Source organism: Melopsittacus undulatus, chromosome 13 (genome assembly GCF_012275295.1).
Source record: "Melopsittacus undulatus isolate bMelUnd1 chromosome 13, bMelUnd1.mat.Z, whole genome shotgun sequence".
Classification (NCBI taxonomy): Eukaryota; Metazoa; Chordata; class Aves; order Psittaciformes; family Psittaculidae; genus Melopsittacus; species Melopsittacus undulatus.
The window spans coordinates 5583883-5813019 of NC_047539.1; the positions used below are offsets into that span (position 1 = coordinate 5583883).

The window sequence follows — 229137 nt, forward strand, 5'->3', positions numbered from 1 at the left end:
TCCCATCCAACACTTAAAGCAATTTTCAATGTTGAGGATCCTTTTTTCTCCCAGTTTTTATCCTAATAGACACCAGTTGATGTCTTTTGAGAGACCCTGGCAGGGCTTTGGAACATATATTGTAGGCCCAGTGCTATTCTCCTCAGCCTGCTATGCACAGGCTCCCAGTAGAAGCTGGAACAAGGCTTTTCACATGACCAGTTTGTCCTGTAAGGACATTTCTCTGTCATTAGACAAAACCTTGAGCATTGTTTGCTCACATTTGTACTAGTTTAGTGCCCAAAGCTGTCATTATAGCACAGGTTAATAGTTCAACAGAAGAGAAAAATGTGAAATTCCATTCTATAGGTTGTGTGCTCACAACCCCTCCTGCTGAGGCACCAGCTTTTCCTGCTTAACATGCCACGATGCACAACCCCAACACAAGAAACCTTCTTACAGATAGCAAAGGGAAAAGTCCAGGGCAGTCTGAATTTATTGTGTTCTAAGTGACTACCTAGAAACCAAAGAGAGTAATTTTGAAAGAGGAGCTGAATCAAAACATTCCACAGGCAATACAAAGGACTTACTGTATGGTAACAATGACTCCAGCAAGTAAGTTTGAACGTGTGGCCTCAGGACAAAGAAAACTCATCTCTTTCGGGTACTTAAAACTATTCTGAGCCAGATCTCTTTAACTTCAGGAACCCTTTTGGCTATGGAATGTTAACTAGCAAAATAAGATGCTTTTTCCTGGTTTTTCTTCTTAGTAAAGGTTTAAGTGATAGTTTAAGCTGTTTTCATAGCATGAGAATAAGGGGGCACGCCTCATCAGTTACCTCAAGCCAGTGCCACGCTCTCATTCTTGCTTGCAATCCATAGCTCCAAAGTCTCGGATAACATAGCTCCAAAAAGACTGCTGTGAGGAGGAAAGGGCTTTGGGACAGGCTGCATGAAAAAACAAGGAATAACTACTGGAGTGAGGATGAAGCCTGGCAAAGGAGACTAGAAACTGGGAGTCAGCAGGGATTTGGGGGCAAGCAGAGACTGGAGGTAAGAGCTGGGACTTGATGTCCAAAGAGCAGTGACAGGAGAGGTAGATTTGAGACTTGCTAATGCTCTGACTTCAATAAAAGACCTGAAAAGCAGAGATTAGATCTGTCTGCATGAAGAGACTGGGAGGCTGAGGAATAACTCAGAGCACTGGCAGTCTGCCTGCTCAGCACACTGCGTTTGAGTGATCAGTGCCTCAGAAATACCTCAAGAAATGCTACAGGGATTTGGAGTTAACGAAGGAATCCTAGCAAAGTGTCTTCTGAAGCTGGACAATTTCAGTGTTAAGTCACTGCTTGGAAAGGTTCTTATAGGAATATGCTAAAGAAAGAGTGAGATATTTATTACTTTGTCCTCATGTATCAGAGTGCCTTGTTCTTCTGACCAAGGAAAATGCCTCTTCTACCTGGCAGTGACAACAAGGGGGGAAAATGAAAGGACAAAACCAAAATATGGACTGCATTCTTTTAGGAAATCAGAAGGGGAATTAAAAATTGAGCCTTAAATTGTACCTTAGGTTCACACGTATGAGCTTCAGCACAGAAAGTCCTTCACTACATCAGGCAGAAGCAAAGCAAAAGCTACAAAATCACTTGTCACTGAACATTCTTCTAGAATATGCTATCACAGATGTATCTGTTCATCCACCTACATCCCATGGCTTCTATATTCCCTCACTACCAGTAGTCAAAGGAGTCTGCTCAGCAAACAAAAAAGATCTTCAAGCCATAAATGAAGTGTCTCTGAGGAAGGATCTGTATGTTCCCCTCAGCTCTGGCATTTAAAAGGAACAAGTCTAAGGCAAGATTTGGAGATCAAATTCAGTTTAAGAGGTCTTACCTTGGTCGGGACAGCCAGAGGCAGGGGAAGAAACAAGAGGGGTATAAGCACCACAAGCAGGTATTTCTTGCAGGCTAGGATAATCTGCAAGAAGCGAGGCATGGTGCTGGAGCTGGCCCAGTGCTGAAGGACCCAAGCTCTGCTGCTGGAGGCTATATAAACACTTGGGAATATTAACCATTGACCTCGGGAGGTTGGGTGTTGTTTTTGGAACTGTAATCGGAGAAAGAAGGAAGAGAACAAAGAAGGGAGGAGACAGCAGAAAAGAGTGTCAGACCAGGCACTTTCTTCAATCTTTCTGATAACTGATAAATCCAGTAGAGAATTAACTCCTTGTGGACCAAGTAGGTTTATTAACAGCACCCTGAAATGACCTATTCTTTTTAATAGAACATTAATGTTTTGTCTAGTGCCTTCTCTGAGTAGGTACTGTTATTCCTTCTATAAAAAGAGAAACTGCTTCTTTATAATAGCTTGAAGATCTGCAATACTCAAAGTGTAGAGCTTAGAAAGGTCAAGAAGCATTATATACACATCATTGTATGCACTGAGATGTTCTTTGGGTAGCAAAACCCACTAGACCAGAGCTTCCAGCACCAGATGCCACATCAAGTCCCCATGGAGAAAGGGACTCACAGTCCTCACCACCTGAGAGCAGGAGCACCCATCTTTGTATAATACAGCCCTCATGACAATTCCTCTTTCTTCTACTCATAGAGCAAAAGGGAAATACTAAGGTCTGGTCAGAACTCAGTTTCTCCCACCTGGCAGCCCAGTAGGTTTAGCCCAGCCTAAGTCAGGCTTAGGGCCAGAGAGGGAACCCTATACTCTGATGTAGCCTGTTGTGTCTCAGTGGATTGGGAAAGATTTGGCCACAGTGCATCACTTTGCAGAGTTCAGGCTGGGGATTCTTGACCTTGCTCTTGCAGGTCTATAGACAGCTTTGGTAGCCTGCAGGGTGTCCTGGGCAGGGAGGTGAGTACTATATGACCAGCAGTTCTTGGTCATTTTAGCAAGAAACTCTCCAAATCCAAGCAGTGAATTACTTGGTTCTGTGAATATGCAGGAGTGGAACTAAACTGTCCGGTCCCAAAGGGGGTGTCTTGTTAATGTCACTTTGATGTCTTTGTTTGGTAGATCAAGCAAATCTTCAGAGAATGATGACAACATTTCCGTTTTATTGGTATAAATTGTCTCAGCTCTGTTTACAGCTTACTCAAGCAGAGAGAGAGAGGAGCACAGACATTAGGTCATCTGATGTCAGCACCACAAAGAGCTTCTGCTCTTTCCCTCTCTCACCCTTTTTCTGTCAGGGCTTGGGATTGAAAACCAGTGAGGTTTCAGCTGCCAACTCACAGCAAACTTGATTTAGGTTTATTGCTCCCAAGAAACAGCAGCATGTAACATGCCAGTCCTGAGCGTTAGCACTTCACCCTTACTACAAAAAGGAATGAGAAAGCACTTTCAAATGAATTATATTCATATTTTTGCTTCTATTTAATGTTGAATTAGTGGCTGAAAAGGTGCAGTGACAAAATCAGCCAATGGCAAAGTAATTGTTCTACTTTCTACTCTTGTGTCCTAAGTTTGCAATGAAAATCTAAACTGACACCTTCTTTTCACATCTCTCTTACAAAGGTTGGCCTCCAGCTGCAGCATTCCACAAGTAACAATGTGGAATGATTCCTGCTTGTTCCTCAGAAGCAGCACATCCACAGCAATTGTCTCCACTGGAAGGTGAGTCCTGTTTCTTGCACAGATGCTATAACCAGGCTCTGCAAGTGTGCTCCTGCAGAGTGACTGGTTTATGTGTTCAGGGGGATTGGTCAAAGCTTCACTTGTAGCCCATTAACACTCCCTCAGTGGTGTCAAAGGACTGATGTCAATTTGCATTAACTTGGAGCCATACCAGTTTATGTAAATGGGTTAATCTAACACTGAATTGGGTCCTTGGAATTTAAAAAACAACTTGGTCTTTGCTTTCTGATCTGCTCTTCCAGTGAGGCCATGGCCAGCACAGCCAAACCCTGTGTTGCAGCTCCAAGTTATTTTGTCCTTTCAAAACAGGAAGTATTTTCTAATGTGCTGTGAATCAATAGGTGTGATTACACATTGCAAACCACAACAGTTGTCAGATCCTAGTGCATTTACGGAATCCTGGAATGGTTTGGGTTGGGAGGGATCTTAAAGCTCACCCAGTTCCAACCCCCGGCCATGGGCAGGGACCCCTTCCACTGGAGCAGCTGCTCCAAGCCCCTGTGTCCAACCTGGCCTTGAACACTGCCAGGGATGGGGCAGCCACAGCTTCTCTGGGCACCCTGTGCCAGCGCCTCAGCACCCTCACAGGGAAAAATTTACTCCTTTAAAACGTTGATTATAACTTTTCCTTTGGAGATAAGAGAAACAAAACGGGGTTTAGGTTGGAATTTCTTTACCCATCGATCAACAGCACCACCGGGGCTGAAAGCCTTATACACGGCAGGGATGCAAGCGCCAGCTCCGGCGCCTGCTCTCACTGCAGCTCACACAGATCCCTCCCTCGTTGTGCAGGAGGAAGCGCTGCGAACCCCTTGCCGGTTCCCCGGCGGGGCGGAGCGGAGCCGCCTGTCCCGGGCGGAGCGCGCTGCCCCGCTCCCCGCCGCCATGGCCGCGCCGCCGCCGCCGGTCCGTCGCTGCCCCCCGGCGCTGCCCGCCGCCGAGCCGCTCCTCTTCCTGGCCACCCTGTCCCTCGGTCTGCAGGGCCCGCTCTCCACGCAGTACCTCTGGGACCGGCTGGGGGCCGAGCGTGGCTACAGCGGCCCTAACGCCACCGGCCCCGCCGGCTGCGGGAACGGCAGCGCGGCCACCGACCCGCTGCGGCAGGTGGGAGAACAAAGGGCTGTGTATGGGGGGGCTTGGGGGTGCTGTCACCCCCGTGGAGATCTGGCGTACTGGTGGGTGCTGCTGGCCCTGGATCTCATGCGCCTGTCTCTTGCAGGAGGTGGAAGTGCTGGTCTCCCGTTGGAACCTCTGTATCAACCTGGGAGGCTTCTTCGTTGGTGTGTTCTCAGTGACTCTCTTTGGACCATGGAGTGACAGCGTCGGCCGCCGTCCTGCGCTCATCCTCCCAGCACTGGGTATGGCCTTGCAAGCGGCCATCTATCTCCTCGTCATGTACCTCCAGCTGCACGTTGCCTACTTTCTTCTTGGCCGTGTTTTGAGCGGCCTCATGGGAGACTACAACCTGATCCTGGCCAGTTGCTTCGCCTATGTGGCCGACACCAGTGATAAACGCACACGTACGTTCCGCGTGGCCGTGCTTGAGGCGTGCCTGGGCACTGCGGGCATGCTGGCCAGCATCGGCGGTGCCCAGTGGCGCAAGGCCCAGGGCTACATCAACCCCTTCTGGCTCGTACTGGCTGCCAGTCTTGCTGCCACTCTCTACGCCGCTCTCTGTCTCCAGGAGTCGGTGAAGCAGCAGAAACCAGCCAGGCTCTTCACACTCAGTCATTACAAGACTGTCTACAAGCTGTACACGGCCCCAGAAAACCTCAGCTCCAGGAGGAAGCTCGCTCTTTACACCTTGGCTTTCTTTCTTCTTGTCACAGTACATTTTGGAGCCAAAGACCTCTTTGTTTTGTATGAGCTTGGCTCCCCTCTCTGCTGGGCCGCTGACCTCATTGGGTACGGCTCAGCTGCCACCTACCTGGCTTACCTGAGCAGCCTGGGGGGCCTGCGCCTGCTGCAGCTCTGCCTTGAAGACACTTGGGTGGCAGAGATAGGATTGATCTCCAACATTTCTGGACTGGTTGTGATTTCTCTTGCTGCTACGACATCACTGATGTTTACAGGTGATGCCTCTATCTCCGGCTCTTAGCTTAGAGATGCCAGGAGATGTTTCTGGTAGTTTCAAGCTCATAAAATCATAGAATACTTAGGGTTGGAAAGGACCTTAAGATCATCAGGTTCCAATGCCCCTGCCATGGGCAGGGACACCTCACACTAAGCCATGTCACCCAAAGCTCTGTCCATCCTGGCCTTGAACAGCCCACGTACTGAAAACTGGGGCTTCGGAACAGCAAAGCTGTCCTAACACTGAAGCTGAAAGTGCAACCATATAGTTCCTAGAATATTAAGTTTCCCATAAGCTGTATTACACTACAGACATAGACTGAAGTGCATTATCACATGCAGGAGGGTAAATTTGGTCTAAATATAGCAGAGAGAAACTGTCTGGAACTCCTGATTTCTGGGACTGACTTTGGAGACTTTACTTTTCAGCTGAGCTTTTCCTAATGTCTTGCATCTTGTTCACAGGTTATGGGATTCTGTTCCTTTCCATGGCAGCCACTCCAGTCATCAGAGCCAAGCTCTCCAAGCTGGTCAGCGAGACAGAACAGGGTAAGGAGTTAGTATGCTTCAGCTAAATCCTGAAACACTGACTTCTTGAACAGTGAAACCAAACTGCTTTGGAGGTTAGGACTTCCCTGGCTCCTTTGGGCTCCTGTGCTCCCACATTCACCCTCTGGCACATGGTAGCAGTGATTCAGAGGCTACATTTCAAGATAAGCACAAGGGAAGAAAAGCAAGATGGAAAGTATTGCATTCAAACTCAGGAATAGTTTGTTCTTCCTATTTGTTTCCAAACTTTTACAGGGAGCAAGAGTTCAAATGGATTATACAATGAGCAGAAAGTAGAGATTCCCTGATCCCTGTAGATCAGTAACAGTGGGAGGAAACCCAGTGTTGTTGAAGGGTTATATCATTGACCATGGTGAAAGATCATGGATAACCCATCGGAGGAGTGTATTTGCCTTCCAGTAATTTATTTGTAGAGCTTGCACGTGCTCTTAACACTGCACTGGAATGACTCCACAGGGAGGAGGTGACTGCACAATTTGTGTATCTTATATTAGAATGAAGATGGCACACACTTGATAACACATTTATGATGGTAAGTCTATAAAGTGCAGTCTTCTGCTGTGCTTAATGTTCAACAGGCGATAAGATGTGCTTGGTGTAAACAAATCCACAGAGCCTGGTCTTGAAGCATTTATGATGAAGCTGATAGCTAATATCCCTGGTCAGCCCCAGTGATACAAACTGTGGAAGTCAGAGAAGCTGAACTTGACAAGTTTGAACTTGCCAGGCCAGTGTGGTGTGCCTGCTCTCTGCTTGCAGCTCTTCTTACCACACATGATACCCAGACGCCAGTTTTCTGATGGGAAGTGCAAAGCCTTACTAAGATTGACAGAATCCCACTGAAGGTGATGGGTTAAAGGCATTTGTAGGCAGGGCTCTCTCACCACTAACCTCTTCCATGTATTTTTCAGGTGCTCTCTTTGCTTCTATTGCCTGTGTGGAAGCGCTGTGTTCACTTGTGGCTACAGGAGTGTTCAACTCTCTCTACCCTGCCAGCTTGCACTTCATGAGGGGATTCCCATTTCTTTTGGGGGCTATAATCCTCCTTATTCCAGCAGCTATTATTGGGTAATTTACTTCAAACAACTAACCTTTGCCTTATGACCTGTGAAGTATAATATGAAAAATACCATTTACTTTGCATAGAGGCTCACAGTTTTTAAGGTGTATTTTAAGTTATGCTTGTAAGAAGGTATTTAGTGCCCCAGTCAGGCAGAGGAGTGGGTTCATTTCTTCTGGCATCTGAGTCTTAGTGATAGGATCCACAATGCATCCTGAGTAACGTAGCTGCTGATTTTAAAAGCACTTAAAAGTTTTGAATTTGAATGTTCTTCTTTATGGGAGAGATGGAGCTCTCTTAGTGGTCTCTCTTCCTGGGGTTTCTTTAATCAAAGCAGAAGTTGTGTTGTGATAGAAAATAAAGCCCCTGGTGAGTCCTGGGACAGGGAATGCGTTGGGATTTGCAGTAGAAGTGCAGCAGCTCCTGGCAGGATCATTTTGTTCTGTTCCTTTGAAACTTTAAAGCTCAGTTCATTCAGCAACATGCCAGTGTGCCTCCATAGGCTCTGACTGTTCTTTCTTTCTTAGGTGGATAGAAATTTGGGACTCAAACCGCGACTACAGTCACTTCTCAGATGCTTCCCTGTCCCCTGCAGATGGCTGAGAAGCAACTTAGCAACAAGGACTTGGCCAGCTCAGCAGTGGCCATCTAAAGACTGCTCTTTATACTTGCCTTGAAGGACAGATCAGCGTGGGAGGGACACCCTGTTTGTCCTTACTAATCTTTAAGCTGGAAATCGTGGCTCAGACTACCAGTAAGAACTTGACCTGCAGATGTCAATGCCTCCTCACTTTTGTGTTTGGCTCATCAGGCAGAGAAAACCCAAGAGACCTAAAAGCCAGTCGAGAGTAAAAGCTGTTGTTGGCCATTTGCAAGGCTGGTTAGTGGTTTGGGGTTTGGTGAGGAGGAAAGGTTCATGCTTTTAGTGGTGAGAGAAGACTGAATTCTGTTTTAATTGCCAAATGTGTGCCCCTCTGAGTACTACAGAGGGATGAGTTGGTGTAGGGACAGGATGAGTGTCTTTGGAGGTAATTTGTTTTTGTTGTGTGGGCGTAATTTTGTGTCATTGACCTCAATTCTGCTGCTCTTCCCAGGATATGTTGATGCCAGCAAGTAAACCCCATGTTCATAATTGTTCTTTTCGAAGCATTAACTGTACTGCCTCAATCCTGTTCTCTTAAGACTGCCATAAACCAGCAGTTCTGTGTACTGCATTGCACCCATGGTTGAGATACATGCAATCATGTCTACTGTGCAGTTGCTTAGCAGACATGTTACTTTCAGAAGGAATAAAACCTCCATTATCTTCTATGGTTCTTAGAGCTCTTCACATCATTTGTCCTTGACTCACTCTCTGCTTGTCTCCATTTTCTTTCCTTCTGCTTCGTTTATTGAAGCTTCTGCAGTAAAGCAGCAGCAGGAAGTTACCTGCAGTGTGGAGAGGGAGCATATGAGTTCAGAACCAGGAAAAATGAAGCTTTGGGACTTGCAAGCAGCCAGAGCTTGCTTTTCCTGAGCACTGGAGTAAAGCAAGTAGGATTGCTTAGTCTGTGACCTTCAGTATACAGTAAATATGAAATGCTTATATACAGCTTTGTTCCCTGTTCCTTAGGAGCTTGTGGTAAAAGGAGGAGGTGGAGAAGAAGGGAGGTTGTAAGAACTTGGTGTTATGCCACTTGCTTTGTGCAGTTATGGCTGTGGACATAGGCAGGAGTTAATGTGTCAGATTAACAGGCTAAGTCCAGAATCAGCCTCCCTGAGGAACAGGGCATGCTGTGAGTGCTGTGTTAGATGTTTGTAGCTGAACTGATTGTGAAGTTAAGTCTTCTCTACCATGGACACCAATGCTAGCAAGTGCAGTGAAATGGAACTCCTGTACTGCCTCTGCTTTCCTGTTTGTGTCAGGGCATTTGCAAAGGAGAAATTCAATAGGAACTATTGTGCTCTATTACAAAAAATACCCCAAAGTTTTTCTAGGCTCTCCTCCAAGACCTCCAGCCATGAAGCAAACACAGGATCCATGCATCGTGACTCTGAGCAGCAGGCAGTGAGTCCCTGGGTGAGCTACAGCAGCCCATGCAGAGATGAGTGTGAAGCATGAATCCTCACAGAGAATGGTGCCTGGAGGATGTCAGTTCTGCTGCCCCATCAGAGAATGAGAAAGCACGACAGCAAGAGAGAGCCAGGGAGAGAAAGCAACAGGGAGAGAAGCATGTGACACAGACAGAGGTGGGAGTTTTGAGTACAAACCAGATTTATTAATAATGTCTGAAAGAACAACTCTAAACACTTTCTGACACGACACAGCAAAGGAATAAGGAAGGGTGGGAATAGAAGAATTTGCTTCCTTAGGACTGCTCCAGCTGGAAGGGGCCAGGTATGGGATGTTTTGTCAAGAGGAGGGTGAGTTCCTTAGGGTAAAGATAACTGAATGGTGGGGAAACAGGAAGAGTCAGGGTCTGGGCAGCTGGAGCATGGGATGGGATCTCACTGCAGGTGACACCCAAGCTGTAGAGAACAGGTAAATCTGTATCTTGAATGGTGGGTGAGGAGGATTGCTAGAGAGCTCCTGGGAAAGAGACACAATGATCTTACTGTGTATTACTGTGGGGAAGACTTCGTGTGGGACTCCTTCAGTGGCCATGGAGGCCTTGACAATCAATCAGTGCTTGGAGTTTTCCCTGAAGCAGCTCACAAGGGGCTTTAATCCTTTGGCAGATTCACCTTTGGGCTCATCTGTCGGCTTCCTTGTGTTTAATCTGGAGATTAGATAGGTTCTATTTGTGATGAATGCTGGGCAGACTCAGCTATTAACCTTTCACTGGAGAGCAAAAATGCCATTAACTGTGAGCTGATAAGAACTATCCATAAAGCTGTGATTAAGCACCAGAATTTAACTTCTTTTTTTTTTCCCCTCAAATGTTCATGGACGTAAGCCAAAAGGAAATGGGTTTGTGTTCCTGACAGTTAAGCAGCAAGAGTTCAGGGAGAGGCAGAAGGACAAGGTAATTCAGATTCCTCATTACCTCCTGAAGGAGTTATCTTGAGCAGAGGAGCTTGCTCCTTCAGGGTGGTACATCAGCCTGGTCTCCAGAGCATTAGGGCAGACTGGTGCTCCCTGGGCCTGGGTTCATCATCCTCCTGTGCATGCTCTGAAAAAGGATGTCTTTTTGCATTATTCCCTTCGCATCAGAAAAGACAAACTCAGGTAGGAGCTGCAATTTCTGGTCCTTAGTTGCAAAATGGCATGTTGTTGAGAGCTGCATGTTGTTGAGAGCCTGCTCGCCCTCCAAGGCAGGCAGGAGAAGAAGGGTAGAGCTGAGAGGGCAGAACTTGGGGAGATGTGTCAGGGTGCTCCTGGTTCCCCTCTGAGTGTTAGTCCCCCTCCCAGCTGATGTTCACACCTTGCAGATGGTGTTCACACCTTACAGATGGTGTTCATACCTTGCAGCCTTCACCCACTCTTAGCATCAGCTTCACTCCTGATGTTTCAGGGTGAGTAACTGCAAAAAGACCTGGTGAGTGTTGAGGAGAGGGTGGTAGAAACAAACAAATGCTACTTGGTATTGAAGCCAGCAGAAACTAGAGACAAACCTGAGCCTGAAGAGCTTAGCTATGGCTGTCAGGGTGGGTGGCAGTCAGCAAAGAGATACACCAGCTCCTGTTTGAAGGAACAGACCATGGAAGCACCAACAGAGTAAAACACAGACAGTGTTTAACTCCACAAGTACAGAACAGCCATTAGCATCTTCCATATTTACATGGATATGCTTTCCAGAGATCCAGCCTCCTATGCCCTGTAAATGTAGACCTGATACTGTGGTAAAGCTGAGGCACCAGATGGTGGGAAGGGGTTGTTTTAAAAGCACTTTTTGCAAAGATCCTGCAGAAACTTCACATGATCTGTTGTCTGAAAAGAACAACTTGTCATTACCCCAAACTTGCATTGCCAGAGTTAAGAACACAAAGTGCCTTTGCAGCATTAAGAGGTGGAAAGCCCTCAAGGGGAGAGTGAGCGCACTTGATAAAAGGACCTTACTGGCAAAGAGAAAGCTGCTGCTGAGCTGTTGAGAAGGCCTCTGTGTTATCTTTCCCAAACACAGGGATTTCGTTAGGGCTTACCTTTTATTTGCCCTTTCCTACTCTTGGCTTCTGACCATGATATTCCCACAGCACACAGCAGAGGCCATATGATGCTTAGGGACCGTTTCCACTCAACTGCTCTTCTCTCCTGTGTGTCTTCTTGTGATGTATCCCTCACCAGTTCCTAGGTTTTGGTTCCTTGGAAGACCTTTTCTCTTTGGACATGTTTCTCTTCCTCTTCATACACGTTTTCCTCGTATCCCCAGAACTGCAGGAGGTATAGCCTATGTGCCCTTTCTTCCCAAGGGAGGATGTGGAAGACAACTCATCCATCCCAGAGTCCACCTCAGCTTGGCTCACCAGGCATCATGTGAGTGCTAGTCCTTTAGTGCCAAGGGCTTGCATTTGGATGGCAAGAGGGGGGTAACGAGCCACAGGCTTTGTTTCAAGCCAGGATATTAAGATAGGGAAAAATATAGGGATAAATCTGGCCCCACATAAAAAGGGGTCAGCTGGGGAGTCAGGAGCTGAGGCAGCTGTGCAGGCTCTAGGTCTGCCCCAGGGAGGACAAGCAGTCCAGGCCGTTCTCCGACCCGGCCGAGGAGTCCCGCGAGGAACGTCCCTGCAGAAAGCGGATGATTTTGTCGATTGTGGCCTCCTGGTACTCGTGGCACCACCTGAGATCGAGGGGAAAACTTGGGTTAAGGTTTCCTTCATGTGAGATGCCACAGGATGGCTCAGTTCATCTGGGCCAGGAGCCAGAGAGCCCTTTCCTCCACGCCAGCTCTCTAGGAACCTCCCTTTTCCTCATGGAAAATGGAGGAGCACTGGATGCTGCTTGAAAGCCCCTTTGTGCCTACCAGGCTGGCAGGCCATGAGCAGGTTGGGATTGTCATCCCAGGGGAAGCAGGTGAGAGGAGCCCAGGGGAGCTGTGGAACCTTCAGCATCACTCCTGCCTGGAGCTCTTAGCCAGGGGAGCCCCGAGAACAAAACCAGAGAAGGGCTATGGTGGAGACCTTTGCTTCCTTCATGTGGTGAAGAACCCAAAGTGACTCAGCTCCCCTTTGGCCTGTTCTGCCTCCCTGATCTGTTTCTTCCTGTTTCCTTGTGCTCTTTGCTACTGCTTATGCAAGCTGTTCTCTCCAAGTGTCAAGGAAACCCATGGTACAGGTGCCTTTTACTTACTTGATACCATTGAATTTCAGGACAGCCCTCATGTCCTTGGGAAGTGTTTCTGGATCTGGCCACTCAAAATGATCTGTAACAGGTACAATGTTCTTTCCAGAGTTCAGGGCTGTCACAATCTCCTGCAGGAACATACAAGTGCTCAGTCTATGGCCTGTGTCAGCCCATCATGGGCCTTTTCCTGTTCCAACAGCCACCAATCTCCCACGTGATAGCACCTCCTACCTTGTGCACCCAGTCCTTACACTCAGGGTCTTCCATGCATTTATCCAGTGCGTTGGGTGAGAGGACCAGCACAAAATTCCTGGCACTCATGACACTCTGGATCAGTTTGTCCTCAAACTTCCCTGCCTCCAGCTTCTCCACGTCGATGAACACACTGAAGCCGTGCAGCTGCAGGTGGACCTTCAGAAGGCTGGTGGCAAGAGGGAACAGCACCATGAGGAGAGCTACCAGGTTTTACACGCTCTCAGGCAAGCTGTGGTGAGACAGAGGAGCAGTGAATAGGCTCCCATAGAGAACAGCATGGTCCTTGAGATGCCAGCTGCCAGCCCAGCCTCCTTACAGGGGAGCTGGACATTAGCTCCCTGCTGTGATCCCCTACAGCCCTACGAGCACAGCGTGAGAATAGGGTAAGTCAGTGTCAAAGAAGGACAGGGTGGCAGTGACAGGACTGGGAATTAGCCTGTCTGCCATGCAGCATATGGCACGTGCTGTCCCCGTTTGCAGCTTTTGGCAGCCTCTCCCTCCTCTATATCCCGTGGCTTTCCCAGCTCCACACTTTTCCCACAGCTGATCCCCAGCCTTCAGTCCAACACCATGTCCTTGCCTGCTGCACTCACCTGGCCAGCTGCGACCCGGTGCTCCTCCTGTAGCTGATGAATACATCAGTGCCATTGGATGCCATTTGCAGCGTTATAGGGGAATGAAGCATTTCTAGACAGAGCAAACAGCACCCAGAAGTTAAACCCACCCAACAGCTCATCCTGAACAATCCTCCACACTCACCCCCCCTCGAGCATCAGCGGGACCCTCACCCCTTGCAGCAGTGAGGATGCGGACGCGGTGGAAGCCGGTGTTGATGTGACAGTCCTCCTGCAGCTGCTGCTCCGTCACCCGGTGCAGGAAGTTGCGGTTGATTCCACATGTGAGCAGGTTGTAGGTGTACTGACGGAACTTGGGGTCGATGCTGCCCAGCCAGTCAGCCAGGTTGCTGTGGTCACACGTGGAATAGTTTGCAAAGGTCTTCAGCTCTGTCAGCTCCCGGAAAAACCTGGCAGAGAAACAAATGGAAGCATGGAGTGGGGAAAGGAGGCTGATGGAGCAAAAGGCTTCAGAGACGTCTGGTACCACATCTTCTCGTCTGCACAGGAGAGAGTGCAGCTGTGTGCCATGGTGAAGAGTGAACCAAAGGAATAGAAAAGGAGGAAAGTTGTGTGACTGTTGGTCTTTCGGACACAAAGGTATGAGGAGCTCAGCTGAAGGAGGAGAAGCTCAGGTAAGTTCCCATCTTTCTGGGTAACTTGCAGGATCCCACCTCCCCTGGGCCAGAAATAGTCTCTTCCCATCCCACCCCTCTCTCCATTGCCAGAATCCCTTTGGGACTGCATACTGCACTGGAAAAGTCCTGTCAGGCCAGGATTTGCATTTTGAGGATCTCTGTTCTTGTCTTGGCAAGAAGGGAAAGGCACAGACCTGTGGTGATGACCATGAAGGAAGCCAGCGTGGGCTGATGGCAGTCTTACCTTTTCCGAGTGATACTGGAGTCCATCCCCAGATCTTTCTGCAGCTCCTGCTCTGTCAGCCTCAGGAGAATGTCCCCATCCACTTGGTGGTCCTGCCAAGAGAAATCCAGGCTGGAAAAGCTGTTGGGTGAGATGTTTACACCTCTGCTGTGCGATGGGGCAAAAGGTCCCATCCAGGTATCCCCTGGCACACAGCCCTACCAGGAACCTCTGGCAGTAACTGTTGAATCCGATCTGCTGCAGCCATGTCTGCACCTCACAGGCCTTCCAGTTGGGAACCGTGGGCAGGATGCGCCGAGGAACCTCCTCCCCTATCATGCGCAGCACCTTCTTGGCCAGGGAGGAGGTGGTGCTGCTGGTGGAGTAGCACACTATCCTCTTCAGGCTCTGAGTAGCCCCAATCTCACTGAAGATCTGGGGACACAAAGGGAGGACATATCACTTTGCTTTCCCTCCTCCTCCTCCCCACAACCTGTGCTGGGCCAGCTGAGGACCAGAGAACTTGGGGAGCTCATAGGAGAGCAAAAGACACCAAGATGCAGTTGTGGCAACCCTTCCCTTCTGCATCTCCTTCCTTCAGGCCAACCTACCCTTTACCTTTGTTTTCTTCTGCCTGGTTTTGATGGCAGCCTCTGTGCAGAGGTAGAAGGCAGCGATGCACTGTGCTTCCATCCTCGAGCTGTCCAGCAAAGGTACCAGCCTCTGCAGGTCATCTGCTGTCCTCCCCTGGCTGTTGTCACTGCTGCCCAGCATCTCAGAGGCGAATTGCTCCGGATCCAGTGAAGCGATGAAGGGCTCCACCAGAGCCAGTGTCCCCGACCGCTCCACCTCCTTCTCGATTTCCTTGTTGGTGGCCAGCACTGTGATGGCCAGGCAGGCATGCAGCCGGATCAGCTCATCATCTCTGGAGAACACCAGGGGGAAAAGCCACTCTGCTGTCCTCTTGTCGATCATCAGGCGCTGGTTGGCCTGCCCTCCATACATGGCACAGTTGGCCAAGGCCATGGCACAGTGCCGCAGCACGATGGGGTCCGTCCAGCGGCACCAGTACAGGATAGCATCCAGGCCTCCATCGGAGATGAGCTGGAAACAGGTCTCCTCGGTGTGTTTGAACATGTGCTCCAGGATACCAGAGACACTCTGTGCCAGCTGGGGAACATCCCTCTCCTTGGCTAAGTTCAGAATCACTCCCAAACCAATCCGAGCAATCCGGTCCCTGAAGGAAGGAGAGGCACAGGCAGGTGAGGGGCAGATGGCTGTGTAGGGAATGGGAGCAGTGACTGGCATGTGAACTTGCTCATGCTTTGGTGGCATTTGCCCCCTGAAAGCCAGGTGTTTCCCTGTGGGACACAGCTGCCAGATATGCTGTCGGATGTGAGGCAGTGAGATGTAACAGGCTGGTGTTGGAAGAACTTGTCTGGATCTGATGGAAGAGCTCTTAGTGGGACAGGACCTTAGGTGCCTAGCCCAGGACCACTGCATCAGAGGCTCTCATGCTTGAGATAAGACATACATAGCAATCTACAGCACGTGATAGGCAAATGCCAGGCTAGAAATAGATCTGCTTAGTCAGCTTTGCTGGGGGTGTGTGAGCTGCTTAATGTTTGGGGGTGAAAACTTGTTTGTCTCTAATTAATGCTGTCCTCTGGCTGCTCCCCAGGTGGGTGCCAAGCCCAGGACAGGGGGTTCACATCTGTATGAGCAACCACACAGAACTGGCCATGGGGGTCTGCCTGTCCTGCAAGACAGCATAGGGGAAACCTGTGTATTTCCATAGTCCTGCACTCTCCAAGAAGAGGACAGCAAGAGTCTGGGGCAGGCAGTTGGGGGCCAGCAGCTGCTGCTCAGTCATGGCTGGAGCCCTCTGCTCTGAGAATGGTCTTAAAATGACACCTGAATGGGGCTGTGCCCTAAAAGCATACAGTGAGGAAGGGCAAAATGATGGGTTCTTTCCTGCCCTCCCTGAGCTTGCCAGGGCAGCTCCATCTCAGCCCTTAGGTATGACCCGTTTGGTCCCTTGGTGGAGCTGCTCCATTCCCAAGGCACAAACATTGATGTGGATGTTCCATGCTGTGCTGCTCATGAGGACAGCAGCACATTTGGTCCCAGTGAAGGTGGGGTGAAGGCACGTCAGGCTCTGGCAGGCAGGAAGAGCATTTCTGGGAAGCCTGTGGCCCACATGGCTCACGCTGACCTTGGGGTAGGTTTGGCAGCAAACACTGTGGAGAGCTCTGGAAAGAAAAGGCCCCAGCCTGGGACTGGCTCCAAGCCTGGACTCAGCTCAGAGCTGGATGACAAACACAGCCCCAACAGGTCACAGGATGGAGACAGGACCAGTCCAGCTCCCAGGAGAGCACTGCTGCTGCTGCACACAGATGATGGGAGAGGCCTCTAAGCCAGAGACCTGGACCCTGAGGGGACCTTATACCTCCCTAACATCACTTAGAGGCTGATGGTGGGTCAGCCTATGGGGAGTGAGGGGCTGGGAGCCCACTGCTACTCTGAGACTCTGGCCCATGAACTGCTTCTGGAGCAGAGATGGTGACTCCAGCAGCTGCTTTCTCTTGCCAGGAAGCTAAGTGAGTGCTGAATTCATACAATGCCAGTGATGTTTCCTGGGATTAATTCCACTCTAATGGACTTTCCTGATTTAGCTGTTGCTTCTTTTTGCCTGCCAGTGCATGCAGTGAGGTCCAGGCTGCAAGTCCACAACCTTACAGCTAGGCACATCACCCAGGAAGCTGGAGCAAGACCCCAAGCTTTGGTCAGACTTCCTCCACACACACAAAAAGCCCTGGATGGACTTGGGAGACTGGAGGGAGAGCCAGGCTGTCAGAGTCACGTGTTTGCCTGTGGGATACCAGGAGAGAAAGGCCTGATCCTGACCCAGCTCATGGCAGGTACGTGGCTTCTGTCTGGGACCAGCATGCTGCAGTGCGGTGCTTCCAGGGCATGTCAAACCAGGCATGAGGCAGAGGGAAGAGTTCATCTGTCGGGGACCTTGTGGCAGTGCATTTACATGTGTTGGATGTGCACATGCCCCCTTGTACACACACTTGTACACAAGCTTCCACTCCACCTCTGCCAACACTTTGGCAGGGCCAGCCCAGTGCCTCTCACCTCTCCTAGGGAGCAGCACATGTATCTCCAGCCTCTGAGCTAGGGGCCAAGGGCTGGGGGGCTCCAACGGATGCTGACCTCCTCCTTATGGCCTCCGTCCAGCAGCAGGAAGTCCCTGGGAACTGGCTTTGTCCTCCTCTTCCTGCTGTGGTTATGGCTAAGGGGAAGTTGCATCCCATCCTTTGGGTCAGATGCTCTGTGCCAGGCAAACTGACCCAGCTCAGCCACAAAGGATGTCTTGTGTGGGTGACCCCAGGCTGGGGGGGGGGCTCATGAGGATGCCCTGATCCTCACCAGCCATCCCTGAGCTGGGGTGCACCCTTCTCACTCCAGGCAGGGAGGGATGTCATTGCCTGGGTGTGACCGGCAAGTAGGGATCTCTCTGTGCAAGGACATGGATGGACATGGTGTGCAGCTGAGGGGGTTTGATGCACCAGGAGCACCCAGAGCAGGGGAATGTGGCTGGGATGGGTGGAGGAGATGCAGGACAGCAGGCAAGCCTGTAGTGGGGAGGGCTGTTGCTTTTGGGGGGGGCTCTATGCAGACTCACCTGTTTTCTGCCACCAGGATCTGCTCCAGGAGTTTTCCTGCCTGGCACTTGGTCTCCAGCTCGGCTGTGTACAGCAGGTTCAGCAGCAGGTCCAGGCCCCCCTCCAGGCGGATCACATCACACAGCACTTTGGCCACATCCCTCCCCAGTGTGGGCATCCCCCACGCTTCCTCCACCAGCTGGAACACCTCTGCGATGGCCCTGCTCAGCTCCGCGGAGCTGGCTGCCTGCTTGGCGTGGCTGATGGCCCGGCGCAGGGCGGGCAGGATGCGGTCCAGGGCTGCCCGTACATCCGTGTTCACCCCGGGGGAGACCTCCCGATGGTCCCTGGAGCTGCCAGCCCAGCTGCCAGCCTGGCTCACACACTCCGGCACCTCCAGCCGCTCCGCACCCGACATGGTGAAGAACCGGCACAGTTTATAGAGGGAGACGAGCAGGGTGAGCACCATCGGCATCTCCTAGCACAGCATCCTCGGTCACCAGCCCGTCAGAGCCCCCCAGCAGGGCCACCACGCTCCTTGAGGGGACCCCAGGTGGCCGGAGGAGTGGCACGGGAGGCGGATGGAACAGGGCTGCGCTGCCGGCTCTTTCTTCCCTCCCTACCCGGCCGGGATGCGGAGCTGGAAGCAGTGGCTGGAGCCGCCTTCCCAGAGCCAGGCTCAGCATCTCAGGTCCTCAGGGGCTGATGTCACCCCGCACAGGCGCCGCCTCTCCAAGGAGGGGCTCATGTCTGGGCAGCAGCATCCCCCTCCTTGCTGCAGATGCTCTGACATCCCCCCAGACCCTTCCTTCCACAGCCCTGCTGCCCAGCCTGAGCTGAAGCTTGTTCCTCTGTCCCCATGGCACATATCCCCCTCCCCTTGCCCAAGCTGCGGAGCCTGTGGTCATCTCCACAGCAGGTAGGGACCCCCACGCTGCTTTTACAGCAGGTATCCATGACCCTGTGTCACTAGAGAAGTAAAGAGCCAGGCACCTTGATGGCCACAGTGGTCACAGTGAGGTTGTGGCCATCCTGGCGCTGTGTGTTGAAGCCGTTTGTATCAGTGCAGGGGGTTAAGTAGCTGCCTTTGCAGGGCGGAAATTCAGAGCAGCTCTTCTGGGTGGGCTCGGAATTTGCATGAGAAAACAAAGAGCAGAGGCAGCCTGGGCCCCTTTTATTCTCTTTTCCTTTTTCCAGGCCGGACGTGCTCAGGGCAGAAATGCTTTGGCCACTTCTTGCATTGGGAGGAGCAGTTTAAATCCTTGGCTTTAAAACCAGGTTGTTGCCAGCTCAGACTGAGACTTAAATTCAGGTTGATGTTTTGATGCGACAGTCGCTTTTAATCCTCTCTGAGCCCGCTACACAGGGACAGGCAGAGGAAAGGGACATCAGCTCACAGCAAAGGATGGTACCCGAGGCGTCCTGAGCAGCACAGCACTGCAGGAGAGGCTCAGCACGGAACCAGTAAGGATTTTCCTGCTAAATTATTGTTAAACAGGGGTAATTAAATTAAATGGGCTGTTGCAATGCAGCACAGCTGATCGGTTTGCTACCTTGGAGGAAGCTGCTCTCCGCAGGGAGCAGAGCTCAAACCGTTCCCCAAGGCTTGTCCTGACAAGCCCAGGGAACTTGCTTTGCTTTTAGTTTTACTTTGCTTTTTGGGAGGGATTTCCAGCGCCAGCTCTGGGAATGGCAAGGGTTCCTGGGGCATCAGCCCCATTGCCTGAGCTCTCCTTGCTGGCTCTGCTCAGCCTTATGCTCCCCAGGGCCCTGTTACCCAAACCAGCCCCTCTTTTGGGGTCTCCTCCTGCCATGCTTTGAGCACAGCAGCCAGGGAAGGGCTCACCGTGTGAGCTGGTGGATGGGAGCCTGGAGCAGCTGGAAGGAGCTTTGTCTCAGCCCATCAGCCAAAGCAGCTCAGACACTGCCCAGCCCTTCTCTTCCCTGTAGCCGCCCCGCAAGCCTGTGTCTGCTAAGGACTCTTTTCCCCTAGGCTTGGCTCAACAGGGATGGGATGAAGATTTAGTGCAGTGCTGGGCTGTTTGCACCCAGGGATGACACCAGCCCTGCCATAGCTGAGGCCAGCGGGCAAGGAGGGAGCTGCAGGAGAAGTCCTGCCCCAACAGCCCACAGGGCTTTCCACATAGAATCATAGAATAGTTAGGGTTGGAAAGGACCATGGAAATGTCTTTTTGAAACCAAATCAAAGCTCTTTCCAGTAAGGGTGGGAGCAGCCAATGCTGGGAACTGCCTGTGTCTGAGCTGGCAGAGGTGAGGTCCCTGGAACAGCGGGCACCCTGCTCGGGTTCTTCTCTACCCAACTCTTTCATCACTTATTGAAGCCCAGAGCTGCACAGGGGGCAGGATGGACGGGAAGGTGAGCCTCCTGCCCCAACAGAAGCAGCCAGGGGCAGTACCTGTGCAGTGTTGTGTGGCTTTGCTCCTTGCCCTTGATTAAATAAACATCCCAGAGTTATCAGGAGCTGCCCAAAGACCTGAGTTGACATTAATTAGTAACCAAAAAGATGGGTTGGAAAGGGAACGATGGGAGCAAAATACACAGGGTTTTGTTTACGTACTGCAGTGAAAGTGCAGAGGGCTGCTGCTCTCCCTCCCTCCTTCCCGGCCGCTCACCTCTGGCCCCTGGTCCCTGTGCACAGAGGTGGCATCTGCCCCATCCTGAGCTGCTGTACCTTGGGGCTCCCCAGGTCTGCTCCCAGCCTTGCTGACACTCAGAAAGCCAGAATTCCAAGAGCAAGTCCTCTGAAATTGTGACATATGGAGCTTTTCCCTTTGTCCTCAGAGCATCGCTCCCCATCCCCTCTCTTTATGGTTTTTGTCTTGCCAAGGCCAGGCTGGGAAGCGGCCTCCCCTTGAGCTGGAGCTTTAACACCACAAGGTTTGCTCTGAAATAAGCATGGCAGCACCTTAAGACTGATTCCTGACTCTGGCCTGCTGTCCTCCCCTGCTCTCTGACCCAGTGCCTGCATCCAGGCTGGCAAGGAGCTGTCTGCACACATGGAAAGCCCTGTTCCCCCTCAAACATACCCAGCTCATTATGGACTGCAGGGGATGCTGGGTGGGAGAATGTCTCTGCCCCTTCCCTCCTGCTCTGACCTTGGCCTGTTTGCTTTCTCACTGGGGCAGGCTGAGCAAACAGCGGCTGCCGGGGCCCCAGCTGCAGCCACGCTCCAGCCTGCACAGTCACAGGAGGGCTGTGCTCCCACCGAGCAGGATGAGGCTGCTCTTCCCTGCCCTCGTGCTGGCCCTGCTCGCTGCTGCCCGTGCTGCTGAAGGTGAGCCAGCCCCAAAGCATGTGCCTTCCCCTTGCAGGGTGGGGATGCAGTGTCCTGGGCTGATGGAGGGGCTGGGGAACCTGAACAGGGTGAGGAGACAATCAGGTAGCAGCCACAGCCACTGGCTGCATTGGTGACACCTTAGGAGAAGGTACAAAGACAAAACATGGGTATCAGTGGTGCCTGGGCAAATCCCTGGTCATCCTCCTGCTGGATTGCCAGTGTGGAGCTGGGGCCTTGGCACAGCCTGGTCCATGGCTGCCATCCCAGCAGGACCTGGGATGGGAGCAGGGTGAGGTGCTGCTGTAGCCCCTGGTGATGGGGTTGACCACAAAGAGGTGGGAGTATCCCCAATTGGGATGTGTTTGCTTTGGGTTTGCTTTGACCCCCGGAGCTGGGCTGGAGGGGGGGCACTGGTCCTGCTGCCCACCCTTTGTTACTCCTTCTGTGCTGGGCTGGCTTTTGCAGACTCCTGTGTTGGCCACTGTGACGATGGCTTCGATGCGAAGCGCAAATGCCAGTGTGACACCCTCTGTGTGTACTACCAGAGCTGCTGCAGCGACTACTCTACCGTCTGCAAAGCCAAAGGTACTGGTCCTGTGGCACTGTCCCAGCCAGGGAATGGGGTGGCTGTGGATGGCCAGTAACAGTGGGGGATCAGAGGGTCCATGGTGGGTCAGCTCTGCACCTACCGAGTCCTCAGGCTGCGGTCTGTGTCAGGATTTGGTGCTGCAGCACGAAGGGGTTTCAACAGCTGCACTGTGGGGTCCTTGCAAATCCCTATTGCCTGGGAGCAAGCAGCTCCTGCACCCAGATCCCATGGGAGACACCCAGGGCTCTCTGGAACCAACCTGCTTCCTTCCACAGTGACCCGGGGAGACGTGTTTGCCTTGCCGGAGGATGACTACCTCGACTACAACTTCACCATCGACTTGGGCACAACAGAAAGCACCAGCGCAGCCCCCACAGAGCTACCCACATCCCTGCCTCCAGAGCAGCCCACACTGGAGAGCAAACCAGACCCTGAGGAGACACTGACCAAGGTGCCCAGCACCACACAGGATGGGTTTGCAGAGCTGGAGCCTGTGGAGGAGCCTGAGGAGCTGTGCAGCAGGAAGCCTTTTGATGCCTTCACTGACCTGAAGAATGGTTCCCTTTATGCTTTCCGAGGTACCCTGGGGACATTTCCTGGGCATATGGGACATGCTGCTCTGTTGGTCTGACACTGTCAGACCACACTGGGGGCTGAGGTCCCTCCTGCTCCTCCCACCACTCCTCTCTCCCTAGGGAAGTACTTCTATGAGCTGGATCAGAACAGCGTGCGGCCAGGCTACCCCAAGCTCATCAGCGATGTCTGGGGCATTGAGGGTCCCATTGATGCAGCCTTCACACGCATCAACTGCCAGGGCAAGACTTACCTGTTCAAGGTGGGCAAGAGCCTGGCTGTAGGGCTGGGGGGGGTGCTCCTGGAGGGGCTGATACAGCTCCCCAACCCACCTGTCCATGCACACACACACAGTGGCTGCCAGATATACCTATATTGTGGGCTCCAGGCAGCCACAGCCTCATGATGGGGCTTCCCAGCATCTACTCACACCCTGGTGCTGCACTCAGCCCCTTGACTCCCCTCCCTCTGTCCTGCACCCCCCAGGGCAGTCAGTACTGGCGCTTTGACGATGGAGTCCTGGACCCCGAGTACCCTCGTGACATCTCTGAGGGTTTTGAAGGCATCCCAAATGACATTGACGCAGCCTTCGCCCTCCCTGCCCACAGCTACCGCGGCAATGAGAGAGTCTACTTCTTCAAGGGTAAGGGCACAGTGTGGTGGCAGTGGGCATGGGCAGGACACCCGCTAGCTCCTGCTCCCCCTCCAGGCTGTGTTCCGCACTCATGCCCTGCACATCCTCTCCTAGACAAGTACTACTGGTCCTATGACTTTGCCAACCAGCCCACACAGGCTGACTGTGAGAAGTCCTCCCCCTCCACCGTGTTCAACCACTACGCCTTCATGAACCGGGACAGCTGGGAGGACGTCTTCCAGATCCTCTTTGGCAGCAGGATGAGTAAGGGCTGGGACTACACTGACAGAGTACAGGGGGTGCAGGTACCCAGGGAGGAGGGAGCTATGCCTGGGAGAGTGAGCAAGCTGGATGAGCTGTTGTGCTGGGTGGGAGCCCCGGCTATGGACAGGAGCCCCTCAGGCCACAGCTTCATCTCCCACAGCACCCAAATCTCTGCAGCTCTTATGCCCTACACTATTAAACCCACCACCAGCCATCTCACACCACAGAGTCACTGCTGGGGTGTATTTATTCCCACTGGAGCTGGAGAAGCCTTAAGAAAACTCCAGCTCTGTCCAGCAAAGGACATGAAAGATGGGAAGGAGGAGGAGAAAGGGGTTCAGCAGCACAGAGCTGATCCCAGCTCTGCCTGTCCTTTGCCTGATTATGATGCCATCCAAGCTGAGATCCTTTGGAGCATTCCTGTGGGTCTGGGCTCAGCTCCCCCTCCTGCTGCTGCTGCTCTCACTTGTCCTGTGGCTCTCTTGCAGCCGGGGCCAGCAGCCCGCGGTACATCAGCAGGGACTGGCGGGGGGTGCCCAGCCGGCTGGATGCTGCCATGGCCGGCAGGATCTATGTGGCCTCGCAGCAGCCCCGCAGGAGGAAGTCTCGCCGCCAGCGCAAGAGGTACAAGAGCCACCGCTCGCTGAATCTGGGCTTCTGGAGCTGGCTGCACAACGACTCCGAATCCGCAGGGATTGAAAGCGACTGGCTGTCAGGCTCCAAGTGCGAGACCCTCCAGAGCGTCTACTTCTTTGTCGGAGGTGAGTCTGGGGCAGTGGGAGATCCAGGGATGCTGCCACATCCTTGGGTTCTGGGATGCAATGGGAAGGTGCCCAGGGCTGGCAGAGAGCCCTGACTGCCACCTCCCCTTCCTCCCAGACAAGTACTACCGTGTCAACCTGCGCACCAAGCGCGTGGACCTGGTGCAGCCCCGCTACCCACGCTCCATCGCCCAGTACTGGCTGGACTGCCCTCAGCCTGGGGAGGAGAGCACCTGAGTGGTCTGCACCAGAGCCACCAGCAGCACAGCCCCTAGATAGACAAATAAACTGAGTGCTGTGCAGGCTGGAGAGCTCTGTCTGTCATCCATCCATCCCTCCATCCCTCCATCCCATCAGTGGTCTGCGCAGTCCCTGTCTCTGAAGGCTGTGGTTGTCCTCCCATGGCTAATAACTGCCTGTTGGCTATGCCAGATCCCTGCTGCCAGCCCTGTCTGTGTCTGTGCTGCTCACATCTGCTCCACCAGCCAGTCCAGTGCCTCTTCCAACTGGAGGAGAGGGACGGTGCCAGCAGCTGCCAGACAGGAGACAGCACGATCAGGTCTGCAGCATCCCCAGGTCCACAGCCCCACACATGAGTGGCTGGGTTTAGGATGGGTGCTCAACCCCGGGGGACCTGGCCTCCCCCCACTGCCCTGCTCACCTTCGGACTCCGGCAATCCCGGCCACGGTGGTGCTGAAGGGATGACCCTTCCCTCGGGGCTGGGACAGAGCTCGGGGCCTGGCAGCTCCCGGGGCAGTGGGTGCCGATAGGAAAAGCTCCTGCTCCTGCCCCGGCTCCTGCTGTGAGGATACATGAACAAACCCAACTCATGCCCCACCACCCCCTGGAACCCTGAGCTGTGCAATGCCCACAGGCCCCGGCTCTCACCGCTTCCCCTGGGGTGGCTGGGGGGTCCCGGGATGCTGATGGGAGCCGGGCAGAGCCGTGTCCTCCTGGCCTGCTGGCAGAGCACTGGTACCTCCTTCAGGGGGCACTGGCTGCAGTGTGGGGAGCCCTGGCAGTGCCTGGAGGGTGAGCAGAGTGGTCAGGCTGAGCTGGGCTGTGCCACCCCCTTCCAAATTGACCCCCGGGGCTGTACCTGGGACACGAGGGCATCAGCCAGCCCAGGGCAGCACTGGGGGCAGCTGGGGTGGCTGGAGGCAGGAGGCAGCTTCTGCAAGAGAGTTTGGTGGTTTGGGCACCCACGTGAGGATGCCCATGGAGCCCAGGGGACCCCCACGCTCACCGGCAGCCGGGGCCTTGTGGGGTGGCCGGGAGGGACATGAGGGGTGCAGGCGCTCTGCAGCAGGGGGTGGGGGTCACAGGTGGCTCTGCAGGGTGGGACATCAGCACTGGGGCCTCGGGAGGGCTGGAGCTGCCTGGGGAGCAGGGCATTGGCAGCCCCCGAGCCTCAGTCCTGCTCATGGCTCCTGGGTGTCCCCCCCATACCTCAGCTGCTCATTCTCCACCACAAAGTCCCTCAGGAGGCCATAGAGGCTGGGCCAGGCTGGGGCTCCCTCCGATGGGAGCTGCCCTTCCAGAGGGCACTGATGCAGCCCTGTGGGGCCAAACCTGCCTCCCAAGCCTGGCCAAGCCCCCATCCTTGTTGGGGTGCCCAGGACTTCCGTGCTCCTCATGGGCACCCTGGGCAGACCCAGCTGCTGGCGCAGGGAGAGGTTTTCCAGCTGCAGGGCATGGATTTCTTCCTCCAAACTTTGCAGCACCTTCTCCCGGGATACCTGGGAGCGCGAGGAGGTGACTCAGAGGGATCCCAGCAGTGGCACACAGCTCCCTGCCCACAGCCCCTGCTATACCCTGTTGGCCAGGGGCCTGGTGGTGACCCTCCGTGCCCGGCTGGCGTAGTGCAGTGTACTCAGTGTCTCTGAGAGGCAGCGTGAGGATGGGGAGATGCAGGCGACCTGCAGATGGATGAGGAAGAGCTGCAGGTTTCCTGCCGGCCAGGGGTCACCCGTTCCCCTCCAGTCTTCTCCTCTATGGGGTGAGACCCCTGCCCAGCCACCTACCATCAGGGTGAGCCCGGAGCCACCCAGAGATCGAGCCAGCAGCCGGGTGAGTTTGCTGTCCCGGTAGGGAACGTGTGTCCGCTTCCCGCGGGGTTTGGCCAGCATGGAGATGCAGTGTCCTGCAGGGGATGAGCCCCAGGGACTGCAACAGGGCTCTGATGGGGACCAGCAGCTCATGGGGGGGGGGGTCCCCAGCTCTTACCCAGTGCCAGGAGGCTGCGGTTGATGTTGTTGGCCTCCACAGAGAGCTCCCCACTGGAGCCCGTCTCCTTCACCCGCTCGCTGCCGGCCAGGTCCACGAAGCACAGGCTGCCCTGCCTGCTGGGGCAGGCGCTGGCCTGGCAGACCCATGGTGGGGGTGATGCTTTGGCCACCCTCTCCCTGTTCCCATAGCCCATAGCAGTGTCCCAAGCCCTGGCTCTGGGATCTGGCTTCCTGCTGCTCATCCCACCAACACCAACAATCCTTGGGGAGAAGGGTATGCACCCCACCCCCTCGGGGCTGTTTGTACCCCCCTAAAGAGCCCCGTTCCCCCCATGCCCTCCCCCTGGAGCAGGACACGAGCTCACATTCCGGCTGCGGATGTGGATGGTCAGAAGAGCGTGGCTGCGGCTCGAGTGCCTGTTGAGGGCATGTGCTGAGGTCCTCCTCCTCTGGGATCCTGCCAAGGGGATTGAGAGCTGCTGCCCCCCGCACCCAACAGGGCCCTGCAGCCCCTCTTGGCTGCCGCCTGAGCCCCACCACCCCCGGAGATGGTCTGCAGGGGCTGAGCCTCCCCATAGCAGGCATGACCCCCCTTGATGGAGCCCAGTGCCCATGGCTCAGCACCTTGCAGGAGCAGGCTGGCAATGGCCTCCAGGCTCTCGAAGTCCACACTGAGCTGGTTCTCCACATAGAAACCACGGGTTTTGCTCCACCGCAGGGGCAGGGTGCATGGGGGCCCTGGGCTCAGCAGGTCCCGGATCTGGGGAGGGGGGTACAGCAGAAGGGAGGCACTGGGGACACGGGGTGCCAGTGGTGCTGGTCTGGGTGGCTGGGCAGGCACCTACTTGTTCATTGTATATCTCCAGGTAGGAGGCACTGAGAGCCAGGTCAGAGCCACGGCTCCGGCTCTGCTCCAGGAGGCAGGCGAAGGACCTCTGCATCAGCCCCAGCAGGGCCGGGGATGCTGCGTGGGTCTCACCCTGGGGAGATACCCGAATGGAGGTGAGTGGTCAGCCCTGCCCTGGGCACCCACGACCGGGTGAGAAGAGCCCATCCCACCACCATGATCCGCTCAGGACAGGGTTGTACCTGGCCGAGGGGGCCCATCAGGGTGTAGGTCTTCCCCGAGCCCGTCTGCCCGAAGGCAAAGACAGTGCAGGAGAAGCTGCGGGAGATGCTGAGCCTCAGGCATGGCCCCAGGCGGTGGCACAGGGATGCCACCTCCCGGCACGGCCCTGGCACTGCAGACCCGCCCGTGTGGGATGGGCTGAGGGTTGGGGTCGGTGCGGGGCCCTTCGGGACTCACCCATCCATCGCCAGCTCCACCAACTGCCTCATCCCACTGCCTTCGAACACAGCCTCCTGCGAGTCGCCGGCGTCAAACACGGCGCTGAACCCGAAGGTGGCATCTTGCCGGGCTGCACTCACCTGGGTATGGGGACAGCGGGGGGCTCAGGGGGGGCCGCAGCCCCCACGGCCGGGCCCCAGAACGGAGGTGGTGCTTACATGGACGGTGCCGCCGCCGAGGCTGTGCACAACCCGCCGGTCCCCTCGCCGCACCTCCGAGCAGGTCAGTGGCCGGACCCTAATGGTGTGTGTGGGGTGGATGGGTCCATGGGGACCCCGTGGAGCCCCGCTGTGCCCGTGCCCCGGGCAGGAGGGTCCCCGCTGTGTCCCCAAGCCCTTTGTGTCTCCATTTACCTCAGCACCACTCTCAGACGCGTCTCTTTGCCCACGGCGGGGTCCCCCCGCTCCTCTCCGGGGCTCCTTTGGGAACAGAGGGCAGCGGGATGGTGGGTGCCCCCCAGGCAGGGGGTATGGCCTTGGGAACCCCGGGGCACAGGGTAGGTGGGGAGCCAGGGTCGTGCTGTGTCCCCCTGTCCTCCCCTCCCCACTGTGCCCTAGGGCCTGGCAGGGGATGCAGTGAAACATCCCCGTGTCCCTGCAGAGGGACCACCCTGTCCCTCCCCAGCCTTTATGGGGTGCGAGTCCCTCTCTTCCTGCCCAGGCGGCTGCATCAGCACTGCCCAGGCCCTGCCTGCTCCAGGATCCAGAGGCCTCCATCCCCTCTGTCCCCTCCGTGTCCTCCCCCTCGACTTACGGTCTGTCCTGGCCCCGGGGAAGCGTTTTGGGCCGTGTTCCCGGCCGGGGCTCCCAGCCCTGCTCCCCCGCCGCCTCCATTCGCCCCTGGCTCGGGGTCTCCGGCCTCTCCCGGCCGCAGCCAGCGCGGGCTGCCCCGCACAACCGGCACCACCGCTCCGGTTAAACATTGACCGGTGCCAGCCCCGCGGCGGGGGGCGAGGCGGGGGGGGCGGCACCAGCAGCACCCGAGGGACCCCGAGCCACCGGCCCCGGCCCTCCTGAGCCCTGGGGTGCTCACGGACCCCACCGTGCCCCGCCGGGGGGGACACAGCAGCGCTGGGGTCACCGGTCCCCGAGGGGGATGAGGGGGGGGCAGCGCCGCCCGCTCGGGGCGGTCCCAGCCCGTCGAGGGGGGATAAAAGCCGAGTGTGCTGCACGGGGCCGGGGGAGCCGGGCAGGATGAGCGCGGCCCCGGGCACCTCCCGAGCCCCGCAGCCGCTGCTCCGCTTCCCCGACGGGGCGGGAGCCCCGGGCGGCAGCCGAGCCCCGGGGCCGTGCCCCTGCCCGGGGGCTCCGCGCAAGCGGCGCCGAACCACGTTCAGCCGGGGGCAGCTCTCGGAGCTGGAACGAGCCTTCGCCGCCGTGCCCTATCCGGACATCGCCACCCGGGAGCGCCTGGCCGAGCTCACGCAGCTGCCCGAGGCCAAGATCCAGGTGAGCGCGGACGGGACCCCCCTCCGGTCCTGGGACCACCCCTTCGGGGTCTCACGGTCCCGTGTCCCCATCCCAGGTCTGGTTCCAGAACCGCCGCGCCCGCAGGATCCGCAGCGCCAAACCGGAGCCACCGCCGCAGCCTCCAGCAGCGCCCACGGAGCGGGGTCCTCCCACAGCACCCCCCGACGGCACCACCCCAGGCCCGGCCCCCGGAGCCCCTCCACCGGGAGCCCGCAGCCCGGCTCCGGGGCTCCCCACCTCGCTGGGCTCCATCTCTGACCTCATCTACAGCGCGGCCATCACCAACCTGGGCGAGCCATAGCCACGATGGGGACCCCCCCCGGCCCAGTGCCACGGGTTCATTGGGGTGTGGAATTACTGCTGGTCCCGAGGATGTCATCTCATATCCCAACTGCCGGAGCCCCCTAATGCCGACTAATCTTTTGGATGACAATACCTTAATCTGGGGCCGCTTGCAGGGCTGATTGCGGCGCGGCCGCCCCTAATCCGCGGGCACGTTCCCAGGTGCCGGCAGATCCCCCCTATCGGATATTAAAGCGTGTTTGCAGCGGGGCTTAGCTGCCATCAGAGCATTAATCACCGTGTCCGGCCCTGGCAGGGCGCCCGCACGGTGACCATGTCCTCGAGGGGTCTCCTTCCCACTGTGGGTGCATTGAGCTGGCTCCTTTCCCTGCCCCATGGCCACTGAGAACCCCCTGGGCTCAGTGTGCAGGTGCCACCATTCCCTACCCACGGAAGCTGGGATCCTTTGGCAGTCCATGCATCCCTCATCCTGCTCCCAGAGGGCTGGGAGATGTGGCAGCCCCAGTGTGAGGACATGGAGCTGTCCCCATGCCCGCAGTGGCTGTGGTGGACACCATCATCCTCCTGAACTGCTCAAGTGGATGGGATAAAGGCTCCTCCCCAAATATGAGCTGGTCTCCTTAGAGTGCTGAGGGGAGGTTCCAGCAGGAGCTGGAGTGGGATGTGGGATGCAGAGAGAGGGAAGATCCATAGCTCTCTGTGGTGCCTCCCAGCTCCCTGCAGCAACAGCATCTCCAGCGAGGCAGGAAACAGGTTACAAACACACTGTCATTTATTTCCATGATAAAAGGAGCAGGAGAACAGTGGGAGCTCAACCCCTCTTTGTGCTGGGTTACAGGAGTCCATCCACATCCCGCGCTGCAGGACTGTTACTCCCGGCTTCAGGACTGAGGGATGCAGCAGGCTCTGCAGGGAGCACGAAGACAAACCTGCCCCGAATCAAGGCTCCAGGGCTGGCAGTGGTCACAGCTTCCCCAGGTCCCCTTCCAGGGTCCGCACCATCACATACAGCTCGGCCAGGCCGACCACGGAGGCCACGATGAGTGCAGACAGGACCCGCTGGGGACACGACAGGGAACAAGGCGATGCTGTGTGTGCGGGGCCGGCACGGGGCGCGTGGGGCTCACCGGGGCTCACTCACCGCTGCCGTCTCTGCGAACACGTATTGGCTGCCCAGGTACGTGCAGGCGAAGGCGGCTGCCACCGTCACCAGGAAGTTGAAGACGGTGATGACAACGGCTTTGATGGAGCGAACTGCGGGGAAGAGATGGTGGGAATGGGGAGTGGGGGAGCCGGGATCCCGCTAATGGGGATTCCCAGGCTCTGTGCATCCAGAGGCGGTTCCAGGGACAGCCAAGAGGCTGCTCCTTTGCTTGATGAACACTGCAGAGAGAAACCTGCCAGGGTGACACGGAGAGGGCAGGGCTGGAGCGCAGGAGCCCCCAGCAGCAGCACTCACCTTGCCTCCCGAACTCAGCCAAGGACCCGTTCGTCTCCTAAAGGATTAAACCAACCCGTGATCAGCTGTGTTTTAATGGTAACCATGGAATCAAGCTGCCCCAATGCCCTGTCTGAACACTCGGTGTCCTGAGAGCGGAGCAGCAGCTCTGCAGCACTCGGGTTCCTACAGGCCCTTGTCCCAAGCCCCTCTCCAGCTTTCCTGCAGCCCCTTCAGGCACTGTGAGCAAAGCAGCTCTTCCCATAAGGGTTAACACAACAGCAGGATCCATTACCTGTTCATTCAACCTTTACCTTAACATGAACGATCCCATCTTAAACTCCAATGAACACGGAACCATTCAACGGCAGCACCAACGCTCCCAAGAGCACATTTACTGCAGGTTCCTCCCCTCCCAGCCCCGACCCGAGCTCTGTCCCAAAGCGCCGTCCCCATTGCCAGCACCTCCACGGCCGCCCCCCACCAGCCCTGTCCAGCGGGGGCTCTGCTCACCCTGCCGGTGATGTGCCGGGTCATCCGCCGGTACTCCTCGTTGGCCAGCCTGGCCTTGATGCGCTCCAGCCGCGCCACCAGCTCCGGGTTCTGCGGGCAGGGAAGCGCAGGGCTCGGCTCCGGGAGCTCCGGCACCGCCACCCCCCAGCCCGGCCCTCACGTACCCGCGGCGGCACCGGCACCTCGGGCAGGTGGATCTCGCTGCCCTCCAGCAGCTCATGCAGGCGCAGCGGGGACCCTGCGGTGCGGACGGGCCGGTTACCGGCGGCGCGGCCCAGCTCACCGGGGGGGGGGGGTGCAGCGCGGCCTACCTGCGTCCCGCAGCGCGGCGTGCAGGCTCCGCAGCAGCCGGAAGGGCACCACGGAGCCCTCGGAGCCCAGCGCGGCCTGGAGCTCGTCCCGCAGCCCCCGGGGCAGCGCCGCCAGCTCCGGGCCCTCCGCCGCCCGCCTCAGCCGCGGCCCGGCCCGCACGGCCGACGCCATCTTGTGCCCGGCGTCGCTGAGGCAACAACCATAGAGCACCGCGCTAGAGCGGCACCTGCCGGGGAGCGGAGGGAGGGGGCGGCGCCGCGGGGCATTGTGGGCCGGCGGCGGGATGTCGGCCTGCGCGGCGCGGAGGTTCGTGGCGGCGGCGCTGGGCCGGGCCCGGGGGGCTCCGCTCTGGGAACCGAGCCCGGCCCCGGTGCCGGTTCCGGTCCCTGCCCGCGGGCTGCGGGCTCTGAGCGCCGCCGCCGCCGCCCTCCCGCTGCAGCTGCTGCCGCCGCGCAGGAACCTCTCGTCGCGGTGAGGCCTGAGGGGTGTCCGGTGAGGGAGGCCCCGGGAGCGGCGGGGATGGGGCTGAGGGGGATCGGGCCCCAAGGGGTGACGGGGTTGGGGTGTCCGGTGCCATTGGCGGGGGGGCCGGGCGGGTTTGTGTGTGATGGGGATGGTGGGAGCGGCGCCCGGGGCTCGGTGTGTGCCCCCCCCCCAGTCTGGGTCCGGCTCCAACTCCCCCTGTGCCCCCAGGAACCGTGCAGAGGGCAAAGTGCTGGAGACCGTGGGGGTGTTCGAGGCCCCGAAGCAGCACGGCAAATACGAGACCGGGCAGGTAAGGGGCTGTGCTCCGCAGGGTCGGGTGCTCCGGTGCGCTGCCGTGAGCAGGCCGCTGGGCTGCAGCTCACGCTCCCCGGCTCTGCTGTGTCTGTCCCAGCAGCACGGCCATAGGGATGTGCAGTATGAAACCAATGGCGTTCGTGCCACGGGGCTCATTGAACGGGTTCCTCCCTTCAGGAGCACAGGAGGCGGCCCCTGGGCTTGGGAATCAACAGCTGAGACAGACCCGGCTCTGCTCACTGCTCCCACTGTTCCTGTGCCCTGAGCACTGCTCTCCTTCCTGCTGCTCTCACCTTATCACTGGTGTAGTTGCTTTCATGGGATAACAGACATTGACTTCTCTCATCCCAGACTGTTTCTGTGCCCTCATTGTTCCTGCTCTGGGTTCACGCACTGCAGACCCTGTATTCCCATCCCATGTGTCCATGCCCTTTATAAACATTCCCAGTTTCACCTCAGTTAACAGGTCTGTTTAAATCTCACCAGAGAAGGGCTTTTGGCTTCCTGCTTTGTGTTGTATCCGAGTTGATTACAGCTTGCTGTGTACTCAGCTGCAGTTATTGCTTCCTTCCAGCTCTTCCTTCACAGTGTGTTTGGTTACCGAGGAATAGTCCTGTTTCCCTGGCAAGCCAGGCTCTACGACCGGGATGTAGCTTCTCCTGTCACAGAAAAGTAAGGAATTGTCCTGGTTTATTTGTTGTTGGACCCTTCCATTGACACTTTGTACTGAGGTTCCTGCTTGGGGAAACAAGACATTTAAGTACGGGGCTGCTCTGCAGGAATGTGAATAGAAGGGAGCTTAAAGGAAGGGTGGTGCATGAGGATGAATTGTGTATTAATGGGAGCCAGGATGGAAATGTGGAGGATGAGTGTGTATGAGGGACATAATGGGAGTAATGAAATCATCTTCCTGGCATTTATTAACATAAAGACCCCCCCTTGTGCTGGGACCAGGCTCCTGTGTCAGAACTGCAGCCTTGTGCTTCTGTAGAGTGCTGGGGTTTGCCAACTGCCTTCCCAGCCCCGTCCCTACAGGACCTTGTCTAAAGCCCCTCTCCAGGTTTCCTGAAGCCCTTTTAGGCCCTGGGAGCAAAGCAGAGCTTCCCACTAGAGTTAAGGCAACAGCAGGATGTATGCAAGGATGGGGATGCCAGAAACAGCGTGAAGGGATAGCAGGATGGGATCACAGGGAATGCCAGCAGGAAGAGATCCCAACAGCCACCGTGCCAAAAGATCTCTGCTCTTCCTCCCTGGCCTGTGTTGGAGGCAAGGAATGAGGAGTAAGCAAAGAGAGAATCAGGGCACAGTAGAAACACCCACCCCAAACAGGAGACTGGGTTGAGCATGAAGGAATTCCAAGTCATCTGGGAACAGAGCTGTGGCTGTGACAGACCCCACTGATTGTCAGCTCAGCTCCTCTGTTGCCATGGGTGGCTGACACGGGTTTGGTTGGGATGGAGCTGAATGTTACGGGCTGTGAAATGTATCGTTTCTCTTGGTCCTGGTGACAAGAGGGTGCTGCTTCCCAGGCTTCAGCTCCGTGCTCTGCTTTTCTCCTTAGGAGCGAGAACGTGGCAGGCCATGGTTCCAAAGAGGTCAAGGGCAAAACACATACTTACTATCAGGTGTTAATAGATGCCCGGGATTGTCCGCATATAGTAAGTAACAATCTTGGTATTGAAACTCAAATACCTGCTGTGTGAATGCTTCAGATGGGCAGGCACTGAGAGCAAATGGCTATGATGGCTGACTGGATGGCTCAGAATATAGGGACAGATTTGTTCTTCAAGACATATTTTCCCTGAGAAAGAGTCTTGAATGTCATAGGACTGTTTTCTGCATCAGGTTTTCCCTTTCCAGCCTCCTTTCCTCAGCCTGTTGGCATTGCTGCTCTCACATACAGGTCACTCTGGATGTGAGTTATGGCACTGAAAATGCTGTTGGTGTGAATTAGTCCAGAGGAAAGGGAGGGAGATGTTGCGGGTGCATTGGTTAAATACAGTAAATGTCACACACCTCACAAAGCACAACAGCAACCTGCAGTGTGGGAAGTGGCCCTCAGCCCTCCCCATGGAAAGACATAAAGCTCCTTTTCCTCAGTCCCAGAGGTCGCAGACGGAGGCCGTGACGTTCCTGGCAAACCACGATGACAGCAGAGCCCTCTATGCCATCCCAGGTGAGCAAACTGCGCCGTCAGCCTCTGGAGACATGGGTTGTTGTGAGGTGAGCTCAGAGGAGTCAAGAGTCACCTTCTGCCATTGAAGCAGCAGCTCCAGTGCCTAAAGGGGCTGCAGGAAACCTGTAGAGGGGCTTGGGACAAGGGCCTGTAGGGACAGGCCAAGGGGAATGGCTTGAACCTGCCTGAGGAGAGACTGAGCTGAGCTCTTAGGCAGAAGCTCTTCCCTGTGAGGGTGCTGAGGTGCTGGCACAGGGTGCCCAGAGAAGCTGTGGCTGCCCCATCCCTGGCAGTGCTCAAGGCCAGGTTGGACACAGGGCTTGGAGCAGCTGCTCCAGTGGAAGGTGTCCCTGCCCGTGGCAGGGGTTGGAGCTGGATGAGCTTTAAGGACCCTTCCAACCCCAAACAGTCTGGGATTCTGTAATTCTCAGTAGTGTGATCCATTTTTCTGCCAGGAGACTTCTAAGCTGCTTTTCACTGGGGAAGCTCAATGGCTTTTGGCATTTCTTTTTCAGGTTTAGACTATGTAAGCCATGAAGATATCCTCCCCTACAGCTCCACTGATCAAGTGCCCATCCAGCATGAGCTCTTTGAGAGGTTTCTCATGTACGATCAAACGAAAGGTAATGTTTGCCTTCAGAGGGAGCTCTTTAGAGCCAGATGCTTGAGGTGCTTTATAACAAGTGCCTACAATTCCTTGGATACAGTACAGAAATCATGGTCTGCTTTGGGTTATCGTAAAACCTACTTTAAGTAGTTTCTGTAACTGCTGAAGGACTTACTTTAAGGGGAGACCACTGCAGATGCAGTGACCTCTCCTCCTGAGCTCTCCTCCTTCCCTCCCACAGTTCCCCCTTTTGTAGCAAGGGATACGCTGTGTGCATGGCAGGAGAAGAACCACCCCTGGTTAGAGCTCTCCGATGTGCACCGAGAAACCACAGAGAACATCCGAGTCACAGTCATCCCGTTCTATATGGGCATGAGGGTAGGTGTGGGGTGTGTGTTGGTGGTAGCTCTGTGATCTGCTTAATGTGCTTACTGGTGAAATGACTTTAATCACAGCTGTGATTCACTGTCCTGGTGTCCAGCAGAGGTATGAACAGTGTTTTGTTGCAGAGGTTTGGAAAACAGCGCCTGCACGTTGGCTTGTCCTTGTTATTTGCAGAATGGGAAATTGTCCTGTTCTGCAGAACAGAGTTAGCGAGATGTTTTAGGAAGGGTTCTGAATTGGTCCTTTATTGCCCCAGAGGTGTGTGTGTAAAGTGGCACTGAAGCCATCTGTCATGACAGTGTCTGTTGTCCTGCCTGGTGATGGGTGTCTATTCCTGTTTCCTGACTCTAATGTGGGCTTAGCTAAAGCCTTCTGTATTTAGCTGCTAACCGTGTCCTCCCTATAGTGTAAGAACTTCATCTGGACCATCCAAAATGATGAAGCTCCAATACTTCCGAGTGGGAGGGCTGGGAATTGCTGCAGCAGTTTGATTTCCAAGCCCAGCTGAGCAGAGCTGCCATGGAGCCTGGTGTGGATTTGCAGGTTCTGGGGAGCCCCACTGCTGTTTGTCCTAACCCTGTCAGGAAATCAGGTGCCTGAAGGCAAAGGAACGGGTGTTTCTAGATGTGCAGACAGTGTGTGATTAACATGGAGATGAACCCTCCTTGGTCACAAGATCCCTGCATATCTCCCACCTCCTGATTCCATGTCTAGAGCAGAGCCAGTGCCAGGCAGTAACTGCTGGGACTGCTTTGGAGAGCAGCTGTCTGTGCTCATGTGAGTTGGCTGCGTCAGCCTGGCACGGAGAGAGCCCCTCTGCTTGTGCTGTGCTGACAGCTGAAGAGGTTTTGGCACTAAAGTTTGAAGGGCAACTGCTAAAGTCTTTTGTTTCCCTTGACAGGAGGCCCAGAATTCCCATGTCTATTGGGTAAGTGCCTTTTGTTTTACCAAGCAACTACAGGAAGGAGTTGATTTGCTGCAGCATCACTGCTGCGTGATAAGCTCTGAGGGAGAAACATCAGAGGGATGATGTTTCCCAGCATCGGCTATGGGTTATCCACTGCCTGCAGTTGATTCCCCTTGTTGATATCAGTCTCTTGTGTCCAGTGGCGCTACTGTATCCGCTTGGAGAACCTGGACAGTGAAGTGGTGCAGCTCCGGGAGCGGCACTGGAGGATATTCAGCCTGTCTGGCACCTTGGAAACCGTGAGGGGCCGTGGCGTGGTGGGAAGGGTGAGTGTTGTGTAGTGTCCTTTGGGATGTGCAGCTCTTTGCTGGGGGCCTCTCATTTGGGTGCATTTGCCAGGGAGCTGCTTGGTGGGCAATAGAAATAGGTGGAATGGGGAAATGGCAATGAAAAAGGGTCACAGGAGCTTTAAGTGTGTTGTTAGTGACAGGCTGAGAGAGCTGGGCTGGGGCAGCCTGGAGAAGGCTCCAGGGAGACCTGAGAGCAGCTCCAGTGCCTAAAGGGGCTGCAGGAAACCTGCAGAGGGGCTTGGGACAAGGGCCTGTAGGGACAGGCCAAGGGGAATGGCTTTAACCTGCAAGAGGGAGACTGAGCTGAGCTCTTAGGCAGAAGCTCTTCCCTGTGAGGGTGCTGAGGCGCTGGCACAGGGTGCCCAGAGAAGCTGTGGCTGCCCCATCCCTGGCACTGTTCAAAGGTTCACGCTGAGTATTAGAGAATGATCTTAAATGACCAGTAATGGGAAAACTGGAGTGATACTGGCTGAGTTGTTTGCTGTGCAGTTGATAGCAGAACTTAGGTGTGGATCTCTGCATTTTCTTGCTCTATAAATTCCCTGTCTGTGGAGAAACATTGAGATCTGTTGCTGATCAGAGTGGTCTCTTCTTGTCTTCCCAGGAGCCAGTTCTATCCAAAGAGCAGCCAGCATTTCAGTACAGCAGCCACGTCTCCCTGCAGGCATCCAGTGGTCACATGTGGTAAGAAGCACTTATTACTGCAGTAGTGGTTTAGCTATAGGACCCCACAGTGCTGAGCTGGGACGTGGTTTGAGCCTGGAGTTATGGCTGAAAGGTGGGTGGAAGTGACTGGATGTGTTTGATAGTAAAGGCTTCTCTATGGCAGTATCCCACTTAGTGACAAGATGATCTGTTGATCCTCTGCACTAAGAGAGGGTCCAGGCTAATTCCTGCTCATCCTGTGGTCTGTGCCAGGCTGGATTTGAGAAGACATGGAGCAGTTCTATGTCAGCTTCTGCTGGGCTCAGCTTCTTGCTAGTGCTTCCCTGGAAGCAGGGATGTGTTCCCTTTGAAGAGACCTGGGTTTTGATTCTGTCCCCGAGTGAAGCTGTGCAGCTCTGTGTCCACAAGGAATTGGCACTGGGGGTTATTCCCAGTTTAGGCCAGATAAAACCTTTGGTTTGGCTGATGTTGAAGTCTCCTCTACTGTAAGTGCAGTCAGGAAAGTGCTCAGCTAAGCTGTTCTCTTCCTGTGCCTCAGGGTTAGGGCACTTCCCCTCTGTTTCCTATTTCAGCTGGGTCAGCGTGTTTAGTGTCATCTCTGTGGGGACCCGAAATGCACAGTCACCTTTTGCCTTCTGTATGCCAGGTCTTTCTGCCTTGCATTTTGAAGTCAGTCTGTTTCAGGGCTAAGCTCGGAATTGCCTTTGAGTTGGGAAAAGCACTAGAGCAGCTCTTTGCCTATAGGGGATATCCCTGTTTGCCAGGTTACACATTTAACCTTGGGGAATAAAACCAGCTTGTTTAGTAGTTTTTCCCTGTACATGAATCCTAAAGAGATAAAGGTTCTGCAGCTCAGAAGCTGCTCAGTTTGACTTCTGGTGTTCTGTTGTGTCCTCTCCATCATAAGAACCTGTTTATCTCCACCATCCCATATCATGTTTTGCTGTACAAAACATGTAGTTACAGGCAGTAAACAAACTGTAGAAGCACAGATTCAGTTCTGAAAAGCAAACCAGCAGCTATTCCAAGTGATATCTGTGGTAGGACTTCATCCTGTCATAGGCTTCTTCATGGATAAACAGTTTGTAGAAATAGTTCAAATGGTTTTATCTCCTGTGGAGTGGGAGTTAAACACTGCTGCAGATGTGTGGTGTGAGGCTCCAGTCCGGACATCCTTATTCAGGGAACGTGTATTGGAGATGGGATGTGACCCACTGGGGAGTCGTCCAGTCACTGAGTCACGCTGCCAGGGAGCTGTCCCTCTGCCAAACCCATGTCCTTGCTGCTGGACCCTGCAAGTGCAGCCCCGCAGTCCCTGTTCAGGCGATGGAGGAGCTCCTGTGTTACCTTCTCACCGGTGCCTCCTGGCCGTGTGTCCCTGGCCTGGCTGTGATCTCTGCTCTTGTTTTGCAGGGGTACTTTCCGATTTGAGAGGCCTGATGGTTCCCACTTCGATGTCCGAATCCCACCCTTCTCTCTGGAAAGCAACAAGGACGAGAAGACCCCCCCCTCCGGCCTTCACTGGTAGAGCAGAGCGAGTGCCACGGGCCTGTGTGTGATGTAGACCTTGGCCTCCCCATTCCGCTGCAGCCAACACCACGGAGCTTTTACACATTTGAAACCCGTTTTTGTTTTAACTGATCTCTAACAGGGAGGCTTTATTTGAACTTTAATCCTGGCTCGCTCAGGCTGCTTGTAAACATAAGCTGTGTTCCAGTTAACCCTTCCCTTTGGGGTGCCTGCTGGGGTTGGAGCTGGGGGACATAGATCTGAGCTGCCCCAGCAGGACTGGACCCTTTCCAATGTGTTGTGAATTCTCTGCAATGTGAGGTTTCTCTAATAAACTGGTCCTTCCAGTTGCAACCAGTTCTTCCTTTATAAACCCAGGCCTGGTTCCTGCATCCAGCTTGCCCTGGCTTGTTGCTCCCCCACCTTTTTCCTATGTGCAAAGTGGGAAGTGCTTCAGGAAGGCAGCGGTGAGGCTGGTTTAGGGAGCAGGAATGGGAGCTCAGCTGCTCTCTGGGGTTTGGGCAGCACGTGGAGGAGCTCCACTCCTCATCACCCAGCTTGGCTGGGCTGTGCTGGGGCCATGTGAAGCCTCTTGTGTTGGAGAATAGAGACCAAAGGTGGGAGCAGGAGGTGCTGAGCAGCTGCTGTGTTGTGCTCGTATAAGCTTTGTGTTGATGGTACAGGAGAGGTGAAGGCGCTGCCCTGACACAGGGATGCACATCCCAGTGCTGGAGCATCCTTCCCTGTGGCTGTAACCACATTTCCTTGGAAGTTCCTGCTTTGGCAGGAAGAGTTAACCCATGGTGCTGTCAGCTGTGGTGAGGCTGTGCTGCTGGGCTGTCAGTTTTGGGTGTCTGTGCAGAGGTCGGTGAAATACCTGTGAGCTTTTGATGTGGATTTGGTGGAATTCTGCTTTTGCAGGCCCAGGGCTCACAAAAGAGCCCACAGCACAGCTCAGTGTTAGCTCTCTCTACAAGCCAGAGCAGCTCTCAACAGGATTCCAGAGATGTGGAAGGGACCCTTCTGGCTGTCTCTGGGTTTCCAGGCTTCTGGGTGATTCAGTGGGACAGAGGCAGCTCTTTCCCTTGGCAGGAAGTGTCAAACCATGCTCCTCTCCCTGGTCTTGCTGAAGCACTGAGGTGTAACTGACCCACAGGACTGCTGCTTTTCTTGACTGAGAAGTATCCCAGTTATTCCCTGAGTGCTGTCTGAGCAGCCCCTTTACATTTGGCAGTGCTATGGGCTGCCATAGCCAATGGGCACCCTTTGGAAATGACAGTGGGAAAGACTCGTGTGCCCAGTGGGTACCTGTGCAGAGACTCAATGACTCCTGCTTCGCTTTATCCATCACTGGTCTCTTGCTCTGTGTCGTCCATCCTGTCAGGTGGGCCATGCTATGGACAATGCTTTTAGAGTGTGAAAGGTGCAGGCAGCCAGCTGGCTTGCAGGGGTAGAACAGGCTCTGTAAAGCACAGCCCAGGACCTGGTATTGCTGCTGCATGCTGAGTGATCTGCAGGGAACCAGAATCTACATTTCCCCCATGCAGTCCCTGTGTTGGTAGCAGCTGCCTGGTCTCTCCTTGGGTCTTTGCTTTCCTGGCACTTGGGTGCCATGGTTCAGTGTGAGGTGTCCCTGCCCATGGCAGGGGGGTTGGAACTGGATGATCTTAAGGTCCTTTCCAACCCTGACTATTCTATGGTTCTATGTTTAACCCTGCTGCTCACATGCCTGTGGTTGGGGGGGGGGAGCTTGCAGTGACAGGGAATGTTATATCCCTATATTGTTATATCCCTATATCCTGGGGGTTTGGGCTCTGCCAGGGACATTCCACCAGACCTGGGTACAGTGACAGCCTCCAGCCTGGGAACAGCCGCTCTTGGCTGGATAACAGGGCTGGGATGGAGCCACATAGGACAGGAACGTTCCTGCTCCATCCACCTCTATGGAGCGGGGCTGAGCATCCCCACCCTGCTCCTTCCCTCCTGTGTAAATACCTGTGCACCCAGCTAGAATCATAGAATGGTTTGGGTTGGAAAGGACCCTAAGATCACCCAGTTCCAACCCCCTGCCATGGGCAGGGACACCTCACACTAAACCATGTCACTCAAGGCTTCATCCAACCTGGCCTTGAACACTGCCAGGGATGGAGCATTCACAACCTCCCTGGGCACCCATTCCAGTGCCTCAGCACCCTCACAGTAAAGAATTTCTTCTTTAGACCCTTCCTTACCAGCCCAGAGCCCCCGGACCGGCTGCGCTGCCGCCTCTCACCCCTTTACCTCAGGCCGCCATCTTGGTCCTCCCCACAGTCCCGCCGTTGCTCGCGGCGCCGGACGTGACGCAAGCGGAAGCCGTGAGGAGCAGGAGGCGGAGGAGGCAGCATGGCGGCGGTGGGCGCGCACCGGCCCGGGCCGCTGAAGCAGCAGAACAAGGCGCACAAGGGGGGGAAGCACAGCGGGGCCTCACAGCGCCGCGCCGGAGGTGAGGCTGCTCCCGGCCCCGTGCCCGCTCCGCTCCGGTGCCCGGCCCCGTGCCCGGCCCGGCCGCCTTCACCGTTCTCTCCCCGCAGGCCGCGTGTCCGTCAAGGCCCAGCCGCGGCGGCGGCTCCGGCAGCTCAGCCGGACGGACCGGAGGCACCAGGCCCTGCAGCTCCGGCGGCAGCGCAAGGACGAGGTGAGGCCCAGCGGGAGGCGGACGGGCTCCGGGCCGCGCACATGCAGCGGGGCCCGGGCGGGTGTCATGGAGGGGGGAACCGTCGGGTTGGGATCAGTTGGGCTGCGGAGGGCTCTGCTGTGGCTCTGGGAGCACCGGAGCGGTTCACGCCGCGGCTCTGCCCGCAGGTGACGGCGGAGAAGCGGGGCCTGGGCAGCCGGGACGGGCCCCCGCACCTCGTGGTCGTGGTGCCGCTGCACGGCAGGGCCGCAGCCCGGGACAGCCTCCGCCTGCTGCGGAGCCAGGAGCCGGCGCTGCTCTGCATGGAGCAGGACAGGGCTGGCAGCTTCGCGCTGCTCTGCCCCCGGCTCAAGCAGCGCTGGCGCTTCGTGACGGCTCCGGCAGGTGAGAGGAGCTGCGGCCGGGGGTCGGGCTCGGCTGAGAGCCCCTGCACAGCCCCACGAACGGAGGTGTTCGACTTGCAGGGGACCTTTACACTGTCCTGGACCTGGCGAAGGTTGCTGATTCCCTGCTGTTCATCCTGGATCCTGCGGAAGGCTGGGATGAGGCAGGGGAATACTGCCTCTCCTGCCTCTTCGCACAGGGGCTCCCCACCTTCGGTGAGCAAGTGAGAGACGTTAAGGGCTTCTAACGGGGTGTAGGGTGAGGGGCAGCATGGTGGAGATTTACTGCTGCAGTAATTAAATCTCCATGTGTTAATAGGGGATCAGCAGTTGATTGCTGTTTCTGAGCATAGATCAGTCAGGTGAATGCCATTCTCCTACTGCCTTTTGCTGTTACTAACCTGGTTGAGGAGTGCTGGAGATAATAAAGGGTGTTCTAGGCTTAGGCCTCTGGGTGCACGGTGGGGTCAGCACTGCAGTTGTTATCCAGATGTGCAAAGAGAAGGGATTCAGACACTTTCTCACTAGTTCAGTTCCATGGTGTCATTTAGTCCCCAAAATCTTATTTCTGTTGCATACTGGATTTCTGCCCCAAGTGTTCTCTTGAACATGTGGAACTGCCTTTGCCTCTCACATTGTGAATCCGTTTGCTTGCTGATTGCTGATATCTGAGTGTGTGTCACTAGAAGGGGTTTAAGGTTGATGCTCTCATCCTGATCTCTCTTCCATGCACTGCTCGGTAGCCCTCGCTGTCCCGGGGGGCACTGACTTACCCCCCAAGAAGCGGATAGATGCCAAGAAGAAGCTTTCCAAAGCCATTGAGAAGCGCTTTCCCGAGGCCAGGCTCTTCCCACTGAACACGGAGCAGGAATCCTCGCTGCTCCTCAGGCACCTCTCCACACAGAAGCAGCGGCACCTCGCCTTCCGGGACCGGCGTGCTCACCTGCTTGCCCACGCTGCTGAGTTTGTGCCTGCTCAGGAGGGTGACCTGGTTGGGACCCTGAAGGTGTCTGGCTTCGTGCGGGGCCAGAGCCTCAACGTGAACAGCCTGGTGCATATTGTGGGGCATGGAGACTTCCAGATGAGCCAGGTGGATGCTCCCCCTGATCCCCTCTCTCTGAACCCCCGAGTGGTTAAAGGACAGAAGAGGAGTCAGGACATGGAAGTGCAGGTGTGTTGGAGGTCAGGGTGTTGCTGGTTGTGTTTAGAACGACAAGTGGGTGTATGTGCTCAGGGGCAGGGGAAAGGGAGTTGTTTTAGTGCCAGCTGAGGTTCCTCACCCACTGCACGTAATGAACATGACACTAAAAGGAGCTGCAGTTAAGATCCATTGCTAGCTTGAGTTAGGAGTGTTCATGGCTCAGAACTCTGCTCTTGCCCTGCAGGATGACTCTGTAAATGGGACTGATGAGATGGAGGAAGATGTTAAGGTCCTGATGAAGGCAGATCCAAGCAAGCAGGAGTCTTTGCAGTCAGAAGTGGTTCCTGATCCTATGGAAGGGGAGCAGACATGGCCTACTGAAGAAGAACTGCAAGAAGCAGAGGGTGAGTAGCAGCAATACTCCTGTACCTTTCCCTTGCCCCTGTTGAGGGTTGTTAGAAACCTTTGATTGTTATTTACACCTGTCTTATGGAAATGGTGCTGAGGGAAAGGAGAATGGTTCCTGCATTAACCATTGGTGGGAATCTTACAGCTTCCCTGAAGGCAAACAGGAGAGTGGTGAAGGTTCCCAAAGGCACATCCAAGTACCAGGCTGCCTGGATTGTGGATGATGAAGAAGGCAGTGAGAAAGATGCTGAAGATGACGAAGATGATGACATTGATGATGATATGATGGAAGAGGCAGTTTCCCAGGTACATCCAAGAGCTGATGCTGCAGGTGATCTCCAGGGTGTTAATGTGTATTCCAGGACAATCCTGTCCTGTTTTCCTCCATGCAAGGGCACCACAAAGAGCCAGGACTTGCCTGGATTTCTACTGTTAAATCTGTCATGTGTTTGATGTTGCTTCTTTGGCTTCCTTTGTGTCAGGAGGGGGAAAGCAGTGGGGAGGAGGAGGAACCTGCAGAGGAGGAGTGTGAGACAATGACGGTTTCTGAGTGCTTGCGGGACGAACAGTACGACGAGAAGGTGGAGGAAGATGAGCAGATGTTGGAAAGATACAAACAGGAGAGGATGGATGAAATGTTTCCTGATGAGGTGGACACACCACGTGATGTTCCTGCCAGGATCCGGTAAGAAATGGGATGCTCTGCTGAGAGAGGAGCTGGAAAGCACCCTTCTGCCTGGTTTGGTGAGGGCAGGAAGCCAGTGATGTCTTAGCCATGGTGTCTGAACCTGGCTGAAGGACTCTTCTGAAGACTCACTCTTAGGCTCTGAGGCTTCCAGGGGCTGCAGCAGCTGGGAGGCAGTGGGTGAGTCTGGGCAGGGAAAGATGGGATCTTACCTAGGAGAAGGGAGGAGGATGGCAGAGCCTGGGTGTGCAAGGCTGCTGTTTCTGCCTCTCTGCACTAAGGTCCCTTGAGAGCTCATGTTTGCTTTGCTGCCTTTGTCCTCTGAAGGTGTGAGTCCCTGTGGACCACGGAAGGGTGCTGGCCACGCACCTGGACTGGTGAAGTAATTTGTCTTCCCTGTTACCCCTTCCCTAGGTTCCAGAAGTACAGGGGGCTGAAGAGCTTCCGGACTTCTCCATGGGACCCCAAAGAGAACCTCCCAAGGGATTATGCCAGGATTTTCCAGTTCCAGGACTTCTCCCGGACCAGGAAGCACCTCTTCCGGCAAATCGAGAAGGAGGAGACTGAAGGAGCATCGGTAACTCCCTCTTTCTGACCTCTTCCCTTATTGTGTTCCTTTGTTCCTAACAGGGAAGATGTGTCAGGGAGGGAACTGGGTGGATCTTTCAGGCAGCTGGTTCTCAGCACGAAGCCATAAGTTCACCCTCTAACCCAGGCACGTTAGTCCTGACACTCTTCTGTTAAGAGAACTCTTCACAACCAGTCCTCTCCTGGCAGGTTGGCTGGTATGTTACACTTCACCTCTGCAATGTCCCTGTCTCGGTGATGGAGAGCTTCAAAGAAGGGAAGCCCTTAGTCCTGTTCTCTCTGCTTCCACACGAACAAAAGGTGATTAAATATAGTGCTACTGATACCTTGCAGCTCCTTGTCTGATTCCATGGGTTGGAGAGGTTCTGCTTGCAGAGGGTTTGGGCTGATATCTCCCCCTGCTGCATTTCAAAGCAGGACCTTCCCTTTGGTCAGAGCAGGGGTGTTTGGGCTTGAGTGTCTGAGCCTGGCTGAGGTGTCTGCACTGGTAACCAGTGATCCTTTGGGAAGCCATTGTCAAGAGCACTCATCTCTGCTGCAGTGTCCCGTTGCTTTTCTGCTCCAGCATCACTTTCCAGCCCTGGGGCAGCCCCTCTCAGAGCTGCTTCTCTTCCAGATGTCTGTGTTGAACTTCCTGGTGCGCCGGCACCCGAGCCACAGCGATCCAGTGAAGGCAAAGGAGGAGCTGATCTTCCACTGCGGGTTCCGGCGCTTCCGAGCATCCCCCCTGTTCTCCCAGCACACCTCAGGTTCGTGGGGGACCACAGGGGCTGGAGTTCCCAGAGGAAGCCGGTGATGTCTTAGCCGTGGTGTCTGAACCTGGCTGAAGGACTCTTCTGAAGACTCACTCCTAGGCTCTGAGGCTTCCAGGGGGGCACTAAACAGTGGGGAGTGGAGGGGCTTGGGACTGGTCCAGGGAAGGGGGTGTCAGGCTCCATGCGGTGAGCTGCTAGCTCATAGGATCACCTTCATTCCCAGACACTCCTATCAGCACAGTAGGGGTGTTTGTCACCCATTTTCTTAAAGCACAGAGCCTGTTTGCTAGGGATAATGGGCTCAATGGGGTTTCTCAGAGCTCTGGTGACTGCTCTTGGCCTGAACTTGATCTTTGCTGTTCTCTCCTAGCTGATAAGCACAAACTGGAGCGTTTCCTGCGCCTGGATGCTGCCATGGTGGTGACTGTTTATGCTCCCATCACTTTCCCTCCTGCTTCAGTGTTGCTTTTTAAACAGAGAAGTAATGGTAAGTTATTAAGTGCTGATGAGGTAGTGTCTGGGAATCAAACATGAGCAAGCTGTTCCCATACCCATTTACAAGTGTATCTATCCAGAAAAAGGCATCCCCTTTATGTTATTTGAGAAGATTCATGTATTTCCATCCCCATTATCACTGGCACCTTTGGCTGTCCCTGTTCTGGGGTTGCTCTGGGCCTGGAATCACTTGGGGAAGGGGGTTTTGGTGGGGTAGAAGAGGTATATCATTGACTCTGCCTTGCAGGAATGCATGATCTCATTGCCACGGGTTCTCTGCTGTCTGTGGACCCCGACAGGATCGTCATCAAGCGGCTGGTGCTCAGTGGCCACCCATTCAAGATCTTCACCAAGATGGCTGTTGTGAGATACATGTTCTTTAACAGAGGTACAGCTCGGCTCTGTGTGATGGGAAGGGAGGATGTGGATGCAGAACTCCTGTGGGAGTGGCTGTGTTGGTGCAGGAAAACCTGTTCCTTAACTGCCTTTTGTGTGTTGATCCTCAGAGGATGTGATGTGGTTTAAGCCAGTGGAGCTGAGGACAAAGTGGGGCCGTAGAGGACACATCAAGGAACCATTAGGTAGGTGTGATTTGGGATTTACCATGTGAGGCTGGGCAGGATTTGGTCCTGGGCAGGAGAGGCAGCTAATGGCCTCTTCTCTGTGCCTAGGAACCCATGGGCACATGAAGTGCCAGTTTGATGGGCAGCTGAAGTCCCAGGATACGGTGCTGCTGAACCTCTACAAGCGGGTTTTTCCTAAATGGACTTATGATCCCCATGTTCCGGAGCCTGTGCCGTGGGTGAGGAGCCAGAGCACGCTGCCAGTGCAGGAGGTGGACATGGAATAACTCCAGCGGGGCTGGAGCTGGTGCCTTAGCTGCTTGGATGCTGTGCTCAGGCCATGCAGTGAGGACAGCACTGATGTGTGGATGTGTCACTGCTGGGGTCTGTACAGGGGTTGTGCTCTCACCAGCTGCTGCTCAGGTACCAGCTACAGCTATTTATTTTAATGGAAAGTGTTTTCAGAAACCTCTTAAGTGCTTCTGTCTTGGTGGAACCTGAATGGTGAGGCTGTGGGTACCCCCTGCTCACTGGGGCTGTTCTCCCCAGCCATCTGTGCAGGGATTTGGCTGTATGAAGGACAGGAGTTGGCTAGAAGTTACTGTGATCCTGAGAAAGGTGAAGGGAGGGTGGCTGAGCATAAAGCAGGGCACTGGGGAGGGGAGAACAAGCCATGCTTTGTTTCCAGACCCCCAGTAGGAACCCTTCACTGTGGAACCAAGCTCCCTGCTGCAGAGGGGCCCCAGCTTCCTTTACCCATCCACAAAACCCTTTCAGACCTTTGGGGTTTTTTTATCTGTTCTTAGTAGCAAACCAGACTCTACAAACCCCGAGCGAGGCTCCCATCGCTGGAGGCACTGCTCCCTTCTCATTCCGCTGTCCCAGGGCGCTCTGTAAGCCAGGTCAGGGAGCTCAAGTCCACGTTTCCCCCACACAACACGATGCAAACGTGCTCCAGATCCCGAGGGAATGCCTGGAACCGCTCCGAGAGCACGGCCGCCACTCCTACGCCTGCTGTTGGCTCAATCAGCAGCTTCATCCTTTCCCACACCAGCCGCGTGGCTCGCTGTCAGGACAGAGCAGCTGCTGTCATTCCAGCAGCAAGGACCGGCTGCTCCAGGGCTGGGGAAGGGGCACTGGGAGAGCAGAGCTTCCGCCAGCCCTTTCCAGCTGGAGATGTGCGTGTTGGACATCTGCGGTGGGGTGAAGGTTGTGCTGCTCTGGGAGCTTATCCCTGGGACAAAGCTGGATGAATGGGAAGAGAATGGATGGAGGCAGTTGGGAGAAGGGGGCTGGGAGCGTTCACCTTGATTTCTTCCTCTGTGACTGTCAGGACATCATCAACCAAGTCCCTGATGATGGGCCATGTGTTGGGGCCGATGTTGGTTCTCACTGCATCTGCGATGGTTTCTCGTGGGTGAGGACTGCTGGGGGTCAGCTCCCCTCTCAGCTTGGACTGGTAACAGTCATCTGCATTGCATGGCTCAGCAGCAAACACCTTCACATCTGGTCTCAGAGCCTGCGGAGAACAGGAAGAGCCACTTGGATGAAATTCCTCCGTGCCGGTCCCCTGTTGCTGCTGGTGCAGGGGGCTACAGCCATGCAGCCCCCAGGCAACCAGGGATCTTCACAGCAAGGTCTCTCTAAAGAGAAAAGCTGCTCATTGGTTTGGAACCCTACCCTTCCCACCAGGACATGCAGCCACTGCTTCCCAGTGAGCTGTTGCCTACCTTGATGGCAATTGCTATTCCTGCAATCATTCCTCCACCTCCAACGGGAGCCACCACTGCATTTACCTCGGGTACCTGTGCAGGAAGGAAACATCACTCCTCATGTACTCCTCTCTGCTGTGCCCTGCCTCTGAGGGGCAGGGTCTGGTGTCCCACACTGTGGTCCCCTCACCTGCTCCAGCACCTCCAGCGCGATCGTGCCTTGCCCAGCAATCACTGCTGGCTCCTGGTTGGGATGCACCATGACTCCTCCTGTCTCCCGGACCACCCGAGCTGCTGTCTCAGCTCTGGACTAAGGCAAAGCACAGATGTCACCTCTTGGTCTGGCAGGGCCATGCTCTTGCCAGTCTTCCCCATGCCTTACCTCGTCACTGGGCTCACACGGCACCAGTGTGGCACCATAGCTGCGGATGGCATCTTGCTTACAGTGTGGGGCTGTGCGGGGCACCACGATGTAGGCAGGAATCCCTGTGTGATGAACGAGGAGACAAAGGCAACAGCAAAGGAGCTGCATTACTGCTTTGTCACACTGGTGTTGAGGACAGCCTTGCTTACCTCCAGCGGTGGCAGGGCTGGATGCCTGGTGCTCCCTCTGCCTTTACCCTGGCCCCATGCCCACTGAGCTGGGGCTGAAGGTCAGCACCCCCATTACCTTCTGCTCGGGCAGCGCAGGCGAGCGCCTGCCCGTGGTTCCCACTGCTGTGTGTGACAACAGCTCGGGGCCGCTCGCCTCCCTCCACCAGGCTCCTGACGGCGTTCAGGGCACCTCGGATCTGCAGGGACACCACAGCTCCCTCCTTAGGGTGGGTGACAGCAGAGATCGAGCTCCTCCATCGCCCCGAGGCCGGGTGATGGCCGCGCACCTTGAAGGAGCCGGTCTTCTGGAGGAGCTCGCACTTGAAGCGCAGGCTCCGTCGGGCCAGGCTGTCCATGGCCGTGCAGGTGAGCACCGGGGTGCGGTGCACCCGCTCCCGCAGCCGCCGCTCCGCCTCCCGCACATCCCGCAGCCCCGGCCGAGCCGGCTCCGCCATGCGCTCGGTGCTGTGCTGCACCGCGGCCCTGCGCGCATGCGCCACCCGCGGCTGTTTGTCCCTGCGCGGCCGCCGTCCGTCCCTCCGCCGGGCCGCGGCGGACGGAAGATGGCGGACGGGCTGGAGCGCGTCCGCGTCTCGGCCGCCGAGCTGCGGGACATGGTGGCGGCGCAGGCCCGTGCGGCCGGCGGCGGTGAGAGCGGGGCACCGAGCACGGGATGGGGCCGCAGCGGCACCGGGGCCGGGGGGGCTGCAGGCGCCGCTCGGGACCCCCGCGGGGCTCAGCCCCCCTGCAGCGGAGGTCCCGGTTAGTGACGGGAGGGAAGGGCTGAGGTAACGCGGCCTGGCGGCAGGGGCTGTGTTGTCCAGGCCGCGGTCTGTGGCGGTGCTGTGTCCGTACGGCTGCGGGCAGGAGGAGGGGACCGGTACGGAGGTGCGAGCGAGGGGGGAGGACACGGCTCTGCCTCCAGCCGTGCCCTGGCTGCCTGCGGGAGGCTCCCAGAGCAGCGGCGGCCGCTGCTGAAGCCTGGAACAGCGAAAGGACTCCGGTACTCGCACACACGTGCTCGTGTTTCACACTGGGCTTTGTCCCGTGCCCGTCTTGGTGCCGCTTTGAGGCCGAAGCTAGCGTGGGGCTGTGCTGGGGGTGAATCAGGCCAAGGGTATGGTCAGCTCTGGTAGAGCTTCTCGTTTTGTGCTCCTGTAAAGCTTGACTTTTAGATCTGTTCACTCGGTCCTGCCCCGGGGGTGGGAGGCTCTTTAATAGCTCTCCTTGAGTATATGTCATGATGGTTATTTGTTCCTGGCCGGTTTTGGTGGGAATAACGTTGCTGTGTCTGTTTCTCCTCAGAAACCATGAAGGAAGTGAAGGAGCCGAGACACCGCAAGGACAACAGGCGCCCGGACCTGGAGATCTACAAGCCTGGGCTCTCCCGCCTCAGGAACAAAGTGGTGCCTCCAAAGCCTGAGGCCTCCGAGAAGGAGAGGAGCAGGGAGGGGAGTCCCAGTGACAAGAGAGGGGGAGCTCCAGCCACGGAGGATTTCACTAAAGGCAATGGCCCCAGGCAGAATGGTCCTGTGCAGGAGAATGAAGACACTAAAGGTGTTCTTCAGAGCCCGGAGAGCGTGTCCAAGCAGCCAGCCTCGGATGAGTGGTGTCCCAAAGCCACCAGGAGGACCAAGAAACCAGACCAGCAGATCTACCAGCCTGGGAAACGCCTGCATTCAGCTCCTCGGGAACCAGCCCTGAGGTCAGGGACTGAGGAAGTCACCAGTAAGATGGAGCAGCTGAAGGTTGAGAGGGATGAAGAGACCCAGAAAGGGACTGGAAAAGACAACAACAGGAAACCCAAAGCGACCAAGGAGGATAGAGAGGGGAGCCAGGCAGGGGAAGGAGTGAAAGCCTCAAGGGGAGAAAAAGGAAGACGACTGGAGCGAGGTGACAGGATGAGGAGAGCAAATGATGAAGGGAAGTTGGGCTCTACCAAGCGGTATTCCCGCTCTGACAAGCGCCGGAGCCGGTACCGCACCTGCAGCACGAGCTCAGCTGGAAGCAATAACAGTGTAGATGGAGCCCCACTCATGGATGGGGTGGAGAGGCACCAGCAGCGTGCCAGAGAGAGGATACGTCCCAGGAAGCAGCTCTCTGCGTCCTCCACTGACTCCCTGGATGATGACCGAATCGATGAGGCAGAAGCTTATGTCTCCAGCAGGAATCCAGACAAGAAGAAGCATCCAGAGCAGAGCCGAGCTTCTAGGAGTGAGAGTGAGTGGAGCAGCAATGGCAGGGAAGGGAAGGGGTCCTTTCGAGTCACATTTGACAGCAGGACTATGAGCAGGGATGTCAGCCTGGCAGACACAGAGAAAAAAAAGCCCCTGAAGGCATTTGGTGGTTGCAAGGACTCTGAGGCTCCGGAGGTGAGGAGCCAGAGCAGAGAGCCCCAAGGGAGAGGCCGTGGGATCCTGTTCCTGCCTGCCAACACCGACCTCTCTGCCAGCACCACAGGCTCCCCAGAAGCTGTTCACCCCGGCCCCAGGCTGCTGCTCGGTGGGGCTGGGAGCAAAGGCCCCCGCAGCAGGGGCCGGGGAGGGACCATTCGCAGGCTGTGGGACCCGAATAACCCGGACCAAAAACCCGCCCTGAAGAGCCAGACTGCTCAGCTCCACTTCCTGGACACGGATGATGAAGTGAGCCCCAGCTCCTGGGGGGAAGCCCGCCAGGCCCAGACCTCCTACTATAAGTTCCAAAACTCTGATAATCCCTACTATTACCCTCGTGGCTCCGGTCAGGGTGCTCAGTATCCTTATGGTGGGTACTCCCTGCAGTATCCCATGGGTCCAAGCAATGGTGTGTACCCAGCAGCCTACTACCCTGGTTATCCCGGCCAGGCAGGGCAGTACATGTGTGGACCACTGCCCCCAACCCCTCTGAGTCCTGAGATGGAGCAGCAGATGAGGAACTTGCAGCAGCAGGAGCTGAGCAAACACCTCCGTGAGGCTGGGAACCAGGAGCAGCAGCTCAGTAACCTGCTTTCCAGAGACCGCATCAGCCCCGAGGGGCTGGAGAAGATGGCCCAGCTGAGGTGTGTGGCTGTGCTGTAGAGGGAGGTGGGACTGAGTCACTTCCAGGGTGAACTTAACAGAGCCGTTATCCAGGGAATGGTGTCTCCTTGGGGGTTTGATGTACTGGAGATGGTGTCTCAGAGACTGGGAGATGTGGTAGTGGCTCCAAAGCTTCTCCTGTTCTGGGTCTATTTGTCATGTGTGGGTATTGAGAGGAAACTGGGGGTGAACACACCATTCACCTGGGCCGAGAGCTAAGGTGTGGATGGGGAATGCCTTGCGCATGTGTCAGGGGTATGGAGGAGCAGGACAAGCACCCACTGCAGCCCTTGGGTTCTTTTTGCTCTTGCTGAAGCTGCTTTCTCTCAGTTCCAGTGCTCTCACATGCCTTCAGTATTTGCTGAAATACTTCTTCCTTACCTGGCCTCAGTTATCTGTCTGATTTGCACCATGGGCTTCAGGAGTTGTGCTTACCATGAGAGGTGTGGGATTCTGGAGCTGTGTGTGACAGTGATGGTGCCTTTCAAGTGCAGGGCAGTGTTGTCCTTGTCACCATGTGATGCTGTGACTTACAGTGGTCCAGTGGGAGCAGCCTGGTGACACCAGCTACTGAGAGGGACCTGCTGTCCCTTTGGCAGAGCTGTAGCAGCTCTTCTTGCTCTTTGCCAGGCCCTGATCCATTCTAATGCATGCATACAAGGGAGATGGTCCTTCCAGATTTACCCTTGCGGAACAGGAAGTGTATTTGACTGCAACAGCTTCCATTTTCCTCTGGGATATGTGTGGAAGCATTAATTTGCCATGGTGTGAGCTGCTGAACTGCTTATGCCTGGTGCTTGCTGGATGAAAAGCTGCAGGTGGCTCAGCACGTGTTCCCTGGCAGCCCAGGCCTGGCCAGTTGCTGTTGTATTAACTAATTGTGCTTCCCCGCAGGGTGGAGATGCTCCAGCTGTATGAAAGATGCATCCTGATGGATATCGAGTTCTCTGACACCCAGAACGTGGACCAGCTGCTGTGGAAGAACGCCTTTTACCAAGTGATAGAGAAATTCCGACAGCTCCTCAAGGATCCTCAGGGGGAAAATGCCCAAGAAATTCGGAACAAACTGCTCCAGCTTCTGGATGAGGTGAGAGAAACGTCCCCAGACTCCGCAAAAGCTTTGGGATTGGTGGGATTGGCTGGTGTTCAGAACAGGATGGTGTAAGTGGGCAACTGGTGTTGTCAATCCTCTTCATATCAGTGCGTGCCTTAGGCCATCCTCTGATAAAGAGGTTGCTCAGAGAGATGATGGGTTAGTGTGAGATGTGGAGGTCCAGGGGATGTTTGTTATCATTTAATCCAGGCTTATTTTGGTTTGTTTCATGTTAATTAGAAATTGTCATAAGTTAAAATGAGATGAATGCCTTGAAGTAGAAACAAACAGAGGTGTTTCTGGAGGTGTTCGTGCCACCTTTATCTGATGTGGTTTTAAAGTCATACTGTAAAACTGTGCAGCTCAGTTTACTCTTTGTAGCAAGTAGGCTGCCAGATCCAAGAGGATGTGTTTTATAGGATTAGATTGGTGGGATGGGACTGCTGGAGGGTTTTAGTCCAGCCTCCTGCTCAAAGCAGGACTCCTCACTCACTAGATCAGATCAGTGTTGATATTGTCTTGCTCAGTCTCAAACCTGAGGCTGGAAATCCTCCAATCTCCTTGTTCTGTGCAGAGAAACAGCCCAAACTGCAGGGAAAGGGACCTTGCCACAGGCAGGAATGATGGGATGGGGTTTTGCCCATCATCGAAGACTGTAACATCCAAATATTGTGTGTTTCACAGGGCACTTCTTTTTTTGATGGCCTGCTCCAGAAGCTCCAGGTGTCCTACCAGTTCAAGCTGGAGGACTACATGGATGGGATGGCCATCCGCAGCAAGCCCCTGAGGAAAATGGTAGGTTGGCATTCCTGGAGACTTCCCATCCTGAACAGATGTCACTGTGTTTGCAGGGAATCTTTCTCAAAGCACTTATTGAACCAACACTGGTGCATTGACATTTCTTAGCTTCCCTTGCAAAGAACTTGTTTTTTTGTACCAGCTCAGGGCTGCTAAAGGGAAATAAGTGTCCAAAGGTATCCTGGCTTTGCCTTAGATATCGAAATCTCTTATTTCTGCCCATGGAATGCACACTAATGACCAAGGAAAGCCACAGTTGTGCTGCCTCCCTGACACTTGCCAGCACTCTGCCCTGAGCTGGGAGTGCTGGTGTAAGAGACAGCTGGGAAAGGATATTTTAATCCAGCTCCATTCCCAGAGAGATGTGTGTGTCCAACAGCTGTCCTCAGATTAGTCACGGCCTGAACAACTCTGTTCTGCAGAGAGATGGGATGTTATTGGAAAAGAGGAGGTGTTCAGGGGCTTGGCTTGCCCCTACAAATGCTGAACCAGTGCCATGGAGCCTTGTCATTTCCTTCTGCTGCCCTTCAGTGTGCCAGGGAGCTCCTCTTTGCTCTCTGTGTGCTCCCTGGGGCTGTGCAGGTCCCCTGTGGTGTACCAAACGCTGCTTTGCAGGTGAAGTACGCGCTGATCAGTGCTCAGAGGTGTATGATTTGCCAAGGGGACATCTGCAGATACAGGGAACAAGCAAACGACACTGCCAACTACGGGAAGGCACGCAGGTACTGTGCTACTCGCTGGAGCTGCTCTTCCTCTCTCTGCAAGGGATGTATCTCCTCTCATGCTTAAGCTTGCCTCTAGCCAAGTAAGTCTTTCCTCTCTTATTATTGCAGCCCTAGGAAGCTGAAAGGTGCAGCCAAGGCTGTTCTGCTGTCCCAGAGAGTCATCCTCCAGCGTGGATGGAAGTTTTTCCTGTGCTGATCCTGCAGCAGGGAGGGTTGATGCTGTTGGGGCTGGCAGAATGGCTGTTGTATTTTGTGGTAGCTTTGCAGCTAGGAGAGATTCCCATATGTGTCCATATGTTCTGACTGATTCTCGGGAGTTTTTGGCACTTGTTGCCTTCTGTCACTCTGTTTTCTCTGAGGCAAAAACTGGGGGTGAGGGACGGAATGCAGTGACACAAGTGAGCCCAGCATAGGGGATGGAGCACTGAAGTCCATGGAAGTTTGGAGAACATTGCAGGGAAAGCTCCTGATTTTGGAGTGTGGGGCATTGTGGAGTATGTGGATGTCTCAGGGAGTCTGGAGGGAATGCAGCAGGTTCGTGATGTGTCTGAGCAGCGCTGATGGATCTGTGTGGCATGGTGCAGGCTGGGGAGTGGATAATACAATTGATGGTAAATAGAGAAGGATGCATGGATGCCTCTTGGGATAACTAAGTATCTTGGGGAACAAGCTGAGGGACATGAAGGGTTTGTTCTCAGCTGCCATGGAGCTAAAAAGGCGTCTGAAACAGAAACGTTCCCTGAATAGCCTGTTCTCTGTGCCTGAGGCTGCACAGGGGACTGGGTCTGGCTAAATGCTCATCTGCAGGCTGAGCCAAGAGCTGTATCTGCCTCTTTCTTGTCCTGGTCCCCATCTCCCCCTCCAGGCCAGGCACCAGCTCACTGCCTGTGCAAGCTCTTGCAGGCAGAGGGCACTTGTGCGAAGGGCTTGTTCCCTGTAGTGCTGCCAACAAGGGGAATTCTACACAATTGTACACCAAGCTGCAAAGAAGGCAGCCTCGTGGCCTGTCAGTAAACCTTCCTCTTTGGTTCTTCCCTCTTCAGCTGGTACCTGAAGGCTCAGCAGATTGCTCCCAAGAACGGCCGCCCATACAACCAGCTGGCACTTCTGGCCATCTACACGGTAAGATGCTCATCCAGCAGGGACACGGAGAGCCCCTGAGGGGGGGAACTGTGGGATTCCATCTGGTGGAGGAAGGTATTGTTTAGGGCAGTGCTCCCAGATGGTTTCTTTTAAGCAGAAGGAAGCTGATGGCAGGATGTGCTGTGTGGGTTCCAGCTGCTGTGGCCTCAGGCAGCTTTGTTAGATACACACCACTCCCTCAGGCTATTGGCATTGTGGGGACTGTTCCGTGGGCTCTTGAGAGTGGAGATGCTTGAAAAAGTGGGTTGTGTTTCAAGTTTTGCATGAGAGTTTTGTGCCCAAGGCTGTGCTGTCATGAGGATGCTGTTTGTGTGCTGTGCTTTCATTGAACCTGCGGGCACTGGGCTAAGCAACATCTGCGTGTAACTTGCACAGGCTTTGTTCTTGCTGGCTGCTCTAGCCATGCAGGAAAACTTCCTTCAAGGAGGATGTGACAGCAGATAATGAAAGCATCAGATTGGGATATGGGCTGGCAGGAGGCTGCAAACCCTCTGGTTTTCCTGTCCCTTTGCTCTTTGTAAAACTCACATGGAGTCATTTCCATATTCATAGTAATGTTATTTCCTGAACTCAGGAATTCAGTATTTATACCATTCCCCTTTACCACGATGGCTGGTGAGAGACTGTCTTGTGTGAGCCTCCGGGTTGATGGCTGCTGTAGAAGCCTCAGGGCTGTGATGTCAGCTGCACTACCTTAACCCTGGCAGTGGGCTTGTACTTTGTGCTGGTAGCTGTGAATGTGGATGGAGAGCTGAAGGTTCTGCTTGTCATCGTGCTTGTTGGTGTGTCTGTCTGTCCCAGGCAGTATGGAGGGGCAGGGAGGGTAAAGTCTGGGAGCTTGGCTCTGAACACCTCAGGGTGGGTGCCAGCTCTGAGTCTGGTTGTGTTCTTGCAGAGGAGAAAGCTGGATGCTGTCTACTACTACATGCGCAGCCTGGCCGCGAGCAACCCCATCCTGACAGCCAAGGAGAGCCTCATGAGCCTGTTTGAAGAGACAAAGCGTAAGGTGAGCCTCAGAGCTGGGCTGGGGGATGCTGCAGCTGCCTGTGCAACTGTCCTGAGCTGGAGAGCTGTGATCCAGAGGGGAAAAGTGATGCTGGCCTTTGGACTTGGAGTCTTGCTTCTAAGAAATTCCATGTTGGGAGTGGGGAGAGAGAGGCAGCCTTCAGAATGATGGTGTCCTTCCTCTCCTCACATTGATTTGGGGTTGTTTGGGCAGCTGAATCCCATGCATCTGGGTCACAAACTATAAACCAGTCAAGTTCAGCAAGGACTATAGAGTTGCTGTGGTTTGTGGCATGGCCTTGACATGCAGCATGATCGTTGCCTTATCCCATAGGTGCCTCACACTTACGGGGCTTGGCAAGAGAGGCTGCAGTGCCTTTGTGCCCTAGCGGGTCACCTGAGTTAAAGATACAGTGTGTTGGTTGTCACACATCTAGGGCTGGACACAGCTTTTCTTATCCTGGGGCAGCTGGAGTTAAAAACTTCTCACCTGCACTGTCCTAGAGAGTCAGAAACTGAATTCTGGTGCTGTCAGTGAGTTACTGTGCTTGTGAAGCAGGGAAAGGGCTGATTGTCAGTGTAAATGAAATGATAGGCTTTTCCTGACCTTTCATCCCTGGGTGATGTGAGTCTGTTCTGCATACCCAGGCTGAGCAGATGGAGCAGAGGAAACATCAGGTGCTGGATGTGAGCCCCAACCGGCGGGGAAAGGGCAAGAAGTCCACACTGCGACAAGTTGGAGATGATGCCACACGGCTGGAGATCTGGATCCATCCCTCCCACCCCCGCTGCTCCCAGGGCAACGAATCCGGCCGGGATTCTGAGCAGGACAATGGTCTTGGGAACCTCAGCCCCAGTGATGTGAGTACTGCAGGAGGCAGCAGTTGGCTTTGGTGTCATGTGTTTGGAATGCAGTGGAATGACACTGGATCTGTTTTGCTTTCCTGTTGCTAAATTTTCCAGTGTTTTGGCTTCCCCTCTGGGAGCTGTGCCTGGGTCAAGCTGAGGAGCTGGTGACCTCGTGCCTCTCATGTTTAAGGCATGTTGTTACCATCCATTTCTTGGCAGCATTGTGCTGGCGTGGCTGATATGGAATAGGAGAGGCACAAACAGAAGATGCTGTGAAATGCCTCTCCTCTGAAGGCTTTAACTTGGGTGAGGTTGCTGCTGGGAAATGAGGTCAGATGCCGAAGACCAGGGTTAACAGTGACCCTGTGAGCTCTAAGGCTTGTTCTGGAAGTGGGTCACTTGTCCCAGCACCAAATGATTTGATGTTTGCACTGGGAATGTGAAAACCATGGGTTTAATTTCCAGTCTAGGTGTTCTGTTTGCATTACTGCTTCAGCTGAGAAGCCAGACCAGTGCCTTTCCTTTGCAAGAATGAGTAAAGAAGTGACTGAGGGTATCTCAGCCTGTTGGAGCTGGGTACCTTGCAAGGGGAGCCTGGGTGAGCTCTGTTTGTCAGGCACAGGAATGCAGGCAAAGGCAGTGGTGGTTGGGAGCTCATCCTCTAGGAATCCTTGCACTGCTTTGGCACATGCCTCTTGCAGGAGGACTTGCCAGGGAGCTCTGGGCTGCCTGTCCTAAAATGGCTGTTGAGGATGGGAGTTTAGCAGCACTGGGAAGACCTTCTCTGCATTCTCCAGGGCCTGGAGCTCCTCCGATGCAACCACACTTTTAGAGCGAGTTTGTGACTTCAGCTGGGTGGAACTGGGGTGAAGTCTTGGAGCTCTGAGAGATAAGCTCTGGCACGTTGCTGCAGCATAGTTAAGATGTTACTGCCCTTGGTTGTTTTCCCTGTCCTTCTGGAGAGCTCTGCTTCCTCAGAGTCACCGAAGAGAACGTGCCAAGCTTTAGCCTCTCCATAAATCATTGGTGAAGATGCCTTGAGATGAGTGTTTTTGAGGCACTGGGGGTTTCTCTTTCTCCCATGTGAGGCAGTGTAGCACTAGCAAAGCAGAGGGCTGTGGTGTCTGGTCCACAGTGCTGTGTGCTAGAGCTTGCCCTTGGTCTGTTGCGAAGTGCAGGTTGCTGGCAATGCCTGTACATTATTGTGTCTCATTACTACCATTAGTCTTGATTTCTCCATCTCTGAAACGTTGGCTCATGGAAAGCATGAACTTTCTCATCATGGAGAAGCTGAAATACAATGCTACAAGGGCAGGGGGAGCTGAGAGCCCAGATTTGGGCAGTGCTGGTTTTGGCAGCCGAGGTGTTTGTACTTCACTGTTGGTGCAGTGCTGCACTTGTGTTGGTACAGCTGCTGCTGGAGCTGCGCCGTGGCCACGTCACTGAACTGATGAGCATTGGAAATGACCAGGTGAAAAGGAAACCTTAAACCTGTGTCCGTGCCAAAGCTCCCGAGCTGTGGGCTGCATAAAGGCAGCAGCGCTTCGGGAAGCTCTGGGCTCCTTGAAGCTACAGCCTCGCACCCTCCTGCTCGCTGCATCCTCGATGGTTTCAGCTCCTTCTGTGCGAAGGAGCGGCTCAGTCCCGGCGTTGCCGCTGTGGGGCACTGTTCGGCTTCGGAACGGCCCTGCCTGCGCCAGGGGCAGGCAGCGGCCCTGGTCTGGCAGCACCCGCACCTCTGCCCCACATCCCGCAGCCGGGCGGAAGGGAACAGCTCCTGTCCCAGGGCATGTGTGCCAGCGCTGACGTGTCGTGTGGGGGAAATGAGGCCAAATAGTCCCTTCCTTGGCAGCTTTAGCCCTTGGGAAGGCTGAGGCAAGCTGTGTGTGTACTGAGAGTGTGCTCTGCAGGTAACTCCTCGGGCATCAGAAGCAGATAAACACTGCAGTATAGAGCCTCACAGCTCTGGGTGTGTGCTGGGCAGTGTGGGAGAGAGGCTCCTTGCACCGTCAGACAGAGGCTGGTGCTTCCAGTGCCTGATGGTTTCACTGTGGAGATGCTGTTTTCCAGGTGACAGAAGATTGAGCTGGGATGTTTCCTGTCCCCGTCGTGCAGGTGGTGAGGTGCCAGTCCTGTGGTGTGGCACATTTGGCAGGGAGATGCTGAGCAGTCACTCTCCCAGGAGCTGCTGATGTGCACGTTGTCCCCATCAGCAAGCACAGAGTCTGCTCAGCACATGCTTGTGTGTCTCCTCTCAGTGCTGACTTGGTTTTTCCTTCTGCAGCCCTGTATGAAGACCCAAACATCATTATTTCAGGGTTAGTAACTGAATGGAGTTAATAAAGCATTGATGACAAGTCTGCAGAAGGCCAGCTCAGCCTGCAGCCCTTGCTGTGACAAAGGAAGGTGTTGTGCAGAGCTGGCAGCTTGCCGTGCACTATGTGTTTAGGTAGAGACTTCCCATAGCTGCTGCATTTACAGTTTGCTGTGTTTTTCCTGGGGATGCAGAACTGGAAGAACATAGCATCTGTCCCCAGTGAGGGATGTTCATCTCCATTTATCCCCTTCCTCAGTCACTGTGTTGGGCACTGCTGGCTACAGGGCATGGGAGTGGTGTCAAAGTGAGCTGAAGAAATGCTTGGGTTGCAACGTGGCTGCTTTGTGCTCAGGGTTTTGTCTGTTACACCTGCAGCCTTTTGGGGTTTCATTCTGTGAATGGCTCTTCTCTGTGGTCTCTTGTACGTTGCCTGTTTTCAGGTGCTCAGTGGCAGGAGAGCCCAGGCTGACTGCTTGCTAACATAAGGTAACGTAAGGTCCCTTCAGGTGGGATTCCAGTCGGAAGTGCAGAAAAGGAGGCTGGTCCTGTGAGCAGTTGAGCTGCTTTATTATGAGGCATCTGGATAGGGCAGAGGGAGCTGAGGAGCTGAATCTCTGTTGTTTCTTCTCTGCCACTGAGTCCATTTGCTGTGGGTCTGTATTAATCTTAAATTTGATTGTAGCACATGCAGCCTACTGCACACACTGTGTATTGGGAAAGAAAGCAGGGCAGGTGTGCTGTCAGCCTCTTGAGAAAGTGTTAATATTGCACTGAGCTTGAGATTTTAATCACTCCAGTCAGGAAATGCTGAGTTAAGGTTTCCACAGTTGCTCTTGCTACCCATGCTCTGCAGTAGATATTTCCTTGTGTTACCATGCAGCCTGCATGCACTAATACAGATCACTCCATAGCTGCAGCTAAGCTTAGGGAAGAGAGGTTTTCCCTTGGCAAGACAGTAATTGAAGAATACTTCTCTCCAGATGTCTGGATACTTCAGCATCATTAAGGAATTAAGTCTCCTGCCCTCTCTGTGAGAGGTCAGCCTTGCAGAGCCATCAAAAGTTTGGTAGGGCCACCCAAAAAGCTCTTGGGAAAACTAAAGCCAGAGTCAAGATCTGCTCCCTCAGCCTTGAGTGTCCCCTGCAGGAACCTTCCTGTTCCCCCCAGCCTGCTGGGGAGGGATGGAGGTGTTGTATTTGCTGTGCCCATGGAGCAACAGCCCCGTTGCTGTAGCAGGAAAATTGGGATGAGCTCTGAGGTTCAGTGGGTTTTAACTTCCATTTCTTTACCCAGGCTTTCTTCCCAGCAGCAGGGAGCAGGGACACAGTACCTCAGGGATCAGCAGTAAATGCCACCAGGAGGCCTACAAGGAAAAGGAGGTTAAAGTTCTATCAGTACACTGCACAGAGAGGGTTTCTTCCTTGTTACCTACTGCATTCATCTCACATCTTGCATGTACAGGTGTCACTGAGGCTGTAAAAGCTGTCTTGCTTTATTTTCCTCTGTAAGTCAGGATTCAGTGGACTGGCAGCTTCACAGACTCACACACAGGAGTGGTGGTGACCTGTGTTCAGAGTTTGGTGGCCTTGGTGTCACTACCTCTGGTCCCTAGGAGCAGCTGGGTTGTTGAAAGGCTGCTTTGGTGTGAGCTGAGCATCTGCATCTACACCACAGGGGCAGCCCTGTTTGCTGAGAGGGGCTCCCCTTGCTCTCACCTTGTAACTCTTCCATCACACATAACTAGAAATAAGTGACAGGCAAAAGTGGAAATGATGCGTTGCTGGGATTACAGTTGTTCTTCCATATGGATGCACGGATAAGAAGCTGCTTGGGGACCTCCTTGTTTCTGGGGTGTCTGCCCCTGACAATGCTGACAGGATTTGGGGAGCATTGCTCTGCACTGCTAGCATGGCTGGGTGGTTTTTCTCTTTCATATAGCCTTTTGGGAATAATCCCTACTTCTTGATAGTCCAGACTTCCCTCATTTGCTCCCTCCATGGTGTCAATGGGCAGAAAGATCCTTTTCCAGACCAGAGGCTCCTAAAAGCCCAAGCATCTGGGGCTGTGCCTCTGGTTTAGAAGGGCAGCATGGAATCGCAGGCTGGTGGTGGGACATACACCAGGTCTTACAGCAGGACCCTGGGTCAGGCTGCTGTTGGTCTCAGGAGGGTGACTTGTGTTAGGTCAGGAAGTTTGTCTCCTCTATAGTCAGGTGCTCCTTAGTGTTTGGTGTGAGTGATGAGTCTGTGGGCTGGTGCGCTGTGTTCTGCCCCTGCTGTCAAGGGGCGGCACTGCCTTCCCTCCAGCCCACTGCTTGTGCTGTTTCATCCCCACCTCTGCAGTGCTGCGAGCCTATGCTGAGCCTCCCCTGCAGCATGAAAACGAGCAGGGAAGCTCTCCAGGGTGGGAATACCAGGCTTTATCCACCACCCACATGAAAAAGCAGCAACGGTTGCATCCCTTATGTTTGTGCCTGAAGCAGGACTCGAGAGGGAGAAACCTGGAGTTCCCTCTGTCCTGCCGAGGCAGCCTCCTTTCCTCACCCCCCCATCCAAGCCTGCAGGAAGCTGTTGAGTTTGGTTACTCATTCGTGGAGGTCAGGACCAGGTCTGGGGTTGTTTTTCCCTTTGTGTTTAGGAAACAGTTTACAGACTGCTTCGAGCGCAGGGGAGCTGGTGGCGTGTGAAAGAGGCTTCTTCACTGCTAGATTCACATTGACTCTGCCCTGCCTCTTGTTCTGTCATCTCTTTCCTGGCTGGCAGCGTGAGTACTTGTGAGTGCCTTCCCCAGCCTGCAACCCTTCTGCTTCCTAATACGACCTCGGTCACCAAACCACCTTGGGGCTTTGTTTGTACTTGAGCCGTTCAGTTGCACATGGTGAGGTTGGTTTCTCTCCCCTCGCACTGAGCACACTTCTCTGCAGAGGAAGTAAAAGAGTGCCAGGCTGCAGTTGAAACTGGTTAAACACTAAAACCACACTCCAGGCCTCTCTGGGTTTGAGACGTGACATTCAGCCATGCAGCTTAGCACTGGCTTTTTTTCTGGCCGCTGGTTGCGCACCCTCCATGCTTGCACTTTTTCTTTATAAACTCTGTTTTTTACTGTAAAATGCTGGTAAAAACCTTCTCAGCTGCAGTTTGTGTGTTAATAATTCAATCAGAAATGCTTCTGCACCTTGCCTGGGCTTGTGTTCTTCCAGGGATGCTCAGTGCTGCTCCACTAAAGCTGCTGGAGCTCAGTGGAGCTCACGGAGCCTGGTTATTGATTGAAGGCTGTGCATGCGTGTTGTGGAGAACCCACATGTTGCTTTCCAGCACAACTTGACCTCTTGTCACTACCCAGAAAGTGAAGGCTGAGCTATTGGTAAGAGTTTCCAGAAGTTGGTGTTGGTCTAAAAAAGGAAAGGGGGGAGGGTGGGGGGTGTGTGGAAATAGGATCATGTTAGTGGTTTTATTTAACTGTGAAGAACAAGGCAGGGCCTGATGTTATTTGGATGGGAGAGACACCAACATGTTCTCCTTCCGGTAACAGGCATCTGGTGCTAATGTGTCTAGAAGTATGGTGGTGGATCAGAGGTGGGAGCACTATGAGGACATCAATGAGTTATGCCTGTGTGAGGAGCTCTGCTCTAACCCAGCGCCCAGAGAGGCTGTGGTGAGGGAAAGGAGACTTCAAGTTCCAACAAGCTTCCCATACCCTAAACCCAAGTACAATCATCCAGAAACCGCCTTACCCTGTCAGTCACTCTTTCCTCATTTCCTCTCCTGCTGGTGCTGATCAGGCAGGGATTTGTGTGTAACCAAACCCCCCTCCTGCTGCTGCACATCAGCCCTTTCTCGTGGCAGCGGGTCTGATCCATGCACTGCAGAGTGGGGTTAGGAAGGGTGGGTTTGCACTTCAGACACGGGTACTGCCAGCATCTGCAGGACTGGTAAAGGAAGTGCAGTGTCTAATGGGAGGGTTGGGAAGTTTCCCAGAGCAGGCTGAAGGATGTAGACAGTGATTTCTCTTGAGCTGCCTTTTTTGTTGTTAGTCTAACCTTGAGCTTTGTCTGAAGTTGGCCCAAGCCAACTTTTCCTGCTGTCTGTTGTATGCTTTTTTGGGATGGGCACCACATATTCCAGAGCCAAACCTCTTAATTCTGCCATGGGGAATGTTTGTTTCTCTTCAGTGTTGAATGAGCCATTTCCAGGCTTCGCAGCCCCTGTGGAGGTGGGTATTAGGAAAGAAACTTCCTTCCGGAGGATCAGGGAGTGGAACCTCCTGGAATCTGTGTCATTTCCTTTGTCCTTGGCTCTACTCTTCCTCCCCAGCAGACTTCACTGCTGTGTAGCTCACCGTGGAGAGGGAGATGCCTTCATGGCATCCATCTCTGTTGGTGAGCATGGCTGGGAGAGCAGGAGCATGAAGATCGCGTGATGCGATGCTGTCATCTTTCTGGAAGGCTCTGTCTCTGCTCAGCCTGTTGTCCAAATGTCTTCTCTGTTGGCCTGACTCCATCCTAAGCCTTTCAGGGTTCTTCAGTCTTCACCCTTCTTGATTTGTCACGTTATCTCCTTCCTTTGTGCTTTAACCCCACAAATAAACTATTCCAGTGTAGAACCTACTCAGAGCAACACCCAGAACTACACTACCAGGAGCTGTCTTCTGACCAGCACTCCTCACACATTTACTGGTGTCAGTCTTCTGTTACAGGAAGGAGATGCTGTTTACTCCTGGCAAACAGTATGTGTTTGAATCTAAGCTGCTTTTCGTTGGTTGGGACTGTTTCAGTGCACAGCATGTGGCCTGCCTGTTACCTGTTGGACAAAGAACAGCTCTTCCTGGGTCATCTTCCTTTCAGTGCTTAACTAGATCCAGCCTTGAAGAGCCGAGCTTGTATCCTAAATGACCTGCAGCACCAGAGCCAATTCGTGAAGAGGTTTGTGTTGAAAGTGAACTTGATATCTCAGCTGAGGACTTGTTGGCATGCTTGCATAGATTCAGAGAGTTTATGGCCAGCAGGGACCATTAGATCATCCAGTCTGATCTCCTGTATATCACAGGTCCTTGAATTTCACCCTGCTACTCCTATATGAAGCCAAATAACTTATGTTTGGCTAAGGTAAAACTTCCAGAAAGACATCCACTCTGGAGAATCCACCCTTTTCCTGCAGTTTGTTCCAGTGATAACTGAACTGGTTCTGAAACACTTAGGCACAGAGCGAATGTTTCCAGTTCTTGCGGTTTGCTATTCCACGAGTGCAAAGAGCCCTTAAGTACCATGGAGGCACTTTGCACCCTGCAATCAAATCCTTTTTGATACACTAAACAGATTGAGCTGTTTAATCATTTTTAGCCTTTAAATCACTTTTATGGCTGGTTTTTGGCCCCTTCCCAAATTTTCAGCATCCTTTTATAAAGAAGAGCACTGGAACTAGATGCAGTTACTTCAGTGTCAGCCTCACCAGGGCTGTATGTAGCTGTAAACATGCTGTCCAGTGCCTGCCCTCTGCTTGTGCATCCAGGGGATGAGTTAACTCTTTTCACTGGACATTCCATTGGGAATCAAGCCACTGTTGATGAAAAGTCACTACTGAGGCTTTACCAACGTCTTCCATCCGGTTCACTGAGGGGCCCTGAAACCTGCTTTTTGAAAGGTCAAACAGGTTTTCATGTATTTAATGGTAATATATTTGCCAAGAGTAGCTGAGGGGGGCTACAAGGATGCTGGAGAGGGACTCTTCCTCAGGGACTGTTGCTTTAGGACAAGGGGTGATGGATTACAACTTAACCAGGGGAAGTTCAGGTTGGATATAAGGAAGAAGTTCTCTACTGTGAGGGTGTTGAGGCACTGGCACAGGTTGCCCAAAGAAATGGTAAATGCTCCATCCCTGGCAGTGTTCAAGGCCAGGTTACACGAGCCTTGGGTAACATGGTTTATTGTGAGGCATCCCTGCTCTTGGAAGGGGCTTGGAACTGGATGATCTTCAGATCCTTTCCAACCCAAGCCATTCTATGAATGTTGCATATTAGTAATTTGTAGAAACCAAACTTTGATACAGGTTTGGTTGGAAAGGAAATAACATGCATCTAAATAGTCTATTTGACCTGCTTGCCTTAAACTGAAAGTTCTGCTGGTAAGTTCGTTATTAAACAACGTTTATTTCTGGGGGAGATGTTTGCTTTGAAGGCAGTGAAGTTCCCACAGTTTGATCTTTACATGGCTGAAGTGGACAATCCTCTTGCTTATGTTTCTCATCTCACCTGCTCCCTGCAGGGATGAAGGGCAAAATCCAGAGCTCATTGGGCTTGCTGAGGGGTTTTCTAAATGCCTCTTTTCTTCTCTTGCCGGGCTGCTGACTTGTAACTGTTATTGCCATGAGATGTGTCCTGGAGCTGCTGCACTGCAGGAGATGAGGGAGCTGCAGGAGCCTCTTGAGATCTTTTTACCGCTAAATTGATTTCATATGCCTCAAGGCCAGGATACAACAGGGCTCCCCCTTCCTTCCATGTCACAGCAAATTGGATTTTGTATTTGTTCAGAGTCTCACGTTGGGTATCCGGATTTTCACTGGAATTGCTTCGAATGCCATAGAAATAAATCCATTTCAGGGCAGGATGCTGTGACTGCTAAACAGAAACCTGCAGTAGAACACGTGGCAAGAAGCAGGCAAGGCAAGCTCTGTATCCCTTTGTGGTTGCAGGTGGGATATGAAGAGGAATGATTATGGTAATTAACCAAGCTGGAATTTGCCCACAGCTCTTGTGGGTACCTTGTAAATACTGCAGAAATGCCAGACAGCCTTAATAGCCCTTTTGTCTCGTCTCCTTTATGGAGGTGGCCATTTGCACAAAACACTTCCCACCAGCACTTTGTTGGGACTGCACCTGTAGCAGTAAAAACCTCCTCTTGGTATCTCGCCCACTGCAGCATCTTGGGCTTTTCAGGAAGCTCTGTCTCAGTGCTCAGTGTTGTTTCACTGGGATATTGCCTTGGAAAGTACCAACCAAGAGCTGTGCATTGCCACATTGGGATGGTTTGGGATAAAGGCTTAGGGTTATATTTGTAAGGCAGTCTCCAGTGGGCTCATTGCTGCTGTTGGGCTGGGTGGTGGAAAGCTCTGAAGGAACTGCTGCAGAAGAGAGGAATAATAATAATATAAGGAATCTTAATATAAGGAAGCTGTTCCCTGTGAGGGTGCTGAGGCACTGGCACAGGGTGCCCAGAGAAGCTGTGGCTGCCCCATCCCTGGCAGTGCTCAAGGCCAGGTTGGACACAGGGGCTTAGAGCAGCTGCTCCAGTGGAAGGGGTCCCTGCCTGTAGCAGGGGGTTGGGACTGGATGAGCTTTGAGGTCCCTTCATCCCAGACCATTCCATGATTCATGATCAGTGTGGTATATCCACCCCTTGAGCTGCAAGTGAGAATACGGCACGGTTTGGGTGCCTGGATGTAACTGCACATGGATCTCAGCAAGGAAGCTGGGCCTGGAAAAGCCTTGCCTGCCCAAGAAAGCTGGGAAATACTTGGGATGAGTGTGGTACATGTTCTGAAGCAGAGCTCTGTGGTCTGCATCCCAACCCCTTGTCACTGAGGAGACCCCCAGACTCGGGAGAGCATCCTGCTGTGCTCCAGCCCCTTCCACTCCGGTGGAGACAGCGTGTTTGCTACAGGCACTTTTGCATCTGGTCTCTTGATTAATGGACTTGTCTTTTGCAGCCTATTTTGACTCTGACACCGCTTTCTGCTCCGCAGATGCTTTGCTGATGTTGAAGAAAGTTTGCTTCACTTGATAAAGACCAGATCCTGAAATTTACTTCCAAACCTGAAGTAACAATTTTGAACTTGAAACACTTTATTTCCCCAGGAGTCACTGCTCCAGAATCCTTCCCTTATTTGGTGCCTCCTTCACAGCTGGGACTGATGCTCAGGTGCCAAAGCTCTGTGCACTCCTCACCCTGAGCCAGATGGGTCTGTGCTGGGTTCACGTGCAGCAGCTCTGCTTCCCAGCCCTGGATCCTTGTGTGCTCCTTTTCCTGTGCACCCTGGTGGCATTCCCAGTGTTTTCATACTGGGGTGGGACACCCTATTTACAACCCCTTCCGCTCAGGGAATGGGCTGTTGAGGGGGGTTTTGCTTTCTTCTTTCCTGGCTCAAGACATGACAAAGCTTTCCTGAAGCTGTGTGCCTGCCCTTGCTCTGTGTGCTGTCAGGACATACTCCTCCTGGCCTCTCCATGATTTGAGCTTGGCTCTTCCTGTTCTGTTGCTATCTCTGCACTCTGCTGCTCCACGAGGAGTTGTTAGTCACTGTTGATTCCTTCCATGGTAACACATCCAGTGTAGCTGGCGGTGCGGTGTGTGAATGCTCCCCAAGCAGCAGTGTGCTGCTTCCTCTGGTGAGGTTCCCTCTTCCCAGGTGGATTTAGTCTGTCTGCACATGCTGACTCATGACAGCTAAACCAGCTGTGTTCAGCTCCAGGCACTACTGTGTGCAGGGACCCCTTCTTCTTGACAACTGGTTTGTTTTTATAACTAATGCCTTCACGATATGCTCATAACTTCCATATCTCTGATGCCCGTTTTCAACTGGAAGGGCCAAAATCTGTTCCTTCTTGACATAGTTTTGTTGTTGGATGAGCTTGGTGGGGGGGCTTTTCCCAAGCAACCAGCTAGGTTTGGTTCTTTACCCCTAATATCAAAGGGCAGCAATGGAAGTGCACAGGGAGCTCCGTCTTCCCATAGCATCAGCACAACAGGAAACCTTTGGAGTGGAGCCACCTTTGGGCTGCACAGGGACTGAGGTGAAGGCAAGAAGTTGTTGCAGGCCTCACGTTAGCCCTGTCAGGGCAGGCAGCACTTAGCAGGGCTCTGGGGAAGTGTTCCTCTGCCCTGTGTGAATGCAGAGCAGCTCAGTGGAAGTCCCTGCTTCCCTGTGGCCGTGAGAAGCAGCGTTTGATGGGAGGAGCAGGGAGACTGAGGGACAGGTGAGTCACTAGAGGAGTCATTCAGAGAGCAGCCCAGTCAAAGCAGCCCCGTGCCCTTCGCGTGAACTCGGAGATGAAAGGTCCAAAGTGAAGTGATGAGCTCATCAAAACCTTGAGGCTGTGAGAGAAAAAGTGGTGAGAGAAGCTTCAGAGGTGCCTGCTTGAGATGCCAGTGCTGGGGCACACAGGGCTCTGCCCAGGCTTGCTGGGTGCATGCTGGAGTTGGCAGGAGGTATGAAATACTCTTTCCTAGAGGCAGGTATCCTGCTTACTTGGAAGAATATACATATATATATGTGTATATATACAGACATCTCCGTCCCAGTTCAGCACTGGTTCCTGTCTAGTGTGACTGCCTAGTCCTTAGGATTGTGAGTGAAGAGGCTGAGGGTGAAGGTGATATCCCAGTGAGCCCTCCCAGAGCATTGTCTTGCTGTGGGAATGCTCTGGGCACATCCCTGCTGGGCGCTGCTGTCACTTTCCATTCCAAGTGGGCAGTTTTGGTACTCCCCCACTGCCGGGAACGTGGGGTGGGGATTGCAGGGTGAGCACTGCGGGTGAATGTGGGCCTGGGGGGGGAAACTTGTGCCCTGGTTTCTTCCTTTCTGCACATGCAGTCTTTCCAATAGAGATGGAAAGCCACAGGCTCCTGTTCTGTTCCATATCCCCCATCAAAAGCTTCCTCCAGCTCCGGCTTGCTGTGGGGCACAGCGCTGTCCCACCAAGGCTCTTGCACTTGAGTTAGGGCCTCTGACTGAGCTGGCTCTGTCAGGGGATGTGATTGCAGCTAGAGCTGGTCACAAACCAGCTTTCTCCCTCCACAAGCTGTTGCCTGAGCTAGAAACTAAGGAGGTGTTAAAGGTTTCAAGCTCTGAGCTGCTTTGGTGTCCTAAGGAGGATGGTGGAGAAGCAGCTGTATCCAAGCCTCCCTGGCAGAGCGATGGAAGGGCTTTGCTCTGCTGTCCCAGTATTCCCCAGTCTCTTCTGGGTTTCATCTGCAGAGTTCATAAAATGGTGGCAAATCAACTCGAGTTCGAGTGGAAAGGGCTCTTTAGGGCAGCAGTAAAGCAGCGAGGAAGCAAGAACCCCCTTGCTGCAGGGGCCAGTTTAATTGGTCTGGCTTGTTTTATGAGGCAGGTTTTATGTTGAAACTCGCACATGGCCCAGGAGCGACTCTGCAGCAGGGCATCGTTCTCCTGCATGGGTCCTTTGGGAATGCAGCCCGGGTTAATTACACCTAAGTGAGGAATCACACCTCATGGAGCAGCTGGTGCAAGGCAGGGTGAGGGGTTGAGGGTGGAAGTGATGCCAGAGCCAGGGCTGCCGGTGATACCATCCCCTGCAGCCATCGGCTGGTGCCTGCCTCTTGGCTGGGCATTGCCACAGCCTTGCCTGCTAATCTCATCCTGTCTCCATGCCTCTGACCCCCCCTGGTAATGGAAGCGGTGCTGCTGACCTCGCTGGAGGAGTTCAAGGTATAAAAGTGTGGTGTGAATGGGTTGCTCCTGGCCAACATCTCCCCACGCAGTGCTTGGAGCCTGGCTCCGAGTCTGGCTTTTCTCAGTGTGCTGAGGCTGTGCAGGCACAGGAGCTGTGGGGAAGGTAAGAGCCAGGCCAGGCTGCTCTGAGTGTGTGACACAGCCACCTCCAGAGCCAGGCAGTGACTCCTCACCCACCCACAGCCTTCTTCAAAGCCAGTTAGATAAGGGCTGGGAAAGCCCAGAGCTCTGCTGGGCTAGCAGAGGTGGCTTAGAGCAGGAGTAAGTGATGATTCAAGTCAGGTTTTGGTGTTACTTGGACCTAAGCGGGGCAGGAAGCTGCTTCACGCTGTGTGCTGCAGCCAGCTCCCCCTGTATCCCCTTAGCTCCAGGTTGTTCTGGTTGTTGAACAGCAGTTCTGCTGCTGCAGGCTTTCAGAGGCATCTCGGGTACATCTGAACTGGCTCCCTCTGTAATTGCTTAAGTGGGAGTGAAGTGAATCACAGAATGAGTTCGAAGGGACCTTAAAGCTCATCCAGCTCCAACCCCTGCCACAGTCAGGGACACCTTCCACTGGAGCAGCTGCTCCAAGCCCCTGTGTCCAACCTGGCCTTGAGCACTGTCAGGGATGGGGCAGCCACAGCTTCTCTGGGCACCCTGTGCCTCAGCACCCTCACAGTGAGAGGGCACAAATGCTGAACTCCCCGTGTTGGCTTCTCAGCAGAAGAGCATCAGTGAGGCCATCCTGCACCTCCTCATTGCCCCGGCACTCAGAGCACTGATAAAACTCCTTCTGTTGGTTGTGTGGGGTTATTTTGGTTGCGTGTTCAATGCCGCTTGTGGTAAGGGGTCTCCTGTGTAACCCTCACTCCGTGTTGGACAGCCTGGGGGGGGGTACCCGCGGCTGGGTGCTGTGCGCGCAGGGCCCGGCAGAGGGCGCTGTGTCTCCACCGCCCCATCCCGCTCCAGCTGTTTGGCGCTGGCTCACTGGTATGACTTCGGGCATGTCCATTTGGTTCCCATCTCCAGTGCCACCCCCAGCATCCAGGCCAGGTTCTTCTGTCACTGGGGACATTCTTAATTCACAGGAAATCGGAGAGAGTTTAATTGTTTTCTCCTCTCTCTCTCTCCTTTTTTTTTCTTTCCCATGCAGCTGAACAAAAGGTTCATCCTCAGTTTTCTCCATGCCCATGGGAAGCTGTTTACCAGGATTGGGTAAGTGTGCAGGATGTTTATTTTATTTTCCTACATTACAAGTCTTTTTGGAATTTAATATTGTTAGCAACTAAGCTGTGTTTGGAGCTGAGGGCACAGGGTGTGAATTCTTGCCGGCCTAGCCTCCTGGTTCTTATTCTCCTTACCCGCCCTCACATCCACACTGGTTATTGTTTGGGCTTTTTGTTCCCCCACCTCAAGGCCCGGTCATGCCCATGCACCAGAACCCTCTGGCAAGGGATAAGCTCTGATGGCTGATACACACACACAGGAGGGACTAGACACTGTTTTCTCTCTGCCATCACCTAACCCTCCTCCTTCCCCTTTAATTCCTGGTTTTACCTCATTCTTCCATCCCCCTAGCTCTTAGCCAGCTGTGAGGTGGCTCTGCCTGTGAGGAGCACAGAGCCATCAAGGCAGACCCATGTGGTGGCTGCAGCCTGTTGAGACAAGCCTTGCCCTTCATCTCCTCATTGCCATTTCAGTGGGAGCCTCATAGCTGAGAGCTGCCCTGGCTGTGGGAGCTGGTTTCAACACAGTGCCCTTGGCGATGTCTGTCAGAATCTGCTTGCAGGTAATTGGAGAGCTGCCCTTGAAGCAAAGCAAGCCTGGTTCAGGCCTGGGCTGAGATCCCAGCCTCAGAGACATCCTTATCACCCAGGGAGCAGAGCTCAGCCTCGCAGCCCCATGGAGCTGTCCCTGCCCTTGCTGTCAGCTGGTGTAGAGACCCCACATAGGTCCAGATAGTCTCTGGCAACAGTGGCCTCTGCTTGAGCCTGCCAGTGCCTCGTGAGCAGATGTAGTCTCATGAGCTCTTTTGGCTCCCTCAGGCTCTTGTGGAAGTTCTTGGCTATAAGTTACAGGGCTGAGAGACCTTTTCCAGGCCAATTAGGTAAAGGTAATGTGGATGCAAAGTGGCATCTTGTGCCTGCTGGTGTGGCTTTGACTTGGATTCCCTGCCTCTGGGCCTGTCCCCTTTCCCTCCTGGAGCAGGGAAGCACCGATCCTGCCATGCAGCCTGAAACCTCGGGGCTGGCTCCATCCATGGGATGAGAAGTCAGGAGTGGCACGTGCTTGGCTTTGGACCCTTCATAAAGCAATGGGAAGCAGGAGCTGTGCTGGCCAGTTTTGTTGGAGATGTGAGGGGGAGAGCAGTGTGCTCACTGCTGGTGCTATTGATCAATCCTGACTCACAAGGCACTGATGATGTGCTCGTGGGCAGCAGCGAGGAGGCAGAACTGGATGTCCTCCTGCACACAGGAAAACAGGAGGAAAGCTGTTAGAGCCTATAGAAGGTTTGTTAACTGCAGCACGGCTATGCTGAAGGACAGAGCATCTGGGCACTGCTGCTCCTTAGCTCTATGGGGAATCCGAGTGAATCCCAGCAGTGGGATTAATGGGAATGCTGCAGAGATTGCTTGCACATTGGCTCCTGAGACTTTGAGATGAAGATGCAGCATTTGAGGCAGTTGCTTCCCAAGACAGTCATTTAGAAAACCCAAGTATGTTTAATGGTAGAATATCCCCTGAAGTATTTAGAAGGGAACTAGAAAGTAATACCCTGACACAGGAAGAGAAAATGGTCCAGCCCTGCTAAACAGCTTCCGTGCTTAAAATAGGTAAAAGGTGAGGAATAATTGAGTCCTCCTTGAGCAGGATCTTAGTGATTTATCCCTAAAAACTCTGGAAAAGATGATGTGGCCCTAATTGGACTCTTTTGCTCCTAAACCCACAGGTAAGCACTTTATTAAATGCTTCCTCTCTGCTCCTGACCTGCTGGTTCTGAGCTCAGTGGGGTTACTGCTGTGCTGTTCCAGATGTGCTGTGCTATCCAAGCACAGCTGGCGGGGCTGAGGAAGCCCTCGCTCCTTCTTGTTATTCCATAGCAGTAATCTTCATCTTCTCACTAACAATTCCTCCTGCAAAGGGCTCTTCCATCCCATGTCCTGCCTGTACTAGGAGGATGTTGCTGAAGCCTTTAGAAGCAATCAGTTTGTTCCGACTCCCTGGCTGCACCCCAAATCCAGGGAAGTTGCCTCTTCCAGGCAGAGCAGTGCTTAGGTACCCGATGGAACTGCTCCATTCTGCCCAGTTACAAGGGGCTTGTTTTGTTACAGCCCATATTTGTGTGAAGGTAACAGAGACCTTGAGCTGCTCCAGCAGTCAGTGCCCAGGGGGAGGGATGCCCCTGCTGCTGTGGGCAGAATCTCTTGTTGAAAGGCATCTGTGAAATATGGTTCAGAAGCAGCAAACCATTTCTGTCTTCACAAATAGAGCCTGTTACTGCCCTGAAAGGCTGCTGGGGAAGCCCAGCAGAATTGCCCATGTGGGTTACCAGAAGTGGCTTGCTAATCCAGCCTGTAGCATGCTGATATCACAAGATCTGAATCTCTGGGGGGAAGATAGAGGAAATTGCTATGGAGGCTTCTGGAGGCTGCCTGCCCCAGCTCCTTGTGCTTCACCCATTGTGGAGTCTGGCTCCTTTGCTCCCATGTGGGCACAGCAGTGCAGTGTCACCGATAACCAGAGCGGATGCTTGCTAAGAGATACTCACTCTTGCTGAGTGTAGCTGTGGCTTTTTCTAGGGCAGGAGCAAGAAGCAGCACAGAAAGCTCAGCAGAAAAGGTGGTGGGACAGGAGGACCTCAGTAGTTTCCCAGGTTTCTTGGTTATAAAGTTGTCTCCATGGAATCCCAGGGGAGGACTCTCTGCCAGGACTCTTACAGGCAACCAAAAGTCATTTCTATGCACCGATTGCTGCCCAGTTTCTGACCCCACTTCTTTAGGGAGGTTGCTGAGGATCCAGCAGTAACCTCATGCAATTCCCTCAGCGCTGTCAGCTGAAGAGCAGGATGAATGCGTCAGGTTTGCATGGGTGCTTGTGAGCGGTGTTGAAAGCTCACCCCATCGCCAGCTGTGGCACTGCAGGCGCTGGCTGCTGTGTCCTGATGAGCGACAGCAGCGCCGCGCACTGCAGGGACCAGCTCCAGCTTTGATGTTTCCAGCAGCAGTTGTTAGTGTGCGAGTCCCTGTCCTGTGGGGCTCGAAGTGATGAAGTTTAGGGGCTCAATCACAGCGTGTGCAGCCTGAGGGGACAGGGCTCGGTGCCACGGGATCCATTCCTGCAGTGAGGAATGAGCACAGGGACAGGCACTGTTCTTGCGGAGGAAGCATGCCCTGGCCAACATACAACACACTTGGAGTTGCCACATCCGCAATGTGGCACCAGTGTGTGCAGTTTGCTGCAGCCTGGGTTTCTTGGGAGTCCCATGGGCTGCTCCTGGTCCAAGTGAGCTGCTGGCCTCTTGGCATCACTCCCAGCTTGGTAGAAGTCAGTAGAAAAAAATGGTTGGTCAGAAATGACTCATAAAGGCCGTGTTTTCCTGCCAAAGGAATGCTGCCTGCTGGTCACACAGCAATCCCTCTCTAAGGAAGGCTTCAGCTGCCTCTCTTGCAGCTCCTGGATGGGACACAGCACCCAAGGGTGTTCTGCTTCCCCAGGAGTGCCAGCAGAGCACCCTGCACCCCTGGGCATAGCCTGAGACTCTCTCTCTTGTCTGCAGGATGGAGACGTTCCCTGCGGTGGCTGAGGAGGTGCTGAGGGAGTTCCAGGTCCTGCTGCAGCACAGCCCCCCTCCCATCGGAAGCACCCGCATGCTCCAGCTTGTGGCCATCAACATGTTTGCAGTGTACAACTCCCAGCCCAAAGGTACCACGTGCTGCTCGAGGGGAACCGGGCTGGGGATCAGCCGGCTTGTGTGGAGCAGGGAGGGGGCATTACCATGGATGGGGGAGCAGTGAGGTGGTTGAATGCTTGAGGGTGTAGGGACAGCAAAGGAGCCTTGGTTGGAGCTGCTTGGAGGTGTCTGAGGAGCGAGGAGGCATCACATCTCCCTGGAGCCTGAGTCATCAAGCACAGAAGGAAGGCATTGCTCCATGGCTCTGCCTTCCACTGGGCCCTGCACAGTGCCTGTGCTGCACTGGAAGGGCTGGGAAGATGTGGGAGCCATTGGCTGTTGGGAAAGTGATGCTGTCTGTGGCTGCTCGTGCAGGTGGCTGGGTGATGTGCTGCTGCTCTCTGAAAGGTCAGGCTGGAGGCTATGCCCCACACTGAGGCAGATCTAGTATTACTCATCCTCCTCCCCATCACCTCCTCCATCCGCCCATGTGGTCTCTGCCATTGTTGAGTTTAATATGTTGGTCAGCAGAGATGCCACCAAACCAGTCTCTTCCATTGGGTTTGAAATGATGCTTCCATGGATGTATCTTTCCCAACACACATGGCAGCAGGTACCCAGGTCTGTGTTTGAGAGCAGGGATGCAGCTGTGCATCCTGGGTGGGATGAAGCAATGTTTTGCTTGGGATTTAGATCCCAGAGATGGAAGTCTCGAGCTGATGGATTTCAGCTGAAGCCACCGTGTGGGTGATCAGGCTGAGCCCCAGAGCTGCTGCTGGCAGATTCCTCCCTCATGAGCCTCTTGGCCACTGGTCAGGCTGGTGGTTAGTGGCCAAGATCAGCTGATGGGGTTGAACCGGCACCAGCCATGGGGGCTGGGAAGCAGCTCCTGTGTGCCTGCTGCCTGGCCAGCCCCACAGGCACCCTCCTTTCCCAGGGGAAAGCTGTCATTCCTGCTGGGAAGCAGCTTTGCCCTCCTGCCAGATGCCAGCCAGCGACAGTGTGTTTATCTTTGAGCTGCAAAGTACTTTATGATTATGAGCAAATGCCTCTGGGTGGCCCTTGGTAGGTGCATTAACAGTGTCTGTGCTGCAGCTGGGAGCCTGTGGTAAAGAGAGGGAGAGATTTGGCTGGGCTGTGTGGCAAGTCCCTGTGGATCACTCCCAGCTCTTGGACCCCTGGACTCTGCTCTGCCATCCATAGGCGGGTTGTGGATGTGAGTGGCAGGAAGTGAGTGCTTATTATCTCCTATGGAAAAATCGGTATTCCTGGAGTTTTCTGCCTCCTGTGTGGGTATCTGCCAGCTGCTCCCAGCTTCTGGATCTCTGGAGAAAGCAAACCTGGTCCTGCTGGAGGCTGTGGAGTAGGTGGCAGTGCTCATGCAACGCCTGCAGGTCAGATGGCCCTGCTCTGCCATCTGATCCCTGGTGCCCATTAGGGGTTTCCCTGCAGGCTCCTTGCTCTGGTGCCCCTAAAATATCACTGGGAACGTTGCTGGCAAAGCAAATCCTGTTGTCAGCACAAATGCCCGCGTGGTCTGTGGGCCGAGTGCTGGCACAGCACAGGTTGGGCTCGGTGCTGGCGCTGTGATACTGGGAAGAGCTGGATGCAGAAGGGAGGGAGGAAAAGGAAAGGGTTTAAAAGGCAAGTGAGAACGTTTGCTGAATGACTACCAAGTGCCCAGCACGGAGTGAGGGTCTTGGCTCCCTCCCCAGCGTGTGGGTTGCTGTGGGCAGGGCATTGGCTGGAGCATACGGCAGGAACGCTGTCGGGAAGGTGCAGTTTTCCATTTCCCAGCACATGAGTCAGCTCCCCGGGCTGCAGGAGCATGGGCAGTGGTGGGAGAGGGTGCTGATCCATCCCTGTGGGGCTGTGGGAGGCCGGGGGGGCACAGGGAGCAGTCCCTCCCTGCCTGCATCCCAGTTGCCAGGGATTACTGGGGAGCTGTAGTCAGAGCTTGGCTGCGTCAGGTCTGTAGAGCTGGATCTAAGTTTGCTGTTGGACCAAACAGCCTCCAGAGATCTCCTCCTACTGAAATCCTTCTGCAAATCTGGGATCAGAGCGTGTCTGCGTCCTTCCCATCGCATGGGCCTGTCTGACCTTCAGCTGTGCGCTCCCAGTAGCAGGAATTGATCCATGGGGTCGGGGCCAGGGAGGGAGGTCGGTCCGAGATCTTCCCTTCCCTGCTGCTCAGGGCAGCTTTCCCCAGGGATAGCTGCTCCCTCCCTCCCATCCATGTATTTCCAGGTGTTTGGAGCCACAGTTATTCCTGAGAAACTTGTAAACTTGTTGCTTGCGCCATGTCTGGTGTCTGATGAGCCCCTGGTGCTGTGATGCAGTGGGGCTAGCAGTTGTGGGGCAGCGTTGCCACTGAAATAAGCCTTGCCTTGGGGAACTCCTGCAGCATTTTGTGTTTGTGAACACAACATTTAATCACAGCTACACCTTTCCTCCCTGTTGCTCAGGCTTAAACACCAGTCCTGCCCCATCTCGGTCCCTGCTTCCCCTGGTTTTTCTGTAGATGATGTTCTGTCTGTCCCCATTGCTTCAGTGAGGCAGCAGGGGAGGCTGGGGACTCGTGTGTTAATGCTTTATGCTGCTGCTCTTTGCTTTTTACTCATTTTCTTTTGCTGTGGTGTGGGTTGGCAGTGGTCCCTCAGGGATGTCCCTGCCCTGGTGTGTGTGTCCCATATGGCAGTTGTGGTGAGTCCTCCTGTGTGTTTCTGGCTCCTGGTGGATGCCACTTTTTTGTAAATCAGTTTGTGTGATGACATTGCCAAGTGCTCTTATAGAATCATAGTATCACAAAGTGGTTTGGGTTGGAAGGGACCTTAAAGCTTACCCAGTTCCAACCCCTGCCATGGACAGGGACCCCTTCCACTGGAGCAGCTGCTCCAAGCCCCTGTGTCCAACCTGGCCTTGAGCACTGCCAGGGATGGGGCAGCCACAGCTTCTCTGGGCACCCTGTGCCAGTGCCTCAGCACCCTCACAGGGAAGAGCTTCTGCCTAAGAGCTCAGCTCAGTCTCCCCTGTTCTGGCAGGTTCAAGCCATTCCCCTTGGCCTGTCCCTACATCCCTTGTCCAAAGGTTTCCTGCAGCCCCTTTAGTTACTGGAGCTGCTCTCAGGTCTCCCCTTCAGGAGCCTTCTCTTGCCCAGGCTGCCCCAGCCCAGCTCTCTCAGCCTTTTTTGGGGTGCACTTGGGTGTTTCAGCTGGTTTCAGAGCCAGCTCTGAGCAGCTCGTGGCATTCCACCACCTCCCAGTGCAGGCAGCAGAGCTGTGCTTGTCCCCAAGGGCCAGCACCAGGCACGTTGGAGCTGGTCTCAGCTGCCTGTGAGCCGGGCAGCACTGGGCAGACCCTGGGAGATGCCTTGGTTCTGTTGTTTCCTCTGACAGAGGAAGCCAAAGCATTCCCACATGAAGCGCTTCCCCTGCTGCTCCGCATCAAACAGCATCCCTCCGAGTGAGCTGCTCTCCCCGTGGTGCAGGGAGGCTTGTGGCCAGCAAGGCTCCCTCTGACCTCCTGTTGGGAGCATTCAAGGTGGGAAAAGGCCTCTTGGAGACCTCAAACCCATGGGGCAAGGAGGGCCCACCCAGGGGATGGGCACCCACTCCACATGGCACAGACATGCAGGTACTAGAGCTTTCCATCATCATGCAGGCATAGTGATGTGCCATAGCGGGGGCTGTGGCTGGCGCAGGACCTTAGTGGGGTGGCCCATTGGAACAGTTTGGTAGCCATCTGCACCGAGGGACTCGGGGAGAAGCTTGGATCCCTTTATCCCAACCACAAACACGCCAAGAATGTTAATTTTTTTTATTTTTTTAATTCTCTAATTTGGGGAAATAAACCTCTGGTTTGTGAGAGGCATAATTGAAGCCGTGCTTGCGGCAGGGGCATCGCGGTGAGGGGAGAAGGAGAGGAACCCCCCCCCCCCCAGCCCCATCTGTGCCCAATTTACTCCGATCTGGCCTCTCTGAGGCTCCCTCTCTCTCTCTTTAATAATTTGTTTTATAATTCCTGGAATCAAACCCATCTCAGACACACTGTTTTATTTTACTGTATTATTGGATTATACTTCCTATAAATCACTGGATGTTATTCATAGGCCACCACCAGAATAACTTCCCCTCTCTTCTCCTCCCCCCCCCCCCATTGGCCCCGCATTCCGAACAAGCACTCCCCAAAGTTGGGGGTGCAGCAGCACGGAGCACCCTAGAGACACTTCCCGGAAATCCCAGCAAATTTGCCTGGCTGTGGGTGTGAAGCATCAGGCTGCAGCACCTGGATGCCTTCTGGCATCGCGGGCCAGGCGCATTGTGCCGTGTGGAGGTTGTTAGGAGGTCGGGCTTAGGTGGAAGTGGAGAGGGGAGGGGGCTGCCATATGTGCATCCTCAGCACATGGAGGGAATGAAGTTGCATCCCCCTGGGGCCGAGCAGAGTCAGGGCATGAAGGCACAGGGAGGTTCTGGCCAAGCTTTAGCTGAGGGTTGGGAAAGTGGCTTGTGTTTGAAGCAGGGGGAAGCTGGGTGAGCAGCCTGGAGGCTGATGGAGGAGGAGGAAAAGCTGCTGCCTGAGCAGCAGTACCACTGTCAAAGGAGGGTTCAAGAGGGCAGGTAGCGTGGCTGGGTCGGTGCTCCTTGGTCTGCCTTTTCAAGTGGAAGGCGGTTGGGTTTTCCATGTGAGATAGAGTTTGCTGGGAAACCTTGTGTGGAAAGGGAGGATTCGCATCCTGCTCCCTGCAGCGGGTTCAGAGCAGTGTCCATCCGCTTTGCACTGCCACACCAGTGTAGAGTAGGTCAGTACTGCACAGGCCACTGGGTGTAGACATACTCTGCCTGGCTCACAGGGAACTGCCCTTACACAGTGAGCATCTGCTAACTGCAGCCTTTGCAAGGGTTTGCTAGCGTGCATGGTCCTGCCTAGCTCCTTCAAGACCTGTACCAGCTTCTGAGATGCTCATCACTCCCAGCTCTCGATAGACACCACAAAGGATCTATAGCTTAGTGCAAGCTAACTAAAGAGGCACAGGAATGTCCCTTTTGGATGTGTATTCTCCAGCCTGGCTGGAGAGGAAGCATCAAACCCAAAGAACCCCCCCCAGAATCAGGCTGTGCTTTGCAACCAGCAGCCTGCTCCACTGCCACCCTGCGCACGGATGGAGCGCGTTTCGCTTTGCTGACCGCAGCTGCTCTGCTTGCAACCCGAAGCCTGAACCCTTAAAATATCCCCAGAGCTGTTGCTGGTGATGTCTGCCCCCAGCAGAACCTCACCTCTGACCGTCTCCACAGCTCTTCTTTGGTTTCTTGGACCCAGCTTTTGCTGTCAGAGTTTAACTGCAGCATCAGAAAAAGACTCAGCGGAAGCAGGTACTGCTCTTCTGCTGCAGCCACGTCTCAATGGCTTTTCACAAAGCTCTAACCACATCTTGCATATTGGAGCAGACAAAAGGTGCTGGGAGTTGAAAGCAAAGGAGTCCAGTGCATTTGACTGGGTTTAAAAATAAAGCAGTGCTGTAGATGGTTTGCTTTGGTTTGGTGGTTTTAAAATGAGACACAAAGCAAAGCTTCATAAACCTCAGGCTGCAGATAGCAGAAGCAGCAACTTGATCTTTCCCTGTCTGGGGAACAACTGAGGCCTTTTCTATTGAATGCCCCTCTTTGCATGGTAAATATGGGCTTCACCAGAGTCCAGCTGGTACCTTCGAGCTCTGTGGGACATGGGCACAACACTGGGAAGGTTGGTGTAGATCATGTATTACAGGGCTGTGTCTTGGGGAGGCTGAGCATCTGCAGTGCTGGGCCACATGAAGAGCAGAGCCTGAGGTCCCTCCACCTGCCTGGGGGACTCTTAATGCAAACACAGCCCACTTGGTGCAAGGAGGATGGGGTTGAGCAGTGTTGTAGCTGCCTTTCTCTAGGGCTTTGTTGGTCATGGAGCAAGTGTGGACTGAAGTGTCTGGACTAAGCTCACCAGCATGCACCTGGTGTGCTGGTTCCCTCTGAGACTGGGCAGTGCTGTCTTCAGCAAGGTGTTAAGACTGAACGTTTCCCAAAGGCTTAAGTTTGGAGGACCTGGAGGTTAAATTCCCTTCACATTTCTGCTCTTACTCACTTCAAGCCAAGTTGGACGGGGCCTTGAGCAACCTGATCTGGTCAAAGGTGTTCCTGGGGCATGGAACTGGGTGATTTTTAAGGTCCCTTCCAACCCAAACCAGTCCAATTCAGGTTTGAGTTGTAATCAGGAGAGGAAACCCAGAGCAGGGCTGGCTGCTGCTGGTGTTCATCCTTCCCCACGCTGCCTGGCTTGCACAGAGGCTCTAGAGCAAGCAAGTGCTGAGCTGTGCCAACAAGCTTTTATCCTTAACCTGATGTTGAGTGGTGTCTGCTACTCACTGTGTCCATGCACAGGGGGAGCAGGATGAGAAGGGTCAACCAGCACAAGGAGTGATACCTGCATTGCTCATCTCCATAGCCACACAGCTTCCTGTGCTGAGCTGGGTGTCCTGAGGGGCCGGCATGTGTCAGGAGGTGGCAGCCGACCCTCCAAAGCTGGTTGGGAATGCTGGAGGTTGGCACAGTTACCAGGACTTCTCGGCACCTTTCCTCTTGGGGAAGGAAACTGTCTTGGACTTGAGACACATCAGCACAGTTCAGGTAAAACACTTGTGGGCCAGACGTGTCTTCAGAGCCTCCCTCGTGGGCTCTTGAGGCTGGTGGCAGCAATGTTTAGACCAAAGTCTTCCTTTGCTTATTCCCCTCTGTTTCCTGTTTAAAAGGCAGATTGTCACATATTTGGGGATTTATTTACCGTAAATTGGAGTTATTTTCCTGGCTGCTGGCTTCTGCCCTCTGATGCAAGACTCCTGAGTGAAACGTGCGTCCAGAAAGCCCTGTGACTCCTTTCCCCCTTGCCACAAGTGCCAGCAGGAGATGCAGTACTCAACGCGCTGCAGGGAATTTCCACTTGCAGGTCAGGTTTCTGAAATCTAGACCTTGGCTTCGGAGGCAAAAGATTGAGCAGGGCTTTGTGGCAGGGAAGGGGAAGGTTGCCAGCAGAACCAAGTGCTTGCTGGTGCGTCAGGCTCCCCAGTCCAACCGAAGGGCAGTAAAAGCCCCTGTTGAGCAGGCTTGGATGAGCAGGCTCTGATTCTGCCTGTCACAAGCACATCCTTACGCTTGCTCTTGAAACTGTTCCACCCAACGCGGGCTTGATACCGAGATCTCATTTCAGGGCAACAAGTAGAGGGGAAATGATTTGTAATCACAAAGCTCGAGTCTGCTTTAGAGCCAAGCTTCAGCAGCCCCAGCAGCAAGTCAGGACAGGGCTGGTGATGAGCGAGGTCAGGTTGGAAGGGGCTTTCGTGCTGGCATGGACCAGCTCTGTGAACACTGAAGCAAGGCCATGATTGTGATGAAGAAGCAGCATTGCTGTGTGAAATGAAAGGCAGGAAATGGAGCATTGGCACAAAGTGTCCATGTGTCCTGCTGTAAAATGAGTAAGGAGGTGCCTGAGGCTGCTGGCCTGAGGCTCTGCCTCACCCCTGCCTTGGTGCTGGAGAAGAGAGGGGTGCCAGGGAGCCCTAGTGGGGTTACACCAGGTGCAGCGGCTTTGCTGAAGCTTTAGATGTTTGCAGCGTGACAGGAAATCCTCTCGCTTTTAAAGAGATGTTTCTGACTCTTTAATGTGCGTTGAGCCTTTGATTTCCTTGTGCTTCTAAGCAGCACCGAGTCAATTACTGTATTTCTGGTTAATTCTCAGAGAGAACATTGTATAATTAGGCTAATTATGCTGCTTTGTGAAGCTGTAAAAGTCCTGATTGAGCTTGCGGGGCTGTTTTATAACCTGCCAGGTGGAGGCAGGGAGGGCTGCCTGCCCCATGCCCCATGCGGCCTGCCAGCTCGGTCAGGGTGGCTTCCTTTATAGGAGCTGCTCCATGGGCTTGTCTCCTGCCAGCTCTGTCATAGCATCATGGAATGGTTTGGATTGGAAGGGACCTTAAAGCTCCTCCAGCTCCAACCCCTTCCACTGGAGCAGCTGCTCCAAGCCCCTGTGTCCAACCTGGCCTTGAGCACTGCCAGGGATAGGGCAGCCACAGCTTCTGTGGGCACCCTGTGCCAGTGCCTCAGCACCCTCACAGGGAACAGCTTCCTAAGATCTGATCTAATCCATCCTGCTCATGGGCTGCAGCTTCTCAGTGAATTGGGTGCCTGGTGCCCATGGGGCTTCAGCTGGGAGTGAGCTCCCTTTTGGGGGCTTGTTGGGATCTCACCTTAATGCTGGGATCAGGAATGGCAGCATAACCAATACTGTGTTTTCACTCCCAGGTGCATCCGCAGGCAGGAGATGACTCTGAGCAGGTTTATATATGGAGACCTTTTGTTTTCCCTGATTAGGATGTGCCTGAGGCTGTGTGTGCCCGAACAGCGGGTTCTTGGCAGCACCAGCTCTGCCTGTACTCATTGATGGTCAGGAGGATGCTGAGGACTTGAGTGTGACCTTCGCAAGTCGCCTTGGTAACGTGATGCTCAGTCCAGCTTCAGAACCAGTATGTGTTGGGGCAGTTTAACCTTGCTTGCATGATGGCACTGATGATATGTGGCCCTTCTTTTGATTTAAAGGTTGTTTTTACTGCTGATTGATGTGGCTCGTGATGGATGTGGTCAAAGCTGACCATAGGGCTGGCTTGTAGGTGGCACCTGCATGGTGAGGGCACGAGTGATTTGTTTGAGGTTGGCACAGATCTTTGCGTGCGCTCTCATGTCCCTAAGCCTATGGGATGTAACAAGAGGCAGACAGGAGAGTGTTGCTGTGGGTTGGGAGATGCTTTGGCTGTGGGATATCTTCATTCCCCCTTCTCCTGTCCCCTGACCCTGCCTTGGTGAACTCCAAGTGCTTCTCCAGCAGACCCAGGAGCAGAGTCTTGCGTAAGCAGCGCCTGCTCTCCGGGTAATGGCACAGAGACGGAGAAGGAGGCGCCGGCTGCCAAAGGCGGGTTGGGAACAGCAGAAACCCTTCCGAGCAGGGCCCGAGGAGCCAAGGTCTGACAAGACCTCATGCCTGGTGCTGGGAGAGCATGGGGCTCATCCCGCTCAGGGGGCCCCAACCAGCAAACTGCTGCCACATGGGCTGGTGGTGTCTCTGAGGAGCAGGAGGAGCGGAAGGGATGCTCTTGGGTCCATCTGCACGGGGAGCAGGAGACGTGCCCCAGCTGGTGCAAGGCCCTGGCAGCCCCGGGAGCTGCTGTCTGTTGGGGTTTACTGCTGTCTACGTTGAAACACAGCTTGGGAAGGAGGGTTTGAAGGGGGGGGGTCCGTGGCATGGTGCCAGTCCCGGTTCGCCTGGCCTTCTCGTTCCTTTCTCCTCCTCCAATGCTTTAAAGTCACATTTCCAGGCCAGACATAGAATTAATCTCTGGGCACTTCACATTGCTGGCAGCGCAAAGCAGGATGTGGGATCTTTTTTTTCTCTCTCTCTGCGTCTTGGCTGACTTTTTTACCTCTCGAAGAATTTGGAAGGGCCGTGAGATTCCCCCCGCCCCCCCTCGCCTCTGTGCCGTGCAGTTTTTCAGCACGCTGATCACCCTGCTGTGGCTTCACCCTAATAGATTTCATATGCTGACACAGTTGACATCAGTACCAAACTATTTTACATGTGATCTGGTGTATTTCCTGAGGAAATCTGCAAGATATTTATTAAGAACTAATAAAATAAACCTCGCCATGAGCTTTTAGGTAGTTTTCAATTTTTCATGTCTCTCTCGTTTCCTCTTATCAATGAGTTTCTATTTTTCTCCCTCCTCTCTGACCATTGCAAAAGGAAACAAAAATAAATGTTTTAAACCCGTTCCTGAATGGACACTGGGAATATTTCTGTAGTGATGTATTAGCAAAGTCGTATTTTTAGTGCTGTATTGTCAAGCCTAAAAATATCCCGCTGCAGTGCATCCTTTTTATAGGGCTTTGTGTGTGTGCGCGCTCGCCGTCGTACAAGCTTGCACCAGCGTGTAAAGGTCTTTGTACTACTGCAGCGCTGCCTCCCCATCGCAGCTGGACTCCATTAGGCCTCGAAAATTAAAGTAATCCTGGTTAAGAAAGGGAAAAAGAATTAATCAATCTCACAGAACAGCACTTCCCCAGCTGAGCCGGGATACCTGCGCGCCTGCAAAGGGCTTCGGCAGCCCTGGTTTGTGCTTTGGGCTGCTGGCTTTGCTCTAGGGAGGGTGTTCCCTGCTGCCACGCAGAGCAGCGGGGTTGGGGTGAGCTCGCTGGCTGGGATGCCTGTGGGTTGCAGTCACTGAGTGGGTTCCTGCTTGTTTTTTGTGCTTGGGAAGGCCTTTGGGGCTGTGCTGGGCTGTGCTGGTGGGGCTGTGTGTGTAGCTGGGAGCAGGCTGCGTGCTTCATGTTCTCAGAGGAATTTTCTACCTTCCTGCTATGCTTTAACCTGCATGAGGGGAGACTGAGATGGGCTCTTAGGCAGAAGCTCTTCCCTGTGAGGGTGCTGAGGCACTGGTGCCCAGAGAAGCTGTGGCTGCCCCATCCCTGGCAGTGCTCAAGGCCAGGTTGGACACGGGCTTGGCGCAACCTGCTCCAGTGGAAGGTGCTGGAGCTGAATGAGCCTTAAGGTCCTTTTCAATCCAAACCATTCCATGATTCTATTTCTGCCTCCTTCAACTGATTGTGTTTGTAACAGAGAGAACCAGAGGTGGGAGCTGGGCTGCGAAGCCCCCTCCTCTCCATCGCCTGTCCCCAAGCCGTGCTGCACAGCAGCTCCTTCTCTTTTCCACCCGCACTCGATCGATGCAGCCCTTGCCAAATGTAATCTGCTCAGTGCTTCACATCCGCAGCATCCCTGCGGAGCATCCCGGCTGCTGGGAACAGCCTTGGCGTCACAGGTAGTGGGTGCTGTGACTGACGGGCGACCCGTGCGCACAGGGTGTTGATGTGTCTCACGCTGCAGCCGGGTGTGAGTGTGTCCCCCCCCAACCCCTGCGCCCGCCCCTCCGGCGGCTCAGCTCCTCTGAGTCACTCGCTGTTGTAGCTTTACTCACGGGTGCCTTGCTTTTACTGTCTGCTGCTGTCTGGAGAGCTGCAGCCTTTCAGCTTCCTGTCGAGCAGTTCAGCGAAAGCAGTAATTAGGGCCTGTAAAAATTGATTTTTATTAGCCAGAAGTGTTGGTGGGGAATTGGCCATCATTTGAACCCAGCCAGATTGGAGATTAATAAAAACCCTCCTAAAAATCAGAGCTCTTTGCAGCAGAAACCCCAGGGCTGCTCCTTGCAGACCCTTCCCGAGGCAGACGGGATGGGATAGTGGCTGCAGAACGAGCGGCCGGCAGCGAGCGCCTCTGCTGTACCCATCCTTGAGGGTGTTTGACACTGGCATGGGAAGAAAGGAAACCTTGTTTTCCAAGAACTCTGCTCTTTCTCAGCTTGATAAGCATTTAAAATAAAAGCTGCACAATTGGAATTGGCAGAGCATCCTCATTCTTTTGTCTGTCTGTTTATTTTTTCCCCCCTTCATCCCTCGACATGTGCGCTACAGCCCAGGGTTACTGCACCCCGCAGAACCACAGGCCTGGAGCTCTGCAGGCGCATGCCGAGCTCTGCCCACCCCCAGCTTGGCTCTTTGAAGCCTGGCAGAGCAGCAGAGATCCGGCTCCATTCCCAGCCGGGCCCCGACCCTGGCAGCCTCCCGGTGTCCAGGGCACTGAAGTATTTGATGTTTTCATCCCCTTTCTGTTCCCTCTTTGCTTGCAGGGCAGCAAACCCAGAGCTGGAGCGGTGGAGTTTGGAGCCGGGCTGTGACCTCGCTATATGGACCCGATCGCTTTGGTATTTATAGACTTTGTTAGAGCAGCTCGAGCGTGGCCAGCACATTGGAGCAGTCCGAGGGCTGATTCCTGCATCCCTGGTGTCAGGGATTGGAGAATTCACCGCTCCACTCAGGGAATAGGGAAGAGCCAAGCCCCTGCACACATGTCACGCTGGTTACTGCTAGTTGAATCAGACTAGGGAGTTACTTCAGGTTACTAGTCCTGGTTGTTGCTTCGGCGGAAGGCTGTTGCTTCAGGTTAGGAGTGCTTGTTTTTTGCTTGGCAGCTCGGCTTGGAACCTGGGGGGAACTGTTTCCCAAGGAATATTTTTGGGTCGAAAAGCAAAGGTCAGCAGTTCGCGAGCGCCGCGCTCGCAGCCAGCTCTGTGGTCTCAGCCTTGTGCCACCGGGCCAGCAGCACTTGAGATGCTGATCAATTGATCTGCAACACTATGAAACCACGAAGGGCGACTGCCAGTTCTAACTCCCCGTCTCGCTCCGCTTTTCCCCACCCAAAGTGTCTTTCTGCCCATATCCCCTTTCTTCCTGCCCGTCTCCCTCCCTCCCTTTCGGCTGTGTATTGGAGTTTTTGTCTATCTTTTTCCATCTCTCTGTCTCTTTTCATAACAGTTTTTAATAATGTTTTAGTTAGTTCCAGCCTTTTCCCTCAATGGATCCCATTGGAAAATGCATTTGAAAGGAAACAGTTATACACTTCCCTTCCTTTGAAACTCTGTTGGCACCTTTTCCAGTGCAGTAAACCATACAACATGGATTTTCAAAGTTTCCAAACACAGACATGCTGGCGTTAAATTTATGAAAACCTATTTTATTCGGCTGTATAGTAACTGTGAGGCTCGGAGCTGCTGCTCGCAGTGAAACCGAAGCTCGCTTTGGAACTACAACAGGTTTTCAGCTCTCTGCAGGAAACAGCACGGTGCTGGCTGGATGGGAGAGCAGGATCCCTCGGGCTCTCCACGCAGGAGATGTATAACAGCAAAGGAAAGGGGTGCTCGGGCACCCCGTTGCCCTCCAGTGCAGCCTTTCCCTGTGGATGGGCCTGCTGGGAATGGGGCAGCAACGGTAGCCGCAGGGAACTTCATGGGCATGCCAGTCCTGTCTCAAATCACAGGGGGAAAGAGGAATTTGGCATAAACCCATTATGTCTTATGGTTGTTAATGGATGTGGAAGGTTCAGGCTTTTTAGTTACTGAGTCCTGTGGCAGGGGGGGCAATAGCTGTAGTGAGTGTGCTGCAGGCTGAATGGGGTTTGGGGACCTGAGGCTCCGGCTCCATCTGAGCTGTTGGAGCACTGAGATCATGTTTGCTAACAGGAGGGCTCAGATGTTAAACTTCCTGGAATGGGTTCTCTGTGTGCTGTGGGTTTTTGCCTGTGGTCTCAGCCCTTCCCGCAGGGAATCGCTCGCTTGACACCCGAGAACCTCCCTTTGGCACAGCTTTCCTTCCAGGTTTCCACAGGAGACCATGGTCTTCCTTCACCACGAGAGCTCAGGTGGGTGAATGTGACCATGTCCTCTCCACAGCCATTGCCAGGGGTTGTTTCCAAACCCAGCGAGCCTCAAAGCTGGCACTCAGCAGCATTCCCATGCACTTGAGGTGTGGTGGAACACAGATAAGGCCTCCTGTGATAGATGAGATGATGACGTGGCAAAGAGATCCTGGGCTCAATTTTCCTGTTGTCCTTTTGCTTGTAAAATTCCTTTCCCTTCACATGGGAGTTCTGCAGAGAGGTCGCTGATGAAGTGTTATCGTCATGCTCTGTGCCGCATGGAGCGTAGGAAGAGCTGGAAGGGTCAGGTCCAAATAGTTAGATAGTGTAAACTCACTGGCTTCTGTCTTAAAACATCTCTGGTTTGGATGGCTTTCTGCATGGTATCTCTAACATGCAGAGCTAGGGAATGGAGCTGAAGGAAGGGAACAGGTTTTCTACTTTCTTGGCTGCTCACCTTGAGATGTGGGAGATGGAGTTCTCTGAAAAACATAATCCTCAGGAGCTGCCTTTGTTCCTGCTCAGAGCAGAGTTGCCCAACATCTCCATGGCAGCATGGCCAGTGAGTGAGAGACACATAAATACTGACTTTCCCTGGCCTGCCTTTCCCTCTCCAGTGCCCACCTGAATCATAGAACCCCAGACTGGTTTGTGTTGAAGGGACCTTAAAGCTCCTCCAGCTCCAACCCCTGCCACGGGCAGGGACACCTTCCACTGGAGCAGCTGCTCCAAGCCCCTGTGTCCAACCTGGCCTTGAGGACTGCCAGGGATGGGGCAGCCACAGCTTCTCTGGGCACCCTGTGCCAGCGCCTCAGCACCCTCACAGGGAAGAGCTTCTGCCTAAGAGCTCAGCTCAGTTTCCCCTGTTCAGACAGGTTCAAGCCATTCCCCTTGGCCTGTCCCTACAGGCCCTTGTCCAAAGGTTTCCTGGAGCCCCTTTAGGCACTGGAGCTGCTCTCAGGTCTCCCCTTCAGAAGCCTTCTCTTGTCCAGGCTGCCCCAGCCCAGCTCTCTCAGCCTGGCTCCAGATCAGAGCTGCTCCAGCCCTTGCAGCATCTCCATGGCCTCCTCTGGACTTGCTCCAAGAGCTCCACATCCCTTGTGTGTTGGGGGCCCCAGAGGCTTGGTTTCTTCTTCCCTTGTGTGTCCAAGCAGATGAACCAACTGGTACATCGCCTGGGGTGGCACATGAGAGCTATTTGATAGTGAGCACACAGCCTTCATAAGCTCCCACCTCGGCAAAGCAGGGGTGGATGGAGGTGGCAGAAGGCACGTCCAGACCCTGTCGCCATTCCTTGCCAAACTCCTGGTTCCTGCTCCAAAGTGTGAAGGTGAGAGGGATTTCACTGCAGTGGTCAAAGGATTTTTAACTCCAGAAGAACAATCTATTTTCCCTAACCTCATTCTGGCAAATGCCTCAACCTTTGTAGATGAAATTTTCCCAATAAATTCAGTTCGAAGAAAGCTTTTGGCACGAAGGATTGCAGCCTAAATGGTTAAAGTTTGGCAAAGTCCTTTGGAACTAAACCCAAGGTCTTAGAATGGAAAGTCTTAGGTAAGCTTTATTGTAGGCACAGTGGCTGCGCTGTGTGACTGAGGCTGGGGATGCCCTGGCCTTACTCAGGGACACTGGAGGTGGCCAGGGGCTGGAGCAGGAGGTGAGGAGGGACTTCAGGTCTGCAGCATCCAATGAGGACCTTTTACTTAGGGGGGGTCCGTGGGTTTTGCTTTACATTTTGGCATTTGCTTTGAGAAGTGGCCTTCAGGAAGCTGTAGAAAGAAGAGCAGCAAAGGAGGGAATGTGTTGAAACGGAAGCTCAGCACTTTGCTGTTCCTGCCCCATCAAAGTGCTGCTTTCTCCAAATGTGCCTGTCTGCAGGCGCTTTCTCTCATTAACTTTCCCTCCAAGCTTGAAGCTCCCCCCAAGGTTCACAGCAGAGGAGGCATGTTCCAGGCTGTCTGTTTGCGTTTGCTGCCAAAGACATGCCCACCTCCAGCATGGAGAGGGTGGAAAAAGGCTGCCTTTTATTTACTGTGATTGTCCTGGTACAACTTCACTCCGGGCTGGAGTAAATCTCTTGGGAAGCCCTGTTCACACCTCCTCCCCCGTTGTAAATAACATCTGACACAGTTATGGTTGGGCACATGCAGCTCCTGGGTGGGATGCTAGTAGCAGCTTGCCATGCCTGCTGCCTAGCACCGAGCCAGGCTCCCATGGCAGCGTGTTCCCTCCAGCACATGTGCTGAGGAGCCTGGTTTCCTCCCTGCCCCGTTTGGGGTGAGGTTCAGGGCTCTGGCTGTGCAGCTGGCTTCAAGAGAGGCTGATAGAGCTCTGCAGACAGAGGATGGGGCCATCAGGGGGTTTTGTCTATAGGGCTGCAGCATTGCAGTGCCCCAGTGTTTCCACTGTAGAATGGTTAGGGTTGGACCTTAAAAATCATCCAGTTCTCATCCCCCTGCCACCCACATCTTTACTTCTTTAGGTGCAGTATTCCCTGTTTCATCCCGATGCCCTTCACATGGACCAAACCCTGCTCACCTTCAGACCCTGGCAGCCACTCCAGTCCCATTCTGCTTGAGTATCTAAGGGCAAGTATTCCCTCTGCAGCAGCAGACAGCCGGTGCCAGGCTGATCAGGAGCTCTGTACCCGCTGGCTTGCCAGCTTGGAGGGACAGACTTGCTTCCAAGCTAGCCAGGAGTGATGGACGTGTGGGTTTGCCAGACTTTTAGCTGCCAGACAGATCAGCTTCGTGCTGTGTCAGTCACTGGCAGCAGAACCAGTGGCTCTTGAGGCAAGTGAAGGTTTTGCTGTGCCTATGTTGGAAGTCCTAACATCACCTCCGTCACTTGGAGAAGCTCTGGTGAAGGCAGTGCTGAGAATTAAGTTCCTCTGATGATTCTTCAGGCTTCACCAGTGTGGGTGAGACTTGTAGGTGCCTTTGGCCCAGCTGTGATGGTTGGCGTGTCTTAGTGTGAATGGAGCTACTGAAAACAGAGGCATATGTGTGTTCTGGAGGAGTGTTTGACACTCCGTGGGGTGTTTGACATCCACAACTGAGTCCTGCAGGCCCGCTGGGGCCGGGGGGTGCAGAGCAGCACCCTGCCAAGCTGGGTCAGGCACCCCAAGCATGGAGGGAGAGCTCCGACGTGCTGCTTAGTGCGAGTGGAAATGGCTTCAATCTGTGTTTTGACTGATGGGTCTTTTCAGGAAATTTCTGAGAATAACAGTTCTAAAAATGGCTGCTTCTTTCCACTGATATTTCCTGGAAAAGGCTGCAGTTAATTTTAAACCACTGTCCTTTTCCCTTTTCAAGTGGAAATGGCTCTGGGCTTGTCCTCGAGGCTCCTGTCACTCTCTCTGTGCCAGCCTGGGTTGCATGGAGGGGAGGGATGCTGTGCCACTGCTCTGACCGCCTCTTGCAGGACCTATGGGTCTTCCAGAGCTGCAGAAATCGGGGTGTTGGGGGCACTCTGTGCACGTGTCTGCTTTCCCCATGGAAAGGAATAAGCGTCTCTTCCTGACTCACTTCACAATGATGTGCTTTGTCGGTGACTCCTGGCCAGTCCCCAGCACACAAGTCAAGTCATTCCTTTGCCCAAGGCCTGTTTGCCGGGGTCAGGAAGGATATACTGAGCTGGTTATCACAGCCCAGCTGCAAGTATCCAGCCCCGTGGATGGGGATGGGCAGCTCCTGGCTCATCCGGAGGGAGCTGGCACCCTTAGGGCAGGCAGCCCCTTGGTGCTGGGCAGAGCCTGGCTTCCCCTGTGGCTCTTGGGCAGGTTTGCTGCTTCGGGTGGGAATTTGTCATTAACTTTTATACCTTCCCCTGTAAACCATCTACCCTTTTTTATGATGTCATGAGGGATTCCTTAATTTTGCAGCTGCTTCCTGGTTACGTCAGAGAAGAGCCTCCCGTCCTAGAGCCCAGCGCTGCAGTCCAGCACGGCTGGAAACAAATGAAGTGTTGAATATCTAATGGCTTCCACAGGGAGAGCTGCTCCATCCTCCCCAGGCCCCCGGCATTCCTCACCTCCTAGGCCTCCCTCCTTCCCTCCCTTGGACAAGACAGGGTTTCAGCATGGAGCAGAGGGAGCTACAGCTCCTGGGCGGCCCCGGCTGCTTTGAGCACACGTGCAGCAGGTCTGGGTGCTGCAGCAGAGATCCCCCTCGCCCCGGGGTCGTCCTGCTTCTCCATGGGGACAGGTTGGAGTGGAGAGGTGGATTAGGGCCGTCCAGATTGCTCTGGGAGGGGTTCAGCCCTGTGTGCTGCAGGTGGTGCTGTCCAGCTCAGCCGCAGGGTACCAGGAGGCCAGCACAACCCCCGGCCTTCACAGGGTGCCCAGAGAAGCTGTGGCTGCCCCATCCCTGGCAGTGCTCAAGGCCAGGTTGAACACAGGGGCTTGGAGCAGCTGCTCCAGTGGAAGGGGTCGGAGATGGATGTTCCAACTGAAGTCACTCAGAGATTCTGTGTCAAGGAGCATCTTTCCAGGAACGTTACCCATCATTCCCAGGCTCTTTGCAGGGTATTAAGCAGACCTGAACGAGTGTCTCCATGTTCCCAGGCTCTTTTTTGGAGGCAGATGAGTACGTGTGTGACTCACTGGGAATGGAGAACCAGGAGTGCCCGTGACTCACAGCTCCTCTGCGAGGGAATGTGAGGGACATGCCCCACAGTTGTGAGCATCCCCCTTGTTTTCCTGCTTTGTATTCCCGTTGGTTTTGTGCTGTTTCAGCCCAGGTAGGCTGGGCTGGGTGGGAGCAGCTCCTCACCCTCTTCCTGCAGACAGCCCCATGCCAGTTTGCTGCCCTGCACCCTGCCAGCACCATGTCTGGCAGGGAGTGACTCACAGGGAAAGCACTCGGTGTGTCTGAGCAGTCAGAGAGCAGCCAGGCTGTGCTCAGGTGGTGTCAGCTCAGGGCTGAGCAGCTTCTGTCCCCTGCCCCGCAGGGCAGCACTGGCTGGTGACTCAGTTGTCTGTGCTGGGAGCTGCTGACACATCAGCCTCAGGCACAGCTCTCCCTCAGGACTGCACCCACCGAGCTCCTCCACCTCCTGCATCCCCCTTGTGTCACCCTTTGGGACTGTGTCTGCAGACCTGTTTGCTGCTTTGATGGTTCTTATGGTCCCTTACCATGGCTGCAGGGAAGGTGGGTTCAGCCGATGCTCCTCTGGAGCAAAACACATCCCTGCTGCTCTCTGCCTGCTCTGGGGCCACCTGCTGCCGGCAGCGCTCCAGGCTTCCCGGCCTGCAGCCGCAGCTCAGGTTAGGATGGAGAGGCCAGCATGGAAACACTGGAGTCCTCCTGACCCTTGGCTGGAGCAGCCTGGTTGCCTGAATCAAAGGAATCAGGTCTCCTTCGAGACTCCAACGCTTGTTGGCTGGGGTTTAACAGCACAAGACTCAGCCCTCCTTGTGTTGTGTTAGCTGGGATGGATGGAGGAGCACGTCTGCTGCTTGCTCCTGAGCTCAGGGGTTGCTGTGGCTGGCTTCCACCGCTGCCCACTGTGTGCTGGGAGCAGAGCAGCTGGGAACCCTCACATGTAGCCCCCCTATCCCATCCCCATGAGTACCCCCCTGGCTGAGGCCACGTGGCCTCTGCTTGCCCTGATTGTCCCTTGCAGGATTTCCTTCGGCACATGGCACCGGAGAAGCTTCCTCCAGCAAATCCTTCTCCTTTGCATCGCCTGCTCGTTTTCCCCTTCCCATTTCCTCTGGCTGGTTGCGTTGCCCTAAGAGAGGTTTGGCATTGCTGTTTTGCACACCCTAGTGGGAGAGGGGATGTGTTTATCACTTTTCCTGGAGATTATCTGTTTAAGCACTCTCTGACAGTTACAATAACAAGGGCAGCGCGTTGTGTTTCCCAGCAAAAGGACACTCGCTGCTGAAAGATGTATAGCACTAATTAGAAATACATAACATCCGGCCACATGGCAGCCTTCTCCCGGCCGCTCCATTTCCTGAGCTCAGACGACTTTGACGACAGTTGGTTTATGTTTTCCATGGATATAACGTGCTCAGAGCAGCACCAGTTTCTCCCCGTTACAGAAAAGTCCCTTTTCTCTCTTGTCTCTTTCTCTTCCCCCCCCTCCCCACGCACCCTTTTCCCTGTGAATGTAGGACTGCAGGAAGGCTTGCTTGGAGCAGAGCTCGCAGCTCCGGAGTGGATGCAGCTGAAAGCCCAGGTAGATGCTTGCAGAGGGCGCTGCAGCAGGCTCTGTGCAGAGGAAACTGCCTCCTGGTAGCCAAACGTCGTGTTCTGAGCAAAGCAGGTCCCAGCTGGAGGGGGGCAGAACTCCTCTTTCCTGCATGCAGAGAAACAGGAGGACTCTGCTGCAGCTCAGGGGGGTTTCTGAGCATCAGAAAATCCACCCATCCCTGCTTCCCAGCTGCTTTTCCTCTGTGCTCGCAGTCCGATGCTCATCAACTTCCATCTTTTCCATCCCATCCCCTCTCCCTCCTTTCATTCTTGGCCTGTGCTTCAGAGCACATAGCCTGGCTCCGCTGGAAGAAGCTGGGTCCCATCTCCAGCTTGCAGCAAGCACAAGGACACGCATTTGGAGGTCCCCATGTGCTGGATGGGAGCAGGGCGGTTGTTCTGCTGTGTGTAGCACAGGTTAGGTGTAAGGAGGATGCAGCATGCTCAGGGAGGTGAAACCTTAGAGGGTTTTAGCTGCTGCAGTGAATTCCTGTTGAATATGGAAAAACTGCTGTGTTTCAGATGTTTATAGCTCAGCCAAGTGTGGACAGGGCAGGAAAACTCTCTGGTAAAAGGGTTATTCCGCAGCAAAGTCGCAGATCCCCTCTCCAGGATTTGCAGTTACTGGATTAGCTCAAGGAAAAGGCTGTAAGTGGGGTGTTGCACACACAAGGGGAAGGGGAAGGCACTGTCTTGTTTCCTTGCCTCATTCTCACAAGTAGCTGAACTCTTTTGGCTGTAGACTGCCAGAAGAATTCGGGCTGAGACAGGCACCCAGCATGGAAACTTCAGCTCCCATAAACCCTGAGCCAACTGGAAAAGGGTCTTATGAGTGGCTTGGGTCAGGCAGGCTTAATAACAGGGTGCTCAAAGCTCTGCCTGCAGAAGACAGAGCTCATGTCCAGCATCTGGAGCCCTGACATCTGCAAGGGGGTTGCAGATGCTCTCACTTATTCTTCTGGTGCAGAAAGACAGGTCTTGGGGGCAAATTCGAGCCTGTAAAGTGTGGGGTAATGCGCATTACCCAGCCTGTTGTTTCAGGTTGATGACATTCCTCCTTTAACACACTCTGCCTGCTCCTTCCTAGCCCTGTGCAGTGTTCCATGTACCTCAGGAGTTTTGCTGGTGTGGTTGATGTGGGGCTACAAGTGACCAAGGAGAACAGATCCAGCCTAGGAGAGCTCCCTGCTGTGACCACAGCGTGGTTCCATGGACTCTCTTTGCTCCGGGAGGTGATGGTGGTGCAGCACATGAGGGTAAGGGCTCACCCCAGGTCAGTCTTAGCTGCACGTCCCAAAGCCCTGAGCTCATGACTGTGGTTTAACAGCAGTTATTTAGGTGCTGGTGCCTCCTCTCCCCCCCCCAGCAGCACTTTTGATGGTGATGGCACCGCTGAAAGGTGACATTTGTAACTCCAACAAGCTGCGTGCTCCGGTTCACAGGGTGGCTGCGCAGGCGGGAGCTGGGAGGTGACGTGGTGACAGGAGCTGTTGAGCTGATGCCGGTGTTAACAGGACGTGTCTGCCCCGTTGCAAGGAGAGAAGGTGGAGGGGGAACGTGTTGTGGTTGGTGGGGCACAGCCTGGTGCAGTGATGGATAGGTTCCTGTGCAGTGTCACATCTCCCTGTGCCACCTTCTTTTCCATGTGATCGCTGTCTGTTCTCTGCACTGTTCCCTGACTGTGTGGCATCAGTGGTGGGAATAAAGGAGGGATTTCTGATTACAGCTTGATTTGGGGTCTCAGGGTTGGAAGTGGCAGCTTTAGCTGATGGGATGCCATCGAGCGTGTCTCTGGTACCAAGCTTTTGGTGACTGCCTGTGGGGACAGGATATGGGATTGCCTTTGGACCCGATGCTGTGGTTCTGCTTCTCCTGTACCCGCTGTGGATATGGGGAAATGACAAGGTTTGCCCTGACCTGGGTGGTCAGGATCTCTCTGCCTGCTCTTGTTAGTGGTGTCCCCAGGTTATACAAGTGCTGTTCAGCTGCAGGGACAGGAGTCATCCAAGTGTCACTCCAACCTCCAAGAGCATCTCTTTCCACGTAGTTCATGTCTTAAGGTATTGTGCATGACCAGCAGCACACTGCTCAGCTCAGAGGCTGCAATGCCCCGTGTGCTCCACATTAGTTTTGCTGCTCCAACCCCCCTTTGAACACATCTGGTTTAGTGCCAGTGTAGGCTCAGACACATTGTCCTGTGGGTGACAGACCTACTGTGGGTGCTGAGAGCTCATTTCCTTATTGCCCAGCACCCAAACCACTCCACAAGCTCTATCTAAACCCCCCAATTTCATGAGCCCTTTGCTCATACCCTCACCTTGACTGTGTCCTGTGGCAGCCTGGGCTCTGCCACCCCATAGCAAACCAGCTCCAAGCTCCCAGCTCCATGAAATCCAAGGCTCCCGCCTCCCAAGGAACGTGGTGAAAGGCACAGAGAGAAAGTTTCCCTTGATTTATGGCTCTTTCCTCTTTGTCCTATGATTAAGCTCTTAAGAGCTGTTGCTGGCAGGGCTGGCGGATGTTCAGGGGTCTCGAACAAGCACCCACTGCGATGCTTTGTCCTTCCCTGCAAGGTGGTTAAACTGGGGGAGCCCCTTGGGATGAGGCTTGGCCGGGGAATTTGGTGTAATTTAATGATGAGATGACAATATCCACAGTAGCTGAGCTGGATCCAGGAGGAAGTTACCTTGAATTGGGTGTCTTGTTCCTCTCACCTGCATGTGGCCAACTTTTCAGGTTGTACAGTGCCGGGCCTCCTGTGGTACATGAAAGCACCGTGGCTCTGTGCAAACTGGGTGTGAGCTGGTGGGGATGTGGTTCGTGTGTAGGTGAGGCTGTAGCTGTGGCTGCTCATGTGCAAGGAACAGTTTTACTCTCTTCTGGTTGTTTAATGTTGTTTGGGAGCTAGGAGCCCGCAAGAAGAGCTGCTGGTGGCAGTGGGAAGGGCTGAGGTGCTGGTTCCAAGCCTGGACATGGCCACTGCAGAGCGTTGCCTCAGCACTTACACTCCATCTCTGAGCTACATCAGTGTTTATGACCTTATAACAGCCATCCAGTACCTAAAGGGCTACAGGAAACCTGGAGAGGGGCTTTGGACAAGGGATGTAGGGACAGGCCAAGGGGAATGGCTTGAACCTGCCTGAACAGGGGAGACTGAGCTGAGCTCTGAGGCAGAAGCTGTTCCCTGTGAGGGTGCTGAGGTGCTGGCACAGGGTGCCCAGAGAAGCTGTGGCTGCCCCATCCCTGGCAGTGCTCAAGGCCAGGTTGGACACAGGGGCTTGGAGCAGCTGCTCCAGTGGAAGGGGTCCCTGCCCATGGCAGGGGTTGGAGCTGGAGGAGCTTTAAGGTCCTTTCCAACCCAAACCATTCCATGATTCCATGATCTCTCCCGAGCGCAGGAGGAGGGCGCGCGGGGCAGACGACTGTAATTTCTTGCACTGGACCGTGGCCAGAGCACTGGGACTGACACTCTTAATTGTGGGAAAGGCTTCATGAAAGAGATTTACTGTCCCGCAGTGGTCACATCTTTAGTTTTATGTTTCCTCCAAGAGCTGACAGCCCCTGCAGTACAGCACTTCCTACCAGAGCTCTGTGCCACCAGCTCAGCCCTGCCTCACTACTGCACCTCTTGGTGCCACCCTGGCTTACCCTCAGTGGGCTCCCACTGGGTGCTCAAATCACTGCTGGCCCAAAGAACTGCCCCAAATCAAGCCTAGAGATCTTCTTCCCGTTTTTCCCTGTATTTCCTCGGTGGTTTTTAGCTTTTTCCTGGTTGTTTTTAACCTCCCACCCCATTGCCTTGCAACAATTTGCACTTAAAACCCCACTGTTTGTTCTCTGCCCCTCAGATGTTTCGCTAGCCCTGGGAGCAGCAGGGTCTCAATGCCTTGCTTTAGTTCTCTTGCCCTTTGCTCAACCCCCCTGGCCTGCCACATCACAGGACTCCTGCTTCCAACACCATCTCCTTGTTCTCCTTCCCCATCCTGCTGCCGCAGCTTTGCTCACACGGGCACCCATTTGGAGCCTGCACTTAGGTGTTCCCATTCCCTGCATCCCTCCAGGGAAGCCCCCAGCCAGCTGCTCTCAAAGGAGGATGTGAACTGGGGGGCAGAGGGGATTTGGAGGGCAGAGGCTGCCCCTAAGGCTTTAAAGGCTCTTGTGAGCAGGCAGCGCGGTGCCTGGGCAAGCATGGGCAGCCTGGCATGGCCCAGGGGCTCTTGGCCTGGGTAAGTGGAACCAGCTCCAGGCAGTTGCCCCAGTCCAGCTCCCTGCTGCTCTCAGCTGCCTCAGAAGTGGTTTTTGGCTGGGTGTAGATGTGCCCGGGGCGGGGGGGGTTGGATTTGCTCTCACTCCCAGCTGCCTCTGGAAGAGCTGTGGTCCTGTGGCATCTACTTGAGTAACAGCTTCAATTAAACTCTCCTGACAAGCTGTTGTGTGACCGGGGAACTAATGGGAGGAGGCCCCTCCTCAAGTGCTGAGGTTCAAACTCCAGCAGGGCCAGAGATCAAACATGCACCTAATTACCCTTTTAACACTTTAACATGGCCCCCTCCTTCAGCAGCTTCTGTGCTGGGATCCTTCCGTGTCAGCTTGGAGCAGGCTGGCTCAGCCCATGGGGTGGGCACTGGGATTGCAGCTTCTCCCCACTCCAGAGCTACTCATCACCTTTTTCCTCCTCTGTATGGAGCAATTGGGTTGAGGGCAGGTGCGGGGTGGGAATCACCCATCCCTGCTCCACATGGGAGGCAGAAAGGGAGGCTGCAGAGGAGAAGGAGGATGGAGCATCTGCCCTGCTCCCCTCTGAACCCCCTCTCTGTCTCCTAGAGTGTGTCTCTGAAGACTGCCGCTCTGTCATCCAGGAACAGGCCACAGCCCTGGGGCTCTCCATGTTTGCACTCTTGGTGAGGAGGTGCACCAGCCTGCTGAGGGAATGCATGCCAGGTAAGGGGTTCCATGCAGGAGACAGCCTGGTGGGGTTCAGGCCCTTGTTCCCTTCCTCTCTCCTTGTATTCTTGAGCATTCCAAGTTCTGCCCAGTTTACAGCTGGATCATCCAACAGGAAAACTGATGTGTGTGCTCAGACAGAAACATTTGGAGTAAAGGGATTGACTTAAGGCGTGCTTTTAGCCGGCCTTCCCAAAAGTGGGACCTCAGAATCCTTCCTCTGTGAGGACTCTGAGGAGGATTCCCCACTGCCCTCTATAAAAGGGATCACAGACATCCCAGTTTTCCCCCCTGGCTCGTCTGTTTAGGGAGAACAGATCTGTCTTTGTGCTTTTGTGGGTTGTGGCTGTTCCCTTGTGCATCCAAAGCTGGGATGTTGGGATCAGTATTGTGCATCCCCAGTCCTTGCCCAAGCCTGGCTCCTGGCTGCGTTGAGCTTCCTCAGCTCTCCCATCTTGTATTTGCAGTTCAGCCACAAGACGCAGAGCAGGAGGATGAGGAGGACGACATCAAGGTCTCTGCCTTGCCCCAGGACCTGAAGGAGCTGCTCCCCAGTGTGAAGGTCTGGTCGGACTGGATGCTCGGCCACCCGGACACATGGAATCCTCCTCCGATCTCTCTGGAGCTCCCCAAACAGTACGTGCATCCTCTGCTCTGTCTTCTGGTGCCTGCTCCCTCCTTGTGCCACCTTCCCCCTGTGCTCCTGCTTACTCCTGGCTGTGGCACTCTGCCCTGAGGCCCCAGGAGAGGCTCACTGCACTGCACTGTCATCAAGGGTGACAATTCCTTCTTCATTGATGCTTGAATGGGGCTGAAGTGTCTCTGAGGGGGCCTGGTGGGTGCCCTTTGCTTCTGTGCATTAGGAGATGGCCTATTTTTACCTTCAGCTTAGGATGTGCATCTGCTTTTGTTGGGATACATCTCCTTTATGTGCCCTGCATGTAGGCAGGACCTTCCCCTCTGCAAGAGGGAAGTCCATTCCCAGCATAAGCACTTTGTTGCCTTTTGACTGAATGAGGCCAACCATGGTCAGGCTGGGCTGGCCTGGAGCAGCCTGTCTGTCCCTGGAGCTCCAGAAGTGGCCTCCCTTCAGCTCCAGAACCAGCTTGTCTCCACCACACAGAAGGGTTAATCTTCCAAACTGGCTCATTCCAGCCCATTAGTCCATAATGCGAACTAGGCAATTTGCATATTTTTGGACCGAAAATCAAGCGAAGGGGCCAAGTATGGAGTATGCAAAAGAGTGTCTGAGCATGCTCCGTAGCTGCTTTCCCGCAGGATTTTCCATCTGCCTCCGGTCCTCCGGATCCAGAGCCTGAAATCACGTCTTATTGTTAATCCAAAGAAGCCAGAACCCAGGGTGATGGGAAAGGCGCATTAAGAGTAATCCAGCAAAGTGGCTTAACCATTACTGGGTCCCCGCTCCGTGCGTCAGGTCCAGTCCCGCTCTCCCGGTTTATTGCCTCTTACTCCAGTTCTTTTTCATTTGGCTGAGGAAATGGAAATCTCACACAGGAAGTTCTGGGCCTCATTTTGTGGAGATGGAGTCTGTTTTCTGTTTGTCGGCTGCTCGGTGTGGGCCCGCTGCCTGCTCATGTGAACTGCTGCCCATCTTTGGGCAGGAACTCAAACTGGGATCTGTCACGTGAAGCCGCCTGCACCAATCCCCCCCATTCCCTGCGCAGGGAGACGCTGCCGAGCCCTTGGCGACGGGCAGCCAAGATGGAATTTGTGATGGGCCTCGGCGCAGCCAGCGCTCGGCGCCTGCCTCCCCCCTCCTGCAGGGCATGGGGCTGTGTCCCTATGGATCAGGTGCAGGCTCCTGCGTGTCCCGTGGGTTGGGGGGCTCTACTACACAAGGTTTGCTTGGGGGAGGAATGAGGGTCTTCGTCTTGTAGCAGAGGCCCAGCTGCTTCCTCATCTTGCCTTCTCCATGGAGAAGGAGCAGGCAGCCCCTCTTGTCCCACTGTGTCCTTACTCCAGAGCATGGGCAGCCTTCCTCATGTTGGCTCCCAGCTCCTCCACCCTGGTGCTCTTTGGCTCTGTCTTATCCATGGTGCTCTTTCAGCCCAGACCTCTTGTGTGGATGGGTGTTAGTGGTCCAGGACTCTGGAACAGCAGTGGCTGAGCTTCCCTGGAAGTGTGTAGTGATGAACAGCAGGGAGCCAGCTCCGCTCTTGGGCATGACCTGGGATTTACAGCATTTTCCCTGGAGGCAGGAAAGGAAAAAGGAGCACTGGGCTAGTGTTTCAGCTCTCTATTGACACAAGGCTGCTGTCTGGCCTGGGGCTGTGCTGTAACCAGGTAGAGTCACCAAGTCCTGGGGTTTAGATAGGAGCAGTTTCAAAGCAGCCTGGAAGTAAAACACGGGTCAGAGCAGCAGGCGTGTTGGAGTAAGCCAAGGTTTGTGGGCAGGCTGAGCTCAGGAACAGAGAGAACATGCAAGGAGCACAGCACAGATGCCAAGTTGCAGGACTAAGTGACCTGTGCTGTTTCCCACACGGTGATGGGACGTGCCACAAGGTCCCCACCAGTAGAGAAGCTGCTTGGACACACTGAAACTGCCCCCCAGTGCTCCGCAGCCATCACGTTCATTGATGGCACGTTAGAAAGGACAGTGAAAACCCCTAAAGCACAGAAGCACCCTGCCAGGATGCCATGAATATGCTGGAGCTGCTGGAAAACCCAGGCCCTGTCCCCACCTGGCAGCCCCACTAGAGCAGCAAAGCCCTGGCCCAGAGCTTGCATCAAAGCGCAGCTCATCCGGGGCCAGCACCACTGCCAGGATGACGGCCTGGGCCGGGGGCCAGCGGGGCAGCTTGTCAGGACTCCACCAGTGCCTGGATCCCGCGCATCCCAAGGCCTCCGCGCTCGCCATGTTCGGGATCACTCCTCCTTTAGAGAGCTGAAGGGGAGAGGGGGGGACATTGAGAACGTTTAAACTCAGCCCAGCTGTGGCAGTTGGTTTATTGCTTTCAGCTGGTACTTGAACCCGGGTCCTTGGTCTTGGAGTCTTTCCCAGGTTTAATCCCCGGAGCTTTCTCTGCAGCTGTATGACACTGCGCTGACCCCGAATGAGGATAGGAAAATAGAACCCGTGCCAAGCCAGAGTCTCTTTTTCATTTGGAGTCTGGCTGTCTGCCCATGACCAGGGTTACATAATGGGAAACATAGCTGGGGCTCTGGAGAGCCCGCGTTTCACCACGCTGCCCAGACCTTCGCGTTCTGATGCTATATATCTTCCTAATTGTAGCTCGGATGCATTTATCACACTGCTGGATTTGAGTCCTTGCAGTGAAAAAAAAAGGAGGAGAACTGCAAAAGCCCACACCAAATTCCTCAGCTCACTGCTTTCCCCCTTTGGATGGAGGTGGAGGAAAAGGTGTGAGGGGTGAGAGGTGCTGAAACCCACCATGCAGGAGTGGGCTCTGTGGAGCAGGATGGGAGGCTGCATCCTCCGGGTCCTTCTCATGGCAGGGGTTTGGCAATGGGCTCCAGCTCCTGACAGGCATCTTGCTACCTGGGGGCTCAGTGGCTCCGATTCCAACCCACATGAGAAGCTACAGCTTTCCCTAAAACCACTCTCCTTGGTCTAAAGTGTTCATCCAGCTCTTGGCCACACCAGGATGGTCACTGCATTGCGATGGGTTTTCAAGCCAGAGGGCTGTAGAGAGGTGACAGCCTGCCTGGATTTGGAACTAGATGATCTTTAAGGTCCCTTCCTACCCTAACCATTGTATGATCCCTCTCTTGGGGCTGCTGTATGTATTGGAGTGGTGATTTTGGGAGAGGGGCTCAGCGAGTTTTCCATTGCTCTCCTCAAGTGTTTCCAGATTGGGAGCTAAACCTGACTGTGGACATCTCCCTTCAGCGCAGCAGTGTCCCGTGGCTCAGGGTCTGTGTGTTGCCAGGTCTTGTAGCAGCCAGCAACAGTCACTTCTGTATCTTACAAGTCATTTATATCTGCGTGTTTCATGGCAAACGCTGCGTTGAGGTCGGAGCAGTTTAAAGCAGTTGCACTAATGTGTCACTGCATTGGAGAAGGGCATTTCAGACCAACCTTCCCCTGGAGTCCTTTGCGGAGATGAGGGTGTAAAAAGCAGGAAGCCTTGGGGAGAGAGAGGGGAGCAGGGTGGATCTCCTTAGGCGGAGATATTAGCAGCAGATGGGGTGAAAGGCAGATCTCCAAGTGAATCCATCTCCTTTTGGGACATATGGCTGGGAAGAGGGCTGGGCAGGGGACAGCAGAAGCTTCTCCTTGCTCCTTGTTGCTGCTGTGAGTCCATGGCTAAGTGAAGCGCAAGAATCGATGGGGAAGCCACTGGCTAGACAGCCAAAGTGCTGCAGGGCTGACCCTGGCAGATCTGTGCTCCTTCCATGCTGAGGCACAGGAAGGGCCTCTCGGGTTGTGGAGAGCTGTCTGCAAGCATTTAAAAATGGTTAATTTAAACCAAGGAGTAAATGGAATCCAAAAGCTCGGAGCGCGTTCTGGAGCTTACCTTCCCAGAGAGATGTGCCAGATCGCTCTCATCACATCGCTCGTGCAGGGAAGTGTCACTGAGATGGCAGCTCCCACTGGGAGCCATGGACAGAGTCTCGGACAGGGGTGCCAAGACCTTGCTGGAGTTTGCTGGAGACTAAATGGAAAATCCCTTTTGCAGAGCTCAGCCTTCATTAGTAACGCTGGCCACCACCATGGGCCTATCGAGACATCAAAGTGAGCATTCCGAGGTGGCTCCGTAGTGTAAACCTGGCTGAGAATGGAGGTAGCATTGACTGAAGCAGAAGCCAAGGCTCTTTGTGGAGAGGGGGCTGTGGCAAAGCAGAAGCTGGCTGGGAGGAGGCTGCACCTTTCTGAGGAGAGCATCCCTCTGACTCCAAAGGCAGGTTCCCAGGAGAGGGATGGGTTTATGGATGCCTTGGGGGCCAAAGGGACTGTGTGCAAGGCAGAGTGGGGGAATCATTGATGCCATGGGGCAGAGGGGCTGTGATCACCTCATCCCTGCTCTGGACAATTGTGAATCCAGGACATGGCTCATGAACCCTGGGAAGAGCTCCCACTGCCAGTCCCTTTTGTTCCTTGCAGAGGAATCACAGAATCATGGAATGGTTTGTGTTGGAAGGGACCTTAAACCTCCTCCAGTTCCAACCCCTGCCACGGGCAGGGACCCCTTCCACTGGAGCAGCTGCTCCAAGCCCCTGTGTCCAACCTGGCCTTGAGCACTGCCAGGGATGGGGCAGCCACAGCTTCTCTGGGCACCCTGTGCCAGCGCCTCAGCACCCTCACAGGGAAGAGCTTCCTAAACCAGGAGCTGCTTTTAGCTCCCCTTATCCTTGGCCAGGAGAGAGGAAACCTCAGGAGGAGGAGGGGGATGCAGAGCACTTTGCACAGGGTAGGAGCCGGTGTGTCCATGTTGCAGTGATCCCGAGGTGTTTTCCATCTGCCCGCGGCTCTCGGCGGCCGGGGAACACAATGCAGGGCTTCTTCTGCTCCGCTCTTTCCGGGTTTGTTCTGCAGCTGTGGAGCTGGACTGTGAGTGTTTAAACAAGCTGGTATTACACAGGAAATGGCCACCTCCACAGGCCCCCGCAGGCCTGGAACATGGGGTCATTGTGCTTGATATTAATCACCAGGCAGCCCCGGTGAAGATGGTGGCTTGTGCCACGGAACGCCCATAGGGATTCGGTGAGCATCGCTGTCACATCCTCTCCTCTCCGTGCCTTCTGATGCTCCACACCCGTGGTGGGCATCCCCTTTCCCAGGAGCCATCCCCAGGCAGAGCTGTGCTGTGGCCACACACTTGTGCTCTCCCCACTGCTGCCTGGCCGGGCTGTGTCCTGTCGGCGTGCAGCTGGGCTGCGCTCGCCCTGACAGCCACATTAAACCTGGAATCCTGAGGCAATAAAAAAGAAATTAACTCTTATTTTTTTATCCTGTCCTGGTGGAATAAGCGAATGTGAATGTGTCTGTGGGGAAGGGAGTGAACCCCCCGCTCTGAGGAGAGACCTTGCGCTAACCCCCTGCTTGCTTCCCTGCTTCAGAGCTCTGGGAGCCTCATCCCTGTACCTGGGAGCTGCGTGCCTGGGCTCAGTGTCAGTAATACAGAGCCTCCCTCTGCAGAGGGATGCTGAAGCTGTGGCACTGTGTGGATACAGCGGTTCCAGGCACCTGGACCTGCCTTGGCTTTTGCAGAGAGGCTCCAGTGAGGTGACATAAGCCAGAAACGCCTGGAGGTGGCCACGGTGTTATCCTGGGAAGGAGCCTGAGGGGACTCCCGAGGGTTGTGTGACCTTCCAGGGCAAGTGCATGTCCCAGCAGGAGATCCATGGGGCTGCACAGTGTCAGGATGAGCTCTTAGCCCTCGCTGGCTTTGCCGGTGGGTGGCAGCTGGTAAATGATCTTGGTGCTGGTGCTGGGAGATGCACTGCAGAGGAGGAGCTGCATCCAAAGGGAAGGCAGGGAATTGTCAGACCTGCTCTCTGCAGTGCTGCCTCTGCACCACAGGAGAAGAAATGCCCACACCTTGGTCTTTGTTGGCTTTCTGAAGGGTGCTGCACATGAGAGGATGCTCGGGGCTGTTGCAGTGAGGTGGTACCTGGGGGACCAGCAAAGTCTGTGCTTTGTCTGAAGCAAGCTCAGGGTGGAAACTTAACGCATCCAGAATGACAGATGTGGAAAGGCACCGGGAAGCTGGAGGGAGCTGGGGATGAAGGGGATAAAGTGACAGGGACTGCTGTGGTGCTCAGGAGGTGATGAGGGGCTGCAGTGGGGGCAGAGTAGAGGGTCCATAGGGCTGTGTGGCTGCAGGGGTGTTAGCATCAGCTCAGTGACTGTTCACATGGCATCTTTCTGCCTTTGGCTCCCTGTTCTTCATCTGGGCTGCTCCTTCACCCCTGTCCTGCTGTGGATCCCAGGCCTGCCCAGCATCCCACTGCTACCCTCTGCCTCCCTCACACCCTCACTGATCATGTCCATCCCCTACCTCCAGCTCTGTTACTTGGGGAATATCAGCAAGATCTCTTCAATGTGTTGCTTTTCCTTCTCCTCCCCTCTGGCTCTCTCAGCTCTCTGGGAGCATCCTCTGCATCTCTGCCTGTCCCCAACACCCCAGTGCGCCTGTTCCCTGTGCCTCCCCCCACTGATGCCTCTGCACCTCCTTCATCCAAGCCGATGCTGGGGCCCCACCAGTGCTATGTGACCGGCTGCAGGCAGCCAAGCCCAGTTGCCAGCAGGGCACTGGGGGAGGGCTGAGCCTCCCAAGCCCTGTGCATCTCCCATGGGCAGAGCTCGCCTTGGAGGTGGCCCAGAGCAGCCCTATCACATCCGGTGCTTGTCTCTGCAGCCAGGGCTGGAGGATAAACTATCAGGGCTGTGGGGCAGTGGATCATTCCTCTTATTATTTTCTTCTTTTGCAGATAGGGGTCGTGGAAAGTTCAGTTCCTTTTAACCCTCGAAGCTCTGTTTATTTTCCAGCTGGTAGCACAAACGCAGCGTTTCCCATTACATCACAAAGGGCCTCGGACAGATCCCTGCACCACCAAAAAAAAACCAGAAAAGAAGAAGAAACGTGTTGCAACTGTTTATTTTTTTCCATATTTAAACATTTCTGACAGCCAGACCTGGCTGAGCCAAGCGATGGAGCTTTGTGAATGAACCCAGCTCCTGGTGTCTGTGACCAGAGGGCCCTCGCATCCTTCTTGCAGCAGTGCAGGGCTGGGGCTGGCTTAGGGATGCGGGTGACTCTGCGGTACATGTGTGCTGATTACGTGCCGGGCTTTGATTAATGGCTCCTCATTCTGCCTGGCTCCCAGGACGCTCTTGAAAACAAGATGTTTCATTTCAGTGTGCTTTCCTGGTACATTGATTCCCGTAAATAACCCAGTGCAGACTCTGTCCACCTGGAGCAGTTCAAAGAGCAGGGGGCCTCCCTCCAGCCCTGCACTGCTTTGGGCTGCACCGGTCACTGCTGCGCTCCGGGTGATGCTGTGCTTTTTGGGTGCCCCAGAGGGGTGGAGGAGCAGCCCTCCTTAATGCCAGCAGAAGCACGTCAGCCCCAGTTTACCCTGTTTCGTGCTTTCAGCCCAGTTAATGCACTAAAAAACCTCAGTGTGAGTGCTTTTAGAAATGTAGTGCAGGGCAGTGTGATAGAATCACAGATGGTTTGGGTTGGAAGGGTCTGAAAGCTCATCCAGTTCCAACCCTCTGCCGTGAGCAGGGACACCTTCCACTACAGCAGGTTGCTCCAAGCCCCATCCAGCTGCATTGCTCTGTGCTTGTTCCTTGCTTCTCCCATGCTCACCCTCCCTGGGGTGCTGGGTGCTCCCCAGGGTGTGCTCAGCGATGGGGATGTGTGATGGGATGCGGTCCAGGGCTGCTGGTGGCCTCATGTTCCCACTCTGGGAAGGTGATGCACCACAGAGGCAGCTCTGCAGGTCAGTTGTGAGTGTTGAAACTGGGGCCAGAAGCAAAACCTGGCTTATTCCCACTGGAGCTGGGGTTTAACAAGGAAAATCTCATGGCTTTAGGGCACACGGATGCAGCAGCATGAAGGAGAGGGGTGCCCTGAGCTGGGCTGGAACCCCTTGGGCTGGCTTGGGCCCTCCCCAGGCTTGGCTGTACCCCTCCAGACACCTCTTTGGCCCCACAGCAGTGTAGCCGCTTGCTCTGTCCTCCCAGCAGGCTTAACATTGAGTAACAAGCATCATTTCTCCCATCTGGAATGAGCCGGGTTCCCGCTGGCGCTGCACGGGGAAGCTGCTTCCCGCGCATGTGCCGGCTCGGGAGCGGGCAGGAGTGGGCAGAACAGTGGGAATGGTGAGATCCTGGGATCTGTTCCCTGTGCTGGGGGGGGGAGGCAGGACACGGGGTGCTCATGGCCTGCAAGCCCCGGTGGGTTCGGTGCCAGCGCAGCTGCGGCCGGAGCCCTCCCGGTGGGGTAGGTCGGTGGTGGTGATGGCTGTGCCTCGCCTCACCTCTCTGGTATTCACTGCAGCATCGCAGGCAACTCCCAGCGCATTCCAGCCCGGAATTGCTCACGTCTCTCCTCGTTCTCCCAGGGTCTCAGTAGATGTGTGGGCGACGCTGGCTGACTTCTGTAACATACTGACCACAGTGAATCAGTCGGAGGTGCCCTTGTACAAGGACCCAGATGACGACCTTGCCCTGCTAAGCCTGGAAGAGGATCGGCTGCTCTCGGGCTTCGTTCCCCTGCTGGTTGCCCCCCAGGAGCCCTGCTACGTGGAGAGGACCTCGGACAAGGTCAGCACTAGGCCAAACATCCCCCCTTCGATTCCTCCACAGACTTTTCTTCTTGGGAAGTTTTCTGTGCAAACGGAACACGATTAAGTCATTGAGAAGGGTGTTAAGGGAAAATATCGACCTTTCAGCCGCTGACATCCAGCTCTGTGTCATGAAAACCCCTCTCGACTTCCTCTGGTGTGTGTGTGCTCGCTGGCATGTTGTATATACGATCATTTCCTCACTTGTTTAAATAGTGCAGCTTGTGTTGGCAGTGCTCTCAGTGCACTCCAAATGGTTTGCATCATGCTTAAAGCACCCTCCCCCTCCCCCCGGCCACAAAACTCTGCCTTAGGAAGGCAGCCAGGACTTTTTTCCCTTCTCTAAAGAGGAGAGTGATAAATAGGTGACTAGAGAGAAGCAGACACCATGTGTTAACGTACAAAAGGCTTTTAGGAATATGAAGCATTCCCCACTGCCTGCTCTCTATTTTCCTTTCTTTGCTCTAGGAGCCCATTCGAGCCTGAACTTTCCTTGGGCTGTTTGTTTTTAGAATCATGAAATCAGTTCCCTTGTTGATGTGGGGTTTTGGGGGCTGCTCTCTGCCACCACCTGGCCAGAAGGGACCTGGGGGCTGCGCTTGGATAACGTGTCTGAACCTGAGAGGAGGAATGGGGCTGGGGGGTGAGGGGGGAGGATGGAAGAGGCACAATGGCATTTGTTTTGCACTCCCTTGGAGGCACGGCAGGATAAGAGTGGCTCTCAACAGTTTCCTGCTTGGAGGCAGGAACGCTGCTCATCTGGGAAGAGCTTTCCCCAGAGGTCAGTGCTCCAAGAGGAGGTGCAGAGGCTGGTTTCAGTGGAGAGCCTGTGTGTGGTGGTGGTGATGTGCCTTCCCATGTGCCACTTCTTGCCATTGTCCTGAAATGACAGTGAGGAATCCGGGATGTGGATTCCTGCTTCACTTCTCTCTCTGCCCATGGAAAAATGGATTTTGAGGGCTCTATCTGAAGGGGTTAAACCAATGTGGTTGCCATTGCTGCCCTCAGTTGGCCCGGTGTGTGTTGTGTCCTCACTGGGGTTCTGGGGACAGCCCCAGTGCCCCATTATCTACACAGGGACTCCTTCCCCAGCAGCCACAAACCAGAGGCCAAACAGGCAGGTGAAGGGGCTGAGCAGCTCCTTCTGGTGCCCCGTGACTTGTGGGAAAGGGTCAGTATTCCCTGGATTCTGCCTGTTGTAACCACACACTGGTTTATTCGGAGTGCCATCTACCTGCCCTGCCAGGCACTTGCACTCATCTTTGTAAGAGGAGAGCCATGACCCTGTCCTGTAGCTACACCTGAGCTTCCAAGCTGAGTTTTCTCTCTGTCCTAGTTCCCTTTGGTTCTGCTGCTTTAGGAAGGAATTCCAACATTCCTGGCAGGAGCTGGTGCCCTTCACAGCTCAGCAGCAGCCACCCGAGCATCTGCACAGTGGTACCAGCTGGAAAGGAAACACAGATCCCAGAGAGAATGAGCCAGGCCTGGCTGTGTCTGCCCCCTTTTCCCTTCCGTTTTCATTTCCTTTCTCTTCTCTTTTTCCTTCCTTTTTCCTTTTCCCTTCCCTTTCTCCACTTCTGTGCCTCTTGTTTGGTTTGTAAGCAGCTGACTTTGGAACCATGATCCCACCCAGCAGCCTGGGGTGCTGTCGGCACAGGTCCGAGCCCCTGTTGTGTCCCAGTTGTGGTACCAGCACTCCCCAGGACACACTGTGCAGGAACAATGGGTTCTGCAAGGTCTCTTCTCAACTCAGTCTGATGAAGCAGCAGGTATGGGTATTCGCTGTGCAGAGGACACATAGGAGGGTGAAGGGGAGGCCAGTGAGACAGAGCAGGGATCTCACAAGCCTGACTTCCAGGAAGGGACTGGAACATCTGTTTAGTGAAGAGGAGATTGGGTAAAATGCAGTGAGCTGTTGTGAGAGGAGCAGAACAAACTGACCTCCAGCTCCATGCTGAAAAGCACAGGAAGGAATGGACGTAAATTGCAGCAAAAACTAGACTTCAGGGAAGGCTTCATACTTTGGGTAGTTAAACACTTGAAAGCAGCCTCCTTAGTGACTCTGCAGGGTCTCTTCAGCTTTGGAGATGTTTAAAAGCAGGTCGGTGGCTCTCTCAGGTATAACTCGGGTGGAGGTGACCACCTTGGCCAAGGAGGCACAGTGACCTCCTTGGAGGCTCCTACCCATTTGCTGTGATGGGACTGGAGTGGCAGCGGTTTCACTGCAGTCAAATGATGACTTTGTTTCACTAAGGTATTAGTGCAGTGAGTACTGTGACTGCCCAGAAGTGGGCTGTTGGAGGAGGCAGTGCAGCCCAAGCCAGGAAGGTGTGACAGAGGGGCCTTTCACAAAGGGCTGTGGGCAAGACACAAAAAGGCCCTTCCCTGCCAAGAAACCCCAGTCCAACTTGTCTGGGGATCCCTGTGTGTGGTCCCAAGGCCACCATCTGCTCCCTGCCCTCCTGTTGGCTTGCAGAGCCCAGATAAAACTGCCTCCTCAGCAGATGCATCTCTGGGCTGCTTGTAGTGTTTGCCATGTCCATGCCAGAGTGGCTCTGGAAGCACGCTTTGGGACCTTTCTGATCTCTTTAATGGCTAGGAAGAGGTGGCCAGCTTTTTACTGCAAGGGTAATACCTCACCTTGCTCGCTGATGCTCCAAATCCTTATCCCATGCTTTTGCACCATAGTTTTTTAATGAATCTGTAATGTTTTGGAGGAAAAGAATCTGTTGGAAGACAAGACTTTAACCTGCCAGAGGGGAGATTGAGTTGAGCTCTTAGGCACAAGCTCTTCCCTTTGAGGGTGCCCAGAGAAGCTGTGTCTGCCCCATTCCTGGCAGTGCTCAAGGCCAGGCTGGACACAGGGGCTTGGAGCAGCTGCTCCAGTGGAAGGGGTCCCTGCCCATGGCAGGAGTTGGAACTGGATGAGCTTTAAGGTCCCTTCCAACATAAACCATTCCATGATTCTCTGATGACTGGAAAGCATTGGGCTCAAAATGGTGTTAGGTTATTTGCTGTACCAAGAGGATGCTTGGTTTGTAACCGCTATAGGACAAACACTGTGCTTCCCCGTTCTCTCTGTTCTCCACCTCCCGTTTAGCAGGATGAGTGCAGTGTTCAGGCAGTTTCTCAGCAGCTTTCTGAGCATTTGGCCTGGCTCTTATTTTGAGTGCAAATGTTCTGACTCTGTTCGTTGCCATGAAGCTTTTCATTCGGATTCCTGCTGGAGCCAGTGTGACACTGAGAGCTTCCCATCATCTCCTGCACTGTCACTGAAGCTGTAACCAACAAAAGCTGGCTCCGGGGTGAGCATAACTTGGTGATGTTTTCCTGGGCGTATGTTGGGCAGATAGCCATTGCAGCTTGTGTGATGGAACACCATTGAATGTACCAGTCAACACCAAACTATGCAGCCTGGTGCCTGAGCTGTCAGACTGTGTCTGCAGCATTTGCAGCCGAAGGAGATGCTGCCAGGACCACACTCACCCAGGATTGCACCCAAGGCAAGAGCAGGGAGCAGCAACATAGAACCATAGAGTGGTTTGGGTTGGAAGGGACCTTAAGATCATCCAGTTCCAACCCCCTGCCATGAGCAGGGAAACCTCACACTAGACCATGTCACGCAAGGCTCTGTCCAACCTGCCCTTGAACACTACCAGGAATGGGGCATTTACCAGTTCTTTGAGCAATCTGTGCCAGAGCCTCACCACCGTCACAGTAAAGATCTTCTGCCCTATATCTAACATGGACTTCCCTTTTTCAGTTTGAACCCATCACCCCTTGTCCTATCACTCCAGTCCCTGATGAAGAGCCCCTCCCCAGCATCCTTGTAGCCCCCTTCAGACACTGGAAGCTGCTTTGAGGTCTCCACGCAGCTTCTCTTCTCCAGGCTGAGCAGCCCCAATGTTCTCAACCTGCCTTCCTATGGGAGGTGCTCCATTCCCGGATCATCCTTGTGGCCTCCTCTTGGCTTGCTCCAACAGCTCCATGTCCTTCTTAGTTGCGTACACCAGAACTGCTCCAGGTAGGATCTCCCAAGGGCAGAGTAGAGGGGCAGGATCACCTCCCTCACCTTGCATGGCTGAGTTAAGGTTCAGGATGAAGGAAGGTTGCAGCTGTAGATTCATCAGGTGGTGTGAGGTGGTGCTGCCACAGGGGACTTGTCATGGAAAACACTTGGGTTGTGTTGAGGCTAAAGCAAGTCCTGGTGATGGTGCATCTGGATCTGTTCTTGTGCAGCCCCGGGAACATGGGGCATGTCCTGGGTTGCTTAGCTCCCACTGAATCCTGTTGTCTCTGGAGCATCCTGCTCTGCAGTGACCCCCTGGAGCTGGTGGCAAGGCTGGAAGCTCCCCCAGCATGATGCAGAGCAGGGAGGTCCCTCTCCTCTCTGCAGGCTCATGATACCACCGCTTCCCCACATCCCTGCGAGCTCCGCATGGGCTGGATGCATCCATCACCCAACCCCACACACTTCCACATGCCCCAGGCAGGGAGATGTGGAGGAGAAAGTGTTAATGTCCCTTCCCACAATAAACCTCTCTGCATGGGGGGTCCTGAAACCTGAACCTCTCCCTCCTCCCCCAGCCCTGACACACGTTAATAAAAGGTTTTTAAAGCCAATAAAAGGCAGCAGCAGCTCCAGCTCACCAGGTCCGGGGCCCAGGGTCCTTGGGAAGGCACTTCACAAATGTGTTTTTTGCATTTTCAGGCTTTTGGCTGGTGAATAAGATTGAGGAGAAATACTCCTTCCCCTGATAACAATACAGTGAGACGCAGGATCAGCAGTGTGTGGATTAAAACCAGACGGTGCATGATTAATACATATGCTTATAGGGCTAGTCACTGTGGTTCCCTCCTCTCCCAACAGCAAGGCACTTCTCTGTGTTCCCTCATGTGTGTGGAGTGGCCTGTGGCAGATCCTCAGCACTCAGCTGGCCTCAACCCTGTCTCACCTCACCAGGCAAATGAAAGCCCTGAAGCTTGCAGGGCTCTGAAGGATAACTTAGCAATACAGCAACCCTACACGCTGGGTACGACGTGGTTCCTCCAGCTCCAGGGTGGCCAGTTAGCTTCCCACACTTGGTGCTGTTCTTCTGCTTGCTTCCTGCTAGTTGCACTGCTCAGCTGTCAGTGCAGATAGCCTAAAATGCAAGCTTTGCTCTCCTTAGAAAGCACAGATCTCCTCCCTCTGCACTGTGCAGCTCAGGTGAACAGTCCAGACTGGACCCTTTCTCTGGCTGCTCCAATGTACTCTACCTGTGCAGAGTTGGTGGCCTATTTAGAAGCTAGTATTATTTAGGCTTGGGTTAAAATTAGTCCTGTCTTGTTCTTCACTTCACTTGTTTATGGTGTTTCAGTCTTCTTAATACTTGCAGATATCTCTTGGCAATGTGTAGCCCATCTTGGAGAGGGAGCCCCAGGTTTAAAAGCCCAGGAGGAATAGCTGTCAAAGGGACCAGGCTCTGTCATGCCTCTAAACACCAGATGTTTGTCCTCTCTGAGACCTCCTGACTCCTGGGATGCCAGGGATGAAATCCAGGTTAGAGTGGCCACACTACAGGGATTTTGGGAGGACTTCTTGCAAGACTTCAGAGGAAGAGTAGCAAGACCCAGACTCTGAGAGCACAAACTCTTTGTAAGCAAAGAGAAAACCCCAGTGAGCAAATGTAACTGTTTTCTCAGCATCCTTTCCATATTCCCATTCCATAGTCTTGGAGCATCTCCCTCCAGCTTGGCAGGCGAACGCATTCAGCCCATGAGAGCAAGAGCTTCCAGCTTGGAGTTTAGTCCAGAGAGGAAAAGGGAAACTGTGAGCAGAGATCGGAGCCCCAAGGAGGAGAGGCCAAGGAGGAGTCATCCTTGAAAAACTCCTTCCATTCCTGCCTGCCTCGGTTTCCAAACCAGCAGTGAAGGATCCTGCCCCAGGATCCTTGCTCTGAGTGGGAACTTGGCAGGAGCTGGCAGCCCCGAGGCAGCAGTTAGAAATGTTTACATCTTCTGACCAGTATCTGAACTCCGTCCCGGCCTCGACCTTCCCTTTCATGTGGTGCCTTTGGATTGTAAAAGTCAATTAGGCTAAATTATGAGCCATGGTGGAAGGTGATGTCAGTGGGTGATGGAGGAGAGCTGGGGTTTGTGCCACCATGAAGGTAGAGTGCAGAACGTCACCTGCTTTGAACTCCTCCTCCATCCTTGGTGTTGCCTTGAGCTGCAAGGGCCAGGGACTGCGTGGACACCAGAGGAGCTTCTGTCTGCCTCTACTAAGTGTCCTTGGCACAGGGGGAAGTGTCAAGCTGAGTCCTTGTCCCCAGGTCTGAGTGGCAGAGAAGGGTGCGCTGGTGCCTGTTGTTCTGTTTCAAACGTGTCTTCATACATATGGGCATGAAAGCTGCTGCTGCATCTGCTAGGGCTGTGTGGGGCATCTTGCAGAGAGCTCTTCATTTATCATTTGGTCTCAGCTTTTAATCACTCTTTAAGCTACAAGAGATTTGAGCATGTTCTTAAAACCGTGTTTCTCCAGCTGAAGGTAAAGGGAACTCGTGGCAAAGAAGCCTTAAGAAGCTGAATACAGCCCTGGAGAAACCCACAGGGTGGAATAACAGCTCAGGCTCTGCAAAGAGAGTGGGTTAACAAAAAAATCCCTGTATACCGCAATAAATCTAGCGAGTGGAATCTGAGGGAAATGATCCCATCTGGAAAACTCCGGCGCTGGTGCTGCTGAAGGCTTAAGGAGCGCTGCAGATCGCAGAGGAGCAAACCCTGCAGTCTGAGGATGACAGGCTGCTGAATTGATGTCCATTGCAACTGGTACCCTGCCAGTTTGTGTTGGCCACCTGCCAGCGGTGCTGTAATTTTGGGGCCAGGTGTGAAGCGTCTCTGTTCCATCTTGTTCCCAAGCACCTACAGAAGCCTCACGCATCCCACTGGGGGCTTGGAGCCCTGTAGGAAACAGCTGTACAGGTATAGGTGAAAGGAAATGTCACAGCTGGGCTCCGAGAGCTCCCCCGGGCTCGCTGTGGGGCTGTGAGGAGGTGGCCGCTGTCACAGGCACACCTGCCTGTCTGTCAGCAAGGTGCTTTGAACGTCAGGGAGCTCCTGGGAGGAATGTGTGGGTCAGAAACAACCCCCTTGTCTTCAAAGAGGAGCCCACGGTGCTGTGCGTCAGTGCTGCCAGTGGGGAATCCAGGCTGGGAGAGCCCCATATGCTGGGAGGCTGAGGGAAAGGTGGCCGTCTCCCTCAGGAAACCACAGGGAGATTGCCAAGGAGCAAGTTTTTGTAGGAAGCTCTGAGCCTTGATTTTGAAAGGCTGAGAATCCATCGGGATCCTCAGCAAACTGTCCTGGGAGCCAATTCCAATCACTGTTTAAAATGTGTGTTATTTCTGGGCTGAATTTGCTCTGTTTCAGTTTGCTCTAATGGAGGTTTGCTGTACGTTGGGACGTTCTCCATTGCTGCTCTCTGACCCTCATCTGTCAATGTGTCCCAAGCCCCCCCCATCCCTTCCATAAGTGAATAGATGGACTGAGGGACATGGTTTGGAGCCCCCGAGCTGTTCTCAGGTGCTTCTAAGTGGTTTTCCAGGCTCCATGTGTTGTTCCATGAGCTGTTTGTGATGTGGAGGTGACCACTGTGCTCTCCATTCCCACCAGTGGCCTGCAGCCTTTGCTCTCCTGAAGGCACAGCTTTGGGTTGAGCTGTATTAAACAGCGTGGGGTTTGCTCTTGAGTAGGCAACTGAGCAGCTTTCAGGCTTTATCCATTGGTGAGTTGCTCTCTTCAAAGACTGGGAGGGCAGGAGCTGGTGTCTAATCTGCAGGCTTTATCAGTAAAGGTTTTCTTTGTCCAGGTCACTGAACCTATTGTTAAGCAGCATAAGCCCAAGCAAGCTTCCCCGCCAGGACTTGCCCTCCTGTTTACGCTGACATTTTAAGACCTCTGTTGACCAGATTTGAATCCAGGCCGTATCCTGTGCACTGCAGTCTCTGGGGCATAGTAGCTTTTCACATCCTCTTGTCCCAGCCATGCAGAGTGCTGGGGCTGAGGACAACTGCCTGCCTGATGACGCACAGCTGTGGCATCGAGCTGCAGGAGCAGCCTTGAAGGCAGCAGGAGTTCAGAGCAGCTCCTTTGCCACAGCCAAGTGTTAACAGATCCCATAGTCCTGGCACGGAGGTGAAGGGGAGCAGACCTGACTACCTCCAGTGCAGCCCCCTCCTCTGCAGAGTCCTGCTGCTTTGCCTCCCGTCCTGAGAGCTGCTGTGTGAGAACTTCAGTCTCACTACGAGGTGAGGAACCACCTGCCAACGTGTTAAGATCCATTTACAGCACCTCTTCACGTGCCTCTTAGCGAGTGTGAGAGTGGCTTTGTGGTCTGGAGGCAGCTTGCAGGGAAGGTGCTCTCTTCCAGGCAGCCACATCTTGGAGGGGGAGTAGGGAGGGAAGAACCAGCAGTTGGTGGACCCAACCTTCCCTCCTCTGCAGATTCCTCTTTCCTGGCACGTGGAGGGAGTGAGCAATACCCCAGTGCATGGGGAAGCTGTAGGGACTTTGCTCGAGTGGGTTGTGATGTTCCCATCCCTTCCTCCCCTGCCTGCTGCCAGCCTTGGAGCCACCTCTGCTTCTCCTGCAGGCTCACTTTAGCCACTGTGGGCTCCAAGTGATTCAGGCAGGCTGGGTGTGAGCCGTGCACATGTACCAGCACGTGTGGGGTTCCTCAGCCAGTGCTGCACAGTTTGGCTCTGGTGTCAGCAAAAGGCTGGGAGTGTGATGTGATCATCAGCTCGAGGCAGAGACTGACAGGAGCAATCAGCCTTGTCCCTTGCCTGGTTTCAGGCAGTGTTGGATCTTCTTGTGCAGATCAGATGACTCTTGTTGTTGAAGATCGTTGCTTCTCTCACCATCAAGCCAGGTTTGCAATGAGATGGAAAAGTTGCCTTGCTTCGGTCCTTTTGTCCTAAAAGCTGCCTCTAGAGAGGCACAGACTCTTGGGAAAGGGGGAATGTCGTAGAACCACGGAATGGTTTGGGTTGAAGGGACCTTGAAGTTCATTCAGTTCCAACCCCCTGCCATGGGCAGGGACACCTTCCACTCGTTTCTTTGAGCAGCTCTGACCATGTGTTCCTGGAGTCAGCATCAATGGAATGACCTAGGAAAGGAGAGTCAAACCATGACATCTGCTGTGCAGCAGCACCTTGGGATACACTGCCTGAACCTTCACTTCAGAACCTCAGGGTTCTTCAGCAGGTAATGGTCTTGCTTCTGCAGCACCAGCTCCCTAATGACACAAAACCTGCCACATCTTGGCAGAACATCAGGCCTGGTACATGGCTCTGGCTATAAATGAGTTATTCACTATGCCTTTAGTGTACTCAGAATGACATATTAGAGTCCAGACCTTATGGAATTTGCTGATTAGTCTATAAGTATATCGAAAGGCCTCATTAAAACACCATTAATGCTGGATCCCCTCCCAATGAGCCATCTCTTATTGCTACCCAGAGAACCTTGGAGGAAATGGAAGGGCTGCTCTGCCTGACCGAGCTGGTCCCTTCTTGGACAACCTTTGTGGTGCTTAAGAGTTAATGTGGTGCTTGTGATCGTGCAGGGGGTCCCTGGGACTCAGGGTTGCCTCTTTGCCTCATGCCGGATGCTTTGCCACCACTTAGACTCTGCACTCCAGTACTAAACTCAGTCTCTTGATCCTTGCCCGTGGCTTAGCTTGGGGGGTGACCCTGTTTCACAGCACTGTGCTATCTTTGGCCAAGTGAAATGCTTAAAACACGCCTGCTGAAGCTGACCCGGCTGTGGTATCCACCAGCACAGCTATTGGAAGGACCTCAGGAAACCTGAAAAAAGATCCAATTAATAACTCCTCATTGTTATCCTGAATAAGAAAGATCCACGTCCTGGGAAGCTTGCCAGAGAAGTGGACTGGGTGGAATGCAGGGAGTGGTCAGCCCAAATAACAGATGGGGATCTACTCTGTCTCTATGGGAGACGGAAGGTGACCTCTGTCATTGAGCTTGGAGTCTGCTCCCCACGTTTCTGCTCCCAGCTGGACCTCCCGTTGTTTTTGTGGATGCCAATTCCTCCTGCCAGCACTGGGCTGAGTCGTGAGGATGGAGAGCTCAGCTCCTGCTGCAGGCTGGAGCCACAGCCCTTGGTGTCTTTGTTTCCATTACATCCCAGGTCAGAAAGAGAAGACATCACCGTGGTCTTAGTTATTTTCTTCCCTCGCCGTCATTGAAGCCCAGGCACTTCCCAGGCATTAATGAACGTATCTCCACAACACGTTGGGACAGAAGGAAAAGCAATTTCCTCGTTGGAGATTGGCAACAGAGGTACGCGAGGCTGAGGGACTGACCCAGCTCCCACAGGAAACCTCAGCTGCAGGATGAGAACAAACCCCTGATACCCAGGATCTCAGGCCAGTGCCTCAGCCCCAGGCCACCCGTGTCCCTTAGGAAGACGAGCGGGTATTGAGTGAAGGTTCACTGGGAAGCATTAACATCCCTCCCAAACACAGACCTGGCACGAGCAGTATTCATTCCTGCTGCTGCTCTGACTGTGTCTGTGGTGGGACCCAAAAATGCAGGGTATTTAATCCAGAGAATTTAATCTCATTTTCCCCCATATTTACATATATTTCCTTAAACATAAGGTAAAGCCCATAACTGACTGAAACTAACAAAACTTGCCATGACGTTTTGCATACCAGTGCTTTACATAAAGCATTTTCCCCACCATATGCAGCAAATATTTGTCCATATAGTATAAATAGCAACAATAATACTTATTTCCAGTCATTTTATTGATTTCCTTTTTAAACATTCCCAAAACTTCACTGTATTTGGGGCAGGTGAATGCATAGAGAAACACAAATCCCTGTTACGAAGACAAATGGGTTTTCTGAGGTCTGAGAAGTTATTGCCTGCTTGGTTTCTTCAGTTTGTGAACTTGGTTCTGTATTTACCTTCAGCATCATGGTTATGGACGTGGCTGATGTGTATTTTGGGGGTTCCTAGTGATTGCTGCTGCTGAAGTCACTTTTGAAGATCATATTGTGCTTTTGATGCTTCGTGAACTTGGACCCATTGCCAGCTTGCATTGTTAGCTCCCTCTAGTACCAGCAATTTCTCTTAGTTCAGCATCTGTCCTAGTGAGCAAAGGTTTGATCAGCTCTGATCTGAGCTTTGCAGAAACCTGAGGGATAAAATGCCCTTATCAATCTTATCTTAGACCTTAGAGCAGCTCCAGTGCCTAAAGGGGCTCCAGGAAACCTTTGGACAAGGGCCTGTAGGGACAGGCCAAGGGAAATGGCTTTAACCTGCCCGAGGGGAGACTGAGCTGAGCTCTTAGGCAGAAGCTGTTCCCTGTGAGGGTGCTGAGGTGCTGGCACAGGGTGCCCAGAGAAGCTGTGGCTGCCCCATCCCTGGCAGTGCTCAAGGCCAGGTTGGACACAGGGGCTTGGAGCAGCTGCTCCAGTGGAGGATCTGAGCATCATTGGTGTTTAACCCATGGAGGTAGCAGAGCCCTCATCGCGGTCACTCTTTGCTCCACAGCATCTTCATCCTCCCCTTTTCAGCATTTCAAACCCACCTCTCTAGTGAATGGTTTATTAAGAGGAGTTACTTCATGTTTTCTGTGCTTTCTTTTGTCTAAAATGGAACATCTTGGCATGGTGGAATGTGAGGACAGGAGAGAATTTGATGGAAGTTCCGAGAAGTAGCACGTATGTGCTAACGGGATATAATTCCTGACCTGTCATGTCTCTTCTCATGCTGAAGTGCATGGGCTGCTCCTTGTGATGAAATCCTCAAAGCCTGCTTTAGATGGCTTCAGGGCAGCCTGGTGATGCAGAGGAAGCCTGGTAGACTCTTAGCCCTCTGAGATGTGCTACGTGCTCCCATCCTGTCTTGGGCAGTGCCGCCCCTTCCTGCAGGCACTGCGCTCCTGCTGGAGCCCATGGATCTCCTGTTCCCTTGGGCAGGATTCCCACTTTTCAGCTCTTCCCAGATTTCACCTCGGTTTCCCCCTTTTTAATAGGAATGCTTGGCCTCTTGCACTCGGGCTTGGGGAGGAGCAGCTTGTTTCTGTAGCTGGCCTGGTGCCAGATGTCATCACTTCAGGCAGTGCCACGCTGCACATCTTCAGCAGTTTGAAATGGAGAGACTGAGAGAGGGAGACAGATAAGATCAGCAGCTTTAGGTGATGGCATTGTTTCAAATAAACCATGCATGACCCAAAGCTTCCACTTCAAATGGAGAATGAAATTGCTTCATCCTTTGACAGCTTGCTCCATGAAAGAAATTTATCTTCGCTTAATTGCTTTAGATCCCAAGAGGCTGTGATTTCTGTGTACTGTAATTTCTAGGAGATAATTATATCAAATTAAAAATACATGGGATTAGCCCACTGCTGAGCATGAATGCAGTGGCCAGAGAGCAGGAAGGAAAGAGGCACCACATCTGACTCATGTTCACAGGTTATCGCTTCCTTTCCTTCTCATGGTCCTTGGGCATGGCACTGGGAGACCCAACAGGAGAGTGTGCAAGGGACTGGGTGCCGACACGCTTGGAGCTGGGAAGGCTGCTCTCCAAGAGCTTCTTCAGGATCCTGCCTTTGCTTCCCTGCTGGGACATGGCTGGATTTATCCCTCATTCCTTGTCACTTGGGGCCAACAAGCCTGGCCAGGCAGGGGTTGGCAGTGCCTCTTTCCGCTTACTTCTCCTGTGTAGTTGTACAGTAGAGCTGAGGAACAAGAAAGCTTGTTGATTTAAAAACATGTATATTTAGAAGCAGAGTGTAAACTTCCTGCCCAGGCTGGGATTGGATTCTTGACTATGTTTGAGTTTCCAGTTTTCATTTCCTTTGCCCTCATACTTAACATTGTGTATCTGTGTCCCAGAGTGTGCCCCAGACTAATCTCTCCTTAACCCTCCCTCACCCCACGTTTTAGTCTCATCAGTTCCAGTTCTTCCAGGAAGCACCATATCTCCTCATTGTCACTCGGTGCCATGGCTGAGCCTGGGCTCCTGCAGGTCTCCTTTGTCCCTCTGGAAGTGACCTCAGACCCAAGCAGGGTCAGAACTGTTCCTGTCCCTTGGAAGAAGATGGACTCTTTTGCCATGGATTGAAATCCTGAAGGGACATCCCTCTTGGTAACCCATGGGAAACAATCACTGACCAGTTCTAGAGGTAAATCACTCCCTCATCTAAATTTTCCCTTTCCTTTAAATCAGACCCTCCTTGATGCCTTCATGTGACAGCTCCTACCCTTGCCATTGCCTCTGCAGCCCATCTCCTGCGGGACAAAGATAATCTTGTTCCCCCCCAGGGCTGTGACAGTTTTAGTGTGTGATCCTGCACACCCTTTGAAATGGTTGTCAACAATCCAGGGCCAGACCTGAACTCCTCCTCAGCCCTGTGATGTGCAGGCTGGGGTTTGAAGTGTGATGCTGCTTCAGCTGTTCCCAGGAAGTCCGCAGGGGAGCTGTGTTAGTACTAATGAGGTAAAGTCCCCATGTGTATCTGGAGGGGGTCTGCTCAATGGGCTCTTTGATGTCCTCTCGGGTTTTGGACTTACATCAAGTAAGTCTAAGAAAGAAAAGAAATGCTTTGGCTTAGCCTAGGACGTTTGCACCTGAGCGAGGTGACCTGTGCTTGTCCTGGTGTCTGAGGAAGAAATCCACAGCCGCTTCAAGGCTTGGAGCATGGAGCTGAAGGCTTCTGGGCCCAAAAGCTGCCCACCAGACAGGGGTGTCTCAAGTGTTGTCACATGTAAAACGTCTTCCCAAGGCAGTCCTTAAATGGAGCCCTGTCCCCATGTGCTGTTCAGGATGCTGCTGTGGTTAATGAGCATGGTATGATGGTTTGATACCCCCCTGAGCGCAGACAGAACCAGCCCTCAGAGATGCTACCTGGTGTACTGTGTGGTTTGTTTCAGGTGTGCCAACCTGAGCAGCATCTCCCATCTCCTTGTGTCTCTAGAGCCTGGGAATCTTACGTTGGGATGCACAGTGTAGTTGTGTGGTACCCTGATACACCAGCCCCATCATAATTAGCAACTAATCAACTGGAAAGGGATGTTCTGGTGAGGACAATGTGAAGTGGGCCATGGTTGGAGGTGCGGGACCAGCTGGGCATGGCACTGCACATCCGCACCAGTGAGGTCAATAAGCTCAAGCCCAGACCTTTTGGTCCTTGGAGTTAACATCTGGCACCTACCACTGTGGGGTTTTCCCTGTGTTTTCCCACAAAAGCTCTGTCAGCAACAGTCCCTCTGCCCATCTCTTGTCTTGTTCCTTGTCTTTTCTCTGCTTTCTTTGACATACTCTTTCATTTGTTCCTTCTTGTTGCTGTTAGTGAAGGTTATATCACCTAGAGCCATTTGAAATACAGTTTCTGCTCTTATTAGCTTCAAAGCCTGGCTGCTCTGATGGCCAAAGCCTTGGGGGACAAGAGGGCTGCAAGGGGGTGTCCACCCCATCACCCCAACTGGCAGAAGAGCTTAAATGCAGCAGAACCCAAGGAGCTCTCATCTGGCTCGAAGCATTTTGTTTCAGAGGCCACGAGTGAATGAGTTAATGATGATCCCAGATGGCTTCGGAGTTTGCCTCTTGCCACCCCTTCCTGTTCCCCCAGGATCTCAGATGGTGGCGGGAGATGAAGTAAAATCCTGGAGTTTGTTGTAAAGTTCATCCCTCTCCCGAATTCGTGCTGGAACTTGTGCATGTTGTGTTGGCAGCTTCAAGGGGATGCTACCTGGTAATTAATTAGTTGTCAAGAGACAGCCCAGAGGTTCCAAGTCTTTATATTCTTGCTAATAGAAATTGCTCTGATTACATTCCCCCCCTTGGCTGGAGGGCTGAAGGGTGCAGAGCAGGAGCTCTGGTCCATGGGCAGCTGGAGCTTCCTGGCCTTTGTGGGACTCCTTGGAGCATGCTAGCACACGCTTCCATGAGCGTGAACCCCGAGGGAGCCCAGTCCTGAGCCTTGTCTTTGCCAGGTCTGCTCCTCGTGTCTCTCATCACACACTTCCAGGTGGGCCCTGCCATGATTTCCTTCAGCTCCTCCTCAGGCTCTTCCCTTGGCATCGGCATTCCCATCAGCCCTTCCCCTGCAGCCCCTTCCCCAGCCTGGGCAGAGGTTTTCCATGTCCTTGGCAGAGCCCTTTTCCTGAGCTAAGCTTAGGGGAACATTCAGTGTCCACAGAGATTCCTGGTGTTCTTCTCAACCTCACTTCTGTTTCCTTCATTCTGTCTTTACCTCCATATTTCTGCATGTAGTCATGAGCAGATTGAGGTTTCTTCTTGCAGAGAGTATGGTTGTGGTTGAGAGGTGCCTGGATTTGGGGGTCCTGTCTCAGCCAAGCAAGGCACTGTACACACAGCACTGGTCTGGAGCTGGGTTATCCGATGGTTTGATAAAGGACCATTTACGTTTTTGCGCACTATTTTATGCGTTTCCCATCTTTTTGCAGATTCTCTGCTAGCAACTGATAATTCCCCCTTTCCCCTTCTCTGTGTGTCCCCCCCCAGCAGCCTGGTTGTGTCTGACATCTCAAGCAGCTTTGTGCCCATTCAAAATCAGCATCTTTGGAGCTGAACTCCATCATCCATCCAAACTCTCCTCCTTATTGTGCTTCTCCTGTCCATCACTGCCATTCTGAGGGGAGCAGTGGGTGACATCCCAACTGTGTGGGAGATGCCACTCTCCTCCTCTCCCTCTGCAACAGGATGCAAGCATTTTCTGTTGCATCCTTCAGCAATGTACTGAAAACCAAACCTTCCCATGGCTCCAGGAAGCACTTATCTGGGAATGAGCTACTGGGTTCTATACCCTGGAGACCTGCAGGAGATGGCCATGGCCTGCCAGCCATGGTGACCCAGGTACACTGGTGTGACTGGACCTCTATTGATGCAGAATGGTCCATCTCAGCCCAGCATGGAGTTTGCTTGTGTCTGGGAGACCCTCCAGCCTTCTGCTCCTCCCCAGCACCCCTGGGTGGGCAGATGCAGCAGAGCAAGGCGAGAAGCCAAGCCCTTTGAAGCCCATCTCTGCTACCTTAGGGGGCAGCTCTGCCCTGGCTGATCCCAGGAAACATCCCATCCAGTGTCCCTCGGGATGCTGTAAACAAGCAGCAGCAAGCGGTACTGCTGTGCCGGATGCTCTCACGCCTGCCCAGTGCCTTGTCTTCCCTTCCCACCCCCGGGGAGCTGGGATCCAACCCACCTGACAAGGCTGCTTGTGCACACATATGGTCCCTTCTCTTTGTGTTTAGTTAAGTGTGGGAGGACTTGATGTTAAAACTCCTGTAGCTTTTAAGCTATTGTTGCTGCTGATACGGCCCCGCGAGCAGATGTGGCAGTTGTACAAGCATGGCCCCATCCTTAACAAAGGCAATTAGGATGCTATTCTGTTGTGGCTGGGGGGAGAGAGATTTCTAATGTCTGGAAGGAGCAGGCTGGAAAGGGCATAATCTAATGCAGAAGATGAAGACAAAGGCATTTTGGAGGCAGGATGTGGGGAAATCGGGGGCATGACAAGCTCAGAGGGCACATCTGCAGCTGGAGTGGGGAGAGATGATCTTTAAAGTCCTTTCCAACCCAAACCATTCTGTGATGCTATGATTCTAGAGGAGCCCAGCAGCTCAGGGTGCAAGGCAGGAGGGACACACTGCTCAGGGCAGGGACAGGGAGGTGTGTTGGCAGGGGTGAGGGTGAAGAGCACCCTCCTGAGCAGGATGGTTGTCCTGGGTGGGAATGGTGAAGGTTCATACTGAGGGCTGGCAATAAACCAACCCCAGATGTGATAGCAGCAGAGTGTGATCCTGCAGAGCAGCGAGCAAAGGAGATGCAGGTGACAGCAGGGACAGGAGCGATGCAGGAGAGCTCAGAGCATGATGAGGGCCACCACATCCATATGGTTTGGTTCCATTCACCCGGGGCAAGTCAGGAGGCTGTTTCCAGTCCCAGGGCTGGAGCTGTGTTCCATGCTGCTGGCTCCTTCCTCGCTTGGCTGCCTCCAGCATCTGCTGGGCCTGTTTGTTTGCTTGCAGTGATTTCAGTTGTTTTCTATTTTAGCTTCTGACCCTGGGCCGGGGCAGGCAGGCACCGTTTGAGAGCCGCCGCTTGGCGGCAACAAGTGGTGGAGCAGCACCCATCTCACCCCTCTTTTCACACACTCTGAGCTTCCCAAAACATTAACCTTTGGATTAAGATTTTCCATCTCCCCAGATGTGATGTCTGAGCCTTGGTTTGGGGCGATGTTTTTTGTGTTTGCTGGATTCGGATGATGGGAGAATGAAAGAAATACTTTTCCCATTTGAAAAAAAAAATACAGCCTCTTTTTTTCTTTTTTCTTTTTTTTTCCTTTCCTTCATTTAATTTATTTGGGGATTCACCAAAAATGGTTGAAGTTTGAAGCTGCAAATAACTTGGCTGCAGCACGCTTGAATTGTGGGCACTTGGGGAAGCGCTGCAGCTCCTGCTTGTGGGGCATCACCACTGCATAAGCCACTGTGGATGCATACAGGCAGAGCCATGCTGGGAGTCAGGCTGAGTGAGTCCACATTTAGAGGAGGACAAATGGGGTTTGGGTGGTTTTAGGTGGAAAACAAAGAGAAACTGTTGTTTTTCAGGCTCCCGATGCACCAGGGCTGCGGTGAGTCAGGTACAGGGCTCGCTGGGCTGGTTCCAGTCCCCTGCTCTGCATTGCAGGTGGTGGCATCGCTGGGAGGTGACATGTTACAGGCATGGTTCTATGGTCACTCGTGGGTTGGGAGTGTAGTGGCACAGCTCCTGCCTCAGGGTCCTCGTGCAGTGTGGCTCTGACTCCCCTTTAGTGGGGGGAACTCTTCTTTGTTTCTTGCAGCATCAGCCGGAGGCTGCACCTTTCCTTGTCCTGGAGCCAGAGGCTCCAATCTCACTCTTGACACCTCCTTGTCCACCTTGGACACGCTCAAACACTCTGCATTGCCCTGCATTGCTGGTTATTTCTCGGCCGGCTGCAGCATCCCTTCTGTGTGCTGCTCATGGGGTGGGGACCTGTGCTGCTCACACCAGCACTCGTCATGTCTGGCCTGCAGCTCTGCCAGAGGCCAGAGTTGGCTCTGGGTGCACGGCTGGATCGCGAGGACAGTGTTAGATGGAGGGTGGAGTGAGCGAATACCCCTCTCTTCCTACTGTGCTTTCAGGAAATCTCTCTCCTGCAGCTGTAAGTGTGAATGAAGTCAAAGGGATGGATCGGTGCCCCCGCTCCAGCCCACCCCACTTGTCCGGGCCCATCCAGAATCCCCACCCTATTGTTCTGGTTCAGCTCCTCCGTTTCGGGGCAGGGGCCCTGCTCTTCCCTCAGCATCCCGCTCCTGGAGGAGGAGCTCTGTGGAAAACAAAGGCACAGCGAATAGTTCTCCTCTCCCCATCAAGCCACCGCTCCAGTTCCTCCCTTTCCCTAGGTGTGCTTGCAGCTCTGAGCCCGCTGGAAGCTGCAAGACTTGGGCCATTAATCATCTGCCAGAAGAGCTGAGCATTGGGTATAAGTAGCAGAGCTCTGCTTGCTGCTTCCTTAGAGGCAGAGCAGGATCTGTGCGGGATGGAGCTCGCATCCAGCGCGTGAAGTGACCTCTGTGGTAGCGAAGGGAGCGTGTCTCCCCCTCCTCGAAGAGGACATGGGCTGTCAGGCACAGGAACGTCATCGGGAGTCCCCTAAGTGGCAGCATTTCCCTGTAAAGCCAACGAAGAGCCTTTGTCCCTCCCTGCAGTGGCTGCTGGAAGTGGTGTGAGCAGCTTCCCTGCCTGCCCCGGAGCGCGCTGCCACTGCGGTTCCTGCGGTGGGTGGAAATGCCAGGCTTGCCAAGACCTCTGGGGCTGTGGTGTCACAGCCGACCCGGCTGTGGTGGCATTTTTCTGCTGTTATTCCATTGCCTTCCATATCCCCACCCTCTGTTTTCAAGGGAATTTAATAGCGGCCCTGCTGGAGGAGCTCCTCCCTGCACGCAGCAACCCTCAGCCCCGTTAGCTGCCCTTTCACATGGGCTTTGCTTGCTTTGGAGTTCAAAGCAAAGCTGTTTCTCTCCCAGCTTCCAAAGCGGAGTGGAGCTGGAGTGCCCTGAGCATCATCCAGGGCTGGTGAGGCGTGTGGGGCAGCGCGGCGCTGACGTTGCTCAGTCTGGCTGCTGGTCTGTGGGGCAGAGGTTTCACATCACATTGCTCTGACTCAGGTATCCGCTTCCTCTGATGTGGGCAGCCCTCGCTGGAGCTTGAAATCACCCCGTGGCTCCCAAGGGATGGTGAAGAGCTCCCCTGGTGCTGCCACAGTCGCCCGGTGGCTTGGGTCCAAGGGGTGATGAGAGCAGCGTTGTGGGAGCAGCATCCACATGTTCTGAAGTTCCCCTCAAATCAGTGGGGCAAGTGGCCCATCTGTGTCCTGGGCTAAAAAGTGTGAAGGAAATGAAACACACATGACCTGAGCACGTTAACGTGGGGTTTGGGCTGCTGCTGCCCATCACTCACCCACCCAGCTGGGTACCAACCCAGGGACCTCCTGCTCTCCATCCAGCTCCATGCAGCAACAACATCGAATTCCCTTGGCAATGGGTGCTCAGGAGGGACCTTCTGCAGTGTTTGCTTGTGTTTTCCTGGCTGAATGCCCTTCCCTGAATTCCCTATCATTCTGCCACCGAGACCAACCACTGGAACCAGTTTCCCCAGCACAGGATCCCAGTTCAGCAGCTCTGGATTGTCACTTGCTTGTTATCTGAGGAAGTGAAACTCCCCATGGGGAGGCTGCGAGCAGCAGCCAGGTGGGAGCTGTGCTGCTTGAGGAGCTTTCAGTGGTTCTCATTAAAACAGGCTCCTGGAGACTCAGTTTCCTCAAAGAAGAGAAGAATTCCAAAGACTTTCATCCCAGTTCAAATATCCACCGGAGCTGTGGAAGTTGGAGCAGGAGCTCGGATGACAGCCTCTGCAAAGCAAGCTTAATGGAGTGCAAGCCTGAAACGCTCAGAGCAGCAGCAGCTGTGCCCTCTGCAAGGGCTTGGCCAGCATCTAATGCAGGGCACAGAGAGGGAATCAGGGAATCTGCCCTTGGAGCCCCCTTCGCTCCTGAAGCCTTTGGCACCTCCAGGAGAGATTTAAATGACAGACAGACAGAGAGGGATCTGTAAATACTCATTTGGTGCCAACTAAGCCACAAAGAAGATAGAGCATTTGTGGTGCAAGGAAGTTGAATATTTGTGGTCAAACTTAAAATTCGACATAAAACTCTCATCTGCCATGGAAGGCGTCCAGGAACTGCATGGAGAACGTATAAGCTGTGTAAACTCACAGAGACAGCTTCCCAACCAGCTCCTCCAGGACCAGGCCGGATAGTCCAGCTCTTACCTCTCCCCTCCCTCCCTCTGCCGAGGTCAGAAGTCAGGTTTGTGAGGGACACAACAGCCCATTAACACCTCTTGGGCTGAAAGTCCACGGTGCATGGGTGTTATAGCAGCTAACACCGAGGCTTCCTGGCTGCTTGTAGCAGAGGTCACACTGGAAGGGTGAGGGGTGGATGCTGGAGGGGTTTGCACCTCTGTTTGCTGGTTTGGAGTGGTGGATCCTCATCCCTGTTCCCCTCGGTTGTGACCCTTTTCCTTCTACCACCCAACTTCCCACTGTCTCTGCTACACCAGACACGGGTGTCTTCTCCCATGGAACAGGAATCATGTGGGTCAGATCGTGGGGCTGTTGTCTGGTTGCCTCCCTGGGGAAGTCCTTGTGAAAGAGCTCATGTTGGTGAGGGTGAAATACCTGCTCTGCCCCACATTAGTGCATGGCACCTTCATCTGCTTCAGTGTCGGGTCTGGATGAGCTGAGTTGAACCTCCACATAGCACTGCAATGAGTTGGTGTGCTGGGAATGGACATGCTCAGCAGCCCTGGACTTGGTTCCTGCCTTTTTTCCACGTGTCCTGCAGAAAGGGCTCTTACTGTTGCAAGAGCAACATTGAGATTTGCAGCAGAGATATGGGATTGAACATTCACCAGCTGCATTTCCCAAATCCCAGAGAGCCAGATCCTACCCCTGGTGCAGCAACAGCTTCTGTGGTCCAGCAGCACAGTGTAGATGTGCCCGAGAAGCACTGGGAATGGAGACATGCAGGGAAGGACCAGCCTCATCCCCACCACCAGCATCTCCTGGAGCTGTGGCCTCAGAGGAAGGGCAGCGTGTGCGTGCTGAGCACGGAGCAATCCCCTTTCCCTTACTAAGCAATCCTCCCTTCCTCCACCAAAGAGCCTGCTGACCACTTTCTTATCTTCCTTAACTCTGCAAAACAATCTCTGGCAAGGCAGGCATCCTCCGAAATGGCAGAGGAAATCAATTCCCCCAGTCCCTGAGAAGGAAGAGCCTCCTGCAGCAGGGAGGAAAGCTGACAGTGGTGCCATATGGACTTCACTGAGGATATGGATCTTGAATTCCTCCTTCCCCAGCCTGGGACCACTGGCTCAAGACAGGCTTTCAGGGATTTGTCTTCCCTGGTTCCAGTAAGGGAGGAGTGGAGCAAGGTCCTTTGGGCTTGGCTTTATGCTCTCAATGTTTCTCTTTTTTCCCCTGGGAAGTTTGGGGATGTGCTGGGAGCAAGGATGGGAGATGGGAGCACCAAGATGGCTCTAACAGGGAGCCCCTGGCTGTGATTTGCTGTTTGTCCCGGAGTTGTCCGCCTCTTCCACAGGTTTCTTCCAAAGCTGAGGTATTGCAGCCTCTTCTCCCCCCAGATGTGTGATCCTGTGCTCAAGGCTTCACCTCGGAGAGCAGGGATGCCCCAGGGATGTCACTGCTGCCAGGATCAGTTTACCCAGCCCTGGGGCATGTGGCCACAGGACTTGGAAGCAAATGCTTCCTCCCATGGAAATTCCTGCAGAAATTCCTGCCGCCTCTTACTGGAGGCAAGGTTTTGCAATGTGGGGAAGCCCACAGCTCTCGCTGAGCTGTTGGCAGTGGTGCTTGAAGACACAATGAGAACCAGGCTGGAGCCACACTCACAAACCAGATGAGACATCTCCATCACCCTCCGGAGACGTTCTGTACCCCATTGTCTTCTTTGGGACTTCTGATCCAAACTGAAGTGATGCTTTTACCTCATTTTGCTGCTGCCCCAGTAGGGGCATTCCCAATAGGAATGGGCTCATGAGAGTAAAATGCAGTAAACCAGTCACACATCTCCTGCCTGTAAGGTGTTGGACGTAGCTGGAGCCAATTGCTCCCTATTGCAAACCCTGCTGTTCACTGGAGAGGTGAACTGAAGAAGAGGTTCTTTAGCACATTCAGCAGGTGAATAAGACCTCAGGGAAGGTCTTCCCAAGCAGCAGCAAATGCCGGAAGCTTGGTTTGGAAACCATCAGAAGCTTTCTCTGGGCTGTGTAGCTCCTCACACTGGAGAGGAGCAGTTGTGCTTGGACTGGAGTCACCCAGAGCACAGGAGGGGTCTGGAGGATGGCTTTGCATCCAGAGCATCTTCTTCGGGTGACTTTGGTGTTGACTCCTCCACATGAGTCACAGAAGGTTCCTGCAGCAGCCTCGGATGTATTCTGGCCTAGGAGTGGAGATGTGGTCTGTATTCCTGCCCCACAGCCACTAGGTGCCAGTCAGGGAGAGAGAACTGACCCCTGGCAAGGGAAAGGCTGGTGCAGGGATCCCCTTCTCTAGGGAGGGTTTTCTGGGAGCAGGCTCCAAACTCCTCACAGCTTCCCCAGTGTTGCTGTCTCTCAGCCTCATGTCCTAGAGCTGCCAGGACCAGCTGGAGGACCTTCATGGTAGGGATCTGTGCAGGATCCTGAGGGCTTCATCTGATCTCTGACACCAAAACTTGGGTGGCTCAGCTCAGATCTATCACTTTGCACCTTTCTATGAGCCATGTGTCTTCTCTACATCCCTGTGTGGGACAAGGGAGCTCAGCAAACTGTGATGATGGTGGGCAGGTGGCTCCCTTTCCATGCTGCTTTCCAGTCATAGCTGAGGTATGTGGCCAAGGCTGGAAAGATGGAGGTGTTTGCCCAGGGCAAAGGCACATCTGCGCCAGTGCAGAGGTTGGAGCAAGGCTCAGGGTGCTGAGGAGAGGTTTGGTTAAGACGTGGCAATGCTTTGTCTTTGGGGAGCCCCCGCTTTGCAGAGAACGTGGTTCTCCAGCAGTGACAATGGGGAAGAAGAACTGGAGTGGTTCTTCTGAGCTTCCCTTGTCTTTCCTGTTCTCTGATGCACCTCTCTGTTCTGATGGAGCATCAGGTACAGATATGATGGATCCTCTTCAGTTGGTGCTAGGTGCTGCACATGGTGGCACTGGGTGCTGCAGAGCCAGGGCATGCATCAGAGATACATCAGAGCCAGTGGTGCCTTGGTGTGATCCCCGTTGAAGCCACAGTTGCTCTCTCAGGTCACACACACACACTTGCAGGTATGTGGGAGCAGCCTCCAAGGAGCCTGCTTGTGGGGTTAGGTGAAAGCAGAAGGAGCTGTGGCTGAAGCCAGCTCTCAGCTGCAGAAACCAGAGCTGTGGTCCTGCTTTGGGTGCTGCTGCCCAGCCATGAAGGATGTGTTGGTCCTCCCTAGCCTGGTGCCTTCCAACTGCATTTGGCACTGGGCAAGGCGAGGGGCTCCCTGGGCTGGGGAGGGAGCCCAGAGACACTGGGCTGTACTAAGTGTGGGGTTAAACCCAGCCCAGCTTCTGTGTGCAAACCCATGGGATGAAGACACAGAAGGGATGAGACCAAAGCAGGCGCTTTCATCCCGTGCTCCTCCTCCTGTGCACTGGGCCTCCCTCCGAGCTGGCTCCCCAGGGATGGGAGGAGGGAGCACAGGGCACTGGGAGGCATTTAGCCATGGGCTGAGCGGATGCTTTAGCAGGGTCAGTGCAGATGGTTCAGCTGGGTAATGTAGACACTGTATGGTTGAGATTGTTTGGGGCTCACTTGGTTTCAGCATCGTTCAGCTGGGCTGTGTTTAAACCCATGTGGCAGAAACAGTGTTATCCTCATCCTGGATCCTGCTGGAGCTTGGCTCTGAGTCTCAGTCCTATCCTGTTCCCATCTCCGAATCTGCCATGGGATCTCTCCACGCTATGACTCAAACTTCTCATGTCCTTTTCCCCTTCTGAATCCAGCTGTCAGGATGTGCTCGTGTCTCCCCCTCGCACACAGGAATGCAGAGCAGGCAGTGTCCTCAGAGCAAACCCTTCCCAAATCCACTGCCTCCCTTTGCCTCTGGAGCTCAAGCTGCTTGGTTCCCCCCGCACGCCACCGGCAGCACATTGCCATGGGGCATCCTTCTTTGGACCAGTTCCCTTGGGGATGCTGCAGGTCCCCGTGGCCGAGCAGGGCTCCCCTGGCCAGCTGGCTTGGCTGCAGCAGGCTCTCTGGCCTAGCTGAAGGAGCCTGCATTCCTCCTCACAGTTATTTGCTCTTTAGGACGCTGTGTAAAATTAACAAGTTGTAAAAGCTGATTGAAGGCGGCGGTGGGTGTGACAGTGATTTGCTTAGCAGCAGGAAAGCAAAGCAGCAGGGCCAGGGCTGCTCCCCCCAGCTCCAGCCTTGCTTCTGATCTGAAATGAGACCCGTGGCTGGTTTCTGATGGTGTCACCCCACCAGCACCATGCACATGGTCCCCCCTGGGCACAGCGCTTGGGGTGAGATCCCATCCCAGACACTGAAGCTTTTCCCCTCAGCTTGTTTTATCTCCATCCCCAAGGCCATAGGGGGGATCAGCTTCATTAATTAGATCTGGGGACCCCTCATTGCTGCTGGACCCTGGCAGCTGCTGGCACAAGCCACACACAGAGGGTGATAATGGCACTGGCACTGCAAAGTGCCTTTGAGAGCACGGCAGCTGGTACAGTTAATGCAGCCCTGTGGGTCTCTCCAGGCAGTTGTGTGTGTTAATGCGTGTCCTGCTGTGTTCTCCTCAGCGATCAGCATGTGAATGTATGACCCATGAATTAGCAGTGGGAGCAGGAATGAGCCTCTCAGCCCGTGGGTGGCTGGTGCTGGGCCCCGATGCTCCAATGCCTGATGCAGCAGCAGATGACAGAGCTCTCCTGTGATGCAATGGGGCTGGCGAGCAGGGTTGCTGCAGCCAGAGCCACCCCTGCCCCACGCCTGCTCCCCAGCACGGTGCCTCGGGTGCCTCTGGGGAGCTGAGCCCGGGTCACAGCCGGGGTACCAGCTCACTGCAGCACTTCTCAGTTTCAGTTTTCCTTTGAGAGCTGCATGCGTGTCAGGCCTATTTTAATACCAGCCATGACTGCAGGGCCAGGCTTTCGGTTCCTGCTGTCTCACTGCGCTGTGTGGAGGGGGAAGGGTATATAAGGGGTGGCTGTGTTCCCTGCTGGGGCCAGGGTGTCTGCTGCCACAGCACCAAAGACACCAGCAGAAGTTACCCTGTGCCTTGCCATTCCCTTGGGAAAGGCAGGTGTAGCTCACAGCATCCTCACCACGCTCTGCTCCAGAGGATGCAGAGCAACTTCGCATCCATTCCCACTGCCCTGGGCACTCACATTTCCACTCCAAAACAGGAAGTGTGTGACAGAAGTGGGCTGCTCTGTGGCACGCAAGGTCCTGCTTCAGTGTTTGAGAGGGACCTGGGTGCCAGTCACAGGTCACTTCTTTCCCAGCAGCTCAGAGGCTGCCCCATGGCCTCCTCCTCGAGCGGGGCTGCACGTGATGGGGATGTGCAGAGCATTTGCTCCTTCCCTGTTTTTCATTCATGTGGGCTGGAAAAATGTGTTCATGAGACGAGTTGCTGTGGCATTATGTCATGGCTCTGCACTCGGGCTCTTTTCTCCCCAGCAGATGAGCTGAATTGAAGCATGTGCTGGGCTGGCTTGGCAGGAAATCTGGTGTTTCCTACTTGTTCCCTCTTCAGGAGAGGAAGGAGCAAACCCACCTGCCCTTGTCCACAGACATGGGTGAAGGGGGCTCTTCTGCACTATGTCTGAGCATTCCCAATATCCTTGAGGCTCTCACAGTGGGATCTGAGCCTTTGCTGTGCAGAAGGCTGCACCGCAGCTGTGTCAGCACCCAGCCCTTCATGAGAACCTCATGGATGCTAAACTAGATGAGGTGGCTTTTATTTCTAGAGGTGTATTGAGAAATCCCTTGGGAATGGTGTCGGGATGGGGTTCCTATCTTTTCCCAGCTGGTCGGACAGTTCCTGCATCCCCTTCCCAGATGATGCTGCTGTTGGCCCCATCCTGGCATCCCACTATACAGGCACATTCCCAGCAGCCTGGGCACAAGGGAACTGCAGATCCAGGACTGGAAAATCCCTGTTCCGAAGCCACCCAGTGTGAGTCAGGCCAGGTCTCCGTGGCACTTTCCTGTCGAGCTGGGGATGAAGTACTGAGGTTTCCACCACTTCCCTGGGCCAGGGCAGCCTGGAGCTCTCAAGAGGGATGTTTCCCATGACAGCCATTCCCACTTCGCTCCTGTTCTCTTTCCTTCTTGACTTTCCCCTGCACAGAATCGTTCCTAAAGGAGAGCCAGGAGAATGGGAATGTTCCTGTGGTGACACTTGCTGGGATTGCTCCTGGCTCCATGTCCCAAACAGCAAAGAGCTCTCCCAGGAATGAGGGTCCTCAACTGCCCAACCTGCTCCTGAGGCTGCTGAGCCTGCATTCACTTTGTCCTTTGCTCACCTCTGTCCTCTTTTTAGGGGCAAAATGGGTGCTTATGGGTCCTTTCCGCCTGGAATACTATGTCTTTGTATCACCCACCTCTCCATAGGGGAGGAAGGGGCTTCTCTTTCCCCTCCCCTCATCAGTGCAGGTGCTGGGGGATGCAGGATCCCTGGTGCTGATGCCTGGGGGTGCCTCGCTCCGGCAGCAGCCGGGGTGGGAGGTTGGAGGTCAGAGGAGGGTCAGGTTTGGGACATGCACTGCAGTGATGTGATGGTTAAAATTAGCCCAGAGAGAGGAAACTGGCAGCCTGGGGAAGAGCAGAGGTTTCCTCTCCCGGCAGCCTGGTGCAGCTGCCAGCCCGCAGCTCCAGGGCACACAGCAGGGATGGCACAGGGGGAGCAGGCAGCATCCCTGCAGGAGGCACCTTGATGGGGTCTGGCTCCAGACCCTGTCCTGGGAGCCTCTGGGACACGGGTGGTTTGTGCTCTGTTTGTACCAGCAGAGCAAAAGCAGAATGGTTTGAGGGGGCAGGAGGGACTCGAGCATCAACGTGGGCTTTGTCTCCGTAGCATGTAGTGTTCCTAACTGCAGTTTGCTGACTTTCTCCCTATAAATCTGGTCAGCAGGAAGCACCACAGGAAAGCTCTGCAGGTGCAGAACCCCACTGAGAGGGACAGAGTCTGAGCTGAGGCCGGTCATGGTGGAGGCACCAGCAGCGACTTTGCCACACGGGATGGGGCCACGGAGGCACCAGGCTCCCATGCTCTGGAAACTCCATTTGAGCCTCATAAATTGGATAATTACCCAAGCTATTGAGTTTCCTTCTGGCCAGATCCATCCCAGCCTCCCCAGTTGGTCCATGACATGGGCCCATGGGATGGGGTTGTGCTGGAGGCAAAGAAGGGTTCGGCTTCTATCAAATGCCCCCACCTGCATCCCCCCCAGCTTTGGGAGTGGGGAATCTGGTGATGGAGCCAAACCAAAGCAGTGAGGACAAGCCACATCCTTCCCCTGTCATGCTTCAGCAGGACTTCTCCACCACTAGGCAGCCCTGCAGCCCCGGGGTGCACAGAGGAGGCAGGACAGGGGCTGGTGTTGAGTGTCCTGTCTTCACCTGCCTCCTTTTTCCTTGGGGATAATGGGCTATGAGGCAGGGGCAAACCCCTTCCATCCCTGTTTAGAAGAAGAGGTGCACCCCACACATCCCCATGGTGCTGTGCAGTGCTGCCTGCCTCCCACAGGGCCTTCTAGCCCCAAACATTTCCCCCTTGCCCATCTGCGTCCCCTTTGCACTGACTCTGTTTTCCTTTCCCCAACCCCCTCGTCCTCACCCTGTAGGTTATTGCAGCCGACTGCAAGAGGGTCACAGTTCTGAAGTATTTCCTGGAAGCCCTTTGTGGACAAGAAGAGCCTTTGCTGGCATTCAAGGGTGGAAAATATGTGTCAGTGGCACCCGTCCCAGACGCCATGGGAAAGGAAATGGGAAGCCAAGAGGGAAAACAACTGGAAGATCAGGTACCGTGCGGGAAGAGCGCGCCTCGGTGAAGGAAGAATCACCCCTGTGGGGCCCAGCCTCTGCCTGCCCTGCAGCTCCCGCTATTTATAGCTGCTGTGGTCTGCATTCGATGCGGGGGGAGGCAGAGGGGGGACAAATGGTGCACAGCCCTTGTCTCCCGAGTGTGCTTCCCTCGTGCCCTTTCCTGCCAGTCCAACCCGCGTGCCTCTATCTCGTGTGCTGCTATGAGTTCCAGATGCTGCTTTTCCATCCCCAAAGCAAGGAGCGGGGGGGAAGCTTTAATAACGTGCAGCACCACAGCCCCCGGGAGAGGAGGTGGGCGAGGGGGTGTCAGGGTTCAGCTTCAGGATCAAGTTTATAGCTGTGGAGCTGGTTGTGGCAAAGGCCTGAGCTCCAGCCTCCAGCACACGTACAGGAAGAGCTGACATTGGCGCCCCGTCCCTCCCCTGCCTCTCACATCCTGATGTGATTAAGGAATTCAGCTCTTGTTTTTCTGCCCTTGCTTGTTCCTGTAGGCCTTGCTTCACTCCAGGCTCCCGTGTGTGTGTGTTTAAGGGCTCTGCCAGCCGCTCTGCAGGTTGACTCTGTTCTTCTGTTTAATCTTGCAGTTGGAAAGGCCAAGGAAACAGGAGAGAGGGGCAGAGGCGTTGGGAGCAGGGAGCTGGGTGGCCCCTCCTTGCACTGGGGACCCGCGCTGCAGAGCCACAGCTGGTGTCACCCCATGCAGAGGACAGCACCTTCTATCTGGGTGCCCCGTGGTGCTGCACACCCCAGGGAGCTGGCAGCCAAAGGAACCCAGAGCAAGGATATGCTCAGCATCTTCCTTGTCCCACCCAGGTCCAGCTGAGCAGGGCACAGATTGTAGGTGATGTTTTTGCACTGATGCTCAGAGCAAAACCCCAGGCAGCAAGAGATGTGTCTGTAAGGTGGGAGATCTGAATCCTTGTCTTCTTCTGGAGGTTTCCAAGCTGAGCCCACCAGAAGCATGGGATACAGGGGGATCTCCAGGTTCTACCCAGTGTCATGGCAGGGATGGTTCTGCTCTCCAGAGCACCCCTTTGGCTGGGTCAGTCCCTCCGATCTCTGCTGTGAACACAGGAGGGACAGCTCCCTCCTGCCCTGCCCCACAGCCTGTGCTCAGCTGTGGGAACCTCTGTGAGCAGCTTGCACAACCCTGGAGCTTCCTCCTTGGGCTCTGGTCGCAAGGGAGCTTCCAGCCTGCCAGCGTGACCACCATCACCCCAGGCGAGCGGATCCCACCCCACCACAGCCGGTCTGCATCCAACAGATGCTTTTCCCCAAGGCCCTTTTGACATCCCTCTGGGCAGCATCCCCCATCCCCTGTGGTCCAGGCTGTCCCAGCAAAGGGAAGTGAGCCCGAGGGCTCTGTCTTCCTCCTTCCCATGGCTTAAAAGTCACAAGGAGAGAAGAGTGCACAGTTCCGTGGCCAGGCAGGCGTGTGGTCTGGGTGAAATGATTGAGTGCACAACTCTGCAGGGCTGGGCTTGGTCTGTATTAAGACTGAGAGCTCCTGCATGAGTCCCTGCTGGTGACACATGCCATGGCAGCCTCCACAGGGCAGGGAGTGTAACGATGCTCTTGCCCCTCCAGGGTTCCTCTTGTTCAGGATCCATCCCTGCAGCCCTCTGGGGGCTCAGAGCAGGTCTTTTTGCCTGGGTGCCATCTGGAAACTCTTCCTAGCCCCATCACAAAGATTTGGGTGCACAGGGAAAGGCCAGTATGGCCTTCATGTGAGGTGAGAACAGTATGGTTCATCCCAGTGTCTCCAGTTCAGGCACTGCAGACAAGGGTCTCTAGGAAAGGGTGAAGGTGCAACATGGTCCAGACAGACATTCCTTTGTGGGCATGAAATTGGAGAACCTGGGACCCTTCAGTTCATCACATACAAGGTTCCAGGCCATCAGGAGCATGGCAAAGGCAGACTAGAAGTAGGATGCAGATGTTAACAGAGGAAGTCATTAACCATTGAAATGACTGACCTTGAGACACGGTGGCTTCTCCATCATGAGGAGCTTTAAAATCAAGTTGGGGCATCTCCTAAAACATCTGTTCCGGCCCAGCTGGAAGTTTTGCGGTGGGTGCAGGAATGTCTCTGGCCTGTTCAGAGATCAGAAATGGGCTCTTTGGTCTCCTGGGTTCCTGGATCCAAGTTTCTTGTCGAGAGGATCAGCTTTTGTACCTAAGAACCTGATGAGGCAGCAGTGTTGGAACAGCAGTATTAGGGAGGAGCAGCATTTGCTCCATGGGATATGCAGCTTAAACAGCCAGGCAAAGCAGACAGACCTGGGAATACCATGGTCTTACAGAACGGAAGCCTATAAAACATCACCCAAGGCTGTAGGAAGAGTTTACCAAGGTGAGGAAGAGGGTTTGATTTTAGAACAAAGCCTGAAGCAGGGCTGCCCCTTCCCTGCCTGGTCACTGCCTTTCCTGCCCTGTTCCCTCCTGTCTCACCTTGCCGGTTCCTGCATGTTTACTGTGATTTCTTTTTGCTTCTTAGAAATAGTCACCCTTCATCAGGTGGTGATGGACCATGCCTGACAGGGATTTGTCTGCTGGAAGGGAAAGAGCAGAACAAGTACAGTCCCCTTCTGACTTATATCCTGTCCTTTTTGTTTTCTTGCATTTCCTGGAAGAAGGAAGATGATGTGAGGATCGAGGCGTTTGAAGATGACTCTGAGGCTGAAGGCAGTGGAGGAGAGATGGACATCAAGGAGCTCAGAGCCAAGAAGCAAGCCCTGGCCAGGAAAGTCGCTGAGCAGCAGCGCCGTCAAGACAAGATTCAGGTAGGATGGGCTGTGTGACTGCAGCACCCGAGCTGGCTGAGGAGCTGCTTTGCTTTGGTCCATGGGCTGATCCCGTGGTGCACAGCCACTTCCTTACCATGCTCCAGGACCTTCAGGATGTCACTGGAGCTTCCAGGGTGTAGGTGCTGTGTGCTGCCTCTGTGTAACCCAGCAGCAAACTTAGCTGTGGCCCTTTGGAGGAGCCAGATCAGTGTGTCTGTCTCCACCCAGGGTGAGATCTGCCCTTCCAGGCTCTGAGATTGATGTTTTGGGGACTCTGGGACTCTTGTGAAGGGTCCCAGCTTCTCCATGGAGCTGCCAGCACACCCGTAGCAGCCGGATGCAGTGTGATGTGTGCCAGGCAATGAGCTGTCCCCTGGCCCGGGGCAGAGGCTCCACAGCAGTGAGAAATCAGCTTTCCTGTGCAGCGGGGCACAGGCTGACAGGGGAGAGGGTGGGACGTGAACAGCAGAGTTCATGCAGGAGCCAGCAGCAGGAAAAAGAGTCTGCGAGCGGCTGCTGCAGCCAGAGCACTGCTTGCGAGCGTTGCCATCGTTATGGGGACAAACAGACGGGATACAGGTGATCCTGTCCTGCCCTTGGCCTCAGCTGAGCACGTTTCCCAGTGGGAGCTGGTGAAGTAAACGGAATGCACTGGGAGCAGATGCCTGGCGATGCAGGCTGTTGCTTTAAGAGCCATCTCACATGCATGGCTGTTGGCTGCCTCGCTCCTCAAGCCCTCTTCCTCCAAACCTCCTTTCTTGCAAGAAAGCCCAGATGAGGATTTCTCAGCAGAGGAAAAAAAAACCCTCCCTGGCTCCCCTCCCCCTCACCTCCGCCCTCTCTAATGCCCAGGGCCCTTCACTTCCATAATTCTTCATTTTCCAGCCTTGAACGTAAGCCAGACACATCTGTCTGGCCATATGCGTGAACTCTGCAGTGTGTGCCGAGGTGGTTGTAAAACAGGGCTGCTGAAGGCCCTACTGGGAGAGCGTGCACATGTGTACCCTCGGGCTACTGGCGCCGGGCCCAGAACCACTGCGCTTCACTTTTCCAAACCCACCCCAAACCTTTCAGATTTCACCCTTTTTTCTTCCCTTTTTTTTCTCTTTTTCATTTGAATTTTGAGCAATTCTGATGGAGGCGAAGGGAGGGGCCGCCCCCACCAGCAAGTCCATTATTGTTGGCAGGTACCTTGGTTCCCATTAATATAAGGAGGAAGAAAAGCAGCAGCGAACTGAGTGAGAGATTGGAGAGATGGGCTGTAAATTAGAGCGGCTTGAAGCCTTCCAGCCTCCCAGGGTTGTTAAGCGGGAGGTGTAAGTAAATTCCCCACTTCCCACTGCCTTGTACAGACACAGCAAACAGGAACTGCACATGTTGAAGGGAGGGCAGCCTGCAGCAGATCCCGGCCACCAGCCCAGCTGCAGCACCCCCCCCCCCGGGATGGCCGCTGCCCATTCTGCAGGGAGAGTGGGGGCTGCTTGATGCTGTCAGGGGCTTTCTCCCCCCCTTGGTTGCTCCTCCCTTCCTCCCCAAGCCGTGCTGGGACCGATGCTCGAAGGCAGAGAGAGGTCAAAACGAGGGTGTGGGCAGCTTCAGGGGCTGCACAGCTGAGAGCTGAGGTGCACTTGGAGTCTGAAGGAGCGGGTGGAGGAAGGAGAAGTCCTTGGGGCTTCAGTAAAGTCATCCAGTGAGTAGCTGGGAACAGCCTGCAGCAGAACATGTGTGCTTGCCCCCGTCCTCTCCCTGCCCTGGTACCGACCACACGGCTGGGCTCGGGTGGAAAGTGCTGCCTGGGGAGGCCAGCACAGCATCCACCCCCTCCACTTTCCCTCTCTTAGCCCGTGATCCTTGACCTTTCTGGTCTTCCAAAGAGATTCCATGTTTCCTGGGATCTGCCTTCCCTGTTAGGGCCTGTTCCTCTCATTCACTGCCCATCTATGGAGTTCACACATCAGCTGCTCTCTGAGTCCCCCTTTCACTATCCTAGGGAGAAGCCACAGCTCCATGTATTCATCCAAGCCCAGCAGATGCAGCTCCTGTCTCAGCAGGGCTGAGAGCCTCAGCTCTCCACCCGCAGCAGTGGGGCTGTGCCTGTGTGGTGGTGGGCTCAGGTCCAGAGAGCCCAGGTGCCGTGGCTGCCTCCCATAGAGCCTTGGATGCTGTGTGCAGGGAGCCAGGGCAAAGCTTTCATCTCTTGGCCATCCGATTTCTGTCTGTGCCCAAGGGCACTGCGGTGTCGTGGCCTCATCTGGGACTCAGAGCTGTGCTTCTCACAGCTAAATTCACTGTCTTCTCCCCAGCACCATCCCTGCCTTTGCTGTGCTGCCTGGCTCTGCTGCTCGTGGACATCATCCACGTGATGCTTGTCCCAAGGTCACTGCTGCTGCTTACCTGCCCTGCAGCTCCCAGTGTGCTGGCATCACATTTACAGCTCATGGAGGGAGATCTGATCTTCACTGTGCTCCTTCAGTCCCTGCCTTGGCACAGGGCTGTGGCTCAAGCTTCTGGGGGGGGGGGGGGGTGCAGGTCCAGACAGGGAAATGGCAAAAGGGGATGTCCCTCGGCCAGCACCAGGTGTAGAGAGAACAGGAGAGCTCAGCTCCATTCTGCTACATGAGCTTGGATCCCAAAGCCATCACCCTGAGGGCTGGCAGATAGGTCAGAATGGGGTTAGGTGATAGCCCCTTGTGTCTCTGAGCTGCCCTTTGCTGCCTGGCCCTGGCTTATGGGCTGTCTGCTGCTTCCTGTCTCTGTTTGCCAGCCCTCCCTTGCCCTCACCACTTGCCAGCCCCATGTCACAGCAGCGATGCAGTGAAGGACCAGGCCCATCCCTGGGTGCCGTCAGGTGTTTGGAGGGACGAGAGCCCACACAGGCAGGTGGACAGGAGGAGGCAGCAATAACAGCTTCAGGGCCATCCCCAGCCAGCACCAGGCCCTGCAGCGTGCTCCCTGCTGCTTGGCCAAGCCCTTGGTCCATGCTGTTCAGCGTCCTTTGTGCCGCCGCTGCGCGTTGGGAGCGGTCGGGTTTCCTGCCCGGTTGAAAACATCCCACCTGAAACATAACAGGCTCTTCCTCTGGATGCTGCTATTGTTTCACTCAGCATTACAGAAGCAGCTTAAACCCGGGACGGGCCAATTATGACATGTCTTCCCCAAAAATAGCCACACTCCTGTCCCTTCCGAGCCCACGGCCGCCCCCTTTTAAGATGCAGCCGCTCCTTTTGTGTGCTGGTGCTGGTGGTGTGAGTTCAGCAGCTAAATATAACCGTGTCCCATTCACGCTCTCCTGGGCGAGCAGGGACAATGCACACGCGCCGGCACGCACCTGCCCGGGAGCCTGCGGAAGGCGGACACCCACCCAGCGCGGCTCCGGCTCCGCCGCGGCGGCGGCCCCGGGGAGCTACCAGCCACGGGGCACGTTCGCGGCTGAGGAAGACGGTGGGAGAAGAAGCCTTGGGAGGAGGAAGCCCCGGAGCAGGACTAGAAAGTCATTGTTCTCGGCGCTGGAAAATCCGCCTCCGATCCCTGCGGAGAGAGCGCGGGGTTGGGAAGGGGCAGAGGCGCCGGGGTTTGTCCCCCCGTGGGTTGGAGAGGTGCTGGCAGGATGGTGACGGCCCATCCGCCCCGGCAGGGTGGTGTGACCCTGTATGACCCATCCCAAAGGTGGTGGAGTGTTCTGGTCCAAGCTTAGCACCAGGCCTCTCTGTGAGCACGGGCATGGGAGATCCGGAATCTGTGTGTGTGAAGCTCCATGTGGAGCCCCCTCCTATTCTTGTGCTTCATTGGCACTTTAGAAAGTACCTCTTAGTGGCCTGGCTTATAGGGAGACCGGTCCCCTGTCCACACTGGAAGCCTTTAGCCAAGCAGCGTTTCCTGGGAATCCCCCAGGTGATTCCAGCTGATGGATGAGCTGGGAATTTGGGACTGTGCGCAGTGTGTGATCTCAGTGCTGCCACCAGCTGGGGCAGCTGGGGGAGCCACCGCAGCTCCAGCCCGGCTCATGGGAGAAGCCCCCATGGCCAGAGCAGCCAGATGGGCAGGGGGCTGCGGTGGGAGCAGCTCTGGCAGCAGGTGGGACACAGGGAGCATCCTTAGGGAAGCAGGGAGCCCCCAGCCTCAGAGGTCATTGCCAGGCCAGCACTGTGGCTCTGCCACTGAGCCATGCAGTGTGTTTAACCCCAATGAGACGAGGCTAAAAGCTGCCTGTCCTAGAGCACTTGTGTCAGGGGGAGGCTGAAACCGCTGCCGTTGTAACCACACCTCCAGGGCTCCATCTCCCTGCCCTCACATCGGGGAAACTGAGGCACAGCAGGGCCAGGATGGGAAAAGGGGCTCGATCCTGGCGGCGATCACAGCACAGAAACCAAACCCTCAGCACACACATCCCCATCCCTCCCCTTCCTCCCCGCGGGGTCCGTTCCCCACGGCCCCAGCACGAGGGTTAAGGCAGCGGTTCCCCGCACATGGGCTCCCTTTCATGGCTGGCGAGGGGCCAGGCAGCGTCCGCATGAATCAGAGGCCACTCCTCTCTCTCCCCCGAACCCCTTGGCCGGAGGCTTCTGCAGCCTTTTACTCACACAAACAAAAATAAATCTCATTGCCGGCCTCTGAACCCTCAGAGCCGAGTTTCCCTCTGGCTCCCGCGCTGTGCGAGCGGGGCCTTGGCACGCTCCCCACCGACCTCGCTCTTTCACTCCCGGCGCATCCTGTGTCCTTCTCTCACCGGGCGGCCCGGCAAGCGGAATGGGACGTGACGGCCGGCACAGGCGTCGCGAGCGGCTGCCAGGGTACGGCCTGCGGGGAGCCAGTGCCACACACGAGGAGGTTCCTGCCCCTGCACCCCGTCCTGGAGGGGTTGGGGAGCTGCTTGCCAGGGCTCGGCTCCTGGGGGTGTCTGCACCAGCCAGGGGCAGCTGTTGGGGTCAGGGAGATGGGCTGCACTGTAGGGTTGGGTCTGCCACCAGCTCTTGCTCTTGTAGGGTTGGTGTTGCCCGTTGGAGTTTGCGTGGTGTCAACCCCTCTCCTCTCCTTCCTGCAGTTTTGGGGCCGTTGAGCTCTTCAGCTGCTTCGCAGCTTCAATTTGGGTCTCTGCATTGGCTCATAGGGCCCTTCTGGTGGAGCTCAGTGGGGACAAATGTCTCCTCTGCATGCCCAAAACCCTGGGGACAGACCCTACCTACTGCTCTCCTCATGGTGAAGGTGCCAGGATTGACTTGTCTCCATGCTCACACCCCTGGTGAAAGCACAGTGCAGGCAGGGATGGCATCCGGCACATGGCTGGCCATGGCAGCATCTGCATGGTGGCTCTGGTGCCATCACAGCTGCCCCTGTGCCATAGCGCAGGTGTATCCTCGTGCTGATGTGCAGCAGGCAGGACCCGGCACACTCCCTGCTCATGGGGCTCGGTGGGAGCTGCAGCCCCAAAACTGGTGCTGCCGGAAGGAGGGTGAGGTTATGGTTGTTGCCTTGCCTGGAGCACTTGGGGGAGGTGGCAGCATCAAGCTGCCTTGATTTAAAGCCAGATGACAACACTTGGAAATGGATTAAAAACCACTTCTTTCCATGGCCACTGCTGGCCCGTGCAGCTCGTCATTCCAGGGTGCTCCGAAGCTTTGGCATGAGGCTGGGAGGCTTCAGACCCTCACCCTGTGCCCCATAATATTGGGCACAAGAGTGGGTGCAAGCCCAATCTCACAAGGTTTGCATGGTGGATGTGATCCACAGCAGTGCTGCTGTGCTCCGTGGGTGACCGGTTCCTATTAGAGGCAACAAACAGCGAGTCCAGGGAAGCTATTTTTAAGCAGAGGAAGCACGAGAATAGCATCCTGAGTTTTTTAAGCCTGTGACTTACTAAAGAGCCCCAGTCCTTCGACAGCGTCAAAAGCAAGATGTGAGCTCTTGGGGTCCCATTTTGGCAGCTGGCATTGACCAGAGATCCAGGTGCAACCCCGGGGGGGGTTGTTAGTGAGACCCAGCAGACCCTCCCCATGTGAGTGTGAGCACCTCTGCTCTCAGCCAAGGACAGGACTGTGAGTTTCCAGGGCTGGAACCCACCTGGTTTCCCAGCTGGATAGAGTAGGAAGAGGCAAAGCACATGCAGGAGCTGGTGGGACAGGGAGTGAGATCCTGAGCCAAGCATCCCCACCCCACAGACCTCCCCTCTGGCTGCCTGCTCTGGGTCCCCGTGTTAGGATGCCTTTGGCAGCACTTGTGTGTCCCAAACTGGTTTGTTTTGGCTGTTGTTGCCTTGAGCTGTTTCCATGTGGAGCCCCAGAACCCTCACCCTCCAGCCCCGCTTTCTCCCTGCTGTTTTCTATCAGGGTTGGTCTCTTGGCATTGATGCTGATGATCCTGGCAACTGCCAGCCCACAAATGGGACAATTCCCAAAACACCTCCACTTTTCAAGGCTGGTCCCAGCTCCCCATCGAGCCGGTTTTGCTGTGCTCTCTTGGAGGCTTTTGCCATCCCACTCACATGTGCTGTAACTCCGCAAGAGCTGATGTTTGAGGTGTGCAGGGGGATGGATGCAGCCTCCAGCCACTCTCCTTCACACAACGCCCTTGCTGCAGGAGGTGTGCGTGCCACCAGGCTCATCTTCTGCTTTCAGAGTCCACAGGTCATAGGGCTGACGTCCTCCTTACTCACCGTGTGTCCTTCTCCTCCAGGCTGTGCTGAAAGACCAGAGTCAAATGAGGCAGATGGAGCTGGAGATAAGACCTGTCTTCTTGGTGCCAGACACCAACGGGTTCATCGACCACCTCAGCAGCTTGATAACACTGCTGGACTGCAGGAAGTTCATCCTGGTGGTGCCCCTCATCGGTGAGTAGAGCCAGTGCTATGGTGGGGGCTTCCCCTCCTCTCTCCATGCCCATAACGCCTGTGTGGTCTGGAGCCTGTTGGCTCCTGCCATGGGGCTGGCCTCTGTCCCCATCTCATCCCAGCTGTGGCCAGCGTTAGGACCATGTTTCCCTTCTCCTTTCCTGCCTGCAGCCCTCAACAAACTCCTCCTGGTGCATTTGGGGGTGCCAGGGGCTGGGAGAGGCAAGCGGGTGTTAAATGGGATTTGGAGGGAATTCTGGAGGGAGCGAGGAAGAGGAATTGTTAAACAATCAGAGCAGATAGCTTATCCCAGCTGAGCTGGGGCTTAGGCAGCCGGAGCGAACGGCCAGCCTGGGTCCCAGCGCCTGCGAGCTGCTCAAGCCCGGCCCTTCTTTTTATCCTTATAAAGCTCGCAGTAAAACACAAGCTGGTTCCCGTTATTGGTAAACATTCACCCTGGCAGATAACAGCCCTGCTGCTGGGTGGTCTCCCGGGGTGGCGGCAGGATTTGGTTGGATGCCTTTGCTGGGCTTGTTTGATCCGGGCTGGAGGTACCGTTCCTCCGGCCAGTGTCACTCCGGCACCCGGCGTGTCCCGGCTTCCAGCCTGGCATTCAGATGATCCCAGAGGTCAGGAGCAGGGATCAGCCTCACACAGCCTGCAGGCTGCCCCATCCCTGTTGCAGCCCCAGGAGGTTGGGGATCAGCTCTGCCCCATGGGCATCTCCAGCATCCAGGTAATGAGGTGTATGCTTGTGCTGATCTCCTGGCCTGCAGCACACAGGGGTGCCTGCCCTCCAAGCCATGATGGGGCTTCCTTCTCAGGGCCTGCTGTCCAGCAGACAGCTCTGCCTGCCCCAGAGCCAGCATCCAGCTGCTGCCCTTCCCTATGGAGTGAAGAGCCTGGCTCAGGAGGGGTTCCTGGGACAAGACCTCTGGATGTGGGGAGCAGGGCTGGCCACCTGCCCAGCTCAGCACGGGAGCTGCCAAGTAGCTCCATGGCTTGGCACTGCAGTGCCAGGGCTTTGTGTGGCAGGCAAGGAAGGCAACAGCACCAGCAGAGCCTGGGCAGCCTTGAGGGCTGCAGAGTGTGTTAACACCTGAGAGAGCTGGGACTTGCCCCGAGCCATGGCTCTGCCTCTCAGTGTCTTCCTGTGGTTGTCTTGAGGCTTCCCCATCCAAACCCCAGCCAGGGGCAGCAGTTACAGGAGAGCTGAAAACCCCAGTCCTGTCCTTGTCCGAGATGCTGCTGACCTCAGCCTGCAGAAGGATCAGAAGGATCCCGGCCTGCTATGGACAGGAGGAGCAGCAGACTGAGCACCTCCAGTGTTCTGTCCTGCTGCCTCCCTGCACAGGGTAACTCATCTCCTACTGCTGAAGTACCCTGAAACCAGTGACTCCTTGTCCATGCTGGTTGTGGGTCACATTCCCCCTTGTCCTCCAGGAAAGCCATCAGTGCTGAGACCTGGGTGCAGGCAGGAAGAACCCACCCCAGGGGTAAGCCCATGGGTGCTAAGAGCAGAGGCCCTGATGCCATGCCCCATCCCTGGACCAAGGATCCACATGGGACACTCCTCCCTGCTCTTCCCTTGGATGCAGCAAGGGGTTAAGCACGCAGCTTCTCGTTGGGTTTGTTTCTCTTGCTCTTTAACCTGCTCTGTGCTCCTTGAGGCTGACCCCGCCATGGAGAAGCCAGGCCTGGTGCAGAAGCACAAACAAGCCTCCCCTTTGAAGCCTGTTTAGCTTGGAAGCAGGAAGGCGGATTTCGGGAGGGAATACCAGCTTTTCCTGTTTGATGTTCCGTTCTTGCACGGCTCCCCCCACCCCGGGCCCAGGCGTGCATTGTGTGGAAATGGCAGCATCAGGTCGGTAGCAAGAAGAGTCTTTGGCCAGCAAAGAGCAAAGGCAGCTCCATGCAGCTTTAATTTGAATACCCAGACAGTGAGTGCCAGCCTCACCATGGAACAGAGCGATCACGCAGGCTCCCCGGGCAGTGATTCACAGCACTGGGGAGAGGCCTCAGACCCCGAGCTCTCTTCCCCGAACCCCCAAGGAATGCATAGTTCCCACTTGAACTCAGGACTTGGCTCCAGGCTCGGAAACAATCTTCAGAAATGAAGCCATGGCTAAAACACACACTGTGTGTGCAGAGCCTGCCTCGCGCACACGTGCGCACCAGCCCTCGCGCGTGCACCCTCCCAGCCAGGGATGCTCCTGAGCACATCTGCATCCATCCCCCTGCCCGCCTCGCTGGCATCTGGCTCCCCCTGGGATCAAGGGGCTTCTCCAGCAGCCCCAGTGCCAAAGAGTGGGTCCCTCATGGAGCTCTGCAGGGGTCCCTCAGGCTTCTGCCGGGCTCAGGGGGCTGGAGTGGGTTGGGCTCCCAGTGGGCTCCAGGTAAACAGGCTGGGAAGCTGCTGATCCCAGTCTTAGGTTTGCTTCGAGCAGCATCTGTCAGGACAGATGCACAAACGCAGATGGGTGAGGTGTTAAAGAGAGCGCTCCGGAGAGGGCAGCTACAGGTGGGAAAATGGGGCCAGGACTTGTATGGGAAGCAGTGCTGGGGCGGGAGCTGCTGGATCCCACATGTGACCGTTCCCACATCCACCCTGCAGCAGCTTTCTGTGTCTGAAAGCAAGCACAGGGTGCTGGGAGGTGCAGAGCCAAGCAGTGCAATGCAAGGCAGGAGCAGGCTGCAGGAAGCAGTGGTTTTCCAGCACCCTGGAGCACACAGGGATGTGCTGTTGGTTGTGCTGCAGGAGCACGGGGTAGGGGGCACAGTGATGCTCCCAGTGTCTCACAGTGCAGTGAGGTGTCCATAGGGAGTGTTCCTCCCCACTGCAGGGGCGAGGTGCCTGTGCCCTCGGGGCTGAGCCAGGTGACCCATGGAGGTGGAAGGCAGCAAAGCTTTTCCAGACCCGCAGCCAAGTCCGGGAGCACAGGGACACTGCAGCAGCTGAACCCAGATTTCCTGAGCCAGCTCCCAGTGCCCTGGCCCTGAGGCCTTGGCAACTTGCGTGCTCCAGCAGCAGGTCATGGGAGCACCTTGTCCCATAGTAACTGTACCTCCTCTTCCTGTTTGAAGTGATAAACGAGCTGGATGGCCTGGCCAAGGGCCCGGAGATGGAGCACCGGGCTGCAGGCTATGCCCGCCAAGTGCAGGAGAGAGCCAGGAAGTCCATCGAGTTCCTGGAGGAGAGATTTGAGAGCCGGGACAACTGCTTGAGGGCTCTGACCAGCAGAGGCAACGAGCTGGAGTCCATCTCCTTCCGCAGTGAAGACACCACTGGCCAGCAGGTAAGGAGCATCCCATACACAGAGGCTGGAGGCTCTTGGCCATCATCTCCTTGTGGGGAAACCAAGGGTTCTGGGGTCCATGAGCTCTGGCCAAGGGGTGGCTCTGTCCCCACCTCTGCAGGCTCCTGTGGGCTGCGTGTGCTTTGGCTCAGAGCAGCCCTAGCAGGGTGTCCCGAGCCAGTGCAGAAGCTGTGGTGATGGGGATGGAGGTTTTCATCCTGCCAGGGTAACATTGCCCTTTTCTTCCAGGGAAACAATGATGACTTGATTCTGTCCTGCTGCCTCCACTACTGCAATGACAAGGCCAAGGATTTCATGCCCTCCAACAAAGGTAGGACATCCCCACATCCTCTTTGTCCCTTCTCTGCTGCATTCCACAGACTCCTCCTTCCTTTTTCTTTGGAGCTGATGGTCTCTCCCACATTTTGCCTCTTTCAACACCAAGGTGCCACCTCCTGCCTCCCATCAGCCCCAGGCTGTGGCCCTCCCACTGCATTGCCAAATGTGCACCTCACTTGTGCTTTGGGGATGCTCCAGGCTGTGAGCACCCCACTGTAAATGTCCACAGAGCTGTTCCGTGGTGCTGGCAGCAGTGATGAAGGGCCAGCCAGAGCCTCCTCCCCCCAAACCATGGTGCCTCCTGTCCAGGTCCCTTTTTGCCTCCCAGTGCCAGATTGGCATCAGCCACGTGTGCAGGGATCAGCCATCCCCCAGGCTGTTGCCAGAGCAGTGGGAATGGGAATCGCATCAGCAGCTGCCCAAGAAATCAACCCGCATTTGTCAGTGCGAATTCTTAGCAGCTTAACTTGTCAGATTCACAGAGAAACCGTCACCAAATGTTTATGTGCAAATGATGCTGAATTTTGAAATCATGTGGATTATGGGGAATGGGGCCTGACAAGCTGACAGCCTCTGGTTTGTAACAAGGAGGCGCGTCACCAGCGCGGAGCAGAGGATGTTTATTGTTACACAGTTCTTAAAGTGTCCGTGTAAAACCACCCCATCCCTCTTCCAGCAGCCCTCAGCCCCAGGCCTGGCCTTGCTCTGAGCCCCTGCTCCTCTTCCTCATGCCATGGCCCGGCCAAGGTGCTCGCCCTGCCATGCTCAGCCCCAACACCGTGACCGTAGCCCGCATTCCTGGCCACGCTCCCCTTCCCCTCGTCCTGCCGCTCCCTGTGCAGCCAATCTGGGCCCATGTTGGGCTCCCATAAACTCTGTTTTTTCCATTCCCGTCCTGGCTCGGAGGCACTGTGTTTCCTGTGCTCATAGGAACAGTACTCTGGTCACAGGACCCAGCTGCTTACACATACCCCATATGCTTCCCCTGCTTCGCACACACGTAAGCGTGGCTCCCACATCCCAGCCCGGCACGTTGCGTGCGGGGCAGCTCATCCATCTGGGGGCAAGATCCCTTCGGTTCTTTCTCAGGCTTCAGCCCTCCCTGGCTGGCTGAGCCCCAGGCAGGAACGCCTCAGTGTCAGTGGCGACTCCAAAACAGCTTCACACACACAAAAAGAGAAGGGCTGGTTTTAGATCTTATAACGAGATCACCAGAATAATAGCACCAGCTTCCTGCTGGAGCCAGGGTCGCGGGACGTCTTCCTGGCCTGGCTCAGGCAGAGGGACCTCCTGTTCCCTGCCTGGTGCACGGCACGGGCAGCATGGAACCCTTGGTGCTGCTCGATGGCCTTCCCAGCCCCAGCGATCACAGTTCATGCAGCCCTGAGAGCTGGGAGCAGCAGCTTTGGGATGCAGGGGAGCAGCAGCTTTGGGATGCAGGGGAGCAGCAGCTTTGGGATGCAGTGCTGTCTCCAAGCCGCGCTGGCAAGGAGCAGGGAGCCGGGGTACGGGGTGGCCCTGCCATGCCCAGGGCACAGCACACAAGGAGGTGGGGGGCACAGGATGGGGACAGCAGTGTGGGATGGTTCTGAGCTTCCCGCTGTTCCTTCTCTCATTGCAGATGATCCCATCCATTTGCTCAGGGAAGTGGTTTTGCTGACGGACGACCGGAACCTACGAGTCAAAGCATTGACCCGCAACGTGCCGGTGCGGGACATCCCCACCTTCCTCAAGTGGGCTCAGGAAGGCTGAAAGGGGCCGAGTAGCCCCCGAGCAAGTCACACAGCCTATGAACGGTGGCAGAGCGGCTTCAGCCGCAGCACCACCGCCTGCCAGCCCACCATGAACAATACACGCCACGTCTTCAACCCACCCCAGAATGGCCAAGCTCAGAAGGGGGTTCCCCCCGCACCAAGGGCAGACCAGCCGGGAAGGTCATTGCTGTGGATGGTTCACGTGGAGGCTTTGGGATGTTCAGGGTCCCACCGGCCTTTGGGCAGTGCCAGCGTGGAGCTGGTGAGCCCCGCTGGCGAGGGAAGCTTTGGGTGAGCCCCGGATCACCAGCCTGCTTAGTTTGCTTGGTTGCAGAGAGCTCGAGGCACGGGTTGGTGGCTCTTTGGGTTGGTAAGCTGCACAGGGCACAGACCAGGGACACACCAACGCGGACTTTGGGATTGCTTAGTGTAGCTTGTGCCCCATGGAGAGGCCGTGGACATCAAGGGCAGGTTCCCTCCTGCTCCTGCCTGTGTGGCCCAGGCAGCCCCTTCCCCACGCTGCGCCCACCCCACACATGGGGTGCTGTTTGTGGAGGTGTTTGTCCTCTCCCTGCTGCAGGGTTTGCTTGTTGGGTTTCGTTTCTTTCGCTGTAGCTTAGTTTTCAGGTGAATTGCCCTGTCTGCTCTGCTGGGGGGAGGCTTTGAACACCCCCAGTCCCCCCCATAGCTGCTTTCTGTCCTGCTCCCCTGCCCACCCCAGCCCCTTCCCTCCTCCCCAGGCCCCTTAGTCTCATCCCTTTAGACATGTTTTTGACCCAGGACTCAGCTTGAGGCTAACAGAATTCTCCAGGGACCCCAGAGCCAGCTGTCCCACAGGTCCCATGCATCCTTTTATTGCCACTTGCTTCCTTTAATGTTTGTGACCCTGCTTCTGCTGGAGACATCCATGGCTGGGATGGGCCCCCTCTTCATTTGCCCCTTCACCATGGATGCAGCTGGGAAGGGCCTTATCCCTGGGTGAAACTACAGCGTTGGGGTGCTGCTGAGCCCCACCACGTTGTCCCCTCAGTAAGTGCCCCAGCCCCAGCCCAGTTACACGCCAGATACAGAAGCTCAGAGGGAGCATTAACCCCCAAACCGGAGCTGCTGGAGCTCTGTCAAGCCCCAGTCCCACAAGCAGAGGGTGGGAGTGACCCTTTGGGGTGCCGCGGCCGTGGGATGCAGTGTCAGAGGTGGCGGAGGAAGCAGCAGGATGGAGCCCAGCGTTTTCCTTCCCTGTGTGGGTGGCTCGGTCCCGGTGTCTGCATCAGGAAGTGCAGCGTTATCCCTGCTGGAGCCTCGGCAGCGATGGGGACAGCTGGGATTGTGCTCATTGACCTGTGCTGCTCTTCACCCCAGCCTCACTGCCCACGAGGAAGGGTCTGTGCTGCAGGGCAGAGCCTGCTGACAGAGACTTCGGGTGCCCATAAACTGGTGTGCACAGAACCGTGCCCACGGCACACACAGCACCCGCACCCCAGCGCCATGCCCAGCACCACTGTAAGCAGCACATCATAGACTCTGCCTTCTCCTCCCCGCTGGGTGGGTTTCAATGTATGTTTTCTATCAGAGCTGCCCCAGGGCTGCTTTGCAAGGCCCTTCCCGGGGTACCTGCAGGGCCACCGACCGCAGGCCCAGCCATGGGACCAGAGGCCTGGGTACCACCGAGGAGCTGGCACAAGAGCCTGGGACCATCAGTGCCAGGCTGCTGCCCTGAGCAGTGTTCAGGTTGGTTTGGTGAGATGGTTGTAACCAGTTTTAGTATTAAACATTTCTCTGTGCAGTGTGGCCCCTCCTTTGCCATCATTCAGGATGCGGTTGGGGCAGGGATGGCACTGGGAGGACACTGTGCTCCCATGGATAACCACGGCTCCATCCCACCTTCATCACTGCTCCCCTCAACCGAAGCAAACCGTGTACACAGCAAAGCCCCTCAGCTCCCCTCTGGGCACCTCCGCACCCACCCAACACAACCTGGCCTCTCCCGTTATCACCTCTCAGCACCGAGCAGGGTCCCCCCAGCCAAGAGAAGGATGAGGCCACGCACGTTTAATGTCACTTTATTGCTCATTTGGTTTCGACTATATTAAAAAAAGAGGGGCAAGGAGCCCATGTACAAACTGGACGTGATGGGGGGGGGGGGGAGGGGGGCCGGCGGCTGCCAGCTGTGCTTCGGGTGCTGCCAGCCCTGGGACCCCCAGCAGGGGACCCTGGGCAGGAGTGGCCAGCTCAGGGTAAGGCACAGTGGCTGCGAGGCCTCGGGGACACCCCCCCCCCCCCCCCGGGGGCCTCGTGTGCAAAGGAGATGGGGGGAGAAGCTTCACATTAGCCCCAGGCAGAGGGCTCAGGGCTGGGGGAGCTCTGCCCACACCGAGCAGGAGGTGGGACTGGGGGGTCCCAGGTCACTGCTCCCCATGCCCCCCCCAGCCCCATAGCTGACAAACCAGACTGCTTTGTCTTTGTCGTGCCCCCCCCACCCCTGCCCAGTGCAGCCACGCTGGGGACGGGCATCTTTGGCAAATAATAACGATAAAAGAGAGGATTTGAGGCAAGGGTGAAGCCGCCGGGTCCCGTCCGTCCCCCCCCCCCCCCCCCGAGCATCCCTGATGGATGGGGCAGTGCCCAGGGGCTCAGTCTGTGACAGGCCCTGCCCCAGCTCCCGAAAACACCGGGGGGGGCTGCTGGGATCGGGCCGGGATCGGGCCGGGAGCTCAGTGCTTGCTCTGGTGAGGGTACCCCGGCCACCGACCCCCCCATGCACCCCCAGCACCGTCCCCCTCTGTCCGGCTGTCCCCGCGCTCCCAGCATGGCCATAGAGGAGGGGGTTTGGAAGGCACAACCCAGCCCCACGCTCACCGTTCCCATAGGAATGCTGCCGGCAGCCATGGATCACTACTCACGGGCACAGTCCGGGTCCCGCTGCGGCAGAGCCGGGATGATGGGGGCAGCCACCACCGGCCTCCCCCTTCTCCCGGGGTGGCCCTGAGGTAAGGAGCGGGCTCATGTCCTCCCCAGCCTCGGGATGCAGCCTCACAGCTCCCGCTCCGCTCCCAGCAGTGCCAAGGGGGAACCGAACCACGAGGTCAGTCCCTGAATTCCCGGCTTCTCCCGTGGTGGGATGCGGCTCCCATGGAACCCTCCGCTTGGAGCCAGTTCTCCAGGTGGGGTGGGGGGATGAGCACCCATCACCTCCCGTCCCCATCTCCACGCGGGGCAGCGAGGGGACCCCAAAGGCCTCCTCACCCCCCGGCCGCGCCGGCGCTAGGGCGGCGAGTATCGCTCTATGGTCCGGGCGGCCTCGGCGTGGAGGTGCGGAGCCTGCACCAGCACCTCGGCCGCCTTGTCCTGGCTCAGCCCCAGGTGCTCTGCCGTGAACTTGGCCAAGGGGTAGAGGCTCTCCATGGCCTTGGGGTCGCTGAGGAAGTGCGAGGTGTGGGAGAGCAGCTCGGCCGCCTTCTCCTGCTTGAGCCCCAGCTGGTCGGCGGTGAGCCTGGCCATGGCGTAGACGCTGTCGGGGAAGTCCAGCTTGGCTTTGCCGTCGGGGCCGGCCGCGTGCATCTTCATGTGGCTGATGAGGTTGCGCTGCTGAGCGAACTTCCCACCGCACACCTGGCACTCGTAGGGCTTCTCTCCCGAGTGGATGCGCATGTGCTCGGTCAGCCGGTACTGCCGCGTGAAGCGCATCCCGCAGGCATCGCAGGCGAAGGGCTTGAGGCCGAGGTGGCTGCGCATGTGGCGGGTCATGGTGCCGCGCTGGGTGAACTTCTTGCCGCAGATGGTGCAGGGGTAGGGCCGCGTCAGCCAATGGGTCTTCTCGTGCTGCCGCAGCGTGGCGGGGTCCTTGTAGGACTTGTCGCAGGAGGAGCAGCGGTAGGGGCGCAGGATGTCCCCCAGACCCGGGCCGCCCTTGTCCAGGAAGGGCACGGCCTGCTCGGCCGCTGCCTTGTGGTACAGCTCCTCTTCGTTGTGGGCCTCCACGTGCGCGTTGAGCTGCTCGGAGCTGGGGAAGCCCTTGCCGCAGGGGATGCACACGTACAGGTTGTCGCCCAGGCTCTCCGGCTCGTAGCCCAGGTGGTTGCAGTAGCGGTCCAGCGCATCCCCGGGCGAGGGGCCCTCGCTGCTGCCTGTCTCCTCACTGGTGCTGTTGTCAGGCTCCAGGTCGTTGCTCTCCACGCTGGGGTACCGAGGCTGTGGGGCCGCGGGCGGTGACTCGGCCTTCTCCTCCCGCTCCAGCTCCTTCTCCGCCTCCCCTTCATCCAGGTAGGGGCCGAGGGGCTCGTGCTTCATCCATCGGTACATGAGCTCGCGGCCGTCGGCGCGGGGCAGGGGGGGCTCGGCGCAGGGCGGCGTGCTGCGGAACGGGTCCGGTGCGTGCGGGTGCCCCCCGGGCTCACCCCCCGGCGGGGAGTCCTTGTAGGCATTGGCGTGGCCGCCCAGGAGGCCGGCGCTGACCGGGGGGCTGTCGTGCCGGGGGGGCAGCGAGGGCTCGCGGGGCTCTGCGGGCAGCAGGCGGTCGGTGGGCAGGAGCTGGGCAGAGGGTCCGGTGGGGCTCTTCTTGGACAGGTCGAGGCCGCAGGGGGGGGAGCAGTGGCGCTCGGGGGGGGCACAGCCCGTGGGGGTGCAGGGGGGTGCCCTGGGCAGCCGAGGCGTAGAGCTCCCCGCACTGTGTGTTGAGCGGTGCCGACGGCTCCACGGGCGGCAGGTCCACGGGCCGCGGTGTGCCCGAGTAGCAGGCCTGGATGACCGGCGTGGCAGCGCGCAGCCCCCGGCCCAGCTTGTAGGGCGCGTAACCCCCTCGTAAGTGGCAGTACTTGCCGCTGCGCTTCAGCTTCTTCTTGCACAGGGCCACCAAGCCGGGGATCTGGAGGTAGCTGGCGGCGGCCAGCACGGCGCCCAGGCTCTGCTCGCCGCCCGGCTCGCACTCGGCCAAGCGGCCGGTGTAGATGAAGTCGAGGATGAGGCGGAAGATGCCGGGGCTCACCATCTCGTGGTCCAGGTTGAGCAGGTTGTCGTGCACCACCAGCGACTTGAGGTAGGCGCTGCTGGCCGCCAGGATGTTCTTGTGCGCGCGGAAGAGCGCGTTCTGCACCACGATGATCACGTCGCACAGGAAGCCTTTGGTGCGCTGCGTGTTCAGCTGCAGCAGCAGCTGCCGCGAGTGGCTCGGCACCTCCATGGCGTCCAGCATCCCGCTCCTCACCCGCCGCCCTGCAACACACACCGCCCCGTCCGTCAGCGCCGCACGGACCTGGCAGTGGAGGGGGGGGGGGGAACGGGGACGGTTTGACCCGCACGTCGGGGGGCTCAACCCATGTGTGTGTGTGTGTGTGGGGAGCTGGGATGGGAGGGTCTGGGGCTCAGCCCCGCTCGCTGCTGCGCCCGGGCCGCTCTGTGCGGCCGCTCTGCCGGTGCCACCGCTTATATGGGGGCTCGATTCGGAACGGGCCGGGGGGGGGGGGGGGGGGACCGGGGGGGGGGTGAGAACCCCCGGAGGCTTCTGGAGAAAGTGACATCACCGCAGCCGCCGCCAGCGCCGCGCCCCGGCCCCGACAGCACCCGGACCCCCCCCGACCACCTGCGGACGGCACCGCTGACCCCCCGCCCGCCCCCCCGGGGCCGCCCCCCCCCGGTACCTGCGCAGCGCCGCTGCCCCGCGGTCCTCCCCGCCGCTCCTCCCGTCTCTTATGCGCCCCGGTGCCGGGAGGCGGCCGGGGGTGCCCCCCCCACCGGAGCCCCCCGCCCCCGTTTCCTCTCCCCTCCACACCCCCGCGCTCACCTCGGGACCTCCCCTCCCCGCCCCCGGTCCGGTGCCGGCTCCCCCCCCCCCCCCCGCCCAGGTGGGCAAAGCCAAGCGGCCGCGGAGCTGCGTTTTGGGGTGTTCCTGTCTCGGTCTCTAATGGTTCGCTTGGTTCCCCCCTTCCCCTTTACCTGGGCGCCCGGTGGCCTCCGCCAACCAGCCGAGGTCTCGGTGAACTCTCATGGCTCAGCCCCGGGGGGGCCGCCGCCGGTTGCTGTTCCCCTCCACCCTCCTCCTCCTCTGCTGCTGCTGTTCCTCCATGCCCCGCGCTCCCGGCCGGTCCTGCGGAACGGGAGGAGGAGGAGGCGGAGGAAGAAGCAGCCGCGGTTCCTCGGGGTTCCCGACGCCGCCAGCTCGGAGGTGAAACCCGGGCTGCGAACTCCCCCTGACCCCGGCCTGAACTCCGAGCAGCGCCGCTGGCTGTTAAAGGGCCGGCGGGAGGTGTTCCTCCTCCCATCCCCGGGCGGGGCACCGACAAGCCGGGCCCCCCCCTCCCTCCCTCCCCTCCCTCCCCATCCCGGTCTCCTCCTCCTTCTCCGAACCCCTTTCCCCCCCCCCCCCAATCCCGGTCTCTTCCCGTCCCGACCCCGCCGCCCCCTCGGGGGTCTCCATCCCTTGGACATCGCCCTTTGCCCGCAGGCACCGATCCCCGCCCCGCCGGGGCTCCCCGGGGGCTCCCGGCCCCACTCGGTGGCTCCGGGTGAATGTGTCCGTCCCCCCCCCATCCCGCCCCGTCGGTACCGCTCGCAGAGCGCCATCTAGCGGCTCCGGTGCGCTCCGTTACCGACGGCCGCTCCTCCCTGCGCAGGTGCGCGGTGGGACCCGACGGGACGGGCGGTGGGGAAGGGTCCTGCGGGGGTCCGGCTGCTGCGTTCGCTGCATGGGGCTTGGTGCTGACCCATGGCGGGGGGGGGTAGCACCCATTGGGTGCTGAGCTGGGTGCTGAAGGGGGACCCCAATGGGTGCAAGCGAGGTGGGGAAGGGGTTTTTAGGGTGGGGGGGGAGCAGCCGGCCCTAATTTGCTGCTGGTGGGGGAAGGCACAAAGGGGGGGGGGGGGGGGGGGGGGCTCAGCGCTGGCTCCCAGATGTGCGTCGGCGGCTCAGGGTGGGCCGGGGGCTTGCGGTGGTTTGGGATGGGGAATGAAGGGGGGGGCACCACGTTTCCATCCCTTAAGAAGCTGCTGGGCCCGGGGGGGGGGGGGGGGGAGGCAGCCTCGGGGGGGGGGACCGCGTCTCGCAGCTTCGCGCTTTCACTTCTCATTTCTCACGGCCGCAGCCTCTTGCACAAGAGCGAAGTAGCGAGGAGGGCACGGCCGGGCCGGCTGCTCCCCATGGGGGGGTCCCATGGCAGCCCCCGGCCAGAGCAGGGCACCCCGAGCGCTGGGGACGGCCCTGGTGCTGTGCGGTTCCCCTCCATGATCCCGCTCCTTCAGTGGGACAGGATTTGGCCAGTCCTGAATGAAGGAGAGAAGAGGACGGGTGCCGGCATGGAGGCGGTGGTAGCCGCATCCCTGCTCAGCATCCCTCATCTGGAGCTCATCCTCACGTTCCCATTGGACCCACCTCGCTATGGGACACCACCCTGTGGACCAGCAGAGGCTGACACTGCCTGTGGGCACCACGCAGAAACCCCCTTCCCTGCTCCCCATCTTTGGCTCATGCCTACAGGAAGCGTCGGGATCCTGGGAGCGGGACGTGGGCGACCCTCATTACAGACCCTGGTTTAATCCCAACTCCCCGGGCACTAATTTCCTCCCCTCCCTTTATCGTTTTCCCTGGTTTCCCCCCCCCCCCCCCCTCTTCAATTAAGGGCTGGAAGTGTTTCAGGTTCTGGCAGTGAGCTCTGGACGTCGCTGTGAGCGATGGCTCCCGCGGGCTCCGTCCCGGTAATTTATGGGGCTGAGCTGCATAAATCACTGCAGCGAGCGGCTCCCCGACAGCTGCTCCCCCCGGGGCCGGCCGGGACCCCCGCCTGCCCCTGCTACCTGCTGAGTGACGCGGAGCCCTTGGGGCAGCCACCAAGGTGTGCGTGAGGGGAGGGGAATGGAAAAACCTTCACCTTTTCCACCCGTTCTGGCAGCGGTTCCCCCATTCCCGGCCTCTCCCAGCAAAGCAGGGGGTGGATGGGTGCCCGCAGGGCATTGGGGCAGGTGGAGGGGGGTGGAGCAATTGATATCCCCATTCCCACCGTGTGGGGGAATCCCAACCCCAGAGCCCAAAACTTGCTGGGGGTCCCCATGGATGAGGTTGGATGGGGCTTGGAGCAACCTGGTCTTAGTGAAGGTGTCCCTGCGGCAGGAGGTTGGAGCTGGATGAGCTCTAAGGTCCCATTCCATCCCGGGATTCCTTGATTCTATGACCTGTGGCTCACGCTCAGCCCTGAGGGATGGGAATGGCCGAGCTGCGGGGCTGCAGGCAGGGAATGGGAAGGCGCAGGGGGGAGAAAAGGGGCATTTTCGCCTCAATGTGCTGAGCAGATTGGAACCAGCTCTGGTTAAGTCATTGGCTCTGTTGGGAGGTCTGAGCTGGAGCGTCTCCCGCCCGTGCCCCCTCCCCACGATCAATCAAAGTTGCAGCAAATTAGCCCAGATGCTGGGAGATTCGGTTCACATCCAGCTGTGGTTTGGATCGCGTTCGCATGCCTGGCTTCATGTGGGACCTGGGCTCTTGGACAGGATACAGCCCCCCGGTCTCTGCAGGGCCCTGTTTCCCAGCGCAGCCTCTCCCCAAAGCCCACACACATGTCTTCCATTACGGCGCGTTGGCCAGCCGGGCCGCATCCGGCACCGCCGGCAGCCTCAGCCCCGCTGGCTCCTCACACTTCATTCTCCCGATGGAGCTGGGCTATGGAAGCCCCTCGGCCCCAGCACCGCAGCCCCTGTGTCCCCTCTGCCTGCGCTGCTGGGCTGAGGCCGTGCAGCTCGTGACACACTGAGCTGGGGGTGAATGGGTGATGCCCACCCTGCTCATGGGATGCTCACACTGGGCCCTGCCTGCTCAAAGTGGGTTGAGACACAGGACACTGATGGGGTGCCCCCAATGAGAGGATCCCTGGGAGGTGATGGGAAGGGTAGATCCCCCCCCTTGGCATGGAACAGCCCCTCCAGCAGCCAGGCTGCAGGGATGGCATTGGGTGGGCAAGGGGACCCCTTCTTTTGGGGTGATGCTCAGGTGAATGGGGGCCATGCACCTGGGGAGTGATGCTTGGTGGGGCAATGGGAACCCAATGGGCATCCTGAGGAGAGAGGAAATGCTCGGTCAGACAAAGGTACCTACCCCACAGGGTGATATTTCATGGGGTGCTGGGGCCCTTTCTCGTGAGGGGATGCTCAGGTGCAGACTCACACAGTGACTGAGGTTGAGGACCTCAGGAGTTATCACCCAACCCTCAGCTAAAGCTGCCCAGGACCTTGCCCAGATGCCTTTTGGCCATCCCCGAGGATGGTGACTTCACCACCACCCTGGGCAGCCTGTGCCAGTGCACCCTTCACAGGGAAAGATGCTCAGTTCCGGTCAGTGAGGAGCTCCATGGGTCAATCTGTGCCCATTGCCACTTATCCTGGCACTGGGCACCACTGAGCTGAGCCTGGCTCCATCCCGCTGCACCCTCCCTCCAGGATGTACATACAGGGACCCAGTGTCCAGGCTGAGCAGCCCCATCTCACCCATGGGAGAGATGCTCCGGTCCTGTGATCTTCATTGTGCTCCTTCACTGGGCTCTCTCCAGTCTGTCCACACCTCTTGTACTGGGGAACCAGGAGCGGCCTCCCCAGCGCTGAGCGGAAGGGAGGGATCCTCATCCCCATCCCCATCCTCATCCTCGCCCTCCTCCTGACACAGCCCAGGCACCATTCACCTCCTTTACCTGAAGGGCACATTCCTGGCTCATGGTCACCAGAACCTCCAGGGTCTTTGCTGTGGCCTCTGGGATGTCCTGATCCCTATGGCTTTGAACTTCCCCTTGTGGCACTTAACGAGGTCTCTGTCAGCTGGAGGGGGCAATGGAACCCCCTTCCTCATGGGGTGATACCTGATGGGGTGATGGGACCCCCTCCCTGCTGGGTGACACACAAGCAGGTGAGGATCTCATCCCTGTGGGGTGATGCTTGGTGGGATGATGGGACCTCTTCCCTTATGAGTGATGGATCATGGGGCAGTGAGATCCCTTCCTTGTGGAATGATGCTCAAATTGGGTGAGGAACACTTCCAGTGGGGGGGGGGGGGGGGGGGGGAAGAGAGGTGACAAGACCCCCTTCTGTGAGGGATAATGCTTCAGGAGGCAATGGGACCCCTTCCTTGTGGGCAGTCAAACAAGGGAACCCATCCCTGCAAGGTGGTTTCATGGAGCAGTGGGACCCCATCCCTGTGGGGTGCTGTCTGATAGGGTGATGAGACCCCTTCACTGTGGGTCAATTGACTTCTATTGTGGGACAATACCCAAATTGAGAGAGGAACACTTCCAGTGGGGTGATATTTGGAGGGGGGAGAGGTGATGAGACCTTTTCTCTATGGGATGACACTTCATGGGGCAATGGGACCCCTTCCTTAAGGAGTGATACCTGATGGGGTGATGAAAACCCTTCCTTTTGGGGTGATGCTCAGTCAAACAGGGACACCCATCCCTGCCAAATGATGTTTAATGGAGCAATAGGACCCTTTTCTTATGGGGTGCTGACTGATGGGGTGATGTGACCTTTTCCTTGTGGGATAATACCTGCTGGGGTAATCGGACCCCATCCCTGCAACCTCTCAGGCAGCTATCTCATCCCTATGATGTGACGCTTAACGGGACGATGAACCCCCTTCCAAGTGATGATCGATGCGATGCTACAACCCCCCCTTTCCTTTTGCCGGTGATGCTCACCCAAACAAGAACACGCATCCAGCCGATATTCCCAAAGGAATGGGACTCCCTTCATTATCCAGTCACGAGTGGAAAGCCCACGAGATGGCAGCAACGGGCTGCTCTCCGGGATGTGTGTCCCCCCCCTTTCTCCATCACCCCCCCAAAGGGGCCGCTTTATTCCCCCTCCAGATCGCCCCGGTACCCCCGACGCGCACCTCGGTGCGCGTCGGGGGTACCGGGGCGATCTGGAGGGGGAATAAAGCGGCTTTGGACGGGGGGGGACACACAACACCGGAGCTACGCAGCCGGTTGCGGGTGGGCCGGGCCCCAGTTGCTGACTAATGCGGGGCTGAGTCACGGTTGCGGCGGGGAGCGCTGCGGCAGCGCAAACCCCATCCCCTCCATCCCCTTCCCAAACGGAGGACCCCGACGGGCATATGATGGAAAGGGGGGGGGGGGAAAGGGGGATACCCCCCTAATATCCCCTTCATAGGGGGTTTAAGGAGTTTGGGGGGGTTCTAAGGGGAAAGCACAGTAAGTCGATGGAGGATAAAGGATGCTGATGGGGTTTTGGGGGGTGTCATTCCTTGAGTCGTTCCGTAGGTATTTGGGGGTGTATGTATGGGAAAGGGGGGGGGGGTCGTGGCCTGGGTCCCCATAGCAGCGTGCGGCCTTGCGCAGCGGCGGATGCTGGCGGGCGCGGATGCTGCTGTCAATGACAACGCCGCTGTTGCTGTGGAGACCGCTATGATGCTTCTCCAGAGCAGAGTGAGGTCAGACGGCTCCAGCAGGAATTGGGGAGGGGGTGTGTGGATGGATGCGTAAGGGAGGGGGAAAGGATGCCCCCATGTCCCCCTGGATACCCCCCATTTGAGGGGGGCTGGTACTTGGGATGATGGGGAGGGCAGAATTCACTCAGCCAAGAACCCATCTGGCTCTGGGACCATGGTGGATGTGGGGGTCCCAGCCCCTCATCAGACCCCACTGTGAGGGTCAGAGGGGGACAAAGCAGACCGGTGCAGCAATGGGGTGTCCTCCCTCAATACTCTACATTCACACACACCCCCCGTTACACACACACCACTTTGTGTTGTTCCATCCTCCTGCAGGACACTGGGCTGGCACCCATGGGTGCTGGTGGCACTGGAGGGAAGGGGATTATTCCCACAGGCAGGCTGGAGATGCTCACTGGGACATTGCCACGGATGGGGGGTACACGGGGCCACCCCCATGCCAGTACCTGAGTGTGGGGACCCCTGAGGACTTGTGCAACCCCTTCCCATGATGGGGGTCTCCAGCAACCCCATGTCACCAGCCCCACAGTCACACCACAAGGCCGGGATGGGGCCATGCTCCAGCACAGTGCAGTGGTTGGGGGGCAGTGGGTGCTCTGAGCTCTTCTGGACTCCTGAGGGTCTGGAGCAGGGGCTGCCCCACAGCGCAGCCTTTGGTGTGATGGGACCCTCTGCTTGTGCCTCGATGGGTGCACGGCCCGAGCCTGGGGCAGGTGGAACGGGGATGTGGGATGCTGGATGCTGGGCACCTTGAGGAGCCGGGGACTGGGGGGACCGAATGGATCCGGAGGGGGAGCAGACGAAGGGGGGGGGGGTCTCGGTGGTCCCGGTGCCTCCCGGCCCCCTGCCCGGCTCGGGCCGCTCGTCCTCCCCCCGCGCCGATATAAATAGTAGCGTCTTCCCGTTCCCTAAATTTCCTCGCTGACGTAGCGCTCACGTCATTGTGTAGGTTGATGCTTTTCTATGAATGAGCCGAGATCCCCGTTACTACGAGCCCGATCCTATAAAAGCCCCGCGCGCTGCGGACAGCGCAGCAACCGCCACCGGCGCCGTCCCCCGCCGGGAGCAGCAGCGGGGAACCGGGCCCGGCCCCGGCAGCACCGGGGCCCGCAGGAGGTAAGGAACCGGCAGGGCTGGCCCGCAGGTAAGCAGGGACCGAGCCCGGTGCGGGAGCGGGATGGGGCACCGGGAGCTGCACCTGCCCACCCCCGGGGATGGAGGGGGGGTAACGGAGGGAGGCGGGGGAGGAGAACCGGGGGGGAACCAGAGAGAACGGGGCTGGAGGGGGGGGCTCTGCGGCGGTACCGCCTGGCGCAGCCCCACGTGCGGGCCGGGGGGCGGCGGGGCCGGGGGGGCGGAGCCGGCCCGGGGGGAGCACGGCAGGGCCCGACCGCCCGCACCTTGCCCCACGGAACGCGGGGGGGGGACGGGAACGGGGACCGGGAACAGCATCCGCTGTGTGCGTGTCCCGCTCCGGTGACACCGGTGCCTGCTTCCCCCCGCCCCGAGCCTGTCCGGTCCATCCCAGACGGGACAACCCCCCCTCCCATCCCGCTGTGCCCAGCGTCCCGCAGACCCCTCGGGTTCCCCAGCGGGTGCTGCCAGCCCCGCAGCCCCGGGGCTCCATCGCCTTCATGCTGGGGTGGGGGGGGGGGCCGTCGGAAGAGCGCGGAGACCCCCGTCGAGGAGAGCCCGAGTCAGCGCGTCGGCACCTTGGCTCTAGACTGCTTACTGCTGCGTAGGGACAGGACAGTAACAGTCTACAGTCATGGCTACTGAAGCATGACCCACCGCCGGCACCGGCCCCGGCCCCGCCGCAGCGCCGGGGGGGGGGGAAGGAGCTGTCCGTGGTGCTGAGCCGTCGGGGAGCGCTCCCCGCCGCCGGGGGGGGGGAGGCAGAGGAAAGGGTTGAGGCTGGGGGGGGTGTCCCGGTGCCCGCCTGACCCCGCTCTCTCTTTCCCCCCCCGCAGACACCCCACGGCGGACGCCCCCCCCTTCCTGCTGCTGCCCAGGTAGGGGGGGTCCCACCGGGCGGGGGGGCGGCGGGGAGGGAGATGTAGGGGGGGTGTGGATGGTACCGACCCCCCCCCCGCTTTAAGCACCGGACACCCCTCGCCCCCCCCTTCGAGCCGCGGTGGGGATCGGGCGCTCGTTGCGGTGGCGGGGCCGCCTCCTCGCCGTCGCCAAGGCACCGGCTCCGTGTGTGTGTGTGTGCGTGTCCGCCCCCCGACACCGCCCCCCCCTTCCGACGCCGCCCGGGCGACCGTGGCTTTAGATTGTTACTGTGCCGCTGGGGGGGTAACAGTCTACAGCCATGGTCGCCGGGCCCGGCGGACTCGCACCGCGGGCAGCACCGGCTCCTCCATCACCCTCAGCCCACCCCCCCCAACCTTAACCCGTCGGGGGTACCGGAGAGCGTCAGGGTCCCGTCGGGGGCTGCCCGCCTCCCGGGGCAGTAGGAGCTCACATGCAGGACGCAGCTCACCGCACATCAACTCTTACTGTTCGGGGGGGCGGGCGCCGAGCGGCTCCTCCTCGGACAACGGCAACGGCGGGACCCCTCCGAGCACCGGCACCGCAGCCCCTCACCTGCCCTCCGCGGAGCCGCCGTCCCATGTCCCGTCCGTGTATCCGCCGGGGATGCTGCGGGGGGGGCCCGAGGAGGGGGCAGCGGGGCCGTTGTCGGTAGCGGAGCTCGGGACTGAGCGGGGCCGGGCCGGGCCGGGCGGAGGCCGGGGGCGGGCGCAGGTTGCACAACGGGGCCGGAGCGGCCAAGGAGATTCCTGAGCGGCGAAGTCAGAGCGGGGCACCGGGCCCTCGGAGCCGGCAGCGACCGGTACCGGCCGGGCAGGGCCCCGAGCAGGGGCCACCGGGGACCCAGAGCCCCGGCGGATGGGGCCGGATGGGGCTCAGTGACCATGGAGATGCTGGATGGGATGGGGGGGAATGGGGGACACCAGGGATGGGGAGACAGGCCCCGGCCCCCCCCCAAACAAGGACTTTGAACCCCAAGGGTGCTGCAACTCCAGCAGGGGGGTCCCATGGGTGCCCCTGGGTCCCCCCTAAGCCAGGGGTTGTGCCAGGCAGGGCCCCTTGCCCATGCTCCCCTTTAGGAGCACCCATCAGCTCTGTCCTCACCCAGGGGGTCCCAGGCCGCCGCTGGGGCCCCCGGGGCCATGGCACAGCAAAGGGGTATCCCAGGCACTGGGGCTCTGCCATGTCCTGCTCCATTCCCTACCAGTGATTCCCTTTGCTCCCTGCTTTTCCCTTTGCTGTGGATGGCAGCTGGCCATGTGCCACACACCTCCAGGAAGGGCAGTTCGGGGCAGCCCCACCACTGCTCAGGTAAAGCCACAACCAACTTGTGTTTAGCACAGCAAAAGTTGCTGCTGGCCACGAAAACCATTCCCTGCATGGGCTGTAACATCCAGGTCCCTTCCATGGGTGATGGGACACATCCCATGGGTGATGGGACACATCCCATGGGCAGCACTGTGGCTCCCGGACCCCATGCTCCAGCCCTGGGAGGGCTCTGTCTGCGCTGTTGTTGTTTTGAAGGCCAAGGCTCTCCTGCTGACACCCCTGGAATTAACTTTTGTTTCCAGAGTCCTTAAAAATATCCCGGATTTCTGACACTGGGATTTGTCTTCCAATGGTGCTTCCAAGCCGCCGGGCCCGCAGCCAGCCGTCAGCACCGGGGATGAAGGTTGTCCAGCTCCCGTGCTCCTCCTCAGCATGGAGGCTGGGGAGGAACTCACCAGTTCCACAGTGGGACAGTGCTCAGTGGGGTGCAAACCTCAGCCTGGCTCCTGGCAAGAATCCCTGTGCTCGGGTGGGATCGATTTTCCAGGGGGATATCCAGCAGCCATGACCCTGTGGAACCCCAGAGCTGACGATGGAGCTGCTACAAGTGTCCCCCCTGGCTGGGAGTTCTCGGTGCATCCCTCTGAGAGCACGTGGTCCCGAAATCCAGCCTGTGATCTGCTTCCAGGGGGGATCCACGTGGGAATGGTGGGGATTCGGGGTGGGTTGAGGGGTGCAGGAGAGGCAGCACGCGCTGTTGTTGCCATCTGACAGCTCTTGGCCAAAGGAGCTTTGTGATTCAGCCGTGTTTATCCCAGCCCGCGGCCCGGCCCAGCGTGGGTTTCCATGGAAAACTTCCATCCAAAACAAGGAGAGAAGGAGCTACAGCGGGAGTGACTCAGCCACAACTGGAAGCTTCTGCGGGTGAAGCAAGACAAGGGGAGGGGGGGACCGTTCCCCAAGGCTTGGTCCTGCTCCCGGCAGCGGGTCCCAGGGATGGCCCCGGCTCTCTCCTGTTGGAGGGAGCTGCGTTGTGCAACCATCTGTGGGACACGTCACCCTCCTGGAGCATCCCCCCCTCAGGGGACAGGGGAGGAAGAGCATGAGATGAGTAAGGCTCAGACCCACCAGGATCCACGCCCGGAGCCCACCGGGTGGGCAGTGGAGGAGGGCCTGAGTCAGACACAGCACAGGGGAAGGGATGTGGGTGTTTGGGGGTGGCAGCAGCTCCTGCCCTCCCTGGGATGCTGGGAGAGAGCCAGGGGTGCTCTGGGGTAAGGAAGGACCCTACTTGGAGATGGGTGACCCCCCCCTCCCTGCCATAGCACCAGGCTGGGTAACACCGGTGGCTGTCCCCAGGCTGGGGCTCCCTCTGTCACCCCCTTGCTCAGGGACACCGAGTGTAACGCAGTGTTCTGGGGGAACCCCAGCTCCTGTGGGCCCTGTGGGGTGGGAGGGAGAGGAAACCCCCATAAGCCGAGGGGTGGGAGGACACTGGTCACTTGCTTCCAGACTCAACTGCATGCGCAGCACAGGCTCAGACCTGGATCTGTGACAGGGGCCAGCATGAAGGTGGAAACAGAGGCATTCCCAAGGCAAATCCCTCCAGTGACGGACACAGAAGCCGCTTCCCTCCTGCCACGGCCCCAGCTTCCCCTGCTGCTCCCACACGGGAGAGTCACCTTTATTTGCCTCGATGAACGTGAACGGGAGCGGGTCCCGCAGCTGCCTCCTGGCCCCAGCTCCCCGCAGAGCCGGGCTCCGGCCCAAGAGCAGGGAGCTGCCGGTTGTGGCTGCGGGACCGCAGTGCAGGCGCCGCGGCTGCAGTGCCTCCACCACACCGCTGGGCAGGGAGCGCTCAGTGATGGAGCAGCGAGCACTGAGCTCTCTGCTGCCATCCTCAGCAGCAGACACAGGCCCAAGGTGCATCCCTGCCCTGCCAAGAAGGGGCCTCTGGTGTCCTCAGCAGGAGAACCAAGGGGTGACAGACACCTTCACAGCACCCCAGCAGAGAGGTGATGGAGCAGGCAGGCTCTGCCTGAGCCCCAGGAACCAGCCACATCCTCCTGCCACCACAGAACCAGCAACAAGGGCAAGACACATGCAAGAGGACTTGCTCCTGCTGGGATGGTTTTATCCCAGCGCAGCTCCCAGGCCGGTTCCTGGCTGAGCAAACACTGGAGGTGCTGCTGGTCCCTGTCCCACAGCCTGCTCCATCCACAGCATCCTCCATCCCTCGCAGTGCCCACACCGCACAAACAAAGGGCAAATGAAGAAGTTTCACCTATTTTTTCCTCTTTTGCCAACTCTATTGCACTGTTCCCAAAGGGAAAGCCAGGGTTAGGAGCCCTGTGCGCAGAGACCTGGGTATGGTACCTCTGCAGAGAGCAGCAGTCAAGCAGGACACCTGGAACTGTAACAATAATAAAAGATTTCCATGTTTCTGGAAAACACAGGAACCAAAAGCAGAGCAACAAGTCCTTCTTGTTCACACAGGCACTTTGTACAAAGGAAGATACAATAGGCCCCAACACACTGAACCAGCAGGTATTTCATTCCTGAAAGGAAACCAGCCACATGCAAGGGGTTTTACAGACCCAGACCAGCTGGAAGGCTGGCTTCAAGTGATATTAAAGCACATGAACTTTCGGGGTAAGAGCTGCAGGGGCTGGGTGTGCTGCAGACCTTTGCTGTGGCTGAGCTGGGGGACCCTGGCTTTGAACACCCATTTAAGTCTCAGAGCACCTCGCACAGGGTCACCCTCCTGTCCTCAACCCCATCGTACCCACACACTCGTATCTGTAACATGTCTACAACAGGGAGATAACAAAGAGCCGTTCAGCCTGGGCTAACGCTGCAGAGCAGCAATGAGCAACAAGGGCTCTTTGGCCCCTCTGCAGGTCACAGACATGGTGATCGGTCACCAACACACGGCTCACTACAGCACCATTTATTACAGGGCCCATCATCAAACTGCCCCAGCCTCCAGGGGCTCAGCCTGCCCCTGCCCAGGGCGGAATCGGTCCAGGAAGTCCAGATACACCTTCCTCTGTGGTGCAGCCGCAGGGACAAAGTGCCCACCGGGGTGGCTGAGGACAACAGGCTCCACAAAGCACCGGGCCAGCTCCCTGCTGAGAGAGGCTGCGATGACAGCATCGGTGTCCCCCACAACGTGCAGCGTGGGCAGGGCGATGGGCTCCCGGTAGAAGTGCCCGTGGGCCGGGGCTCTGCTGGCAAACCCGGCCACCAGGATGGCGAAGCCCACCGGGAAGCGGGGATCCCCGCGGGCCCGCAGCGCGCACACCATAGCGGCCAGCGCCGCGCCCTGGCTGAAGCCCAGCAGCCCGTCGAAGGGCCCGTGCTCCGCCAGCGCCGCCGCCACGGCCGACAGCGACTCCTGCAGCCCCGCCGGCTCCGCCGCCGCTTCCGCCGCCTCGAAAGTGCCAGGCCCGGAGAACCACCAGCCGCGGGGGGGGTCGTCCCCGTCGCCGTCCTCGCCGGGCACGGTGTGGGGCGCGCTGACCGGCACCAGCTCGGCGCGGCCGCGCAGGGCCTTGCGCAGGGCCCCGGTGCGCTGCCGGAACCGCGGCCCGCTCTGCCGGTAGCCGTGCAGCGCCAGCAGCCGCAGCGGGCCCCGCTCCGACATGGCTCCCGCGGCCGCCGGAAGCCGACTGAGGCACTTCCGGCAGCTTCCGCCGCTTTTCCGGCCGAAATGCTTCGCGCTCATTGGACGGCGCGGAGGAGTAGAGCGCCTGCGCAGTGACGCGTTAGAGCGCCCCCTCCCGGTGGGAGGTCGCGGAGCCCATAGGGGTGCCGGGGGAGCGGCGGGGCGGCCCCGATGGGACGGGATGGGATGGGATGGGACGGGACGGGACCGGACCCCCGGTGCGAGCTGGGGCACAGCCTGCGGCACGGAGCGGCCGTGCAGGAGGGCTCGTCCATCGCACCGACACCCAGGGACTGCCATGGTGCACCCCGTCCATCCCGGTGCTGGTACCGGCAGCCCCCGGTGGTGCTTACCGTCGAGGACGGGGGAACAACGGTGCTGCCCGCTGTGCCTATGCCGGGTCCTGGAGCATGGCGGCAGCAGGCTGGGGTGCAGGCTGTGCTCAGGAGGCTGCTGGGGTGCTGGTGCTCTGCTCATCCTTACTGGTGCTCTGCCCATCCTTACTGGTGCTCTGCCCATCCTTACTGGTGCTCTGCCCATCCTCCACTGGGCTGGGAGGTACAGGTGGCTTCTCCTGCAGCAGAGAGAAGGGAGTCAGAACCGGGTCCCAACCCTGACCTGAGCTGTAATGAGCCTGCCTGTGCTCAGCCCACAGCACCCCATAGGGCACGACTGGAGGGATCCCCCCTCCTGGGGAGCCATGGAGCCAGATGGGTGCTCACCCCGGTAAGGACTGGGGGAAGAACTCGAGGTCCCCTCCTCTCCACCGGGCTGGCACCGGCCCCGTTACTGTTCACCCCGAAGGAAGCCACAGGGTGGCGCTTTCGGCACATGGCACCGGGCGGCACTGTACCGCGTACACCGTATGGCACCGCGCACCGTACAGCACCGGCCAAGGACCGGCGGTGTTCAACCCGTGCCCAAGCTGCCAACACCCGTCCCTTCCACCCCACATGGCCACCAAACGGCAAAGAGATGCAAGAGAGACGGCAAAGGGATGGAGAGGGGACCCGGTGACACTGTGCTGCCCACCTGGGCCACCCTGCCACGGTGCAGGGGCTGTGTGCCCGCGTGGTTCACTGTCCATGGCCCCAGGGACTGGCTGGCATAGAAGTCCATGGGGTAAGGCTGCTGCCACTCGATGTCCTGGAGAGCCACCATGGCCTGTGGAGGGGACAGGAAGAGTCCAGGAGAGGTCCCAGCTTGGTGTGCTGAGCAGGGCACTGCTGCGGTGAAGCTCGTGGCACCGGGAATCCCACTGGTTTCACGTGAGACTGGGAATCCCAGTGGCACAGCCTGTTTTGGGGGTCCTCACCTCATAGGGTGTCAGCAGGGGCTTGCTGAAGGCTTCTCCCCAGTCGATGGAGAGGCGGGGACAGGCTATCTGCACCCACCTGGAAAGGAAACACATGGCGACAAATAGGGATGAGCATTTTGGGATGAAGAAGCCACACAGAACTCCCACAGCAGCCCCCTGAAAGGAAGCAGAGCAGGCAGGGAGTGAAGTCCCCACTGCTCCAGAGCCACCCTGCCAAGGACATCCATATCCTCTCCTTGCATAGCAAGGACAGGGGTGCACAGCATCAGCAGGACACCTTCCAGTGGGAATCAGAGGGCTGGACAGGGATAAAGCAGCCTGGGGACCCCACCAGAAGGGAGTTTGAGGGGGGCTCAGCAGCACTCACGCATCCACATCAGAGAAGAGCTGCAGCTTGCTGGGGAAGATCTCAGACAGCAGCACCCTTACGAAGGGCAGACCCAGGGCATGGAGACGCGATTCCAGGTGCTGCAGGAGGGAGGAAGGCACCACAGGGTTAGGAGAGCCCAGAGAAATGTCCCTGGCAAGCCCCCTACAGCCCCTTCCTGGCCATCAGACCCTCGGTGTGTCCCAGCTCTGCCCCACGGCCACATCCCCACGGCAGTCACAGGCCACAGGGATCGTGGCCATGGCTCCAGCTCCATCCCGGCTCTCCCCAGCGCCTAATGAAGTAATTACAGCTCAATGACAACAATCTGTTCTCGTTAGCGGCTGCCTTCCCTGGGCCGACCGCCTGCCGCGGGCTGCCTGCGGCCAGGAGCTATGGGAGGAGGAGGATGGTCCAGGAGGGGCCAGGGACGTCCTTGTCCTCCAGAGCTGGCACCATCCAGCCCTGTGCCCAACCAGCCCCTGCCATGCTCTGTGTGCTGCTGCTGCAGAACAGAAGCTGCTGGGCCCTCCCCAGTCAATTCTGCTCACTGGTTCCTCCTGCACTGCCCCAAAGCTCACCTGCAGCTCCCCAGAACCTTGGGCTCAGGGCACCCCACTCCCATGGAGCAGAACGCCCCTTGCCTGACCAGGGTGGAGCAAGTGCCAATGCAATGGCTGGGCAGGGACAGTGAACCCTCTTGGAAGTTCATCCAATTAAAGCAAACCCAGGGAATTAATTGCCAAGCCGCCCATGCAGGGGGGTCTCCAGGGCTGGCCAGCTCTCCCCAGCAAGGAGCAGGTTTAATAAGGCCTTCATCAGCTGCTAATTGCCCTGCCTGCTCAGCTTAGGAGCCAGTGGCAAGCAATAGGCTGCCAGGTCTACCCTCACCCCAACACCAAGGCCACTGTACCAGTGGTACCATTCTTTCTCGTGCCCAGTGTCCATGGGGAAGGGGCTGGTACCTGCAGGATGCTGGGGGAGCCCTGTCGCCCCAACGTGCCCAAGATGAGCCCCCAGCAGCGGGCCCTGGCAGCGGTGCGGATGGCGTCCTGCCGAGCACGGTGCATGCGCTCGTGGCTGTAGTGCTCCTGGGAGAACACCTTGCTGTAGGGATCATACCTGCAAAGCAGAGCCAGGCTCACACGTACCCCATCACCTACCCCTTCCCTCCATGCTGGCCCCAAATTATACCCTCCCCTCATTAGCACTAATTGCCTCCCAGAGCATCTCTCCCTTTGGCTGCTGAAGAACCCAGCCAGCCCATTCAGGCTAGAGAGAAGAGGACAAGGTGAATGTCCCACCTCACCCCCCGACCTGGCTCCACGCTCAGCTCCGTGCACAGCTCCCCCTCATCCCAGCTCATCAATGATGAAGAAATCTTTGATTTGTTGCTTTGTTTGACGAGGAGAATTTTAATCAAATCCCTCTCGGTTTCGGCAGCTTCACCAAGCGCCATAAACCTGACGCGCGCCTCCCGTTAGTAACAAACGACCTACTAGGAAATTCAGATTTCACCAAATGGCCCCAGCCTTTCACTCTTGATATTTCATCTGCTTTCAGCAGCCTCATCATCGCACTTTATGGCCTCTGCCTGCAGCAGCCAGGGCTTTAATGGCTGCACCTCCACGAGCTTTCACAGGTACTTGTCAAAATGTTTATATTCAGGCGGAGTAAATGGCTGGTGTTCATCACCCCTCTGCACCTCTTCACCCCTCGCCTGCCTGTGTCCCTGCCTGCAGCTCAGCCCTGAGTGTTGGGGTGCTTGGGGGGTGGATGGTGGGAAGAACTGGTCCCTGGCACGCTGGGGAAACAGGGATGCTCCTCACTATGGGGACCAGAGTGGTACCCGTGGGCTGTGCGTACCTGTAGGCAGGTATCCCGGGGTTGGCAATCATGATGGACTCCAGGTGGAAGCGCCCGTCGCCCAAATACCTGCCGAGAGGGAAGGAAAAGCTACGGCACACATTAAACAGCAGCTCCCATCCATGTGCCTGCTGGTTTCCTAAGCCACAGCGTCTGGAGATGCTGGGAACGCAAGCTCCAGCACTGGGATAGGGGCAGTGGGCAGAGCTCCCCATCTCCATGCAGCCCTCTGGCGGGCTGGGAGAAATGAAAAGGGATACTCCTGGTGGCCAGGAGCTGCTCCATCTCAATGCCTGCTTCCAGATGTTGCTGCTTCCATTTCTAATCAGATTTCAAGTCAGCAATTACATTTCAAAGCCTTTCATTCAGCTGCCCTAATGGAGTGAGGGCTTGGAAAATGAATTCAGACGTAAAACTTGACTAGATTTTGCCCTTAATTGGAGAATGACATTTTGGGAGATCAAAGCTAATTTGTCTGCAAAAGTTAGCCCCAGAGACGTGGGGGGAAGAAGAAAACAACAACATGGGGAGGATGCAGGTACAGCAGAGGTGTGCACCTGAGCACCATAGCTCCATCGGCACTGGGAATGGCCCACTCTTCCCAATGCACCTCGAGCCTGCCCAGCCCTGCCTGCTCTGACACCCTGGGAGACAGGGAAAGCAGCACCTCTCCCTTGCCACTGATGTGGCTCAGGGTGAAGCCGAAGACCCCCCGATCCCATGCCCAGCAAACCAAAGTCCCATCACCCACATGGCCATGCTTGGGAATGCACCAGCACTGCTCAGCGTTGGGCTCAGCATTCCCAAACCCACACCTGGGCTCCCCGGCTCCCCCCAAGGGTGGGGTCCTTGTGTTTATTTATTCTGGAGCACACTGTATTCACAGTACATTAAGCATTTCCATTACCTAAAATAATTAGGTGATAGGAAGCGAAGTGCTCCCTCTAATTTGCTGTCCTTAAATAAAATTAATGTTGCCGTGATGTTGGGCCCCGGCCATTTGTCTTTTCCAATTATCCACCTGCCCTTCCATCTATTATCTATTCTGATATACGACTCAATTATTTCCTCTGTGCTACGAGCACACACCACTCAGAGCAGCACAGGGAGACAGAGGGGACCCATCCGTGCCCCCTAGACTCACTCCATGGACAGGCAGGGGGTACAGGCAGGAGGAGCCTGGAGGACCTCAAGTACTTACACGATGGCATCTGTATCCTGGGCAAGCCGTGGTGATGTGCAGCCCAAAATCTCCCCTGGGGACAGCGGCTTGCACTGGGGCACACACACCTTGTACTGGGAGCGCAGCTCCTGTGCTGCTGCCTAGGGGAGATGTGGGGTTAGCAAAGGACAGACCACGGCATGGAGCGTGGCTGAGCCTGGTGATCCCTGGCATTGCTGGGGACACCCCAGCCCTGGCAGTCGCAGTGGTTGTGCCTCAGCACGATGGCAGTGGAGGGGAACCAGTCTGCTTAGGGCAGCTCCCGGCTGGGTAATGGTCCTGCACAGCCAAAACGCTCAGCAAGGCTCAGCCAACATATCAATTAAAAGACAAGAGAAAATGCTCAACGCTCCGATAGCCTCGTGTTTAGATAGACACGGTTCGGGAGGCTCATTCATCTCCTCCCGTCCTGCCCAGCTGGCTATTCAGGGGCAGACAGACAGACAGACCCTCCGGAGCTTCCCCTGCCAACACTGCATCAAAATGCCAAGTGCTCCGCTGCCTGCCCTGACATTTACAGAGCAGCTCCCGGGGGAGGCAGGGAGGGTGCCGCCATGAAACATTGATCAGAGTTATTATAAAGTACTTGATCAACATTACAGCAGCAGCATATTATGGCAGCGAGTCAACAGAGGGGAACCAGCACCACCAGCACCCCAGGGCGGCCGCTCCAGCCACAGATACTGGGCAGGGTCGAGGTGGGGGAAGGCAAGAGCCTCATCCTGCTCCCTGCACTGCCCCCATCTCACCTGCACTGTGGAGACAAACTGGATGGTGCTGACGAGGGCCAGGGAGGTGCCCGCTGGGAAGTTGAAGCGAATGGTCTCAAGGAAATGGGATGCGTCGATCTTGATGTCCACGAACACATAGAGCATCTTCAGCCCCTGTGTGGTGTCGATGGGAACTGGTGAGAGGAAGAGAAAGGGTGTGAGTGTGGGGTGTACCCAGGGTCCTGGTGAGCCCCTGGCTGCTGTTGCCTGCAGTTGGGGGGATAAAGCACGTTTGTGGGGCTCCCTGTGCCCCAACTTCCCCAGGGTGCTCTGTGCCACCCCTCTGCCCATGCTGACACCCCAGGCAGAGCGTGCAGATGGGAGCCATGGGGAGCACCTGCTTGTCTCTCTCCTGGATAATGGCAGCCTGGGGAATCAATGAACACAAATCTAATTACCCCCGGTGCTAAGAAGCCTCTGTCACCACGATTAAGTGAATAATTAAAGTACACAGAGTCCACATCGATCCATGGCTCCGCGTTCACTTCCCATTTTGGTGCTCTTCGCCTGATCACAATTAAGTGCAAATTACTCCCTCCCGCGGGGCACGTGGGGCTGGGAGGGAGAGGGCAAGCACTGGTGTGCTGCATGGGGACACATCCCACCAGCGGTGACAGCAGCACCGTGGGCAGCCCAAAAGGAGCCCAGCACCCTGTGGGCACCCTGGGACACATTCAGCCCTGTGCAAGCAAGGACCATAAGCAGTGGATAGTGGCTGATAGTGGCGACAGAGCAGCTCCAGATGTGATTCCCACCCTCAGGAACAGCTCAGCTCTTGCCCTGGCGCACTCCTAAGCACCACTAGATAGGGTCCACTGTTCATTCATGAAGAGAGGCTACAAACTAGAGGGTTTATAGCCCCTGTTCCAGTAGTGCCCGTAACCTGCCTTCCATAACAAAGCACCCAGCACTGATATTTATCACTGCAAATGCTCACACCGACAAAGCTTTTAGGACAGAGTTCTCAGCTGGGGAGTCCGTATTTCATCCAGAGCCTGATGTGATTCTTCAAACCCATTTATACGGCCCCATAAAGGTTCAGGAGGGCTGCCAGGTGCCGGGAGCGTGGCAGCAGCAGGGATGCACTCTCCTGCTGCTCACTATGACAATTCTGCAGATCCACCTTAAAACCCAGAGCGCCTTATTGTTATTTTTGGGCTGATTCCATCCTGGGTGGACTTCAAAGTTAGCAGCATCTGGGACAGCAGCGCAGTTTCCATGGCAACCAGATCCAGAGTACTGTCCGCCTGGGGAGCACACAGCCTCCTCCTCCCTTCCCCGCCCAGCCTGCGCTGCACCCGCAAAGCTGCCTTCCCCAGCTTGGGATGAGCGGGATCCCCAGCACACTGCTCTCCTTTATCATCATTCCCAACATCCCTCAAAGCCTGGAGCTGTGGGGCAGGGGGTGAGAGCAGCCCCAAACCCCATCCTGGGTGAGCAGGGTCCTGCCAAGCCATGGCCTTGCTGCTCTGCTCTTGGGCACAGTGATGTGCTCGCTGCAGCAGCGCATGGCTGAGCACACCAAGCCCCTGCTGCCCCCAGTATCCTGCCGGCAGGCAGCCACCCAGCCAGCACGGCCCCATCCGAAACCAGCAACCAAGGCTGGAGGAGAGAAATCCCTTTGGGAAGGGATTAGCCCTTGGCACCGCATCTCCGAGCTGGCGCTGAGCAGGGCGGGGAGCTCTGTGCTGCATGGTGGCAGGCTCTGCAGTGCCAGCACGCATGGCTGCCTCAGCACAGCCCCAGGGCGAGTGTCACCTACTCAAGCAGCTGTGTCCATAGTGCACCAAGAAGTCAGCACCCAGGGCCCGCGCCGTGTAGTCATCCACGCAGCATGCACCGTAGGTCACGTCGCCCATCACCACTGCCTCTGCGTCGGTGAACCTGCGGGGAGCAACAACAGTGATGGAGGGTGTGGGACCCCAGCCCATGTCCTGCCCCACAGCTGGCATCACTACCGGGGGGACCCCGTGCTGCTGTCGAGCCTCTCGCCACGCGCCGAAGAGGACAAGCACTGGCTACTCTCTGAGATGTCAACATGATTAAGCTGGAGAGCCGTAATCCGCCTCTTCAATTGGGGAAAGCTGTTTGCAATTCAGCGGATTATCTGCTCATCAAACAATACGCTGCCAGCTTCCTAATGCTCCAGCAGGGAGAGGAGCAGAGGGAGACCCAGTGCAGTGTGGTGCCATTGCTCCCACCAGCCAGCCCTGGAGACCAGAGCCACTGGGATGGGCAGAACAGCCACGACGGCATCCCCAGCTGGGCCAACCAGGCTGGCTGAGCCCCCAGCCCCCTGTATCCTAACCTGTGCTTGGCTACATCACCCATGGGTGCCAGTTTGGCCAAGATGGGTGTTCTCCAGGACCAGCTACAGTTCTTAGCTGGCACTTGGCAAGGTAAAGCACTGAATGAAGCTGGTGCTGTTCCCCTATCCCAGCTCCAGCATCCCGGTGCTCCAGTCTGAGCCCACTTGGCAACCGCTGGCTGGTTGAGGGGCACGAGGTGGCAAAGCTGAGGCTCTGGGCATGATTTAAAGGTGCCACCTTTGTGGGTATTTTATGGCACCATTTGGGGGGATTATTAGCTTGGCTGCCTTCCCAGGGAGCTGCCGTGGCACTGTATGGATGAAAGCAGGTATTGCGATGACAAAGCCCCAGCCTGAAGGGGCTGCTTAAACCAGATGCTAATTCCTCATTTACCCCGAGGTCACACCAGAGGCTGTAGCTCGATGCCAGTGGAGTCCCCCTGGACACTGACGTGGGGCTGGGGTGAAGAGGCCTCACCATGGGAGCAGAACACCCTGGCACAGCATCACCCCACAGCAGCACCCGGTGCTGGCTGGGACCCAGGGTCCCGCGCGTTCCCCCCTCGAGCGCCAGGCTGGGAGCGTTACGTCGGTGGCAAGAATAGAACTGGTGGGCAGAGCTGGGCAGATGGCAGAAGGTGGAGAAATGGTGGAGCGTGCGGAATATTAACAGCTCCGGCCCATCCGTCAGCGCCCGGGGAGGGGAACAAGGGAGCAGCTCCACTGGGAGCACCCCCGGAGAGAGAGGGCAAAGCCATCCCCACCTCCCACGTCCACCCTGAGCATCTCCTGCTGCCTGCCATGTCCCAGGAGCTGAGGACACAGCTGGGGACTGTCAGGAGATGGAGCAGATCCAGCCAGCACCCAAACCCCTGCTCCCTCACCTCCAGGGCTCCTCCACTCCTGCACGGCCACACTGTGTGGCTGGGGGCTGCTAGGAAGGTTCGAGAAGGCTCTTCCCCACCCCCCTTGAGCCCCCAGCCCCCTTCCCTAATGAGAGGTGATGAGATGAACATGAATCAGACTCCACACATCTCAGCAAAAGTGGAAAATTATTCAGCTCCTTAAGATTCAGGACGGGGAGGTCTGACTCAGAGCAGCAGCCAGCGCCGCTTAATTTTTTATAGATTAAAATGTATGCAAATTGGCCCAAACCCCAGAGAAAGTCCCTGGGGGTGAAAAGCAAGAAAGTGAAATAGCAACAGTGGAAGGAGGAGGGCAAAGGCACCCGTGGCCCCTGCCCAGCGTGTGGGGCTGCAGCCGGCATTCCATGCAGGGAGGGATGAGGCTGAGCCCTGCCCTGGCCAGTGCAGGGAGCAGAGCCCCGGCTGAGCAAGAAGGGAAGAGGCCACGGGATGATGCTTGGTGAGGAGGGAGCCCAAGGGTGCTGCCATTGCTGGTGAGGCTGGAAGGGTGCCCAGAAGCAGCCCAAAGGCATCAGGACAGCACAGAGCAGGGTCAGCCGCACCGGCTGGTGGAGCAGAGCAGCAATCATCCCTTGAGGCAAATCAAAGGCAAGCGCGGGGGCCTCCCCTGGATGTTTTAATCAGTTCGGTGTCGCCGAAGCCTTTCATCAAACTACAGAGGAAGGAAACATCAATTAGCAACAACCTGCCTGCGATGCGGGTCAGGGAGCTGAGCACCAACCAGGCTGGACCGGGATACAGGAGAGATGCGGTCACAGGAGCATCCTTGAGGGTGTTTTGTGTCCCTGCGGCTCGTGACAGCCATGGAGAGGTCCCAGCAGTGTGCTGGCAGGAGGACACGGTGCCAGGGCTGTCCCCACTCAGCACTGAGCTGCTCACTACAGCTGGGAGCTCATGAATATTGAACACACTGGGAGGTTATTCATCTTTTACGTCCCGCAAAGCTCTGCTCATTCTGAGAAACCACCCGGCCTTAGCGTTTTTCTCATCTCCCCCTAATTCATTGCCTCCTCTTTTAAACAGATGGCTCCCAAAATCCCATTTATAAAGTGCCATGCTCAGCACTGGCAGGATGAGTGCCTGTCCGGCCCTGATCCCAGGCCACTGGGATCCCCAAGCCCCTCCAGCCCCACTCTTCCCTGGCCAACACAGAATGGAAGCAACAACAACGCAGGGACAAGGTGGGAGCTAGAGACAGCAGATACAGAGCCAGCATGGGCCTAAGCATGGGGCAACCAGTCCCCATCACCTGAGCACAGGCACCAGGCTGGAACAGGACTGATTTATCCCAGCTCCCAGACAAATAAATGGGAGTGTTTGTTGCTGGCAGGAGCGTGGGGTCCCCTGACACCAGAGCAGTGTGTGAATGATACCGTGCTGGTCCTCACTGTGAAGCTGCGCTGCTCTCCCCATCAGAGAGAAGTCCTGAGCTCTGGCACCTCCATCGTGCCTGGTGCCACCAGCCCTTGGTGGGGATGGGGATGAGAGCAGCCAGCCCTGGGGATGGAGCTGGCACTGAGGGGCTGGGGTTCCTGTGTGCTCTGCTGGGACACGGACACGGAGTGGGCTGCTCCTTGGATCACCTGCGTCATCTGCATGTGCCTGTTCACAGCACAGTCACACTGTGCTGCATGCATTGTCACCTCCCTGCCTGGGGATAATGCCCTGCAAATACCCCACGCTCTGTCACCTGGGGTAAAGGCAGAGCCCCACCATCACCCCACCAACCTATACCCACTGCAGCACCCAAACCCAGCCCGTGCCAGTGGCTGCTCCTCTCCGGGCACAGAAGAACAATGCATGTAATTAGTGGAGAAGCCACCGAGCCCCATTACCAGACTCCCAACTTCATTAGCGCAGGAAGACTGCACCTAATTAAAATAATGAGGTTGCAATTTTCCTGCAAATGGCGCTGGAAGAGCCTTGCTGCAGCTGGGCAATCCCTGCTGCCGGGGCAGGGCAGGGAAAGGTGCAGCACCATCCCCATCTCCCTCTGGATCTCCCCCTTTGTCCTCACAGGAGCTGCCAGGGACAGCCCCATTATCCCAAAGGATGTGTCCTGGGGCTCCCCAGCTTTGCTGGCTGCAAAGGAACAAAGGCAAACCAAAGGTGCAGTGTGGCAAAGGCACTAGTGTGGCAATGGTGTGGCAAAGGCACCACGATCATCCAGCACACAGATGCCTGCCCCCTCTCCCCCAGGGCCAGGCCATTAGCACTGCTGGTTGGTGTCAGCTCCATGGGGACACAAGGAGGTGGTGTGGGGCACACGGTGGTGGGTACCACACCAGAACAGGCATATCACAGCCTTGGGAAGTGACAGTAATATAGGCTCCACACACTCCCCCCCTGCCAGGTCCCCCCCACACCATCATCACCCGGGCTGAGGTTTTAAACATCTCCAATGAAGTGAGAACTTCATTCTCCCTAATGATGCTGTTGTGCGGTTAATGATGGTGATTAAATTCCCCTGCACAGCACCCGATGCCAGCACCTCCAGCTTGCCCTGGACGACAAGGGGAGAAGGGAAGGCAGCGTTGGATGCCCCAGCTCTGGCTCTGTGCAGCTGGGGCTGGATCCTGACCTGTGTTAGTGTCCCAGGATGGCTCTTTGGGACCTCTCAGTGATGCTGCTCAGTGGCACTGGGGACCAGCTGTAAGGGGCTATTTTGGCCTTGTCACAACCACCGGCCATAGCAGGGCACTTAAACCCATGCCAGAGCTGCTGGGCTGTGTGCATGTTTAACCCTACACAGATCAAGCAGAGCTGATTCAAGACCCCCATCACTCTCAACCGCCCCTGTACAGCATGGCACCACTGCCAGCAGGATGATCTGTGCACTCCCAGCACTGCCTCACATACACACCCAAAAGCCATCAGGCCATTACGAGGTGCTAAGGCTGCGACAAGGGTGGCTTTTGTGGACATCAGAACACCCCTGATCCCCTCCACCATTGCTCATCCCCACTCACCCCGTTGTGGCACAGGCAGAGGGGCTAGCAGCCCTGCAGCCCCAAGCGCCGGCTGTATTAACACAGCATCAAACCCCCAACTGATCCTTCCTGGGGTGGGGAGAGGAGGGGGGGTCCTCTCCTTGCTGCACAACCCCCATGGAGCTGGAGGCGAGGGGGGCACCGCTGCCACCTCCCCAGCACGACAACGGGTGGGCTGGGGCACTGCCCCCATCCCCGAGCCGCAGTCCGAGCTCCCCCCACGCTCCTCTCCCTGCTGCCGCCCCCCAGCACGAGTTCCCCTGCGCCGGATTGCATCAGCCGTGACAAACGGAGCCGATTTGGAAGGTGCCGCAGGAACGTCGTGATGCGGCTTTGGCAGCCCACCGCCCCACCACCGGCTCAGCAGACCCCTGCCCTGCCACCCCCCCCCCCGCAGCCAGCTGCTCCCCCCGGTGCGGGCTCCGGAATGACAAAGCTATTAACGCTCATTAAGCGGCTTCACACACCGGTCAATGCTGGGAGTGCGCTCCTGGCTTCAAAGACTCCTTCCCAGAGCAGTGACACGGTGACACTCCAGCTACATCTTCATCCCCGCAGCCCCTCGGGGCTTGGCAAGCGCCAGTGCAATGCTGGCAAGACCAGACAAGATGCTGGAGGGGTCCCGGGGGGGCTGCTGACTTCCACATGGCAGTGAGGGACACGGTGACACTGCCATCCCCCTGCACAGGGACCTATGGACCCACAGCACCGCATCCTCCCTAAGCCACCGGTGCTGCAGCGCAGCGAGGCCATGTCCTCGCACTCCAGCACCATAGGGCCATGGCATAGATGTTGTATTGAAAGGCAGCTCCAGCAGAAGGGATGAATATTCCTCCTGAGCGGCAGCAGACACGGCTCCAGCTGAGCTGGAACACACAGGGATGGGCACCGTGGTCCCAGAGGCACCAGCCCCAGGCTCGGCTCTGCAGCCACTACCAGAGCACACGGCACAGGAGGAGCTCACTGCCATCCCCAAGCACCAAATCCCACAACAAGGAGGGAGCAGAAGGCTGCAGGGATGGGCTGCGAGAGGGGCTGCATTGAGTAATGCCCCCCCCGGGGGCACAGGTACCCTGGCACGCTCAGTCCTCCATCCCCTCTATCCCCAGTGGGAAGGGGACATGCACCCCCCCCAGGGGTGACGGCACCCCAAGCTCCCATCCCCAGCCTGTCTGCATGTGGCTGCAGTGATTCCTGTCACGTCAGAGGCTTGTCCAGCCCCACTGCCGGGTGAGGAGGGGGTGAGGAGGGCCAGCAGGAGCAGCCGAGCCACGATTCCACATTAATGCCCGTGATGAATATTAATAGCAAGAGGAGGCAGTGCTAAGAAGGCGACCTGACGATTCACACCTCAACTACAGCCCCGCAACCGGTCCCAAGCATGTCCCCAAGGGAGCAGGGACAGGGCTGAGCTCATCCTGCCCATGGCCACAGTCCTCCAGCACCTACTGCTGGTACCCAGCATGGCCACATCCACAGGCAGAATGAGGCACCCAGTGCTCCCAGCAAGGCACTGGGGTGCTGCACAGTGGGAGCGAGGCAAGGATATGGCCTTGAAGCCATCTCCCTCCCAGCCACCAACCCATAGGTGCTGCCACGTCCCCTCTCTGGGCTGGGCACCTCTACCCATGCAGCACCCATCTCCATCCACAACCTTGCACCCTGGCAGCCAGCACCCCTCCGGAGCAGCCCCCAGCATGGAGGCTGAGTCCAGCACCCTGCATCCACTGGGAAGTGGGGCTTAAGGTTTCATTCAGATAAAAGAAACCCCTTAATCCGCTGCCTTTGAAGTCGGAGACATGAAAGCGGCTGGGTGCCAAAGCCGGCAAGGAGGCAGCTCCACTTAAAGGGACAAACCCACACGGAGCTGCCCACACTCGCACCCATCGGTGCCCCCCGCACCCATCCCCTGCCCGCACCCACCTTCCCACTGCTCCCTCGCCCAGCCCGAGCGTGGGGCTGCCACGATCCTGCGGGGGAAACGATGGCAAAGCAGGGACAAAGCCATAGGCACGGCTGCCTTCCCACCGGCACGGCACCAGCTGCTCGGCTGGCGGCGGCAGGGAGGCAGCTCGCTAATGAGAGCTTCGACCCCGATGGCAGATGAGGCACAGGCTGCTATTAGCACTGATTCACTGGGTAAAACCAGAGAGCGGCTGGGGGGGGGGAGATTACAGCCAGCTCCTGTCTGGTGTCACCTCCCAAGTGGCACTGAGAATGAAGAAAGGAGCCACTGGGCAGGGGCTGCTTACAGACCCCCTCTGTGGGCCACCACCGTGGCCTCAGGCCTTCCCTGAGCGCAGCAGGGCTGCAGGGCCAGGACGGTGGCCCAAGGGAGGAGGGCAGGAGACCCGTGCAGCAGCGGTGGCCCCACTGCCAGCCCCCCCCTCGCTGGCGTCAGGTGGTTGTTAACACGGCTGCTCCCCGGCTCCAGCACCAACCCGGAGCTGGTCCCAGCTCCCAGAACAGCAGCGAGGACCAGGCTGGCTCCGTGCCTGTCCCTTGTCCCCAGGGCTGGCAGCAGAGCCACAGCATTGCCTGTGCTAGGATGTGGCCAAGGTGTCCCCGTGAGGGCAATCACACTGGGCCACCCTTTCAGCAGTGGCTTTGGGCTTCATCCTGCCCAGGCAGCCCCATCCAGCACTCCCAGCAACAGCCCCATCCCCTCGGGAGCCCCTGGAGCAGGGAAGCATGGACAAGCTGTCATCTTACCGCTCAATGATGTCCGCGATGGTGCAGGCGAACATGAGGAGCCCTTCTGGCATCTGCAGGGCCACTGGGAAGAGAAACAGCCCCGGGGTTACGAGGGGCTGGAGGGGACCCCCTGAAGCAGGGACCTGGGTACCAGCCAGGTCACAGAACAACCCAAACCAGCCAGGAACTGGCCCCAAACCCCAGTGACTCTGCCAGGCAGGGGGTCCTGCTTTGGGCTGTATCGTTCCCCCTGCTTGGATCCAGCCCCTCATCCCATTAGGAACCCGCTGACAGTGCTGGTCTCTCCCGCTTCCCTCAGTAATGACTTCCACATTTTAATTAAGTGCTGCTCAGGAAAAGGCACTTTCTTCTGTTTATTTTAAACCTGCTCCTAATAATGTGCCCCTGGTTCTGCTGGTACAGGAATGAGTGAATAATCATCCCCTATTCAGCCTCTCCACATCATTCACTATTCTACATCCTTCTACCATATCCCTCTTCGTTCACCTCTTCCCAGCTGAAGGATCTAAATCTATTTAATCTCGCCTTAGACAGAAGCTGTTCCAAACCTTTGATCATCCTCGCTGCCCTTCTCCACACCTCCTCTCCCTGTTTTGGGAACAATGCTGCATTGTGCCTTACAGGAATACATGCATCAACGAATGATGTTGCCTGGTTTGTTCCTTCCTCACAGCTTGGAACAACCCCTTTGCCTCTGCAGCCCAGCTGGCCTCCTCAGTGCCAGGGGTCCAGGCAGGAGCTCCTCCTGTATCCCCCCGGCTGCCAGGCCAGTGTAGAAGGAGCAGGGACTATGGAGGAGATAAATGGAGGAGGCCCCATTAATCCCATTGTCTCGCCTCCCCATCCCAGCAGTATCTATCCAAGCATCCTCTTTAGATCCCCCTCCAACAGAAAACCCTGTGCTGCCAAACCCAGCCCATTGACCAGCATGGAGCTATGTAAAGACCTGGCCTATACTGGGTTAATCTCACCCTGCTCCAACCCAGAGAGCCCAAGGGAAGCTGCCTGCTCTCTGCCAGCCCCTGCCTGATCCTGGATCAGGGCCGTGGTGTTCCCCATCCCATTTAGGACTGCCCTCCACCCCAGACCTCTGCCAACAAGCAGACCTGCAAACCTCTCCCAGAGAAGGCAATAAGCAGCTTGGTGCCAGCATGGAATACAGGGAGAAAGGATGCCACCCCCCAAGCCCCTGTGCATGCAGGACACAGGCAGGGCTGGCTGCATCCCGATGGGAAGCTGCGTTCCCCCAGCAACGAGCCCCTGGCTGGGCTGTGCTCAGGCAGGGTTTTAAATCCCAGCACGGCTGGTTGGCTGATGGGCTGCAATCCCAGCTCCCAAACCTAAATCCCAGACGCGTATTTACATTTAATTAGGAGGTGCCAAGCAGCAGAACACAGCAAGGAGAGCCAGAGCTGCACGGATGGGCAGCCTCAATGCATCCCGCACCGCAGCCGGATGGACCGGGCAGCCCCACAGCTTCCAACCCTTCGGCATCGCAGCCGGGATCAGCCCAGCAGCAGCTCCTGGCACGTCCCCTGTGATGCTGCCAGCTTGGCTGCAGCAGACAGAGACATTCCCAGGTGGACACAGCTTTCCAAATCTGGCTCTGCATGGAGCCTCCAGCACCAACACCCCTGGGAGTGATCCCTGCCTTCATACAACGGGAGGGAGGGGACACTGATGACACCCAGGGATGCTCCGTGCCACGATGCCTGCAGCTGATCACACACTGAGTGGGGGGGCCCCCATCCCTGGCACCACCCCAAAGCATCACAGCATCTGCTGCAGGACCACCGCGGCCACTTCCCACCTCCCCAGGGCCACAGCAAGCCCCTAAGGAGGGTTCAGACCAGAGCCTAGCATGGCCCAGCTCCCTGCCAGGCCCCTTGGAGCTGGGAATTGTGGGGCTCCCTCTGCCCAGCCCCAACAGCATGGCAGGAAAGCGCAGGGAAAGAGGAGAGCAGCAGGGACCTGGCTGGTATCCCAGACACATCTCACAGGCTGACAGGTCCGCGCAGCTCAACCTGTCCTGTCCAATGTGATTACAATCCAGAGATACAGATCTATTAAAGCCCCTCGAGGGGAGGAGAGCTCGCCAAGACAGAGCTCGAACACGCCAGGGCACGCAGGGCAGCTCAGCACCATCCCTGCCCAGCTTCCCCAAGCCCTACATCCAGGCCATGCAGCTCCCCTTGCCGAGGGGCTCAGCATCACCACCCCAGCCCCTGCAGCCCCAGACCCCTCATTCCCAAGGGTCACTGCTCACCCTTCTTGGCCTGCGCCTGCCGGATGCGCCAGACGGTCTTGGGGATCTCAAAGTTGTAGTTTCGGGGCAGGGCTCCCACTGCCTCCCGTAGCTCCACATTCCCAAGGATCTCCTCGGGAACCTGCTGTGCCACGTGCCGTGCACGGCCTCGGCCTGTGGGACAAAGGGGGGGCCTAAAGGAGCAGCCGGGAGGGCAGCACATCCCATACTCCATGGGCCACCGGCATCCTCACTGCCCTCACAGCACCCCCGGGGACAAGCGGGCAGGAGGGGGGCATCATGCCCTTCATGATGGCATTTTTGGGGGTAAAAGCAAGCTCCTTTTGCCCATAAAGCAACACTGTAACTATGAGGAGGGTTGGCTCATCCCAGCTCCCAACAGCAGACACACTCCTCATTGCCTTTACACTACCCCCAGGGACAAGCGGACAGAAACAGGTGTGTTTCTGCCCTATGGCATTTTTGGGGTGAAAACACCCCTTTTTTGCCCACAAAACACCCCTATGAGGGGCCTGACTCCTAATTCAATGGACCAGCAGGCACAACCCCCGATGCCTCATCCCCAGCACCCTGTAGATGGGGGCCGGGGGGGGGGGGGGGGGGGTCGGGTCCAACCTGCCTTACCCAGGGGGTCCCGTTACCCCATTGCGGGGAGACAACGGCAGGAGCAGCGGCTGAGCCAAGCCCGTCCCTCGGGAAGCTCATCCCGGAGCCGGCCCCCGCCGCCCGCAGCTCGGAGCGCGGCGGGGGAGTGACAGCAGGGCGCTTATTCACCGCTTCCAGCCCAGCACCGGCACTGCCGAGCCACAGAACCCTCCCCGCACGGCCCACGGCGGAGCCGCCCGAGGCCCGGCCGGGCGGGGGAGGCCTCCCCGAGCCGAGGACCCGAAACAGAGCCCGGTAACGGGACCGGGGACGCGGCCTTAAACCCGTTCTGGGCCCACCTGAGGCGAGCACCGGGGCCGCGCTCCCGACCCTCACGGAGGCCGCCATTGCTCTGGAGCACGTGAAGGCCGGGAAGGCAGCAATAAGCGAGCCCCGCGCTAGGCCAGAGCAGTCGCCGGCCGAGAGATCGAGTGTAGGGGAGGAGGGGGGGGAGCGAACCGGCAGGAGACCGACGGGACGGGCGGTGCGGAGGGGAGCGATGGGTCACACACACGGTGCCCAATGGGTCACACACACGGTGCCCAGTGGGTCACACACACGGTGCCCAATGGGTCACACACACGGTGCCCGGTGGGTCACACACACGGTGCCCAATGGGTCACACACACGGTGCCCGGTGGGTGACACACACGGTGCCCGGTGGGTCTTTGGGTGTGCAGAGGGATGCGTTAAGCGTTGTGGTGGTCGGGACGCCACGTTTAATATGGGGGATGTGGCCCCGCCGTGTCTCCATAGCGGTGATGACAGCTCCGGGGCTGCCGGTGGCAACGTTAACACAGGGATGGGGCGAAGGTACCGGAGCTGTTGCCATGTCCTCTCCCACCCGTGTCACGGAGCAGAAGCCAAGTCAATGCGAGGGGTGGGGCAGGAGGGACCCCCGGGGCACGGGGACCCCCGGGGGCGGCAGTGGACCGGGGGGACAGCGGGATGCCCCCGGCCATAGCGGGGACCCGGGCTGGGCGGTGGGGACGGCAGCGCTCCCGGTGGGTTAACGGGACAGAGGGGAGGAGGCGAGAGGGACCCGAGAGGGACAGAAGGGACAGTCCGGGGGCGGCGGAGCTCCACGGTTGGGAACTCGGTGAGGACGCGGGGACAGCAGGGACAAGGGAGGGGAGAGGGGACAGCAGAGCTCCCGGTGGAGCATCCGTGATCCCGGTGGGGTAGCAGTGACCCGGTGGGGCGGAGGGAACGATACGGGGCGGAAAGCACGGTAGGGGTTGACAGGGACCGTGCGGGGCGGAGGGGACAGCGGGAACAGCAGGGACACCGCTCGAGTAACGGGACGCGGAGGGACACCGGGGGACGGAGGGAGCGATGAAAAGCGGAGGGGACGGCAGGTCCCCGGGGAGCGGCATGGCCGGAGCTGGGCAGACGGGACGGTGGAGACAGCCGTGACCCCGGCAGGCGCGCACGGGGGGGGGGAGCAGACCCCCGATGTTGTACCGGCACACCGGCGGTGGGGACACACGACGACACGGGACGACGGCGGAGGGGACGATGATGGTGCGGGGATAACGGCCGGTCCCAGGGGGACCGCAGGGCACAGGGGGGGCAGCGCTGGGCTGTGACCGCCGGTGGGGCGGAGGGGACCGGGGGTAAGGGGGGGGGGGGGGGAGAGCGAAGAACGGGAGCAGCGGCACTTTCACGAACTGTCCACGGGAGGCGGGAGAGGCGGCGGCGGCGGCGGAGGAAAAGGGGGGGCCCGGCCGGGCTCGCCCAGCCCAGCCCAGCCCAGCCCGGTCCTGCCCGCCCCGTCGCTGCCCCGCCCCGCCCTGCCCAGCCCTGCCCGCCGCTGCAGGCAGCGCGGCACCGGCACCGGGCGCCCCTTTATAGGCTCGGTCCGAGGGGGTGGGGGGCGGCGGCGGCGGCCCCAGCCCCGAGGGGGCGGCTCCCCCCCTAAAAGCCGGCGGCGGGACGCGCGGCGGGCAGAGGCGCGGCCGGCGCTCCCCGGTGCTCCGGGGCCGGCGCTCCCCGGTGCCGCTGCGGCTCGGCCCCGCCATGCCCCCGCGGGGGCCGCTCGCCCGGGCCCCGGCTCCGTGCTCCCGGTGCAGCAGCAGCCGCCACCGCTACCGCTGCCGTTCACCGCCGCCGCGCCCGCGGCTCTGAGCGCCGCCGCCGCCGCCGCCGCCGGGAGACCGCGCCCGCCCCGGCTCCAAGATGCTCCGCCAAGGTGAGCGCCGCACCGGGAGGGCACCGGGCACAGCGGGCACCGGGGGCAGCGGGGCCGGCCCCGAAGTTTGCCTCCCCGCCGAAGTTGGGGCTGCGCCGCCGGGCGCCCCCCGCCGCCGCCGCGTTACCGGCGCCGACACCGATGCTCGGTACCCCCTGGGGTCCCCGGGTAGCGGCACCGGCGGCGCACGGAGGGAGCGCGGCGCGGCGGGGAAGGAGGGGGAGCGGCAGGAGCCCGGTCCCGCAGGACCGGGGACGCGGAGGGGACCGGGGTACGGCGGGTCCGGGGGCAGCGGAGCTGCGGCGGGCGCGGGGGGGCGTCGGTGCTCGTCGGCTGAAGCGAGGGAACGGGAAACGGCGCTCGGGGGGGGTCGGAGGAGAAGTTGGGGCGCGCTGTCCCGTTCCGCCCCCCCGAGGAGGCTCGCTCCGTTGTGACATCACGCTTATTTCCATGGCAACCGCCTGGGACATCATAGGGGAGCTTTTTGACATCACAGCGAGGGGAGAAGCCGGTTCCCCCCGGGGGGGCCGGGACGGGACGCGGGGCATGCGGGACCCCCGGCCCCGGCGCACCCTGCTCAGCGCTGGGGAGATACCGGGGACAGCGGCGGGGATCCCGGCAGGAGCCCCCATTCCCACCCCACAGCCCAGTTTGGGGTGAACCACACAGCCCCGGGCCCAGCCCTCACCACCACCAGCACCGCATGCCCCTCTCCAGCGAGGCTCCGGCAGCGGGAGAAGGTACCAGTGCTGTGCCAGCACCCCCCGCATCGGGGTGCGGACCTCCAGGCACGGCACAGACCTCACTGCCATCCCAGGGATGCTCTTTCCCACTGGGAAGCTTTATCCCACTGGGAGGAATGTCACCTTGCGGCTTGGATGCTCCTTTCTCCAGCTCCCGCTTCGGCTTTGTTCAACGTGTTAACCCAGCCAGGCTGGCGGTCTTGGGAATAAACCCTGAGCCCATGGAGCCGCTCCGGTTGCCAGCCTCAGTTCCCAGCCTTGATGCTGCTACCTGGAGGAAAAGCATCATCCAGGCTGGAAAACTGGGATCCTGAGGTAGAGGCAGGCAGCAGGGTTGCATCCCACCAGGGGTAGCCTGCTCAGGTCAAGATCTACAGCTTTCATTTCTGGAGCTGGGAAAACAAAATGTAAATTGAAGAGCCTGTGGGCTAATGCACAACCTATTCTTAAAGTTTTTGTCTTGTTAAGCAAGGAAATAGAGTGCCAAATAGGCTTTGTTAAGTGGCAGCCTAATTAATTATTTAAAATCTTGTAGCTGTCTTTCATTAGAATTTATCTGTACACCAACCACAAAATCAGTCAAACACACTCATTTATAAGTTAATGCCATTCCTGAATAATTCAACAGGCAGTTAGAGGAGGCCTCCATCCCACCCAAAGGCTCTGCCCTCCCTGTCTCCCCATTACCGGGTGTCTCCAGACCCCAGCCCTTGCCCCGGTTGGGGTGCAGAGGGGACACCCCCAATGTGAGGTGAGGGGAGATGGGGAGAGCAGCGCAGGACCGGGGTCAAACCCCTCTGTGGGGCTCTGGGTTTTGCTGAGGGATGGGGCAGCACCAGGCTGTGCTGGTGGGAGGCAGCGCAGGCTGATGGTGGCACTGCCAGCACCTTCCCCATCTTATTGTTGGGATCAGGGATGAGGGATGTGGAAGGGTTGGGGCAGCAGGAGCTGAGCTCAGCGGATGTCTCCAAGGGGAAGCAGCTCCGTGTGCCTTCTCCAGGGGATGGATGGCTTCACACGTTGGGTGGCAGCATGGCTGGGGCAGCACTGCGATGCCCGGGGGTATTTCAGGCCTCCTGCACTCCAGAGCTCCAGCTGCAGAGGCACTGGGCAGGATCCAGGGAGGAGTTTGGGCACTGGGACATCACCGGTGGCATGGCAGTGGGTGACAGCATGGGCATGGGTGCCCAGAACCAGCCCTGTGCCATGCACCCTGCCCGAGGTGGCGACAGGCAGCAGTGCAACGCTGGCAACGCAGGAGAAGGAGCTTTTCAGGTCAAGGATGCCACCAAGGTCGTGGGCAGCCATGTCCCTGCCATTGCTCAGCCCATCGATGGGGCATCCAGCCCTGTCCATCCCTGCATGGAGCAGGCGGCGGGCAGGGTGCGGGCACAGGCTGGGCTGCGGTTCCTGCGCCACGGAGCCAAGAGCCCAGAAACCTTTCTGCTTATAAAAGTTTAATCTCCTAAAGAGCTGAGAGGAAGCCACAAGCTCTCTGTGCCTGGCGAAGAGAGGGGGGTGGCTGGGGGCCGGTCAGGATGTGGTCCAGGCTGTCCTTGTGGTGGTGCTGGTGGGGGGAATAAAGGGGGGATTGGGCAGGCGAGACCTGCCTGGAGCCAGAGCAGGGATGCGAAGGAGCCGTCGCTGCTCAGTGACCTGCATTGATGGAGCCTGGAGCTGTGTCCGTGCTTGGATAAACACTATTCCCACCTTTTTTGCCCAAAGTGCTGCACCGGTGCCCTGTGGTCCCATCCGGTTGCTTGGGATTGCAGGTGACATTCCAGGTGGCCTCGAAGTACTGCCCTAAAAACACCAGTGAACCTGGAAACTTCCAAACAGGCATCTTGTGGTGTGATTTCACACCTACCTTTCCCCAGGGCACCCGATCCTGCTGGAGCCACGGGCACTGGGTCCCTGTGATTTGCAGGATGAGGCTACAAGTGGGATGTTGTTCCCTGGGGACTGGGGCTGCTGGAAACATCCTTTATCAAGAGCCAAACCCCCCATTTGGAAGCAAAAACCAAGCAGGGAAGAGCAGGAGCCTGGAGGGACATGATGTGGGCTATGGGCATTCAGGGATGCTCCCCATTGGGGTGTCCTCAGCTCCCAGTGATGCTCTTGTCCAGTCCTAGAGCAGCACGGGGGCAACCCCCTCTTGCAGAGGAACAACCCAGGACATGGCTATTTCAGCCCCACAGCACTGTGGGGCAACCACCAGTCCCCCTTTGCCCCATAGGGGTGATGCTGTTCCCCATTCCCAACCCACGGAGCTGCTCCAGCAGAAAACTCAGGCTTTGTTTGCAAAGTGCAATCCCAGGGTTTAGCCACGTTGGGTATAAAGTGGTTATTAACAGCAGATTATGTCCTTAAAAGAGCTTTGGTGGAGCAGCAGGCAGCAGCACTCAGGCAAGGGTGGCTGTTGTTTGGGATGGGTGAGGGGCTGCCCTGAGCCAGCACCCACCAAAGGAGGCTGGAGTCTGATTTAAGAGTGGAGGCAAAAAGTGGGAGTCCATAGGGTGATGTGGGGCTGGGAGCAAGCAGGATACTGATGGGAATCAATGAGGAGGAGCCAGGGGTTCCATGTGCCTGCATGGGCAAGGGATGCAGGGCATGGCCCCAGGGGCACCTCTGGGATGCAGGAGCATCCTTGTTCTCTCCAGTGAGGTTCTTCCCTGCTTTTTGGGGTGATGCTGCCTTAGTCCAAGGAGGGGATGAGCTGGCTTGGCCTCAGGTCACTCCACCAGCAGCACAGATGATGCTGTCCCCGCTCCCGATGTCAGTGCCACGTCCCATCTCCCAAACTGAGGAATCATTGATCCCCCCGTACCATCCCTGCGGAACGGCATCGCCATGGAAACCCGCAGCCCTGCGCCTGCCGCCTGGCAATCAAGGGGGGACACTTTTAGGAGTATTATTTTTACTGATGACAAATGATGGATGCTCAGCACCGACAGAGGAAACGCTTGTGCCCAGCACTGGGCATCACATCCCTATTTCCCAGCAGCTGATGGGGCAGCTGTGGCTCTGCCCATGTGTTAAGTGCTGGCAGCAGCAGATGCGGGATGGGGAGATACAAGGAGGACAATCTTCTTTGTGCAGATTAGGATTGGGGGGGGGGGTGTTATTATTAAGCAGAAAATGCTCCATTTGGTGCAGAAAGCTTCTTTTCCTCTTTAGCAGCACATGTGCCCGCCGGCTGCTTGCTTCCCGGCGGTGCTGGCACAGCAGCTTGGAGCCAGCACGGCAGCTTGGAGTCAGCCTGGCTTTGGTGAGCAGCTTTTTGTGATGCCTGGTAGCGCTGTGACACTTCCAGTGTCTCTTCCCAGCTCATGGCCAGCAGGATGGAGCAGCAGGTTTGGGCCCTGGCGAGGTGATGGCTCAGCAGGCTGGGTGTCCGTTGTGGTCCATCACGTCCCGGTGGTACCTGGCCATAGGCAGAGCGCAGCACCGGAGCCGGACGGCATCAGGGATGCTCCATGTGAACCCCATGTCCCAGCATCACCCTCACACGGGGAGGCTGCAGCCGTTGTTTACAGGGGAGCAGCAGCAGCAGGAGGGATTTGGGCTGCTGTGTTGGCAGGGCTCCTCACAGAGACAGCCCTGCAAGCGGAGGGGAGGTGCCAGCGGCTCTGCCAGCCCCTGTGCTGCACTTGGGAATTGCTTCTTTTTCCCTTCCCAGCTGTGTTTGCACTGGTTTGCTCAGGGAAACCCCTCTCCCGTGGCCACGGATTCTGATGGTGCCATTCCAGGGGTGCAAAGCTCATCCTTGAGCATGGAGAACATCCCTGTGGAGAGCTCCATCATCCACAAGACCTTCACCCAACCGGGCATCCATGGGCATGGGGATGCAGTTGCATAGTGCAGAGCCCCTCTGATCCCCCCGGTATGAAGGCAAAGGGGGGCAAAGGCTGCTTCTGCCCCCCCCGAGCTGAAAATCCCACACGCTGGATACAGCCACCCTATGGGCAGCACAGCGGGAGCGGGGCCGGGATGAGCCCCCTCAGCAGGGATGTGCCGGGGTGTTTGTGCTAACAAGCCCGGCGCATTATAATTTCAATGGAATTTAAAACACAAAATAGTCCTCATCCAAACGGCTCCGCAGTGCCTCTGCCAGGGCCTAAGATCTGCTGCTATCTGTTTCTTAATAATTGAGGGTAATAAATATGTATTTCTTTCTCCTTTCTCTCCGTACGCTGCAGCTTGTCAGCTCCCTGCGTCTCTCCTCTGATCAGACCCCATCTTTGCCATGTGGAAAGGGAGGAAAAAAAGAAAGGGGGGGGGGGGGGGGGGGGGGGGGGGGGGGGGAGAAAGAAAAGATCCTTTAAGCAAAAAAGGATTAAAGCCTTGAAAGTAGGTCTGCCCGAGCCGCTCGGCTCTCCCTGCTCCCCACCAATCGCAGCCGGGGCCAGGGAGGGATGCGCTGGGGTGACAGGAGCATCCTCAGGGAGCTGAATCCATCCCGAAGGGTGCAGAGCCTGGATGGGCAGTGGCAAATCCCTCAGGAGCCACTGGGGAACTTGGCAAAGCCTTTGCTCCCTGGCAGTTCTGCTTCGGTGGCAAAGAGTCCTCAGTGCTTTAATTCCCTCTGGGTTTCGGATGGGGATGTTGGCTGGAGAATGATGGGGGGAGGTTGACGGCAGGGATGCTGTGGGACCCCCCCCGGCCGTGGGATGCTGGGGTGGAGGAGGCGCTGGTGTGAAGGAGGAGGCTATTTATAGCTTCCCTGGGCTTTTGTTCCTTTTCCAGTAGAGCTCCTCTCAAAATAGAAACAGCGCCGGCTCCGTGGCCATGCCTGGGGCCCAGCCTGGCTGTAGGGGGCATATCCCAGCCCTTGGTATGGGGATACCCCCTGCAAGCTGCTCCCGTCGCATTGGCCATCCCTCCATCCTGCATCCCCTGGGACGGGGTTGGTGTGGGATGGGGAACGGGGGAGCCGCATCCCTACAGCCTCCCCGTGCCGGTGATCCCGGTGCTGGAGGGGGATGAACGGATGGGGGGGAGCAGCTCTGTGCAGGGACAGCACAAGGTGCCTGTGGGGACAGCGGGAGCGCCCTGGCAGGGTCTGGTCCCTGATTTGCATCTCAGCCATTGCCTCTGCTCTTCCCTCCCAGCATCCGAGCACCTCCTCCTCTTCCTCCCCCTTCTCCCCCCCCCCCCCCCCCCAGCCCCATCTCAGATCAATGGAGCTGGGAAAAAACAAAACAAAACAAAGTAAATATTTAATGGGATCCAGGGAGCCACGGCGAGCGCTCCCCCGTCTGTCTCCTGCAGCAGCCGCTCGCAGCAGCTCCCAAGCCCTAATGAGCCTGAGTGCAGCAGGGATCGATGGTGAAGGCAACCTCCGCAGAGGGGTCAGGTCCACCATGTGTGCTCCACCGGAGCTCAGGCTCGGTCCCTTGTTCCCCCCCCCCCCCCCCCCCCCCCCCAGGGCTGCTGCCTTCCTCCTCCTCTTCCTCCTCCTGCCCTGCTTTTCCTCTCCCGTATCCCCTTTGTCTCCGGTTGTCAGGAGGGATGAAGGCTCTGCTGCCCCAGCACAGCCATCCCTTGTCCTGCTGCCACACAGGACATGAGCTGTGCTGGGTATCAGCTACAGGCTGGGGGCTTCTGCAGGGGTGTGTGTAGGGATGGATCCAACGTGGAAAGCTGGAGTTCTGTTCCAAGGGAACAGCTCCCTCACGGATGGAGGTGTGGGACCCCAGACACCCTCAGACCTGGCACTGGCTTCATAACCTGTGCCAAGACACTGTCCTCCCTCATGGTGTGACCAGACCTGCTGCCTCCTTCTCCTCCTCCTCAGCCTCTTGCCCTTTTCCTTGGTCCTCAGTGGGGACCTGCATCCCTGGTGTCCCACAGAGACACTGTTTGGGAAGTGTTGGTGCCAGCCCCAACAATGCCAATGTGGGACCTGCCTCATTGTGTTCTGGTTCCATGTGTTTTCTGAGCTTGGATGGTCCCTGTCACTCCAACACTCATCAGCAGGAGCTGCCACATCACCTATTGTCCCAACACAGCTGGACAAGTCCTTGTGCTCACCAGCATGGGTTTAGGATTGGGGCTGAGCCATGTTCCAGCCAGGCATTCCATGGGATGGACCCGTGCATCACCACACAGTCTCATCCTGCCCCGGGATGCAGATGTGGCACACTGGATGCAAAACTCAACAGAAGCACTGGGATACACTTCTCTGCCACCACAGTGCTTGGCAAATTGTTTTTCCATGGAAAAGCCGATTGTCCTTGGTGGATAAACCCAGTGCTGAATGCTATCCCTGGGATGGAACAACTGGAACATCCAACCCTGCCAGACCTCCAGTACCGCGATGCTCCAGCCAGGCTGTGCTGAGGATAGCAACTGGGTTTACAGCTGGACAACAACCTGAGCCTGGAGCAGGGAAAGGTCCAGCTCATGTCTCCAAGGTGATGCTGAGCATCCTCCTGCAGCGGGGGGATACAGAAGCAGGACTCCCCATGGGAAGGAGGGCCGCAGGTCCTGCATCAGCAGGGGCTCGTGGCAAGGTGCCGAGGAAGTTTTGCAGCAGCATTAGAAAATGTTGACATGTTTTCCTGGGTGTTTTTTCCAACAATTTCAGATCTGATATCTGCGCCAGATTGAGTTTGTAACCAGCTTTATTGTTTAAGCCTGCTGGGATTTCATCAAAGGCGTCTGCTGTTTACCCAGAACCATTTCATTGGAGAAAACAGCAAACAGACCTGCGTTTCTATCTGATTTCACTTTTCCCTTTTCCTCCTGAATTTAAGTGCTTGTGAAAAGCATGGCTGATAAGGCAGAGTAATGTGGATAAATCCCGAGGACCGGCTCGGCAGAGGCTCCAGCAGCTGCTCTGGGTTTATTAATAGACTGAAGGCAGTTGTGGGACCGGCTGCTGGGCTGATAGCCTGGAGCGAGGCACTGGCATTGGAGTCCACAGCTGGTTTTGACATCTCCAGGGTCCTGGCTCCTTGGGAAGAGGATCCATGTGGTGCTTTTTCCAGTGCAACTTCAGCTCTAAGCTGTGAAGGAGGCAGCATCTGTCCCTCCCCAGAGAGTGGCAGTGACCCCGTCAAGTGATGGGCTCCGTGACACTGTGACAAAGCCAATGCAGCCATGGGAAGCAGGGAAAGATGAAGGAGAAACTAAAGCAAAGAGGCCTGGTGCAAAGGGCATTAGTCCTCCTTGCAGCTCGGTCCCCAGGGGTTGTGGTTGCCTGCCTTTGACTTCTGCCCATCGCTGACCTTGGGAACACAATGGAGAGGAGGGCTGGGGGCTCCAAAGAAGGGGCTGACCTGCAGGATGCAGCCCCTTTGCTGCCGACTGCTCTGCCCCAGGCATCCTTCCCATGGCTGCTTTTCAGGTCCTCCTCCTGGTCACCCATCCCACCATTGTTTCCTACAGCATTCAGCATCTCTCTCACTTGGGAATGGCTTAAGCAGCCGTCCACACCTTTCCCTTTGGGATGGGGACACAACAAGCTGGGATGGGCTCTTTCTCCAAGCCCCTTTGGCACCTCCTGGCCAGTGCTTGTTGTCCATGGGGCTCCTCGCCGGCATTAAGAGGACTTGTCTCTTCCATCGATCACACCTGCACGGTGACAATGTAATTTTTATCTCCGGTTGTTTATTTCTCAGACAGAACTACTTGTAAATTCCAACAGGAATATATAACCCCGTGCGTGACAGATCCAGCACAGGGCGATTAATCTGCCCTCTGAGGACCTGAATGCACAAGTGTCCCGGTGTCACTCCGGGATGGAGTGTCAAGCACTCTGGGGACGTGCAGACACCCAGGGGCAAAGCATCCCCTGCTCCACACGATGCTCCTTTACTCCTCACTGTTGCCATCCGCTCCAGTGGTCCCCATCGGATGCTCCACAATCAGGCTCCAGCTCCTCTATTTTTTGGGAGGTTTATGCAAATAGGTTTGTTTTCTGTGGTTTTTTATTGCTTTTCCTTTTCTTTTTTTTTTGTTCTAATTCCTTGTTGCTGCTGCTGCTGCTGTGCCCCAGATAGCAGAAATGCTGAGGAGAGGTGTTTGCATCCGGTCCTGCGGCACCGGCGTCCAGCCGCCCTCCTGACCCAAGGGAGCAGGGATGCAGCAAGGAGATATCCTATAGGGATAAGGGGCAAAGAGCAGAGAGGTGAAGGTCTTTTAATGGCTGGTACCTCCACAGCACACTAGGGAGGATGGGTGTTAGCGCCAGTGGGCACCCATGAGCACGGAGATGGGGGAGCAGGGTGTCAATGGGAGCTCTGCAGCAGCCCCCGTGCCGTGGAGCTGCTTATTTACAGCCTCCTCCTCGGGAGCATCTGGGAAGTGAAGCGCGTCATTTCCAGAGAGAGCAAAATGCTGCATATTTCAGTGTCTTCTGAATGTTTTAGGTTTCCCTGAACTGTGCTAATGGGTTGGTGGTGGCAGGGAAGGGAGGGGGGGATGATGATGATGGCAAAGGCCCGGCCCAGCTCCCGGCCTGCCTTGCTGCTCCTCCGTGCGGCCACCACTGCATTGCTGCTCTTAAAATATTCAGTGCTGTTGGCCACAATTTCACAGCGGGTCAAAGCGAGCCGAGCCAGCAAGAAGGGAGGGGAAGTGTGACAACGAGATTAACCCCGGCCCGGCAGGGCCCCTCTGTGCTCGGCAGGCTGAGCACGGTGCACTGCAGCCATCTCAGTCCCATCCGGTGGGCATTGAGGATGGAGGGGGTATCCGTGACACCCGGAATGCATCCGGGCGCTCCGGCTTGCTGCATCTGTGGGGTCAGATCCAAAATTATGTGTAGGGTGAGTGGGAGCATCCTGGGTATCATTGAGCATCCTCTGCTCCAAGGTATGGGATGATGCTCTTCTTGCTCCAAGCTGCTGCAAAGCTGGAGTTGTGCCAGGTTGTGCTGCTGGATGAAGGGCTGAGGATGCCCCCCCCATGTCTCGGGGACATTGCTGAGGGTCCTCAATGCTTCTGCACCCCAAAACATCCTGGTTCCCAGGCCTTCTCCAGCCACCACTTAGCGCTAGTGGAAGGTGTCCCTGCCCATGGCAGGGGGTTGGAACTGGATGAGCTTTAAGCTCCTTTCCAACCTAAACCATTCTAATGCTGGAGCATCAGATTTACGACGCAAAAGAGCCACCACTTGAACCTAGAGGGGGTTGCTGACAGGGATAAAATAATCCTGCCATCGACTGGAGTTTGCTCTGCAGTCGCTGGCTTGTCTAAGGAGACTGTAGCTGGTGGATAGAAACGAAGCAGAGAGTGGTCTGTGCAAGAGGGGATGGTGGGAGGTGTCTGTGGACCGGTGTGGATGGGCAGGATGCAACAGGCATCTGTGCCCTGGGAGCAATGTGCTGTCCGGAGGCTGCAGACCCCCAGCAACTGCCCCTTGCATGGGCTGCACACTCTGGAGCTGGGCTATGCTGCATGGACAAGGCTTGGTCTTGCATCTCCTGCACTTCCCTTGGCTTCTCGGTTGTGTGTTGTGACTTTGGAGCTCACCAATAGCAGTAGCAGAGTGGTGCGAAGCCCTTCTCCTTGTGTGCAAGCGTGGTGTGGTCTGCAGGAGGTGCTGCAGCTGATGGATGCTTCCTTGGGGTTTGAAGGATGCTGTGGCTGAGCCCTCAGGGTGTCCTTGGGGTGTCCAAGAGGTGGCTGCTGGCAGGGAGTTGATGGTGAAGTGACCATCCCATTGCCACCTCCAGCCTGACAGCAGCTGGCCCCGCAGTGACAGCACCATCACTGCCTCATCCCTGAGGATACACACTTAGGCCCAAAACCTGGCTCCCCAAGCATGTGCTGGTGTCCCTGCTGAGGTCAGGCACCAGCCCTGGGGATGCCCTCCCACATCCTGCAAAGAGCCGGGCTCTTCTCCCTAATTCCACTTGATCCCTGTTAATGTACCAGCAGATGTTCCCATTATCCATTTAAACGTATAATCCTCCCTTGAATCCCGCTAAGCTCCTGGCCTTCCTGGTACCTTGTGGCAGTGCGTTCCACAGGTTAATTATGCATTTTTAATTAACCACCAAGCAGAGAGTGACCCATGAATAAGGGATGCGAAGTTCCAGCAGTTGGGAATAGTCGGTAAAACATCCCCAGGCGGAGCCGTGCCAGTATTGCTCTCCCTGGGTAAGCTCTAGAGATTCCTGGCTCATGGATCTGACATGACCAGAGGATGGGACAGAGCCATGCCCCATGCAGATGGGACCCAGGATGAGCCTCACCCCCTCCAGACCTGTCTGCATCCATCTGAGCGCTACGGAGCAAGCGCAAAGAGGGAGGAGGAAGGAAGCAGAGAGGGGGGAAAACGAATTCACATGTTGTTTCTAAACGGCATTTTGGAGTGAATGCGAGCAGGCTGTGGGGAAATTGCCTTCAAGGCCTGTTCTCTGCAGGGACGGAGCTTTGCATGGAGCAGGAGCATTCTGCAACTTAATTGCCCATTTGCACGGGCTAGTGTTTTCATTCCTCCCAGGTCCGAGGTGGGCTTTGAAGATTGCTGTCTCTCTGTAATGGGTTTCTTTATCTCCACCAAACTCCGCACACCTGCGAGGTGGAGCTGCTTGAAAGGAATTACGTTGGAATTGGCTCCCGATTTAATAAATCTGCAAATGGAGCTGGGATGCAGAGAGGGGAGGTGGCTGCTGATGCTGGAAGAGCCTCCCGCCTTGCTCCCCACCTGCCCTCTGCCTCCCCTTCCCCTCCTGCTCCATTAGCTTGCTTTCAGCCTCTCTCCATGGGCCAGGGTGTGTGTGGGGTTGAATGGACGGTGGTCCAGAACACTCTTATGCCCACCCGGCCGCCTCCAGCAGCACATTTATGCTGGCATAAACCTGCCTGTGATTCCAAATCTGGCAGCAAAAGTGAGTGTTTAGAGCCCTGCTGTGTCCCATGGGCTGTGCTGGATGGAGATGCTGCTATAAACCATATCATAGGATCGTGGCATCATGGAATCATGGATGGTTTGGGTTGGAAGGGACCTTAAAACTCCTCCAGCTCCAACCCCTTCCACTGGAGCAGCTGCTCCAAGCCCCTGTGTCCAACCTGGCCTTGAGCACTGCCAGGGATGGGGCAGCCACAGCTTCTCTGGGCACCCTGTGCCAGCGCCTCAGCACCCTCATCTTCCTAATATCTAATCTCAATCTCCCCTTTACACCAATTTTCCTTTGAGGACCCATTTCCTTTCCTGTCCCCCCGTTTGGAGCTGAGATTTTCTCCTCCTGTAGCCATCAACCATGTCCTGCCCTGGGAACCCACGCCATGGCTCTCCAGGGGATATTCAGCCAGCTCTCCACTTTGGAAGCAGAGCACAGCACCAGAGAAGCACCAAAGGCCCAGTTCATCGGCAGAAACAGCCCCAGTGTGTGCGGGGCAGCCCGGCTGTCAGGAGGAGAGGAATGGGCAGCCACAGGAGTACACAGACAGGTTAATGGCAGCAGTGGATGCTGCACAATTGGATTTCATCTCCCTGCTCCTGAAGGCAGCAGCATCTCCTCCTTGCTGGGAAACCCAGCAGTGCCGTTCCTGTCCCCAGCAGCCCGGGTGGCAGCGGGTGCCCCGTTACCCATGTAAAGCCCCCAAAGTCCATTCCAAACCTTCCCTTCTTGCTGTGCTGCCTCCTGCACAAGCCCCATCTGCTCCAGGTGAACAAGACACCAGGAGGTTTTATTGCATTGCAGGGTTTTGTTCCACTCTGTTATTTGCCACGATTGAATTTGCTACCGCAGAGGCAGGAGCCGGCCCAGCCGGAGCTCCAGTGGGACCACGACCTTGTCCTGGTGTCTCACTTAGCCCTCCGCTGGGTAATTTAGTGCTGGAGTGGGAGCTGGGTGTTCATCTTCCTCCAGCCGAGCATCCCGCTGTGGTCCAGCTCCTTTGCCTGAGCCAGGTCCTTGCTCTGCCCCACTTTTAGTTGTTGACCTTGCAAATGCTTGCAGGGGAAGCATCCGCCTTCCCAGCTCCCTCCTCCTTCTTCCTCACCTGATTGTGTCCCTCTCTCCTCGTCGCCCTGAGTAGTTGGGGCAGGTTCATTGCCGTGAGCATCACCTGAACCCCTGAGCACAGCAGAAACGCTGTGCAAACCCTCCCCAAGTTTTAGTCACACTCGCTGGTTCACAGTGTCAGATGGGAAATGGGACTTGATCTCTTTGGTTGGATCACCTCAGACCCATCCTGAAATGGTGGTTCCTTGGCCTGTTTCCTCTTTGTGCTGGAAGCTGTGGGTTGGCAGGGCCAGGAGCATCCCACCCTTAGTGTGAGTGGTCTTTATCAGTGCAAACACACACCTTGGCACCGATGCTCTGCTCCCCTCTACCAACACCAGGGCTGGGACTGCAGCTTCAGCCCACCCCAGCCCTTAGCAGAAGCATGAAACCATTCCCAGTGGATGGGGAAACGCATCTGGGAGCGTTGGAAGCAGCTCTCTGCATGGACAGCGATTGCTCTTTTCTCCCCCATCACCGCACCATCGCCTCTGCTCCGTGATTGAATTAGGAGCTGTAACCCACCTCCCTCCCGGGGCCGGTCCCCGCCGCGCCGGGCTCAGATGCTCAACTAGAGAGCTATAATTGAATAAGGCTGAGGCAGACAGCGCTCGGATAGCCGGCAGGACCTCCTGCCTGCTCCCTGCCCAGCCACGCACTGATTTATGTTCCCAGCAGGAATTGTGCTCGGGAGTTTTGGTCAGGCAGGATGTGCTGCTCTGCTCCCAAAGTGGGAGCGGGACCAGGCTGCAGTCAGTGCTGCACAACCCTTGTTAGGCTGGTCCTTCATGCGGGGATGGAGCAGTGATAGGGAGCAAAGGGAACCCTCATGGCAGCGGCTGCTCTTGGGCTTCTTGTGTGCAGGGAGTTAAAAGTTGTAATTAGCAAAGTGCTGACGATGGGAAGGTGGGATGGGAAGTGAGGAGTGCTAAATGCAACCTGAAAGGTTATTCCAGTAAGTGCCAGTGCGGTTTCCAGCTGTGCTGGCTTTCCTGGGAGCTGGGGGAATGAGGGATGGGATAAAGGGCAAGAGGATGAAGGATGTTGTTTGAGGATGCTCAGGTGCTGGCAATGCCTGCAGCACACAGGGGCTGCTCTGTGCCCTCGCTGGGAGAGCAGCAGCACAGGAAGACGTGGCAGGGGTTTCTCTGTAAGAGCCCCAGAGGAAGCTTGTCCGAGGCTGGCAGAAGCTCAGCACTTATTGGAGCGAAAATCACAGCAGGGGAATCAGAGCGGGAGGGGGACCGGCCACTGAGCACTGAGGATGCTCACACCAGTGTCAAGCTGGCAGCGCGGTGGGGTGGATGCTGCCTGCTCTGCAGCTCTGGTGGCTTCTCTTCCAGCTGAGCAGGCAGCAGCACGGGCAGGTGGAGGCAGCCCAGCTCCCTGCTCCAGCTCTGTGCTGGTGCCACACCAGGGCTCTGTTGTTAGACTCCAGTAGGACTCAGTGGGTGGCTCTGAACTCCCTGATGCCTCCAGGAGCTCGGTAGATACCAGGGCAGACAAGATGCTATGGTGAGGTCAGGGGGGGTATGTGTGTTAGCAAGGGGTGGAAGAGCCCCCGCGGCATGGGGGCATAGGGAGATGTGCACCACAGCCTGGCAAGTAGCTGTCTAGCAAGAGCTTTGGCTGATGAAGAGAGCAGAGAGCCCCTGGGAACACACAGAGGGTTGGTGATGGCCAGGGGAGATGTTGCCCCAGCAGAGATGCAGGATGCAGGGCTCTGCATGAAGCCATGGCTAAAAAGCACATCTGGATTTCACAGCATCACCCTAACCTGGAAACACAATGTCCCCATCGCTGCCATTCTCAGCAGACAGCATGGGAGAAGCACATTGAGGCTGTGACACACTGGGATACCCCATCTCATGCTGGAGGAGGGCTGGGTATACATGATGCCTTCCTGCTCCATTCCTCTCCTCCAGCCTGGTTTCCAAGCAGGATTGCTTAAATGCCTTTTATGTTGTGACTCAAATGATGAAAGGCCCAAAAATGGGACTAAGAAAGACGAGTTGTACTTCAGAATGAAAACCCCATGAAAGCAGCAGATGCTGTCATAGGAATAAATTGTATCAACAGCGATCAGATGGGAAGTGAAAAGTCAGAACAGAGTTGCTCCCTCTTTCCCTTTTCCAGTGCAAATCTGTGGGTCCATGAGTTTAGCCAGAATTGGGTAGGATGAAAGGCTTTGTCTGACAAAGTATTTCAAAGCATCTGGGAGCCTCCAGAGAAGATACGGCCACTTGGATAGGGAAACGGAGCCCCTCAGTTTTAATGAGCATCTCGGTTGCCTTCCTTTATCCTTCTGCCAAAATCTTCCTTTTCTTTTTCTCTCCCTAAAATATATCCTGATTTCTGCTGTTTATAATTTGCTTTAACTTTGCAAAACATGCATTTAAGCATGAGGGTGCCAAGGTAAAACACCCCTGTCAATCCATACAGCACAGCCTGTTGCTTCCTCCTGTAAATGCCTCCCCATTGTGTCCAGGCTGCTGCTGGACCGGCACCACCATCTCCCAGCATCTCCCATTCCCTCCCCATTGATTTCCCATCTCCCTGTCTCCGCGCTGCATGTGGCTTGTGCATGGGCTATAATTAATAGAAATGAGACTGCTGAGACCTTGCAGACCCCATCCCATAATTACTTGGCCTTGCTGCATTCAAGGTGCAGCCACCGGCGATGGCAACGCATCCTCTTCACAAGCTATTTTTATGAGGCTCTTAATGCATTTGCGTGGTGCTGGGGGATGTGCAGCATCTCCACCACGTCCACTCCCAGGGGGATGCACGGGGAGGGATATTTTGGGATGAGAGGCCAGTGCTGCAGGTAGACAAAGCAGGATATCAGCAAAGCGCCATGCCCTGGCCATGGTCATCACTGCACATTCATTCCCAGCATCCAAGTGTTGATGCTCATTGAGTGCTGACCCCTGGCAGCCTCAGCTCTCCCACATCCCGGGAGCCCCAGAGGAGCACAGCAATGCTCAGCATCCAGCTGGGCACACGGCATCTCCCCCTGGCTCATTAAACCTCCTAACGGCCCCATGCAATGGGCAGGTCGGCTCCATAGGCCAGGCAGAGGAGCAGCAGAGAGCAGCTATTCACAGGGCTCTGCTTTTATCACTGGGCTTTGTGTGAGCTGGTACAAAGTTGAGTGCAAAGCACAGCAGAGGTGTGTGAAAGGCAGCCACGCTCACAGCGCTGCGTGCCAGCACACAGCTCCCATAGGGATGGCCTTTTGCTGCTGTCTGTGATGCTCGCATGGCTGCTGACCCACACGGATGCTCGCTTGGAGGGCTCACTGTGCCACGCACCCACCTTGTGAGGAGACCGAGGGCCTGGGAAAGGTGCTGTTACCTGGTTTGGATGTGGGATTGAGGCCTGAGGCTCCAAATGATGCCATCCCTTTTCTTTTCTCCTTTATATTTTGGGGAGGAGAAGAAAATGTGACAGAGGCAGTGGCTTTGATGCGTGCACATCAACCTCCTTCCCCCCTGCTGCAGGCAGAATGATGTGCTGCTGAATGGGGAAGAAGGTACATGACAGGCTCCAATTTGCCCTCTTCTCCACTGAACGCAAGGACATCCAATAAATCTGGAATGCAAAAAGGACTGAAAAGGGATGAAAGGGAGCCCACGTGGCACGGCACGTAATTGGCTTGTGGATCTCGGTGGCACAGGACACTGCTGGGGTCAGGACCTCAGCAGGATTACATGCTTATAGAGCTAATGCTCTCCCTATTAGCCTTGCTAGCATAAAAACCACTGCAGAAGGGCCCTTTGCCTCCCTCTTCCAGGCCACTACCTGCTCCATCCAGGTACGGGTCCATCCAGCGCATCCCTGGCTTCCTACAGCCTCCGGGTTTAGCATCCCCTGTGGATGTGGGCTGGGTGACAGGGCAGCCGAGTGTGCACCCAGGCAGCTCTCACTTTGCTCTCCCATCTCACACGTGCTCCGTTCTGGCTCCATTTCTGCTCCTAAAGGAACCCTCCATAGGTCCCAGCCAGCCACTGGTGGGGAAACGAGCTGGTGAATCTGTTCTCACCACACAGGAGCTTGTTCATCCTTCCATACGGATCCGGCTGGTGCTCATCTGGGGTGGGTTTTGTCATCTCATCTGCCATTGTTTTGCTGTGGAGCACCTCTGGAGGGTTTCACTTACAAAGGACGCCCGTTCTTATTGCTACTGTGAATGAACTGCTTTGCATTTCTGTGAATGGGAAGGGAAACTTGTCACCTCAGGACAAAAAGGGAGTGGAAGTATCTGATGATCCCCTGAGAGCCTCAGACAATCCACTAAGCTCAAGTCATCCTCCTGCATTTCTCTTTCCTCGGGGGCAATTGGAATTATCAGTCCCTCCATATCCTTTGCCAATTCCCATCCTGGCTTTGCTGCAAGCTGCTGGAACATCCTGTGCTGGGGACCAGCAGAGGATGCTTGGTGCCTGTTGGGGGTCAGGAAGCCCTTGGCCATGCCTAAAACCCTGCAGTATCCATGCATGCCATGCTCAGGGCGCCCATTGGGAGCGGGAGCATCCCAGTGCCCATTGACACCTGCAGTTGTGCAGTAGGACCCAAGGACCATGTGTAAACAGAGGGCAGCTGTTCTGGGAAGGTCCCAGTGGCTTTTGAGGCACTGGTCCATCATGTGCAATGGGATGAGACACAGGGGCATGATAAACCCTCTGGCAGCAGTGAAAGGAGACTTGGGAGAAGAAGGCAACCCCTTCTCCATGGTATCCAGGGATAGGACGTGTGGGAATGGTTAAAAGCTGCACCAGGGGAGGTTTATACTGGATATTAGGAAGCATTTCTTTACTGAGGGGCTGGTTAAACCCTGGAAGAGGCTTCCTTGAGGGGCAGTTGATGCCCCAAGGCCTTCAGAGGCATTTAGAGAGTGCCCTTAATAGCAAGCTTTAACTTTTGGTCAGTCCCTGGACCAGATGATGGTTGTAAGTCCATTTCAATAGAAGTATTCTGTTCTATATTCTTCTATTCCTATTCTATTCTATCCTGTCCTATTGATCTGCCTTCAACCCCATGCAAGCAGCAGCTCAACCTCTGATCTAGTCTCCCAAACACCGGCTTTTAGGCTCTGCACCGTGGTACTGTGTTTGTGCCCTGTGCCTGCATCCGTAGGACCAGCAGCATCCGACTGCAGCTGTACTCCAAGGGCATTGCTGCAGTGGAAGCCGTGCTGCAAACTGGGGTTAAACAGAGCCGATTACACAGGGAAAACACACTCCCCATTCCCTCTGTTTCTGCATAGTTAGTCCTGAAACAAGCATTTAAACGGAACAAGTTTCCATAGCCGAGTTTCCAATCCCAAAGCCACTTCCACCATTGACCTCCTTTTTCCGCCCCCCTCCTTTTCCGTTAGCTGAAGCAGCAGGAGGAGGAGATGCAGACACAGAGAGAAGTGCTAATTAAACAGGGAGTTCCACATTAGGGTACAAATCCTCAGGACCAGCACAAACCCTGCCAATTTCTGTATTTATCTATTATTTTTGCAGTACAATTGTAATTTCCAGTGGTGCCTCCAGCACCAGGAGAGAGTTCAGGGGCTGCTCTCGGAGAGGATTAGCACGCTGGAAGCATTATTACTTTCCTTCGCTGTGAATTCAGGAGTGATTCCCTGATGGCTGCACTCTATATAGAAGTGAATCGGTACTAATTTGTTTTTGAGGATCACACATCCACCAACATGTGAAAGACAATCCTGCCTCTCGATGTATATTTCGAGTCAGTGCTACAGCAAACAATGAAAAATAAGGAAGCAAAGGAAGCCAGACCCTGCTCATCCAAAGAGCCAGAGCTGGAAAAGAGCGGACTTTGATTCTTTCCTTGCTTATGTGAGTTGGTGCTGCCTCTTTCCAGGAGCGTTTTGGGCTTTGGCTCTGCTGCCTGTAGCAATGGGCAGCAGGGGCTTGGCTATTCCATGCACTGAAAGCCTCAGGGATGCTGCATCGGACGGGATGTCAAAGAGACGGAGCGTAAAAGGCTTCCTCCTTATTCTTCCCTTTTAAATCATCCTGGAGTTTAAGTGTAAGAGAGAAATAAACAAACTAATTGAATCTGTAATGACAGAGGGGCTGGGCACCTGGCAGGAGAGCAGGAGCCCCACCACCCATCGCTCCTCTCTCTGTGTGTGATTCAGAGGGACGCGGTCCATGGGGAGATATCAGAGCCGGCTGAAATGGAAGACAAAGCTATTGTTTCAAACAGAGCTATTGATTTTTACATTATTACACTATGAAATTTATGGTCTGGTTTCAAACTGCAATAGGAGTTAATGACCACCATCCAGAAACTTCCAGGTGACCTTGGCCTTGACTTCGGGGGAGGAAGGTGAAAAGCTCTAGAGAATGGGTCAGCAAATGTAAAACAAGCTCCTGATACCCAAAAGGATGTGGTTTTGAGGTGCTGCTCACCCCAGGTCTCTGCCCTGACTCCAGATTGGTGGACACCAAGGGTGGAGGGGGAGAACTGGACCTTCTCAGCTCCAAACAAAAGCTGCTGCTGCTGTTAAGCATCATTTTGCTCCTCTTGAAGCCCCCATCCAGAAGCACCATGATGTTCTCATTGCTTCTAGAGCATGGGCCTCCATCCTTAACCGCCCTCCTGGTGCAGCTTGGCTGACCAAGGGTTTGGATGGAGCTGGAGCTCCATCCTTTACTGATGCAGAAATGCAAACTGAGGGTTCCAGAATGGTTGGGAAGCACCCAGGAGCAAGAAAAACCCTGTAAGAGGGAAGAGCAGTGGCCAATGCCTGCAAGGGCATGGCCCATTCCCAGTGCTGGCCAGCCCTCCAACTACAGTTGTGTGAGGAGGATTTGCTATGTTGGGGCTACCAAAGTGAGGATCAGGGTGACCAAGAGGAGGTTTTTACCAGTTAACACATGAGATACCACTGACACAGAAGGGTTTGTAGGGGCTATGGCACTCCCCAATTTTAAGCCTTAAAAAGTACCTCCTTATGTATCTTTTAACACCAGCCTCTTCCCGAAGCTTTCCTTAGCAATATTGGTTCTAAATTTCCTTGCATGCTTCTTCCTCTGGGAACACTCTTTTCATTTGCCAGTGAAGGAAGGCAATTTCCAGCAGCTGGAGATGGGTTTTTTTTGCTTGTAGTACCTTCTCCCTGGAACATCCCTGCCGCTGCACCCGGAGCTAAAGTTGTGTGAAGCCGGTAGCCTCCAAGCTCATCTTCTGCCTCGGAGGTCATAATTGCCATTAAATCACAGCTTGCCTAACCAAATTATGCAAAACCGGAATGATCTCCAATGATTTTTATGTTGCTGAAACGTTCCAGAACTGCCGGGGTGATGACTGGGGGATTGGGAGCAGCTGTCACTCTATCAGAAACCATAACTCCAAACAGCTGGGATCTGTCAGTTATTTATGACACCGTTTGCAAAGGGTGGGGGGGAAAAGAGAGAAAAGGATTAAAACATGATGAAGGTGGATGGGTGGCTGCCACTCGACAGCTGACAGGCAGCTCGGGCAGGATGCGAGCCCTGTCCCATGTCCCCACCGGGATGCAGGGAGCAGACGCGCTGAGGATGCTCCTGCTGTGAGCACCACAGGACCATGGGGCAGCACCTTAAGGGGCTTTTTGCTGCTGCTCACTGGGGAACTGTCTTGGTGACAGGCAGGATGGGCTGGTTTGTTTTATCCTCTGTGTGGCAAGAAAAGAGAGGGAAGAGGGGAAAATATCCCCCCTGCAGCTCCTAAGCACAGGTCTGACACCGCTCTGTCGCACTGTCCCAGATCTGAAGTTCTGCTCTTGGCTCTCACCCAGTTGCTGCCACTGCTCTGGCCTTGCCTTTCATCGTCCTTCACCCAATAGATGGAATTGTGAACGTTTGAGGTTGCTTTTCCTCCTGAAGCAGTAGTTGCTTTCTCGGTCCCACCCCGAGTTAGCTCCCAGTTTCAAAGTGTGTTTTGCCCAGGGGTTGTAGCACCCTGCCCCAGTTCACTCAGATTTAGAAGCCATCCTTTGCTAGCTCCAGGGTGTGAATGGGACAGGAAAGGTCTCTCTGGTTCTCATTGACAGCGAGGTGGTGGTGTTACACCAGGTGTGAATTTGGCTTCAGAAGAGGGTGAGTGATGAGCAAACTTCTGCCTTTTTGATAATCCCAGCTGCGAGCAGAAGACAGATGTTTTGTCCCCACTTGTAGCTTGCTCTGCTTAAGTATTATTATTTATATTATGTAGTAGCTATACATAGTGTTTTATGGCAGTAAAGATACATAAATCAGCAACCAGAAGACGAGGGCTTTGCTCTAAAGAGCTTATAAATCTAACAGCTTGAGCAGCACCGGTAATGGACACAGTAAGCAGGCAGTCAAGTTGCATGTAGACATGAGCTAAGATAGGTCTCCCAAAGCAGATGGCGGTTTAGGAGAGATTTGGAAGAGAAGCAACCTGCTCCATCCTCTAGACCAGATCCTAATGGAGATTTAGACGGATCACGACCCATATAAACTGGATGGAGAGGTGGAAGCATCCATCCGAGAGCAGCAGCTTACAGAGAGGGAATGGGCATGGGGTGGACAGGGCTTGTGGTGGGGCTGCCTTTTGGGAAGCTCTGAAGCTGCATCCCTTCTAGGTCATAGTAAAACCTATTAGTTCTTCCCCTCGAGCCTGAGACTCCAATGAAAACAAGTGGCATCATGTCTTCCCAAATAAACCAAGGTTTTCCCTCACTTGGAGACACAGTAAAGTGTTATAAACTTCAAATGCAAGAAAACTACCAGCACAGGAACACTGGGTGCCCTGGGAATGGGCTGAGCTGAGGCCAGCATCCCTGCTGCAGTGGCAGCGAAGTGCTCCAACCCTTTGAACCTTCTTCCCCCCTTGATCTTGGGTATCAAACCAGCTTCTTTTTGCCTTCTTTAAGTTTCTTCCTGTGCTGGCACCGGCCTGGAGGAACCTGGTCTGGGCTCATAGAGATGTTCTGTGTCTGGCCGAGTGCGCTGGCTCCGGGTGTCTGCATTCTTCTGGCTGCTTTCAGCTCTTGCACAAATTGAGGCTTCACGCTAAATGCATTACGCTGTATAACAATTAATCCCGTGCTACATATAGAAAGTCCTTACTCATCAATAATGCATGCGGGAGGAGTGATTTTCACTCTCAGTAATAAGGCAAAGACAATGGAAACAAGCAGGTAATGGAGAACATTTATAACGATGTTAATCTAATAATGAGTCTAATGCTGTTAAAAGTAAGACTGCAAACTGGACGCATCCAAAGATAAATTATTATGAGCATTCATTAACTGATGCCTAATTAATGCCCAATTAGAGAGATGCTACATGGGAAATGGGTTGGACACTCAGACGAATTCATTCCAATCACTGAAACCTCAGTCAAAAGCAGGAGGCAGCAGAAGGATGCAGCAAGCAGAAGCTGAGGTGACAGTGCAGTGTCCATGGGAGAATGCAGGAGATGAAGTCCCTCTTGCTGGCTCTATCCGTGTCAGCAGGGCTCCGTTTTCATTCACTTCCCTAGCAGGATCCTGCAGGATTTTTCCATGCTTTTGAAGCTCTCCCTCCCCGGTGAGCTCTGACACAGGCGCTGGTGACCCTCCATCTGCCTTGCAACCTTTACAAGATGAACTCGAAAGGGCTGTATCAGGAATAACAAGTTCAACAAGTTAGACAGGCTGTAACTCCCCGGGGAGCCAGGCTGGGACCTCTCCTGCTGCTCTTTCCAGCCTGGAAAGCCCAATGAGATCCCAGTGCTCCTGCCTGTCTCATCCCAGTGGGGCTCAGCTGCTGCCCATTGCAATGCTGGAGTCGCCAGCCTCAGGAGCTTCATGGCTCCATTATCACATCCTCTTTGTTTCTTGGGGGTCTCCTTTCTGGATCTAAATTTACCAGTCCCAGGAGCAGCTTCTCACAACACTAGGGAAGCAGCAGGTTTTATGGGCTTGGAGGGAAAACATCCCTGAGGAGACCATGTGCCATGAGTGCATCCGCTGTGGAGTCCATATGGTTCCTCTTTCCAAGTCCTGCCCACCTAACTGTTATTTTTCCAAGCACCCATCCTTCTGTTTCCCAGTTCTCCTTACCACTGAATTTCAGTACATAAGTAGAATTATATCCCTGACTTTTCTTCCTACCATTGTACTCTTGGGAAGCTGAGAATCAATAGCACCATAGACCATCCCCACAACCATAGCAGTCACGTCTCCCTGTCCATACGAACTCCAGCCATTAACTCAAAACGTGTTGATTAAAGAGATGGACTCACTTCCCTCTGACCTTTACCTCTGGAGTTATCCCTGTAGGCATAGGAGCTGTTAACCACCCTGCTCCCTTTCAGTAGGAGCCTCTACCTTGGCCGTGCTCCAGGGAGACCCAAGCTGCCTTCATCCATCGCCACGCATTGCTAACAGCAGCCTGTCATCACCATCCCTAGACATGAAATCCCGTATGCTCCCAGATCCCTGGCCGGCTCCACCTCCTGTCAGTAATCCCGTTAGCCTGGCAACTGTCGTGTCACGGAAGAGTGCATAAAACTGTTGTTTGGAAGCAATATGTAATCTTCCAACCTGCTGCTTATAGCTGGGAGATGGTTTATTGATTCAGACCCTTGTGATTTGGTATTTGCAATAACAGACTCTGCATGTGGGAGATCGTCACAGCACTTGTGCCTGGCAGGATCTTACTAATAAACATCAGACCTACAGAAGGCTTCGTGCCTCGGTGTCACCGGGGTAAGATGGAGAACATGAAGCCATCCTACCTTGGCGAAGCACATCCATGGGTGAAAAAACCCCAGCAGAACACATCTACAAATGTAGCTTTACCCTTAGCATCCTTATCTGGCACTCGGATATCACAATATCCTCAGGATACGGCTGTTTTCCAGCCTGTGCTCGCACAACAAGTCATAGCGAGGGCTCCCGTTTTGGCAGGGACCGCTCAGTAGTCAGCGCTGGCAATGATGCTCCCACCACCACAGCCCCTCTCCCATCGCAAAGGCATGATAACGGAGCCAACATGCTCTGGTGGTGACTTGGAGAACATTCCTTTTCCTACACAGCCGTAGGAGTTGTCGTGAGTTGGTGACTTACAGCCCCTTGCTGGCAGCGGCACAGGGATGAGACATCAATCCCGGTGGCCAATGCTTAGTTTCTGAAGGGAAGTGCCTGGAAGAAGGCTCCCTCTTCTCATCGCAGCCAAGGCTTGGGCCAACGCTTTGGCTAGTGATGCTATTATTTTCCTATTAACAGCGCAGTCAGCGATGACTGCCTCTTACTGGTGATTTATGGAGGGTCTGAATAACCCTGTTTATCTGAAACCGGCACAACTTTGCCTTGAAAGGATGAGTCCAGATGGATGTGTCACCTGCTGTTAACTAAATGGCAATAGATCTCCACACCAGGCAAAAGGCAAGGGTAACCACAGAGTTATCCTTCAAACACAATTAATAAGGAAAGCAGCGAGAGGGTTTTGCCTCCCACTTGCGTTCAGCTGCAGGCACTCCAAAGAGGGACTGAACAAGCCCAAGGGGTCCAGGCTCATGGACTCGCTGGTGATAACGACGTGGAGTAATTGGAGATGAACTTCACTTCCACTCTTGTTTTTCACGTTCTTACAAGCTGAGCAGGACTCGTGGGCAGGATGACACTGGCAGCTGTGCGCTGCTCCCATGTTAGTCCCTTCCCCTAAGTCCAGAGGCAGAATTCATTAGACACAAGCAAATTTGGGGGGGGAAGGGGAGGGAAAGCTGGATCTAGGAGGAAAATCTGAATGAAAAATGACAGGTCTGGTGCCACGAGTCTGGAAAGCCAGCGGGCGCAGAAGGAATAGCCTGAAAGCAAGCCTGGTGTGAGGAGTGGGAGCGAGACGGGAATGGGGCGGCGTAACCAGCACTCCGAGAGCCGAGCAGAGGGAGGGGATGATTACTGCCTTCTTCTCTGCAGCGAGCGAGCCGCGGTCACAGGCACATACTGTAGCATTAGAGGATGCAATATGCTTTGCCACAGGACACCCATTTGAAAACATGCCTTGAGCAGCCCACTCCCAAACGGAGGTTTCAGCTCAGCCTTTCCCACCAGCTGCTGACAACGCATTTCCTTGTACATCACTTGGGTTTCGGGGTGGGTGAAGGTGGTGTCTGACAACGGGAGTGAAGAGGTGGTGGGGATGGGTCTGTGCTGAGCACTGGAATTTCAGGTGATTTGCTGGGAATGAAAGCTCTGTGCCTTTTCCTCTCTGATGTGGAAGCGCGGGTGATTAAAGAGATGCATCGCAGGAGGGATGGACACCTACCAGGGCTGGCATCTCCTCTGTTTGCTCTCACACCTTTGCACCATGGCGTTTCCTCCCCTCTGCTGCCTGCCTGCGGGCAAGGGGGCTTTACTCCTTGTGGATTCTCACTGGGAAGGTTTCTCCTGCCTGTTTCAGGCTGGGAGCACAACCACGTGCCTGGTGCAGGCAGGGAGTACTCCATACATCATGTTTAAACCACCCCTCATCGCGGCAGCGTGGGTAACTCATGAGCAGAGAGGAGGGCTGAGTTAATAGGGAGTGTTTGTCACCCGGAATAGTCCCCATGGAAGGCGATGGGTGGGTGGGAGGCTCCCGGGTCCCCGCTGACGCCGCTCTCCCATCTCTCTGCACAGGGGGGTTTGCAGAGCTGCTGCTGGTGCTGCTGGGGCTGAAGGTGCCCAGCGCCCTGGGCTGCCCCACTGACTGCGTGTGCTACCCGTCCCCTATGACCGTCAGCTGCCAGGCTCACAACTTCGTGACCATCCCCGAGGGCATCCCTGAGGATAGCGAGAGGATCTTCCTCCAGAACAACCAGATCACCTTGCTGCTGCGGGGCCACTTCAGCCCCTCCATGGTCACCCTCTGGATCTACTCCAACAACATCACCTTCATCGACCCCAACACCTTCGATGGGTTCGTCAACCTGGAAGAGCTGGACCTTGGGGATAACCGCTACTTAAGGGCTTTAGCTGCAGACACTTTCCAAGGGCTGGTGAAACTCCATGCCTTGTATCTGTACAAGTGCGGGCTGAGCTCCCTCCCCAGCGGGATATTCGGTGGCCTCCACAACCTGCAATACCTTTACCTGCAAGACAACCACATCGAGTTCCTTCAGGATGATATTTTTGTTGACTTGGTTAACCTCAGCCATCTTTTTCTCCATGGAAACAAGCTCTGGAGCCTCCATCAGAACACATTCAGGGGACTAATAAACCTGGACCGGCTGCTCATCCATCAAAATCAGCTGCAGTGGATTCACAGGCGGGCTTTTCATGACCTCCGAAGATTGACCACCCTTTTCTTGTTCAATAACAGCCTCTCGGAGCTGCATGGGGACTGCTTGGCCCACTTGGGAGCCTTGGAGTTCCTCAGGCTGAACGGGAACCCATGGAGCTGCGACTGCAAAGCCCGTTCGCTCTGGGAATGGCTGCACAGGTTCAGAGGCTCCAGCTCCAGCGTCATCTGCGAGTCCCCTGAGCAGATGCACGGCAAGGACCTCAAGGTGCTAAGAGCAGAAGACTTTAGGAACTGTTCGGGGTCCGAGTCGCTCCATCAGATGAAAACACACACGTTCTCCACCGCAGACAGAGGAGCCTCCAAAACCCATCACCCTCACCACTCCTCCAAGGAGAAGGGCAAGGAGAGAGGGGCTGAGAACAGTTTGCACAGCAGCCAGCCCGCCGTCCCCCCCGGCTCCCGGCCTGGGTACCGCAAACCCGGCAAGAACTGCACCAGCCACAAAAGCCGTAACCGAACCTCCAAACCGGGCTCCTTGGGACCGAGGAAAAATGGGCAGGAGGTTCCAGACTATGTGCCTGATTATCAGCACAAATACAGCTTCGGGGTGATGCCGACGCTGCCCACGAAACGCAAGGGGAAGTGCACCCGGCGGACCCCCATCCGCCCGCCCAGTGGGGTGCAGCAGGCAGCCGGTTGCTCGGGGCTCAGGGCATCGCTCCTGGTCTTTATGATGGTGTTAGCGGCCGTCATCCGCTGAGCGCGGCGCGAGCCTGCACTGCCACCAATCTACAAAGGACCAGAGTTTCTTTTCTTCTTCTTTTTTTGTACGTGGCTAGCGTTGGCCTGGCGAAGGGAAGAACGTTGTCTCGGCTTCTGATGGTCTCTCTCCGTGCCCGGAAGGGGCTGCCAACGCGGACTTGTGCCCAACGCGGCGGGAGCGGATTCAAAGGCATTATCACACCTTGTCACAAACAGCCTAACCGAGCACCCACAACAACAAACAACAAAGCCAACCTTACAACAAAGCAGATAACAGGGATGGTAGCCAATTGGTCGGTGACAACAACCGGACACATGGACTGTATCCGTGCTCTTGTGAGATCGTGTTCGTGCTGAAACGACCCCTCCGATTACTGACGGGAACATAACTGCTGTAAAGACGATCACCGATTAAGCCTATGCTGTTTCTCTGAAAGCAAGTGCAAGGACACGGATACCGATGTAATAAAGGCATTGGTTCTCCCATGGTTTAGCCCTTTTGGCTCCAAACCCAGAGGCCAAAGTTGGCTGGGAATCTCTTAGAAGACAATCTCAACCCCCTGAATATCTCAGGCATTACAGCAGAACAGGGCTTGCCTGCTGGGCTTGGAGTAGCCAACAACCAAAGGAAAGACTGATTCGAGGTGGAATGAAACAAAGAACAAACCCCGACAAAGCCAACACTTACAGAAATGAGGTACCCGCAGGAGGTGCGTCTTTTTGTAACCCATGTTCACACACCTGAAAATAAACCCAGACCCAACAGATGCACAGGCTCCCCCCTCTTCCCCTCAGCTATCCATATGTATGTCTTATAATGTTTATAAACTATATGGAAACTATATCTTCGGAACTAAGGATTGTATCATTGAATTTATAGCAGACCAGTATATGATTTTCCTTTTTCTTTTCCTCCACACAACCAACCGGCAGCAGTGCCTACAGATGCTGAAAGCCATCGGGCGGGCTCAGTATGTGCAGGGGGGTACCAGGACCAATGTTCTCAGCCATTCAGAGCACTAAACTGTGGGAGGGGGGTGGTTGTATGAGACGCAGCAAAGCCCACATCCAGAGAGCCAAAACTCACCCTTACATCCTAATCTGTAACTGGGAGGAGAGAGAGATTAGTTAGTCCAAATAAATAGAGCCATAGAGCTCTGTCTCCGGAGAGAGGTGCAAGGCCCCAAGGAGGAAAGGGGCTTTTGAGGGGCTGGAGGCAGAGAGGGGCTTCCAGCCACGTTGGTGGCCTGAGGACCTTTATAGCTGGACTAAGGTTTTCAATGGGGCAGCAAGGAGCAGTTCCAAGGCTGCAGAGAGTCCTGATAGCGTCAGGAGGGGTTTTTCCTAAGAGGAATAGGGTGTGTCATGGGAAGAGTCAGAGGAAGGATAACTTACAGCTCACAGAGAGCTGGTGAGAAGCACAGAGCCCAGGGTTTCTGGTCCACCATAGGAGGGAAACATAGATGGTCCAAGGCAGCTGTACAAAGCAGCTTGAGGAGAGGTGGAGGAGAGGGAGCAGATCTGCTTGTTCCCCTCATCCCAAATCCAGCTCTGTGGCAGAGGGATGTGTTTGCTGGTCGGGGGCACAGCAGAGCTGGTGGCTTCACCCAGGAGGTGCGAATTCCCTGTCAGCGTGGATGTGCGAGACCAAACAGACACTGAAGTTCATGAAACAAGGGAAATAAAAGTGATCTTGGACAAGAAAAGGCTGCTGTGCATTTTGTCCCCCAGCGGCAGCACGTTTCTATCCTGCATCCATGTATGGGGCTGCAAAGCCCAAAGGAAACTTGCTTGTGTTTGCCATCAGACACACCGCAAGAACAGGCCAGCTCTCCCAAGTGCTTTGGGGATGGAAGAGGGTATTTATGCAGTGGCACATCCCCTGAGGGTATCTGGGAATGAAAAGGGAATTGGCAGCTTGGGGAGTACAGCCTCTTCTGCCCACCTCACAAGCGAGGAGGGACAAGGGCTTGGATGCTTCGCTTTTAAATACCCTTCTTGGGAAATGGCAAGGAGAAGAAAGGAAGAGGTTACTTCATCAAACCCTCTTCCTGCTCCTACCCAAACTTTTCTGTCTACAGAGCGCTAAAGCTCCACTAAAGGGATGTCCAATGCAGCCAGAACAAATAATCCGTGATCTGAAATAGCTCCCTCATGTCCTACTCTCTATAACCAATAGCAACTGAATGAGTCTGGCACTGTCCCTTAGAAGTGGAGAATGTTGTTATGTTGGTTATTTCGCTTCATACTCTGGAAATCAAAGCTCTCAGTGGGAGAATGAAGGAGAGGAGCACTTTATTAATATTTTCCTTGAAGTTTGTGTGTAACTCCTGTAATATAGGAGTGAAATGTCAGCACAGGAGATGCTAATGCTTTATAAATGATATGGGTGCAGCAGGCACGATGGATAGTCTTTGAGATGAATTGTAGCCAAACAGATTACGCCTGGCTCAAAACCCTAATTGTATTTTTAGTATCTTTTCCTTTAACACGTAGGAGAAATAAAGGCAACTCCATGGTGTATTACAAGCCTTGTCAATCAAGTGCTCTAACTCCTAGCAATAAAGGCTACTGGTTTAAAAACCGGAATGGAGACATGATGCGCTGCTAAATAAGAGATGTTACTTGACATGGTGTCGTGCTTCAGCCCAGCAGGTAGTTAAACAGCACACAGCACTTGCTCACTCACTGCCCTCCCCACAGTGAGACAGAGAACTGGGGAAAAGAGAGTGAAATTCATAGGTTGAGATAGAGGCAGTTTAATAGGATAGAAAAGGAAGGGGAAATAATGATGATGGTGAAAGAATTAGAATACAGAAAGCAAGCGATGCACAACCGCTCACCACCCGCTGGTTTATACACTGAACATAACATCATATGGTGTGGGATATCCCTGCATCATTTGGGCTCTATGGTCCTGCCTGGATCCCCTCCCAGCTTCCCGTGCCCCCTCCCATGTCCTTGCTGGTGGGGTGAGAAGCTGAAAATCCTTGCCTTGTTGTAAGCACTGCTCAGCGACAGCTAAAACATCCCCATTAGCAGCGTTATTCTCACACTAAATCCAAATCAGCGCTGTGCCAGCTACTAGGAAGAAAATTAACTCTATCCCAGCCAAAATCAGGATACTGGGGCTATAGGTTGGTGATGTTCCTCTGCCTTTCCCTTAGGTGCCATCCCTCCTGGCACCCATCCTTTCTCCACCACTGCAGCTCTCTGAGGATGAGCTGACTCTGCCTGGCACTGACACTTCACCTCCATACCTGCCTCCCCATCTGCATGGTTCAGCTCTACCACGGCCCCTGCTTCACTCTCAGGTGTTTTAACCCCCCCAAATCCCTTCATACAGTGTGTCTCCATGCATTTTGAACGCTGCTCTGAGGGCTGGCATAAATGCCCTCTTCTCTGCAGCAGCAGTCCCACAAGCTCAAAGCACACATCATTACAGCCAAGTGGATGGAGGTATAACCATGACTTGTCAAAGGTAGTGTGGCTCAGGCTGGAGATATTTGGGAAGCGGGTCCAGAGAAGGGCAAAGAAGATGGTGAATGGCCTGGAGCATAACCCTGATGAGGAGCTGGGGTTGTTTGGCCTGGAGAAAAGGAGGCTCAGGAGGGACCGTATTGCTCTCTACAGCTACCTGGAAGGAGGATGTAGCGAGGTGAGGTCAGTCTCTAGTCCCAAATAACAAGCGAGAGAACAAGAGGAAATGGCCTCAAGTTGTGCCAAGGGAGGTTTAGGTTGGATACTGGTACTTGGGGCCATGGATTAGTGGCCTTGGCAGTGCTGGCTTAACTCAATGATCTTAAAGGACGTTTCCAACCTAAATAATCCTGTGATTCTATAAACCTAAACCCCTCCATGCTCCACAGCTCCGCCTGTGCCCCTTCCCAGTGAGGGGCCATCAACTGAACTGGTGCCAGTCACTATCACAAGCTCAACCTCTGGCCATGCATTGATTCCTATATCCGGAGTGCAGGCAGACAGGGAGCCTGCTGCCAGCGTGGTTGGATGCTGCTCCCCAGCAGCTCCCTGCAAGCTCTAAATGCTTCCCTTGGGAAACGTGTCACTCAAGCATCTATTTGCTCATGGGTTTCCCGTTCCTTTAGTGTTCTCCATGTGCTCCAGGAGACGAGTTCCTGTCGCTGCCTTCCCCCTATTTACATCAAGGAGCTTTCACGCTCTAACTTTGGGCTGTTCATGCAAATCCTTCCCATTAAAAAGAGAACCCAGAGAAGACCCCAGACTGTGCCTCTGGAAACTCACCCCCAGCAGCAGAATCCCGTTTCCTGAGTCAAAGCCAATTTTCTCTCCTTTGTGCTGCTTTTCCACAGTTTCATCCCATAATTGCTAATACGGAGCTTTCCGTGCATGCTTTGAAAACACAACCCCCCCCACACCGCGTCTCTTTTATCCTCCCAGGCAGGATGAAACCCAAACACCCCTCGGATACTGAGGATAGATTTCCAGTTTATCAGTCCAAACCAAGACCATGACTCCACAGTTTTCCTGTATCCCCCATCGCTTCCCAGGTAACACTTGTGCCCCCCCCAGCACCAATTCCAAATCATTCCCTTGTATCAGTAGGTTGCTTTGCAGCTCTTTACCCCCTTCAGAGAGGCAGAGGAGATCAAAAGCATCCCTTCACATTTCTCACAAGCTAAATAACACTTCTTGTGGTCCTTCAAGTTCACCCTTCCCTAAATCCTCTCTGTGTATGCTTTCCCTGCCTCAGCTTCAACCACATCCCCAGGAACACTTGCCAAGATCCCATTTCCCATTGCATGACCAAGAACATTTCCCTCTCCATCACTTATTACCCCCTTGAGGTCTTGTAGGTTGACATCACTCCTCTGCTCCACCAGCCCTCTTCTCCGTCTTTACCCATCCAGCTCACAACTGCTTTGGTGGAACAGGAGACCACTGACACCAGACGCTGCTGATGGGAACAGTGATTACAGGGATGCTCTTGTGATGCTGTGTTGGAGTCACAGATGGAAGCAACAGCAACTGTGAAAACAGGACACGGAGGGTTGCAGCAGTGTTCATGGTTGGCAATGTGTGTTTTGGGGAAGGTGCCAAAGCACCTCTCTACCCACATAACAGCAGTCCCAGGGCCAGGACCCCTCCACAGTCCCCATCCTTCCTGCTATATCCCAACGTGCTCCATTCCCCCCTCTCCTGGAGAAACAGCCTTCAAAGGGGAGAAGGATCTTTTATCTCAGCCCCCTATCCTGGCCGATTGGGCAAACAAAGACAAGGTTTCACTGCCCAGCTCATTGCTTAAGGAGCTGCTCCCTAACACCCATTTATTTCCCCACCCTATGAACAAGAGTAAAATGCTCCCCACATCCATCCACTCTCTGCAGGCTCATCCCCACAACCCGTGTCCTTCCCAGCGCTGCCCTCCATCCTCTTCCTCCTTTGTGCAAACAGAATCAAAATAACTGTTTAACAAATCAGCCATTACCTTCTCTCATGTCACCAATTCCCTGCTATCAGGTCGTAATTGGCCAATTTTCTCTTTTACCTTCTCCCTGCTCTGAATCCATCTCGGGGAGCTCTGATTGTGTGTTAAAATATCCTCCCTAATTCACTGCTCAATCTCTCTTTCTGCTCTTCTAATTGCCCTTTTAACTTGCTTCTAATTTCTTTATAAACCTTCTAATCCTCTTCCTGCACAAGTTGTTTACACGCACCACGGAATGTATATGTATTAGCAGATGTTCCTGGGTAAATAATGCACAAAAGGATATTACTGCTTCACGCAAGCTGCAATTACTGCTTCGCCTCAGAATAAGCCCTGTTTAACCCTCCTATTTAGGGCACACGCCCCTGCTCTTGCTGCACATCTCCAGGCTATTTCGCTCCTGCTGCAGAACATTAACACCAGCACAGCTCACCCGCTACCTCCTGGGGAAGAAGGAAGAATTAAAAGCAAAGCGAGGCTCGAAGGGTAAAGGGAATGGTGCTGTTTTGTCCCAACAAATCTCTGGTGTTTCTTGGAGCCATGAAACACAGCAGCTACATGATGGGAACGCAGAGGCATAACCCCAAGTAATGAACAAATATGATAGTCTCAGTGCTTGTGATTTATGGACAGCTTCCTGCACTCCCTGCTCCCAGGGAGTCGTGTCAAAGCCCTCGTGCTGCAGGTCAGGCAGGTGCTGTTTGTTAAAGGCTTCCTCAAATTACTCAGTATTCCCTTTCTCCATCTCTTCCCACAATTTGTTTGCTGTCTCCTTCTCACAAAGCACTGCGGTACCCACCAGATGCTTTGGATTTAGATGCCAAAGGGTGATGCTAAATCATGGGTTTAAAGTTACACACCTCATACAGATGAAAAACCTTGGGTCATTGCCCAGGGAAAGCGACCACAGGTCCAGGTAGAAGTCAATGCTTTGCATTCCAGCTCTCCATCTTGCTGAGGGAAGAAAGGCATCACTGGTACTTGGAAGCTGTGGGAGATGGGAGCTATTTTGTACTTACAGCCAACGCTTACAGAGGCACCTTGCTGCTGCCTAAATGCCCAAATCATGATTAACAACAATGCTGTGGCCACCTGAACATCTCTGGCCATAGCATCCGTGTCTGTCACCTCCATCCTGCCAAAAGCAGGTCCTGCTGCACCCTGCAAGGTGCCTGCACCTGTGCTGAGCACTGAGCCTGCTGTGGGGACAGAAGATTAAAACAGTGGAGAGGGAGGAAAACCAGAATCCAATGGGAACAGCAAGAGCTGCTCTGCCACAGGGTCAAAAGCAAACCACTGCTATTAAAGCACAGAACTGTTCCTATGGCAGAGTGTGGCTTTCCCAGGCCATGATGGAATAACGAAACTTGGTCATTTGCTGACTCGCCTGGAAAGATTTCCCTTTCTTCCCCTGCATCTGCACGCTTGATTTCCCAGAGAAGCTGATCCCATTCCCAGCAAGGATTCCCATCCCCATGGATGGATTTGGTTCGCTTCAGTTTGAGTGCACCAGCTCCATTCGATCCCCCTCTGCTCCATAGCTCCTGTGGGCAGGTACTGCAGCATCCTCAGCACAGGACTTTGTGCTGCACCTTCCCCACCTCACAGCTGAGATTTAACACCTCTGCTTCAAGCCTACCAGCGTGACTTGGTGATATTTTTTCTCCTATAGACCTGATTTCTCAATTGTGCATACAAATTGTTCTCCCTGCAGAAGGTTTTTATCCTTATTCCTTCAGTCCATCCTTCTACAGCTAAAATAGCCCGCAATCAAAGGTCTTGCCTTCTCACAGGTCTTCTCTAAAGGAACGTTTCTAGCTGGGCTGTCTCATGAGCTGCCTCACATGCCCCCATGTCCTCTGAAGAAGCTCTGTTTAACCTTCCTGGGAGCTCACAGGGTTTCTGTCTTATTCTCAATTCACCTCATTCCCAAATATAAAAATTGAGAAAAGAATAGGATTGAGAGGAAAATCAGAGTGACCCTTTCAGCACAGAGCCTGCCAAAGGGTCTAAGAGGGACCAAACATGTTAAACCCATCAGTCTTTGCCTGCAGGGTACCGTTCCACAGCCCCATCTCCACTGCCCCTGTCAGTGGAGAGACCTCACCACATTTCCAGGGGTCCTGGATAGAAGGAGACCATGGAACACTTGTTCCTTTCCAGCTCTTCTGCTTTTCTTAATGCACAGCTAAGGGCATCATAGAATGGTTCGGGTTGGAAGGGACCTTAAAGCCCATCCAGCTCCAACACCCAGGGGACACCTTCCACTGGACCAGGTTGCTCCAAGCCCCATCCAACCTGGAAGCACCCCCGCAGAGGAAAGCAGCACGTGGAGCGGCAAAACCACATCCTTGACATCGTGGGACGACTTCTCACCTCATCCCTGCATCTACTTAGCACATAGAAAGCGAAAGGAAACAAGAGAACACACACACATATGGAGCCCCCGTTAAACCTGAACTAAATATACCGTGGGATGCTAACAGCCTGCCTCAACACGCTGGCACTTCAGAGGCACGGCAGGACCCCAACCACTCTGTGTGTTGGGTGGCTGCAAGGGTTTTCCATAGAGCAAAATGGGGAAACCTCCGAAATCCCCCTCTGCAAGTGCTGTGAACACTGCTGCCAGCACAGCACTGCCCTGGAACGTCAGTGCCAGCCTCCCGATAGCAACGAGACACCCAGCAGCCCTGCCTGGCAGCATCTCCTCCTGTGATGCTCCATCTTCCCATGTCCTTGCTGGAGCCTCTTCCCTGGAGTGCTGGGTGGGAAGCAGCACCAGGACCAACATACGCAGCACACAGAGGCTGTAGAAGCTCTCACCATCGGCCCTGTGGATCTCCAGGAAGGGAGTGGGAACTCTCAATGGGAACACAATGGAGCAAACACATAGGAGAAGCAGTGGGAAGAAGAGCGTACGTGCAGGCTGGAGCAGGTGTGTGCAGCCTTGTTAAGGGGGGAAATGAAAGGGAAAGGTGGTCGTGTTTGACTCCAGAATGAAGGAAAGAGAGCTCAGAAATTATTAGAGACAATTATATGAGCAGAGTACATGGAAAGTAATCCCAGCTGCAGGGAGCATGGGAAGGGGGGGATGGAGAAACCAGGATGTGATTCAAGGGGGCCCAAGAGGAAAAGCACAAGAGCAGCGATGACCTGGTTTGCAGATGGATCTATTCCTGCTTGGATGCTGAAACTCAGCCTCACCCAGCACACTCTGCTCTCCAATGGCTTGCGTGACTTCTTCCCTGGCTGGTCCAAGAGTCAGGCATGTGCATGCACCGCCCATCATCTGGGAATCATACTTGCCTTAGCAGCCCTCACAAATACAAGTGCAAACAAGAATTCCCTATGAACATGAACTGTTCTCCTTCCAGCAGAGCTGGTTTTCAGCCCAGTGTAATTCCCTGTCCCTGGGTGTCAGTATCGGTGACAGACACTAATCACTTCATTGCTATTTTCCCTTCTTCCTTATTTTTCGCCTCTCTGGAAATAAAAGCCAGTTCATTTGTGCTGATTCTGATCATTCCGAATCATGCACTAAATACAACAACTCCCTGATAGGTTTCTTTCTCTTTCCCCTCCTGTGTAGCTTCCCCCCCCCCCCCCGTGTTACACCAGCTACGGGAAAACCAACAACAGCTTCAAACACTAGGGCAAGAACAAGAAACAGCTCCTACATCCAGTCAGCTCCCAGCTCCTCAGGCTTCCAGCACATCTCAACACAGAACTAGAGCAAAAGGGCAGATTATTTAAAGCCATTGCATGTAGGCCAATTTTCACTGCAGTTCCTTTTGGCTCTGATTTTCAGGCCCCAGTGGAGTGGTGAAGTCATGAATAAATGCAAGTAAACTGAGCTTTATCCACTCTTATTTTGAGCACTGGAGTTTACTCACCTCATGCTGCTTCAGCTGGAACACCAAAAGGTAAGTTTAAAGAGAAGAAAACCAGAGGGGGAAAGCAGGGATAATCTACTGCTGCCCTTGCTTACCGACGCAGCAGGGCCAGCACGCAGTAAAGGCAGGGCTGGGATGCTGCAGACCTGCAGCGCTTCATGTTCCAGATATTGAACATCTGCAGTTATCTCCTGGTGCTGTAGAAGGGCTGGAGCTGGTCCCCTGCTGTGTGATGGGCAGGAGGAGGCTCCTCGTGCCCCTGCTGCGTATGAACTCGGCTGAGCACGATTTACAGCAGGTCCTACCTAAAACACTGCACGCAGGAAGCATCATTTGAGGAGGAGACATCTTCAATGGTCTCCACCAGAAGGCAGAGTTTGATGGAGAAGGGATGGATTCTGGTTGAAACTTTCCAAACTGAGCTCCAAATAGAGCCTATATTGGGAATTTAAGAGGTCAGCATCAGTCCCAGGGCACTTCACATGGTCATCAGCACCATTCCAATCAACAACACAGGACCAACAGCCAAATGCTGCTCATCTGAGGACTCTCCCCATGGACACTGCAAACTGAAGATGCTTTCAGAGCTGCACTGCAAAGGCTGTGTAATGAACTAAAGATGCTAAACACCACATTCTGCTCCTTGGAGCTGGGACCATACTTGCCCACTCACCTGGTTTGTTCAACCTACAAGAGCTGTACCCGAGAGTGTTGGAGCCTGCAGAGACCCATATAGACAGGATCTGATGTCTATAGAGATAAATCCATTATGATTATCACATTAAGGAATATATAAGGGAAAGAGTGAAAGAAAGAAAGCAAGAAGGAAAGACAAACACCCTTCACTCTCATCCCTCTGCAAGCATCCCTTCCGCTCAGCTTTGGCCATAGCAGAGTGACTGCCACACTTGTCAGTGTATGGTCCAAAGAGCAGCAAGAGCCAGTTTCTTCAAAGTTCAAAGCAAATGGTAATAATGGAGTCCCTGCATTCCTGCTGTGATTCTAAAGAGATGTTTTCTTCCTGAGCTCTACAGCATGGCGGGCTTAATCTGGAATGTCTTTTTAATCATAGCAGGAGTCCCAATTAACGCGTCAGGTAATCGTTCAAGTCAAACCAGAGCTTCGTGGCTGCATCAAGGCAAGGAAAGGCATAGGATCAAGGGATGGACAAGGACCAGGAGCACACCCGCATGACACCACCTGCCTCACACCCTCCTCAACCCACTGGGGTATGGGGAGAGCTTCTCCTCTGTGATATGAACACACAAACAGGTCCCTAAGCAGCAGCTCCAAAGAACAGCACATGGTGAGAGCGAGCGCGCCGGCATGCCGTCAAGTGCCGAATTGCTTTTACACGCACCTTCCCAAAGGGAAAGAAACCCCATCACAGTCACTCCTGCCTCAATCTGCAGGCATGTAATCCAACACATGTGCTGCCAGCACGCAGGCAGGGAGGGGGACCTGCCACTGACCTACTTTCTTTTGTTGCTGGAAGTGCTGATCTCTATGCAGAATTCAGCGAGCAGGCAGAGGCTGTCACTGGGGTCTGGTTTCACCTCTGCCTTACACCGCTTCTTACAGCGCTGCAACCACCAATTCCAGCCCAATTACTCCTGATTTATACCGGTCCCAGAGACAGGATGCTCTGAACTCATCCTGCCTTCAAGCAAGGAAAAGTGCTGTCTGTCACCCAGTGGGTTTTGGCCAGGGAGGGAGGTTACCTGCAGCCTTTGGAGCTAAATGCTACGCTTACCGTGAGGATGATGCTGTGGTCAGCACACCCTGACAGCCTGAGCTGAAGCAGCATGCAGATGGCCTTACTCTCATTTGTTTCTCATTTTTCATTCACAAGGAAGTTGGGTCCAAGTTTGGCTCTGCCCTGACCTGGAAAGAAAAAGCTCCTTAAAATTCAAATATACACATAGAGAATGTTTGGATTTTATCGTGTGTTACAGAAAACACGGGCTCACAAGCTCTGGAGCGCACAGGTTTCCATCCTCAGGTATAATAGAACCAGTGCGTGCGGGCAGCCCTCCTCCTGGTCCCTGCAGCATCTCCTGTTAGGATGCTGAGAAGCAGCCCTGAGGTTTGGGAGTTGCAGGCTCACCGCAGTCGCTGGGGCTTGTGTAAATTGGTCTTTGGAGAAAAGCAACTCCTTCTCCTTATGCAAAACCACTCTTTAGTAACCTACTAAAGAGCTACCCCAGGATTTCTCTTCCCTGTGCTCCCAGGTAAAACACTGCTGCCTTGATTTTGCAGATGGGGAGATAAAAGGCTGTTAATGTTTAACTTGCATCCTTCAGACCTTGCCAGGCAGTTCTGCGAAACAAGCCTCCCCTTCTGCAACGGCTTAGGGACGGACCATTTTAATTGATTACCTTGCCCATTATGGCTAAGCAAAAGAACAGCCTTGCAGTTGGACTTAGGTCCTTGAAATGCAAAAAGACATCCGCCTGCAGTGCATTTGTAAGCCTCGGAGGCTAATTCCTACCCTTTCTGCTGCTCGGCTCTCCCCGGCTGGGATTTACCTAAACACACGGGATGCGACTCTCCACCAGGCAGGGGGGGGATTGCTTCACACTGACTTTCAGTCAACAGATTCTAATGATAAAACTGTTTCAAATCCGCACTTTGATTAAAACCAAAGCCATGGAAAAATCATGCTAAGGTTCATCTAATGAATTTTTCTTCCCAAGACTTTAGCAGAAGCCTG

At 55.8% G+C, this 229137-nt stretch overlaps 15 protein-coding genes and 2 non-coding genes across 20 annotated transcripts; 9 read left to right on the forward strand and 8 right to left on the reverse strand.

The window, feature by feature from the left end:
- The first annotated feature begins 4515 nt into the window (after positions 1-4515).
- Positions 4516-8646, forward strand: SLC46A1 (solute carrier family 46 member 1). The gene is made up of 5 exons (XM_034068957.1): positions 4516-4734; positions 4850-5702; positions 6169-6252; positions 7185-7341; positions 7861-8646. Exons 1-5 carry the CDS (start codon positions 4516-4518, stop codon positions 7934-7936), a joined length of 1389 nt encoding a protein of 462 aa, XP_033924848.1. The 3' UTR covers positions 7937-8646.
- Positions 8647-8848: 202 nt separating this feature from the next.
- Positions 8849-18627, reverse strand: SARM1 (sterile alpha and TIR motif containing 1). Of its 2 annotated transcripts, XR_004550215.1 has the most exons (10): positions 18018-18627; positions 14945-15563; positions 14549-14761; positions 14348-14439; positions 13640-13875; positions 13445-13538; positions 12828-13017; positions 12603-12724; positions 11456-12093; positions 8849-10485 (listed from the first exon to the last, which is right to left on the reverse strand). XR_004550215.1 is itself a non-coding variant. In XM_005154445.3 (9 exons), exons 1-9 carry the CDS (start codon positions 18470-18472, stop codon positions 11964-11966), a joined length of 2151 nt encoding a protein of 716 aa, XP_005154502.1. In that variant the 5' UTR covers positions 18473-18627; the 3' UTR covers positions 8849-11963. The 2 variants fall into 2 exon arrangements, 1 of the variants encoding a protein (XP_005154502.1); XM_005154445.3 differs by having other exon boundaries at positions 8849-12093.
- Positions 18628-19163: 536 nt separating this feature from the next.
- Positions 19164-24426, forward strand: VTN (vitronectin). The gene is made up of 9 exons (XM_034069068.1): positions 19164-19461; positions 21145-21293; positions 21762-21881; positions 22161-22463; positions 22581-22720; positions 22945-23101; positions 23207-23356; positions 23845-24117; positions 24236-24426. The coding sequence occupies exons 2-9, from the start codon at positions 21233-21235 to the stop codon at positions 24352-24354; spliced, it is 1323 nt and encodes a 440-aa protein (XP_033924959.1). The 5' UTR covers positions 19164-19461; positions 21145-21232; the 3' UTR covers positions 24355-24426.
- Positions 24427-24583: 157 nt separating this feature from the next.
- Positions 24584-28527, reverse strand: KIF12 (kinesin family member 12). Its single transcript, XM_034068958.1, has 16 exons — positions 28448-28527; positions 28048-28113; positions 27853-27931; positions 27653-27774; positions 27436-27511; positions 27192-27326; positions 26971-27106; positions 26683-26803; positions 26345-26475; positions 26143-26261; positions 25933-26037; positions 25568-25857; positions 25365-25449; positions 25007-25143; positions 24779-24918; positions 24584-24649 (listed from the first exon to the last, which is right to left on the reverse strand). The coding sequence occupies exons 1-16, from the start codon at positions 28525-28527 to the stop codon at positions 24585-24587; spliced, it is 1887 nt and encodes a 628-aa protein (XP_033924849.1). The 3' UTR covers position 24584.
- A 360-nt stretch (positions 28528-28887) lies between these two features.
- SEBOX (SEBOX homeobox) lies at positions 28888-29515 on the forward strand. Its single transcript, XM_005140470.4, has 2 exons — positions 28888-29142; positions 29219-29515. Exons 1-2 carry the CDS (start codon positions 28888-28890, stop codon positions 29462-29464), a joined length of 501 nt encoding a protein of 166 aa, XP_005140527.3. The 3' UTR covers positions 29465-29515.
- A 701-nt stretch (positions 29516-30216) lies between these two features.
- On the reverse strand, positions 30217-31927 carry TMEM199 (transmembrane protein 199). Its single transcript, XM_034068919.1, has 6 exons — positions 31729-31927; positions 31582-31655; positions 31418-31507; positions 30926-30962; positions 30608-30720; positions 30217-30525 (listed from the first exon to the last, which is right to left on the reverse strand). Exons 1-6 carry the CDS (start codon positions 31898-31900, stop codon positions 30430-30432), a joined length of 582 nt encoding a protein of 193 aa, XP_033924810.1. The 5' UTR covers positions 31901-31927; the 3' UTR covers positions 30217-30429.
- Positions 31928-31997: 70 nt separating this feature from the next.
- On the forward strand, positions 31998-39462 carry POLDIP2 (DNA polymerase delta interacting protein 2). Its single transcript, XM_034068918.1, has 11 exons — positions 31998-32200; positions 32423-32504; positions 33084-33181; positions 34071-34167; positions 34610-34685; positions 35201-35308; positions 35534-35670; positions 36578-36604; positions 36784-36909; positions 37538-37617; positions 39013-39462. The coding sequence occupies exons 1-11, from the start codon at positions 32013-32015 to the stop codon at positions 39125-39127; spliced, it is 1134 nt and encodes a 377-aa protein (XP_033924809.1). The 5' UTR covers positions 31998-32012; the 3' UTR covers positions 39128-39462.
- A 2010-nt stretch (positions 39463-41472) lies between these two features.
- TSR1 (TSR1 ribosome maturation factor) lies at positions 41473-47276 on the forward strand. Its single transcript, XM_034068676.1, has 15 exons — positions 41473-41590; positions 41679-41782; positions 41950-42166; positions 42247-42381; positions 42909-43336; positions 43551-43710; positions 43860-44020; positions 44197-44399; positions 44814-44976; positions 45177-45287; positions 45604-45736; positions 46113-46229; positions 46485-46625; positions 46744-46818; positions 46909-47276. Exons 1-15 carry the CDS (start codon positions 41491-41493, stop codon positions 47085-47087), a joined length of 2427 nt encoding a protein of 808 aa, XP_033924567.1. The 5' UTR covers positions 41473-41490; the 3' UTR covers positions 47088-47276.
- Positions 44465-44557, forward strand: LOC115947352 (small nucleolar RNA SNORD91 family). The gene has a single exon (XR_004081284.1). It is a non-coding gene; the product is annotated as a small nucleolar RNA SNORD91 family (small nucleolar RNA).
- Positions 45769-45861, forward strand: LOC115947353 (small nucleolar RNA SNORD91 family). Its single transcript, XR_004081285.2, has one exon. It is a non-coding gene; the product is annotated as a small nucleolar RNA SNORD91 family (small nucleolar RNA).
- Positions 47277-47591: 315 nt separating the features above from the next.
- Positions 47592-49512, reverse strand: SRR (serine racemase). 2 transcript variants are annotated; one of them, XM_034068677.1, is made up of 6 exons: positions 49394-49512; positions 49183-49303; positions 48895-48998; positions 48703-48822; positions 48531-48605; positions 47779-48319 (listed from the first exon to the last, which is right to left on the reverse strand). In XM_034068677.1, exons 1-6 carry the CDS (start codon positions 49460-49462, stop codon positions 48029-48031), a joined length of 780 nt encoding a protein of 259 aa, XP_033924568.1. In that variant the 5' UTR covers positions 49463-49512; the 3' UTR covers positions 47779-48028. The 2 variants fall into 2 exon arrangements, with proteins under 2 accessions (XP_033924569.1, XP_033924568.1); XM_034068678.1 differs by lacking the exon at positions 49394-49512 and having other exon boundaries at positions 47592-47866; positions 48107-48319; positions 48895-49276.
- A 150-nt stretch (positions 49513-49662) lies between these two features.
- SMG6 (SMG6 nonsense mediated mRNA decay factor) lies at positions 49663-154147 on the forward strand. 2 transcript variants are annotated; one of them, XM_034068674.1, is made up of 19 exons: positions 49663-49754; positions 50412-52143; positions 53057-53249; positions 53940-54050; positions 54669-54775; positions 55822-55900; positions 56817-56927; positions 57575-57787; positions 71691-71752; positions 75315-75460; positions 99776-99892; positions 100363-100531; positions 108953-109154; positions 137165-137341; positions 140000-140149; positions 146822-146975; positions 150060-150271; positions 150521-150602; positions 152232-154147. In XM_034068674.1, exons 1-19 carry the CDS (start codon positions 49670-49672, stop codon positions 152360-152362), a joined length of 4233 nt encoding a protein of 1410 aa, XP_033924565.1. In that variant the 5' UTR covers positions 49663-49669; the 3' UTR covers positions 152363-154147. The 2 variants fall into 2 exon arrangements, with proteins under 2 accessions (XP_033924565.1, XP_033924566.1); XM_034068675.1 differs by having other exon boundaries at positions 140003-140149.
- Positions 154148-154956: 809 nt separating this feature from the next.
- HIC1 (HIC ZBTB transcriptional repressor 1) lies at positions 154957-158604 on the reverse strand. The gene is given in 3 exon segments (XM_034068843.1): positions 154957-156966; positions 156968-157572; positions 158293-158604. Coding segments are annotated over 3 exon segments (1998 nt in total). The 5' UTR covers positions 158345-158604; the 3' UTR covers positions 154957-155625.
- Positions 158605-169520: 10916 nt separating this feature from the next.
- OVCA2 (OVCA2 serine hydrolase domain containing) lies at positions 169521-171108 on the reverse strand. The gene has a single exon (XM_005154452.4). The coding sequence runs from the start codon at positions 171069-171071 to the stop codon at positions 170073-170075; it is 999 nt and encodes a 332-aa protein (XP_005154509.2). The 5' UTR covers positions 171072-171108; the 3' UTR covers positions 169521-170072.
- Positions 171109-171210: 102 nt separating this feature from the next.
- On the reverse strand, positions 171211-188516 carry DPH1 (diphthamide biosynthesis 1). Its single transcript, XM_034069030.1, has 12 exons — positions 188464-188516; positions 187520-187672; positions 185251-185314; positions 178077-178198; positions 176294-176448; positions 175524-175645; positions 174323-174391; positions 173422-173578; positions 172457-172557; positions 172087-172165; positions 171804-171935; positions 171211-171345 (listed from the first exon to the last, which is right to left on the reverse strand). Exons 1-12 carry the CDS (start codon positions 188510-188512, stop codon positions 171214-171216), a joined length of 1335 nt encoding a protein of 444 aa, XP_033924921.1. The 5' UTR covers positions 188513-188516; the 3' UTR covers positions 171211-171213.
- Positions 188517-188783: 267 nt separating this feature from the next.
- Positions 188784-190185, reverse strand: LOC117436898 (basic proline-rich protein-like). Its single transcript, XM_034068959.1, has 2 exons — positions 189482-190185; positions 188784-188940 (listed from the first exon to the last, which is right to left on the reverse strand). Exons 1-2 carry the CDS (start codon positions 190183-190185, stop codon positions 188784-188786), a joined length of 861 nt encoding a protein of 286 aa, XP_033924850.1.
- A 25566-nt stretch (positions 190186-215751) lies between these two features.
- Positions 215752-218735, forward strand: RTN4RL1 (reticulon 4 receptor like 1). The gene has a single exon (XM_031053674.2). It carries the CDS (start codon positions 215791-215793, stop codon positions 217060-217062), a length of 1272 nt encoding a protein of 423 aa, XP_030909534.1. The 5' UTR covers positions 215752-215790; the 3' UTR covers positions 217063-218735.
- Positions 218736-229137: the final 10402 nt, after the last annotated feature.

Excerpts from the sequence above, each read along its gene's own strand:
- LOC117436898 (XM_034068959.1), bottom strand. The coding sequence starts at position 190,185 with ATGGCGGGGCCGAGCCGCAGCGGCACCGGGGAGCGCCGGCCCCGGAGC. Across the intron at positions 188,941-189,481 it reads ATCGCTCCCTCCGTCCCCCG|CCCCGGAGCTGTCATCACCG; the intron begins GTGTCCCTCCGC and ends TGCCACCGGCAG.
- SRR (XM_034068677.1), bottom strand. The coding sequence starts at position 49,462 with ATGGACAGCCTGGCCCGACGGAGCCTGCGCTTCAAGTGCGAGCTCCTC. Across the intron at positions 48,999-49,182 it reads CTGCGCTGCCCGAGCAGAAG|GGATTCCTGCCTACATCGTG; the intron begins GTAATGGGGGTG and ends TTCATCACACAG. Across the intron at positions 48,606-48,702 it reads CGCTGGAGGTGCTGGAGCAG|GTACCCGAGGTAAATGCAGT; the intron begins GTGAGGGGACCA and ends CTTCCTGCACAG.
- TSR1 (XM_034068676.1), top strand. The coding sequence starts at position 41,491 with ATGGCGGCGGTGGGCGCGCACCGGCCCGGGCCGCTGAAGCAGCAGAAC. Across the intron at positions 41,783-41,949 it reads GGCGGCAGCGCAAGGACGAG|GTGACGGCGGAGAAGCGGGG; the intron begins GTGAGGCCCAGC and ends CTCTGCCCGCAG. Across the intron at positions 44,400-44,813 it reads GATGTTCCTGCCAGGATCCG|GTTCCAGAAGTACAGGGGGC; the intron begins GTAAGAAATGGG and ends CCCCTTCCCTAG.
- KIF12 (XM_034068958.1), bottom strand. The coding sequence starts at position 28,527 with ATGGAGGCGGCGGGGGAGCAGGGCTGGGAGCCCCGGCCGGGAACACGG. Across the intron at positions 27,512-27,652 it reads GTGGAGCTGGCGATGGATGG|CTTCTCCTGCACTGTCTTTG; the intron begins GTGAGTCCCGAA and ends CATCTCCCGCAG. Across the intron at positions 26,038-26,142 it reads GCTCCGGGCTCACCCTGATG|GTCGCCTGCATCTCCCCATC; the intron begins GTAGGTGGCTGG and ends ATCCATCTGCAG.
- TMEM199 (XM_034068919.1), bottom strand. The coding sequence starts at position 31,900 with ATGGCGTCGGCCGTGCGGGCCGGGCCGCGGCTGAGGCGGGCGGCGGAG. Across the intron at positions 30,963-31,417 it reads CCCGGCACATCACCGGCAGG|GAGACGAACGGGTCCTTGGC; the intron begins GTGAGCAGAGCC and ends TTAATCCTTTAG. Across the intron at positions 30,721-30,925 it reads GGCTGAGTTCGGGAGGCAAG|TTCGCTCCATCAAAGCCGTT; the intron begins GTGAGTGCTGCT and ends TCTTCCCCGCAG.
- VTN (XM_034069068.1), top strand. The coding sequence starts at position 21,233 with ATGAGGCTGCTCTTCCCTGCCCTCGTGCTGGCCCTGCTCGCTGCTGCC. Across the intron at positions 22,464-22,580 it reads TTCCCTTTATGCTTTCCGAG|GGAAGTACTTCTATGAGCTG; the intron begins GTACCCTGGGGA and ends CTCTCTCCCTAG. Across the intron at positions 23,357-23,844 it reads CCTCTTTGGCAGCAGGATGA|CCGGGGCCAGCAGCCCGCGG; the intron begins GTAAGGGCTGGG and ends GCTCTCTTGCAG.
- SEBOX (XM_005140470.4), top strand. The coding sequence starts at position 28,888 with ATGAGCGCGGCCCCGGGCACCTCCCGAGCCCCGCAGCCGCTGCTCCGC. Across the intron at positions 29,143-29,218 it reads TGCCCGAGGCCAAGATCCAG|GTCTGGTTCCAGAACCGCCG; the intron begins GTGAGCGCGGAC and ends TCCCCATCCCAG.
- SMG6 (XM_034068674.1), top strand. The coding sequence starts at position 49,670 with ATGGCGGACGGGCTGGAGCGCGTCCGCGTCTCGGCCGCCGAGCTGCGG. Across the intron at positions 54,776-55,821 it reads AACTACGGGAAGGCACGCAG|CTGGTACCTGAAGGCTCAGC; the intron begins GTACTGTGCTAC and ends TTCCCTCTTCAG. Across the intron at positions 150,272-150,520 it reads AAGACACCACTGGCCAGCAG|GGAAACAATGATGACTTGAT; the intron begins GTAAGGAGCATC and ends CTTTTCTTCCAG.
- OVCA2 (XM_005154452.4), bottom strand. The coding sequence starts at position 171,071 with ATGGCAGTCCCTGGGTGTCGGTGCGATGGACGAGCCCTCCTGCACGGC.
- SLC46A1 (XM_034068957.1), top strand. The coding sequence starts at position 4,516 with ATGGCCGCGCCGCCGCCGCCGGTCCGTCGCTGCCCCCCGGCGCTGCCC. Across the intron at positions 4,735-4,849 it reads CCACCGACCCGCTGCGGCAG|GAGGTGGAAGTGCTGGTCTC; the intron begins GTGGGAGAACAA and ends TGTCTCTTGCAG. Across the intron at positions 5,703-6,168 it reads GACATCACTGATGTTTACAG|GTTATGGGATTCTGTTCCTT; the intron begins GTGATGCCTCTA and ends TCTTGTTCACAG.
- POLDIP2 (XM_034068918.1), top strand. The coding sequence starts at position 32,013 with ATGTCGGCCTGCGCGGCGCGGAGGTTCGTGGCGGCGGCGCTGGGCCGG. Across the intron at positions 32,505-33,083 it reads GCAAATACGAGACCGGGCAG|CTCTTCCTTCACAGTGTGTT; the intron begins GTAAGGGGCTGT and ends GCTTCCTTCCAG. Across the intron at positions 34,168-34,609 it reads CCCGGGATTGTCCGCATATA|TCCCAGAGGTCGCAGACGGA; the intron begins GTAAGTAACAAT and ends CCTTTTCCTCAG.
- SARM1 (XM_005154445.3), bottom strand. The coding sequence starts at position 18,472 with ATGCCGATGGTGCTCACCCTGCTCGTCTCCCTCTATAAACTGTGCCGG. Across the intron at positions 14,762-14,944 it reads CCAGGCAGAAGAAAACAAAG|ATCTTCAGTGAGATTGGGGC; the intron begins GTAAAGGGTAGG and ends TTGTGTCCCCAG. Across the intron at positions 13,876-14,347 it reads TCCAGTATCACTCGGAAAAG|GTTTTTCCGGGAGCTGACAG; the intron begins GTAAGACTGCCA and ends TTTCTCTGCCAG.
- DPH1 (XM_034069030.1), bottom strand. The coding sequence starts at position 188,512 with ATGGCGGCCTCCGTGAGGGTCGGGAGCGCGGCCCCGGTGCTCGCCTCA. Across the intron at positions 174,392-175,523 it reads CAGGATACAGATGCCATCGT|GTATTTGGGCGACGGGCGCT; the intron begins GTAAGTACTTGA and ends CCCTCTCGGCAG. Across the intron at positions 171,346-171,803 it reads ACCGTGGCAGGGTGGCCCAG|GAGAAGCCACCTGTACCTCC; the intron begins GTGGGCAGCACA and ends TCTCTGCTGCAG.
- RTN4RL1 (XM_031053674.2), top strand. The coding sequence starts at position 215,791 with ATGACCGTCAGCTGCCAGGCTCACAACTTCGTGACCATCCCCGAGGGC.